We start from the raw sequence: 288,358 nt of genomic DNA, 5'->3' as shown, positions 1-288,358 counted from the left end.
TAGACCCTCCATTTCAGCTTCTTCATACACAAAATCAAGTTTATCATACCCTTTAGATGTGTATCTAAAAGCTCAAATAAATACAAAAGCACTTTGAAAAGCTAACACTGTATTGAAAATATGAGATATAATTATTATTTTTACAAACTACATTATCCACCCCAAACAGTAAGAAAATCTGGGAAATAGAGTGCTGGAGTATATAGATTAAAGAGAAAAATTAATGGAAGCTCCAGGCATTAATTTTCCTTCAGAAGGCTGGCCTAGAGACAACCTCAATGTTTTTCCTAAAAGAACAAAAGTCTTCCCCTCCTGTAGGGTTTCCAGGTTCCTCAGAAGTTGCTTGGAGTAGCAAAGCTCAGAGTACTTTGCTGACTTTAAAATATATTGTTGACAACTGGGATTATAGGGTGTCTCTTTTATCCTGTACTTTTTCCTGATACTAGTTTTACTGGGTTTAACCATAGGTGATCTTGAGAAATGCTTTGAAACCTGATTTCAAAAAGAGCACTGTAGAACTGTCCTCCCATTGTTCATCGATTTGCTGGAGTGGGCAACAGTGACGTCTCCATCGTGAGACTTGTAGTTACTGTTTTTTGGCATATCGAATATGCCACGGGGAATTTGCCAGGCTCTGCCGTGGGGGCGGGATACTCTCAGTAGCTTGCCAGGCTCTCCGAGAGGGACAGAGGAATCAAACCTGGGTTGACCGCGTGCAAGGCAAATGCCCTACCTGCTGTGCTATCACTCCAGGACCGATTAAAATGAAACATTAATAAAGGTAAAGAAGAAATAACAGCAGTAGACCTAACCAATAAATCAACAAAATGCAGCAGTAATTATATGAAATTAGACACTTGACATTCATGAGGAATACAGACTCAGACCTTGAGATTGCCCAGACTTCAGAAATTCAGGACACTGAGAAGAAGAAGCATTCCTGTTCATAGTAAAACATTCTGGAGCATATATTACTATTAAATTAACCACTATTTGAAAGTTTGATCATGAGATCTTGCTCAATTAGTTATTTTAGCAATGTTTGGGACACTTTTGCATGTTTCTCTGAAGAGTTTCATGAATTAAATATTATGATTTCCATATTGAGTTTCTGGTGATCTTGTGTATGCTACTTAAGTCACTGCCAAATAGACATTGCACATATTAATTTTATTCAGGCTCGTGGTTATTTTTCAAATACTCATAATATTTTATTCATTCCTCTTCCTTTTTTCTCTTCATTCTCTCTTTCCTTTTTCCCATCTGTCTTTTTATAAGTCATTACAACCCTAAGACCTTCATGAATGCAAAAGCATATTAGCAAATGTGCTCAATAAGTATTATTCTATTATTTCTCTATACCTCGACACATCTACACCATTATAGTGGATGGCCCTTATAGAGAGGACACTTTTTCCAACACAGAAGCTAATTCAGTGCACTTGTTTGGTTTTGCTCATTGCACTAGAGTTACTACTGTACACTGTCTCTGTTCTGCTGATTCCTTCTACTAGAGGCTCTAATGGCACAACACACATTTGACCTTTTCTTTCCTCTCTAGGCTGGTGATGTCAGTCAGAAATTTGCCTGAGCAATGCCTTGGAGATATTTATCATCGCAGGGGTAGAAGTGAGGCTGCTGGCTTTAGTAAGAAGAGATCAGGGGTGTTCTTAATCATTGGACATGCATACTTGTCTGTGTCTGGATGTGACTGGTGATTCTAGCCAACCCCTTGCTGGTTATCCAACCTAAATAGTGATGCATCCGAGGGTTTTCCCTCATTCCCAACCCCTGAGTTTGACCTGTGAAGGAGCCAAGTATCATATTTTCTGACGTTTGTTGATTGGTGTTTTCTGAGTTGGGTGCTAACCCCATACTCTCTGCTTCTAGTTGCCAGAACTTAGTCTTAATCAGTTTTTAAATAATTACTTGACAATGAAACTTTTAGACCTGCCTTATATCTACAAAACATTTCATACAAAAAGAACAAAAACACAATGGATGACATGAGACTGCTACTTACAACAAAGAATTATTTACAAGGTCAATTGTGGCCATTTATGAAAAGCCCTACTTAAGGATTACTTAGAGTAATGAAAAACTTAGGCGTAGTTGAGAATTCTTCAACCCCTTTACCTTTTTTATTCTTTTTTTCTGTCATTTGTCTTCTTATAGAAAATACACATCTCCATCTATTTCTGCTATTTTATGAAAATGCAATGCCTGACTCCCAAAGGGTGGACCTTTTATAGAGAAGACCTACAATTTAGGGGTGTTGAGAATCAGATCAGACTGCAGACCCTCTGACGCTTACCACTGTTCTCTCCTCTTTCTGAAGAGCACCGACCCATGTACTGACCTTCTAGCATGGTTTGGCAACAGTGAAAGATAGGAATCAATGACAGCTCCTCTTAGTCATCTGTCCCAGGAAATATATTCAAAAGTGACTCATTTCTGGCATCTATGAAAAAAAATGCTTAAATGTCCAGATTAAAAGATATATATAATAGGAGACATGATGCCCACATGAAAGACCCAGGCTCCAGCAGCACTGTAGCACTGTCCTCCCGTTGTTCATCGATTCACTCGAGCAGGTACCAGTAACGTCTCACAACAAATTGTGAGACTTGTTACTGTTTTTGGCATATCGAATACTTGCTAGGCTTTTCCGTGCTAGTGAGTTATTTTGGGTAGCTTGCCTGGCTCTCCGAGAGGGACAGAGGAATCGAACCCGGGTTGGCCGCATGCAAGGCAAACACACTGTGTGCTGTGTTATCTTGTTATTATCAATCAGTGACCTTGATCAGTCACTCACCTCTGTGTGTCTCCATTTCTTCCACTGAACACTGGAAAAGCTTTTATGCAATATAATGATAGTGATGGGCTGGAGAGATAGCACAGTGGGTAAGGTGTTTGCCTTACATGCAGCCAACATAGCGGATCTGGATTCAATTCCTTTGCCCCTCTCTGAGAGCCCAGCAAGCTACCGAGAGTATCTTGCCCTCACAGCAAAGGCTGGCAAGCTCCCTGTGATGTATTCAATATGCCAAAAACAGTAACAACAAGTCTCACAATTTGTTGTGAGACGTTACTGGTGCCCACTCAAGTCAATCAATGAACAACAGGAGGACAGTGCTACAGTGCTACAATGCTAGTGGTAACGGTTGATTGAGGGCCTACTATGTGCTTTTCAGGTTTGAAGCAATCTATCCTCACTTTCTAGAACATATATAAATCTCGCATGTTTCTAAGTTGTCTGTGATTTAAATCTTTCTGAAAGGGACATGTGAGAATACAAAAAATAAAATATATGGCTGCTTGAAAGAGTTGCATTAAAAATTCCAAATAATACAGTCTCCAAAAAGTTAATTTTTACTTTTTTTCTTCACAGGGCAGCATTGTTTGTACTTGGCAAGCATACACACAGCCATTATCCTTGTCCTAGGGCAGCAACCAATGGATTTGGTGTGACTAAGTCATAAAATGCTTCGAGCTGAGCTCTTGGTGGCCTGCCTAACCTCTTGGCTGATTCCGATTGCCCCGCTGACACCCAAATGGATATGTGAAAAGCCTGAGCATTTTATTAATATGCAAAAGTTTCCTCCCAGGGCCACGAAAGGCCTCCATGACTCAAAGAAAATAGGTTCCTCAGCAGTAAACTGCCCTTTAGGGAAAAGGAAGAGAAATTCCATGGTAAGAAAGGAAAAAAGGAAAAAGAAATTTCAACTAATGTTCTCGATTATAATTGAAACAAGGAGGGCAGTAAATGATAATTGCACATTTCATCTGTTCCCTGCCACAGAGTCATCTTCAAACCGGTTTCCTCAGTTTGTATTTATTTTTCTTTAACTATCCTGAGACGTGCATATTATTATCTTCTGTGGACATCTTTAGTAAACAGGGAGCTTAGGCATGTTTGCATTGTTCTGGCTTGTTGCCGCTGTTGACCTGATTGGATCGTGCACTGCTTTGATCACTTAAAAATGAAAGCAGTTTTTACTGCAAATTGCGCTGGAATGGTTTGAAAACTAAACAAACCAAAAGGACATGTTCTATTTATTCTTTATTACTTACACATTTAAAAGAACACACAGGCCTCCCTTTTCTCGCCCCCAAAAACATGAATGTGCTTCACTCTTAACCACTGACTCTTTTCATATTCTAGGCAAAATCCCAGTTTAGGTTTGAAAAGCACACTTTAATAAATAATTTCACCACACTCTCCCTGCACTCTCCTATTAGAGGCTTCGGAGGTTGGGTCTTGACATCAGAAGTTATTGGCCATATTAACTTGGACCTAATAGCTAGATAACTAAACCCTCTTCAACCTCATTTTCCTGACCTGTAAAATGGTATCACAGCTCAAAGTAAAACCACAGACTTATTCAAAGTGCATGTTATTCAAAAACAAACTTAGACTATAAGAATTAATAATTACCAGAAGGAAAGGAGAAGAATGAGGAGTAAATGGAGTCAAAGAGGTCAGCTGAATGATGAAGAACAGGATTAAACTTTCGGTAGTGAAAGAATTTATTATATACAGATGGTGAGCGATAGCACAGTGGTAGGGCGTTTGCCTTGCACGCAGCCAACATGGCTGACCCGAGTTCGATTCCTCCGCCCCCTCGGAGAGCCCGGCAAGCTACCGAGAGTATATCGCCCGCACGTCAGAGCCTGGCAAGCTCCCCGTGACGTATTCGATATGCCAAACACAGTAACAACAAAGTCTCCAATGGAGACGTTACTGGGCCCGCTCGAGCAAATTGATGATCAACGGGAGGGCCTTTACTTACTTTACTTATATATATGTATATACATGTACATATATAACATTGCTAACTTCAATTTTTAAATCAGTAAAAAAATAAAGAAAAGAGTGTTAAACATAAAAATAAAGTGGGTGTTAGGTATTCAAGAAAGTTGGATACTATTTTTCTTTATAGAAAGTTTTCTTTATAGTCCTCACAGGATACAGTGGTAACATTTATAATCAACCATTAGTTTTGGCTAAAAATTTAGATGTTTTTGTTTTTTCATATTATAGAAATCATCTAAGTGAAAACTATACTTACTATACTCACGCTTTTTTTTTTTATAAAAATTTTTAATAGTGAGACATCATGAGGTACAGTTGCAGACTTACACATTTCTGTGCTTGGGTTTCAATTATACAATGATCAAACACCCATCCCTCCACCAGTGCCCATTTCCCACCACCACGGATCCCAGTATCCCTCCCACCTCCCATCCCTGCCATCCCACCCTGTCTCTGTGGCAGGGCATTCCCCTCTGTTCTCTCTCTCCTTTTGGGTGTTGTATACTCACACTTTTTAAAGATGAGTCCCCATTAAATTACAAATCAATGTCTCTAGTATGAAGACATTCGAAGCTGTCATTTATCTCATATTTTAATTAAAATATTCCTACTAATTAAAATATACTATAAGAAAAATTAATTGAGATGTAATAATGATTTTTAAACAACTATTTGCTAATGATGTACCCACAGCTGCACTGCTTTTTCTTGAGTCCTTTTGATCAACAATCATGATAGCCTTATCGTTTCAATGCTATAGTCATGAGGTTATTAAAAGGGACCAAATACCCTAACAGCCTTGTAACTTTGATTTTCTGCCATATTCTCCAAGTTAATGAGTAAGAGGGTCAAGGGAATTTATTCCTGTGCTTTAGGAAATCTACAAACAATATTAAAAGAGAAGTTGGTGGCAGATTAAGAAACTTTTAATAACCTTGTGCAAACCTTGCAGACACTCATTACTCAGCTTCAGTTAGCATGTATAGGTGATTGAAATATGCAATTTCAAAATATGCCATGGGAGTTAGGAGAGAGCCAGGGGCTGATAGAGCAGTACTTTGGCTAAGGAGAAAAGAAGAGTTTTTAAGGCCAAAGAGCTCCATAAAGATTCAGCTCGTTCATTTTGTTATATTTTTAACTAGAATATTAGAAGCCTGGGAGGAGCCTGCAGAGACACTATTCTGAAACCCACCACCAACAACTGATTGAGTTCTATGGAGTACACATATTTTACTTGGAAGAAAAACACCATATTCTCTCTCTTCTTCATTTCTCCTTTCCATTATTTGCTTTGTTGATAGGCCAACTGGTAGTTTTCTTACACCTATATTGGTTCCAATCTAAGAAACAAAAACCAGATATTTTTCAATTCATCTTTTAACACATATTTTTGTACCTAATGCTGCTCTTCAGGGTCAAAGGTAATTTAAAGAGAATTTGAGATTATCAGCTAGATGCTATCTCTAGCCTTCTATCTACCTGGTTCTATAAACTTATTCAAGTACTTAATAGTTTAACATAGAGAAAATTAAAGATATGTTCCACATCCAACAGTTGAAAAATCTTAGGTTCTGAAAAATTTTGACTTAACCCAAGTCACACAGATTCAGGGTAGATTTTTTTCTTTTTTTATTTACACATGGTGATGCACAGGGGTTACTCTTGGCTCTCAGGAATTACCGTAGCAGTGCTCAGGGGACCATATGGGATGCTGGGAATCGAACCTGCACTAGTCACGTGCAAGGCAAACACCCTACCCACTGTGCTATTGCTCCAGCCCCCAGAGTAAAATTTTTGAAGATTGTATTTAATTCAATCCAGCCCCAATGTTCAAAGTACAACAGCATCCTGGTATCAGTTTTCTCTATATAAATAATAATAATTGTAAAGACAAGTTATGCTTTGCCTTTTCAAATAAAGTTTTGTTAGAATCAAATTCTCAATTTTTCAACGTATTACAAAGACAATATAACAATAAATGAATGTGACAGTTTGGGAGAAAATTAAGGTGAGATAATTTTAGTAGAGAAAACGCTGTACCATGAACAGAAGAGAATATGACATACCTAAAATACAGCCAAGATCACACTGGTCAAGTGGGACTCAGGGGATAGAGCAAGTGTTAGCTTTTTTTTTTTGGTAGAGGGCCACAGAGTAAATATTTTAGGATTAATATCAGCATATATTTTCTGTCTCAACTACCCAGTTCTGCATGAAGGCAGACTTGGACAATATAAAAATGAAGGATCCTGACTAAATTCCCACAAAACTTTACTTATGAACATTAGCATTTAAATTTCATAAGATTTAAACTAGTATTCAAACTAGTATTCTTGCTTTGATTTTATGTCAATCATTTTAAAATCAGTATTTCAGCATACTGAAGAAGAGTTTCTTACTGACCAGTCTACACGTCTAGATCTTGGGACCTCAAAAACATATTGATGTGGGGGCCAGAAAGATTGTACAGCGGTGAGGCGCTTGCTCTGCATGCAGAGGACCTGATTGCGATTCCCAGCATCTCATGGTTTCCCGAGAACAGCCAGCAGTAAACCCTGAGCATCACTGGGTGTGACCCAGAAATTAATACCATATTGGTATACCTGGGACTTGTGGGTAGGAGGGGGGGCTTATCTCGGGAATCGAACTCGGGACCTCACATGTGTGACTCGACTCCCCTACAATGTTTTACTAGGCATGTGAGACTGACATTTAAGAACAGGAGACGGCTTCTCCCTGCCCTTCTCCTCCAGCACTTTCAAGGTTAATTATTGAATTATTATGGAATTAATTTTGGTCACTTGACTTGCACGCAGCCAGCCTGGGTTCAATTCCTCAGTCCCTCTCAGGATCCCAGCAAGCTACCGAGAGTATCCCGCCCGCATGGCAAAGCCTGGCAAGCTCCCCGTGGCATATTCGATATGCCAAAAACAGTAACAACAAGTCTCATGATAAAGACGTTACTGGTGCCCGCTCGAGCAAATCGATGAACAACAGGAGGACAGTGCTCCAGACAGTGACAGTGCATTTAAAAATGGAAAAGCAACTCTACCATGCAGACTACTCAAGGCAGGGCACACAACTTCATGATACAAAGCAATAAAAATCTGAAGAAGTGGCAAACTCACTTGGATAATATTTAATGGATAACATTATTTCAGGAAATTCATTAGCAAGAAGCCATATTAGTATGAACTGCTTTAGGTAGCAAGGAACCAGAAAAGCTAACTAATGTCTCCTTGGACTATAAGGAATTTTATAATATGTTAGCAAGAAATATGAATATAGAGATTCTGCTTAAGAAGTTTAACTATGTTACCAGTGACCCAAAGCCCTTTTGTTTTTGTTCAGAATGCTGGCTTTCCATTTATGTACTTCAAAATATTCAGTCCTAAAATTGCTGTTTGGTTCCAAGCATCATGTCCTCACTATAACATCCACAGTTGAATGGGAGGAAGATTATTTAGCATCAGACCAATAAACTCTCTCCTCCTTCTCCCACTTATTAATATCTTTTGTCAATAGTCCTTTTTGCCACCCCTCAGTAGGCCACTTCTTTGGCTAAACTAGGACATATGGCCACAGCTTTGAATGACAAACAAAAAAACAATTGTCATCATTCATGTGGATTGACCATATTTTGCTAGAACATGATACCATATGCAAGGTGCCTTAAACATCATAAATTTATTTTTCTTAGTTGAAGTGATTGGAAGGTCAAAATCAAAGCATTGCTCAGTTCAGTGTTCTGTATGAACCCTATCTTGATTTGCAGATGGCCACCTCCTAACTATGTCCTCATATGGTAGAAGCCAAGAAACATGCCATTTGCATCTCTTCTTATAAGATAACTAATTCCATTTCTGTGGATTCCACTCCCCTAACTTAATAAACTCCCAAAGGTTTCATGTGTAAATACCACCACACTGGGTATTTAAGCTTCAATACATGAACTTAGGTAGGACAAACATCCAGTCTATAGTAATCAATTAGTATACTGGTTCAAACAAAGTTAAGAGTCTACTAGTCAAAAGAAAATAAAGTATGAAAATTTGGTATGCCTACGTTTAAAAGATTTTTGTGGAAAACTAAGCTAAAAAAATTGTTGAGGTCGTATTTAATTTCTGTTTTCTCATAAGAACCTCTCTCTTACCCTTTGGCATGTAATATAGAAAGTATGAATAAGTGCTTATATTTTCTAAATTGATCACAAAAATACTGAGTGCCAGGAAAACCAGACCTTATTCATTATGCTGCTCTCCAAATGCAATTCACTAGGACTTAAGAATATTTGTCCAGGGCTGGAGAGATAGCACAGCGGGTAGGGCATTTGCCTTGCATGGGGCCGTCCCGGGTTCGATTCCCAGCATCCCATACAGTCCCCTGAGCACCACCAGGAGTAACTCCTGAGTGCAGAGCCAGGAGTAACCCCTGTGCATCGCTGGGTGTGACCCAAAAAAGCAAAAAAAAAAAAAAAAAACCAGAATATTTGTCCAGGCCAGAGACGGATCTCCGCAGACGAGCACTTGCTCTGCATGTATGAGGTCCTATGTTCTATCCTAGCCATATATGTCAAATTGAAATTCTAGAAGAACTAATAGAAGAATTAGAGAAATATTAAAAGTTAAATTATATAGTAAGAAGAAGAAATGGAAATAAGAAAGAAATATCCAGGAAGTAAAGCTTGTATTATCTTCATTCTGTGTTTTCCCCAGGGGCAAGATTGAAGCTCTCCTGCTCATGAAGCCTTATTGACTCCTGGTTCTGTTGGTTTCCATTGTGGTGGAATAGAAAAGTCTAAACCCGTTCTCTGTAGTATAATGTTTGAGTCCACAATGCTGCTGGTGTCCTCCCAGATAGAACAAAGGAAAATCTAAGTAAGCTTAAAATAAACATTGGCAACAATAAGAAGAGATAGTTATCACATGGGCACTTCACCAGTAACCATTAGAAGTTAAAGTCTAGGGCGGGGGGCGGCAGGGACCTCATGGGAAGGGGGGCGTTCTGGGCCATCCTTCACGCCCGACCGAGGTCGCCAGCTGCCCCCCACGAGCGGCTCTCCGGCACGGCCACGACTCCAGAGCACAGAAACCAATCTCTTAACTATCTAACTTTTAATAGAAATACTTCCAGGGTTAATAAGAAAAACAGCAGAAATCCAAAACCACGCGACCGCAATAGCGGCCGCCCAACATCATTTTATTCTTAAACCAAGCTGTAGAAAGCAAATCATTTCACAACGCTGTTTCAGCAAATCTAATGGGGGGGGGGTCATAAACTCTAAACAATAATTGTGCATCTTCTATCAAAACAATGTATCTAGCCAAAGTAGATAGAGTATTAACTAGAACTCATCTGCCACACAGGAATTGGGAGGGGTGGGAGGTGGGGTTCTATTGGGGTTCACAGTTAAAAATAATTATTGGTAAAGGGAAATGTGTTTGATACTTACATGACTGAGACCTAAACCCGAAAGCTCTGTAACTTTTCCCACAGTGATTCAATAAAGAAATAAATTATTAAAAAAAAAGAAGTTAAAGTCTATGTGCAGAATATAAGGTTTTTAATACCTGTTCTCTTGTTTATAAAAAATTGTTATGATGTTTTATAACAATGTTATAACAAAAATAAAGACTTTCCTAACTTGTGAATTAGTGGTGTGTCTGTAAGCAAATAACTCTCTTCAATGCAACAGATAAACAAAGCTTTGTCACCAGCAGAATAAAGGGAACCGTAAATGCCTTTTGTTTCTCATTTTTTAGATAATATATGGGATGATTCAAAGTGGTCATTAAGTAATATGAACAAGAAAATGAATAATATACTCTTTAGTTGTCATGCTACTTAATAAAAAGGTACTGTCACCGTCACTGTCCTCCCGTTGTTCATCGATTTCCTCGAGCGGACCCAGTAACGTCTCCAGTAACGTCTCCATTGGAGACTTTGTTGTTACTGTGTTTGGCATATTGAATACATCACGGGTGGCTTGCCGGGCTCTGCCATGTGGGCGAGATACTCTCGGTAGCTTGCCCGGCTCTCTGAGAGGGGCGGAGGAATCGAACTCGGCTCGGCCATGTTGGCTGCGTGCAAGGCAAATGCCATACCGCTGTGCTATCGCTCCAGCCCAATAAAAAGGCAAATATAACAATTTGCTACAAAAGGTTGGAAGTAGAGTGTCATGTTAAGAAGTTAGAAGGAACCCAAACGGAGAGAGAGAACACAGGGGATTGTCCTGCCACAGAGACAGGGGGGGATGGGGGGATGGGGGTGGGAGGGATATTATCCATGGTGGTGAAAAACGGGCACTGGTGGAGGGATGGGTATCTGATCATTGTATAATTGAAACCCAAGCACAAAAAAAAATTGTAAATCTACAACTGTAAAAAAATAAATAAATAAAAATAAAAATAAAAAAAAAAGAATCTTCAAGAAAAAAAAAAAAAGAAGTTAGAAAGAGTGGGATAGATCCAGAATGATTCTCTATGTGGGACTTAATGGAACATAGTAAGGGAACAACAAAGGGACAAAAGAACTGGAGAGTTGGTTCACAGAACTGTGTTGGGGAGCAGGGTGTCTGGATTAAAAGGAAGAGACCATTGGGACCTTGGGAGAAGGCAGAGGGTACTTGGCTGGTGGGTATTTGTTGTAATGGTGCATGCATGGACCCATCATTAATAGTATTGCAAGCCACAGTATCTCAATGAAGGTAAGAAAATTTTTTGTTGTTTTTTTAGGTAAAGGCCCTCCCGTTGATCGTCGATTTGCTCGAGCGGGCCCAGTAACGTCTCCATTGGAGACTTTGTTGTTACTGTGTCTGGCATATTGAATACTCTCGGTAGCTTGCCGGGCTCTCCGAGAGGGGCGGAGGAATCGAACTCGGGTCGGCCATGTTGGCCGCTTGTAAGGCGAACGCCCTACCCGCTGTGCTTTTGGTGCCACATCTGGCCATGCTCAGGGGTTACTTCTGGCTCCACACTCAGGTATTTCTCCTGGTAGTGCTCAGGGGACCATATGGGATGACGGGGATCAAACTCGAGTTGTCCTGTGAAAGGCAAATGCCCTAGCCACTATAATATTGCTCCAATCCTGAAAATTTTAAAACAAAGATAGCAAGTAGTTCATGTGCACGATTAGAATTATTAGTAATCTTAAAGAGCAAAAATAAGTAGCTCAATTTGCAGTTCCTTTATAGGCTTACCATTATCTGCAACTATATCAGTGTTGTTTATTACAATCCCTAATTCCATTGTACATAAGGACACATGCACTCACACAGCACAAGGTAGGAGCCAAGAATCACACATATTCATTTCACAAACAAATCTCTAAGGACCATTCCCTTCAGAGCTAGAGTTTCCTTTTTGTTGTTGTTTTTGATTGGGGAACACACCTGGCAGTGCTCAGTGCTTACTCCTAGCTCTGTCCTCAGAGATCATGCCTGGCAGGTTGGGGTGGAGGGACCATTCAGAGCAGCAACAATTGAACCCAGGTCAGCCTTGTGCAAGGCAAGCAATCTATCCGTTGAGCTATCTCTTCCGCCCAAAGAGCTAGAGTTTTCTAGCTCTTTAAACCCTGTTAGTCTCAAGGCTAAGGCCTCTTGTTCCTCCCACCTCTCACATTCTCAGTTACGTCTACCCTTCCCACTTCTTCCCACTTCCCATTACCTCAGCCAGGGATGACAAAGGGGTTTTATCTGGAGTGCCAATTCCAGCTGAACTGTACAAGTTGCTCGGGAGACTATTCAGAAAACTCGTAAGCAGAGTCTACTCTGGGCTGGAGACATACAGAAAGCTAGGTCTATTGTCTTTCCTCCACTCTCATCTCAGTGCCTCTGAATAGGTACTGCTGATACCTCTCCTAACCCTGGGGTCGTGTGGTCTTGGTGCTACAGCTGTGGAAGAACTTAAGACAACAAGAAGCAAAGAACATGAGAGACCCAGGGCCCAGATACACCAGAAAATTTCTTATGTTTGCAAGAAGAAGGCAAGATCTGTAGCACTGTTACACTATTCTCCCATTGTTCATTGATTTGCTCGAGTGGGCACCAGTAACATCTCCATTGTGAGACTTGTTACTTTTTTTTTGGCATATCAAATACACCAAGGGAAACTTTCCAGGCTCTGCCATGTGGGCGGGATGCTCTCAGTGTGGATGGGATGCTCTTGGTAGATTGCCCGGCTCTTCGAGGGGGACAGAGGAATCAAACCCAGGTTGGACATATGCAAGGCAAATGCCTTACCCGCTGTGCTATCGCTCCAGTCCACACAAAGACATATTGATATATATTATCTGCATATTCTCTCATTATAAGTGAGAACAGTCTTAACACACACAGATCAACACATACACAGACACATGGTCATATTTTTTCAGCATGTTGCTGCTACTTGGATTTTCACACTTCTCAGAAACTTCCTCTCTCTCTTGGATTCTTCAGTCACTGGAGGAAAATGGCTATGTAACTCTTAGCCAGAAGCTTTACTGTTTTCTTCTCTTTGGTCAACTGGACTAGAGGCTTCATGTGAGGGATGTGTGTCACTAGGGGAGCAGAGCGTGTGACAGGTTACAAACAGAAGCTTTAGACAGCAGTACTCAAGGGCTTGTGTAATCACTGTGGTCCACAGTTTACAGGTCTACTGCTCCAGGCTAAGAGGGAGAGTCTAGACATTTTCTTGTGTAAACCCGGAGTGCAGATAACAGTCAATGACTCCAAAGAATAAGTGTTAAAAGTTTATTTGCAAAGTTGAGTTCAAGTCTTACTGCTGAAATTAATCCTACATGTTGATAATTCTGATGTCTATTGCCCTCACCTAGCAATTTATCTGAGGTCATTCTAAAGGCCATGCTCCTGGAATCTCCCTTTTATTGATACCTGAAACTCCCCCAAACAGTTGTTTCAATTTTTAGGCCACAATTCTGGTCCCTACCAGTGAACTTTCTATTCTATATTAAATGGAAGGAGTTTGAGGAGATTAATTGTCCATTTACACTCTGGAAATTAGAAGAAAAAAAAGGTAACAAATTATAAAAGTGACAACCTGACAAAAATTAACATTTGGGTGCTTCTCATTCTCACCAGCAGAAAATGCCTTCTTGGGTGTCTCTCAAAATGGCTCACAAATGAATCTCAGTGGTGAGAACAATGAGGACATGTGAGTGGCACTCAGGGTACCAGATCCCACATGATCTATATCAACAACAAAATTGTTCTGTGAGCACTATGTCATATATGTGTGATTTTCAACAAAATGTGACATTGTCCTCCATCACCTGAGGACTTCTGTTTGGAATCTGTAAACATTTTTTGCTAGTACAATTGGGAAGGATGTGCATCACACAAGGAAATAAGGTAGAATAGCCCCAGTTGCATTTGCTAGATCTTTCTGTTTGCTCGATTAAAAAGGTAGATTATAGGGGAGGTGAGGCACTGAGTGACATTTTTTCTACAAAGGAGAAGTAGGCTAATGCAACATTTCTCATGGTTCCATATGATCTCTGGATATCTTACAAGTGAAGATCACATATATGGGAAGCCCTGGCACTAGAAAGGGAAGCCAATCAGAAGGATGGAGGAAGAGGGACACAGAAAGGAAACACAGTTGGAAGGGAAGGAAACACTGTCGTAAAAAGGCTAAACACTGGATTAGGTATTAGGGTGCTACTATCCACTCTGCAATGTATGTGTCAGTCCCTACAACAAAAGAATATCTGGTCCAAGTGTCAGTGGTATTGATACTGAAGAACTCTGCTGTATGACAAATTCTGCAACTTTTGCATTCCACTCAATTATAAATGTAAATTTCACCTGTTTTTTTTTTCTTTTCTAGTTAAGTTGCTGCTCATAGAGATCTGGGGGTAGTTTATTGACTTTACTGCTCTGGCCTTGCAAGCTTAAGACTATGAGTTCAGCTCCCAGTGATGTTGCATGCACCAAACTCAATCCTACCAGCTCTGCCAATAGTAAAGAGCTCGCAATCGTGGCCCCCATGCAATCCCTCCATCCTCCTCCTCTTCGAAAACATGACAGAGACTGGTAGCTAAGGTTTGCCAGGTTAGGCAAATGAAATACCAGGATGTTGGGTTAAACCTGAATTTCGGGAAAAAGTATAAATATTTTGGGGTACAAGCATACCTAGTATAAATTTTGGACAATGGAAATTTAGAAGTATGAATTTGAGATTTACATGTAAAATAAATAAACACAAAGCCATTTATGTAAGTGGCATTTATGTAAAAGACATTTACAGCAACATGGGTAGACAACATGAATTGTCTATCCTAAGCAAAATAAATAAATAAATAAACCTAACATGGAAAAAAACAAATACTACATGACCTCATTCTAATTAACAAAAAAACGGACTGAAAGGTAGCTCAGGGCCAGGCACTTGCTTTGTATGTATGAACCCAAATTTAATCCCTGGGCCATATGGCATCATGTATTCTACCAAGTTTGCCCATAGCTCTACAGCATAGTTAAGCTAAAAATGAGACACAAGAATCTAGCGTTGATCAGCCTGGCCCATTCTGACTAAGTATTACCAGGAGTGCCCCACCTCCACCCGATAACCCCCTCTGCACTGCTTGGAAAGACCCTTCCCAGAAAAAAACAAAGAAACAAAACAAATGAACAAAGGAAAGTAAAGAAGTTCTTAAAACTTCACAAGAGCAAAATAGTGTTTTGTGAAGAGGAGAGGATAAGTGTATTTGTTGTTTTTTTTTTTCGTTTTTTTGCCTAGAAATGTGCACTGACATTATAGAAACTCCTCGGTGATTGATATATGATATCATGCTAATGATTTTTTTTTCTGGGAAATGAAGTAGGAAATCTTCCTAACCCAAAACCCAAGGTCTGTATAACCACTTGGAAAAACAACTGAGGTCTTAGACTATAGACAGCAAGCAAACATATGCCTACATCCCCCCCCCACCACGCCTTTTTTCTTTTAGTAAATTTAAGCAGACTTATTATCATATACATAGGACTTTGGGCTACAGGCTTTTTAGGGGTGGGTGGAGTAAGAAATTCTCTAGATTTTTCCTGGAATTCTTAATACTAAGGCCTGATACCTCTTTGTTAATAACCATTTACTAACCTCTACTAAAAATATGAATCATGTTGTAGTAATTCTATCAACTTTTACCAAGTCACAATGCCATACCTTTAGATTACCAAGATGGTGTTTGAAATAACCCATTACTTAGACTGTTAGAGTTAGTTAAGTTTCCAAAAGAATTATTCCTAAAATCAGAAGTGCATAAGGCCAGACAGTACATCAGGTAAGGAACCTTCCCTGTTCGTGGCTCACCTGAAGTTCTATCCCTCAGAGACATGTGGTCCCGTGTCCTGCTGAGAGTGACCCCTGAGCACAGAGCCCAGCGTAAGCACTAAGCACAGTTTGCTGTGGGCCCTAAAAACAAAATAAATTAATTAAATTAATTAATCAGACTTGCATAAAAGCAAGCTGGTGCTCCATGGTTAGAACACAAGGATTCTTCCAGATTCTCACTCTCTTGCTCTCTATCCTTGTGATCTCTGCCAGCAGGTACTAAATGGTGAGGGCAATCCCACATTCAATCCATAGTAATCAAATGGACGAAAGAGAAAAACTTTGGTTGATTCTATCTTTTTAAGATTTCCTCTGCTTTGCCTCACTCTTGAGCAGAATTCAAGTATGTGCTCACAGGCAGTTGCAAATGACCTAAAAATTGTGATTTGTATTCCAGGGAAAGAGTGCTCAGCTGAATGGGAGGTTAATTTGAGGACAAGCAAGATGGATAATTGATGGGCAAGAAGCAGTCTTTGATACAAATCTCCTCCAGAATTGGTCACTAACTCCATTACCACTTGACTTACATTCTTCATTTTAAAAAGCAACTAGGAAAGTACCACACGGTCTCCTGAGCCTTGCAAAATGTGGCACTTTGGGGCTGTCCGGCAGAATGAAACAACCCCAGCAGTGCCGTCATCGCAGGGCTCAGCATCCTTAAACCCTCAAATTGAACCATCTTGCAAAATTGGCTTATAGAAAAAATTTCTGGGTCCCACTCAGGATGGCCCCCAATTTTTTTGTAAATTATTTTTTCAAGGTAGGGACAGTGGGAATCTCGTTCATCCATTCATGCACGTCACTAATTAGATGACAAGGGGCTGGAGTGATAGCACAGCAGTAGGGCGTTTGCCTTGTGTGCAGCCAGCCCAGCCAAGCTGGGTTCGATTCCTCCGCCCCTCTCAGAGAGCCTGGCAAGCTATTCAACAAGCCAAGCACAGTAACAAGAAGTCTCACAATGGAGACGTTACTGGGCCTGCTCGAGCAAATTGATGAACAATGGGAGGACAGTGTTTGTTTTTTCAAGAAATAGCTTGGAAAAAGATCCTAAAGATTACCACCCTCCACCAAAACAGTTGAAATTGTTGTTTTAAAATGCCAAATCTGGGCATTTGGTGTAGATTGCCCTGATCCCTAGATTATAAAAATGAGGACGGGGGGGGGGGGGGGGGAAGCAGAGACAGACTGGAGGTAACAGGGCAGGGTCAGAGCCATCAGTCTACACTGGTGGTGTAGAGGTGTGGCAGATATCTGTGTCCCAACCACAGAGCCAACTCAGGAAAGTATGAGATCAAACTGCAACAACCAAACATCACAACGTTCTAGTCAAGCCAGCAGGCTCAGGGGGAGGGGAGTAAACTAGGGATATTGGTGAGAGAAGTTGACACTGATGATGGGATTCGTGATGGAATATTACATACCTGAGACTCAACTATAAATAGCTTTGTAATTCATGTGCCTTAATTTAAAAAATGATTTAAGTAAAAAACAAAACCCCATCTCCTTCACCCACCCTTCTGTGGTTTTTTTCCTCTTGTTTATCTGTCTCTTAGAGGCTACCAAAGGATTTTATGGATCTTTCCTAAGAAAGGTACGCAAGAATTTTTTTTTTAATCTTTGAATCATAGCTATTTCTGTGAGTCCACATTTTCTCCTAGTAGATTGCAGACATCTTGAGGACAGCCCATTTTAAAATCATGTCTGAGACCTCCCAAAGCCCTCTAAGTGGGCGCTCAATAATTATTTCACATGGGAAGGGAACAAGTCCTACCTGTGTAGAGGGAGCAACAGCCCAGCCGGTACGCAAGGGAAATAGCCATGTTATCTTTAACAGTTGCAGAGATAAAGTATTGTGGAGATTATTTCATTTTCTTAAGCGGATTTGATAAGAGAAAAAAATGAGTTTGTTTCGGGACTACCGGGAGCTTTTTAATATAACTGATGTGAGTCTCAAGATTTGGGATGAAATCCTACCCCGACCTGCTCGTGAAAGCAGCACATCTGCAAAACTCACCGTTATTGAATGACACAGTACAGAAGGCTGTTAGGAAAGGCTAATGCCTATACAGATGGTGTAATGAAGAAATGGGAGGTTTAGGCACGGGAAACTGCAGCTCCAACTGAAGGAGCTGAAAAGATATAGATAAGATTAGTGACATATGTACAGGCCCAGATACTGTGTGACAAAGTCTACCCAGCTGAATAGGCTGAAGCCAGAAGTAATAGGAAGGCCATGTTCTCCCTAATCCTCCAAGATAAGCTGTTCCATCCAGAATTATCAGCCAACAATCTTCAGGGTATCAGGCTGAAAATGAAGTTTCAGACTGCTTTGATTCCTCATCCATAAATGAGAAAGTGCCTGAAGGATCTTTATTTATTCTCGCTCCCACCGAAACACTCTTCAAAAAGTGCCAATATACTTGCAACAGATGCATAAAGCCTTCCTTCCTTTGATTGACAGAACATGATATAAAGCAACCCTCACTTGACATTTCCGTTTTATAAGTCTCCGAGCAGGGGGAGGAAAAAAAAAACTTGAAAAAAAATCCACTAGAAAATAAAGAGGATTTATGCAAACTCACATGAATGTTTTCAGAATCAAATTTAACAGTTTGATTCCTCTCCAGCTCTTATTTGATATTTTGGGTTGTAAGATGAATAATTTCGGCAGGAGTAATTTCAGCCATGCTTATTAATGTTTATGGCTAATTAAAACAAAGTATTTACATGTTAATGTTTGTTGATTGCTGGATGTTTAAGTTGCTTAGTTATAAGTGATTGGGATATTCACTCTGGGGAGGAGATATTTAATTTGGAGGTGTGTGTACTTTAATTTAGGTTTCAAAATAAGTAACTGAATGAGAAAATGTCACCCACAACTATGCATTTCAGTTTTGAAAGGTCATTCCACAGTTCGTTTGTACATTAAAAATTTCTTGTCACATTGTTCAATAAGATATTAAAGTCAGCTGTACCCCTCGACATATTTCTTACAACTGATATTGAAATGTTCTGTTGAAATAATAGCTACATTCAATGCATGCATATTTCTGAAGCAATAAGGGTCCACGTGAGCCTTTAGGTAAAATACTAATTCTTTTTTTGTTTTCTCAAAGGTGTTTTCCTGTCACATTTCATTTCTCCAAGAGTTTCTCTGAAGGTTGCCTAGAGTTGGAGTTGAACCCACTGTGTGGAGGGCTTAGAGTGCTGGAATTCCAGCCCATTAGCATTTTTCCTCACTAACACCTAACCTGCTTCCAGGGGGTGAGTCCCAGTAAGATTTCACATGGTAACCCTAGAATGCAAAGAAAACTTTTTAGTAATTAGGCCATAAAAGTGGAGCTCCCGTGGTCAGATTAGCACCCTTAGAAGAGGTTAGACTCTCCTCCCTCGACCCCCTTCTGCCTTCCCATTCTTCACTTTCCCTTTTCCTCCCGAGGATGAAGCAGGAATGGGCCTGCACAGGAGCCAGGAAATGGCTCTCATCAACTCTGTTGCCACTTTGACCTTCGAATCCCCAGTCTCAGAACTGAGAGTTATAAATGTTTGTTATTAGAGTCACATATTCTGTTATTTTTGTTATAGCAGCATGAACACTGACAGTTCCTAATAACTGTACTTTGACTGACATAGAGACACTTCCAGAGAAGCCAGAAATAAGTTATTGATCTGCCGCCCCTTCCTCCTTTGCCAGGGGAAGAGGGGCGGGGGATGGGGGGGTCAGGGGGGCGGGGTGAGGAGCGGCACCACCACAGGGAGATTAGAAAAGAGAATGGTGCAAGAATGCTGCAATATTTCCAGATTTCAACCAACGATCTGGAAGTTTAAGCACTCTTTAATGAAACTCGATCTTTATATAGGGAAAGAAAGTTTTGCCTGAATTTTTACAGCAAGAAGAAGAAGGATTTGGATCGGAAAGACTCACATAGCCCGAAAAATATACAGCGGAAATATACAGAGGACGAAGTTAAACAAATTAGGGGGAAAAATTTAAGAGAAAATGCATTTTTTAAATCAAGCTTTTACTCCACTATTCCTTTATAATTCAAATGCACATTCTGGGTACAATCATTGAAATGATGAAAAATGGATGAAAAACAGAAGGATTTAGGGGATCTGGTCTATCTTGGTATAATCTGTCTAAAGAATTAACTCACAAAAAAACAAGTTTAACTTAATTTTACATTTATGCTCAATTATTATCAACTGTGACTTAGAGATCAATTGTTAAAATTGTAAATATTTATAAAATTGACTCCTAGGGTAGTCAAAACTTGACTTTTCAAAGCATCAGTAAATGTGTTCTTTGATAGGATTCCTTATACTTGTACAATGATGTCTGATTTTATCAATTCACTTGACAATTAAATAAATAACATCATAGCAATTAATCTCTTATATTTTTTGTATATAATGCATAGACCTTAAAGAAGGAATTAAAATCAACAAGCAGTATTAAAGTCCAGTTGGCACACAAGTTTTTGCTAAAAATAAATAATCCTTTTCAATGAATATTGTGAAGCAAATATAATGTATGCTTTTTTAATTTGGTTTCATAATAATCATAAAAGATGAATACTATCACAATCCCTTCCCCCACTTTTACGCAAAAGGAAACAGGCTTCTTTCTGAGCCTCACTGAGCAAAATTAGATAAATTGCCCAAGACTTAAAACTAATGAGAAATTAAGTACAGTTCCACACTCAGTTCACGGTCAGCTCTCCTGTGATCATGCTATATTACTGCTTCTGATTGGTGGTGGTTTCCATACATTTCCTGAATAAGCTTATATTGAAATTTTTAAATACATTTGTATCATATATTTCACTTGTAAAATGTCTGGATCTTTCATATAATGAAGTGAGTAGTGGGCACAGGACTGCCAAGATATGCTCATATGGTTATAATTGATATGCACATGAATATCAGATTAAGTGTCATCCAGTCATTCTAAAATATATTTTTCATAGACGGGAACACATGCTTTGCTAAAGGAAGATGACATATTGAGACATAATTTCAGAATAAGCACAAATATTCTTTATTTTTTAACCATCATGGTTCATAATTTTACAATCCTGTTGATAGATTTTTATGAAAACAATATTCCAACACCACACCTCCCCAACTAGTGTGTCCATTTCCCTCCACCATTGTTTCAGCATTTCCCCTTTATAAAGGGGAGTAAAAAATAATAAATAAAAAATCTTAATAAAAAATCTCCAACCTCACTGAAGACACACAGAAAAAAATATAAATAAATAAAATTGTCTACGTTACAAAAATTTACCATTTAACTTGTAACTCTTAAAGGATTTATTCTGTTGCTATCCAAGCAAAACCTGTATATGGTCAGCATTGATGTAAGTCATATATAAATTCATACATATACCTCATGGTCACTATGCATTGTCCAAATTTTTTACAAACGCATAATGTTCCTTATATAGGGACTAATTTAAAACAAGGAAAACCAAATCTCTTACCCTCTTACCTTGTCTTGTACAAGTCAACAATATTTAATGTCTACCAATAAAGACTACACTTTTTAAGTCAAATACAAATATATCTTTACTAGCACAGGAAATACATTCTTGGAAATGAGTATGTTTAATAAATCAACATCATCAGCATTCATTTGGCAAAATCCTTGGGGGAACGTAATACCTATGTGGCATTAGTTCAATTATTAACAGTGCCTAGAATAACCCTTGTTCAAGTACAGACACTCAAGAAAAATTTGTTAATTTTGTTGAGTGAATTATCCAGTCACTCCAGCAGCCTTAAAATCATCATGTGCCTTTTGTATTGCTTCTTTCCTGTAGAGGCCTCACCTTTAGAATGTTTCTCACTATCTGCTGGCAAGTTTTTCAGTCTTAAGGTTTCTGCCCATCCTTTGGCAGGCTAATCTTAACTTTGTTTCCCCATTTTAATTTGTTCCTTGAAAGATTCTTAGTCACCCTTACTCTCCCATCTGAAAACCATACTTGATAGCCTTACTGCACTGCTAAGCACCCCTCCCCCATGTTTACAAGTGTACTTACTACTGATTATTCTTCAGCCATACATGAAGAAACAGCAGAATTAGATACTTATAAGACTCAACAAACTGATAAATACCATTCACACTAAGCCAAGAAATTCATGGTCTGTTACTAAACATTGACAAAGCATGACATTCCAGTGCTCTCTCTTACCAGCTGTATTGTCATCAGAAACGTGGATATTAATGGCATTATTCAGTAATGTAATCTACATTCTTAATGAAAACATTTCTGAGATGAAGATTTATTAATCTTCAGCAAGTCAGTAGTATAGGGAGTCCTAAAAATATATCTTCATTCAAATTAAAAATGAACAGATTTTTGTCTGTTTTACTCTTTTATTACAATGCAGCATATATACCATGAGATATATAAATATGAAATACTCACTTTAATAAATTTTAAATTAAAAATGACTGAATAACACAGATGTAGACAATTGCTAAGAAATAAAAAATCCCCCTCAAAACCCTTTCAGCTATTATTTTCCACATTGTCACCCACAACAAAATTCAAAAATCTTTTATCATGGGGCTAGAACAATAGTACAGCAAGTAGGGTACTTTGCTTGTACATGGCCAAACCTAGGTTTGATCCCCAGTACTCCATATAGTCTCCTGAGAACCTGCGTAAGTAATCCCTGAATACAGGACCATAAGTAAGCTCTAATTAATGCCAGTTGTAGCCAATAAATAAAATGAAAAATGTTTATTATCTCTTATTAAGAGAGAAATGACAGTGACATGATTCTCACATCCATATGCCAAAAATCCAGAAACAATAGTATTGGTCAGCTGTGAATAAACGAAGCCCTCATAATGTGGGAATGTAAATTAGTTCATCTTCTTTAGAAAACAAACAGTATGGAGAACTCTCAACCTATTAGAAGTGGTCTGTTATATGTTCCAGCAATTCACCTCCTAAGTGTGTACCCAAAGAACACAAAAAACACTCACTTGGAAAGATCTATTCATACCTACAGACATCAGCAATATTTACTATTGCCAAGATATGGAAAGAATACACGTACCTCTGATAGATGAATGAATAAGAAATTATAGTATAAATAAACAATAAACTACTACTCATGCAATGAAAAGATGAAATATTGCCTTTATGGCAACACAGAGAAAACTGGAGGTCTACATGAGGAGATGTAGAATAAAAAATACTAATATTTTATGATTTCATATGTGTGGTATGGAGAAACAAAGCATTGGAACAAGAAAAGGCAATAATAAAAAAAAGCACTGTTTACCCAGACTGCAGCACTGTGGCGTCCTGAGTGGAAGGAGGGGGGATATGAAGGCAGAGCAGGCCAAGCAAACGATTCTGGAGGATATCGGGACTTGGTGGTAGCTGTGGTATGGTATCGTAAACATGAAGGTAAAGGTAAAAGGTAAAGGCCCTCCCATTGATCGTCGATTTGCTCGAGCGGGCCCAGTAACGTCTCCATTGGAGACTTTGTTGTTACTGTGTCTGGCAAATCGAATACTCTCGGTAGCTTGCCGGGCTCTCCGAGAGGGGCGGAGGAATCGAACTCGGGTCGGCCATGTTGGCCGCTTGTAAGGCGAACGCCCTACCCGCTGTGCTATCGCTCCAGCCCTTGTAAACATGAAGAGTCATGAAATTGTAACCCTAAAATAAGCACAACTAAAATAAGTGCTGACAAATGCTATCTCAGTTTTTTAAGAGAATATGGGGTCAATTTCTAGGAATATATCCCAGAGATGCATAAAAGCACAGTAGAAATGACATCTGCACTTGTATGTATGTTCATTGCAGCACTGTTCACAATATCCAGAATCTGGAAAAAAACCCGAGTGCCTGAGAACAGATGACTGGTTAAAGAAACTTTGGTACATCAATATAATGGAATATTATGCAGCTGTTAGAAAAGATTAAGTCATGAAATTTTCGTATAAGTGGATCAACCATGTTAACTGAAATGAATCAGAAAGAGAGGGACAGACATAGAAGGAACACCCATTTGTGTAATATAAAGTAAGAGAATGGGAGACTAACTCCAAAGGATAGGAGATAGGAACCAGGAGGATCACTCCATGGCTTGGAAGCTGGCCTCACATGCTGGGGAAAAGGCAGCTGAGATAGAGAAGAGACCACCAAGTAAAGAATGCTTGGAGGGCCTGATCAGGAAGGGAAATGTGTGATCAAAGTAGACTAAAGACCAAACATGATGGCCACTTAATACCTGTATTGCAAACCACACTGGCTTGGCAGTAGAGCACTTGCAAAGCTGGTGTCTCACAAACAAGCCATCCCACAACTCTCAATCACTGTGTTTTGAAACAATTTTTCATTACATTACACTGAAGTGACATATTAATTTTAAATCTCTATTCAGGCTGGAGTGATAGCACAGCGGTAGGGGGTTTGCCTTGCGCACAGCCAGCCCAGCCGAGCCGAGTTTGATTCCTCTGTCCCTCTAGGCAAGCTACCAAGAGTATCTCGCTCACATGGCAAAGCCTGGTAAGCTACTCGTGACGTATTCAATATGCCAAACACAGTAACAAGTCTCAAAATGGAGACGTTACTGGGCCCGCTCAAGCAAATCGATGAACAATGGGAGGACAGTGTTTGTTTGCCTATTTGTGTGAATTTTTTCCAGCATTCTACTCTTTTCATTTATCTATTTGCTGATCTTTATCATCTTTATATCGGTACTAATATCTATCAAATTCCCACATTTGACTAGTGAAAATTGACAAGCCTATTCAATATTTATATGGAAAAGCAAAAGGCCAAAATTAGTAAGAATAATCTTGAAGAGGAATGAGGTTGAAGCTTTATATGGGTGCTTACTAAGACTAAATGAACTTAAAACAAGTGATATAAAAATGGGCAAAGAGATAAATAAAAGAATAGAGTCCCAGAAAAAAATCACATATACAAAGACATACAACTTGCATGACACTTTAGTGTAATATACACAAAAATTCCTAGATAGCCCTATTTTTAAGTAAATATTGGACCCGTATTTTTACCATGAAAGAGATGTGTAAAAATATGCAGAGCAAGGATTCTTTTCTCATTAGAAAACTTTGGTTTAAACAATATAGGCCTGTTTGAAATCTCTGCTTTATAACAATTAGAAAGTACTCAATAAAACGAATCAGTTTTTATTTCTAACATGGCAACTACTAATGGAAAAAAACCTCACATAAATGTGAGCCCTTTCAAGTTCTCGAACATTTGGAGAAGTATAAAGAGTTCCTGTGACCAAATTGTTTGGAAACCACCGGTTTAGCTGGTAGACTGATGGAGCGATAGCATAGCGGTACGGCGTTTGCCTTGCACGCAGCCAACATGGCCCACCCGAGTTTGATTCCTCCGCCCCTCTCGGAGAGCCCGGCAAGCTACCGAGAGTATCTCGCCCGCACGGCAGAGCCTGGCAAGCTCCCCGTGACGTATTCGATATGCCAGACACAGTAACAACAAAGTCTCCAATGGAGACATTACTGGGCCCGCTCGAGTTAACCGATGATCAACGGGAGGGCCTTTACTTTACTTTACTTTACTAAAGAAATGTAATCAATAGGTTAAGTGAAGCTGATACTGATCCTATCTAAGATGATACACATAATATGATTCTTGTTAACCCTCCAACTTTATACACAAAAATGCTTCGTCTGCCTGACATCAAAAACACCCTGTGAAACTCCAGTGTTCCAAAAAGCCTATTGTTTCACATGTGTGTGTTCCAAAACAACTCTGTTAGGTATTTGAGTGAACAGAGGCAAACTTCGGTGAGGATTCCATCCTGATATGGTGCCCCACACAAACAGCCTGAGTACTTTTCCATTTTAATCAGAAAATTATGCAACCTCTTGCTTACAACACAAAGGACAGGAGAAGAGGTACCCTTAAAGAAATAAAATTAGAACCAACTCCTCGATTTAAACTTCTAGAATCTTTTCTCTGAAATTTTTCCTATGGGTGTTTGCCACTAATTATTCTGCATAACAGCTTCTCAGCTAATGTCTAAGATTATTAAGCCTGACTCCATAAAATCTTTAGTCACTTCACACCTCCATCCCCACCTCACCGACCCTGGACACCATGGCACACGAAGTATACACAATGTATTTAGTCTTATTTTAACTTCTGTCAGCAAAACTAAAAGTTACAAAACTGTCAGCCATAAGATGTAATTATGAAAGCTTGCATTCATCTGGGGAACATAAAGAAACAAAATGGGAGACTAACACCCAAGAGTGGCCAAGATTAGTACCAGGAATTTTGCTCCATGGCTTGGAGGCCAGCCACACATTCTAGGGGAAAGGGGAGCTCGGATAGAGAAGAGAGCACAAAATGTGTTGGGAGGATCCTCCCAGGATGGGAGAAGCATGCTGAAAGTGGACTATAGACCAAACATGATTGCCACTCAATGACTCTTTTGCAGACCACAACACCCAAAAGGAGAGAGAGAACAAAAGGGAATGCCCTGCCACAGAGGCAGGGTGGGATGGGGAGGATGGGGGGGTGGGAGGGATACTGGGACCAGTGGTGGTGGAGGATGGGCACTGGTGGAGGGATGGATACTTGATCATTGTATAACTGAAACCCAAGCACAAAAATTTGTAAGTCTACAACTATACCTCATGGTGTTTCACTAATAAAAATTTAAAAAAAAAGAGGCAAAGATTTATCTATTTCTTTTTGGAAAAGTTCTATATGCTTTACATTGTTACTGAAACCAAAAGAGAACAACAGAAGGAAATGTCTGGCATCGACACCATCTTTCTCAAAAGAAATAAAAATACGATAAAAGAACATATTAAATTGAAAAATTTCTTCTGGCTATTCTTATAATCTTGTATGGTTTAGTACGCCTGAAAATATTTATGTAGAAATTATCTAATTTTAGGATACAATGGTTTGAGAATCCTAGATTGAAAATCTTCCTATCTTAATTTAATCATTTGAAAGACTTTTCCTTTTATAGATGTACTCAGTCAGATTTATAGAAGGCATATCGAGGTATTTATACTGTAAAAACGCATACTCTTTACTGTAAAAAAAAATAGACTGCAAGGATGTCTGCCTTTTACTGTAATGAAAGAAGACAAAGTAGGATCAGTGATGTAATTCAGCAATAACACACTTGCCTTGCATGTGTAAGAACCTGGACATGGTTAAAAGAAAGAATAAAATAAATATGATCTAATATTTTCTACTGATCCCTAAGACTCTCTTTCTGAAATTAAAGCCTTGGGTGTTTTTTCTAATTCTCTACATATGAGGAATTTTCATATGCATATACCATAAATTAATCAATCTGTAATTTGCACCTTAGTAATTTGAATGTTTTCAAGTATTTCTTGAATACCTACTACAGAAATATTCTCTATTGGCAAATATTTACAATAATATTTGGTATTTAAGTATTTTATCCTTAGGGCTGGAGTGATAGCAAAGCAGGTAGGGTGTTTGCCTTGCACGCGACCGACCCAGCAGACCCTGGTTCGATTCCTCTGCCCCTCTCAGAGAACCCGGCAGGCTACCAAGAGTATCTCGCCTGCATGGCAAAGCCTGGCAAGCTACCTGTGATGTATTCGATATGCCAAACACAGTAACAAGAGTCACAATGGAGATGCTACTGGGCCCGCTCTAGCAAATTGATGAACAATGGGGAGGACAGTGACAGTGACAGTGACAGGTATTTAAATATTTTAATAATCTGCAAATGTTATAATATACAGTGAAAAACACTATATGTTTATGACAACTTTAATGAAATTTTAGATATATTAATTATATTTGCCAGAGCTACTTTTCCAAATCAGAGAAGCAAAGATCCTAAATTTTAGGGAGGGTGGAAAATGCCTGAGAGGTTAATCATTATAACCGTTCAGTATCTGTAGTGCAAACTATAATACAAAACTGAGAGGTGAGAGGGAGAGAGAGAGAGAGAGAGAGAGAGAGAGAGAGAGAGAGAGAGAGAGAGAAGAAAAGTGCCTGCCATAGAAGTAGGCTGGGGGACAAGGAAGAGGGAGCACGAAAAAAACTGGGGACATTAGAGGTGGTGGGAAATGTACACTGGTGAAGGGACAGGTGTTGGAACATTGTGTGACTGAAACCCAGTCATGGACAACTTTATAGCTGTGATTCAATAAAAATTAAATACAATTTTTTAAAAAAGTTTATTGTTAGAATAACAAAGTCCTATAAATTGTTATTACTATAGTGATAATTCCATTTATTTGACCAAATTTGAACAGAAAAATGATATTCAGCGAATATAAGAATATGGGAATAAAACTTGTAACTATCTCATGGTGATTTAATAAAATTTAAATTTTATGGTATATAAATTGTACTTCTTTGAAATACATCATAAATCGTAGTTTAAAAGATATTTTGAAATTAAAATAAACTACTACAGTAATGACTGAAATCCAATTATGAACATCTTTGTAAGAGTCTATCTCACTGTGATTCAATAAAATGTTTTAAAAAAACTATTGCAGTATAATTATTCTATTTGTAAGGACTATAAAAATTTAGGACATAGAAATTTTTCAAATCTCCCATAAAGTGATCATTTACTTAGGACTATTTCTTCATATAAAATTTTAATATTCTTAAGCACTTGAGGATATCACAACTATAGTTTTGAAAGGTGACTCTACAGAAAATATTTCCTACATGTTCTTTATTCATACAAATTTCTCTACCTCATCTTAATATCTCTGACTGTATTACTCCAAATTGAAGAAAAATAAAGGAGTAGATATGACATTCTTTTTCTTTTTAATCATATACTATACTGAGTAATTATCAATTGTTAGCTATAGTTTCCTATTGTTAATAGTTGAGAACCTCAACCCTAATTACAGAGAGGGGTAAACTCACAAAGTATATTTGGAGCTAAAATGTGCTGAAGATTTGCCTGCTTTTTAAAAATGCATACTGTGTTGGGATGCTGGAGAAACTATCATGAGGAAAATAAAAATAATTAAGGTAAAATTTCAAGTTTCTGTTTTTACTCCAGAGAAAAAAAAAGAGTCAGGAAAGTGCCACATTTCTGGAAGTCACTGGCAAATCCCCATTTACGCAGATTTCACAATCACTTACTACAACAAAATAAAATATTTTGCCTCAAATAAGTCTGTCAATCACACATGATGAATTAGATTACAAGTTTATCAGAAAAATGTAAGTGTTTTTAATTGCAATTTTTACTGTTAATGGTGGGCTGGAGCGATAGCACAGCGGGTAGGGCGTTCGCTTTACAAGCGGCCAACATGGCCAACCCGAGTTCGATTCCTCTGCCCCTCTCGGAGAGCCCGGCAAGCTACCGAGAGTATTCGATATGCCAGACACAGTAACAACAAAGTCTCCAATGGAGACGTTACTGGGCCCGCTCGAGCAAATCGACGATCAACGGGAGGGCCTTTACCTTTACCTTTTTACTGTTAATGGAAATTTACATAAATGTAGATTAACTTTAAGGCCTATAGAATCAGAAAATATTTTTCTTAGCATAAATTAGGTAAAAAATTTAATATATGATGCACCTGAACATTTTCATTATTATGTCAGGAACTTCTTCCTTTATACTCTAGCTAATATTGTTAATTATTATTAATATTGCTAATATTGTACCTAGGTCAAGAAGTCAATATGATGAATGACCTGGCACCTGAGTTGTGCAGGAGAAAGAGAGCGGCTTGGAACGCCTTCAAGAGTGTTGAAGAAGTAGCTAAGAGGACGAAGAACCTCCGGCTCATCTCTTTGATTCCACTGTTCTTCCTGCATTAACATATGCCTCAGAGGCCTGGGCCCTATGAAAACAGGATGCGAACCCTATTTGGGTCTCCCAAAGAGGAATTGAAAGAGCTATGCTTGGAATATCACGTTTCACTCACATGAGAGAAAGAATCCAGAGTTCCGACCTCCTTCGACGATCAAGAATCAGGGATGCTGTCATTTTTGCCAAGGCGTCAAAAATCAGATGGGCTGGTCACATAATGAGATTTGGAGATGATCGCTAGACTAGAGCCATTACCGACTGGATTCCACGGGACGTCAAAGACTGCGTGGCCACCCACCTACCAGATGGTCAGACTTCTTCATCAAGATCCTTAACTATCGGTTTGAGGCTCTTCATGTTCCTAGAACGAACAGACGCCATTGGGCTACACTAGCACGTGACAGGGACAAATGGAGACATTACTGACGCCCGTTCGAGCAAATCGACGACTAATGGGAAGTCAAGTGATCAAGCGATCAATATTGTTAACGAATAAAACATAGAGAACAAAACATTTGAACTTGCCCCTCCCCTTATCAGAACTGAGCAAACAGTTGATACTTTTAGTTGGGGTAAGGTGTGCTTAGTCAAGTTGAACTAAGAATAAAAGGCTGTCAAAAGACATTTCTTGAAAAATGAAGTTACAATGAAAAAAGATAAATTTCTTCATAAAATCTGAAGATACGAGCACATTAGCAACAGATCCCTTTGAAATAAAACCAGAAATTAACCATTTATCTCATACATCATTCATCAGTTCATCACCAGACAGTGTCTGATCAATCCAAACACCTGCAATTTTGATGGTGTGTACCCAAAAGCTAATGGTCTTGGCAGAACTGGGAAAACACTTTAGGAGCTTTAGAAACTGCCGAGACAAATCAAATATGCTTGGAATAGTGACAGCAATGAATGATAGATAAACCAGGGAGAGAGTCAGTGATCTAGAGCACTCAGGTTCTCCAGGGACTCAGTAAGGTCCCCCACTTAGAAGGAAAAGACTCAGTCGGTCGCTAGAAATTTGGTGTGGCAACTAAATTCCTAAGCCAGCAACTTTTGCAGAGTTGCTTTCAGTACGAAAATTCTGCCACCAGAACCTCAGGTTACAAAACAAACTCAGAGCTCATGAGGGAGGCACAGGGAGGATTACTGCCACCCTGGCAAGGAAATAGTTCGAACTTAGAGATCAGAGTCTTCAGGGAACCACAAAGCTCATTCATCTGCCCAAGTTAGAGAGCTAAAGTTATTTAAAATCCCCACTGCTTTCAGCGGAGCTAACTTGGCAGCTAGAGCCCGCCACCCCACCCCTTTATCCCTATACCATCAAAATTAAGTTTCCCCTTCTGCCAGAGCCTCATAAAAATCTGCTCTGGCAAAGAAAGCAAAATTAAGACCCACTGTCCACCTGCCCAACAACCCATCACTGAAAATCCAAGTCAGACTATCTCCATGGTAAACCACCAAAAGGAGCAGATACTCAATGGGGGCCTAGAGAAAAGACCATCAACCACAGACACTGAGTGAGCTCAGACAGAGAATGAGTCAACTTACAAGAGAAAATAAACAGCATGGAATTTTATAGCCTGGGTTCCTCTTCAGTCCGTATAACAATTGAAAGGAAATACCCCAATAAACTGAACCTTCTTCACTCTCCCGACCTGAAGTTCAGAAAAGCAAAATAGATCCTTAAATGAAGACCGGGGGGACTTATTGGAAATACAAAGAACATACAAAAAATTTCAGTTTGTTGAAAGAATGAAACAGGGGTGGGGGTGGATAAATTATGCAAATAATCTTAATTACATGAATACAGATCGTCTAACAGAAAACAAATTTAAAATAGCTATAGCGAAAAAAATTAGGGTCTGGAGAGACGGTAGAGTTGGTGGGTAAGGTGTTCAATTTCACAGAAGAAAGAATAAGCAAAATTAAAAAATAAATTTCCAACAATGACTCAAACAGGAGAGGAAAGTGAAATGGGATTTATGAAAAATTATGACACCCTTTGAGAATGATCAAATAACAGGGAAATAGAAAATAAATAGAAAATAAGGATAATAAATGTACTGGTAGAAAAGAAGAAAGAAGTGAAGAAAGTATCTACTAAAACAATAATAACTGACAACTTCCAGAATTTAAGAAAAAATCTAACCAGAAAAAAACAAGAGGCAAATAAAGAAAGTTTCTAAATGCAAAAAGACATATAACAGGGAACATTAGTCAATTATCAAAAGTTAAATATCACCTCACTACAGCTACCTGCAAAAAAAAAAAAAAAAGAACTCTGTCTAACACCAGGCACAAATGTCAGATAAAGCAGATTAAAGACCTAAATATTAGACCTGAATCCATAAAGTACATGAAGGAAAATCTAGGTAGAACCCTCCATGACAATGAAGCTAAAGGCATCTTTAAGGATGAAACACCACTCACCAAGCAAGTGGAAACAAACATAAACAAATGGGACTACATTAAGCTAAGAAATTTCTGCACCTCAAAAGAAAGTGACCAAAAACTGAGAGTCCACAGAATGGGAAACATTATTTACCCAATATCCATCAGATAAGGATATACTAATCGGGATACACAAGACATGAATAAATCTGTACAAAAGAAAAGCTACCAACCCCATCAAAAAATGGAGAGAAGAAATGAACAGAAACTTCCTCCAAAAAGAAATCCAAGAGGCTAAAAAGACATGAAAAATGCTGTACATCCAGAAAGATGCAAATCAAAACAACAATGAGGTATCATCTCACACAACAGAGACTGACATACATCAAAAACAAGAACAACCAGTGCAGGCATAGATGTGGGGAGAAAGGAACTCTCATTTTTGGTGAGAATGTTGATTGGTCCAGCCTTTTTGGAAAACAATATGGGCATTCCTCAAAAAACTAGAAATTGAGCTTCTATATGACCCAGAAATACCACTTCTGGGAATATATCCGCAGGGTTCAAAAAAGCACAGTACAAATGACATCTGCACCTATGTTCATTTCAGCACTGTTCACAATAGCCAGAATCTGGAAACAACCCAAGTGCCCAAAAACAGACTGCTGGGTAAAGAAACTTTGATACATCTACACAACGGAATACTATGCAGCTGTTAAGAAAGATGAGGTCATGAAAATTGCTTATAAGTGAATTGTCATGGAGAGTATCATGCTAAGTGAAATTAGTCAAAAGAGAGGGACAGACATAGAACGGCAGCACTCATTTGTGGATTATAAATAATATGAGACTGACACCCAAGGACAGTAGAAACAAGACCCAGGAATATCCCTCCATGGTTGGAAGGCTGCCTCATGAACTGGAGGAGAACACAACTGGAATAGATAAGGGATCACTAAGTCAATAACGGTTGGAGGGATCACTTGAGATGGGAGATGTGTGCTGAAAGTAGATAAAAGACCAAACATGATGGCCTCGCAGTACCTGTATTGCAAACCATAATGCCACAAAGTAGAGAGAGAATAAGTGAGAAATTGTTTGCTATAGATGCAGGGGGAGGAGATGAATGGGGTGGAAGGGAAAATCAGGTGATACTGGAGATATTGGTGGTGGAAAACTGGTGGAGGGATGGGTGTTCAGTCATTGTATGACTGGATCTCAAACATGAAAGCTTTTTAACTGTATCTCACAGTGATTCAAGTTTTGAAAAATGATCACCTCACTTAACTGTGGACTGCTTTATGAGGAAATTTGTTGTAGTAGAATGGGATGATTAGATTATACTCAACACCAGTGTTTAGAGAGGAGACAGACAGTGAAGGAGGAAGAAGAGAATGAGAAGTAATGGGTCAACATTAGTTGACTCAGCATTACTTGATGCTACAGGCATCAGGGCTTCAGTTATACCAGTGATACGAGTGAGGGGTATAGCCATATACCCAAAACACGGGATTCAACAGAACTGAAAACATGAGCTCTAGCAGCAAACACTGAAACTTTGCAATGTGCCTGTCAAGTTGACAGGTTGGAGTGGAGTAGAAACTGGGATGGGGAGGGAGTTCGGGGACACTGGTTGACATTAATTCATTTTCATTCATTTCATTTCATCATCCTGTTAATCGTCGATTGCCTCGAGCAGGCCCCAGTAACGTCTCTTTCATCCTAGCCCTGAGATTATATTCACGGCTCTTTAGGAGAATGAGACCCATCATTGTTACTGGTATTTGGCATATTTGGTAGGCCACGGGGAGTTTGCCAGACTCTGCCCTGTGGGCAGGCTACATTCGGATAGCCTGCAAGTTTGTCCAAAGTAGGAATGAGGTAATAAGATGTCGCGCGGCCGCGAATGCGGCCACACGGTTCCGGGATCTGGACTTTATAGTCTCTGAGTCTTGGCCGCTGATGGGATTACACGGCGCCAGGGGGCCAGGTGGTGGGTGTGACCCCCGCCTACTGGAATTTGGAGGATCTGGGTGGAAGATGCTCGACTCCAATTCGAGTAGGCTTGGAGGTCTCGGCCCCGGAACCCGCGTGGCTTTGTCCCTCTGCCAGTACCTTCATGTGTGCGGAGAGTGGTCTCAGCATGGTGGTGGCTGGTCCTGGAGGTCTTCGGTTGACATTAATAGAGGGATTCATTTTTGAATTATTGTATGCCTAAAATGCAACTATTAGTAACTTTGTAAATTGTGGTTGTTTAATAAAATTTTTAAAAATAAATTTTAAGAAGTCAAATAATCCAACCATATCAGAAGTTAATATCAAAAGTTAATAACACAAGTTAATAACACAAGTTAATAACACAGTTAAATTACCAAAGATATTGTACAAGGATAAAGGAGCATGCCTTGAAATACACAAAACACATAGAAATACATGAAAAATAAACACCAAAAATAAGAAACAAACAAAAAATAAGACAAAATGGCATTAAGGCCTGTATATCATTAAGTACTTAAATGTGAATGGTTTAAACTCACCAATAAAAGGCACAGAGTACATATATAAAAAAAAAGTTCAGGACCCATCTATATAATTCATTCAAGAAATGGATCAGAAAATAAGACAAGCATAAATTTATACATCTATGCAAATAAGAAAAGTAGTTAAATTCAATAACAAAGAAAGAGACAAAAATTGTTCTACTGGAGAAAGAAACTATGAGATATATATAGATATATATATATATTCAATGGAATACAATTCAGTGATTAGAAAAGATGAAGTTGTGTCTTTTGAGGCAACTTAAATAAAACTTAAAGCGATTGTGCCATGTTAAATAAGATAGCAAGTAAAAAATGGTTATCAAATGGTTTCACACATGGGTGGGAATATAAATATTCAGAGTACAAATAATGGTAAAACGTGACAGAAATAACTCAGACTCCAGAAAAACATGGTGGTTACCAGAGGAAAAGGTGATTGGGTCTGGAGAGAACGAATAGAGAAAACTTTTTTCTATTATGATGGAACTAGAACTTTGGTGTGTGTATGTGTGTGTGTGTGTGTGTGTATGTGTGTGTGTGTGTGTAGTGAGACAGAGAAATTTAAGACTTATAGTTTTGTAAATCAATGAAAAATCAATTTGATTGAGTGGAGAAGGGGATTGGGGCCATACCCAGCAATGTGCTTACTCCTGACTGCATCAAGGATCAGTCTTGGCAAGGCTTGGGAAGCCATATGGAGTGTCAGGGATTGATTACAGGTTATCCTTGTGTGAAGCAAAACCCTCCTTACTGTATTATCTCTCTGGTTTCCAATTCTATTAATGTTTTAAAGAAAATGAGGAATAAAAAGATGATAAAATTGGCCGTGTATTACTGAACTGGAATTTGAAATATCAGTGCAGAACTATAATTTTTTAAATAGACACAATGAGAATAGGTAAAATTATGTGCATAAATGTGCATGGGTGGGAGTTTTAATATGAATTGATCCCTACTTCTGTGTGTGAAAAATCCTAGAAACAATCACATTCTTATAGCAGCAAACATACAGGTTACTTAATCTTGATTTCTATGTAACATGGCCAACAAAGTGCAACCAGATTCTATATAAATGACAGAATCAAGAGCAGGGAAATAGCAAAATGAGTATCTTGTGCAAGGCAAAAAAGGTTGAAAGTACTGGGATGATAACTTAAACAGTAGAATACACACATGTGTGGGGCCCAGAGTTCTGTCACTGGCATCAATGGCCCCCAGACACAGCTTGGTCCTGTGGGTCTGAGGTCTGGAGGTCTGAGCACAGGTGGTATGACTGTGTTTTAAAAACTTAAAAGTTTAAAAGTACAGAGACAAGTTAAATGGTCATAGGGACCACTCTGCAGAGGATTAAGTTAGTAAAGCTTTAATCTGACCAAAATATACATTACAGCAACACTAATAATAATAACAGATTATGATTCATGAAATAAAGCAAAGCTTGATCAGTGCTAGATGACACTTAAGAGTGAATGGAAAGATTGATTGAGGTAGATAGATGATAGCCTACAGGAAAGGAAAAATTCTACCTCGTAGTAGAAGATCATAAACATAAAATAAATAATAGAATTTACAAAAATCACCATTTTCCAACTATTATGAAAATGATGGATTCAGGACCAGAGAAATGGTACAGCAGGTGCTTGCCTTGAATAAAGCCAACCTGGGTTCTACCCCTGGCGTTTTATATGGTCCTCAGAGCATCGCCAAGAGTGATTCCTGAGTGCAGAGCCAAGAGTTAAGTCCTGAGCATTTCCAGGTGTGCTCCCCCCCCCACCAAAAATAAAAAAAGAAGACAAAAATAATGGATTCAAACAAGATTATCGAAAGGTGCTAAAACAAGTGGATAAATGTTTGATGAAGAAGTCTTCACATAGCCTCAAGCTTTTTCCACAAATTGTTTAACTGCTCATAACAACTACTACTTAATTAACAGATACAAGACATATCAAGTAACCTTACAAAAAAGATATCTGAAAAACATTATCTAAAGAAAGTGATGAGTGAGCAACACGAAAAATGAGTCACACGTACATTATGTATCCCTGGAAATGATGTACTGAGAATGCATGACTCTTTTCAGATTTATTCACCGAAATTGCTTAAATCAAAAGAAAACATCAGAGAAGCCAAAAGAGAGAGGCCGTTTACAAATAATTGACTTCAGTCTTCAAACATAAGGTAAAGAAAAACAAGGAAAGACTGAATAAGTTCCAAACCGAAGAAGACTGAGGGCATATAACAACTAAAGACGGTATGTGATGTTGGATGGGATTATGTAATTAATAAATACGCTAGAGTAACTGGTGAATCCAAATGGGTCTGTGAGTGATAATTTATCACTGTTAATTTCTTATTTTATATTTTTGTAGCATGCTTAAAGGGGCCCCAGGAGCATTCCAAGAGACATACTGGCAGAACTGGCCTGACTTCGGTGCTCAGACAAGTCCTGTTCATGGACCTGCAACCAGTCCTGTTCAGACTTCTGCAACCAGCCCTACTTACAGGACCATGTGGTGTAGGATCACACTTAGGACTTGCCTATCTAATCATGTGATATCCCACTTCAATACCTGATTTGGCTATAAAGGCTTGGCTATAATTATGCAAGAATGTATCCTCATTTTTTAGCACTATAAAAATAAATGCATGTTATGCCTAAAAGTTATTTAGTTTTGACATTTGTCTGTTCAGGGGCCACAAACACCTGTGCTCAGGGCTTACTCCTGGTTCTCTGCTCAGGATTTGCTCCTGGGAGTGCTCAGTGGGACCATATGTGATATCAGGATCAGCTGCATGCGAGTCTCCATATTATCTCTTTGGCCCCTGAAACTTACTGTTAAGTGCTTCGGAAAAAAAAAAATATGTCACAATGTGTACATATATGTGAATAGTGTGTGTCTACGTGTATGACTATATCAGAGAGAAAGCAGACAGAATGGTAAAACACATGTATTGAAATGTCATTTCTTGGAGCGTGAATGAAAGGTATACTGGAAGATTTTATACTGATTTGTATATTTTCTGCTTTAAATAACTCCAAAATGGAAAGTCATGGGGCTAAAGAAATAGTACAGGAGTACGATGCTTGCTTTGCACGAAGCCAATCCCAGTTTGGTCCCTGGAATCACAGATGGTCCCCTGAGGACTCAGAGTGATTCTTGAGCACAAACCCAGGAATAACCCTAAGCATAGCTGGGTATATCCTCAAAAAAAAAAGAGTAAGAAAAAAATTTTTCCAACTCCTCAATAAACATGTTTGAAACTATGATTTAAAAAAGGCAATACAGACAACAAACTCAAATGAACAATGATATAAACAAACAAACACTGTCCTCCTGTTGTTCATTGATTTGCTCAAGCGGGCCCAGTAAAGTCTCCATTTTGAGACTTGTGGTTATTGTGTTTGGTATATTGAATATGTCACGTATAGCTTGCCAGGCTTTGTCGTGGGGGCGAGATATTCTCGGTAGCTTGCCGGGCTCTCCAAGAGGGGTGGAGGAATCAGACCCGGCTCGGCCGGGCTGGCTGCCGTGCAAGGCAAATGCCCTCCCACTGTGCTATCGCTCAAATCCAATAATATATAAAGCCTATAAAAATATTTCAGTAATATTAAGCTATCAGGACATAATAAGGATAAATAACTGCTTTACCCAATTTCAGGAGATGGATTTAAAAATTTGAGTTCCAAATTTTTGTCTATTTTTTTCCATTTCAATTTATTGATTTCTAGTTTTTTAGAGAATGATTTTAGCAGATTGAATCCTTTGCCAATATTTCTCAGTGAACTAACCTTCCAAATACTTTTATACTTTATAAATGTTTCAAAGTGACTATATATCATCTCTCTCCTCTCTAGGAAAACAGAGATTAAAAAAAGTGTAGATAATTTTTTCCTAGATGATGCCTAACATCTTACTTTAGGAATTGTGCCTAAAAATTATCTTTTTTTCTCTAGTTTTGGGTTAAATAGCAAAGTCTTAGAGGAATATTATCAATGGTTTTTCTCTTCTGAATAGTGGCTTTTAATACAGCTGATTTTAGGTTTTCTCTGATTTTCTCTAACTCTAGTCATTCAGTTTCATTGTGAAAGTTTAAGACTATCTCCTAGGGGCCAAGAAAAAAGTAATACAGCAGGTAAAGCACTTGCCTTCAAGTGGCTGACTCGGATTAGAACTGTGAACCTGAGCCTGCCAGGAGTGATCCTGTCAGGTGCTCTGAGCACCACCAGGTGTGACTCAAAAACAAAACCCAAATAAAAACTACCTTCTAGGTATGCTTTTTCTTTCAAATGAGAATATTATGTCTCAATTTTGAGTTATAAACAACATAAGCAACATTTTTTTCTATAAGTTCCAGAGAGAACAACCAAAAAGAACAATGCAGAGCCTTGTGCCCCTGGGCTGTCCTCACCAGGGCTTCTTGGAGGGGGCTGGGTTGAGTTTCCCTCCCCACCCCAAGCAGAACCCCAGCAGCTGAAGACATCTGGAACCAGCCACAGTCATGCTTAAGACCACTCCCCACACGCTCGGACAAGCTTCACGCATGAAGGAACCGGCAGAGGAACCCAGGTGTGCAGGACCTGGGGCTGAGATCTTCAAGCCTGCTGGGATCAGGACTGGGCCTCCTCCACCCAGAACCCCCATCTTCCAGTTGCTAAGCATCACACCCACCAACTTCCCCCTGGGGCCATGTAATCCCATCAATGGCCAAGACCCAGAGACTATAAAACCAAGCTCCTTCTTATTGTCTAGTTCTTGCTCTCAGACAACCGGGCAGGCTACTGAGAGTATCTTGCCCTCACAGCAGAGTCTGGCAAGCTCCCCGTGGCGTATTCTATATGCCAAAATCCAGTAACAATGATGGGTCTCATTCCCCTGACCCTGAAAGAGCCTCCAGTGTGGCGCTTGCTAAAATCTCAGGGCTAGGACGAATGGAGACGTTACTGTTTGCCTGCTCGAGGAAATCGATGAACAACGGGATGACAGTGATACAGTGAAGTTCCAGAGAGACCAGAAAAGTAGCTGGAGCTCACAAAATCAATAACAGGTATAGTCAGGATTTATTATCAGTTGATATTTTCATTCCCTTGGATTTGTTCCTCTATATCCCATAGATAAGTGAGAGCATCTCGTATTTGTCCTTCTGCCTCTGTCCTTCAGTCAGCATCAGACACTTCAGTTCCATCCATGTTGTTGTAAACTGAATAACTATTTTCTTGTGGCTGCACCACATTCTGTTGTGATATATACCACAATGTCTTTATCCACTCATTCATTGCTCGACTTTATTAATCAACAAATGGTGTGGAGGGAGGAGGAATAGTGAACCAGAGGTGACATAGGGATGGGTGAAAGGTCATGGATACTTAAGTGGTGGTGTGCAATAACTTTGTATGTCAAAAACATTATTGTCACCCTATTACCTGAACCATAATTTTAAATAAGTAAATTTTAGAAACATACAGCCAGTCTCCAGATCTAAATGTGTATACCTCTTTTACTCTAACTTGTTGAATTAGCAGTTACTCCCTGTTTTTTATGGTTCTCTCGTTCTCTCTGCCAATGCACACCTACTATAGTTTCTCAATTTTCAAAGACCCTAAGAGCAAAAGGGAGAATTTTAGTTCTTCCATTGTTGTGAGTTCAGATATGTAGGTGTTTGTGTATGTACATGTTTATGTATGTGAGAGAAAGACACTTGATCACTTGACTTCCCGTTAATCATCGGTTTGCTCGAGCAGGTGCCAGTAAAGTCTCCATTTGTCCGTTGCGTGCTAGTGTAGCCCAATGGCGTCTGTTCGTTCTAGGAACATGAAGAGCCTCAAACCGATCATTCATGATCTTGATGAAGAAGTCTGACCGTCTGGTAGGTGGGAGGCCACGCGGTCTTTTTGACATCCCGTGGAATCCAGTCAGTAACAGCTCTAGTCTCTAAACAGTCTCTAATAGTCTCTAAATCTCATTACCTGACCAGCCCATCTGATTTTTGATGCCTTGGCAAATGAGACAGCGTCCTTGATTCTTGATCGTCGATGGAGGTCGGAACTCCAGATTCTTTCTCTCATTTGAGTGAAACATTATATTCCAAGCATAGCTCTTTCAATTCCTCTTTGGGAGACCCGAATAGTGTTCTCATCCTGTTTGCGTAGGGTCCAGGTCTCTGAGGCGTATGTTAATGCAGAGAAGAACAGTGGAATCAAAGAGATGTGCCCGGAGCTAGAGATTCTTCGTCCTCTTAGCTATTTCTTCGGCGCTCTTGAAGGTTCCAAGCTGCTCTTTTCCTCCTGTGCAGCTTGGGTGCCAGGTCATTCGTCATGTTGACTTCTCGACCTAGGTACACATAACTGTTGTATTCGGAGATGGTGGTTCCGTTGAGAGCGAATGGAGCGTCAGGAACGAGGCTGTTTCTCATAAACATTGTCTTCGTAAGATTCAGCTGTAGTTCTGGCCTTTCCACACTCACGGTCGGAGTCGGACAGCATTTGTGCCGCTTGGCTAATGTTTGGTGTTATTAAACATCCTTGAGAAAGATGAGAGAAAGACATAGATGGAAAAATTTGTTAGTTTAGATAGCATCAATACAACTTCATGAAGGGGGTCTACGCTAATAGACTCAGGAAACAATGTCTCCCTCTACTCAGGAGGTCAGTGACTGAATTGCAAAACTGGAAGAAATGCATACAAATGAAGGTTCAAATAATTGTGCTGGATAGCCCTCTCCAATCCGCACACCAACTGAAGAGAGGGAAACCAGAGAAGACAGACTCTTCCTAGTCGGTAAAGGTAAAGGCCCTCCCGTTATCGACGATTTGCTCGAGCGGGCCCAGTAACGTCTCCATTGGAGACTTTGTTGTTACTGTGTCTGGCATATTGAATACTCTCGGTAGCTTGCCGGGCTCTCCGAGAGGGGCGGAGAAATCGAACTCGGGTCAGCCATGTTGGCCACTTGTAAGGCGAACGCCCTACCTGCTGTGCTATCGCTCCAGCCCTTCCTAGTAGAAAGTGGAGAAGTCATAGTGCCCATCATGTTCCAGGTAGAAGATGGATCAGCATCAATATCTAGTATCAGCAGTTGGTATCAGCAGTCACGTAGCATCAAAGTTACCTTCACTCAGACAACAAGAAGAAAAGGCTAAGCAGCCAAGGAGTGCAAATGAAGAGAGATGCTCTGTTTCTAAATTTTAGAAACATATAGCCAGTCTCCAAATCAAAGTTAGATGTGTCTCTTTCACTCTAACCACTTGAATTCGAAGTTACTCCCCCTTTTTCCTCTGCCAATGCTCAACCAGTACAGTTCCTCAATTTGTATAGGCTCTAAGAGAAAAATAGAGAATTTTACCTTCCATTGTTGTAGGTTCCATCCATTTCATGGAAGGAAACCTTTGTTGGAGATATCAGTTGAGACAAAGAAAAGTTAAAGTGCTCAAAGATATTTGGATTAATACTAATATTGAACATATTGCTTGATTACTTTTGTTTTCTATTTTTGAATGCATAAGACCTCTGCTTTTATTCCATGCACTTCTTTTGTAAAAGATGAGCCTGTAACAAATTATGATTCTGTGTGTATTCCTTTTAACCATCAAAACCTATAAGCTAATGATTTGCTTTGTTTCATTCTGCATTCCTCAAATATAGGTAAAAGCTTATTTAAGTACTTAAATTAATCTGATTTACTACTATTATTTTATTCATTCACTCATTCAGAAAATATTTTTGCAACGTTTACTCTGCACCCAAACTGTTGATATACATGATGAGTAATGTTTATAGTATCAGGAGAAGAAGGTTATTAATATGACCATAAGATTCGGGATATGACATGTTAAGTGAAATGAGTCAGAAAGAGCGGGATAGACACAGAAAGATTGCATTCATATGGGGAACATAAAGCAACAGAATGGGAGAATAACACCCAGGAGTGGCTGAGATTAGTACCAGGAATCTTGCTCCATGACTTGGAGGGCAGCCACACGTGCTAGGGGAAAAGGCAGCTCAGATAGAGAAGAGAGCACCAAATAAAGGGTGTTGGGAGGATCCTCCCAGGATGGGAGAAGCATGCTGAAAGTAGACTATAGACTAAACATGATTGCCACTCAATGCCTCTCTTGCAAAACACAGTACCCAAAAGAAGAGAGAGAGAACAAGGGGGAATGCCCTGCCACAGAGGCAGGGGGGGATGGGGTTATGGGAGGGATGCTGGGACCCATGGTGGTGGAGGATGGGCGCTGGTGAAGGGATGGGTACTTGACCATTGTATAACTGAAACCCAAGCACAAAAATTTATACGTCTGCAACTGTACCTCATGGTGTTTCGCTAATAAAAAAAAAAAAAGATTTGGGATATGAGAAAATGTGCTGTGGGGAAAAGATAAAGTAGATCAGAGAAAGAGATGAAGAGTCAAAGGGAAGGAAAGAAGGTTGCAGCATTAAGTGGCATGAGAAACTTAAAGTGTAGTAATGGGAACAAGGCAAAATTGTATTATTTTATCAACTCTTATGCTGCATCCAATTGTGTTATCAATAATCCATTGTAAAATTATACAGATGAGAATTTCCAATTGAAACAATTTAACCAGAGTGACTAAACTATGAAATTTAATAATTTGACTGCATACAATGATATAATTGAATTTGTATAATTGTACAGTTTTGGAAATAAAAAGATTCTAATACTATCATGCTACAGGTAAGAAAATAAGACCCGGTGATGCGAAGATTTACCCAAAATTACTCATGATAAAGCTGGAGCGATAGCACAGCGGGTAGGGCGTTCACCTTACAAGTGGCCAACATGGCCAACCCGAGTTTGATTCCTCCGCCCCTCTCGGAGAGCCTGGCAAGCTACCAAGAGTATTCGATATGCCAGGCACAGTAACAACAAAGTCTCCAATGGAGACGTTACTGGGCCCGCTTGAGCAAATCGACGATCAACAGGAGGGCAACTCATGATAAAATGGGATAAAGAGCACCAAAATATGACTGCATTTAAAAAGTCATTTTGGGGGACAAAATTTTTATGTTTTCCATAAGTTTGTCCCTCTATTTCCTGTTGTTTTTTGTTCTTCATTTTCACACCACTCCTAATGCACATTGCTCTACCCGACTCCGCCCCACATCTATGTAGTGTGTGTGTGTGTGTGTGTGTGTGTGTGTGTGTGTGCGCGCATGTGCAGTGTGCATACAAATCTTTTAGGTATTTCTTTGTGGAAATAGAATAAAATGTTAACATATTTCACTTATTTTGAACACAAAAACAATATTCAACATAACTCTGTATTTTCATTTATTTTTGTTGTCTTTTTTTTAAGGGATGCCTTGCCTATTCCCCTAGATTCTCCAGTTCCTATCTTGCAGCAATTGATAAAATACGAGCAGTGCTCTTTTTCTAGCAGATTGGGACTATGGAACATAGTTCTTTAATCAAAGTTTCAGATAGAAAGATTGCAGCTTGACTAAAGATAGCAGAAGCCTACGTTACAGAGACCAGAACAAATAGGTATTTTATTCTTCTCTTATATCAAGAGCCCCTAAGGTAGGTGGTTGCTGGCATTGAGTCAGAAACTCAGTGATGAACAAGTTTCTGGATCTTGTTTTTTCATGCTACCATTCTTGAAAATCAGCTTTTATCCTCCTGCTGTCGCCCTGAAATTGTAAAAGGCAATTGTCCCTTTAGGCATTATCTAAAATGTGGGAGTAAAAGGGATCAAAGGCTCTTTTGCAAGCAGCTTTATATTATCACTCAGGAAGAAAAGTCCCCCTTGCTAGTCCTCTCATTATATCCCCATTGGCTAGAACTGAGATGCTTACTCACTGCTAGACCAATCAAGGCCAAGGGAAATAAAATTATCAACCAGGTCTAGAAGTTTAGGGAAGGAGTCAATTCTCCCAAAGATTCTGGGATTGCCCTTTCCCTAAACAAAACAAGAGGGGAAGTATGGGGATGGTATCAGATGGGCTATTACCACAATCTGGTAGACATTAGAAAGAGTAATGAATTGTATAAATAATGAATCTGTACACTGTGATACTTGAATGAGTTCTATTAGCAGTTGAGAGTATACTAGCCTATATTACTTACGCATTCTCAAAATCCACCCGTAGTTCTGTTTGGGTGTCTTTGTTTTAAAATACTCTTTCAATGGATAGGAAGGTGGGTACACTCTTGATGAGTGTGATGTTGGAATTCTGTGCATGAGAAACCATTATTAATAGCATTGTGGACCACAGGATTTCAATCAATAAAAAGATTCAAATAAAATACAAAGTAAAATATTCTTTCAAGGATATAGACTTTTAGAGCTAATTACATGAGAACAAGAAAAGGAAATAAAGTCTTTAAGGATCTGAAATATCACATGTGAAGAAAGGGTAGAAAAACAGGTTTCTATACCCAGCTAGATAGAGGTTATGTCGAATTACAAAATCAATACTCCATTAAAGTTATTCCAAACTACACAATAAATTTAGATGTAAATGAATATAAATAAATTCTAGCTCTGTCTTCATTAGGATTTGCTAATTACATTCAGATAGAAAATAATTTTAAACAAAATAAATCTGGCAAATAGCATCTTACCCAAGGGATCAAAATCAACAAGCCGCATAAGGAGATAAATTGAAAACTCATGTGCCCCCCTGCAAAGATGTAATGTGAAGACCATCGTGCCAAATACATATGACCTATATTTAATTATGAGGAAACACCAGGCAAGCCCAAACAAGGACTACTGCACAAGGTAGCCTGACATCAAAGTGTCAAAGTCATAAAAGTTCAGAAAAGACAGAGGAACAATTCTCGTGTCATCATGGAGACTAACGCTCAATTAAAGACAACAAATGCATGGCTTTTGTGTGGTTCTTTTCACTCTGGAGCACACTTTAGGATTGATTAACAAAACAGAAAAGGGATCTGAAAATTAGATAACAGAAACATACCATCTGTTGTTTTTATGTTTTTATGTTTGTATTAGCCAATGTCCTGTTATTTCCAGTCCTCCTCATCATTCCTTCATCCTTTCTTGGAATTATTTCTGTAATCCAGGAACAAGGGTCTGCTGTCATTTGATACTCCCATTCTCTTGTCTTGTTACTCCATATACCACAGACACATGAGAACATCCAATATTTGCCCTTCTCACTGACTTAAGGAAGTGTAATTTATTTTAAACGGAATGGCAGAATAATTCTAAGAGGAAACCATGTTCCAAGATATATACCACCTTTGACATTCGTCTTTGATGGCCTTGCCCCATAAATTTAACTTTCCTGGTGCTTGCATTATTTTTCCTCAACACATTCAGAACAAATGGAATTACCATGTTCTACTAGAGACAGCCTGAAAAACAAGCTGTACTGCTGAGCATTTCTTTTTCTCCAAAGCATATACATGTTTGTTGCCGTTGATGTTTCTCCTTCCTTCACAACCGCATTAAGAATTTATCAGGATGTGCCTTTGGCCAGACCCCAATAACTTGGGACCAAGTTTACCAAGAAATTAAATGACCAAAAGTTAGGTATGTGGGAGCCACACCCATAAGCCACCTCCAGCTCAGCTATACAAGCTCATTTATTGGCCTTATTTCAGAGACCCATAGATGGATCTCTGGGTCAGAGACCCATAGATGAAATAAGCTCATTTATTGGCCTTATTGCAGAGACCCATAGATGAATCTCTGGGCTGGAGCGATAGCACAGTGGTAGGGCATTTGCTTAGCATGCAGCCAACATGGCCGACCCGAGTTCGATTCCTCCACCCCTCTCGGAGAGCCTGGCAAGCTACCGAGAGTATCTCGCCCGCACAGCAGAGCCTGGCAAGCTCCCTGTGACATATTCGATATGCCAAACACAGTAACAGCAAAGTCTCCAATGGAGACGTTACTGGGCCCGCTTGAGCAAATCGATGATCAACGGGAGGGCCTTTACTTACTTTACTTATAGATGAATCTCAAAAGAGATCAAATGCCACAGTTAATCTCGGACCTGAACATGGCTGAACAGACAGGGATAAATCAGAGGGGGACGAGTTGGCCTGGTGTCCCACCCAAGCAGAGCCCCAAGCAGGCACTTACTTCCACAATACAAAATTGCCACCATATTCCTGGCCAGACTCCACTGTCTCAGTACGGACCTCACCAAGATATAATCTGCTGAAAATTCTGGTATGCGGGTTTTGTGACTGAAATCTCCAGGCTTCCTCAGAGCCCCTTCTCCCACTTCCCAATACACATGGAAGCACTGGCAGTCACCCCATGAACCAACTCCAACTCCACCCTATAAGCTCTACTGCCAGCCTTGCTTCAGAGACCCCTAAATAAATCTCGAAAGATATAAAAAAAAAAAAACTGCAGAAAACCTCAGACCCATGCATGGCTGGACAGACAGGGGTAAATTGGAGGAGGGTGCGTTGGCCTGTGCCCACCTAAGCAGAGCCCCTGGCAACCATTTGCTTCCACAATCCAAAGTGGCCACCCTACCCCCCCCCCCCCCCCGCCCAGTCTGGCTCCATCGTCTCAGGATGTACCTCACCAACATATAATCTGCTGGAAGTCTTATAATGTGGATCTTAGTGCACCAACAGCCCTGTCCCAGAGTCATAGCAGCTATTCCTGGAAGACACCACAGTGCTGGAGATGTCTCCAGGCCCCATACCAGGCCAATTTCACTGGGGCATCCCAGATGGAGGAGGTGCAGTCTCCCCACCTACTCCAGCTGGAATCCCGGTGACCAAGAGCTTCCACAAGCAAGGCCCAGGTATGCGGGTTGCTGGACTGAATCTCCAGGCCACGTGGCAGCAGAGGAACCAGGCTGTCCCTCCCCGGATCCCCACCCACCTAGCAGACTGGCTGTCACACCCACAATTTGCCTCCAGGTGTGATCTTAGCACACCAATAGCCCTGGCCCAAAGAGTCCAGTTGAATCCCAAAATAGATTAGTGCCATATAGAGATATATCTGGAACCCAATCACTTACAGTCTAGAAATTTACATGTACAATTGTGGCCATGTGAGCTCTCATGATATTCAAAATATCACTGTCACTGTCCTCCCGCTGTTCATCGATTTGCTCGAGCGGGCCCAGTAACGTCTCCACTGGAGACTTTGTTGTTACAGTGAGTGGTGCAAAATAAATTATCTAGCGTTTGCCCTGGCATTTAGACTTGAATGGTGGTAGGAAATTTTGAGCAAAACATAATACTCAAAATTAGAGAGAGAGAGAAAGAGAGAGTATTGGGGAAATTGTCTACCATAAAGATAAAGGCAGGGTGAGGACGGGGATGTGGGTGGTGGAAAATGTGTACTGGTGGAGGGATGAGTATTCCATCATTGTATACTGCATCTCAAAAATGAAAGCTTTGTAACTTTATCTCATGGTGATACAATTAAAAAAATAAAAAGTAATGTGGAGTTCATGCCCAATTCAGTCAGCTTCATCAATGGCTGAACAAATAGCAGTGCTCCTGCATTGTTTTAAAAAAGAAAAAAGAAAAGAATTTATGCAGAACAGAACAGTTCACAACCATTTACCATCCATCAGGTCCTAATGGCCCACAGAGTAAGGAAGGTATACAAAGAAACGTGTTGTTCTGTTGAGCATTTCTTTTTTTTTTTTCAAAATTCATTTCAATTCCTTGAGCTATACTTCCTCTCTCTTCCAAGCCCCCCCCCCCATAAAAATAATATCCAGGTGTATGTACTCTTACTCATAGACTATTTCCTCTATTGGAGATACAAAATCACATACGTGATATCGGGACGGCAGAGTCTGGCAAACTTCCCGTATCGTACTCAATATGCCAAATACCAGTAACAATGATAGGTCTCATTCTCCTAATCCTGAAAGAACATTGAAATAGCTCTTTTAAAATCTCAGGGCTAGGAAGAAGGAGACGTTACTGGTGCCTGCTCGAGGAAATCGACGAACAACAGGATGATCGTGATCGTAATCGTGATATCAGGAAGTCTGCAGTAAAAAAATTTACCTGTATACAACTTGTTTTTGGTATCTTGCCCAGTTAGTTCACCCTCCCTATGCTTGCATTTTTTCTCCTCAGCACATTTACAGCTAGGGGCTTCGAATGAAATTACCACAGTCCACTATGGACTTCCTGTCAAAACTCTATTTCTGACTTTGGATTCATTTTGAGTAATGTCACTTGCTTGTCATCTACTATAGACTAGAAAACAAAACAAAACAAAAAAAAGACAAGGGAGCAAGGGATAGCACACACCTAGCAGGTGCAGAGTCTGTATTTCATTCTCCAGCCCAACATGTCCCCACCTTATGCACATCCTGGTATAGCCCTAGCAGCTCCGCAACACTGCTGCATCACAGTATCGCTGTATCTCTAGGTCAAGCACTGGAAGACTCATCGGGCAATTACTGCTGAACTGAGCATTGCCAGAAATGAACCCAAGTTTTCCAGGCCCCACTGGGAAATGATGCCCAAACCATAGAACATTAGAAAAAGCTTTCATTTCACATACTACTGCACTTTGGAATTAATCATACTCTATACAGATTGTAAAGTATGTTAAAAAAAAATATTCTTTTAAACTTACTGGGACAGGAGTGACAGTGCAGTAGGTAGGGCACTTGCCTTGCACCAGCCAACATGGATTCCGTCCCCAGCATCCCATATGATCCTTCGAGCATTCCTGAGCATTGCTGGGTATGACCACAAAACCAAAAATAAATAAATAAATAAATAAACTTCCTAAATCTGTTTTGCATTGTTTGCTTTTCTCTTTTAATAAAAGGTAACAGTCAACTTGGTATGTAGGCAAGATTTGATTGATGTAGTTTTTTGCTTATTTTTAAGAAATCAATTTCACTTACTTTCCTTATAAAGGGGAGTGAGGAGCACACCTGGCAGTGCTCAGGGCTTACTTCTGGCTCAGTGCTTAGAGATTAGTTCTGGCAGTGATCTGGGGATGCCTGAGATCAGGTGTGGTGCCGGGGATCAAACCCGGGGTGGCCTTGTGCAAGGCAAGCACCTTACCCTGATGTGCTATCTCTGTGGCCCCTACTTGTGTTATTTTATAAATATTCTGTGTTGTTTACATTGTCTCTGCTTTTCTAAAAAATGAATTTAGAAGGAGTGAGGCTTTTGTGTTATTCTTTTTTTACTGCATAACTTCATTTTTAACTGGAGAAATACCAACATATAATATCTACCTAATCTGACCAAAGTAGTATTTCATAGTCTTGAACTTTAGAATTGATCTTGGCAGTATAGTTCTTTGGGACTTAGTTAACTTAGCGTTAATTGACTCAAACTTGTGTCCCTAGGTTCTAGATGACATTTGTGGCCATTTGTGTTTTTGTTTTTTGGCACAATCACTAGACTGCATAAAGTTTAGTAAGTGAAAATTCTAAATCCAATATACTCTGTCTCCCCATCCCCTCCCATCCCTCTCCCTCCCCTCCTCTTCCCTTACTTCCCAGCACACCCAAAGCAGGGTCCCGGCGATGGTCAGGATGGACCCAGAGAAAATTGTGAGCTACCCTGGAATCGAAATGGGCCAGGCCAAAGCACCACAATACTTAACTGTAAGTCAAGAGCATGGACAAACTCTGTCATGATCCAAAAAGCAGTAACTGGAATAGGGCCCTGCTAGGATTAAGAATGATTGACCCTGCCTGAGCACTGTAGTCTGATTCTGTGGTGAGATGTGCCGAGGAGAGCCATCCTACAAGCTCAATGTTTCTCGTACTATGTCCATACAAAATAACTAATATTAAGAAGTATAATTGAGATGTTAATTAAGATGTTAATTACATGATTGGACTAAGGAGAGTCTGATTGATCGGAGATCAGGAAGGGTTTTGATATGTTGATTCTGCTACCTCCAATATCTGGGAGTTGGAGAGAGAGATAAGAGAGACAGAGAGAGAGAGAGAGAGAGAGAGAGAGAGAGAGAGAGAGAGAGCTGGGCGGCAAGATAGAGCGCAGAGACTAGCAAAGGGGACAGAGGGAGAAGAATATAGGGGAAGAATGCAGGAGCAGGCACGTGGAGAGACGAGAGACACAGCTGTGAGAAGAAGCACAGAGAGATGAACGGGAGAGACAGGAGGAGACAGGAATAAGGGGCAGTGTGAGACTAGAATGAGGAGCTCAGTGAGATTGGAACAGGCACGTGGGGAGAACTAAATAAATGGCAACGAATCTACAACCAGCCTGGTGGCCTCGTTTCCTCCTTCATCTGCCAAAGGCATTGGCCTCCCAGGTGGGTGAGTGGCCCGAGACCATTAAACAGCAGATGACAAGGGATAGGCACTGGTGCTTTCCTAGTCACATGGTAATTATAAAGATGGTGACCCAGGAGATTTTTTTTAAAGTTTATTTTTATAAAGGTATTTACAATATTTGCACTGTAGCACTGTCTTCTACACTTGATCTTAGCCAAAAATAACTGTAACAACAAGTCTCACGATGGAGACATTACTGGTGCCCGCTCGAGAAAATTGAGTAATGTCTCCATTGTGAGATTTGTTGTTACTGTTTTTGGCATACCTAATACACCACAGGGAGCTTTCCAGGCTCTGCCATGGGGGCAGGATACTCTCAGTAGCTTGCCGGGCTCTCCGAGAGGGATGGAGGAATCGAACCCAGGTCACCCACATGCAAGGCAAACTCACTGTGCTATCACTCCAGCCCTATTACACTTAATATTCAAACACCAATACCACCACCATTACACCTTCCCATCACCATATTTTGGCTGTTTCCATAACGAACCCCAAACCCTGCCCCCAAAGCAGAACCAGAATAATTTATTTTATATTGCTTGTTATGAATATTCCACTAAAAATGATCAAAAAAAAAGATTTCTTAGAGGAAATTTTCTGAAGATTCTTATTCCTAAGGGAATTGAACAAATAAAGAAATATATATAGGATAATGTGAGATAATGTGAGAATTAGGTGTTACACATTTGGAAAAGTAGAAAAATACTTAGAATAAACCCTATGCTGTGGGACTGGAATAATGAACTCAGAGTTAACTATAAAGTCATGCTTATGTGTGTGTGGATACATATATATGGATATCTTCTTTTATTAACATATGAATATATATTATTTATAAGCAAAAATATCTCTGGACTATGCAAAAATACTTTGACCACATGCTGTTTGCCACTTTTTAAATTTTATAACTCCTGCTTACATTTCCTGCACTAGCAAGTTGCTTTGAATGGTAAAAAAATAAAATGACTCCATGTCAAATCAAAATACTAGAAATTGCAGGGATCATAGAGATTTTTATAGGCTAGTTTCTTGTATTTAAGATGTGGCAAACTCAGTTCCTCTTTTGCAGACCACAACACCCAAAAGGAGAAAGAAAACAAAAGGGAATTCCCTGTCACAGAGGCAGGGTGGGATAGGGGGTATGGGGGTGGGAGGGATACTGGGATCCATGGTGGTGAAAATGGGCACTGGTGGAGGGATGGGTATTTCATTGTATAATCGAAACCCAAGCACAAAAATTTGTAAGTCTACAACTGTACCTCATGCTGTTTCACTAATTTTGCTCAAAACACTGTCCTCCCATTGTTCATCGATTTGCTCAAGCAGGCCCAGTAACATTTCACTAATTTTTTTCATTTCATCATCCTGTTAATTGTCGATTGCCTCGAGCAGGCCCCAGTAACGTCTCTTTCATCCTAGCCCTGAGATTATATTCACGGCTCTTTAGGAGAATGAGACCCATCAATGTTACTGGTATTTGGCATATTTGGTAGGCCATGGGGAGTTTGCCAGACTCTGCCCTGTGGGCAGGCTACATTCGATAGCCTGCAAGTTTGTCCAAAGTAGGAATGAGATAATAAGATGTCATAAAGAAAAGTTCTGATAAGATGTCGCGCGGCCGCAAATGCGGCCGCGCGGTTCCGGGATCTGGATTTTATAGTCTCTGAGTCTTGGCCGCTGATGGGATTACACGGCGCCAGGGGGCCAGGTGGTGGGTGTGACCCCCGCCTACTGGAATTTGGAGGATCTGGGTGGAAGATGCTCGACTCCAATTCGAGTAGGCTTGGAGGTCTCAGCCCCGGAACCCGCGTGGCTTTGTCCCTCTGCCAGTACCTTCATGTGTGCGGAGAGTGGTCTCAGCATGGTGGTGGCTGGTCCTGGAGGTCTTTGGCTGCCGGAGCCCCGGTCGGGGCGGGGAGGAAAGCTCGACCCGCTCCCCTCCAAGGGGTCCCGGCGAGGGACACCCAGGCGCGAGGGCAAAAGACTGCACTGTTCTCGTCCGGGATCTGGATTTTATAGTCTCTGAGTCTTGGCCGCTGATGGGATTACACGGTGCCAGGGGGCCAGGTGGTGGGTGTGACCCCCGCCTACTGGAATTTGGAGGATCTGGGTGGAAGATGCTCGACTCCAATTCAAGTAGGCTTGGAGGTCTCGGCCCCGATTTCACTAATAAAAATTAAAAAATAAAAAAAAAATTTAAAATATGTGGCAAAGAACTAGAGAAGTTCGATGGTTGACAAGGTCAAAGAAGCACCTGATGGTTTCAGGCAAAAGTGAAAATGTTCTGAATTCCTGTTCTGAATACCTTATGGCTGTATAAGATCCACGGATAATTGTTTCACCTCCCTGAGTCTCACTGTTCCTTACCACAATACAGAAGCACAAACTAAGAACTCAAGAGTCAGCTTGCTCAAGAATAAATCCTACATCACTTTATCCTCTTCGAACTAGATTCTTCATTTGTTGTGACGATAATTCCTTTATTCCACTAAAATGCTTAGACTCTTTAAAATGTACAATTATTTTATGTTCCACTAGGAAATTTTGAAAATGCTACACTTAATTTTAAAATAGCAAACACATGATACATGCTGATTTTAGAGAAGTTTGACATGTGCCTGTGTTCAGCTTAGAATTAGTATAATATAACACTTACCAACAGGAAAAGTACATGTTGTAGAAGGCAGTGTAAGAGTAATAGAGAAATTAACCCAAAAAATGTGGAGAAGAGGGAGTGCAGTTAGGACAGAGAAGGGACCATTATGACAGTGATAGTCAGAAATGATCACTCTGGACAGGAACTGTGTGCTGAAAGGAGGTAAAGTGATGTGCATGGTACCCTTTCAGTATTGCAATCTCCGTGCTGGAAACTGGGGACACAAGTTGGGAAATGTACACTGGTGTAGCTATGGGTGTTGGAACACTGTACGACTGAACCCCAGTCATAAACAACTTTATAACTGTGTATGTCACAGTGATTCAATTAAAAAAAAATTTAAGTGGAGAAGATCAGGCCAGCATTTAAAACATTAGAAAATCTGGGACTAAGGGAGCAGAAGAAACAAAATAGAAAACATATTCCTCAACCTTTGCACAATTTGGATCAAAAAAGCATAGACAATTTGCATGCATTTGAAAGTAAACAAAATATATAAAATGATTTCCAGGGAAATATGTATTGATGTCAAATAATCTGTCCAAGTACTGAAACCTATTGCCTGGACTATAATAATTATGTGATAACAGATACAAAATTCTAAGTTGGGTCACACCTGTGTTCAACATGAGGGCAACTCCCTCTATATTAGCAGTGAAAAGTCAAAAAGAACAAGAAGATCAGATGGTTTAGTGAGATCTGAAAATATATAAATCTAATTATGAATGCCTGTGGACTTTGTTGGGAACTTTAAACCCATTTAATTCTCCCAGGGATCCTGGTGAGATGCAGAAAGGGAGGAATAATGAGATTGTGTAAGCAGGCTGCCCCCCGCATCTCACCGACTAACTGACCAGCACTGTGAACTGAACCTAGTCCAGAAGGAAGGAATCACATAGCCAAGAATGAAGAGATTTTCTAGCTACCAGATGGAAAATCTGAGATGAGAAGCATTCCTGTATTCCAGAATCAATAAGCTGATCCCATCACACTTTTCTGATGATTACGGAGGGTGAGTAAGACGATGAAGAGAAATTAAGCACTTAAATCAGAGAGAATTTTGAAGAATCTTGAATTTTAAAAACTAAGTGCCATCATTTTGTCTTACACGTGGTAAGTTCTCAGCAAATATTCCCTATTGTCAAATTTTTAAAAAAGTTTTCCAACTATAAAGTGTGATATAAATGTTTTTGTAAGCACCATCATATTTAGATACTGATTCTGAGACTTTCAATCTAGACTTCTTTGTGACATGCCACATTATGTTTGTTTCATGCACTATTACTTTAAATGGAACCCCTTTTTAATAAATCTCATTATGTATGAGTATATATTCATAGGCAGAGTCTCCTGCCCCCACGCCTGGCTGTCCTCACCTGGGCCCCTTGGAGGGGGGAGGGTTGAGTTTCCCTCCCCACCCCGAGCAGAGCCCCTGCAGCTGAAGACCTCCAGATGGTTCTGGATGGACACAGCCATGCTTAAGACCACTCTCCACATGCTCAGACGAGCCTCACACATGAAGGAACCGGCAGAGGAACCCAGGTGTGCGAGACCTGGGGCTGAGATCTCCAAGCCTGCTGGGATCGGGACTGGGCCTCCTCCACCCAGATTCCCCCATCGTCCAGTAGCTAGGCATTAAGCCCACCAACTGCCCCCCATTCTGCCATGTAATCCCATCAACGGCCAAGAGCCAGAGACTATCTAGTTCTCACTCTCAAAAAACCCAGCAAGCTACCGAAAGTATCCTGCCTGCACAGCAGAGTCTGGTAAGCTTCCTGTGGCGTATTCGATATTTCAAAACCCAGTAACAATGATGGGTCTCATTCCCCTGACCCTGAAAGAGCCTCCAATGTGGCACTTGCTAAAATCTCAGGGCTAGGACAAATGGAGATGTTACTGGTGCCTGCTTGAGGAAATCAATGAACAATGAGATGACAGTGATACAGTGATATATTCATAAACAATAATAGTTTTAAGCTTGGGGTGCTGTATGTCTTCCATATATTTCCATAATACATAACACAATGTAACGGAAAAACTTGGAATTTTTCTTTTAAAGAGGAAAGCTTTAGCAATTTCTCTTGAACTTTATGCTGTCATTTGACTACATTATATTTCTAATGTTTAATTTGCACTGAGCACATTATGGACCTCTCTGGGGAACAGAAAGAATTTTTTTAAGTAAACATAAAGTGCTTTGATAAATCAGAACATGTGAATGAGATTTCTGTTTAAAATGTTCCAATCTGTTTTGAGATGAAAATAAAGCTTTGTTTTTAATATAATAAAAATTGTTAACTCAGTGGAACATGAAATAAGAATAATTTATTTGTTATAGAAATAATTTATAAGTCTTACTTTTAAATAATAGTTGTTACATATGATAAAAATGAATCTTGCTAAAAACTAATTATAAAGAAATTTAAAAGTTACAAAATCAGTGCTGAGTTAAACTGAAAATCACAAATCACAAATTACAAATCATCCTGTTATTCGTCGATTGCCTCGAGCAGGCCCCAGTAACGTCTCCTTCATCCTAGCCCTGATATTATATACAAGGCTCTTTAGGAGAATGAGACCCATCATTGTTACTGGTATTTGGCATATTGGGTACGCCATGGGGAGTTTGCCAGACTCTGCCGTGTGGGCAGGCTACATTTGGTAGCCTGCCAGTTTGTCCAAAGTAGGAATGAGATAATAAGATGTCATAATAAGATGTCGGCCCCAGAACCTGCATGACTTTGTCCCTCTGCCAGTACCTTCATGTGTGCAGAGAGTGGTCTCAGCATGGTGGTGAAAATAGGAAACATAAATTGTTTTTAATCAATATATAAATACAAATCAATAATAAGGGACTGGTCAGCAATACCACTCCTGGAAATATATCCCAGAGAAGCAAAAAGTATAGTCGAAGTGACATCTGCACTTCTTTGTTCATTGCAGCACTCTTTACAATAGCCAGAATCTGGAAAAAAACTGAGTGCCCAAGAACAGATGACTGGTTAAAGAAACTTTGGTACATCTACACAATGGAGTACTATGTAGCGGTTAGAAAAGATGAAGTCATGAAATTTACGTACAAGTGGTACTACATAGAAAGTATTATGTTAAGCGAAATGAGTCAGAAAGAGAGGGATAGACATAGAAAGATTGTATTAATCTGGGGAACATAAAGTAACAAAATAGGAGACTAACACCCAAGAATGGCCGAGATCAATACCAGGAATTTTGCTCCATGGCTTGGAGGCCAGCCACACATGCTAGGGGAAAAGGCAGCTCAGATAGAGAAGGGAGCACCAAATAAAGGGTGTTTGGAGGATCCTCCCAGGATGGCAGAAGGTTGCTGAAAGTAGACTATAAACCAAACATGATCGCCACTCAATGCCTCTTTTGCAAACCACAACACCCAAGAGAAGAGAGAGAACAGAGGGCAATGCCCTGTTACAGAGGCAAGGTGGGATGGGGGGGATGGGGGGGATGGGAGGTGGGAGGGATACTGGGATCCGTGGTGGTGGGAAATGGGCACTGGTGGAGGGATGGGTATTTGCTCATTGTATAATTGAGCGATAGCACAGCGGGTAGGGCGTTCGCCTTACAAGCGGCCAACATGGCCAACCCGAGTTCGATTCCTCTGCCCCTCTCGGAGAGCCCAGCAAGCTACCGAGAGTATTCGATATGCCAGACACAGTAACAACAAAGTCTCCAATGGAGACGTTACTGGGCCCGCTCGAGCAAATCGACGATCAACGGGAGGGCCTTTACCTTTTACCTTTACCTATAATTGAAAAATCTTATCATGCAGAAGGTTGTGTGTTCACAGGCTCACTGGATGACACTGTCTCACCGTCTGCGTTCGGTGCTCTTGAGCCGCTGTGTGTGGCCTGGATCGGAACGGCTGATGGCCAAGGGCAGACGGAAGAAGAAACGAGGGCCAGGCCAGTCTATATCAATAGTAGTTTATTCCAATCCTCTTCACTCCTGTCTTTCTCTGCCTCCTTCTCTCCTGGACCCCAATCTTGGAACCTCTCTTCGTCTGGCTCTGACTCTGGATCTCTGGAGCCCGAGCTCTCTCACATCTGACTCCAACTCTGGATCTCTGAAGCCTGAGCTCTCTCGCTTCTGACTCCCTTTCCGAGCTTATGTCTTAGTTTATATAGCAGTCACATAAGGTGGTGACATAAAGGTGGGTTGAATACTGAAGAATCAACAAAGAGAGGTAAAACCACTCCTCCAAGAGATTAACTCAAGGATAAAATCTCATCTACAGAGACTACTTCAGATTACTAGGAGATCCGCCCAAGGGTGGGATCCCAACAAGGGTGTGTTCTTCCCTCAGTTAGTAATCTACTTAAATAGTTGTAATAAATTTACTTCTAATATTTCTAGCAATGTCATTCTGTATGAGGACAGTAAGAGATAAATTTAGTTTGGTTCTTCCTGAGAACATCTCACTATACATTTCGCAGTCCTCAGGCCAGGTTAATCTTCCTAGCTCCAGCAGGGTCCTAGTCTCGTCGTTACTTACTTTTGGATCATGACAGCATTTGTCCATGATCATGCCCTCAACTTATAGTTGAGTATTGTGGCTCTTTGGCCTGGCCCATTTCGATGCCAGGGTAGCTCACTGCTTGCCCTGGGTCCATTCAGTCCCTCGTTGGGACCCTGCTTTTGGGGTGCTAGGAACTAAGGGCAACTGAGTCAAGAAATCAGATGCCCAGGAGTAAATATTATTCATAGTCAATCAACTCCCAAGTTACAAAGCATAATATTAACTGTCTTCCTGTGTCCACACAGAAAGGACATTGCTTACAATACAAGTTCAGTGTTCTTAGATGGGTGTGACCTGACAAACCTAAGCTACCTGAGGCAGGACAAAAGAGTGTTATCCTACACCCAAGCACAAAATTTGTAAATCTACAACTGTACCTCATGGTGTCTCACTAATAAATATAAAAAAATAAATTAAATAAAATTTAAAATAAATTAAAAAATAACAAGAGACTGGAGAGAAGCCAAGAGGACACCTGCACTGCACACAGCCAACCTGGGTTCATTTCCCAGCATCCCGTATGGTTTCAGTAGTCTGACGATAGTGATTTCTGTGTACAGCCAGGAATAATCTCTGAGCACTGCTGGGTGTGCCTCCCCTCAAAAAACACAAACACTATTCCATAAACATCAAAAACAACCTAAATGTCTCTTATATTCTAAGTCACATGGAATATCACCATATTACTAGTTCTAAAATTAAGACCTCGCCTGGATCATATACAGCTTTGTTCTCAGTAACTAAGGAAGTGTCTCAGTATTTGTTAAAGGACTGAGTAACTCACGAAGATGTTGTTGATTTTAGAAATTCTAATAATCAAATGTTCTCATATAATAACAGATAATTGGGAGTTCCAGTTATAATTATCAATTATCAGTTGATAATTTTAAAATACAAAAGGAACTATGAAGTTACAAGTTTGGCACAGGGCCAGGTTTGTTCAATAGAGATCTGAACGCATCAACTCAGTAGACTATCCAGCTGTATTGAACAACTCAAATAGCAAAGTTATTTAACTTCACTGAGCTTCCATTTCTTCACCACTAAGACAAGGGAGATGGTAAAATACATAATTCTAAGAGCTTCAAGTCTGAAATTCTATGATGGTTAAAAAAAACCACCCTCAAGGCATTTATGTAGATGTTAATTTATTTTGAGTTGAAGACAGAACATGAATAACTATCAAAAATTGACAATGTGGAGTCATTCAAGATTTTTTTCCTCCCTGCTGCCTTGGTAGAGAAATGCATAAACTCCTTCTTCTTCAGTGAAGTGTGGCCATGAAACCAAGTTCTATTCTTGGCATGTGTGGAAATCATGTGCACCACACTCAGGCTTGGTTCACTCTTCTGTTAGATCCTCCAAACCCCCTCTTTCCTTCTCTCTAAACTGGTGATGTTCCCTGTCCCTAGAGTAAACCTAGAAGACATGTATTGAACATGGTCAAGTAGAATATCTCTTACCTCTTCACCCCAGGAAATGTTGGGAAATAATTTTCCATGGGTTCACATATGTTCACATGTCCTGGAAGCCGAGCCATTGGCTATTGTTTCAAACTATGTTTCCAACATAGTGGTATAAGGCGTGCAGTGGTATAAGGCACTGCAGAGATAGTATAGTAGTTAGGGTATTTGTTTTGCATGTGGCTAAACGGGATTCAATCACTAGTGCTATATATGATGCCCTGATCCCTCCAAGAGCCAATCCTGAACATAGAGCCAGGAGTAAGCTTAGAGCATTGCTGGGTGTGGCTCCGAAACTAAAAACCAAAGCAAACGAAAATGAATGGTGGTATATAAAGAGCTTTGAAAGAGAGTGTCTTTCTTAGAACAAAGAGCTGGTTTCTGGAGTGTACAGTCTAATGCAATGTAATCTTCCTCTGGAGCAAAAAGCAGTTTTGTTCAAAAAAAAAAAAATCAAGGTTCCTTAACTTGCTGGATCATTGGCTTTGATTCAAACCCATTTTTTTTTTCTTCAGTGTTCTACCCCTAGGAGACTAGAGGGAAATGGAAGAATGATACAAACAAAATTCTCACCGCTTGCTGTGGAATGAGTAATGAAGGCTTTCTAGTCTCTCTAGATATTTCTAGTCTTCTGCCAATTCTTATGAACTGAACTAATGATTAGGGTAAGTCATGAGCTAGTGGGTAGGGCGTTCGCCTTACATGCGGCCAACATGGCCAACCCGAGTTCGATTCCTCCGCCCCTCTCGGAGAGCCCAGCAAGCTACCGAGAGTATTCGATATGCCAGACACAGTAACAACAAAGTCTCCAATGGAGATGTTACTGGGCCCGCTCGAGCAAATCGACGATCAACGGGAGGGCCTTTACCTTTACCTTTACCTCAGGGATTGATATGTTTTTATATATACCCACCCCAGAAAATTTCTGGATTCTAATGAGAGAGGGTTCTTACATTTCTGGGTCATTTTTTTTATAAATGCAATCAACTACAGTAGTTATTGCATTACTATTGAAAAATCCATATTAAATTAGGAAAAAATTACCTTATCTTTGCTAAATATTATGATGGAAATAAGTATATACTAGATGAGGGGACTGAATTAGATAAATTATTTCAAAATGTTTCAGAGTACATGGTAATCCTGTAAGATATCTGGTATAAACTATGTTCTATATTTAAATGTTTACAATATGCTTACAGTTTAAGTCTTATTCCCTCTTATTCCTTACTCTTCTCTCGAGAATCACAGTGCACAGAAGTTTTTAAAAACTCAAGAAATTGTGCCATAAAGAAAACTATTTATGTTGTCTAACCAGCAGTATTTTCTAAATTGTTTCAGCATAACCTGTATTGACATTCTATTAAATGAATGATCCATGGAGTACACAGGAGGAAACGCAGGCCAAGATCATTTCTAAAATCTCTTTATGCATCTATGATTCAAATGTCTGAAAATAAGAAATATTTGTTAGACAAATGTGAGTATACCTAGTACTCCTTAAATTTTAATGTACATTTCCTGATGTTCATGTTAAAATCACTGTCACTGTCCTCCTGTTGTTCATCAATTTGCTCGAGCGGGCCCAGTAACATCTCCATTTTGAGACTTGTTACTGTGTTGGGCATATTGGATACGTCACGGGTAGCTAGCCAGGCTTTGCTGTGCGGGCGAGATACTCCGAGGATTTCCGAGAGGGGCGGAGGAATCGAACCCGGCTAGGCCGGGCTGGCTGCGTGCAAGGCAAACGCCCTAGCACTGTTAGATTCTAGTTCAGAAGTATGACCTGATAGTCTACATTTCTAATAACTCTCTAAGTGCTGGCAGTGCAACTGAAGTGCAAGAGCATGGAAAAGTCTTGGAGCAACAAGCAGAACATAGAAAAATCTCAAAAATAAAAAGTTAAAAAGTAACATACTTAAGATGATTGTTTTAAGATTATTTTTGATTTTGCTTCTCTTTCTTTTTTTTTATTTTTAGATCATTTTTGGCAGGCTCAGAAGACCATATGGGTGCCGGGGATTAAACGCAGATAGGCCACGTGCAAGACAAACACCTAACCTGCTATACTATCATTCTAGCCCCTTGTTTTTATTTTCTTAGCAAATTGTTAGATATAATATATTACTGCATTTTTTTTGTTTTTCAAAGAAAAATTGTCTGAAATGTGGCTCCTCACGTTAGACAATTTGGAGATTGGGGATTTTACATTGTTGTGCAATTATTCTTAGCTTAGAAGTTGAACACAGGGTCATAATTTCAATAGATATAGATAACTAGTCTGTGATTTAACATTGAATCCAGCAGAAGGGATTAATGTGACCAGATTGTTACCTGTAAGTATTTTACTAAAGATGACCAAATGCATTTTTCTCCAAGAAAGAAAATTTTATTCATTTATTTCTTTCTCTTAACTCAAATTTGAACTTCATCAGTCTGTTTCAAAAATCATTTTTCCCATTCTGTAGTCGAATCTTTTCAACAAAATATAAATGCGTGTGAGATCAGGTAGAAAGGTTATAAGAAAATGAGCTTACAGGAGCATGAAAACACTATCAGTGAAGTTACTTCCAACAATAAAATGAGAGAAAGTTTGGCATGTGCTAATTAAGGAATTTGATATGTGTGAATTTGTTTCCAATTATGCGATCTGAGTCTAATAATGAATTCTTTGAACCTATTTCCAAAGTAACATATTTGGTTCTATAACAAATTTTCATACCAGTCTCTAAATAAAAATAATTTGCCACCTTTATGATAGAGAGAAGGGAAAATGTCAAAAAAAGTTCAGTGCATGTTCTCAATGGAAAAATCATTTGTAAAAAAAAAGCATTTAAAATTGTAAGAATCTGTGGGAAATGTTTGATGCTACATTATGTGAAATTAGAACAAAGGAATGTATCTTTTTTAAAAATATGTATATCTTTCCTCTAAGTAAACAATAAAAAAATGAAAGTAGGTTAGTAGGTTAGTAGTAGCACTGTAGCACTGTCCTCCCATTGTTCATCGATTTGCTCGAGCAGGCACCAGTAACATCTCCATTGTGACACTTGTTGTTACTGTTTTTGGCATATCGAATACCTCACGGGGAGCTTGCCAGGCTCTGCCGTGAGGGTGGGATACTCTCGGTATCGAGCTGGGCTCTCTGACAGGGGCAGAGGAATCGAACCCCGGTCAGCCATGTGCAAGGCAAACGCCCTATCTCTGTGCTATTGCATCAGTGGTATAGTGGAGAGCATAGCTGCCTTCCAGTTTAGTAGTAGTGATAAAATCATGAGCAAATTTTTTTCTCAGGGATTGTCGTTATTATGTGTCTATATACTATTATTTAAATAAATCAATTAAGATAGATTAAGCTGGTGAATCTTATATAAGTAGAACTTGGAAAAATATATCCTGTTAATTTTTTAATATGTTGAATGGAAGAAATATTGATTTTTCTTTCTGTCAACATGGTATATAATGTTAAGCACTGTAGGGATAGAAAAGAAACTCAGCAGAAATCAGATGACATAACCAAAGTTAGCAGTTGAGAATTTAATAGACCAGTTACCAAAATATGGTCCAACTTAGGGAAACCAACAAAGCTTAGGCAATTCCTAGGGCATAGCTAGCAACATCCATTTATGACCATTAGGCCTGAAGAAATTAAAACGGAACTGTAGCTGGAACCGGGTGGAGTAGCTGACGAAGAGAGAAGAGGATGACAGTGAATCAGAGAGGGCCCAAGAAAAAAGAAAGCTTCATCTTTTCCAACAGCTACATGGTACTCCATTGTGTAGATGTACCAAAGTTTCTTTTACCAGTCATCTGTTCTTGGGCACTTAGGTTTTTTCCAGATTCTGGCTATTGTAAAGAGTGCTGCAATGAGCAAACAAGTGCAGATGTCACTTCGACTATACATTTTTGCCTCTCTGGGATATATTCCCAGGAGTGGTATTGCTGGGTCAAATGGGAGCTCAATGAAATTTACATACAGGTGGTACTACATGGAAAGTATCATGCTAAGCGAAATGAGTCAGAAAGAGAGGAATAGACATAAAAAGATCGCATTCATCTGAGGGACATAAAGTAACAAAATAGGAGATTAATACCCAAGAATAGCTGAGATCAGTACCAGGATGATTACTCCATGGCTTAAAGGCCAGCCGGGCATGCTAGGTGAAAGGGCATCTCAGATAGAGAAGGGAGCACCAAATAAAGGGTGTTGGGAGGATCCTCCCAGGATGGGAGGTGCATGTTGAAAGTAGACTATGGACCGAACATGATTGCCACTCAATGCCTCTTTTGCAGACCACAACACCCAAAAGGAGAGAGAAAACAAAAGGAAATGCCCTGCCACAGAGGCAGGGTGGGATGGGAGGGATGGAGGTGGAAGGGATACTGGAATCCATGGTGGTGGGAAAATAGGCACTGGTGGAGGGATGGGTATTTGATCATTGTATAATCGAAACCCAAGCACAAAAATTTGTAAGTCTACAACTGTACCTCATGGTGTTTCACTAATAAAAATATAAAAAAAAGAAAGAAAGAAAAAAGAAAGCTACCTCAGCCTAGTGTTCTTCCTGCCCTCTTATCTCCTGCAGATAAAACCTAATCATTGATCCTAAGTAAGGACAAAGGGCAAAGCTGCTGATTAATATAGGAACCTTTTTTTTTTTAATTTTTATTAGTGAGACACCATGAGGTACAGTTACAGACTTACAAATTTTTGTGCTTGGGTTTCAGTTATACAGTGATCAAGTACCCATCCCTCCCCCAGTGCCCATTTCCCAACACCACGGATCCCAGTATCCCTCCCACCCTCCCATCTCCCCCATCCCACCCTGCTTCTGTGGCAGGGCATTCCCTTTTGTTCTCTCTCTCCTTTTGGGACCTTTTCCAGCTCCAGAGAAGGGTGGAATGCTCATCTAGGAGAGTAAACGGATGAGCAGTAGAACATCTGGCTAAACAGCAAAACAGGAATAGAATCTGTGCATTTACATACAAGTTCACATGAGAGCTCATGCTAAGCACTTCAGGCTAATGCTAATGAAGAAAAATGTGGCTAAAGGCGCTTTCGAAAACTTGGAGTATTGCATAAACATGTTTATTTCTTCTTATGTGCGAGAGTACCCATGCTGTGTTTACTTGGCTTAAGTAAAATGTTCCAAGACATACTGCACTCTTCTTTTCATTAAGGGCAAAATCTAATGGATCTTCAGATAAGAACAATCTCATTCAAACCCCTGTTCAAAAATCTCTCCTAGAGAGAGAACACAGGGGATTGCCCTGACACAGAGACAGGGGGGATGGGGGGATGGGGGTGGGAGGGATATTATCCATGGTGGTAGAAAATGGGCACTGGTGGAGGGATGGGTATCTGATCATTGTATAATTGAAACCAAAGCACAAAAAATTGTAAATCTACAACTTTAAAAAAAAAATAAAATAAAGGGAAAAAAAAAATCTCTCCTAATCACTTTCTTGTGGTTGATCACGTATGTATTATTTAAAATTAATAAAGAACCTTCATTCACTTACTGAGATTCTCTTGATTTCTAAATTCCTCCAAAAAGATATCTTTTTTGCTCCAACTATAGATAAATGGTAATGATATGAAAATTCATTTATCAAAAGTGTAGTACTTTACGGCAAAGAAATTATGAATTGGGTACTGTTATTGTCTCTATTTTAACAATGTACAGATAAAAAAATGATGCCAATGGGGGTTTTCAAATCATATACCAATGACAAATGATTGGGTTTTGGAAACAAACTCCAAATTGTAAATTTGCTTCTATCTCTTAAAACAATGTAATATGTACCTTTATAAATATTGGAAAGATGACTGCTATTCTTTAAAACTTTTGCTTAAAATGTACCAAATAAAGTTCTAAGATTATCAAAGATGAAAACAAAACAAGAGAAAAGGTATCAGGGGAAAGATTAAATGAGGGTCAAATATCAGATGAGAAAGGTTTAAAATGATCACAATCTACTTACTGGCTCCGGTCATTCATGTCTTTGTTCTGTCTCTCTCTATCCAGACTGAATGTTTGTCCTACCCTTTCCTAAATTTTTTTGGCGGGGGTTACAACCGGCAATGCACAGGGTTTACTCCTGGCTTTTCACTCAGGAATTACTATTACTCCTGGCAGTGCTTGGGGGACCATGTGGGATGCTGGGAATCAAACCCAGGTCGGCCGCATGCAAGGCAAATGCCCTACCCACTGTACTAATAATTTTTAAGAATACTTGGGAACTAAGTTTCATCATTTTGTTGAAGTTGCATTAATATCATACATACAAAGCTTTAACACAATGGTCTTATCAGATGCCTTAAACTTATTCTATGTCAGGCTTGTTCAATGAAATCTGAGAAATCTGATAGAATCATATAATATAGATATAATACTAAAAGTTGGGGATTAATTTGCTTTGTTTTTGTTTTGAGCCATACCTGACTGTGCTCAGGGCTTACCCCTGGCTCTGCATTCAGGGATCACTCCTGGCAGGGCTCAGGGCTCAGGGACCATATGGGATCCTCCGGGTTAAACATAAACTGACTGTGTGAAAAGCCAGTATGCTACTTACTATACGATCTCTCCAGTGTTCAAGACATTAAAATATAAATTAGTAAATAAGTCTTATTTTACTTTGGAATATCAAGGAATAAATAGATAATTAAAAGTTATTGAGACTTAATAGTTCTCCATCTCTGAACTGCTTGTCCCATTTTTCTAATCAGATTATAGTCCAGAAAAATACATAAAAATAGAATCCTTAACTTAATCTAATGATTTGTTAATCTAATGATTAACAGCTTAATCTAATGATTAACAGCTTTGACAAAAGGTTGGTAATTAAATTAAAGTATTTAGGCAAAACAACATACAGAGGTTAACAGTATATTGATTCAACTATAAGGGATTTAACTATACATGATATAACTAATATCAGAAGACCAAAAAAAGTTACCATAGATTTTCTAAAGCTTTGGCCTGTCCTGTAGTTTAAACCACATTTAGCAGAAAAGAGGAAATAATTTATCAGCTCCAAACTAATCTGATAGTCCTTGTGGTTACAAGTCAGTTGGCAATAATGTAGATGTATGGATTAATGACTCCTAAGGATGATAACAATCATTTGGTTTTGTCATGTGCTGGAAGAGACTTTATATGGGCCAAACCTGGACTTTTGAAATAGCTTCTTGCTAGTGATCATTTGTTCATTTGTTGTTTTAGTCTTTCTTGTATCTATTCCCTCTCCTCTCCCCTCTGTCTCTCTTTCTGCCTCTTTCTGTCTCGCTCTCTGTCTCTCTGTCTCTCTCTGTGTGTCTCTGTCTCTGTCTGCGTCTCTCTCTCTCTCTCTCTCTCTCTCTCTCTCCTGCTCTTCATACAGATTTAAATTTTTTAGCGTTCTTTTAAGAAACTACCCAATTCCCACACTCAGCTGATGGATCATGTGGTTTGATGTGTCTCATGTTCCCGTACCCATATAGAGAGGTTGAGAGTCTTCATGAGTCAGTCTTCCTTGCCATCAAAATTCTAGTCCTTTGGGCACCCTGATTGGTCTAGAGATGAGTATAAAGCCAAATTAAGCCAATCTTATAATGCTGAAAATACACACACACATCTCCCCTCCCCCACGCCCATCCCCGCCCCCTCCAAAAAAAAAAAGATTTTCTGCTAGGATAACTAACATAAACAAATACATAGCTTTAGCTCTATAAGAACCAATAAGAAGTTCAAAAATGAGGCACATGAATGTAAAGCCTAGAAAACTGAGCAAATGCTACCTGAAATCAGTTTTGGAGTCCCAGATTAAAATATTTGAAGATATGAATACATCTTTTACTGTGCTGATATTTATCCTTTCTTTTGCTTAAAGGAGTTTCAGTTAGATTTTATGCAAAAGAGGATTCTCAATAATGTCTCCAAACCGCATTTTGTATAACTACCATTTCTCAACAACAACAAAAAAATCTAGTTATTGACCTTTTTTTTTTTTTTGAAACAGCACTCACCTGCCAAAGAACATTTAATGACATACTTAGCCTGACAGGAGCAATCTTGCTGCTGCCTTAAGTTAACTGAGTTGGGCTTATGGCTCAACAACTTGAAGCCAATTGAGAGAGATAACAAATAGGATTTGATAAGAAGAGGTCAGGGGTCTGTGGCCTGCTTGGGAGATGACAGTCCTGGTGTCGGGGAATAGTGTCCTGCAGTCACTGCTGAAATCAGAAATAAATATAGAATAATGGAACATGAAACATTTCAATGGCATCATTCTGGGAAATCTGAGTCATCAAAGAGAAGAGCAATGACATCGAAGAGTCTAGCTCAGGGACTAGGTGAGGTTTTCTCCATCCCTTCATTCTGTCCAGTTGCAAGGAGGCAACTAGTGTGTAGATAAGCCACGAGAACTCTGGATAACAACCGTACTAAGCTGCAGCTAGCAGACATCACTAACATGTGCAAGAAACCTGTTGACATTCACTTAAGGTGCCAGATAGGCCTGAGTACACTGTATGAGCCTTGTCGTAGCTGCAGTGGAAGGAAAGACAGAGAAACAATGAGGCTGTCCCTCGGCCCAGCCCCCTTTCCAGTCCTGTCCTCAGGATATATATATTGACTCACAGCCCAACCTGGACTTGGACTTAAGCCCCAGATTCACTGTCAGGTAGTGTTAGGACCATAGACAAGTGTTTAATTTGTCTTTGCTTCAGTCATCTCATCCTAAATTCTGCTCTCAGCAAGTAATCGTAGAGATTAAATGTGTGTAAGGTACTTAGCACAGAGTAAATACTCAGCTAATGCTCTCTCTCATTATATCTCTACAGCACAGGTAAACTGTGCACACCACTACACGGTACACACTACAAAACAGCACTCCTTCTTTTACATAATCCATTTTCTACCCCTTTTCCCGCTGACATTCTACCCATCCATTAAAATTTAATTCAAAAGTCAATGCTTTCATCAAGGTTTCCTTCCAACTAGATGGAATTTTCCCTTCAGCTTTAGTCTTTTTTTTATAACAGATAGAAACCACATATAGGGCAGTAGCTCTTAATCCTGGCTGCATATTAGAACCACTTGGAAATCTATTAGAAATATTGATGCCTGTGCCCCTATGCCAGAAATTCTGATTTAATTGGTTTGGGGTGAGGCTCAAGCATCAATATGTTAAAAAGCTCCCTAGGTGATTCTAATGTGCAGCCAAGATTTAGAACTACTGATGGTTGAATAAGTCTGTTCTTAAATAATGTTTATCAGCGAACTCGAGCTAAGATATTAATGGCTTAAAATTTTAATAGGCTAACCTTTAGAATACTTGTACTTTTATTAAAAACCAATATAAGACTATGCCCAAGAATGCAAAGGTAAATAAAACTTTTTTTTCAAATGTCTACACTAAAGGAAGAAATAAAAATTTAACTAGGGAAATACATGGATCTATAAGCATAAATATGCTTTATGAATATCATCCTAGAAATAAATCTAATGTATGTTGGGGTGCAATGGAGAAAAATCCTACTAACAAGAAGAGGAAGGAAGGAAGGAAGGAAGGAAGGAAGGAAGGAAGGAAGGGAGGGAGGGAGGGAGGGAGGGAGGGAGGGAGGAAGAAGAAAAGGGAGACAGAGAGAGAAAGAGAGAAGGAAGAAAAAAAGGAGCTTTTAAATTGGGTGACGTTGAAAACAGTTCTGTAAGATTAGGCAAGAAAGGAAAGGCCCACTCTTCCAGGCTTCTTCTGGAGGTGTTAGGGTTTATAGCTTCTTTGAATCCATACTATTCATTCATCTTCCTAATCCATAGAATTAATTGCTAAAGGAGAAAATCTAACTCTATTTGCCTGCATATTGTCTTGAGAGGACAGGGGTCATTTGAAGGCAAAAGATCTCTCCTAAATAATACCTTGACCAGAGTACTTTGGATACAAATAGAGCAATCTCCAACTTGAGTCATGTCTTTTCACTTGCAAAGGACCCAGAGGTTGGAGTCCATCAGGATTGCCTTGGTGCATGTGCTGAACAGGGAGTTAAAAACTCAGAAACTGACATTATGCCGGTGGCTGTTTAAATCACTGAGCCGGCTTCCCACCCCAGCCTTGCTGGAGACCTCTAATAGCGTGGTTATCAGTATTACCTCAGCACGTGCAGGAGACACTAGGATTTGAACAGACACCTTACATGGAGGGAAAGCTGTATATGCCACTGAGCTGTAATCCAGACTTCGTGGGTCACCATGTAAAAAAAAAAAAAAAAGAGGAAAATTTGCCTTCTAAAATAGGACTCATGGCGTGACAGCGTTGGGGGAGAACTAAACCAGGAAATAGAAGGCCCCAAAGCCTCAAAGCCTCATTCTTTCCTTTTTCTCTTGGTTTTTCTCTTGGATATCAGTTTTTATTGTCCTGAACTATAGTGTTTTGTTTCAGTTTCTGGTTCCTTGGAGTCTCTGCTCTACCACCAAAGAAAATATTTTGAGCAGCATTAATTACAAACCTTGTCCATTCCAGAACTAGCATAAAGGTACTATGGATGTTCTACTCTTTAGGTTTGGTTAGGTGCCCATCTCTGTCCAAACTGACTGTGGGAAAACAGAAGATGTCAGTTTATGATTAAAATAAATCTTTTTCATTTCCTTCCTTCCTTCCTTCCTTCCTTCCTTCCTTCCTCCCTCCCTTCTTCCCTGTCTTTCTTTCTTTCCTTTCCTTTTTGTTCTAGACTTTTGGGCTGTATCTGGTGGTGCTCAGAACTTACTCCTGGCTTTATACTCAGGGATTACTCCTGGAAGTGCTCAGGGGACCACATATGCAGAAAAGAATAAAACCTGGGTCAGCACAAGGCAAACACCCTGTTCTACTTCTCCCTGGGCCAAAATAAACATTTCTTAAAAATGAAAAGTAAGTGCTGCCTATAAAGGCAGATCTTAGAGCTAAACCACAACTACTATCTCTTGACCAACTAGCTTTCTCATGCCTTCATCCTCCAATACAAATTATTTTTGCAAAATCTTCTCTGGTTGATTTAGTGCAAAAACAGCGTCAGTTTCCATTATGCCATTTCTTTACATCCTTTGCAATAGGACACTGCATTGACTTCCATCAAGAGGCAGATCTATTGTCTTACTTTTGATTCTGTCCTGGCCTATGACTTCCTCTAGCAATTAGTATTGTAGTGATGGATCTGAGTCTGAGCTTTAAAAGGCCTATGTGCATTTGCTCTTTCTGTTAGACCCCCTGCCACCAATGGTGGAATATGCTCAGGCTAGTCTGATTGAGGGTTAAAGACACTGGAGACAGAGTCATATTATTTGAGGTGAAACCATTTCAGGCCAGACAGCCCCTAGCCAACCCACCAGCTGAGCTGTAGCAGATGAGCAAGGCTAGCCAAGATCAGTCAAGCCTAGCCAAGACTAGGAAAAAAAAAAAACTGCCCAACCAAACCTCCAAATCATGAGCTAAATAAATGGTTGTTGTTTCAGATCACTGGGTGTTGTGGTTGCATGTTAACAGAATTTTTGTGGAAATAGATAACCAACAGTCACTAGTTTACAAGTATGATAACCACATATATAAACACAGATATATTACATTCAAATAGCTAAATATCCAGCATCACGGTAACCTGTTCCTGCCCATTAGGCACAAATGTGTCTTTTTCTGGCGCTAATATTTAAGGCAACAAAAATTAGGATAATGCCCAAATTGCTTGGGCAAATGCCATTTAGCAGTGAGCCTTGTTATTCATCTTTGCCCAGTGTGATCCCACTTCCTTTAAGAATTTACTCAGGTAGGGCAGGAGGAATAGTATAATGAGCAGGGTGCTTGCCTTGCACACAACCAGCTCAAGTTTAATCCCTGACACCCCCATACAGTCCCCTGAGCCCAGCAGCAATGATTCTGAGTGTAGAGCCGGGAGTAACCCCTGAGCACCAATGGGTGTTCCCCAAACTTCCCTTGCCCTCGCTAAAAGGGAATTGACCGTGTGTGTGTGTGTGTGTGTGTGTGTGTATGTGTGTGTGTGTGTGTGTGTGTGTGTGTGTGTGGTGTGTTCTTGGAAGTAAAGTGATTTCAACACCACTTCCACCTACATCCTCATCCACAATAATGGGAGATCTTCAACAAAAAAGATAGTAGAGGAGCCTGTTTCAATCTTTGACACCCCATATGGTCCTTGAACAATATCAGGAGTCATCCCTAAACACAGAGACTTAGGAGTAAGCCCTGAGCATTGCCAAGTATGACCCAGAAATAAATGAACAAAACATATATACAACCACAAGACCCTCCTGATCACAGTTAATAAGATAAATGACTTTAGTAGAACTCACTGACATTCTTATGCTCAATCATTTTTTCTGGCAGTGCATTGAGTTCTTTAATTTAATCTGGTAATTTAGGTTCTGCCAACTGGGTGATTTTTCTCCTTCATTTTCTTCAGTAACAAATCTGAAAGAAGGGACAGAGGATTAGGGAAACCTGAACATCTCTACCGTCCAGATGACCTATTATTAGTCACTGACACTGTTCTCCCGTTGTTCATCGATTTGCTCGAGCGGGCCCAGTAACGTCTCCATTGGAGACTTTATTGTTACTGTGTTTGGCATATCGAACACATCACGGGTAGCTTGCCAGGCTCTACCTATTATTAATGCAGGTACTTAACCTAGGAGTCTAGGGATTTCCTTGGAGCTAAAGCCTCATTGGCTCCCAGAAATCTGTGATTTCTCTGTCAAGCGCATAACTGCCCAGTCACCCAATGCCAGAATTATGGTCCAACTTGATATCAAACTAAACTGCACCGTCATTCTTTTCTCCTATCCTTTATCTACAGAGTATTATAGACCTCTATTTCAATCTCTGTTTTATGGTTGGCTATAGTGGGTGAAGAAGGGAGATAAAACTAACTCTTCTGAACCCCTGCTAATGCTGGGAAAGGGACATGGGAAATCAGACTTCCTAATTCCTTTTTGTTTTCCCAGTGTGAACAATAAAGATAAGAACTTTCGCAATTTTTCCAGTGCAGCACTATAAGTACTGCTGAGGATGAAAGGACTTCAATTAACAAGGCTATCTCTCTCCTACTAGTCCGCTTTTATCATAGGCAAAACATAAACATAATCTTTCTTTCCTGTAGCAGCACACTGAATTCCCTGAAAGTCTGTGCTTCATTCTTGACTATCATGCCATTTTTCTTTACCATATTCTCCATAAGATGAGCCTTGGTTTACACACATTTTGAGTTTCTAGAAAATCTAGGCTCCAATTGAATCAATAGCTTCAGATCAGCTCAACAACCAAGGATTTGAACCATATGCTCTTCCCAGAATGTCAACAACCTGGGTGGGTGAACAACAGAACTAATAATTACTACAACCCTTTCTCAAGTTCTGTTACTCTAGCAAAGCCAAGTCTAGTTGATTCACTGAGATAGTGTTCAGTGTTGTTTTGGGAAGACTGGATTCTATGAGAAAGAATTCCATGATTAGTCAAGTCTATTAAGGTAAAGAGCTGCAAGACATATGCCGTGAATGCATTCTTGTTCTACCCCAATCAAATATAAGAGCAGGGTCTATCATATGGGTTTGCCTTTACTAGAATCTGAGATTAGATAAGTATTTGAGACAATTTTTTAGAAACATCTAATGCGAAAAACACCCACCTCAACTTTTAAGTAGAATACCTTCAATTTTGGAAAGCTGGTTGATTTGTACACATAAAAATCAACACTGTTGGCAGAATATTCAGTTTGAAACTCCTAATATGTTAAAGTCACCCTCAATTCAAACTGTCACCTATTTAAGGTTTTGCACTTTTTTAGTATTTTTTATTATCCCCGCCCCGACCAGGGCTCCGGCAGCTGAAGACCTCCAGGACCAGCCACCACCATGCTGAGACCACTCTCCGCACACATGAAGGTACTGGCAGAGGGACAAAGCCACGCAGGTTCCAGGGCCGAGGCCGCGAATGCATCTTCTTATTATGACATTTTATTATCTCATTCCTACTTTGGACAAACTGGCAGGCTACCGTATGTACCCTGCCCACACGGCAGAGTCTGGCAAACTCCCCGTGGCGTACCCAATATGCCAAATACCAGTAAAAATGATGGGTCTCATTCTCCTAAAGAGCCTTGAATATAATCTCAGGGCTAGGATGAAGGAGATGTTACTGGGGCCTGCTCGAGGAAATAGAGGAATTGAGATAGCATGGTTACCGTAGTGTCAATGTTTGTGTTTTTAGTATAGAAAGATATAGCACCTCCAGCACTTTCAAAGAAATGCCCAAGACCCTCCACCTCTGTCCTTATGTCACTTCTAGTCTACATGTCCCACTCCACTCCACTCACCAAGCATACATCTGACAAAGATATATGTAAAGCACCTTACTCTCAATATGGTAATTTCAATTCCAATTCCACAGTACATGTGCTTTTTTTTTTCATCATAAACCGTTCAATCTCTTGCATTGTTTCTTTTTTTGTGCCACCTATGGGTGAGATGATCTATTATTTTCCCTTCTCCTGATTTATTTATTTTGCCTAACAAGATACCCTCTGTTTCTATCCAAGTTAGAGCAAAAAGTGATATTTTATCTTTTATCACTGCTAAGTAATATTCTATAGCATCTAAATACCACAAGATTTAATCCACTCATCTGTCTGAAATTTGGGTTGTTTCCAGAGTTTAATCATAGTACATAGTAAGTAGCACTTTAATGAACATAGGTTTGCATATATCTTTTGAACTAATGTTTCGTTATTCTTGGGATCAATGCCAAAGAGTGTAAATGTTGATTCACATGGGAGTTATTTTTAATTTTTTGAGAAGTTTGATGTTGTCTGTAGTGCCTGAACCAAATGGTACTTGCATCAATAATAATTGTTGTTTTTCTATCACCTCCCCACGAGCACTGGTTGTTTGCAGTCTTTCGTATGTAGGCCATTTTCACTTGTGTGAGGTCATATCTCATTGTTATCTCAATGTGTGTTTCCTTGACAATAAGCTGTGTTGAACATTTTTACTTACTTGTTAGCAATGTATGTATTCTTTGAGGAAGTGTCTGTTCGGCTTCTCCTGCCCTCCACCACCACCGATTTTTTTTTAATACTCTGCTTTATTCTTATTGAATTTTATCAGTCCTTTACATATCTCTTTGTCAGATGGATGCTGTGAAAATATTCTCTCCCACTTAGTAGAATATCTTTTTATTTCACCATAGTTTATTTCACAGTGCAAAAGCTTCTTAACTTAGTGTAGTCCCATTTGTTTATGTTTGCTTTTTGTTTTCTTTGCCAATGGAGTTGGCTCATTGAAGACATCTTAGAAGTTTAGTATCCTGGATAGTTCTGCCTGTTTTCTACAAAGTTATTTATGGATTCTTGTTCTTCAAAGTAGTTTATGGATTTTTTGAGCCCCTAAATCCAATTTGAATTAATTTAGGTGTATGGTGTGAGATAAGGATCCAATTTTTTTCATTTTGGATACAACCGAGGGTACTTAGGTCTATACCTGGCACTTTTCAGGGCACATGGTGTTAGGAATAAACCTTGACCTTGTGCATGGAGAGTATCCACGTCAATCCACTGAGCTATTTCTCTGGTCCCAAAATTCATTTTCCTGTGTTTTACTCAACACCATTTGTTTAAATAGCACTTCCTTTTTCCACTGAATGCATCTAGCAGTTTTATCATAAATTAACTATCATATAGCTGATGGTTTTCTCCTGGGTTCCAGTTCTGTACTATAGGTCTAAGAATCTGATTTAATTCAAATACAACATTATTTTATTACTATAGCTTTATGATATAATTTGAAGTCAGAAAGTGCAATAGCTCCCATTTTCTTTTTTCTAAGAAGAGTTTTGGCTATTTGGGGACCTTTACAGATTCATACAAATCTTAGAAATATTTACTGCACATCCCTGAAGAATGTCATTGAAATTTTTATAAGGATTCCATTTGATCTCTTAAATCTTTAGGGGTAGGATAATCATTTTAAGAATATTAATTCTCCCAATCCATTAACATGGAATATTTTTTCCACTTCTTGTGTCTTTTATTTGTTTTCATAATGATTTTAGTTTTCAGTAACTGAGTCTTTCACTACCTTTGTTAAGTTGATTCCCAGTACTTGATGTATTTGGACATAATTGTAAATATTTTATTTTCTTCTCTTTCTTTCATTTAGCTCATTGATTGCACATAAAAATGTTGCATTTTTTTAATGTAGGAGTACTGCTATTTATTCAGCCACTAGCTTAGCTGATTGAATTGGGCATGAACTCCACATTGCAATTTTTTATGTGTGTTCATTTTATAGCTTGCTAATATACTATATTTGTCTATTATTTCTAAAAGTGTTTTGGTAGAGTCTTTTGGTACTCTGTGTGTGTGTGTGTGTGTGTGTGTGTGTGTATTATCACATCATCTGCAAATAGTGATAGTTGAATGACTTTTCCAATTTGAATTCATTTAGTGTCTCTAACTTGCCTAATTACTGTGACTAGGAATTCCAATACTATATTGAATAATAGTGATGAAGAGTGTACAAACTTGCCTCGTGTCTGACCTTAAAGGAAGGTCCTGTTTTTGTTTTTGTTTTGCTATGGAATATGTCTGCTGTGAGTTTGTTGTATATGGACTTTACTATATTGAAGTTGGTTCTTTCTATCCTTTAATTGGGAACTTTTTATCATGAATGAGTGTGAATCTTGTGAAAAGCTTTTTTTACATCTTTTGATTTGATTTACGAGTTTTATCTTCCTTTTGTTGATATGTTGTATCACATTAATTTACTCATGTAGATTAAACCATCCTTCTGTGTACTTCCATGGTATCTATCAAAATTTCTCTCCTCTAGTTCCAGTTTATTAGAGGTTTTTCTCTTTCTTTCCCTGGGAATTTAGCTCAAGGTTTGTCAATCTTGTTTATTCACTTGAAAAACAAGTACTTGGTTTCATTGGTTCTTCGTATTTCTTTTTTTGATCTCTATGTCACTGATTTCTGCTCCATTTATGCAGTTCTTTCCTTTACTTACTTTGGGTTTCATTTGTTTTTATAGCTGTCTTTTTAAACAAAATGTCAGGTAATAGCTACATACCTTTGTTCTACAAAAATAATCTCAATGAAGTCCAGAGAAATAGAACAGGGGTTAAGGCACATGCCTTACACACAACCAAATTAGATTTGATCTTCAGAATCACATATGGTCCCTAAGTATTACTAATAGTGATGGCACAGACCCAGGAGTAAAACCTGAGCACAGCTGGGTGTGCCACCAAAATGAAAAATTAAATTAAAATAAATTCAGTCTTCAGATATGATGTCTTCTTCATCTATATTTCAGGCCTATGAAAATTATATGTACTTCATAACCTTTATATACTGCACTAGATATTTTTACTGCTTTAGACTTTGAGTGCAGCAATAAATTACATACATTCTTTTTGTTTCACATGCTTTTTCCTTTTTTTTTCTATTTAGTGATCCTTCTTCCCAGATTACTGAAAATTTCTTAGGAATTTCCTCAAGCACTTTGAGTATAATCTTTGCAAGAGGCTAATTCTAGTACTCTTATCCACACATTTAGAAACATTGAACAAGGTGTAGACTTCAGATAGCATTAACTTAATTCTGAAAGTGCTAGTATACAAGCATGTGATAAAGTGTCATAGAATCTCCTTGTTTTCTTAACGATAACGGTTCTCAAGCATCGGTAGAAGTAGGTAGTAATAAAAGAGATGTGGTCACAGTTATACTGAGGCATGGCCACAACTGTGGGTAACCATGGTTAAGCCTATTCTCTGCCTTTGTCTTCCAGTCCACATTCCAAGTTATATTTTCCAGTATTCCAATAATACCCTAAATATCCAGTAGCTCCTATGAATACCCTCCTAGACTTTTTTTATTATATATTTTATTCTAGTAATTTCTTTATTTTTAAATGTTATTTTAAAGTTGTTCACAACAATTTATTAATTTAATATTTGAACATCAATCCAACCACCATTACACCTTCCCACCACCATATTTCAAAAGTTTCCACCCTAAATCCCAAACTCTAACCCCAAAGCATAACCAAAATAATTTATTTTGTATTGTTTGTTATGAATAATTTGATAAAAAAATGATCCAAAAAGCTTCCTTAGAGGAAAGTGGAGCCATTAAGCCATTATATAAGAGAGATTACTAGGGCATTTGCCTTGCACGCAGCTGGCCCGGCCTACCTGGGTTTGATTCCTTCACCCCTCTCGGAGAGCCTGGCAAGCTACCTAGAGTATCTTGCCCGCATGCCAAAGCCTGGCAAGCTCCCCGTGACGTATTCGATATGCCAAACACAGTAACAACAGGTCTCACAATGGAGATGTTACTGGACCCGCTCGAGCAAATCGATGAACAATGGAAGGACAGTGCTACAGTGCTACAGTGCTTAAAGATTGAGCCTTGTGTACATACATATGTCTGTATGTTTGTATGTATGTGCTTTCCCCCTGGAATTTGTTACCTTCTACTTTAAACCCCATTAAATGTGGTATGTTACTTATTCGTGGTATATCACTGGTATAAAGAGTGTGCAGCTGAGCATGCTCCAGAAATTCTAAAATTTGAAATACTGTTATACAGCAGATTCACTCATGGGTGAGGCTCATCCAAGCCTATGGAGAGTGGCTGTGAGCATGTTGGCAATTAAGTTCTGAAGGTTTTCTGCTGCCAGGGCTCTGTTAGGGTGGGGAAGGGTTGCCCCAGATGGGACAGCCTAGCGTGGTGTCTGGAGGCATCTCTTTGGCATGTCATTCTATGTTGCCCTCTTCCGAGAACTTTACTTCTGAGCCTCTGGATAGTGGCTGTTAATGAGATTATATGGTGAAAGGGGGTTCGTAGGCATGATTGTCAAGTTATTGGAGCCACAGGGAGATGAGGGGAGGTTACAAATCCCACATACCTAAGTCTTGTTGTAGATTCATGGGTGAGGCTTATCTAACTAAGCCTGTGGACTGTGGCCATGAGCATGGTGGCAATTAAGTTCTGGAGATTTGGGGCCACCAGGGCACTGTTGTGTCAGGGAGTGGAACTCACCAGCACCCCCTCCGGGTTGGCTGGAATGAAACAGTCTTTAATTCCAGTAATTTATATTACAAACAGGAGCCCTGGGGATGCAAACCCTGATAGGAGTAACGAATGTGAACCCTGAGACTCTGTTTTGTACATCGAGTGTGAAAGGGAGCAGGTGCTCAATAAACAAATGTTAAATAAATGCAAGTATGGAATACAACTGGCCTCTGGCTCTGGCCTCTGTACCCTAATTAGCTGCATGATAATCCCAATGCAGCTCCAGCTCCAGACAGCATGTCTGAATTCAGTACAGGAAAAGTCCTGCTTACTAATTTTGTTCTCTTTAATGAAAGCAAGAAACAAATCTTTCCCAGAAACTGCTGCCTTTCTCACCACCCCCACAGAAATTTGAAAATCATGTATCTGATCTGGGCTCGGTCCATTCTGCCCTAGATAGAAACTCCGTCAGAAAGAAATGGATAAAACTAAGAAAACACTGAGTAGCCAACTAAGAACAAGTCTGAGAGAAAAAAAAAAGTGAGAATGTGATACAAAAGAGATGATAATAGGCCTGAGCCACAGTGCAACCCATAGGGAATTTGTTTTACATGCTTCCAACCCAGATTCCATGCTCAGTACTACATATGGACCCCCAAGCCTGTCAGGGGCGATCCATGAGTGCAGAGACAGGAGTAAGCCCTGAGCACCACCTGGTATGCCCCTCTGCCCTACCCCACCAGAAAAAAAAAAACCTAACTAACAAACAAACAAAAACACATAGGAATCTTGGTTACTAAAGAAACAGAAATCTATTTTCTTTTCGGCCCTGAAACCAAAACCTTCTTTTATTTTATTTATTTGATTTAGGGGCCACCCCAGCTGTACCTAGGGATCACTTGGGCTCAGTGGACCATACATGATGCCTGGGATTGAAACTGGGTTGAACTAAAACAAGACAAGCTCCCTGCCACCTGTACTATCTCTCCAGCCCAAAGCAGAAACTCTCTTAATAAGCATGAGTCTTAGTGCCTAAGGTCTACTCTTCTGCCCTAGGTTAAGCAAAATTGTTCCTACCAAGGACTTATTAAGTCTGGAGGTCACTATTCTCACTGGACAGGGTAACTTCATTCTTCAGTGAAACCAGAAAGACAAGAATTTCTGAATACCTCATAAGCGTGTAAGTTTCTATCTGTAAGGAGAGGTGATCCTAAACTATCCAAAGTACAAAACTCAGGGCCATGCATGATATCTGGGATGTAGCTATTCTGAGGTTGTGTGTTTAATCCTTTGTGACAGCCTTACCAGGAATCCGGCAGACTCCGAACCCCATCCTGACCTGACCCTTCATGATTCATAGTCTCGGGTGATCTGCACAAGCCCCGTGAAGAAAGCTCTGTGTCACTCTGACCTCCACCCAATCTCCCTACCTCTGAACAAAAGAACTAAACAATCCTATACTGTGCCCTGGGGACCCCCAACACTAGCTAATTGGTTTTTTACAAGTCTAAGATAATTCAGACATTTTAATATTGATGTTCATTTCTGGGCAGCTATAAACAGTAAAGGGGGAAAGAGCAAGTTTAACTGCTTCCTCTCATTTAGCTTCACTGTGATAATGGTTTCTAGTCAATACGTCCAGCTTTCTAAAGCGGCTGCTCCCTTGAATTAAAGAGGAGACCCAATGGTCTCTCTTTCCGTGCAATGTTCTAATCCACCCGTCTGATATCCCGGTATCTAGCACTTCTCCTTTTATTTTAGGGTAGCAGGAGGTTTGGAGGTATCAAATCCTGGATGTAGAGAATGATGAAACGGATTATATTCAGCACCAAATGAAGCATTTTCCAATACCCAAAGTGCCCCTGCTAAGGATGGGAAGAGTTTGATATCTAAATCCAGATTCAGGGGACTGGAGCGATAGCACAGCTGGTAGGGCATTTGCCTTGCACGCAGCCAACATGGCCCATACAGGTTCGATTCCCAGCGTCCCATATGGTCCCCTGAGCACCGCCAGAAGTGATTCCTGAGTGCATGAGCCAGGAGTAACCCCTGAGTATCGCCAGGTGTGACCCAAAAAGCAAAATAAATAAATAAATAAATAAATAAATAAATAAAACCAGATTCAGATTGGGAAGCCATAGTGTCCTTGCTTATCTTTCTGGAAGCATAGCTATTAAGGGAACACACCTGAGGAACTAAGAATCCAGAGGTAGGCCAGGAAGATTGATCCCTGGCATCACATGTACTTTGCCAAATATGACCCAATAAAGTAGAACACACCAAGAATCTAGACAGACAATTCCACCCCCCCCACCAACTTTGGGGCATTATGGTTTGCAACAAATGTATCAGCAATGAAGATACTGAGAGGCCATCATGTTTGTTCCTTTATCTCCTTTCAGCACACATCTCCCATCCCAAACGATCCCTTCATCCATCATTGACTTGGTGATCCCTCCTCTATTCCAGCTGCCTTCTCCCCCTGCTCATGAGACAGGCTTCAACTATGAAGCTATATTCCTGTCTGCCATAGAGGCAGAAGAAGGGTCGGAATGGGGGGATACTGGGGACAATGGTGGTAGAAAATGTGCACTGGTGGAGGGATGGGTGTTCAATCATCGTATGACTGGAACTCAAACATGAAACCTTTGTAATTGTACCTCACAGATGATTCAATAAAATAAAAAAGAATCTAGGGGAAAATAACTCAACTTACACATGGAGGAAGAAACCATGGCACTTTTTTTTTTAATCTCTCGTCCAATCCTCATGCCTCCTCCAATGAAACTGTTGTTATTGTTTTGTCAAATTTCCCCCAAACCAGTACTCCCTTGTTTCTGACATCTGGTCCTTCTTTGCTTGTGCTATTTTATATTTTTTCTTGCAAATCATCTAGATGACAGTAGAGTGTTTCATTGCTGATACTTTTGTTTTCACCTGTATTTGATTATCATAATTAAAGATTTATAATCTACCCATGAGATGGGACTTCATTCTTAACCAGTATCAAGAAATATTAAGGTTAATAACTTGAGTATTCTTTCCTTCATCACCAATAAAATTAGAAAGTAGATCACAGAATCATAATTTGCTTTCTATATGTAATTAAAAGATACTTATCTCTCACAGTACATATAGAGTTCTGGAGAGCAGTGACTTCATTATCTTGAGGTCCTGAAATTTCAAATTCACTTATATTATAAAGCAGATGTTAACAGAAAATTATTTCTTTCATTTTTCTGTTAATTGATCTTTTGTATACTAAACTGTAGCACTGTAGCACTGTCCTCCTGTTGTTCATTGATTTCCTCGAGCAGGCACCAGTAATGTCTCCATTGTGAGACTTGTTGTTACTGTTTTTGGCATATAGAATATGCCACAGGGAGCTTGCCAGGCTCTGCCGTGAGGGCGGGATACTTTCAGTAGCTAGCTGGGCTCTCTGAGAGGGATGGAGGAATCGAACCCAGGTCAGCCACATGCAAGGCAAATGCCCTAGCAACAATAAAGAAAAAAATTAAAACCTAAGTTTTCTTTATCAACACAGTTAATTTTATCCTTTACATTAATTTTTACGCATTCTCTACCTAAATGCTCGGTCAGTCTATTTTGAAAGAAAGGAGTTCATCTTTCGGTTTTCAACTTTCTCTTACTGTTTCCCCTAAGATGGTTTCTGGGTGCATGGGAGGAAGTGAGGTTTCTGTGTCTTTGTGGGATAGAGGCATGATTGTTCAGCAAACTGTGCACTGAGTCGTGGGGAGCCACAGAAGATTAGCAATGTTCCTTCCAGAAGGTTCTTCTAGGAACTGATAACAGGTCCTCGGGTTACTGTGACTGATGATCCATTTTCTTTGTCTTTGCTGGCACTGAAGAGACCCTCTCTGGATATTGGCTGAGCCATTTGCCTTGAAATCCTCAATTGCTACCCCTGGCATAGTAACCATTTTCCTTCCAGAAAACCTATCAGACACTGTCTTAATCTAGTAGACCCTCCTTAAATATTTTGAGTTTCATTCATGCCTTGAAGAAACAGATAGCAACTGAGGAGGTCCTCCTTTTTTTTCCATTTGGTCTATTTTTTATGACAAGCCTCTACTTCAGGGAGTATAATTTTTGAATGCCTCTGGCAGAATGGAGAAAAATTCATTTGAGAAAACATAATCAGGGGGACTGGTGTGATAGTACAGTGGGTTGGGGGTTTGCCTTGCACGCTGCCAACCCAGGGTCAATTCCCAGCATCCCATATGGTTCCCTGAGCACTGCCAGGTGTACAGAGTGCAGAACCAGGAGTAATCCCTGTGCATCACCAGGTGTGACCCAAAAAGAAAAAAGAAAAAGAAAACATAATCAGGGCCAGAGTCAGAGATGGAGTGGTAGAGCAAATACCTTCCACATTCAATCAAGGACCTATGTCCAGTTCCACCTGGCCTTCCCATGCATAGCACCAGATTATGACCTCTCATGCCCAGCAACACTGGGGAAGGTCTTCACAATAATAGTGACTAATACATGCATGGGCTGGAGCGATAGCACAGCGGGTAGGGCGTTCGCCTTGCACGCGGCCAACATGGCCGACCCGAGTTCGATTCCTCCGCCCCTCTCGGAGAGCCCGGCAAGCTACTGAGAGTATTCGATATGCCAGACACAGTAACAACAAAGTCTCCAATGGAGACGTTACTGGGCCCGCTCGAGCAAATCGACGATCAACGGGAGGGCCTTTACCTTTACCTTTTAATACATGCACACATATACATACATGGACACACACACAACATACAAGCAAAAAATAGAGCACATTAAAGTACCTTGTTTCATTCTATTCCCTCCCCAACTCTCCACCCTGCTTTGGACTATCCCTGGTAGTTCTCGGGGACTGATCTTGGCTCTGTGTTCAGGGATCACTTTTGGTGGTGGTACTTGGGGGACCATCTGCAGTGCCTGGGATAGAATCAGGGTTGGCCACAAGCAAGGTACACAACTTAACCCCTGCACTATCTCTCGAGTCCTCTTTTTAAGCTTTGTTTCCCCCAAAAGTGCAGTATTAAACTATAAGCAAAACTGACATGCAGTAAATTATATCAAAGAAACAAAAACTGAAAAAATATACTCATTTCATGGCCTCTTTTGCGTGAATCAGTGAAAGTAGAATTTATACCACTGACTTTGCTGACAATTCCCATCCTCTCAACACACACAATTAGAGTTTTCTGTGGACCCCTTGTGGATGTTGACTGAGTAGTTGATCTCTTTGCCATTTTCTTATTAATAATATCTCTCCCACGAAAAAATAACCCTGGAGCTGTATACATATTTGTGTTTCTTTGTGTTGCAATATTTGGATAAGAGGAGAATATCATCTTCTTTCTGCTACTCTGATATTGATATCTCACTGGCAGAAGAGAGATTACACGTGAAAATTGTTACTATTATCTTGTAAGAATGTGACTTTTCATTTTACTATCATTTTGAAGAGGGCCAAAAATTCCAGTGGCAGGACTTACAATGTCTGGCCTTTGTGTAGCTACTGAAGCTCTTTCTTCCTGGGACACTTTTATTTATTGAATTATTTTTGGTTGTTCAAAATATTTTTTTGTTTAATTAGAGGACCATGATTTACAAAGTTATTGGTATTTGAGTCTTAGGCACATAATATTTCAACCCAAATTCCCCCACCAATGTCAACCTCCTTCCACTAGTGTTCCCATACTCCATTCCCTCAACCCCCTACCCCACTCCTGCCTGTCACCTTGAATGTACAGTACGGAGTTCAGTGGTTGCAGCTTATACCTCAATTTTCTTTGTTGTTGAGTCTGTGCTTTGATTTTCTCTTTTTGGGGGGTGCTATCCCAGTGATGCTCAGAGCTTACTCCTTGCTCTGTGCTCACAATCTTGGCAACACTCATAGTGAGTGCTGAAGATAAAACGTGGTCAACTGCATGCAAATCAAGCACCCTACTTGCTGTGCTATTGTGGCCCCTCTTTGAGATTCTTTTTGAAGAAGCTTTGAAGGCTGGAAGATAGTACAGTCAGCAAGGCACCTGCATTGCATGTAGCAGACGAGAGTTTGATCCCCAGAACCAGATGTAATTCCTGAACACAACCAGTAGTGAACTCTAAACATAGAGATAGGGGTAAGCCCTGCACACAGTTTTTTTGTGGTTCTAAAACTAAAAAGGAAAAGGAAAAAAAGGGGGAAGAAGCTTTAGTGAAAAGCCTGGTGAGGGGCTAGAGCAATAGCACACCAGGTAGGGCATTTACCTTGCACGTGGCCGACCCAGGGTCGATTCCCAGCATCCCATATGGTCCCCCAAGCACCACCAGGAGTAATTCCTGAGTGCATGAGCCAGGAGTAACCCCTATGCATCGTTGGATGTGATCCAAAAAGCAAAAGAAAGAAAAGCCTGGTGAGATCATAGGAATGGTCTTTCTGGTCAAAACTTATCTGACTAAATGAGGAATAGTATAAGGATCTTTAAGGGTCTTTCACCTGACTGGATTGTCCCAAGATGTTGCTGCCAAAATCTAAAGGATTTGACAGGTCAAATTCTAATGGATTTGGCAGGTCAACCATTCAGAGAACCACAAGTATACAAAAATCATCATGATATCACTACATTAACTTTTTTGTTTGTTGGTTTGGGAGGACACACTTGGCAGTGCTCAGGGTTTGTTCCTGGCTCTGCAGTCAAGAATCACTCCTGGCAGGCTCAGAGGACCATATGGGATCGGGGGATAGAACCCAGGTTGGCCACATGCACCCTAGCCTCTGTAGGATCACTCTGGTCCTAGGACTGCATTAACTTTTAACTTGTAAAACCAAAAAGAACAAAAAACTAAACGAATAGCATAGACTTTTTCCTTCATATCTTTCTTAACAAAGCCTCACCAATTATTTCTCATATTTTCAATTGCAATATTTTAGTCACATAACTTTCATTTAAAAACACTCCCTTCAGAAAAATATAAAGAAAACTATATTTCTTTAAAGACGCCTTTAAAATATGGTCATTGTCATATTTGGGGCAAAATTGTGTGTGTGAGACTAAATTTCTGTAATACACTTGGCTTTAATATGAAAGACATCAAAAGTGTGAATTGCTGAAATTCAGATTAGAAAGTTTTTTGGGAAGACTAAAGATGAGTTAAACTGATCAGTTTAACAAACTGAGAATTAGGATCTTATAATTAGTGAAATTTTTAATTAAAAGATGATCACATATATTAGAGGAATTGCTGGAGATGGAACTCTGGGTCTTTTAATTTCTTTTATTTTTATTTCTCTTTTTGTTTTTTGGACCACACCTGGTGATGCTCGGGGCTTACTCCTGCCTCTGAGCTCAGGGATCGCTCCCGGCAGTACTCAGAGGGACCATATGTTGTGCCTGGGATGTGGTACTCAAGGAGGCCACGTGTAAGGCAAGAGATTTACCTATCTGGCCCAGGAATTTTTTTAAAAATAGTACTTAACTACTAATGATTTTCCCTAGCTGGATATGGTCCAGTATTTCCCCCATCAGCTTTCCCTCTGTTTTGCAATAGCTCCGTGTCTTGCTCTGAGTAGTATTTCCCACTAGCGGGTTAATGGGATGCAACACACGAAAAGGGCCAGTGAATCTGTTTGTTACAGTCTACTTACTAAATCTATGACTACAATACTCCAGTGCTGAAGTCAGTGAAAAGGCATCATCCAAACACAATCCAAGGAAAATGCAAGCTGATACAGCACAAAGATGCTTTGTTTAAGAATGGCAGAAATTTCCAGCAACTATCTAGAAAAGGAAAAAAAAAAAAGGCAGGATGGGAGGGAATGTAATCAAATAACAAAACAAGCCCCAAGTAAAAGAGAATCTTTATAAACCAGCACAAGGACACTTTGTTTTTAAGTACACACAATGAATTTTAAAGATCTTTGTTCAGAAGGAAATAAAGTATTATGAAGGACTGACACATTTGATGGATGGATGGTTTCTGAAAAACCACATTATCAATGACTTTTTTCCTTGTTTGGCTCCTTTCCAGTAATTTTTATTTGCACAAGCCACATGCTCACATGCTCTTGATTGCAGGAAGTGACTGGTTGCTGTTAAAGGCTACTATTTCACTGATGGACTGATCTTGTCCTCTCCCTCCCCTTTCAGATGAGACTCTGATATGAAAGGCACAGCTTCAGTTGTTATAAACAGAGTCAGGGATTGTTTGATAGACCCACCCGTGTTTTGCTTTCAGCCTCCTGTGGAACAATCCAGACCATGTATTCCGCAGTGATAGAGAAAAACAAATACTTGAATTCAACTCATTCCTGTCTTTGACATGAAACTTTGATTTTCTAACATTTCTAGCTCTCCTAATTCTAAATTTGATAGTAAAAACAAGTTTGAATAGGATCTTCCTTCTTATTTTTAAAAAAATGAGAGCATCTTAACTGAACATTGCAAATAAGAACGAATCTTTATGAAACCGTCAATTTGAAAAGTATCAAGGACCTTTAAACAACTCAGTGTTTTTTTTTTTTGCTTTACATATTTTTCATCTAGTCAAATTAAGTGCATTAGAAGACTACTCATTGGTTTAAATATAAGAAACTAGCTAATGTAACTATATTAATAAAAAAGAACAGTTTTTCTCTGACTCAAAATATTTAGAAGTAGTTATCAGTAAATAGGAAATAATGCATTCAGCTGTTAATACCAACTGTGTGTGTGCGCGTGGTGTGTGTGTGTGTGTGTGTGTGTGTGTGTGTGTATCCTCAGGCATGACAACTTCCTTGTGATTGGATGTTTTGTTTGCTAGCATGCCAGAAATTTTAAACATTTCTAGATTCCTAGGATAGTGTATAATGATGAAGTTTTGATGTTGACTTAAGTATGTTTCCTGAGTCTATAACTTAAATACTAATATCAGCAATTATTTATCTTCTAGGAATTAAAAACTAAAAAGGCGGACTTTAAAATAGTCATTTAATTATTCAAATAAATTTATGAAAAACAATATCTAAAAGAGAAGAGGCTGACCTTTGTCCAATGGATGAAATATAAACTTAACAGTAATTAGTTGACATGCTTTTCATAGCAAAATTCTTCCAAAGAAGATCCCACAGCATAGAGATACATAAAAATGTATCAGTAGTCCCTACTCCCTGAAAACACAAGAAGAAAATATATTTCATATCAAAATTATATCATTCTGTGTCTTTTTCCTTTCTAACCTAGAAAAGAATAGTTTGAAAATAGCAACATAACAAAACCAAAGCCCCACAGAAATAGTCCTGTGTTTGAGTCTTACTCTGAAATTTTCTGGTTTAGCAAACTTCAGCAAGTTAGTGAACTCTTTTCATAAGAGTCCATACGCTTACCTTTGAAATGACAAGGACAGGGCAGGAAAAATAGTACAGCATGTAAAAATAGTACACCCAGTTCACACACAGCCAACTGGGTCTATCCTTGGCACCCCATAAGATTCCCTGAGCACCACCAGGTGTGATTCCTAAGTGAAGAGCCAGGAGTTACTCCTGAGCATTGCCAGATATGACCGCAAAACAAAACATAAATAAATAAGTTGACAATTCGATAGAAATTAAGGTATTATATTAGATCATTTCAAGAAAAGTGTCTGGGACACTCAATAAGTGTTAACTACTGGTGGTGTTGATAACATGTAAATAGCTGAATAAACACAGGTTACTCCTAGGATCGAACAGAGGCAAGACTCATCACAGAAATCGAGCTCTGCTGTACCATAAGCCCTGATACTCAGAATGTTAAAAAACGTACACATCCCTTTTTATCACTATTTAAATTTCCAGTTGAATTAACTAGTTTGCCTTTATTTGGCAATTCTTCCTCCCTAAGCTATGACTTTGTATCTATTTGGTTTTAATAATTAGTAAAGTCCTAGTTGTGCATGCAGTAGCTTTACAGATAATAAAAATTTAATTAAACTTACTTTGATGCAACTTTGGTTATAAATTTTCCTAAGCATTGCATAAATAATTCAAAGATGTATGTGACTAACATACCTCATTCAACAGAAAAACAAGTTTTCAAGAGCTAAGTGTTAAATATGGCTATTTGTATTAGGCTACTTGTAGCCATTCTGTTCTAGAACTGAGAGAAAACGCACAGGTGGCATGCCTTTCACCAAGGCAGTTTTATTTTGCAATGTTTTTTATAGTTTAGGATGTATTTCTGAATCTGACTAATTTTTACAACATAATTTATGTTTATGATTCCTGGAGCAAGTTGCTAGAGAAAATCGATCTCTACCTGGCAAACTAGATGTTATAAGAATATTTGTCAATATAATTTGCTAAAAATATTTGACAATTCTTTATTTTTAATGTCTCACTTAAAACACACATGACAATTTGCCACAATAAATCATTTTTGTGTGATCATGTCTCTTACAATTTTTTCAAAGAATATAAAAGCCTCCAATGCTTTAAAAACAAGTTGTTTTCTTTCCAGAAAACAAAAATAAGAAATTTAGTGAACCTGTAAAAAAAAAAAAAATAATCCACACCACTTTTTAAATCCTTGATGAACATCATTCTTGGAGATTATAAGATTATTTCCAGAAAGGCTATTCTTTCAAAAGCCTGTATTTCTTTTTGAATTCTCTCTGGATACATTATGAGAAGTGTCTCCGTTTGGATTGCAAATAGAGAGCAGCAAATGAATAAATTATTTCTGTATTTCTCTCATTCAATATAAACAGTGTTGAATCGGAATTATAAACATGCTACCTAAGAACAATTCTGCTAGAGACAGGTATCCACCGTGCTTGGATACTTTTCCTTTTCCTATGAATTAAGGGGTGAGGGGGATTAATTGCCAAACTCAATAAATGGGCAGCACCAACAGCTGAGAAGCACAGAGATGAGCAAGGGCCAAGGATGGTTAATATTCTACTTGCATTTGTTTGCTCTTCTGAGCTACTAACTCCCTCTGTCACCCAAACCTTCAGTAAAAGTGTTCATCATACACAGCTTATGTCAAGGGTACTTCAGAAGAGTAAAGGATGACCTCAAGGTAGTCTTGTATAGAAAAGGGACAAATAAAGTAGAGAACGAGCTTTCCTCAGGAACAGGAGCTCGCAGCCAGAGATGATTCAGAGAAACAGAGACACTCTTCAGATTCCCTAAAGTTCGGAAGAAGAAGGTTGATTTCCTGACTATAAATGGTGGGTGGTGAATCAATCCTGTTGATAAAAACTCTATGACCGGGGAATCTTGCAGCTGGAAAAGGACATCCTCTTAGTTGACACATGGGTTATAGTGACAGTAACTTCTTCTTTATATTTTAAGTATCCAAGACTTAAGATATTCAGAGTATCATTATTACTGTTGTTGCTGCTCTATAAGTTTTGATTATAGACTCGATGTGTTCCTGTATTTATAAACACACATGAATTTGGCCGGTCACTTTTCCCTGAGTTTTCACATTTCTAAGTGGGTCACAATGTCTGCTCTCCCTGCTAACAGGGTTTTCCAAGGATGCGAGAAGCACGCAGAAGAACTTTGTAAAGCATGAAGTATTATAATTAACTTAATAATAAAAGGCAGCTCTAGTGGAATGGGAAAAAGTGGAGTCTGAAAGCTCATCTTGGTTTCCCAACTTGTTTGCCCACTAATTATACAAATTTCAAGGCAGCACTGATTTCTCCAAATATCAGCTTCCTACTCTATAAAATGAGGATTGTAAGTTCCATTTCTTTCAATTTCTTGGTGGATTTACATATTACCAGGCATAATAATATGTTATAGTACTATGCAAACATTTGTGGCCCACACAGAAATAAGGTTTCAACTTGTCTCTCTCTCATGGACTTATTTAATAAGTATCTACAACAAAAGCATTCCAATCTTGTATTATATAAAAGCAAGCAGTGGAGGGAAGTGTTTCATGAATGAAAATTTCCCAGTAAACCATATGTTTTCTAAAAGTAGTAATGCATTGGACCAGATATTATACTGTGAATGATGGATCATTCACACTATTTTATCATGATTTCTATTAGAAGAAGTCATATGATTCACAGGAATCATCCCAGGCTGCGTAATATTGAGGACAGTTCCTGAATTGAATGATAGCTGTGGAAGCCCACATACTCACATAATACTTATAGATCCTGCAATTTTGATCATTTTAGAAGATAATTGATCAGTTTTCAGGAAAGGGCTGAAAACTGCATTCATTTCCTTTCAGAAGTCTGCATCTTCAGAAGTATTAAAATAAAACAAACAAAAGGTGACCAATCTCAGCAGATGACCCTGAGTAAAAGCCATTCTATATGACAAGTAATTAATGCCCTCAAATTATAAAATGAAGATTTTTTTTGGCGGGGGAGAGTCATACCTAGTGCAGTGATGCTCAGAGTTTACTCTGGCTCTGTGCTCTGGGATCACTCCTAGAGGTGCATGATGAACCACGTGTGATGGAGACTGAACCCAGGTCAACTTCATGTAGCCAAGCACTGTACCTACTGTACTATAGCTCAGGCCCCGAAAATAAGACCTTTTGTTGGTTCTTGTTTTACGGCTACATCTGGTAATGCTCAGGGGCTATGTCCAGTTCAGTGCCCAGGAGTCATCCTTAGTGGTACTTGGTGGACCATGCAGTGCCATTGGTCAAAGCTGGACCTCCGTCCTGCAAAGCATGTGCTGTAGACCTTTGAGCTATCTCTCTGGCTCCCCAACTCCAAGCATCTTTTTTTTTTTTTTTGCTTTTTGGGTCACACCTGGCATTGCACAGAGGTTACTCCTGGCTCTGCACTCAGGAATCACCGCTGGCGGTGCTCAGGGGACCATATGGGATGCTGGGAATCAAACCTGGGTTGGCCACGTGCAAGGCAAACCCCCGACCATCTGTGCTATTGTTCCAGCCCCCTCCCCAAGCATTTTTCTAATGGAAAATATTTGCATTTAATGGAGAGGGCGTTTAGAGACCCTCCCATGGGTTCACATCCAAATGGGTAAAGGCATTAATGCTGATCCTCTAGATCAATTTCAAATTTTCTTCCTATTTATAATTGAAGCAACATTGGTTTACAAAACTGTCTGTATTATAGGGGTCCAAATTCACACCCTTTTAAAAGTCTGTTCCCATACTACACCCACTGCCAAGGTTTCTATAACCTCCCCTCAAAAATCCATTGGTTGACCACACACACACACACACACACACACACACATACACACTCACACACACACACACATTGCTTCTACCCTCCTATTCTGATACCTCCATCCATGAATTATTTCCTCATTACAAAACAGTGTGGTTCAAGTTCTACTTTCTTACACCTACCCTATTCCTACACCACCAAATCCAGAAGCTTTTCTCCTTGAATATCTTCCCCCCAGGCTGTTGTGATAGTTAGCAAGAGAGAGAGAGCCAGTGGGAAGGCATGGTGGGAGCAGCAGATAAGAGGGAACTCTGCTGTGAATTGGAAAGTGAAAGGACTAAGCCTTAAGCCCGGTTCCTCTCCTCTCAACTGAGTACTTCAGGTTTCAGATGCTGGGGTTGAAGGCTGAGGGAGGGGTGGATGAAGAACCAGCTGCACTTCCTGTAGCCCTGGGAATTCTTGGCTCCAGGAAGCTTTTGCTCAGCTCCAGGAAGCTTTTGCCCAGCTGCAGCACATTCATTGCCCTGATTCACCCTCCACCCCCATATTAGCAATAAAATATCTGCTTGAAAAGGATTAAAAACCATGCAGGCAATTTGGATAATGCTTCAACCACACACTTTAATTAAGTCCTGGCTTGTGGAACTCAAGTTTTATACATGTATGCAATAGAGAGGTAGGAGACAGGAGTTCTGGGCTCTGCATCAGAACTTAAAAGCCCTATGTCCTTGGGCAAGTTCCTTTTTTCCCTGAGCCTTAGTCATTTCATCTTTAAAGTGGGTTTATAATGCCTTGTCAACTTAAAGGCAGGAGAAGAGAACACCAAAATCTCTCTTCTTCTTCTTCTTTTTCTTTTTTTAAAGAATAAAAGAATTAAATCACGGTGAGGCACAAAGTTGTTCAAGATTTGGTTTTGTTCATATAATGTTCCAGCACCATGCATCCCTTCACCAGTGTACATTTCCCACCACCAATGTCCAATGTCTTGGGTTTCTCTTTCCTTAGTCCCAGTCGGCCTCTACAACAGGCACTTTTCTTCTCTCTCTCTCTCTCTCTCTCTCTCTCTCTCACTCTCTCTCTCTCTCTCTCTCCCCTTTCCCTCTCTCATACTCGCTCTCTTTTGGGGGTATTATGGTTTGCAATACAAGCACTGAAAGGTTATCATGCATATCACACATATCCCTTTAACCTCCTTTCAGCACTCAATTTTTTTGTTCAGACTGATATTTCCAACTATCATTGTTAGAGTGGACCCTTCTCTGTCCAAACTGCCCTTTCCCCACCACTATACAAAAATCGCTTAAAGGTGTCCCGTCTAAACTCAAGGATGTTACATTTTCTAGAATCTCTTAACGGTGTTCCTTCTAAACTCAAGGATGTTACATTTTCTAGAATCTCTTAAAGGTGTTCCTTCTAAACTCAAGGATGTTACATTTTCTAGACTCTCTTAAGGGTGTCCCTTCTAAACTCAAGGATGTTACATTTTCTTGAATATTTTTTTTCTTTTTTTGCTTTTTGGGTCACACCCAGCCGATGCTCAGGGGTTACTCCTAGCTCTGCACTCAGGAATCACTTCTGGCGGTACTTGGGGGACCATATGAGATGCTGGGAATCGAACCCGAGTCGGCCGAGTGCAAAGCAAACGTCCTACCCGCTGTGCTATTGCTCTAGCCCCTCGAGTATTCTTTTTATTTATTTTTCTTTTGGTTTTTGGGTCACACCTGACTGTGCTCAAGGTTTACTCTTGGCTCTGTACTTAAAGATCACTCTTAGTGGGGCTCTGGTTATCATATGCGGTATAAATTCACAGTTTCTATCAAATATTCAGGCAATTAATTGTTCATTCGGCCTAGGAGTATTAGATCTCAGGACTATTATGATTAGTATGACTCTTGAAGGTAGGAGAACCTATACACATCTTTATCATTCTCACACTCTCCTCCATTTATACTCAGCCTGAAACAGTATTGTCAGGGGGCTGGAGCGATACACAGTGGGTAGGGTGTTTGCCTTGCACACAGTCGACCTGGGTTCGATCCCTGACATCCCATATGGTCTCCCAAGCACCGCCAGGAGTGATTCCTGAGTGCAGAGCCAGGAGTAAACCCTGAGCATTGCTGGGTGTGACCCAAAAAGCAAAAAAAAAAAAAAAAAAAAAAAAAAAGATAAAATAAAACAGTATTGTCAGGATAAGCCAAAAAGGATCCCTGACCTTCAAACACAGATTTCTTGCAGATAAGATACAAGTCCCCTGTCTCTGTTGTTACTTGAACTTAATTGAGATGACCTGTTCATCTAGTCCCGTAGATTTTGGGTGGTAATCTCGCATAGTAACTGATTGTGGTGGGTTATGCCAAAAATCTTCAAAATTTTGTTTTAAAATAAATTTATCGATGATTTATTCTAAGTAAGTGTTTGATTTATATACCTACTTTATATGGCTATATTACTGGGCTTCAGCACACACTTCTTTCTCAGGTGAAAGAGGAGAGATGAGTGGAAAAAGTTGAAAAGCTTTTTAGACAATCTGCTACTTTTCATGGTGTCTGAGTTCTAACCCCTGAGGGAAAGAAGCTTCTCTGAGTACCTTTTTGCCAGCTGACTTACTTAAGGGGTCAAACAAGAAAGTTCTTTTCTCTCTGTAACCTTCTTAGTTCCCATGCAAATGTATCCACCCCCATTTCCAAGTCAAGCACCCCCACCTGGGGTGGGAGGGAAAGGTAATTGACACTCACTTACCTTTCATCAACCAGTGATCAAGGAACATCCCAGAAACCAAAAGGATGGTACAGAGGGTAAAGTTCTTGTCTTTTACACCACTCACCGGGGGTTGATCTTTGGCATCATATAAGTTCCCCTGAGCCTCACTAGGAGTGATCTCTGAGCACAAAGCCAGGAGGAAGCCCTGAGCACAGCCAGGATTGAGGCAAACGCTCCTCCCCCCACTTCCCCAAAGAGGACATCCCAAAACAAAGATGCCACGGCAACTTTCAGCACTAGCGGGCAAAGACTGCTTAACCAGACAAGTTCAGAAATGTGGCATTAATATGGGTGGTCTAAGTATTTTAAATAAGGAGCCTACTGTGTAGTTACACCCGTTTTCCTATAGATGGGAGGGTAGTGGCAAATCAATCACTGAGCAGTATAGTGGCTGTTCTGGAAATGGATCTTAAGGGGGCTGGAGAGAAAGCAGCAGAAGATGAGGTGCTTGTCTTGCTTCAGCAGACCCCAGCTTGATTACTGACACATTTGGATCCCTGAACACTGCGAAGGGTCACTCCTGGGAACAGAACCAGAATTAGCCCCTGATCATAAATTGTGTGAAACAAATCAGACCTCCCCCCGCTCACACACACACAGCAAACAAAGAGAAATAAATGAATTCTATGTCCTTGAATATCTAGGACCATTGCTGCTCTAATTGTACGTTCAAAGTAGAACTTGGCATTTCTGAATTACCTTAGGTGGCCTTTATTCAACTTAAAATTTACTCATTGCTCATGAGTGGGGTGAGGCAGTAGCTATTTCAAAGACGAATGTGGTGGTAGGGTAGCGTGCACCTCTCTAATCTCTATCAGCTCCCCCAAATAAAAGGAATACATAGTTTTTTTCACATGGGAAAGGAGCCTTCTTTACCTTAGGTAAAACGCGACAAAGAGCACCTTCAGACCACTTCATTTTTGAAAAATTTTTTTTGTTATGTTCCTTTTAATGCTATTGGATCACTAGATTTTTTTTAATAGTTTATTTCTTTATTGAATCACTGTGGGAAAAGTTACAGAGCTTTCGGATTTAGGTCTCAGTCATGCAAGTATCAAACACTTTTCCCTTTACCAATACCCATTTTTAACCGTGAACCCCAATAGAACCCCACCTCCCACCCCTCCCAATTCCTGTGAGGCAGATGAGTTCTAGTTAATACTCTATCTACTTTGACTAGATTCATTGTTTTGATAGAAGATGCACAATTATTGTTTAGAGTTTACGACCCCCCCCCAATCAGATATGCTGAAACAGTGTTGTGAAATGATTTGCTTTCTACAGCTTGGTTTAAGAATAAAATGATGTTGGGCGGCCGCTATAGCGGCCGTGCGGTTTTGGATTTCTGCTGTTTCACTTATTAACCCTGGAAGTATTTCTATTAAAAGTTAGATAGTTAAGAGATTGGTTTCTGTGCTCTGGAGTCGTGGCCGTGCCAGAGAGCCGCTCGTGGGGGGCAGCTGGTGACCTCGGTCGGGCGTGAAGGACGGCCCAGAACGCCCCCCTTCCCATGAGGCCCCTGCCACCCTCCGCCCCCGGCTCAAACCTGCTGTCCACAAGGCTCCCGTGCGGCCGCCATTTTTCTTTCCCGAAAATTTGTTTTTGAGGGGAGTTCACACTTGGCTGTGCTCCTGGCTCTGTGTTCTGGGATGAGTCCTGTACTTAGGGACCATAAGCAGTGCCAGGCATTGAACCTGGGCTGGCCAGGTGCAAGACAAACACCTTCCCTTCGGTTCTATCTCTTTAGTCCTCAGACTATTTTTATGTTGGTAATGATCAGGCCAGTCCCTGATTATAACAGTTCCCACTTCCCTCAGTCATTGTCCATTACACTCCGACTGGAAAAGCAATGCGTTTATCAGGTGGAAGAAATTTCATGTTGGCCCAGTGTATATAGTCTTTGCCTTGTTCATCTCTGGCACCAAATACTTTTCCTCAAACACAGCCAGGAGTGATCCCTGAGCAGAGAGTCAGACATAAGAGCCCCTGAACATCACCAAGTGTGTTCCAACCACCTCCCCTCCCGCCAGCCCCCACTACATATATCTGCAAACATCTGCAAACCCTCCAAGAATAAAACAAAAATAGAAAGAAAAAGAAGTGCCATGTGACCTGGACCCATATAGGTGCCACAACATGATCTTATATGTTACAATTGAAGAAATAGATCATTAAAAAAATAAGATTTTTTTTTTCTGTTGCTGGAACATATCAGTCTTGGAAGGTTCTTCTTGTTCACTAACACTTCTCCAGTAGGGGCTTAGCATTACTTGAAATATAATTTCTGGTTTCCCAGTTGTATTTTCTATGGCAAAGTTTTCCTTGTATTTTAGACTTTGGCTTAATTGTCATATCTGATAAATATTAGGTTTCAGATCTCTTTCCAGGGCTCGTCACTCCTGTCCATCCTACCCTGCTTATTTCTTACATATCTTCACTTTGCTATTATGCTATTTATTAAAATGTTTTTCTATCTCCCTGGATCAGATGTAAGGAAGGGACTTTGCTTATTTTGTATGTTCTATCAGTTTGAGGCAAATTCGGAGAAAAAAATTACACAAAATAATTTGTGCTTTATTGGGACAAAGAACACGTAATGGATCGAAATACGTTAATCATGACAGGAAAAGGGAATAAAAAGATTGATGAGTAAGAGATAAAGAGTACCCAAAAAGAATACAGAAATAGCAAGTATAAGGAGAGTCTCCTAACCCCTAGGAGCAAGATAAAGAGATTAAGGAAAATTCCCATCAAGACCTCTACCAAGATTCTCCAGTATATCTAAGGGCTGAGATCTAGACATTGGTTGAGAGAGAGAAAATGGGTGGAATGAATGGCTCCTATTAGAAATGTTTCCAAGAATTTGCCAGAAAATCACATTCTAGAATTTATTGGGAATCTGTCCTGGCGTATGAGGAAAAGTGTCAGGGAAGCTTTTCATCAGAGGTCCTTGGCTCTGAAATTCTAACTGAGGGGTTCATGGAAGAATTTTCTAGTTATAGAGTGCTACTGGTCACCTATGCAGTCAGAGCCTGACCTGAACAATTTCACTTTAATCAAAACTGTTTCCTACCACAAAGTCTCTCCAGTGCATGCTAGTGACAAAGCTTGAGTACCAGCCAACAAAGGGAAGTTATTAAAGGACCCAGACCCATTTTCGCAGGGCAGGTAAAGATGACAAGAATGCTACCATTGAGCTTCTGTGTGACAGGAAGAAGTTGATTCTGTTCTCCCCGCAGTTGACTTCAAATTTGGCTCGCCAGCTTGTAAGATGCGAGTGTTGAGTGGCACACGCAGAGAACAGTGAAGACAAATGCAGTGATGAAACTCACTTTTCTATTGAGGCCCACTCACTTCCCCTAATATCTTTCTGAGCCTTACAAGCGGCCAACATGGCCCACCCAAGCTCGATTCCTCTGCCTCTCTCGGAGAGCCCGGCAAGCTACAGAGAGTATCTCGCCTGCACGGCAGAGCCTGGCAAGCTATCCGTGAAGTATTTGATATGCCAAACACAGTAACAACAAGTCTCATGATGTAGATGTTACTGGGCCTGCTCGAGCAAATCGATGAACAACGGGAGGACCGTGACCTTCATTGCATGTTATGTTCATTGCATGTTATGTAAATCACCATGTGGTCAACATGGGAGACATTCAAGTGTTTTCTTTCATTTGGGGGGGGGGGCACACCTCACGGTGCTCAGGGGTTACTCTTGGCTCTGCACTCAGGAATCACTCCTGGTGGACTTGGAGCACCTTATGGGAGGCCGGAGATGGAACCCAGTCAGCTACATTCAAGGCAAGTACTCTACATGTTGTCCTATCACTCCGGCCCCAAGTGCTTGATTTTTCAAAACTGGATTTTATAAAATAAAAAAAAAATCTTCATTTCTCTAGTCATTTTGACACAAACTGTCAAAAGGTATTAGGAGAGAGGTGCCTGCTAGAGTTAGTCTGATATTTCTTAAGGCCGCAAGTTTCTCTTTTGTTCACTGACCCTTTCAATACATTTGAGGCTCTATTAATAGTAATCTCTTTTCTTGCCCTGGCAAATAACAGCACATAATTTCAGTAAATATGGCTCAAATGACTCAGACACTGTCTACACAACACTGCATTCACTTTTTAATGCTATCAACAAATATTTACTGAGCACCAACTATGTGCCAGACAGCATTCGAGACATCTGGAGCACAGGAGCGAATACAACCAGGTCCCTGTTCTCATTCAACTCGCTAACATTCTGGCTAGAACAGATAACATGGAACTTCCTACAGAGGCACTGTAGGTGATTTAACAAATGATTGAAAAGCTCCAGTGAGAGCAAAGGACCAACCTGAGAATAAAACGTGGTTGTTACCGGTGATCTTAGAATATTCACTGGTTTAGAAATAGCATCACTCAAATCCTCTCAATTTTGGTTTTTGGAAATGGCTTAAAATGGTGCAATCTGATGAATACGTGAGTCAGGTAAAGTAATTGAAATCTTTCTAGTATCCATGTTAGCAAAAACAAAGTGTGTGTGTGAGAGAAATGGGCCACATTGTAGTTCGATATTAAATAATTCACTGTATCACTGTCATCCTGTTATTCATTGATTTGCTCCATCGGGCACCAGTAATGTCTGCATTCATCCTAGCCCTGAGATTTTAGCAGCCTCTCCTTACTCATCCTTCCAAACGGTGCCACATTGGAGGCTCTTTCAGGGTCAGTGGAATGAGACACATTATTGTTACTGTTTTTGGCATAATGAACAAGCCAGGGAAGCTTGCCAGGCTCTGCTGTGCGGGCAGGATACCCTCGGTAGCTTGCCGGGTTCTCTGAGAAGGAGAACTAGAATATAAGTAATTATACTTAAAATATTAGAACTTCAACATGTGCTCATTACAAATCATTGAGCTCGTTCAGTGTCTTCTTAAGGCACAAACTTCAAAAACCATTTTGCATAAGCACTTGAAGTCCCTTTCATATCACTGTGGACCATGATCGAAGTGGCTGTGTGTAGCATGGAAAGAGGAGACTCAGAAGACTGTCCAAGGGACTCCTCCATGCCTCAGTCTTGAAGCTAAATAAGGTATTCGCAGCGTTGAAAACCGTTTTTGAATTCGAGCTCCAGGACTTTATTAAAAGCAAAAACTCAAAGAACGGCAGAGACTCAAGCATCCCATAGCCTTTCTTAGCTCCAGGGCTCAGAGGGGGCCCAAGAGAAGGTGCGAGATTGCATATTCTTCCACCAAGCCAAGCCAACAGGCATCTACGAGGAAGCACAGTTTTCCCCTAATAGGGAACCATCGGGACCAACGTCCACTTAGACGGCGCAAAGGACATTCAGCAAGTAATGATCAGAAGCCCCGAGTTTTAAAGTAGCTCGCAGCATTTGACTTGTCCCGGAATTCCTCCCCGCCAGAAAGGTCAGCATCGTGGAAGAAGACTGAGCTCCCTGCAGCAGCAGGAGGAGGACTAAAACGGGAAGGCGCTGCCCTCCCTGGCAGCTCGGACCCTGCTGTCACTCTTGCTCCTTCCCGACGCTGCATCCGCAGCCGCCCACTGTCAGTCGCTCAGCCCTTGGCCCCTACAAGGCCAGAGTCTGCCCGGTCCCCTCAGTCCCTGCAGCGGCCGCCCCACCTTCTTGAGTGGCCTTCGTGGTCCCTTCCACTTTGGACTACGACCTAGGAGAATTGCAGCGGGGGTGGGGGGTGGGGGTGGGCGGAGGGCGCGTGTTTTCCGGGCATCTCCCTCGGATGCAGGGATGGGCAAGTCACGAGGCTCTAAAGGGCATCTGGTTCTTAGTGTTTCGGGATGGCAACCCAGCGGGCACAGGCTCAAAAAAGTCTGCCCCCCACCGCGCCCCCACCCAAAGCAAAAAGTCAAAGTTTCTTGGGGAACCCGGGAATCCAAGTGCCCGCCCGTCTCCGGCCTCCTCTGGACACTTCAGGTTTGTCCCGGGGCTCCCAGGACAGAGCCTCGGGGGCGGTTCCTTCCTTCTCCAGGCGTCTGGGGGGAGGTGGTTCCGCTACGGACTTGAAGGCGGGTGGGGTGGGGGCAATCAGAACCTCCTCGGAACAGGGCGAGATCGCGAGATCGTCCAGCCGAGCAAGCAGCTCCTCCGGCTCTAAGCAAGAACAGTGGCCCAAGTCTGCGTTCACACGGAAAATTATGCCAGCTCCAGTGGCGCGTAAAATTGATGTGCAGCGAACGGAGTGGGACGAGGGTGATCGTCTCCCGCGTCTCTACAGGGGTTTCGGCGCGTTCCGCAAGGCCGAACTTGTCTCTTTAAGGAGACATCGGACCCTAATTAGTCCGCGTTCTTGCTTGCGGGCCGCGGAGCCAGGGGCCCCGGGTGTTGGGGTTCTGGGGGGCGGGGCAGGGGGGGAAGAGAACGAGGCTCGGAAGATCTGACCGGTCTCTCGTCTCACCGCCCCCTCCACCAGCTCTTTCTTTTGCCTCCACTCCCGCCAACCATAACCCAGCTCGGAAGATGCAGCCCAGGGCAAGCAGTAGCGGCAGCACCCACGGCAGCACCCGCGGCAGCAGCAGCAGCAGCAGCAGCAGCACCAGCCGCCGCCGCCGCCGCCGCCGCCAGCGCCGCCGCCGCCGCCGCTTCTCCCAGGCCCACGTTACTTTGATTGACAGCTGAACAAATGTTTCCCGGGTTCGAACACTCGCGCTAAGGAACGTCAGCCAAGGCTAAGCTCCGCCTTGGGCGGGCCCTCTTCACCCAGCCTCCATCCACCCCATCGCCGTCCGGCTCATTGGTCCGAACCGCGGACGACGCCCGGCCCCCACGTGGGTTTCTGAGCGTCCGACTCCGCCCCGCTGCCTCGCCATTTGTCAGCGGGGAAATGATGGGCAGTAACTTAGAACGGCGATTAATGCTCACTCATCTCTGATTGGCTGCTGGAGACACTTACCCCGCCGAGGGAGGCGGGGCGCTGGGAGAGCGCCCCCGAGCGGTCGCGGGGCCGGCCGGTAATTGTAGTCCGCCGGGCCGGATCCTCCGCGCCAGTGGCTGGAGGCAGGACTACATCTCCCGGGATGCTTCACGGTCCCCCCACGGCCGATTGTGAATATGTATCAGAATGTTAATGATTAGCTGCTGCTAAATTTGGTCAAAGAAGTCACCTACACAGAGCGTGTTGTTAGAGCTGTTCTGAGCGGGTGTTTGGGCTGTTGGCTGCTTTCTTCCCCCTCTCTCACACACTTGTATATTATTTTGAGGTGGTGTTCGCAAGAGTTTGAAAGGAGAGAATTTTTTTTTTAAAGCCGCAAGTGTTTCACTCTCTTTTATTTTCATAATCCCCTTCAATTTGGTTTCTTTTTTTTTTTTTTAAAGACAAGAAAACAGGAAGGAAGAAAAATAAGGAAATGAGATGTGGTAAAAGAAGCTAAAAGGTGCCTTTTTTTTTTTCAAAGATCGTGGCCGTGAAGTGCAAAAAAAAAAAAAAATCTCTCCAGAGAAAACCCACAGCAGCGGCGCCGAGACCTTTTTTTTTTTTCCACGCAGCAGCAAAGGAGTTTTGTGTTCGCTTTCGGGCGAGAAGAGAGAGATCATTCATTCGGAGGAATAACAACCAATTAAAAGAAATAAAAAAAAGTTTGCCGCGGGACGTGGAGCGAGCGAGCGAGCGGGCGAAGGAGCGAGCGAGCGGGCGAACGGGCGGGCGGCGCTGTCGACGGGCGCCGGGGCGCGGAGCTCGCACTTCCCCGGCCGCGGCGCCGGGCTCGGCGGGGCGAACGTCGGGACCTGCCCGGGGGAAGCCGCGCGCCGGACGATGCCCGCCGCGGAGCAGTGACGCCTGCGGGGAATGCGGAGCGGCCCGGCCGCGGGCACCCCGCCGCCGCCGCCGCCGCCGCCACCGCCACCGCCGCTGCCGCCGCGCGTCCCTCCCGCCCGCGTCACGCGAGACCCAGGCGGGGGCCGGGACCGCCCGAGCCGCCCCTCGGACCCCGCGGCCGAGCGCGCCGCCGCCTCCGGACCGTTCCATCCAATGAGCCGCGCGCCCTTGTCCAGCGCCGCCAACTAAACCGGCTTGGATGATTCGCGACCTGAGCAAGATGTACCCGCAGACGCGACACCCGGTGAGTGCGGGCGCCCGCTCGGGGGGCACGGGACGGTGGGTGGCTGGGTGGGTGGGTGCGTGGCTGGGGGGGGGGGGTCGTCCCCGCGTCCGCGCGTCCGCGCCCGGCGCGCCGAGTTGGGTCTGGGCCGCGGAGGGGCGTGGAGCGCGGCCGGCGGCCCCGCGCGGCGGCCGCCGCCGCTGCCGCCGCCGCCGCCGCCGCCGACGCCCCCCTCGGTCCCGGCGGGCGGACTCCCCCGCCAGCCGGGGCGCCGGGAGGCAGCGGGCTTGGAGCCATTTTCTCATTGTTGTCTCGGAAGCCCCTGCGCGCCGCGCCGCGTCGCGGGTCGTCCCCGGCGGGCGGCTCCTCGAGGCGGGGCGGCGCGGGGCGGGGGCGGCGCCGGGGCGGGGAGGGCGGCGGCGGCGGCGGCGGCGGCAGCGGCGGCAGCGGCGGCGCGGCCCGGGCCGGCTCGGGGAGCGGGTGCGGGGCTGCGGCGGGACGCGGGGCGCGGCGGGGCGCGGGGGGCGACCGCGCTTGCCCCCCTCTCCCCCCGCAGCCCGACGCCATGGCGCGCGTGCCCCCGACGGGCCCGTTTCCATTCCGGGTGCGGAGGGCGTGGGCGCGGCTCGCGGCGCCGGCGAGGGTGGGGGGTGGGGGGGGGATCGGGATCGGGATCGGGGCTGGGGCTGGGGTCGGGGGGGATCCCCTGGAAACGGCCTGGGGGGGGGGCCCGGGAGGGGAGGAGAGTTGGTGGCTCGCTCTTTGCGCGGCTTCGCGCCCCGCGTCCCGCGCCGCCTTCCCCCCCACTCCCCCTCCCCAGCCCGCCCCGACCTCCCCCTGCAACCCCCCACCACCCCCCCCCCGGCTCCCCGCCGTTGCGGGGCTAATGAGATCTTTTATTGTTGTTCCGTAGGCACCGCATCAGCCTGCTCAGCCCTTTAAATTTACCATTTCCGAGTCCTGCGATCGGATCAAGGAAGAGTTTCAGTTTTTGCAGGCTCAGTACCACAGGTAATCGTGCTCCCGGCAGCTGCGTCCGTCTCCCGTCGGTGTTCGCCCCCACCCCAAATTTTGCAGCCTTCTCCCGCCCCCCCCCCCCCCCGACACACACGCACGCAGCCGTTGTTTGGGGTCGGCGGGGCTGCCCCCCTCCAAGCCCTCCCGGGTCGATCTCTACCGCGTGGGCAGGAGGAACAAGGAGTCCCCGGGCCGGCCCCTGGGCAGGTGCGAAGAAACCACCGAAGCGTTGCTCGGTTTTTCTGAGGCTTCTTTTAGGGGCGGGGGTGGTGGTGGAGGCAGAACCATCGAAACTGGGGGAGTGTGGGGGGCGGGGGGGGGGGAGACTTGCAAAATGCTGAGGCCAAACTTTCGGTATTGATTTATTGGGTCCCGCGGAATGGAAGGCCCGGGAAGGTTCTGGGGCCTTTTGACTTCTTGGTTCTTACTCCGAGAGAGCTCCGTGCAGTCTCACTTCTTGCTCCCCGTCGGCCAGAATTGGCCAGAATTGCACGCGGGGCTTTCTTGCAAAGCCCTGGGAAGTCGCGAGGGAGCGATTTCATTACTTCCATGCAGAAAACATGCTGCTTTCTGGCCTCGACACAGTCATCCGTTTTTTTAGAATGTCTTTGAAATACGGTTCTTTGATCGGCTTCTCCTCCTTTTTTTTTTTTTTTAAGTGACGTGGAGCGCTTATTTTTTTAAGCAAAAACGCAAACAAGTCACTGACCGGGGATCCACGCTTTGCCCCTGGGTGGTGGTATTCAACTTGCCTCTGTTTTGGAGGGGGGGCAGATAAGACATCCTTGGTAACACATGCTTGATACATATCTCCATTTTTCTCTTCCTGCAAGTGGAAAAAAAAAGTTCCCTTGTGACCTATGGGGGGGACTTATTTATGTTTCTAATAGGTAGGGGTTATTGATGCTTATTTACTTGTACTTGCTTTATTACCTGAGTATAATGAATATTTCTCGATGACCCCCCCCATTCAATTGGCTCGATAATTTTTTTGCATTTGATAAGACAACTACGTCTCCCCCATGCCTCCACACATCTGTATTGAAAGGGCATTTTTCCCCACCCTGGCCGGTTGTAACTAATCACCCCTTTCTCTCCTGCCTCTCCTCCTGTAATGAGAGTGGTATTTCAGACAGTTGACTTGGCATTTTGTAGGCGATGATTTAGAGAAGAAGGAGGTAAATCCAGGTTTGCACACTTAGGTTTTTCTTGTGTCTTGAACAGCCTGAAGCTGGAATGTGAGAAACTGGCCAGTGAGAAGACAGAGATGCAGCGGCATTATGTCATGGTAAGAAAACTGCTCTGGATTTAAAGTGCTCTCTAGTTTGGGGTACCCCCCCCCCCACCAACAAGTCATTCAGTGTGCTGGAACCTGCAGACAGATCAGTCATAGAGCCAGTGCTTTGGAGGTTGAGGGAATATCGCATTAGCAACCTGTAATTCCAGGGTTTTTGACCTTGCATATTCTGGCAGCTGACTGTGATTTGAAATTTGAAAAAGTTCCTTTTCCGAAGCATATGAATTTCTTGTGCGTTTGCTTTTGCAGATTGAAAGGAAGTCTGTCTAATTTAGTATCTTAAGTTGCATGTTTTTGTCCGTGTTCTTTGTTTTATTGCTCTTCAAATAGTTCTAACCAATTTTTATGTGTTCTATTAAAATTGTATTGTTTTTCTTTTTCTTTCAAATGATGCCATGAGACATCCTGTTCCTTTGGAGGCCTCCCTGCCCCCACTCCTTTATTTTTATTTTATTAGCGCGTGTGTATTTTTTTGTTTGGCGCGTGTGTTCATTTTCTGTTGTGGTCCATTGGCTTGAGAAGTGTTGTAGTTGCCTGTGTAACTGATTTGTTCTGTCAGAAATTCTTTAATGTCAGCTATATTACGTAGTCAAAAAATCAGATTTGCTTTCCCCAAAAGTCTTGACAGGCGTATTTTTTTTGTTTGTTCATAAAGATCACACTACAGTAGCACATTATTTCCTATTAAGTATTTCCTATGACTAGAATGGGAGCATTACACTGAAAATGAGCAGTCAAAATTGCAAGGTAGCATCACCTTTTTGAATAGTTTTTTTTTCAGTGCATCGGTATTTGGACAAGAAACGTTTTTTCCATTCACTTGTCCTTTGTGCCTAGGAATTTTTCCACATGGACAAATATCCCTTAGACTGTTTTAATATATCTCTTGTGACTTATACAAACAATTGCAGATAACTATTACATTTGAATTCAGTGTCCTTATTTTTGTGATTTTCTTAAAGTCTGTGTCTTAAGGTAGCTTTAGTTTATTAGACTAAAGGTAGCAGTGGAATGTTTCTCTGTACATTAAGCATGAACTTAATGAATATTTTGCTTTAGGTGAAGCTTTTATGTTTGAAATATTCTTGGAGGTGTTTTGAACGAACCAGGAAGGTTGATTAAAGACATATAATTAATTACTTTTTCTTCCTTCACAGTATTATGAGATGTCCTATGGGTTGAATATAGAAATGCACAAGCAGGTAAGTTGGTATTTCTTTATAACTTTTAAATTAACAATAATACTGTGTACCACCTGAGAGAGAATTTTGTGTATCACCAATTCTGCACATTATTGTGGCTACCTGTATTTTTAAAAAATCTGTAATGGAGAGAGTGCTGTTTTGTTTTCACATGTAATTTCCCATCTTCTTGGCAGGTTGTCCTAATTTTAATCATTTAAAATTGTGGTTTAATACTAAAGTTTGCGCACTTTGAAAAGCAGATTGTTAGATTAGAAGATCTAGTCTTTTTAAAAGTTTATGTGTTTTGAGCATTGCAGATGTATGAAAGAGGATTTCTTGGAAAAGACTGAAAAGTAAATTCTAATTTGTATGGCTTCTTTCTTGACTTGGTGTGAAAGCATGGAGGAAAGGTGAACAGGGAGGATCAAAATGAAATCTGTGGCGTTAACAAAGAAATTGATGTAAAATCCTCCGATGGTCCCTGGAAGCTACTTAGTTGGATCTTCCCAGGAATTATAACTATTACTACTTCCAAAAATCATATAGAGCAAATGAACCGAATAGAGGATTTGATAAGGCAGGTCTTGCAATTAGTTCAGCCAAAAAAAAGAAAAAAGGAAAATGAATGAGAAGAGAAAAATAATTATTAGTCAAAAAGTGTGTTGAGAGGTATCATGCAAATACCCTACCTCCCAATCCTACTCTCCTAGGAGATTGAATAAAATAGGTTTGGTTTAAGCTTCCTAGTTAGAAAAATAGCATGTATATGTAAAGCATTGCCTTACAATAATTCCTCTAGGAGGCATTTATTTTTAGTGATCTCCCTGTGCAAAGTGCTTCAGGTCTCAAGAACCATTTCAGAAGAGGTACGTAGATGTTTACCTGCGAGGAAGAGACAAGAGAAAACATAGTATTTTCTCTTTCTTGCTGGCCTTTACAATTGATTTCATTACTTTGCAAGTTTAAAAATATTAAATAGTCACGTTATGATTTGACTTTACCAATTTGAATTCCTCTTTGTGTATCAGTCGCCACATACTCAGAGCATACTTAAATATTAGGTCTTTAAATTATGACACAGAGTAATTGGATAGATATTATTTGAAAATGGAAAGGTGTGGAAAAATGAGTCATTGCATTAGAACCTTTTTTTTGAATTTCATTTTATTGTATCAGTACTAACATTATAATAGACTTTACTGTAGGTTTAATAGCCAAATTCCTTTTTTGGGTAATTTTTGCCATTTCTGTTTAGATTAGTAACGTAGACAACTCCTGCTTTAACAAAACTCATGGGGCTATGGACTCCTTAGCGCTACCTTACTGGAAGAAATTACAGGGCAGATAATTGTTTCTTAACTAACCTCATTTCATGTCATCTTAAATCTGAATCATGTACAGTTCTTGGTCTTCACCCTACCACCCTAGGTTAATTAGTGTCCTTTTTAAAGATTGGGCTGATGATTAATCACCGTTTATTTCTTCTGTGTCTTGTTTACCCTAGCCATTCAGTTTCTAGATGTTTCTATTTCCATTTTTGAGATGCACATACTTTTGTTTAACTCTCTGTGTCTTGTTTTTTGAGGGATAGTATGTAAGATCCTTTGGTTTTCACGTTTTATTCCTCTGTAATTCTGTCATCTTCTTGTCCAGCTGGCCTCAAACGCTGTCCACTTAAAATTGAGAATGGAGTACATTTTCCCTTTTTTCCTCCTGCTTTTAAATTCAATCATATCAAGAATCCTGAGGGCAGTTTATCACATTATGAAATACAGACAGCCCTGCAAACCACCTACTTATTATATTTTCTTTCTATCCCCCCTTAAGCACAGAGGCATATCTGTCTTTATTTGTTTTCCTAGGCAGACAGCCTTGGTTCCTCTTGGCCTCCCTTCCAGATGCACTTGCTGGGTACCCTTGTAATGGAAAGCAGCGATAATGCAGGGAAGTTGGCCTGCGGCATAATTGGGCCTAGTTCTCAAGATCGGGTTAGGCTTATTCACTTATTAGATTTGTGTCTCAAAGGGTTCAAGAGTAGGAGTCCCCGGAGTCCTTGGAAGTACCCTAGTAATTGGTGGCCCTGATATTTGAAACCTTTGTGTATTTTTTGGTTAATGCCCCTGTTCCTCTTGGCTGCTGCCAGCCACAGACTATTTATTTTTAGAGAAATTTTTCATTGGAACAGAAAATGATGGCTGTGATGGAGTCATGACTCTGTGACTTAGCAAATTGATAAAAGGATAAAAGCCCAGAGCAGCGACAAACAGGGCGGGCGAGGTGGGGAGGTCGGCTTTAGGGCCCTACCCCATTCTGTAGGATGCACATCTTCAGTCACTGTGTGTTGATTCGGGTAGAGGACGCTAAAGTGAAACCTATGGGGAATTTGTCATTCTGAAATGAAAGCTAATGTAATTAGTACCAATTAAAGTACATTTAGTAAATTGGATTTAATCTTAATTAAGCCTGCATAATGTTGCCAATTTTTAACAATTATGTTTGAGAACATAATTAATTTAAATTTTGGTAACTGAGTAAATAGCATTAGTCTGGTAGAATTAGCTGATTTTTTTTTTTAAAGGGGAACTCAGTGACATGACATGGAATTAGTGTATAAAATATGAATCTAATTTCTGGAAATCTTAATAGGATTGATAGAATCGAGCAGATGAGGCTTGGGGGGGGTGTTGTGGAACCTAGAAAAGTTAGAATGGATTGTTCTAGGCTATAATGTGAATTAACGCTTCATCGTGCTTGAAGTTCTAGCTTGGAAGTGAAGATGACAAATGGGACTTAGTTAGAAACGGCACATTTCATTGTGAGTCTTCGTAATCAAATTTTTGGAAGTGGAAAGAGTGTATTGCCTTTTATTCCTTAAGGATTTCTCCAAGTGTGTGAGGTGTTTGCTTTTTGTTCTGGAGAGACCTTGGACCTATGGTTTTGTTACGTTTCTGCTGATTATTTCTCTCTGTTTCTCTTTATAAATGCTGTGTGGCTTTTAAATGGGTCAGTGACCATGGATAGAACAAAGTGATGTATGCAGTTGATGGCACTGCTAAATGCTGCTTGTTCCCATCCTTCACCTGTAAATCTGCAATTAAGGAGGACCCCCTTGATTTAATCTGACAGCAGCAGTTACCAGTTTAAAAACTGAATATTGAATGCATATTAGGAACAAACGGGCATGTGAATTCTCCGTAGGAACTGTAAATGGAGATGAACTCACCACATTTTGACATCTTTGAGAATATCTGGTGACACAGTTACCATTCATTTTGTGATCTGAAAGTCCTCTTTCGCCTCTAAGAAATTACCTTGAATTTTAGAAAATGCTGGACATTAGCAATTTAACAACAAAAGAATAAATGCGGTGTGATATATATGTATACACACACACATACATGTTTATAAATGTGGATGTACATATAAGCTCTTGTGAAATAAATTTTTTTGAAACAGCATGAAAATTGTTTCACTCCGAGCCATGTAAATTTTATTTTGAGACTTGGGCCACAACCGTTTGAGTGCTGCTAAAATATTAATTGAATAGAAATGAAAGGGCCTTGCCAGCTGATAGGATATCATAATCATAGCCCCTCTGGTCGATGGTAAATGATGATAAATGACATTAGGAACCTTTTAGCAAACTGTAATAACTACAAGGAGGGAAGCGGTATGGATTTGCATTATATCTGATACCCTCTAGTACCAAGTGGATTGCCAATACTGCTTGTTTAGCATTTTCTGAGGGCAATAGGATATTGATTTCTGACTTACAAGGAACAGCTCTATTTTCACCATTGAAAAGTATTGCAGGTTGTTAAGAAGAAATTGACTTGAAGAGGCCGACTGCTGCCCATCATGGAGCAAATAAAGCAAAACTGCCGAAGCATGGTGGAGCAGTGAGACGGGCCCTCAGCAATTTGTTGCTATTAATTTACCATGCTCGACAGCAAATCAATCGGCATCTACTTCATCTGCTGGAGAAAATGCTGTCCAGGGCAGATAAAAGGCTCGGCATGGTATACAGAATAGACTCGATTGGCCAAAAGGAGGCTGCAGTTAATGTGTAAATAAGTGAAATCAAGGCCACTGTTGCTGAGGAAGCTGCTGTTAATTAGGTTGGTGCTTTTACTGAACTGTTTTAGAAAGCAAGTGAGGATTTGTAAAAAGTCAAAAGTCAGAAGAGATTTATTGAGGGACCATGAGGATGGCCGCAAGGGTTGGGCTGCATGCAGGGCATGTAGGAACCTGCTGTTTGACTCCTGACACTGCAGGGTCCCTGAGTGCCGCCGGATGGGTCCCCCAACCCTCCAGGAAAAATGTCATGGAGATTGAGAATGTTCTGTCACTGACTGGTATGACGTTCTAGTCTTTACCCTATTCGATATAGGTACTGTAAATTTATTTGGGGATGATACTTAACAGTGGAAGTTTATTCTGTTTAACTCACATTTCTCTTTAGCTTTTTTTTTTTTTCTGAACAGTGTTAATAATCTTGCACGTCTTTTGAGCTATGCTTAGTTGGGGGAGGGGAGGCATGCGATGACTGAGATTAGAGAATATGTCTGTCTCTCCTTAAAGAGTGGCTGTTGTTTCAGAATCGAAGTGAGGTCTTGTACAATAATGAAAGTGAACTAGTATCAAAGGTGGGGTGATCTAACTGAAAGTAAGTCTCAGATAAAGCAATAAAATTTTCGCCTACAGAACTTTGTTTTGCTTTATAAACATCAGAAGTAATAATCTAGATGGACTGAACTGTAGATCTTGACTGCAGTGGCATTCAACACTACCGGACTAGATAATCTCAAAGAGAGACTATACGTGGAATTTTGATGACTGCAGAAATGTTCCAGGTACAGTCAGAAAGCTTGTACATGTTGGGGTGTGTGCCTGTAATTCTTTATCCGTGGGTGGAGGTGATGGAGAAGACAGTGATTCTGTGCTTGGGTGGAGAGTGCATAGTGCTGGTGTTTGAGGTACCAAAGCTAGCCCCGCTGTGGTGGACCCAGGGATCAGAGGTGAGGCCTCTGCAGAGCAGAGCGTGTGCTTCAACCCTTTGAGCTATTTCTCTGCCCCACCCCTACACGTTTTTGTGCTGTGTGTGTGTGTGTTGTGTGTGTGTGTGAGAGAGAGACAGAGAGAGAGAATATTTTGTTTCATCTATTTTTCATTGAAAAATTTTAAGACCACTTTTTAAAATTTAAGGTGACTTATTCTATAATATTTGACAATTCGAGATTATTGGTTCTCACCCTCTTATCATCCCCTCATCCCCTTCCCCTTTTAAATTGGAACATTTTGGAATAGAGGATCAATTTCAGTTCTTTTACCGTTCTTCAATTCTCATGATAATCTGAAGAATCTTCTCTTTTAAGTTATTTTATCACCATGTCTAGATCTGATCTGATCCTGTTTTTTTTTGTTCTTGGATTCAAGATTTTTTGATGAATGTTTTTACGAGGAAGGATCATTTTTGTGTGATGGATATACCCTGGAGAGAAGTTCAGGTTCCCTGGGGCCCGGCCAGTAGTACAATGGGTAGGGTGCTTGCCTTGCACGCAGCAGACGTGGGTTTGGTTTCTGGCATCCCATATGGTCTCCTGAGCATTGCCAGGAGTGCTGAGTCAGAACCCTGAGCATCGCCTAATGTGGCCCCAAACACAAAAACAAAAAAAATGAAGGTGCAGTCTCATGACTGTTTAGCCCCTAGGAAATGGAGACAGTTCTTGGGTTTGTCCTGAGTAACTGAACTCTGGGCTCAGACTCAGAACTTGTGGGGAGTCAGGGGTTCTCTGTAGCTCTGTGGGGGGTCAGGGCTGGGGAGGCTTTGTCTCCATTTCCTCCAGATGCTTAGTGCTAGAGAGTGCAAGAGAGTGCAAGGGTCGCTTTCCCTTGGAGTTTCCCATAGAGGGGCCAGGAGAGCTGCTTGCTGGTCAAAATAGAGTTTGTTTCTCTTCTCAGCAACCTATCGCTATTTGTTTACAAACCAGCTCTTCCACTTAAGTTTTATCTTCTCCTTGTGGCATTTGAAACTATGCCTGAAGACAGGGGCTGTTTTTGTTAATCACCATCTTGTGGGTTTTTGAAGGGAGGGAAAAATGTGATGTTTTGTGGCCTCTTTGTAGTTCAGAAAGCGGTTCTTAGATGCAGGAAATCACACACGACTCAGACTTATAAATGAAGGCAAATGTTTGCTTTTACTGTTAAAATATTTTCTTGGCGGCATTCAAATAAAGGAATATTTCCTTCTCACTCTCCCTTTATCCCTGTTTGGATGTTTTAAATTTTTATTTGCTTTTTGTTTAGTTGGGCTAAGTTCTTTGTATCCCAGTGGGTCTCCTCGAGCTGGCTTGCACTGGTGGATGAAGACTGCATTGTGTTTTTGTAGATGTTGTTGCAGCCTAGGGGAAGAACTTTCTTTTTCCTTCCTCACCTTTGATGGTTCTCACCTTTATTCCTTCTTTCCTAAAATTTTACTTTTTCTTTCATTTTCTTTTTATGCTATAGAATAAAGTAATTTGGGAATTTGACGCTTAATATGTATACTTAGAAGTTGTCTGTATTCATTTTTCCTTCTGTTTTGATTTTTGGGCCACAGCCAGTGGTTCTCAGGGCTTATTCCTGGTTCTGTTTTCCCTTCCCAGATCACTCCAGTGCTTGGGGGATCATATGGAGTTGCCTGGTTTGCTGCGTGTAGGGCTGGTGCCTGCCTTAACCTCTATACTACCTCTTCAGCCCCCCAAGCTGGAATTTTTAATTTGGGGGGCTTAGCCTTTGCTTACTCCTCATTCTGTGCTCACTCCTGGTGCTGTTTGGGAGACCCTTTATGGTGCCTAAAGGCTCAAACTGGGTTAGGCCACATGCAAGGCAAGAACATTGTCTGCTGCTGCACTCAACCTTGGTCCTTATGTCCATTTTAAATAAGAACATTACCTTTTATTTATTTATTTAAAATTTAAAAATTTTTTGCTTTTGGGGGTCACACCTGGCAATGCACAGGGGTTACTCCTGGCTCATGCACTCAGGAATTACTCCTGGCAGTGCTCGGGGGACCATATGGGATGCTGGGAATCAAACCTCGGTCAACTGCGTGCAAGGCAAAAGCCCTATCTTCTGCTGTGCTATCACTCCAGCCCCAGAACATTACCTTTTTTTTATTTTTTTAAATTTTTATTAGTGAAATACCATGAGGTACTGTTGTAGACTTACAAATTTTTGTGCTTCGGTTTCCATTATACAATGATCCAGTATCCACCAGTGTCCATCTCTCCACCAGTGCCCATTTTCTACCGCCACTGATGCCAGTATCCCTCCTGCCCCCCATCCCCCCAACCCACCCTGCCTCTGTGCAGGGCATTCCCTTTTGTTCTCTCTCTCCTTTTGGGTGCTGTGGTTTGCAAAAGAGGCATTGAGTGGTAATCATGTTCAGTCTATAGTCTACTTTCAGCATGCTTCTCCCATCCTGGGAGGATCCTCCCAACACCCTTTATTTGGTGCTCCCTTCTCTATCTGAGCTGCCTTTTCCCCTAGCATGTGTGGCTGGCCTCCAAGCCATGGAGTGAACCTCCTGGTACTTAGCTATTCTTGGGTGTTAGTCTCCTATTTTGTTGCTTTATGTTCCCCAGATGAATGCAATCTTTCTATGTCCGTCCTTCTCTCAGAACATTACCTTTTAACTAGTCTGCTTTATCACTTGATTTCTGAGAGTGTGAAACGGATATAATTTTTCGAAGGTATTGTCTTTTGCTCTCTCCCCACACTCATGCTTGAGAAAGTAGCGCTACATGAATTTTTCATGCTGGACTGCTGGAGAAAAGCAAAAGTTAGCATCTTTACGTGGGGACAACTGATTATTTTCAGTGGTAATGATAGTCTGTAAGGCTTAGACAGTTTTGAAGTAAGTGTTGTACAGGGTTCATGTAATTATTATTATACTTCCTACTTTGAAAGGGAAATGCCCTAAAGTTCTAATCAGAAGTAAAAATTAGAGTTTTGACTTAGCCTTAGCATCAGTTATCAGAGGTAGCTGCATTGTATCTGTGAAGAAGGATTTAGTGGGCATCAACAGAAATCTGTGTGCTCCCCTGTACCCCATTATTATTGGAGCTGACCCAGAGCTTATGCCGTACTCTGGCTAGCTCTTTCTGAACCACAGAACTGCAGTTTATAACCTGTACGCCAACCAGCAGTGCGATGAAAGGGCAAAGCATGCGTTTTCTTAGTGGATTGTCGAATAAGCAGAATGAAATATTGCTGGGCGCCTTCTAGGTTCTTGATCTGCGGCTGAGTGTGTCGCCTGATCAGTTCTAAAGGTTTTGTCTTAAATACTACACAACTTAATGTGTGAGAGGAACTTGAGCCTTTTGTGGAAAGAAAGGTTCGCTTTTTGCCTGATACAGGATTTGCGCTCCTCCTCTGTCTGACTGTCGGGCACCTGGGATCCTAAAGGGGACTTGGTGTTCCTTACTGCTAGGCAAGTGAGAGCTTCAGGTAAGGAACATTGTTAGTGACTTTTGATTTCTTAACCTGCTTAATTTACATGAACTATTATTTTAGTAGGATTATATTCTCTATATTCTGCTTCTGTAGATCCATGGATTATTTTGGTTAGAGATTTTTGGAAATATGAGGAAATACAACCGGAAAATATGGTAATTGTCAAAATTATGAGGGCCAGTACCTTGTAACAACCTTTCTTTATGGAGAGCTTAAGGCAGTTTATATGTTCCCCTTAATCTCCTTGATGGTCCTGTCGAGCAAGCAGCAAGCTTGGATCCATGTATTTATTTAAATAGCTTCTGTCCGTGGAGTACCCTGTCGTTTGCCAAGCAGTGGCATTCCGCTGGCCTCCTTGAACAGATGACACTGGGGCTTAAGGGCTTAAGAGACAAGCCTGGAGTCACAGTAACTGAGGATCAGTGTGCAGACGGAGACCTGGATTCTGGCTTGTCTGCACAGAGGACTAAGATTGCACAGCGAAAGTCACAGGGAGAAGGAAATAGTAGGTTTCTTGACTTCCCTTTCAGGACTGGCCATGATGTTTCCAAGTAGCAAATTGTGTGCTAGTTTCTGTGAAGTTCTTGGCTGCAGGAGCAAGATGTTACGGACATTCCAAGAGGTTTTACACGGTCTTCACCAGATGGAGATGTGATCTGTACATTTGTGTGTTCAGCCTCCTCCTCCTCCTCCCTCTTTTCCTCCCTTTCCTTTCTCCTCCCCCTCTTCTCTTCCTCACCTCTCTGTCTCTCTAGTGTTTGAGTCTATGCAAAGGGAGGTAGGATCCCTACATTAAAGTATGTTGCCCAACATCCACTTTAAAAGGAGCACTTAATAAAGACATCTCACACTGCATCCCAAAAGCCCCCACACAAGACCCCACCAGATATGAAGTCGTTTCTGCCACTCTCCTGTCTCCCACTAGACTGTAAGCTCTGTGGGAACAATATTTCTCATTGTTCTTTGCCATGCCTCTGATCCTGAAAATTGTGCCTGTCAGAGAGCAGGTAGGTAGTTTGTAAACTATTTGATGGCTGAGGGAGTACTAGCGTTGGGGCATGCTAGCCAAGATGTGTGATGTCTGTGTTTTTCATGGTGTGTAGGTGGCAGGCTAGTGAGTGCTGAGTTTCCAAGCATGGCTATATCTGTGTTACCCACTTCTTTCTGAAAATTGAGGAAGCAAAAAGGGGAAGTAAAAGCAACTGAACTTTAGTATGCCTTTCTGGGGTGAGTTAGAGTGGTTAAAATAAGGGCCAGAGAGACAGTGTGTGGGATTAAACTTGGTTTGATCCTGGCTCTTCATGTGCTCTGCCCAGCACTGCCAGGAGTGATCCCTGAGTACTTACTGGGTGTTCCTCCCCAAGAAAAAAAGAATAAAATGTATTCATACTTCAGCATGTTAAAGCAGTTGGTCTCCCCCCTCCGTCCCCCTAATCCCCGCTCCCCACGCTTAAAGTTTTGTGGGAGGGCCTCCAAGCACTTCTCAGGCCTCAGGAACACCCTTTCTCACTCTTGGCCAACCGGTCCATATGCTTCAATACTAGGGCTTGGTAGTATGGTGCTAGTGGGCTCAGCAGTGTTGGGGCCTCCATTGCCACCCTGGCAATGTTTTTTGGGGGGAGTTTTATTGTTTTGGGGATCACACTCAGGCATTTTTTTTGGAGGGGGTCATACCTGGTGATGCTCAGCACTTAATCCTGGCTCTGTGTTCAGGGAATCACTCCTGGTGATGTTGTGAGTTGAATCTGGGTGGGCCATGTGCAAGGCCATGTTCTACCTCCTGCACTCACTCTGCAGCCCTGATTCTTAGGTTCTTGTACATGCAAAACATGCATTTCGACCTCTGAGCTGTCTCCCTGGTCCCTGAACCTATCATTTAGAGATGAAAACATGAAATCTTCATGGCTGAATTTAAAATTCAGCTTGAAAGCATACTTCTAGCACTAGTCACTATGGATTTGAAGAATTCTCTTACTGATATTAGGTCATTTATATGTGGTTTGAGTCAGTGTGGGAAGATAGTGATCTTAACCATTTGTGGTATATTTACTTAACTTCCCGCCAAATCAGAAGCAAGCTTCTTGTTCTCTTTAAGGGACAAGGACTTTGAAGATTCCTTTTTTTTTTTTTAACATATTGATGGAGACGGTATAGTGTTCAGAGTAGTAATTATAATAGTGAAATGTAAAATTGCAGGGGTTTACTGTGTTGGGTGAGAGTTCATTTATTCTCTCAACCTTACGAGTATCTTTTTAAATATCAGGAGACTGAGGCAGAAAGGAATTGAACACTTGAGATCGGTGAGCCAGTCAAATAGGCTTTGAGTAAGTTTCAGACCACTGATGAGATATTTTTGCTGTATTCCAAATGCTATTTTGATGCTGGAATTCTTCATTTATCCTACATCCTGTCTTCTTCCCTAGTCAAATATTTTACTGAGTATGGAGATTCATGGGCTGGGGTGATAGCACAGCCGGTAGGGCGTTTGCCTTACAAGCGGTCAACATGGCAGACCTGAGTTCGATTCCTCCTCCCCTCCCGGAGAGCCCGGCAAGCTACCAAGAGTATCTCGCCCTCACGGCAAAGCCTGGCAAGCTACCTGTGGCGTATTTGATCTGCCAAACACAGTAACAAGTCTCACAATGTTACTGGGCCTGCTTGAGCAAATTGATAAACAACGGGAGGACAGTGACAGTGATGGAGATTCATATTCTAGTTCTCGCGTATAACCAGCTATGTGATATTGATCACTACTTTTTAACTTTTCAGGATCACACTCTCTCAGCTTAAACTCAGGATGCAAGTGAATGCTGAGATCTTTTACCTTTGCTGGTATAAAATGACTAAATAGTTTTGATTTGTTATTTTCATGAGTCTGAACAGACATCGTGTTAATTGCTTCTTCCTCCTCTTAGACAGTCCCTCCTCCCCAAAGTTCTTTTAACACCCATTTTTAGAGTTTTTTGAAAGTCCAAAATTGTTGATGAAATTGGGAGTAGAAATGTGTATTTTATAGTACTGAATATTTTATAAGGTATGTACTCATTCATTATCTTATCTAAGCCATAATGTTAATCATTTCCTTCATTCTAAAGATGAGTAAAATGAAATTTAGGTATTGCCTAATGAAATCCCATAGTTATGGCATGGTTCAGATAGAATTCACTGATTTATCTTAAGGTTGCAATCAAGTATGCATATTTAGAGTTACTGTGAAAAAAAAGTTAACTGTGAAAAAAATGTTAATAATGTATATTGGGCTGGAGCGATAGCACAGCGGGTAGGGCGTTCGCCTTACACGCGGCCAACATGGCCGACCAGAGTTCGATTCCTCCGCCCCTCTCGGAGAGCCCGGCAAGCTACCGAGAGTATTCGATATGCCAGACACAGTAACAACAAAGTCTCCAATGGAGACGTTACTGGGCCCGCTCGAGCAAATCGACGATCAACGGGAGGGCCTTTACCTTTACCTTTACCTATTGGGGTCAGAACGATCGTACAGTGGGTTGTAGGGTACTTGTCTTGCACATGGTTGGCTGGCTTCCATCCTTGGCATCCCTGAGCACCCCAGGAGTGATCCCTGAGCACAGAGCCAGGAGTAATCCCTGAACATCATTGGCTTCGGGCCCCCTGATGTATAAATAAAATCAGTGCTTCATTTTAATTCTTTTTTTATTTGTCTGTGGGCCATCCCCAGCTAGGTTCTGGAAAGTTGCCCCTGGCGGTGCTCAGGGGACCATGTAGTGCAGGAATTAAACCTGGACTTTCTGCATGCAAAACTTGTCCTCCGGCCTGTTGAACTCTCCCCCAGTAATGCTAATGCTTATTAAAAGTGATCAATTTTTATGATGTTTTCTGGAATCTATTAAATACAAATAGTCCTATTTCTGAAATCAAATTATTTCTGAATTGAACATGAATGATGTTGTGACCTAATAATTTTTTGCTCAAGCATTAAGGGATATGTAGTCGTTTATTACCTGTCGTGAATTAACTCCTGAAATTATTTGCCTTTCTAAAATTGCTGTGGTTGGCAGTTTCTTTAGCTCATGACACACAGGGTAAAAGCCTGTCTGTAAACGGGCTTAACAGCGAGTTTATGCTCTTAAGCCCCTTTTAGGTCTCCAGCATTGGCGCATCAGGGATCCTTTGTTTGGACATTTCAATTTACTTTATTGAGGAAGGGAAAATATTTAATCTTGGCCTTTCCTTTTTAAGATGATGAATCAGCACGTGGTAGAGATCAGCTTTGCTAAGGTATAAACTCTGAAGGGAAGAGTGTGTTCTGTTTAATGCTGTATCCCTAGCACCCAGCTTAATGCTTGGGACACAGTAGAGAAAATGAATGCTTAGACTAAGGGCAAGGCTTCATTCCATTTCATTTCCTCTAGCACTTTTTTTGAGTGGGGATAGTTGGGGGGTAGGGGTCTGGGACACCCTTGGAGCTGCTCAGAGGGATCATATCTAGTGCCAGGGATACATAGCCAGGGGTGGCCAAGAGACTTACCTCCTGTACTATATGCCCTGCTCTCCTCTAGTACTTTTGACATTGAGTACCAACTCATCTGTATAGAAACTACATTTCCAAGCTCTTAAGGTTCGGATTTCTGAAGTGCAGAAAGGCCGAGGTAGGCAGTTGAGCTTTCTGACGAGTTCCTGAGTTGGCGAGTGGGCATCTTTTAAAAGTTTAGGATTGAATTAATTTTCAGATCATTTATTTCTGCACTATCTCTTACCTTTCAGATGGTTAAAAAATGATCAGTCTTAGCAACTGGAACTCAGAATTTCATTGCTTCATACTAGAAACGTAGCATTACAGGTGTATAGAAGGGGAAGCAATTCAACAATCATTTAAATATTTTTAGTTTTAGTTTCTGTCATTGAAAGTATCGTCAGCAATTCACTTTCATGCAAACAGCTTTCCACCAGGTCCTTGCTACTGGATTGTTTCCTTCCACCAGTCTCAGGGACGCCCTCAACCCCTACTCTGTAAGCTCAGTTCACCCTCAACCCCTAATCTGTAAACTCAGTTCTGTAGACCAGCCCAAAATACTTTAGGCCGTTTGTTATTCCTTTTCTAAGGTTCTTGATACCCCATTTATAAGAGATCATTCTGGCTCTGCCACTTTCCTGATTGACTTCACTCAGTATGGTATCAGAGGCAGTGGATAAGTGCTGCAAAAGGTTATGTCTGAAACAACTATGAATAACTTTGTAAATCAGATACTTTCATAAAATTCAAAAAAGATTTTGGTCAGTGTTAGGCTACACTATAGACAGTAAAAAAAGCCCTGTCAGCTTTATGATCTGGACCCATGCTGAGTTGTTTCTTTCCTAGATAAGGCCAGGTCTGTAGAGTAAAGCTTGTAACTACAAATAGGTAACAGATTTCCCCTTTGTATATCTCTGTCAGATAACAATGATACTGATAATCAACATAGAGGAGTGCCTGCTGCATACTAGATGATGTATTGAGTGTTTAAACAAGTTGATTTGTTTCGTTCATAACCCTTTGAGGAAGGAATCTGGTTGTCTCTGCTGGGAGGAAAGGAAGGTTCGGAGAAGTAAGACATTTGACCTTGGTTTTATAACTAGCAAGTTGCAGGTTAGGTTTCTAGTCCAGGCAGTTTATGGCTAGAGAAAGTCCAGTTCCCTCTCTGAGCTGTTTGCAGTATCTACTTTCTCTGAGACCTGCATGGAAAGCTTGTTTTCGAGCTTAGAAGGTATCTATTTGTGTTCCATGCACAGGGAACTTAAATGTTACAAATGATAGTGTCTTCTTTGGGGCACATATTTGTATCAGAATTGTGCTTTTTGCTTTAGATGCTGTTGAGGATAGTGGAATGGAAGACTGTCTTGCTAAGTGGAGGTGCCTTCTTGGTTTAGCTTTCCATCCTGTTACAGGATGGCTCTGCTTACTCAGCCATAGAAGTGGCCATAACTTTGGTCTTCAGGTTTAATTCTTAACATACAGAGTAATTTCAGTTTTGCTTTCCGAAATATTCATTCGGAGTTGGTTTTCAGTCAGAGCTGCAGAGCTGTGTTCAAGATCCCTGTCTATGGGGCATTGTGTTACTTTTTTTGTGAGCAGTGCACTGAGTTAGTCCATTCCTTTTATTTATTTTTTTAATATTTGGGGCCACATCACTCCTGGTGGTGCTCAGGGGACCTTATGGGTTGTTGGGGGTTTGAACAATGGGCCACATGCAAGAAAGGTATCTTAACCTCTGCACTATCCCTCTGTTATTTTTTGTTTGTTTTGGCCACACCTGGTGGTGCTCAGGGCTTACTCCTGGCTCAGTGCTCATTGTTCACTCTTTGCGGGGCTTGGGGAAAACGTATTGGGTGCTGGGCATCAAATCTCGGTCACCTGCGTACAAGGCAAACACCGTACCTGCTGTTCACTCTACTACTGCTTTGGCTGCCCTCTCGATTAATTTTTCACTGGGGTTTCTACTGATGCCAGATGATGAAAGGCCTATAGATATTTTTTTTCCCCCTGTGACTGATATTTTTACAACAGGCACAGTATCTTTTATAACCGCAGAGAGCATGTCCAGAGAATTAAAATCCAGAGTGACTGACTGGGGTCAGAGTTGAATAGGTCTGGAGAGATAATATAGTGGGTAAGTCCTTGCATGCAGCCGACACAGTTTCAATTCCCAGCTTTCCATGATGGTCCCCAGAGCCCCACCAAGGGAAGAGTCTTATGCACAGAGGTAGGACTAAGCTCTGAGCACTGCTGGATGTGGCTCCAAAACAAAACCAAAAGACTGTAATCAAAATCCTTGACTTGATCTTAGAGGAGGCACAGAACCTTCAACATAGGCACAGTTGTGTGCCTTTTTTGTGCAAGCAGTTTGTAGTATTGATCGGTCAGTGAGACACCGGAGTCCCAATGAAAGACTCAGAAAACTTCTCTAAAACACTTCTCAAGCCAGGGTAATTCCTTTCCTCAGAGACACTGGTCGAGGTGCTACTGGTATCTCGTGGGCAGAGGCACGCATAAGACTTGTCTGCTTCTCTTATTGTCCTTTGAGAGAACTTATCACACCATACTCTTCAGGCTCTTTCTCTCTCTCTGGTGTTAGTAGATTCTTATTTTAAGTTCTAGTTGGATCTTTTGTTAACCATGTTTTTCCTAAATATGGGGGATAGATTTTTTTTTTTCCCCATTGGCATTACTGTATTGGAATGAGAGAAATTCCTTACTTTAAGTGAGGCCCATTCATCCGGACTACTACTGGGTAACCAGAGCCCCAGAAGTAGACTTAACACTTTTTTTTTTTTTAAATTTGGTGCTTGTTGAGCCTTCCTTTTGTTCTTGCTGAACATTCTCAGATATTTCAGTCATTGTGTGTTTGGTACCAAGTTATAGATGACATATTGGATCCTCTAGGAGTTCCCCATGACTCCTTGGGGTGATCTGTCATAGCTAAGGGTATAGGTCTACAAAATATCTCTTCTCTTTCATGTAGCTGTTGGTTGAAGCACCGTGCATTTTGTTTGTCTTGTCATACCTGAATCACAGAGTTAGAAACAAAACGGAGCCTTATGTTTTCTAAGTAGCCTATGAATCTAAATTTAATTTGTGCCTTCATTTGTCTCCTGGCTCTGTGTGTGTGTGTGTGTGTGTGTGTGTGTGTGTGTGTGTGTATGTGTATGTGTGTGTGCTGTGAGTGTGAGTGCCTGTTTTAAAGACTTAATTTCTTTAGGGCATAGAACAGTTTTGGAGTGTGGTTTACTTCTAAGTATGCCTATCTTGGTTAACCTAAAAAAATATTGTGTTTACTTGAAGTGGTCAATAAAAGACATGGTTGCAACTCCATAGTTACTTGATCGCTTTTTGACTATGTTGGGGAAGACCAAATGCTTGTTTTGGCTTCTTAATAGGGACATTTTCTCCTACCAAACCCAGAGTGTCTTTCTGAAGCTTTCACCTTGATGGTAGTTCGAGGGATGTGGAGATGATAGCTTTGCAGCTCTACTTCCTTATAGGATATTTTTTTCTCCTTAAATTTATGAAGTATCAGATTTAGGAGTTATGGGTCTGGGCATGTACATTTAAGTACAAACACTTTGCTTTCTAATATGGCAACATTGTTTCGAGTGGCTGTTCTAGGAAGGAGGCCTGCAGTTGAGACCTACTTTAACCAGATCTAAGCATTTTCTTAGAATCTAAGCAAGGTCAGGATATCTTGATCGATTTAGGATGCCTATAGAATATATATAGAGAGCTAGATATTTTTTAAATTTGAATTGTGATGTGTGATATTCATGACATCATTCCTGGTTAGAGTTACAAGTCCCAATATTTCTTTTTTTTTTTGGGGGGGGGGGTGGCTACACCTGGCTTTTGTTCAGGATTTACTCCTGACTCATACTCACGGATCACTCCTGGCAGTGCTCAGGACTCTATGTGATGCTGGGGATCAAACTTGCGTCAGGCACATGCAAGGCAGGCACCTAACCCACTGTACTATCACTGTGGTCACAAGTCCCAATTTTTCTTTGATTCTTGTTTTTTATTGCTCGGTGGCATGCTTTCATCACATTTATTTGTTTGAGACTCAATCTCCCCCCAGCCCCCGCCATTAACTTTCTAAGTGGAAATATTTGGCTACTCAAAATGTGTGCAGCTAGACCTATAAAGATAGAGAAGATTATAACCTAGAAAATCAAGCCTAAAAAAGAATTTAATCACTGGAGGTTTATTTACACTTCATTGAGGTAGCTGTTAGTTAAGATAGCATTTCTTCAGCCTTCTTTCCCCTGTGGACTGGTGCATATTCTGCATTTGTAAATAAGTGGTTTTCAGCCTTTCTGCACCTGCGGAGTGGCACATGTTCTGTGTATTGGTGACTGAGGAATGCTGGAAAGAACCAGTAGTGCTGGACACCTTATTGAGAAGGCTGTGAGGGTCTTGAGTTACTCATTCAACAAAATGGATTCTTTTGTGTGAGTTCAGTGTGAATTTGACCCTGGAGAGGATGCTTTAAGCGCAAGACGTGAAGTCATGGTAGAACCTTGCCACTTTGAAGATGATGATGACATGAGGGAGTGATGATATTAGATTGGGAATGTAAACATGAGACATAGAACTGTTATGTTAGAGATGCTGATACTTTTGTAGCATTTGGACCAATGAGAATAGTGCACAAAAAGCATGTGTTGATGGCACTGTTGTGACATCAGAAGAAGAAAAAGACATCTTCCTGGCGCTGGAGTGGTTGAAAATACTGTAATAAGGGACATTGTAGTGGGGCTTTTGAGGAGACAGGAACAAAGAACAAAGGAGGTAGCCAAGAGCATGTTCAGGCTGCAGTCATCATTTCCAGCTTGGTTGGTGATAGAGGAGAGAAGGTAGCTTTAAGTCCATTATGGAGCTCTTGGAGAGCCTGGCAAGCTACCGAGAGTATCTCACCCGCACGGCAAAGCCTGGCAAGCGACCCGTGACGTATTCGATATGCCAGACACAGCAACAAGTCTCACAATGGAGACGTTACTGGGCCCTCTTGAGCAAATCAATGAACAACGGGAGGACAATGCTACAGTGCTACGGAGATCTTGACTACTACTTAGAGACAGAGGTGCTTCTTAGCTACATGGTACCTGGCAGCAAATATTCAAAAAATGTTGGTTGAAATTCTTTGAATAGAGAGGGGCTGGAGCGATAGCACAGCGGATAGGGCGTCTGCCTTGCACACAGCCAACATGGCCGACCCGAGTTCGATTCCTCCACCCCTCTCGGAGAGCCCGGCAAGCTACCGAGAGTATTTGATATGCCAGACACAGTAACAACAAAGTCTCCAATGGAGACGTTACTGGGCCCGCTCGAGCAAATCGATGATCAACGGGAGGGCCTTTACTTTACTTTACTTTAGAGAGGGACATGACTGGAATGGGATACGGTTGAGGAGATAATGTGACTTGACAAAGGGGACTTAAACTGAGCCTGCAGCAGTTTATTAGAGGAGTCCTGTAGAAATATAATGGAAAAAGTCTTCTGTGCAGACTGATAGAACCATTGGCGGAGGAATCTCTGGTGTGGGCAGACCTTGCTCTTGATTCTGCTGCTGGAGTCGGTGCCTGAGAAGGGAAGGCTAGTGATGGGGGGGGGGGGGGAGGGGAGGGAAGGAGAGGGCGTTTGTTGGTTCTCCCTTCTATGTGTCTTTGTATCATCACCTTCCCTTCATCTCCTGCCAAATTTGTATTCTGCCAAGAAAGAACCTCAAGAATTTTTTTTATAGCATTTTGCTGTATCAGTGCCTTTATTCTAATGGGCAGTGATTTTAGGAACTTATTTTAGGGAAGGTGTTAAACCTTTGTTTCAGTGTGTGGGATTGTTTCTTTTCATCAGTTTGCTTGATTACAGCTATAACCTTCATTATATAGGACCTAAAAGTGGGAGTTTGAAAACTCCTTAATTTTTGACTTTTTTCCCTTCAGAGTTTTTTAAACCTTGAAATAGGTAGAGAATCCTCCAAATTATTCATCAGCTATCAAAATTCTATACTTAGCCATTCTTACCATTTCAGTTTTTCTGTCATTGGGATAATAACCGTGGTTAGGTCACTGATTCCGTACATACATTTCATGTTGAGAAATTTTCTATAAAAACACTTATCTATAATTGTCTTAAGGAATTACTACATTTTGAAAGAAGTAGTTCTATTTTTTTGGTTGTATCTCTCATAAAATTAGACACCTAAATGACAATGAATGGATGCTGTATTCAGTGTGAACTTTATGAATATGATTAGTTGTATTCTCCCCCCCCACACCATGATATGAGAGATCTTTTGCATTGTAACATTTTCTCCCCTTCCTGATTCTAGTCTGAAGTTGCCATCATTGAGTTGAGTGAGAACAGCAGTGATGGGAAGGAGAGCTGAGTAAACATAGAATTAAAAAGGCCATAGAGTACATTTTGGTAAACCAAAATATTGCTTGGTGGCATAAAGCCACAGATCCATTCCAAAACAAGAAATGCGGAAATGTGGTTTTGCTGTCTGTCATGCAGTCTGTTTCAACAGTCAGAAGCGTGCGTTGCTTTATGGTTTTTTTTTTTTTTTGGTCAATTCTGACCACAGATTTTAATTTCTCATTCTGCACACACCTCCTGCCTCCCCCCCCCCCCCCCCCCATAGATCTAGTGCTAATTTATGGGAGATTTTAATGCAGTGACATAATCATCAACCATGACAAGAGTTAGCAGTTACGGCGAACCTTTCTTGTCTTGGGTGCACTAAACTCCAGTCTGTGCTCTGGAAACTTTTATGATCCAAATAAAGTGAATGTCCTTACTTTTGGACTTTTCACATGAAGTTAAATTGAGGTTTTGAAAAGCCATTTGTTGTTATTTTGTTGTTGCTGTTTTTAAATTTAAAAGTATTATTTTTAAGGAAAATTGGAAAGCAAAAAAAAGGCAACCATGCCCTCCTGTTCTTACCTTCCTGCTGACCCGAAGCCCAGATCAAAACTCTCTATTCTCTCCTCAGCAGCTGAGCTGTGGTTGAGAAGTGTTTCCCCTACCTCTGTTAAAAAATTGCGGTCAAGTTCCAAAGATAGTACGTAAAACAAACAGCAGTGTTTTTAATGTCTTTGGAAAGTAAAAAAGTAGAGTAGAATGAAGACTTAACTCCGTAATTTTTTTGTTTAATTGATACGATTCAGCTTATTTACGTTAACATATCAAGTCATTTCTAAATGTTTGTAGGGTCTGCATTTTTTATGGGGGGACCCTGCCAGCCATTGTTGACCAGTGGTGCAGATGTAACAATGTGAAGAGCCCAGGGACCTGGGCCGCCGCAGTAGTGCTCAGGCCTCGAACCCGGGTCGGCTGCAGGCAGGGCATGGCCACCCTTCTCTGTACATGTCTCAGCCCCTTGGAATTCTTAATGAAAAAACTTAGTGTAGAATTTTTGTTTTTCATTTCCCAACATCTAGCAAATGGAAAAAATGTTTATTTCTCGAAGACTCAGATAACTAGTTTTAAATTGCAAGACCACAGTGGTATCAGAGCAGCTCTTTGAAATGAAGCCCAACTTCCCTCCCCCCCCCCCCCCCCCGCGCCCCCACCTTGATTGTCTTTACTTCTTATTGCCATATATAAAATTTACTGCAGCCAGGGCAAGTATCTATTTACCAAGAGAAGAGGAGCCCCTGCCAGTAGTGGAACATAAATACTGAGGATGTCTTCTCTGGGTCATAGTGCAAGAAAGTGGAGAAACAGCAAATTTCCTGGGCCTGGGCCTGTGACCTCCTGCTTCTCTCCAGTCATGAGGCCCTGCCCTGTGTTCCGAGTCTGTCAGGAAATCTGCCCTCTTCCCCCCTTAGTTCTGTGCCGTTCCCTAGGGCAGTGTAAATTAATGAGGGATGCCTTTTTAATTGAGAGGCAGGAAGGGCTTGAAGCTGAAATCAATACATCACATTACGGCTGCTCAATTTGTAGCAATATCTAATCTCAGTTCTATTACAGAAGTGAACTACTTATCTTAAAGGATTTTAGTCGTAAGTCTCACAAATATTTCTACCAACCAGATATGGGGCAGCTATTATTCTTGTCATTTCATGGTTCTAGAAACTGGGGTTTGAAATCTTTTATGGGTTTGCTTAAAGTAATGGTTCAGCTGCGTTAGTCGTTAAGAGAGTCCAGGATTTAAAGGTTCACAGAGGTGTATCTGGTGTTGGAGACTATTCTGTCATTTGAGTCTGGGTTCTTAGCTTGCCTTTCCTAAGCTGTTCACAAAGACCTTGAAATAGACTGCTAACTTCCCTATTTTTAATGAAGAATAGAGATGCTGCCGTCTTATTTTGGCATAGACTTCGGTTTGTATGTTGCATTCTTTGCGTTCCTCTCGTTGTCCAGATCTGGCAAAGCCACAAGTTCTCCTGCTTTTCCATGGGCAGTGTGTCTGGTCCTTGCCACCACCATAACTCTCCCTCAGATGCTGTCGTGTTACATCTGAGCTGCCTGCTGAACTCCTGGCCGCAGTTGCCTCTGAAACTTTTGCCTTTTCCATTCTTTTATGAGGCTTGCAGGAGCTGAGGGTACATTTTTTTTCCCACCCTACTTCAGAAAATCCAGCTAGAATTCCCAGTCTGGCTTTATCACCCTTCTCTGCTCTTTTTACCTTTCTCCGTAGGCTATCTTTTCCACTCGATCCCCACTTTTTCCTGATTCAGGAAAGCTCACAGGTCCTTAACATGTCCGTCCCTGAGTAACATCCTCCCCCATAAGTCTGCCATGATCAGATGATCTCTGTTTCTAGAAGTGCCAGTACCATCCGCCCAGTTGCTCAAGCCCGAAGCCCAGAGGCAGGTAGGCAGATGACTGTCTTTCCCTCTTATCCAAGTCTGATTATCTGATCTCTTGGAATCTACCTCAGTTACTCTTGGGCTTGTGTACTTCTCTTCAGTTATCTGATCCTGTTGGATTATTTGGAGCTGCTTTATTCTTCTTTGGCTTTATCTGTAAAATGGGTGAAAAGTAATCCTCTGAGGATTGTGCTCCAAAGTGAACTCTGTCACTGAGGAAGCTCTGCATGAGTGTTGGGAGCAGAGGGCTGGCCTTGATTAGAATCTACTGCGGTGAAGATGCCTCTCCCATGAGTAATGCAGTGATGTCCTAACTGGTTGGACCTGGTCGGAGTAATCTCCAGACCCTGGCTTTTCTGGATCTGCTGCCTCAGCCCCATCTTTCACACTGGTGCAGCAGCCACTCCTTCTAGGGACTTGTCTCCTTTGCCCCACCCTTCTGCCTCGCAGGCCCATTCCCATTCTCCTCTCTCAAGGAGACAGAATCCTCTTAGACATTTTACAATACCCTGCGTTTTGCGTTTTTCTCACTGTTTCTCTCCTGTGCTCGGTTATGGGCTCTGTGAATGCTCTCTTCTTCCCCTACTCTTCTCAGACACAGTGCCAGACAGGAGCTGAAAATTATGGAATTATGTATTGCTCTCCTACCTGAGGATTCCTCTCACCACAGGACTCCTGTCACCCCTCCCTTGCCTTTTCAGGGCTCCTCCATTACCTTGTAGGGACCACATGGTGTTTGTTATTGTTAATTTCTCTTTGGTCTTTATCCATACCCAATTATAAACACTTGAAGGGTCCAGATCAATTCAGTATTCACTGCTGGTTTTTTTTTTTTTTTGGTCACACCCGGCAATGCACAGGGGTTACTCCTGATTCTGTACTCAGGAGTTACTCCTGGCGGTGCTCAGGGGACCATATGGGACAATGGGAATCGAACCCGGGTCGGCCGTGTGCACGGCAAATGCCCTGCCCGCTGTGCTATTTCTCTAGCCCCTTCACTGCTGTTTATACTGTAGTTTTTAGCTTACAGTTGGAGTGCATGAGTGAGCTAATTTCTAAAATGTCTATTATCCTACACCTGCTGCTGTGGGAATTCGTTTGGTTCCTATTCTGAAGTGCTCTTTGATCCTCCATATTTCCTCCTAGGATGATTTTTTGTGGTTATAAACTTCTAACCTTCTGTAGCCATTCAAATGTAATCAGTGGCAAAAAAAAAAAAAGGGTGGTGGAGGGCAGGAATGCACTGATGTGTCTTTTGACCTCCTGTCTTGTGTTTATCATAGTTTTTCTAGGAATTGTCCTTGATACGTCTCTGCTGCCATCCAAATAAAGTTCAAGCATTTAAGATCTTTCTGAGTCTAACCCTGGTGAAACTTTTCTGACCTTATTTTCCACTCTTTTATTGCATGCATCCTGTGCTCTAGCTTAATGGTTTTCAATTCTTCTTGTATGTTGGAATTGCCCGGGGAGCTTTAAAATAAAATACTAAAGCCTGGGTTCTACCCTCCTGGAGGGTGAGTTAATTGGTCTGGGGTGAGGGTGAGACTTTTGGGCCTTGGTGTTGGTGAAGGGACCCCTCGTAATGCGAGTGAGAAATCTCCAAGCTGCAGATCATTGCCTCCACATTTCCCCTCAAAACATGGTTTCTTCTAAGAGCTTTGGGAAGGTGGGGTTTCCTAATCAAAAACATTTGGGTAGTACTGCATTTTATCTGCTCTTTTTCAAAAATATTAGATAACATTACCAAACTGGAGATGGAGACATCCCAAAGGAGAGAAACCTATTAACACTTTCACCTCTCTCCAGTTCCTCTAATCAGGGAGTCCTTTAACTAACAAACACCTGTTAATTACATGTGCAAAGCTTGGTATGGGGCCTGTTTGGGGCAGTGCTGCTTCCAGTCACCTGTCAGCTTTAAAGTTGTTTCTTTGTTGTCCCTTGATCATTTTGTTTAGGCTCACCCTCTGCACCCAAGTGTCGCTCACCCCACCTGCACCTTGCCGATTTATCCTCAGCCCTTCAGTATCTGAAAATCCTCTTCACATATTTGGATGTTTGCTCTGTGTTTTGTCTCTGTGATGTTGTGAACTCCATGACAGCAGGGACTTTGTCTCCTTCGCCAGGTTGCTCCCTTCAGCACCTAAAATAGATCTGACAAATAGTAGGTGTGCAGGTATTTGTTGAACAGACAGAAGAACTGCAACACATTCATGGTCTGGACCATTTTGTGTCATTAACATGTTCAAATATTTTTATGTGTCGACGCAGTTTAAAGCTAGTTTATGATTCATCTTAATCATAATTGGGAATACAAATGTGTGACAATAATTTCTTGTATCTTTACTTTTGTCAGCCAACTAAAGAATTTAAAGAGAAAGAAAACAAAAGTATATGTGGCATTTGAAATTTATTACAGGGAAATGCTATTATTTTTATGTTTATGAAACCTATAGAAATCTTTGGCAGGAGACTTTCTTTTTAAATTTTTTAGCAAGCCTATAACATCCTCATCTAAGGGGAAACAAGAAGTGTCACACCTGTTGTATACTTCAAAGGGCTTAGATGAGGAATCAGCAGGCAATAGGACTTTTGTGCCAGAGATACTGTACTTATGACCAGAAAATAGGCAAGGAATTTGCTTCCTAACTACTCGAACCCAACTCCAGTGAGAGTACTCACTGGAATGAGAGTACTTGTGCAGCTTTGGCAGAGATGGAATTTGTATTCCGGCCTTCAGACCTGGGAGTGAACCTGTTACGGTAGTTCTGAACCAGCCAGGAAGGGCTTTGGTGGTGACTTTCCTTTCAGGGTTTTCATCACCCCAAGCCGGATTCTGATGGTGCAGGGTTTGAGCAGGATTGATGGGCTGACCTTGCACGTGTGTGGGGTGAGAGCATAAACAGTCTTGTGACTATATCTTGAACTTTTAGGAATCATTCTTTTCGTTCCTGTGAGATGAGGCCTGCTACTAAGTGGCTTGGACCTGCCTTGGCCATAGCAAAAACTGTACTGGTTCTTTGCAGTGAACTATTACAGCTTGATCATGATGTTAACACGTGTATGTCTTTCATACATGGCTAACATGGAAGGTGCTGTCTGACAGGTGCCTGCAGCCTGGTGTGAGAAATCTCAAAGAATTTAAGGGATATCTTTATTATTTCTGAAAGAATCTGTAACACATTTCCTGCTGACTTTTCAGTGCAAAAGTTTAATTTTTTTAATCAGTTATAAGTAGTTCAGAGTGAATTTATATTTCCTTTTGTTATACACTGTAATTTACCTTTTTTTTTTTTCTAAAGTAGAATGATACCCGAAGTGCCAGAAAAGATATGTCACTGGAGTGTAAGTCAGATTAGAGTGTAAGCAAGTCTTACTATATTTCCAAACAATTCTGGCGTGTTTGCGCAAGATTTCAAAAGATAGTGATCACTGAAACTGAAGTGCATTTTTTTTTCTGTTTATTCAGCAAATATTTTCGAGTGTTTTCTACGAACAGGTCACTGGGACTCTAGACAGAGCTATCTCTGCCCTCAATGAGCATACGTTCGTATGTTTATGCACCTTATTACTTGGTGGGCCTCATGCCAGTGTCACTTTTGCATTTGTTCAAAAAGAAAACTTTGAGGTCTTTGATGATGACTTGCCTTTCAGGGTTTTCATCACCCCAAGCCGGATTCTGATGGTGCAGGGTTTGAGCAGGATTGATAGGCTGACCTGCACGTGTGACGGATGAGAGCATAAGTAGTCCTGTGACTGTATCTTGAACTTGAAGATTCTTAGCACATTAGTGTGCATGTTAAATTTTGAGAATAACCATTCTAATTCATGTCAAGAAAAAGTATGTGATAGTTTCGAACAGTTATAAACATCTGATGAAAAGAATGCTGAGGACTAGATTGTTACTGAGACTGAGTCTTAAAGGATGGTGAGTGAAAGTGTCTGAAGATGTCTCATGACTGAAATGATGAGGAAGGCATGAGACGAGAGATGATCTGGGGAAGGCCATTCCAGGCAGCAAAACACTTTCAGTCTGTGTCATGTTCTGTTCATCCCATTTTCCTCCTGTTTTTCCCCTTTGTACTCTAGCTAGCAGGGGGCCTGTGGATTCACTTGTCTGCTCTGTCAGGATATATAGCTGGTGATGGAAGCATTTGACAGAATGGCATAAGTGCAAACAGTTCAAGAGCAAAACTTAATTTTGATAAGATTTGGCTATTTATCAAAGTGAAGAGACAATCAGGGGATTGGATGGTTGTCTTGGCAGTGAAGCCTTCCAAAGGTTGACATTTGATATGATTAGGAAGAGGAAGAGGATACCAAGAGAGGAGGTTGCACTCTAGTGGAAAAGATTAGAGAAGAAGCATGCTAAGGGACATGGCTGAAGATACTAGAAAGGGGGCTAAAAAGGAAACAGACAAGGAAGCTTTTATTTAGCCTAAGCCTAAGGAGGAAAAGAAGAGAATCTCTGCGTATGAAAGGTGACTTGCTTCTTTCTTGTGGATAGTATTCTTGATGAGAGTGTGGTAAGGACCATTAATGGTTTATTTTTCGTCTTATTTTCATTTTGAAAGTTCCTTCATTTTTGCATATTTATCACTACACTTAAATCACATGCATCATTTTGGGGAAAAAAAAAGCTTGGTTGATGCTCTTTACTTGCTGTAGGTACAAGGAATATTTACCCCTTCTTGATGACTTGGTATAAAAATGCTTTGCTGTAAATCAGCATTCAAAGGCAACTGTACAGTCACGGCAATAGGAATAAAGGTAAAAGGTAAAGGTAAAGACCCTCCCGTTGATCGTCGATTTGCTCGAGCGGGCCCAGTAACCTCTCCATTGGAGACTTTGTTGTTACTGTGTCTGGCATATCGAATACTCTCGGTAGCTTGCTGGGCTCTCCGAGAGGGGCGGAGGAATTGAACTTGGGTCGGCCATGTTGGCCGCTTGTAAGGCGAACGCCCTACCGCTGTGCTATTGCTAAAGACCTCGGTGGAAGGACAGTGTCTGAGGCAGAGCGACAAAGGAGAAGAGTGATCTGAAGGGCCAAGGGTTGTAGCTTGGCAGTAAGTGTGCATGCCTCCATTGGTAGTGCCCTGGTTTAATCTCCGGCACCACAGTGTACAAAAGAAAAGATCAGGAAGATGGCTGGCAGGGCTCGTGGTGACATAACCAGCAAGAGCGAAGGAGTGAACATCTATAGAACTTCACACTTTGGCCGCGTTATGCTCAGGGGGTTGAGGTTTTTAGACTCGCTCCACCTTGTGTGAAGTCTGAAACTATGCTTGTCAGTGAAAGTTTCTTTTTCCCCCTACTCTTGACTTTACACTGTTTCCTGCCATCTTTCCCTACCTACTCCTCTGGTTCCATTACAAGTGGCTTGACTTTGGAGATCTGAAGTGGTTTGACTTTGGAGTAATTGGGCGTGTGCACCTTCTCAGCCTTAATAATGCCTCACTTTTACCATTTGTAGTAATGTTTAAGCACAGTAATCAGTATTGAGATGTGGGCAGGATAATTTGCAAATATCTGGGATTTCCCGTAGAGAACTAAAAATCTCCTGAGGTGAGAGCTATGTGTGTGTGTGTTTGTTCTTATTTATTTTAACCTTTGTAAGAATGCTTCAGTAAAATACAGTGTCACCTTTGGAGACAGATAAGATAGTTTAATGAAATGTAGGTATTATTCTAATACTCTCTGGGAACAGTGCCCTGTGTATTTCTATGCTGACACCACAAATAGTAGCCCATACTAATGAGGATGAACAAATGAGGTACTTCAGTGTATTTAATGAGCTAAATTTATAGCCCAGTAAAATGGCATAGGTACGAGTTCAAAACCCAGCCTGGAGAGGGTGGGTAGGGTTCTTGCTTTGCACAACACCCACCTGGCTTCAGTCCCAGGCACCCCATCTAGTTCCTTGAGCTTCTCCAGAAGTGAACCTTGAGCACAGAGCCAAGAGCAAGTCCTGGACACTGCTAGGTGCGGCCTAAAAATAGGAAAAAAAAAAGTTGGAAACCCAAAGCAGAGTGACACTGCTTGAGGTATTAACATCAGCAATGGTTTACCATTATCACAAATGGATTGCTTTAGTTAAACTTCTGAAGGCGGGGATTTGTAAATGAAAGATTGAGTATTGTACTTTCACATCATCTTTCAAGGTAATGCTAATTGAATACTTTGTAGACAGCTCCTCATTTTTGTTGGAGGATGGGGGTTGATACGATCTTTCAAGAAATATTAATACTTAGGTAGACAGTCTTGGGTAGTTTAAATTCTTTAGGGAATAGATAGATGTCCTGTTAGACTGATTTTTACAATATTAACACTTCAGTTTATTGCTGTATTAGACACCAGAAATACTGGGTTCAGAATAAATACCTGACTTACTGTAAAACTTAGGTATCTGATTTACCATTTTGCTAGTGATGCTGATGTTATCTTTGGTCAAAATCTTTAAGTTTTATTCCTGTCTGGCTTTTATTTATTATTTATTTTTAATGTGAGAAACAGCTTCAACTATTATAGATCCTTACCTATTTTATGAAGTTGAATTTTGGTGACCTATCAGTTTGGAGTAGTAGTACCACTTGACTATTTTTCCTTATATTTCACCTGGACTTTTTTTTTTTTATTAAATTGAGAATAATTTCTCATTGGTCCTCCAACTTATTAATTCAGTAGCAGGCAGGAGCAATTCCACAAGTCCTAGGATGCGGAATAGCCTCAGAAAATTTGGAACAGATTAATGAGCAAATGAAGATTATTTCTTGATTGGAATGAAAAATTGGAGTCTCTTGGGTTCTGTGGTGGAAAAAGGAGAGTGAAGAAGGAGGTTGCAAGATCCATTGCACTTATTTCAAAACGAACTTAAAAAAAGTGTAGTAATAGGGAGTGTTAATGATGAATGCATTTTTTGATAAGTATTTTTAAAAATTACTTTGTATTTTTGGCTCACACCTGGTGGTGCCCTAGCCCCTATACTATCTCCATTCTCTTGATAAACATTTTATTTATTTATTTATTTATTTTTATTTTTTTGCTTTTTGGGTCACACCCGGTGAGGCACAGGGGTTGCTCCTGGCTCTTGCACTAAGGAATTACTCCTGGCGGTGCTCAGGAGACCATATGGGATGCTGGGAATCGAACCCGGGTCGGCCGCGTGCAAGGCAAACGCCTTACCCACTGTGCTATCACTCCAGTCCCTTGATAAACATTTTAAAGAGTGGTCTTATTTTTAAATTCCACCCCCCACCGTATCCCATCTCTGCGTTGTGTTTCTTTGGTGGTGGTTGTGATGCCTGAGAGTTGCTTCCATACTTGCCCGAGGTGCATGCTAGGGCCACCGAGCAGGCTGGTGCTTTCGTTGCTTCCGTAAGTGCACTCAGAGCAAACACTTTTAGTCGAGACATGCAATTTAGTGGATGTGGTGTTCACACTTGGTGCTCATCAGTGGTGGCACTTCTACCTGTACTCACACACCTGTGGTTGTCCTGTGGTTAGAAATTGCCTGCAGTGTTGGGGATGGCAGACAGCAGAAATCCCTGGTTTATACAACAGAGCTGCCAGAATTATGTTCAGCAAACCTGACACCCAGGGATTTAAACTCACGACCAGGTGCCTGCCAGATAGGTACTTATCTATGACCTTGCTGTTCTTCTTGAACTCATATTGAGATAGCCATCTTTAAGGTTTGGACAACTAAGTTGCTATAGAAAACAAATTAATTTTTAAATGTTACTATCAAGAATCCCGCACGGCAAAGCCTGGCAAGCTCCCTGTGACGTATTCGATATGCCAAACACAGTAACAACAAGTCTCACAATGGAGACGTTCCTGGACCCTCTCAAGAAAATCGGTGAACAACGGGAGGACAGTGCTACAGTGTTACTGTCAATATTTTCCTGAAACTATAATTGCTTGAATTATATTTTTTGCCCAGCTGCCAAAATACTAATAATCTTTTTTTCCCTGTTTTATTAAATACTGTGTAGTATTGTTCTTTTTAAAATTTAATTTTTTGTTTTTTGGGCCACATCCAGTGATTGTCAGGGGTTACTCCTGGCTCTCCATGCAGGAATTACACCTGACCCTTCGGGACTATATGGGATGTTGGAATGAAATCCCAGTCGGCCATGTGCACACAAGCACTTAACACACTGCACTCTCTCTCCAACCCTGTATTGTTCTTATTTTGATGAGACTAAAAACCCCCATGAATATTTTTAAAACAATTCCATTTTACTTTGCTTCTGGGCCATACCCAGTGATGGTCAGGGGCCACTCCTCAGGGGGATCAGGAGACAGTGCCAGGGGCTCAGTCCGGGGTCAGTTGCATGCAAGGCAAGTGCCATCACCAGTAACCACTCTCTCTTTGGCACTTACACGGTTGCTTTGATTACTGAAAAAAGCTATTTGCTTTTGTTCCTGTTTATGTTTATTTTTTCTTTTTCTTTTTTTTTTTTAAGGAACTCAAAGTGAAGTATTTTACATTTAAAAAAGAGATTATTAAGACTATTTGAGGGGAATGTTTATTTTTTATCTTAAACGGCTGGCTAGTGAAATTTACCTCATGGTGTTTCACTAATAAAAAAATGATAAAAAAATAAAATAAAAAAAAATTAAAAAAAAGAAGTCTCACTGAAGCAGACTTAGCGTTATGTGGAGAAATGGAGAAAAGATCATGAAATAGTGTCAGAAGGGCTTCTTGATAGTACATACTAGTATTATTATAAGGGCTGGAGCAATAGCACAGCGAGTAGGGCCTTTGCCTTGCACGCGGCTGACCCGGGTTCGATTCCTCCGTCCCTCTCGGAGAGCCCAGCAAGCTACTGAGAGTATCCCGCCCGCACGGCAGAGCCTGGCAAGCTCCCTGTGGTGTATTCGATATGCCAAAAACAGTAACAACAGGTCTCACAATGAAGACGTTACTGGTGCCTGCTTGAGCAAATCAATGAACAACAGGAGGACAGTGCTACAAATAAAATATGTATTTGGTAATCTGCTTTAGAAGTTGATGCTTTTTAATCTGGAAAGTGAAGAGACAGGCCTGAAAGCCTATGCGGGTGTTTGTGTCTCAGTATAGGCCAGTCATGTCATCAGTCCGCAGCCCTCCACACAGGACCTTAGCTTCCTGGTGCCCATATTTCAGGTGTCAGATGTATATAGCCCAAGCACCGTCATGGAATGCTGTGTTTATTGAGTTATTGTTGTTTACACAAAGATGCTTTTGACTTTTTTTTCTGAGCAAGACTGCTCCTCCTTTTTTAATTGGCTCTCTCTCCCCCCTTCCTTTAGAGGACAGCATAAAAATATGAAATCATGGAATTAAGAAATAGAATGGTAGTAATTTGTAGATAAGATCATTTTATATGTGGAACTTTTTTTTTTTTATGTGACTCTCTTGATGGGTGGAGAAAATGTATTAAGATGTGAAGAATCTGTGGGTGTATTTGACAAACACCGAAAACAACTTTGGGGGCTTACGTTTTGACCTGTACAGTTTTCCTTTTGTTGAAGCCGCGAGTGCTATCTTGGAATATTAGGGGCATCTGACGACAGTAGTTAGCAATGTTCATAAAGCATCAGATATCATGCTTCTATCCAGTAACCCTATTGCAGTATTTGAGAATCCCTGCCTGCTTAAATAGGCTATCTGTGAATGTACTTGCTCAGAGATGCATGAGCCACATCACCTATAAATTTGATTGGAAGCTACAGCACTAGCATGGACTGATGGATAGCAGATTAGAGCTCTGATTAACCATGTGATTCGAAGGCTGGGAATATATTGTCTAAGCAAGATTCATCACACGCAATCAGAATTTCAAGTGGTCAGATGGAATTCAAATGTGTTTTGTGGCTTTCCTCCCTTAGTGCTTTTCTTCCTAGGTTGCCTTTTTTCTCAAACCTCTTTCCCCAAAGCTGAAAAATACTTCTTTGATGAATCTGCTCCTTACCCTAAAGCTGTCTGTCTGTTATTCATCAGAAAGCAGGTCGCAGTTCAGTGAGCAGAAGAAAAGATTTTAATAGAAGCTGTGCCAAGGGCTGTAATGCATCATTTTAGGGCCCTAATTACATTACAATGACAAATATCAATGGTGACAACAGCAATAACCTACATCCTTTAATGGCTATGCTGGAAAAGGAGTTTGGGCCCCACGCCATTAGATTAGACTCAGTTTCAAAACATAGGCCATTAGAAGTGTGTGTCCACAGTATTATTGGCTGATCACTGAAGCCCAGTGGAAAGGCCTGTAAATAAATGATGCCTCCTAAAGCTGAATCCTCTGGGACAAAAGAGGCAAAATTAGATGACCTTGGAAGCAGCAGCGTTTCCCAGGCAACTTTAGCTTTCAAAGTGAGGAATGACCTGCTTAATTTTATGAAATCACACTCACATCCCACCCCTCCTGCTGCCAATTAGCCTGACCATGAAAATCCATTGGCATGACAACTTAAAGAAATTAAGAAGTCTTTTAAACAAAAGACTATTAAGGAAGAACTTTGGAAGTTGTCTGCCCCACTACCCCCCACCCCTCCCTTGCTGCGTTCTGTTAGGTGTATGTATGTTAACATACATGAATCAATAAAACAACTTCTCTTTTTTTCTGCATTTAATTTTTAGAAAACAAAAGTTCCTTCCCTCCCTCCTTCCCTCCCATGGTTACTCAGACTTAAATTAGCCTAGGTCCAGAGTTAAAGAGCCAAGTAAATACCTCTTGGTCTTTATTTTGCCAGATGAATAAATTTCTTTAGAGTAGTTTTTATTGCCTAGAATTTTTGTAGACAAACTAAAGAACTCAGTTTTCTTATGTTCCCACACATTTTTCAACCCTCCTAGCAAGGGACTATTTTATTTGTGTAAACAACATAATGAGGAAAATATGCTTGGCAGATGGTTCTAAGCATTAGAATCATCAGTTTGGTCTGCCCCAAAGTGTCTCATTATCTTTTATTCTCTCCCCCTCCACCTCTCCCTACAAAAAGCTTAACAGCCAAATGCCTTTGAGACATGGTGCTTTCAGTCTGGTGAATGCTACTCTATTTCTCAACTCACCCTGGAATTTCACCCCATAACCACTGTGGTATGTTCCTCCAGGTGGAGAGTGGTTTGGTGATTCCCATTGCAGCTTTTCATGGTGGTTTAAGCATTCTTAAAAGATAGCTAAATGCTCCATGGGGCCAGTGCAGTAAATTAAATCAGATCAGCACAGTTGGGTCCTTATTCACTGCTGCTTATTGGTGCTGGGTTTTTGTCTGTCCTGTTAGGAGTGCACAGACTGGAATGGGAAGCTTAGGTTTGAAACTTCATGGTGAATTTGTGTTTTCTCTTGGCTGGCAAAGTTTTTAAGGTGTTGGCATTTAAAAGATTGCATAGCTGCAAAGGCAAAAGGGTGACTGATGAGAGAAGGAAGCCTAGATTGCACAAGTGAATATCGCGGTCATTCTGGTAATGACTGAGCAAGAAAAAGAATGTTTTTGTCCTCTTTTTAAAATGAGGAACTGACCCTGGATGGAATTTATTTTGAGGTTGTCGTAGGAATAGTAATTGCTTTGTTTTCTGCCTCTGAACACATGCCACCTATCTTTCCCCTATGCCATCATTAATATATGTTATTTTGTATGCGTGTGTATAAAAACATGTGTTTACATGGTAATACAAATTAAGAGGAACGTTGGTAAAGTTTTGGGTAGGTAGCTTTATAACTAAAAGATGTTCCATTAAATAAAAGATTTCCTGTAGCATTCTATTGGTGTAAAATTTCTGTGTGTACAAATAGCAGAGAATAAAAACTATTGATCTGAGGGACTTTTGCACATGTGTTGTGATAAATTTATTCCCAAGGTTAGACTTCATATATATGTAAATTGCTTTCTGCTAAGATTTTGTGTTCCTAAACTTAAGCACACAGAAAACCAAATGTAGTGAGGCACATTTGAGCATTTTGGTTTTGCTTTGCTTTTTTTTTTTTTTTCTTGCCACATCTGTCTGCTCAGGACTAAGTTCTGGCCTACTGCTCAGGGATCATTCCTGGCAGAACTCAGGGGACTATATGAAGTCCCAGGGATTGAACCCGGGTTGACCATGCGCAAGGCAAGTGACTTAACCATGATACTATCTCACCAACCCAACATTTAGACATTTTTCGATTAAAGAAAGCACCATATTTTTTTAACTGTTTATAATGAAGGATCTGAATTAATCAGCTTGTTTGGGTGGAGTGATATTCCTCTCCTTAGAAGCTGGGAATGTGATTGTCAAATCCTCATGTCTATGTTGAAGGAAACTCACAATTGTAAAAATTCAATGAGTTTTACTAATCAAGAGGAGTAGAGAAATGAGAAAAAAACTGTATTTTTACTACCAAAACTCCAAAAAGTCAAGGTCCTATTAAAAAAAAAGGAACAAGGACGCTATTGAAGGCTTTTGAAAACTGATTCTCAGTTATGAAAATTAAATTCCTTTTTATGTTGTCTTGATGCTTGAAGGTTGACTCTAAGATGAATGCTGCTTAATAAATTGTGCTATTAATGTGGCACTGTTGTCACTGCCTCCTTTTAATGGGCTTGCTGATGAGAGTGTTCCTCATCCTTAGGAAATATGCCAGCCAGAATATAAAGTGTGTTTTAATATCCTGTTAATATTTTGGGAATTTGTAACCAGCTGACTGTTATCTTTATTGCTTTCTTTCCTCCTCCCCCCCCCCCCCCCGCCCCCTTTTGCAGGCAGAGATTGTCAAGAGGCTGAATGCGATTTGTGCTCAAGTCATTCCTTTCCTGTCTCAAGAGGTAAGACACTTGGATGCAGGCACTGGTCACAAGGTGCCATTGCAGTGATTTGTGGAAAAGGAATGGTGGAAGCTGACTGTTGGGCTTTGTCAGTCTTGCTGTTTTGTGTTGCTCATTTCTAAGATGCAGTGTTAGTAGTCCGCGACGTCTGTAACTTATTTAGGAGATGATAGTTGTGTCTACACGATGGGCTCTTTTCTAGTATGCTACATTTGCTTTCATAAGACTATGGTGTTGCAGAGAATAATGACCATGTCATAATGGCACGTTAATAGGATTGAAAATTCACCTCAAAGAAGCAGTTCTTTTTACATTTGTGTTATTGGGCACTAAAAGTCTGCGAAAGAACCTACTAGATACACAGGTTTTACAATAGTAAGCGAATGTAACTTTTGGTTAATTGCCTTTTAAAACTTCCTTGTTATTACAAGATGGGGTCTTTCTGAGTATTTGGGAAAACACATGCAGAGCGAATTTAGAGACTGCAATTTTCTGAAGAATGGAGGTCTTCACCCATTGCCAAGGCCCAGCGGGCAGCTTGCTTGCTTTTTCTTACGCATCACCAGTGGAGTCTGAACACAGTGTTCACCAATGTGCACGTGGAGTCATGAGGAGATGCATTTCCTGGAGTAATGAGGAGATGCATTTCCTGGAGTAATGAGGAGATACATTTCCAGTCCGTGGTGGCTCTCTTAATTGCCTGTGGTAGTTACAAAGTTGAGGTGAAAGTGCAAGAAAGAGAGTCTTTGCTACCAGATTACTGCTTCCTCATTCAGTCTGGTAGGATCAGCTGTGAAGAAACTCAGGGAAAATGTATCTTTTGCAGCCCCAGTGCTTTGCAATGCTGGTTAGATGTAGGGGTGTGAGGAGAGGTTTGGAAGAAACTCCTTGGTGTATAGAATTTGTCTATAAGCTCATTAACATAATGGGAGACTATTTAGCTTTGAGCCTAGGTGGAACTCCCATTCAGTGCATCTTTGTGAAAGGGGATAAAAGGTTTCATTGGAAAGGATGCCTTTTAAAACAGACCACCATTAGGATTACGTCTGTATGTTTCTTTGAAAGCCAAGGTTTTCAGAACAGAAAGTACTCTGGTCTGTAGGGAGAAATAACAGCACCTAGGAGTTGCTCATTTATTCCTCTTTACCGAATAATTCTGCAGCAGCAGTCCTTTCAGTCCCCAGTGTCAGATTGAGTATAAAAATGCAAAATTCCACATTACATCCTTAAGTTAATTGATTTGACCAAAGGTAAAAGAAAAATTGTGTGTGTGTGTGTGTGTGTGTGTGTGTGTGTGTCTCCCCTCCTCATTGGTTCTTTATGTGTCTTGTGTCACCTCTCTTGAACATTTTCCTCCTCTCCCTGCCCATAATCCTGTGCTGACGTTAGCAGGCAGCCAATGGATGTTTGGGTATTTGAGCATGCACAAGTGTTAAAAATCTGTGGAGGCTTCTGTGACTTCTTTTTTGGTCTGAACAGGGTTAGATCTCAATACTTTGGGTACAGTTCACGGGGTATATAATCCCACGTGAGTGCTAATATTCAAAAACCATGGACCTCAGTTAATTCAAATCCTCTTCTGCATCTCTGAACAACAAAGGATTCATTGTCTCTCACCTTCAGCTGTGACCACAAAGCTCCCACCCACTGTATTCCCATTTACCTATTTCTACTCAGGATTTGCTTGTGACTGGATTTGATGGAGTGGGAAGGCAAGTCCAAAAGGCCTATTTGCATTTCTATTTCTTTAGAAGCTTGGCTCTCTTTGGCTGGATCCTATTTAGACCAGTGTGTATTTCTTCCTACTTAAAGCAGCTCTGCTTCACAGAGAACTGGGAGAATATGGAACTTAAAAAGCTATAATCAGGCTGAGGTCTCCTGCTTCTCAAAGTCAAGGGAAAAGTTGAATTTACCCCAGGGGGGCCTCTGTAGACACAGACCCCTTATGTAGTCATGGGTACAGCTTATTCCCATGGCATTTTTGCAGGAATTGGGGGTCTGTGTTCAGAAGTGGAAGGACGTTATGGAACTGATTTGCTTTTAGTGGTTTCCCCTGTGAGTTCCATTGTTTGTAAGAGTAGACCCAGTAGGACCAGGCAGTGTAATGCTGGTGGTGCTGAGCAAGACAGGACTGGAATAAATTGGTGAAGACAGTTGTGTCCCGTAGAGGAAAGTGGCAGGGCTGGAGAGAGATATTGGCAACTTCTTTTCTTCTGCTTCGTACTGGGGGATGGAGGGTGGTAAGCATTTTAATGTCACCACGATTTATTTTCCCCAAACTTTGACATTTTTTGGTTGAAATTCTTGAATCATGTGTAATGAATGACCCCTGTCATGATTTTCTAAACCCTGATTCTGAGTATATCTTTGCTTCTATTTACTTTGGCATTTCCTTTGCTCTTTTTGTCAGTTTCCTAAGGTGTGTGTGTATCTTTCAGTGTGTGGGCCACAGACATGTTTGTTCCTGTCAAATCCAGGCTCTGCTGATGTTTTGTGTCTGAACATTGCCCACCTTGTTTTCTCTTCTGGGCACTCAGAGCCTCAGACTCCTCACACGTACCCTGAGGCCAGATGGGCTGTAATCTGGAGGGAGGGAAAGAGGCAGGTTATTAGAAGAAGATGAATTCTATTTCCCGTCTCTTCAGAGGCATGGAAAATCACTCTTGCATGGCTGCAAGCATCACTCGGTGCCAGAGCCTCTGAAGGACTTCATCTGATCTTTTAACACCGACTCTGTGTGGCAGTCTACTGCCAAAGTGGCAGCTATGAACTCTGAATTCATTTAAAAATATTTTTACTTAAAAATTAAATGATTACACTCAGAGGAAAAAGCCTCTGAAGGAAGACTGCCTAAGCTGTGGACACTAAGTAGGTGGAGTGTTTGGAGTTTGACAGATGCTAGAGGTGAATTTACAATTGTTTGGATGAGGTCTGTTTTGGTCTTGTTATTTTGGGGTGGGGGTGGGGGGTGGAGTTGGTTCTTTTTAAAAAATTTTTTTTTTTGGCCACACAAAGGTTCTCAGGACTCCTTTGCTCAGGAATCACTCTGGCAGGCGGCACAGGGAACCCTGTATGGTGCTGGGATGGAACTTGGGGGTCAGCTGTGTGCAAGTTGTATTATTTCTGCATGGATGGTGGTAGTGACTGTGTAGTGGGGCAAAGGTGGGTTTGGGTCACACCCAGTGTTGTCCAGCGGCTACTCCTGGTGCTGGGTGTCTTCTTAGGGGTCACTCCTTTCAGTTTGGTGCTGGGATCAAACTGGGTTGACTGCATGCAAGACCCCTGTCTTAACCTTTGTACTCTCTCTGGCCCTGAAAAAATTTATTTTTCATTTTAACCCCCTGTGCTGATAAATATAGCTGTTCCATGTGGCTTGTATCTAGTCTACATATTTATTAAAATGAAAAGGTACATGGAAATGGATGACAGCTATTAAGTATAGCTTTTTAATTGCAAGGCTTTTTTTTTTTCAGAATAATTTGTATAATGGTAACCCAAAAGAATTTAAAGTGTGTCTGTACAGAGCACTCACTAAAAATGAATTTTCTTATTAGATTTTATAAAATTTTTAAAAAAATTGCAGACAGTATATAAATGATATGCTTATTGCACTCGCTCCTGACTTTTTCCAAAGTCCCTGGAATTAGAGAAAGACTTGAGTCAATTCTTGTAATTTAAGTGAGTAATCATCACTTTAATGATTGTTAAAATTTCAGTATCCCTATTACCAGGATGTGTTCTGCTATTGTCAGATTTCTTAATTAAAAGTCAGGTGGGAAATTTCTCTGTCCTGTTCCTCATACCATTTTCAGGGGAGAACTATATTTATAGTTCAGTCCCTATTGGCATAGCAAGAGCTACCCAAATGATGACAGTTGGATCTGGGTTGACTTCTGTTCTCCCTGTAACAAATTATTTGCCTTAATATAAGTGATTCAAGCTGAATGGCTATTAGCAAATGATTTGCCTGCTTCAGCCTCTGTTTCCTTGTCAGTACAAAAAGTTTGATAATACAGAGTGTGTGTCATTATTGTCCATATCGTTTAGGGTAGACACATATTGGTTAGCACATAGTGAGCATCTTCTAATGTTGACTGGTAGTCATACTGGCTTTTGGATTATATGATAGAGCTTTTGAGTGTGTTTTTGTGACCTGGAACCAGCCCTCTCTTCCCTTTTTCAATCAGTGCCTTTTGGAAGTTTATGAGTTGATGGTCTTAGTCTAAAATATTCTTATAGAGGAAAAAGTGTAAATTAAAACTGAACAAGAGAATGGTGAATTAAAACCTCACTGAGGAATTAACTCCATGACTTATTGTCTTTTAGCCTAAAATATTAATTTCACAATTTAGCAGACCTCTGTTACTCCCCAGCCAGAAAGCAGAGATCTGAGAAGGGCCACATTTAGTGCTTTAAACTGTGTTTCCCTCCAAAGGAAGAGTCATTTTAGTGGGGTTTGTCTCACCCACACCCTTCTCAATTTAGGTCATGCACCATTTTTCAAAATTTCAGCTCCCTTACCTGAAGTTGATTTTTGTTTTTACAGTGACCTTTTCTCATCCACAATTTTAGGATGTAACTTCCGGTAGACTCTCATTACTTGTTGGGGAAGGTAGTAGATAATGACTTGCCTTCAGGCCTCTTCCCATTTCTATTCCCTCCCTGCAGTTTTAGAAACACACCTGTGAAGCATTGTGGACCGAAAACTATGTTCCACTTATTACACCTTGGCAGCTAAGTTTGATACCATTTCTGTTGATTTGGAATCAAAATAGTCCCAGGGAAGCGGATCTTTCTGAGCCATTTTATTTGTATAGATTTTTTTAAATGTTTCTCTAATATCCTAAAAATATAGAGCACTTGGATAGTTAGTGCCATGTGCCAGTCACCCCCCTCGCCTTGTCCTCTTCCCCCCCAATACCCCAATTTCGGGGAGAATGGGTTCTGTTCCATTTTGTTTGGGTCTCAAGACATTCTGAGTGGAGGATGGGACTTAGTGAAAATGGGAAAGGGTGATAGGAGTGCAGCCTTTTCGTGAAGTTAGCCAGGCCTTGCACTGCCATTGGGCAGTTAGCGTCATGCAGATTATCTTTTAGAGAGGTGGTTTTATGAGATAAAAGTTTGTTTCTTTCTCACTTAACAGTCTCATTTTACGTTGTTCTGTGAACTCCAGTTCCTTCTGTATTGATATGTAGCCTACCCAGCACCACTGTGTTCTGTCCAGTCAACAAGGAGAGGAGAGAGCATGTTTATGCAAACAGCACTGTGTGGGGGTTACATTTTTGCATATTTGATAATGACCGAGGCCATAGCTAGCTTCAAGGGAAACTTGGAAATGGAATGCATCTTAGCCAAGAGCACACTCTAGATCCACTTAAAACTTATCCTAATGTAAGATAAGGAATATCAGGGGATAATTCACAATTGCTACTAGACTTGGCGCTATGCATAAAATAAAAACTGACCATTTTTATTATTACCAGTTGGTTAGATGGAAGCCTGTTGGTTCACTGGTGTGTCTTTACAGGACACACTTTGCTTCCAACGTTGTAATCAGCATACATTATATTTTTTAATTTGTCACATAAAATAATGTATAGTTTTTGTTATGGGTATCTTTTTCCTTAAAAGTCAGACCTACTAGAAGAACTATCTGTCCTGCATTTCTTTGATATTCATATATTTACATACGGTAGAAAGAAACCAGTGAACACTAAAGGGTCCTATGGACTATGTCTAGATGCACAGCTTAATGTTTATTCCCCAACTTCCAACAAGTGAAATGATTCCTGAAGACACTTCTAAATTGGAATATGAGAGGGAAGAAATCACACATTGTGTGATCCAGGAGATCACAAAATACTGCCTTACTTTGTATGAGTTACTTGAAGGAAAATCATTTCATCTTTTTCCTTCCCCTATCTCATGGACACATTTTGTGAATTAGTATTGTTCTTGAATTGGGAAAATCAGGTCAACACTTTCGATAGTCTCATTACCTGAGAAGATACATTGGGGTATAAGTCAATGGTTTTGTGGAGCTTTTTGTTTATTTCTTGGTTTTGCGCCATACCCTGTGGAGCTCAAGACTAGTGACTACCTGGTTCCTAATTTATTAGACCCATGGCCATGTTCCCTTTGGAAAAATGTTATTTTTCATTTTTAACCTGTCTTGAGCAGATTGTTAGAATTTATTTCTTGTCATTCGGTGCAAGGAAGATGCATTTTTCCCTTCTCTTCCTATTTCTTTGTCATTTTGTAATTAAAATTCTTTCTTGATCCTTGAGCAAGAGGAACAGAGCTACTGAGAGACTAGGAGTAGCCTATGGTTCATTGCTCCTAGAGTCGTGGCACAGCAAGTTTATGGGCTTAGATTTACAAATCTTGGTTTAATAAATGAAGTGAAGAATCCCCCAAATTCTTGGACCACATTTAAAATAGTGCTATGATTGGGAAAGGGGGTTTGGCCACCCCACTGATGCTGGGGAACCTTTGGATGCCAGGAATCCATGGTGGTTGGCCACATACAAATCCTTTGCTTTTCTGGGGGAAAACTAAACATCCATTATTTGAATACTTTATGGTGCAGATTTAAGCTTGAATGTATTTAATTGCTGTTAGTATTTCCAGCAAGTAGTTTGAAGTAGACTTGTTTTTCCCTGTCCCCCTTGAAAAGGGGGGAAAAAAAACTGTAGGTTTATTTGGAAGCTCTCTTTATAGTGATGGGAAATAATAAAAAATTATTGTGATAAGCATCTATTTAAATTTTAATTGCAATAGATTTCAATAGTTAGATGACAAGTTTCTGTTTTGAGTATGACATGTTTTGTTACTTTCAATATTTTTGATGTTAGAAAAGGGTTGATCTCTCAAGAAATAATTGGACCATTTGACTATGCTCAAATGTGAGGATTAGTTGCTATTTTGGGTCCTGTGGTGCTGGATATTCCCAGGGCCACACTGGAGGTCCTCAGGGCCCTTCCAGGCAGTGCTGAGTGGGCCTTGTGGTGTGGAGTCAGACACAGATTCGCTGCTCTGTGCTGTCTTTCTGGCCTTGTTCCTTTTAATTTTATGGAAAACAAAGCCTTCCTACTGTGTTAGGAGAACCGGGTATATTTCAAATGCTTTTTTGCACCTGGGTTAACAAGGTGCGGAATTACTCTGAATCACATTTGGTATGTATAGAATAATATGTAAAATGGAAGTTGAAAAAGATGATCAGCCACTTTCGTATTGTGCCTTAGGGAGGAAATGAACAAAATACAGTGGTTACATGCGCTGGTGACAGTATTCTCGCCTCATAATGGCACCAGGTTAACTCATCTTATTGCTTGTTAACTTTGTGAGGAATCAATGGCTTGTGATAACATGATTTAATGTAGGAGAACTTGGCGGAAATCACAGGAGATCCTCTAATATGTATGCAGTGACATCAGTAAGATCATCTGCAGAGATTGTTCATTAAGTGCCAGCAGCCTCCACAGGACAGGCTGCTTCCCTGTCAAGGCTGTTTCCTCAGTCTTGGTAATGTGTTAATGGCAGCATTGTCTACCAAATGACTAATGTCCTTAGCTGCCTAATAGGTTTTTCTGGGTTTCAAAGAATTTGGTCCGCTTTCTGATTTTTACAGTGGACTTTCCTGCATTTTGATAAATTAAAATACATTTGTTTTTGGGTCTCATTTAATGCTAAATGAGGCACTGGCAAGCATAACCCTGTCCTCCCCTGTGTGGTTGACTGAATGACTTGTTCTGCATAACTGCACTTTGTTTACACTTGGATGTTTGGTAAGACTTAAGGTAGCATTCTCACCGACTTGCCCTCAGGAAGTGAACTTGTGCTTTGAATGTTTAAATGAAGGCCTCTTTCCAGAAGCAGCAGTGCCAACCTTTATCTGCATGTGTCTCGAACAATGAGTGTACACTTGAGAAACTGACTCACTTCTTTCAGCTAAGTGGCGATTAGATTATTATTACTGGAGCTAAGCTTTAGCTTTAAAATGCTTTGGAGCTGCGTTGTTCAATACCGTAGCCACTACTATCTATGTTAATAAGGGTAAAGATTCGGTTTCCCATTCACATCAGCCACATTTGGAGAGCTCAAGATTCACCCAGATGTGTCTCATGGGTACCATGTGACTAGCACAGGAGAATGTTTCCAAATTGGTAGAAAGTTCTGTTGAAAAGGATTGTACTTGTGCAACTATTTTTTTTTGTTTGTTTTTTTTACACCATATCTGAAGATGTTCAGGGATTACTCTGACTCTGCACTCAGGAATTAACTCCTCGCCATACAAGGGGGACCTTAAGGGATCTGAGGGATCCGACTTAATTCCTCTCTGTGCAATTAGTTATTACTCTGGCGTTAACTTTTTGGGACTCAGTGAAGAGTTTTATCTACAAGTGAGTGAAAATGGAGACGGTAGACAGACCCAGGTGGTCAGTAGGTAGAAGACTTGATCGGTGTTTTGCAAGGTGTGTGCCTAACATCTTCAATTCCAAGTTCTGCATTCAAAAATAGTTTCGAGGATGTAAGGTCCTGCATACATATTTATCTTTGTGATATCAAACTCTGAGAAGACCTATAGTTTAGTAGATCTTAGCCAAATTAAACCAAGTAGGTTACTTGTTGGTTTCTTATTTTTTTTTAGTTATGTCATTTTTTAAAAAATTTTTTTGTGGTGTGTGTGTGTGTGTAATAGGATATAACATTTCTTGGTATACTGTTTAGAAAACATTGAGTTTCAGATAAATGTAAAGTTTCTGTCACTAAACTTAGAGTTGCTGAAAAGAGCTCATCAGAATTTAGCCTGACTTACTGTGCATATGGGGTCACACTAACTTACTTAAAATATTGTACCTAGTCACAGTGACCAGGCCTAGAGGAATTACTGGAAAGATGAGTGGCCCGAGTCAGGTACCTGGGGTTACTTAATCTGGAATAAAGATAATCAAAAACATGCTTTATGTTATTTAAAAATGCTCAAACTCTCTTTCTAGTGGAGGAGAATGAAGGCAAAACTGGGTCAAAGCATTTGGAAGAAGTTTCCAGAAGGTAGATTTCTCCTTAATGTCCGGACCCTTTTCCCCAAAAGAGAATAAAGTATGCAGAAGTGAGTTCCCTTTCACAGGAGTTGGTAAGAGGCTGAGGATTCTTAGGATGTTGACAGAGATTTAGCGATTAGCTATAGTAGTAATAGCCTCTAGTTTGTGGTTGGTATTGCAGTGCCCCCATCCTAATGCCAGTGTTTTCATTTACCCTAGCAGCATTTAGAAATCTATAGGCATTTGAAAGGCAGTCTTTGTTGTTGTTGTTGTTTGGTTGTGCAGTACTTGTAGCATAACTCTGCTCGGTCTTATGATCTCTAAAGGCCACTTCCAGTTCTGAGTGACTCACTTTGATGGACACTCGTCTACTGATTCTTCTTGGTTGAAGGGCATATGCTCCATGTCCAGGTGTAAATATCTTAACCTTGGAGTGTTCCTCCCCCCCCCCCCTTTTTTTTTGCTTTTTGGGTCACACCTGATGATGCTCAGGGGTTACTCCTAGCTCTGCACACAAAAATTACTCCTGACGTTCCTTGGGAACTACATGGGATGCTGGGGGTCAAACCATGGTTTGCTGTGTGCAAGGCAAATGCCTTCCCTGCTGTACTATACTGCTGATCTCTGGCGTATTTCCTTAGCCCTTACACAGTTCTCCCTTCAGTCTGTTTCATCCCCCCGCCTACCTGCTTCTTTTCTTTTTCCAGTCTCATTCTGACCAAAATGCAGAACTGATGGTCTGCTTAAATGTTTTTAATAAAAGAAGCCCTTCCAGGCTAAAGTCCAGCTTTTTTGCATGCCATGCAAAGCCCTTTGCAGTTCGGCCTCCTCCTGATTTACAGATTTTACTTCTCATTAGTATGTGGTTCTGTACAATGTGTTTAGACTATTTCCAAGTGACATTATGTCCCTGCTTTTCTTTCTTTCCTCTTTGAAAACCTTCAAAACCAAATATGCTTTATTTTTTCAATTTTGTTCCTTTCTCTGCTTGCCTCCTTTGGCCAATCATCTCTTTGAGAGACACGGTAGCTTTTCCTTCAGAGACTATACCCAGGATGCTCTCTCTGCATTCACTAAGACATTTTTTAAATTAGACATTTCCCGGATAAGTTATTAAATAGTGTTCTCTAATTTTCTTCATGGAAATTAACTTCTGGTTGTACTTGTGGAGTCTCTTAAGTGTCATTATTTCACGTACTCGTACACCTTCTAGTTTGTTTTCTACCATAGTAAAACAGGTGTATAACACATACTTAATGCATAAGTTAATGGGTGAAAGTAAAGTCTTTGCCTGGTGCCCTGGCCATTGTTTTCTAGAACTTCAGCTTACGTGATATTTTCTACCTTCCTGTGTTTTATGGCGCTCTGAGTTTTGTCAAGAGTTGGGTATTATCTCATGCTTATTTTGCATTTCCACATTCCTGGAATATTAAGGTTAACTGTTAAAAGAGACCTAGTTCATTTTTCATATCTTTATTACCCCTATCAAAAAGCATAGAATTAAAAGAAATCGAGAGGCCAGAGAGAAGCATATGCTTTGCATGCAGGAGGCCTGGATTTGTTTGGTCTCTGGCATCGAGTTCCCTGGAGTGCTTAATGAACCAAGAGTAGTCCCTGAGCACCACTGGGTGAGGTCTAAACCCATCTCTCCCCAAGCCAAACCAAATGATTCCCCATGCCCCCACAAACACAAACCAACCTAAGTTGTGCACAGAATTTTAAAAATTGTTTTTACCAGAAGTACCACATCTAATGCCGTGCCTCAAAGGTTGTGAGCATGGCAGCTATTGTCATTACGAACTCTTGTGAAATACATACATGACACACAACATTTTAGTTTGATGCTGGAGTTACCATCATCTTAAATTGCTTAAATCTTTTCCTGGTGGAAGTACATTTTAACATGTTTCCTGAACAAATGCAAGAATGTAATTTTATAAGGACTAGAGAACGAGCTCAGGGATCCAAGCATATGCTTGATATTTGAAAGGCCAGGTTTGATCCTGTCAGTACTGGTTGTGGACTCAAAACAAAAAAATTTATGAGATGAAAATAAGTAGGCAGATAGTTTGATTTATAGGATTAATTTGATTGGCCTCTGTATTCCTCCATGTTTGTGTTTTTCGAGTAAGTATATTAGATACAATTTTTCATTATAAAATCTACCCATTTAAGTAGACATTTCTGTGATTATTGGTAAATCCCCGTGATGTATTCGATATGCCAAAACACAGTAACAGGTGTCACAGTGGAGACGTTACTGGGCTCGCTCAAGCAAATCGATGAACAACGGGAGGACCGTGACCATGATACGATTCTAACTGGTCTTTTCTATGAAAAAGAAAATTCTAAACCATTGCATTCATTTTATTTTTTGAGCCTTACTTTCTTGTAAAATCAGGTGGAGCCAAAAGAAAATTGAATCGCACACATGTTTTCTAGGTATGCTGTAACATACTTGATGGCTTAAAACAATGGAAATTTACTTTCCTATAGTTTGGAGATTAGAGGTCTGAAATCAAGGTGTAAGCTGGACAGTTTCCTTCTGAGAACCCAGAGGGAATCTTGACTTGCTTATTTCTAGTTTCTGCTGTCTCCCAAGAAACAAAACTTGTTTCTTGGATGTGTCTATATCACACCAACCCCTCTCTACAAGTCTAACTTACCTGCATTTAAAAGAATAAATGATGGGTTATTGTTTTTTTTCCTTGTTCTTTCACATTCCAGTTAGAGACCCGAGCACCTTCTTTCACCTGTGACTTATAAATCTATTCGTAATGGCAGTTTAGTTGGTAGTACTCATGGAAAGTTCAAGCCGAGAGCTCATATCTGAGTGAGTGACAGCTTGAACTATAAGAGAAGCCAGAGGATTTGTAGCGTTCTACAGATTTACTGGGGTGTAAGCAGGAAGTGGGAGAGGAGCAGATGGGGAAGGGGAAGAAAGAAATGGGGAAGAGACAGAGACAGTGCGAAAGCCTTCATGGTTCTGAGAAGGATCTGAAAAACTTGGTACATTTTCCAAGTTAGAGATTTTTATTTGTTAAGATTTGAATGTGATTGTGTGTGTCTGAGGAACACTTCCTTTGAGTCTGCTTAGAGCTTACAGAGTGCTTTTGGCTATGGCTTTAGGTGTTTTACCTCTTTTTGTTGTCGTCGTTGTTGTTCACCGTTTTTTCCTTCTCTCAGTTTTAATTTTCACCTGGTGCATGCATAAATCTGTTTGTGGCTAAGTCTGATTATTTCTGGCATTTTCAGAGCAAAGAGGAGACTTTATTTGCCTTAGCAAACTTCTGTATACAAAGGTCTTTAAACAACAGTTGATTCATGGTGGTAAGCAAAACAGGGAAGTAGAAACCTGAATTGCAGGTAGAGTCCAGATGTGCTATAGGCCATGGCCATTGCCTTGAGAGGAAAGGAAGGAACAGAATTGTGACTTCTTTTGTATTTCAGCTCTTTGCTAAGTTTCTGTAGGTTCATGTAGTATGTTTCTGGCTTTCCTAGTAAGCATGCTTGATTTTAATATCAGGCCGGAAAGATAGCCCAATTTCCGAAGGCAACTTGACTCAGTTTGGGGATTGAAGGCAGTTTATGAAGCCAGAGTTGAACAGTATTTATGGGAGAGAAGTCCTGACTTGGCATACTTTCTATCACTGTCTCATGGAACTATTTTTTGAGTGTTGAATATAATTATTTCGGTAATACAGAGATAATTTAGTCACACCCCCAAAATGGCATAGAGCAAAGCTTAAAAACTGATTAAATGATTGAATGTGTAAGAAGAATGAATGAAATGTGTGTCAGATTTATGTACATGGCCCTTTGCTGTTAGGTTTCTGAAAGTTTTGAGCAGCCATTGTTGAATGTAAGAAAGTAGAAGATGGACCATTCCATGAAAATTTCTGACCATAAACTTAAGTCCCAACGTTGTTGTTCTGCCTTTTTCTCTGCCTCAGAAGCACTGACAGCTTTCACTACTTCTTAATAATCAGTTTGTTTTAAATCTAAACAGGAGCGTTATGCTTGGTGCATAGTAAGTACTCAGTAAATAGTCAAGTTGACTTCCAAAAAAACATTGATTACTGACTAGCCTATTACAAGCTTAAAATGCATTTACATATGATTTTGATATTTTTATTCCCATTAGTTATGGGCATAAAATGCCCATTTATGTTAAGAAGCCAAGAAAAATACCCAGTGAAGATGTCTAGTTTCTTTCCCTATATAGTTATCATCCTGGTTACCAACTCAATGTGTTTTTCGTGGAGGTTTGTAATGTGGTACTTAGTGTAGTTCAAGGGGATTGTCCTATTTAACTGCTGGCTTCCATCACTCTTGGATGTATTGAGCAGTATGATAACTGAGCTTCACAGCTAAATTTCTCAACTAGAATCAACCACAAGACTTTTCTCGGCCACACAGAGGAAGGGATGGGAGTACCTGTTTCACTGCATGGTTCCTTTAGCTTCAATTCACCAAGTGGACTTGATAGAGGTGCAGAGGGGTTTACTTTGAGACTGAATTTGAGCTTGTGCACACTAGAATGTTGAAGTATGTTTAGAGCAATACTTACATTGTGGGGGCACTTGTAGTGGACACTTGTTTAGGTTCAGATATGAGATCCTTTATGCTCCAGGCAGAGACTTAACGTGTTATTTCTGAAATTGCAACAATTCCTAATATCAGCTCTTGCTCATTCTCCTTAGAACTAAGTCCCGAGAAGAGGATTTGCTATCCAGCCTAGGAAAAAACTTACAATGGCAGAAATCAAATTTAAAATTAAAAAAAATTAAAATTATAGATACTGGTTTTTCTGTATATTTATTTAAAGGAAAAACCCAAAGTCCTTAAACTTTACTGCTAGTGAGAGTCGTACGTATTTTAACCTTTTAAGTGAGTAGCCATATTAATAACAGGGATTAAAATGTTCAATGAACACTGTCCTAGACATTTAGTCATCTACTGCCCTAGGCTTGTACTTAAACCACGAGAACCCTCAAATCCTGTTTTGCATGTAATGGAAGTTAGAGGACATGTAGGAAAAGCTGTTCTTAATCGACTAGAAAACAAATAATTGTATTCTGTTTCTGATCTTCATTTATAGCACCAGCAACAAGTGGTGCAGGCTGTGGAACGGGCCAAGCAGGTGACCATGGCAGAACTGAACGCCATCATTGGGGTACGTGGCCTTTCCATTCTAGCTCTGATCTTGGTGTTTGTCATCAGTTCTCTCGCTCTGGCTTTTTAAATTTTATTCCGTCGAAGGGACAAAGACAGTAGAGAACCACAAAGCGAAACGAAGCACTTCATCTCATGTGCAATTTGGTGGCTACCTCAGAGACTTGGAATCAGGTTGTCACCAATTCAGATTGACGTGTTCCTGAAAATTCCCCTCAGGGATTCTGGATAGACCCTTTCATAATGTTTCTTTCATTTGCAATCAGCCTGTTACTACTCTGTGCTAGAAAAAAAGATAGATTGTCCTATGTTAAAATGACCTCATTTCTTTTATCTTTCTTCAAATGAGCGCATAGTATCTTAATGTCTTTTTTAGTGAAATAAGATGTACGATTTTGCATCTCCCTGCTGTTCTTCTTTCCTTGTTATGAGTGATTCTTAAGGGCTAGTGTCCAATTGCAGTAGAAATAACTGATGAACTATATCTTTTTGAAAAATCAGTGGCCCAGTCAGAAAATCCTCCCTCGTGATAGTAGAACATTAACGTTGCATTAGCAATCTTGTTGGAATTTAGAAATTTGGGCAGTCACTCCCAACTCCATTTAAAGTTTGTTCTCTCAGGTTAAGGTAGCAAATAAAAAAAATGAGGTGCTAAAACTTGGAAATAATGAAGGCAGGAAATCTGCTCAAAAGAGCACAATTCTCACATCTCTAGTTATGCAGCTGTTAGAGGCAGTTCTCTCCGTTATTCTAATGAAGACACTACAACTATACTTTTTCTTCTTTCTGCTTCCCCCTCCCAAATACTTTCTTTTGTGCACACAAAAATCTTTTCTCTTCCCCCCCTTTCGTGTATCAAACACACTTTGAAATGCTAATTATTCCATTTGCTTTCATTAAAATTCAAATTGCTGCGTGAAGATGTGGATAAGGGTCGCCTGATAATCAATGTGAAGTGAAGCTATTTCTTCAGTTCTGCCTCTGTCTTTCAGCAAGGAAATCAGAACTCCTCTAGGGTGACACCTACAGAGGTAGAGCGCTGGTCTGATGGAAGATTAGTTTATAATGGACTCTGTAGAGCTCTAGTTTGGGTACCCTTGACCACAAGAAGAAAAAGAAAAAAATAGCCCATTCGATAACAGGATACATGGAAAAGACTCACCTTTATTTCCTCCGAAGGGAAGAGGCTGAACCCGAAGGAATCTCATATAGACTATCTTGTTATTCATTGTCCACACTCTGAGTGGGGGAGATAAAAGATACGAATGCACTTATTTCACAGTTTTTATTTCCGGAAGCTCCAGAAAACAGCGGTGCATTAATTAATAATTTATTTACAGTTAAGAAAGCCTTAAGTTTTCCCTCCCCCAAATTTTATTTTAGGCATTATGATTTTACAATATTGAGAATGGTTGGGTTTTGTTCCAGGATCGTTCCAAATTAGGCAGAACCTGTATACCCGCTGCACTGGGGTTTGTGTTGCATTCCCCCTGGGTCAGGTTTTGGCTCCTGGATCACCATTTCTCATCCACTACACCTCTGCTGTGTTCAGGAGGAGAGACTGTGTGGGATGAGGATTGCGGGAGCTGGAAAACTTGGAGGCTCACTTCTGGCTTGGTGCTTACTTATTGTCTGCGTGAACTTCTAGGATACAGCTGGCACTCTGTTCTGCCTCATGCCTGATTGTCCGGAGCCTTTTTGGGGAGAACATAATGTTTTTCTGTATCTTTTCCAAGTCTTATTTGTTACTGCCTGTACAATGAAAAGATTAAGTAAGAAACACATCCGTTTTATGTTGGGTGTTGTCTTAATATACCAGAGAAGATACAAATCAAAACAAGTTCCCTTCATCATATCAAGAGTATTTTTAACCCAGTTTTATATCTGTTTCATTTTCTACATACTTCGTTTTGAATGGACTAGCAGGTTGCCGTTGCCTGTTCTCAAGGAAAAGGATGATTTACTGCACTGTAGTTAAGTTACTGACAGGCAGTTTGTATGTATATGTATGTATGTATATAAATATATATATATGAATTTAATTATTAAAGTTTATTTAATTTTGTGACCTAAAAAACTTGAAGAACTCAGAAAATTCAGAGAAGCCTGTGCTGAAGTTGGCTCTGGTGAGAATGAACAATTATTTGTATCTGAGCAGAACATGGCGTCACAAATCACATAATCTGACTATTCCAGTAAACAGATTGCAGAAATCAGAGACCAAACCCAGAAATCTCAAGTACCCATAAACCAAGTGAGAAAGAAAGAGGCCAGTTGCAAATTCGCTTGCTGTTTTTCACTTACTCTCTTTTGTTCTGGCTCTTTGTTTCAGGCCTGGTGGTGCCTGAAGGCCAGTAGTTTTCCCAGTCATAACATGGTGGGTTTGAATACACCTGCTCCTGTGTGTCCCTTTGTACACGGATGTGGTGGTGAGATAGTGGTATTTTGACCTGCTTCCAGAATTTTGTTCCTTGATTTTTAGAATGGAGCCTCGATGGTACTCTGCAGGAGAGACTCAAAGCCTCCCCCAGCCTTCGTTTATTTATCACCACCTACGTGTCTGTTTCATCTGTATGCATACCATCCAGATTGGCACAAATGTTCCCAAATTTAATGAAATCTGATGAAGCACCTTTTTAACTCTGCAATATTATTCTACTTTCATTGGTAAATGAGCCAAACCAGTGATCCATGCAGTTTAAATGCAATATGCAGAAGTGAGCCTGAAACCTGGAGAGGTGGCTTGTTCTCTTGACAATAAGCTAGTTGTGTTTAATGGAATGAAACACAGTTATAATGATTTCTTTCACAGGTCATGTTCAGTTTAAAACTTTGATAGATTGAAATAAGTTAAATATCATTTATCTTTTATTTATAAGGGAAAAGCCAGGAACATTTTCATGTTTTCTATAGTTAATATTTTGTGTTTATTTTGAAGTGTTTGTATTTCCACATTTCCTTGGAGCTTATTTGAAGCTCTCCAAATGGGCTGAGGGACTGTTATGTTTCTAGTTTGATCTTGTCATGTGTTCTTCTAGCCACTGTGTTTTTAAATTAGAATCTCTGTGAGATCACACTGTTGGAACAACACACAGATTGTAGTATTAAATCAGTAATATGATCTAATTAGAAATGATGTTTTCATTTCCTGTATTATTAAATTGAGTCATCTGACTATCTTATAAAATGCTTTTTGAATCCATTACACTATATAATCAGCACATGCTGTGTGAATGTGGTTATGCTTAATAAAGGAGACTGGATTGGAACCTTACAAGAAATTTACGGAAGACACTACTACCATTAACAGATAAAGTTTTGTTAATACAAACATTGGAAAAGAAAATGTTTTACCTGTCAAAACCCAACATTTTTCACTTTTCCTGTTCCTTCAGATCCCGCCCCCCCTTGTAAATATAACTCTTGAAGGGACAAATGAGAGAAACATGCATATTTCTATAAAAGCGCACCCCCTTAAAAATTCTTAAGAACAGGTATGCCATGGTGTTACAGGAAAATGCAGTTTAGCACAAGAAATGCTGAACTTCAATTTTTAGCAGTGACATTTTAATGATAGGAAGTCTGCAAAATTATTTGCCATCAATTGTGAAGGCAATAACAAGCCTTGGTGGTTTTTCACACTCTCTGTGTTAAGTGCTTTCAGAATGACAGCGTAAACTGTGTTAGAGAACTCCAAGGAAGTAAAACTGATTAAAATGTTCATGCTTGAATGGTGCTGATGGAATAGTTCATTTGGACTTTCTCTACCTCCTGCAGCTCAAGCTGAAATATTAAAATTCAGTGGATTTAAATCTCTCTCCTCTCAGCTCAGGAAAAAAACATTACATTTTAATAGGTTTTAAACCCATAATTCATTGGTTTGGAGCAGCACTATTAAATCTATTTAAATATTACTTGTATTACTAAGGAAATGATTTAAATGACTTTGCCTTCACCATCCTATGTGTTTGACTTAGTTTAAAAAAAGAAAGACAATACCCTCAGGGTTTTTCCCTTCCTCTTAGCATTTTGTTTTATTGTCCCTTAAATTTTATGTGTTCTCTTTCTTGATTCCTCTCCTCCCTCGCCCTGCTGGCTCTACCTGTTTACTCCTTCACCACCTTTTCTTTCTCCTTCCTTCTGTCTCACCTCTCAACCCCCTTCTCTCTCCCTTTCTCCTTCTTTCTTCTTTCCTACTTACTTACTCACCTTGGCCTTCTAGCCGAGGTTGTTGCAGTATGGTGGTTTAAAAATAGATGTCCTCCTTCCATTGTAGGGTTCAAAACTGCCTTCCAGTTTCAGAGGCATTTAGATGTGCCATTTTGATAATTTTTCTTGTCTTTAAATAATGTGAGTGTGTGTGTGTGTATTTTAATATATAATATTTTTTTTAACCGCAGTTTTTAAAGATTGACTTCTCCTTGCTTTTTGCTTTGTTGTGATGACCAGGTGACATGCCTAGCTGTGGTACTTGGGTGCTTGGTATGGTGCTACCCTTTGGCCACTCTCCTGTTGCATTTTGACAGTTTGGGTCTGGTCCAGGCCAGAGGTCATGGCCCTCCTGGCTGTGGTGCTCACGTATCTCTTTCATCTCAGTGCTCTTCCACGCTGTGTTCCACAGATCACATGCTTTGTGGACCATACTTGACTCACGCTGGTGGCACTGGGACTTTTCTGACTCCTGACAACACACTTCCAGGACAGGGACTTTTGCCTAAGGAGCCAACCTGGGACATGCTGTCTTTAGTTACTAATCAGCCATTTAACAGACCTAAGATACAAATATAAAACAAGGATGTTTTTGTGTGCGTTTAAATCAGGTCTGTTTTCCACTCTACACCACAGCATCCAGTAACATAAAACAGGAAATAAAATTGGATATACACATCACTTTTTGTTGTTACTGTTAATTTTGATTTTGGTGCCACGCCTGGTGGTACTCAGGGCTTATTCCTGGTTCTGTGCTCAGGGATCACTTCTGGTGGGACTTGGGGATCATATGGGGTATCAGGGATCAAACCCAGGGTTGGTTGTGTACAGGGCAAGTGCCTTGTCTGCCGTGCCATCTCACTGACCCAAACTTTACTTTTTTAACTAAGTTATATTCAGGGTCCATACTTTGATCTCATCCTTGGTTGCTAATAAAGTGCTTTCCGAAGACATTGCTACTTTTGCCGTTACTGTGCTTTATTCTTTGGTGCGTGAGTGGGGGTCGGATGATCTTGCTGTGTGTGAAAGCAGCTGAGTGATTCTTTCTTTTTTTTTTTTTTTTTTAGTGAAACATGAGGTACAGTTGTGGGCTTACAAACTTTCGTGCTTGGGTTTCAGTTATACAATGATCAAGTACCAATCCCTCCACCAGTGCCCATTCTCTACCACCAATGATCCCAGTAGTGCCCCTCCCCCCTCCATCCTCCCCTACCTCACCCCACCTCTGTGGCAGGGCATTCCCTTTTACTCTTTCCTTTAGGGTGTTGTGGTTTGCAATAGAGGTATTGAGTGGCCATTGTGTTTGGTCTACAGTCTACTTTTAGCACGCATTTCACATCCCGAGCGAGTCTTCCAAACACCCTTTACTTGGTTTTCCCTTCTCTACCTGAGCTGCCTTTTCCCCCAGCATGTGCTGCCGGCTTCCAAGCCCTGGAGCAGGACTCCTGGTACTTAACTCTTGGGTGTTTGTCTCCCATTCTGTTACTTTATATTCCCCAGATGAGTGCAGTCTTTCTGTGTCTGTCCCTCTCTTTCTGACTCATTTCACTTAGCATGATACTTTCCATGTAGAACCAGTTGTTTGCAAATTTTACGACTTCATCATTTCTAATAGCTGCGTAGTATTCCATTGTGTAGACGTACCGAAATTTCTTTAACCAGTCATCTGTTCTTGGGCACTTGGGTTTTTTCCAGATTTTGGCTACTGTGAACAGTGCACCAATGAACATACAAGTGCAGATGTCATTTCGACTGTACTTTTTTAGCTGAGTGGTTCTTGCTCCACCTCACTTTCATTTATTGCCATTGCCATATGTTTTGCTCTGTGTTTCCAAAGTCTTGACAGCATCTCCCCTCAGACACACAGAGGTGCCCATATCCTTGCTTCATTTCTTGTGAAGAACTCACCCGTCTCAATGCATCCATCTGCAGCTGGGAAAGGCAGACTAGTTAGTCTCCCAAGGGGCCATCTTCGACTTGAAGGAAAACTCCCAAGAATACATCCCTCCACCTTTTGGGAAGACAATATCAAGACATTTTCTTTATTACTCCACAAAGGGCATCAGTTGTTGGAGCCATGGGTGACTGGGCTAGTAGCTAGCCCAGAAATCCTCTCCTCCTTTCTTTCCCGACTCACATCCTCTAAGCGCATTCGCCTGTTCAGGGACCAGTTTTGACAATGTTGTGGAACCAGGTCCTGTATCTCCCATTCCTGCAGGAAGGAAGGCACTTGGAGTTTGGCATCAGAGGACTTAAGCTCTTGAACACGTCGACTCCGGCACATGTACTGCTGGTGACTAACTCTAAAGTGTGTAAAAACTTGCAGTCCCAACGTCAGTGTGTTTCAAAGGGGTTGTCTGGTGTAGATCGTGTGGTGGGGTTTTCATTTTGTTTGTTTTGTTTTGCTTTTTTGGGCCAACCCTGGTGGGGCTCAGGGAACCTTTTGGGTACTGGGGATCAAACCCAGGTTCCCATGTGCAAGGCAAGCACCTTTTCAGCTGTGCTATTCATCTGGCTCCTAGTTGGGCTGTTCTTTTACTATGCTAGAATAGAATCCTGGTTTGCTTTTTGATAAGCGTTTTCTCTATAAAGTATTTTAACAACTGTGTTGTGTTTTTAGTTTCATTTTAAAAATTCTTCAGCAAACTGACAAGTGAGCTTCACTTTATTTCTCTCATACTCGATTTACTACTAGTATTTTCTAAATGTACATGATAGGGAGCATACTTAGAAATGAGAACTAAAATGCATTTTTATTTCATAAGAGATTGTATTCTAGCTTTACCGCTGTCTTTCCCAAGGAGTTTGCCTGGAGCTTAAAGGCCTTATAAAATATGCTTGCCTCTGGCTACTGATGTGCACGGCTCCCTGGAATAGGGGTAGGAAGGGAGAGACTGTCTTTCTGCAATTACAGGGCTTTGCTCTCACCAATATGATAGGGCAATGATTGTACTTTAACTCAAAGCAGAGTCATATCCTCAGCACACGTACCTCTGTGTTTTAGGTTGGTATTTCTGCCCTTCGCTTTTTCTTTTTTTAAACTGGTTCATTTGCTGTTCATTATTGAGTGATGTATTCAGTTTAATCTTTGTGCCACAATTTGAGGTTTTAAGAGGCAGTACTTTCCCTTCTTTCATAACAATGACTCACATATTTAAGTAATTTTTTTAGCTATCTGTACTTCAGAACTCCCTGAAAAAACTAGCTAAAGAACAGCTTCTAATTTGTGCTTAAGGGGTTTACTCTGTTTATTTCTATTAGAGCTTCCCTGAAAGAAATTTCTAGAAGTTCGTTTCTTTCCATTGTTGCTAACCTGAAGTGCTACTGTTTTTCTTTCTGTTGAGGGCAGAACCCTTTCTCCCTCCTCCCCTCCCTATTACATGCATATTCAGATCTCAAGGTAGTGTTTAGCACAGTGTTAGAGCACTTGCGGAATGTGTCTGTGTGGGTACCTCTAACATAAAGCATGTGGGCATTGAGTTTCCATTAGGAAGGGGCAGTGGAAAGTGGAGGTTCCCAGTCGGAGAATTTACATTTCTTTCACACCAGGGCATAGCAGCTCCGCCTATGGAGGGATCCAAGTGAAACTGTTGGAATCCCACATTCCCAGTTTTGTTTATTTGTGTATCAATCTCTGAAGACTTTCATCCAGCATTTTTCCTGCAAGCTGTATCACCAGCATCTAGTCAGCTGATGGTCGAAGGAACCATGCTTACCCTAAATGGTTACCTAAAGTGGAAAGACATAGACTAAATTTTTGTCCATATGTCCATCCGACCTTCCTACCTGCCTTCCTCCCTTCCCTGGAGCTCTATTCTTCACTCTGTGCTCTAGGAGTGACACCTGGTAGTGCTTGGAGTTGGTCAACTTCATACAAGGCAAGCAATACTGCATGTGTACTTTACATCTTTCTTTCTTCCTGGCCTTTACTTTTTTTTTCTTTCTTTTTGGGTCACACCTGGCGATGCACAGGGGGTTACTCCTGGCTTTGCACTCAGGAATTACTCCTGGCGGTGCTCAGGGGACCATATGGGATGCTGGGAATTGAACCTGGGTTGGCCGTGTGCAAGGCAAATGGCCTACCCATTGTGCTATTGCTACAACCCCTGGCTTTTACATTTTTTAAAATTTTTTTTTTATTAGTGAAACACCATGAGGTACAGTTGTAGATTTACAATTTTTTGTGCTTGGGTTTGATTATACAATGATCAGATACCCATCCCTCCACCAGTGCCCATTTTCCACCACCATGGATAATATCCCCCCCCACCCCCATCCCTCCATCCCCCCCTGCCTCTGTGGCAGGGCAATCCCCTGTGTTCTCTCTCTCCTTTTGGGTGTTGTGGTCTGCAAAAGAGGCATTGAGTGGCAAACATGTTCAGTCCATAGTCTACTTTCGACATGCATCTCCTCTCCTGGGAGTATCCTCCAAACACCCTTTATTTGGTGTTCCCTTCTCTATCTGAGCTGCCCTTTCCTCTAGAATGCTCGACTGGCCTCTAAGCTATGGAGTAATCCTCCTGGTGTTGATCTCAGCTATTCTTGGGTATTAATCTCCTATTTTGTTACTTTATATCCCCCAGATGAATGCAATCTTTCTATGTCTCTCCCTCCCTTTCTGACTCATTTCGCTTAGCATGATACTTTCCATATTGTACCACTTGTATGTAAATTTCATGACTTCATCTTTTCTAACAGCTACATAGTACTCCATTGTGTAGATGTACCAAAGTTTCTTTAACCAGTTATCTGTTCTTGGGCATTCAGGTTTCTTCCAGTTTCTGGCTATTGTAAAGAGTGCTGCAATGAACAAACAAGTGCAGATGTCACTTCGACTATACATTTTTGCCTCTCTGGGATATATTCCCAGGAGTGGTATTGCTGGGTCAAATGGGAGCTCAATTTCTAATTTTTTGAGAATCGTCCATACTGTTTTCCAGAAGGGCTGAACCAGTCGACATTCCCACCAACAGTGAAGGAGTGTCCCTTTCTCGCCACATCCGCGCCAGCATCGGTTGCTTTTGTTTTTTTGAATGTGGGCCAGTCTCTGAGGTGTGAGATGGTATCTCATTGTGGTTTTGATCTGCATCTCCCTGATGATTAATGATGTAGAGCATTTTCTCATGTGCTTTTTTGCCATTTGGATTTCTTCTTTGAGAAAGTTTCTGTTCAGAACGCGCCCGATCTCGTCTGATTTCGGAAGCTAAGCAGTGTCGGGCCTGGTTAGTACTTGGATGGGAGGCCTTTACATTTTAAAGATTATTATGTTTGTCATCCTGAAACTTTCCCAGGAAATCAGATTGGGAATCCTACCTTAGAATGCATTTTTGATATTATGTGTCTCGTTAAGAACCTTTGTAGAAGGCTTAGAACATTTTAAGCAATGATATGAATTATTGATTCAATTCACTCTTTCATGCAGTCTTTCAAATAAATTTGGGTTTCTTTTACAAGATCGTATTAGAAGGGGTGTATTTTTATTGTGTTTTCTAAAATGTACTCTAAATGATCTTCAAATTACATTTAAGTCATCTTATTAAGAACTTGGCAGTTTAAACTTTCTGGTTTTATAATTTACTGTACATAATCAACTCTTAATTAACATGTTTTAATTTCTATATGACTCTGATTTCTAAGAATAACAGTAAAGAAAACATTAAATAAGAGGGCATACATGCGTTTAGAATTTTGTTATTTGCTTTTATTTGGAGTTAGGTATCAAGCAATAAACATTCCTTGTCAGTGTTCTGTATCCTTTGGAAATTATCATCAGCGTGGTATAATTTGCAATTAGCAATTTTTTTCTCTAGTGTATAGTTTGAGTTCTTTGAGTTTTGAATAACTACCATTCTGTAACTGCTGTTACCAAGGTACAGAATATTTTTCTTTTCCTGCTCTGTCCCCATAAATTCCTTTGTTTTTTGTACTCATTTCTTTTTCCCTGCCTCAGTCCTTGATAATAGCCAATAATGTTTTTTTCTCTCACAAAACGAGCTTTTGTTTAAGAATGTGTTGAACAAAGATCTGTATACTCTGGAGCTATTTGTTATGGTGTAGCAATGCTTTGGAGACTGATGGGTCAGAATTCTCGTCTCCCTCAGGCTTGATACTCTATGCTGTTCCTTTGTATGCAGTTAGGTTTGTTTTGTCATTCACTCCTTGAAGGATGAGGTTAATGAAGTTGACTTAATGTCTTCTTTTGGTGACCCAGCATCTCTACAAAACTTGGTGCAATAACTTTCTCACTTCCAAATTTTTGTAGGTAAATGATAAGTTGTCATTTCTTTTGGGTCGGTACCTAGAAATAGCATTGCTGCCATAGATAGGCTGTGTGTATTTTAATTTTTTTGAGAAACTAACAGACTACTTCCAAAGCAAATACACTATTGGGTATCATAATATGCAGGAGAAAGTTTTTGCTCCAGATCTTCTCCAGAACTTATTGGTGTTTGGAATGACCGAGGCAGTGCTCAGGGCTTGCTTTTGGCTCTGTGTTCAGGGTTCATTTGGCAGTGCTGGGGTGGGGGGGAACCATCTGTGGAACTGGGGATCAAACCTATATATTGGCTGCGTACAAGGTGAGCATCTTAAGCCCTATGATACCTCTCCCCTCACCAGCGCTTGGAACTCTGTAGCTTTGACATTTTTCAGTAATTTCTGTGTGTATATTTGGTATTCGAGTTTCTAGGCAGCTCCAGAACAGCAAATGATGTTATTGTCTCAATATTTTTACTTGCTATCCTTACATCTTCTTTGATGAGTGTCTCTTCAAATATTGCCTCAATTTTTTTTTGGGGGGGAGGAGGTTAATTTTTTTTTATGATTACATTTTATAATATACTGGATAGCACTCATTTATGAATCTTGCAAATATTTTCTCCTAATTTGTTTTTAATTTTGTCTTTTTAAAAGCAGAAGTTTTTAACATTAAAAACTATAATTTATCCCCTCTCGCCTGCTTTTGCAGTTTTAATTTTGGTATTACCATTCAGTATACTTTGTATTCCAATACCGTGAAGATTTTTCTCCTTGGTGACATCCTAAAAATTTTAAGTTTAGCCCCAAAAGCAGTTTGAATTGATACTTGTTTATGGTGTGATATGTAGTCCGACTTTATTTCAGATGGACATCTGACTAAATTATTCCTTTAAAATGGTTCTGTACCCATGTCAAAAATAAATAGATCATATATGTATGGGCCCATTTCTGTTCTTTTTTTTTATTTCAGTGAAAGGGTATCTAGTTTGGGGCTGGAGCGATAGCACAGCAGGTAGGGCATTTGCCTTGCACGCAACCGACCCGGGTTTGATTCCCAGCATCCCATATGGTCCCCCAAGCACTGCCAGAAGTCAGAAGTAATTCCTGAGTGCATGAACCAGGAGTAACTCTTGTGCATCGCTGGGTGTGTCCCAAAAAGCAAAAAAAAAAAAAAAGGATATCTAGTTCTTGATTAAATGGCATTGTTTTATTTTTGTAGCTTTTCATTATCAATATTTCTCATCGCAAGCTCTTTTACTTTGTGCTTTCTTCCTTACTTTTCCACTCTTCTTACTTGCCCACTCTTTTCAGTACTCCCTGGGACTCAGTTTCTTACGGTTGATGTCCTCAAGGCAGTGTGAGAGAAGAAGAGAGATTCCACATTCAGTAGAAAAACTGAGACCCGCCCAAGCAGTTCTTTTGAGGGAAACCCCTTTTTCAATCTCCACCTGCTTCCACCACATACTCTAGTTTTTGGCTGGGGGGAGGGGCACAGCATGAATCTAGGGGACCAGCCAGTGGGAAGGGGAATGGGGTGGTGGAGCACACAAGAAAGAGACAAGGTTGGAAGGGGCCACAGCTGGGAAACTCTTCTCCGTGTCTTGGCTTGGTCTTCCTCATATTCACTGTAAAGTCTCAGGTCACGGGCTGTTTCCCTGAGAAAGGACTTTGTCCAGTAGCCTTAAGTGCATCCGTCACTCACTTCAATGCCCCTGATCCATTAGCTTGCAAATAGTCCTTCATCTGCTTTACTTTCTCTTGAAGTGGAAGGCGAGAGAGATCTTACTCAGTTTTATAGCCATAGTGTGTATCTCATCATTTTCACTAAATACCTAACAAGTACTTAGTACAGTGTTTAATCACATGCAGTCATTTATAGTATTTAATAAGTACAGTTTCAGTAAATACTTAAGGTATAGACATGTGGCACATCTCAACACCATCAGTGTATCTGAGGATTGAATTACAGAACCAACAAACCCAAAGCACAAGATCCCAACTACTACAGCAACCAAAGTTGAAAATGTGCCTGTTAAGGGGCCAGGTGGGTGGGTGGGGGGGACTGGAACATTGGTGGAGGGAAGTTGACATCCATGTTGGGATTGATGTTGGAAAATTATATGCCAGAAATTCAGCAATAAACTTTTGTAAATTAGGGTGCCTCAATTAAAAAAAAAAGTTAAATACCACATTAGAACTATTTTCTCATCTGGAGTTCTCTCCTAGTTCCCAGTTTGAGCCAAAATCTAGAAGAAGCATTTTCTAGTAGAAATATTTAATCCTGGAAGTCGTTTATGTATGATTCTTTCTTAGGAATTTTATGTACTATTTTTCTTACCTTTAGAATGCAGGTAGCTTATAACCACTATCTTAGTATCTGTGATTTGGGAAGTTGACTAGTTTTGATCACTATGGGATCTTTATTTTCCAACAAAGCCATTTATGTTTTGGCTTTTTCTTAGCTTTATCATATCTGCAGTCAACAAAAAGTCGCAAATTATTGAGCATTTGCTTTTTGTTGTTGTTGTTAAATCCCTGCTAAGCATTTGCATGCATTATTTTGTTTGATTTTTCACTTCAATCTTATGTGAGGGTAGTATTTTGTTCCAGTTTTGCAAATACTGAAACCAAGGCTTTGAAAAGATAAGTAGTTTTTTGAGGGCCACACAGGATAGGAGGAAATGGCAGATCTGGGGTCCAGACTTAGCAACTTCAGAGCACGCACATTTAACCATTTTATTGTACTGTCCCTTACTTGTTCTCTACTTCATTTTATTCTCTCTTATGCTTGGATCAATAGTCTCTTTATCCTAAAGGTTCACTAATAGGATTGCCCTCTGTTTAGCCTTTAGAGCTTAGGGAGAGAAATGGAAATTGGGTGTGCCTGACGCACATGCTAATTGGTTAGTCTCAATTGTTGAATTATATGGTTGGTATGTCAGTTTTGTACTCTTGATTGTAACCTTTTTTTTCCTGTTAGGTTCTACTGTCCCTAAGTGTCAGAAGTTACACATACATTACCATGTGGGTGTTTTAAACCTAAATCTTTCAAGTGTTGGCAAGTTGGGGGTGGCAGCTGCTATGGTCTTAAGGGAGAATTAGGTGCATTTTCTGTGGAAGAAAATTTAGTCTTAGATTCATTCAGACAAGGTCCCACAGGACTCACAGGTTTTAAGCCTGCCTTCCAAGCTAAACAGTTAAAATTCCTGCTACAAAGCGGTGAATGACTTGGCAAAATGCATGTCAGTGGAAAGCAGTTGTCTGTCTGGTTTTAAGGAACTCTGTATAATTGTTCAAAAACCTGGGAATCAGGTAACTTTATTTCTAATATGTTCAGGAATTAGGGGAGGTCATCAAGATATTGCTGGATTTAAAAATATCTAGTTTAGGGGCCAGAACGGATAGAGCATTTGCCTTGGACACGGCCGACCCAGGTTCGATTCCTGGCATCCCATATGGTTCCCCAAGCACCACCAGGAGTAATTCCTGAGTGCAGAACCCTGGGCATCACTGATTATGGCCCAAAAAGCAAAAAAGAAAAATCTAATTTTTTTGTTGCACCATAGTTATTATGGAAAATCAGTTAGCTACCTTAAACTTTTTTTTTTTTTTTAATTTGGGTGAGGGGAGTGGGTGTTGAGCCACAAGCCAGTGGTGCTGAGGGTTTACTCCTGGCTCTGTGCTCATGGATCACGCCTGGTGATGCTCTGGGGACCATATAGGTTCCATGGATCAAACAGGTCAGAGGCATGCAAGGCAAGCGCCTTGCCCGCTGTACTCTCTCCAGTCTCAACCTCATTAAATATTTAAGATTTAACTAACAATGACAGTGATCCCTTGAGATATTTTTTATATTAAGAGGAACTGACTACAGCCAGCAGCTGCCTTCAGACATTAGAAGAACATGGGGCAAGTAAATACTCAAGAATTTTCCTTTTTTTGCTTTATTTTTAGTCTCACATTCTTTGAAGTTCTGAGCCCCAGTGACTACTAAACCTGGCTTTACCTCTTCACTGCTTTTTTGGTTGTTGGGGTTGTGGAATGGGGTCAATTGTAAATCGACAGATCACATTTATATAAAGTTAGGAGCCAAGGGACCAGAGAGATAGTAGCATGAGCAGGGCACTTGCCTTGCATGCAGCCAACCCAGGTTCAGTCCTCAGCAGCATCTACAGTTTTCCAAACTTCACCAAGGAGTGACCCCTGGTGCAGAGCCAGGAAGTAAGCTCTGAGCACTCCTGGGTTTGGCCCCCAAACCAAAACCAAATAAAGAGAGCCAAGCATCAGGAGAGAGTGCAGTGTAGCAGTTTCCCAGTGAAAGCAGTTGTATGCAGTGGGAACTGATTGCTGGCAGCATTGGGTGAGGAAGGGAGGAGGACTGGGAGAGGCCAGAGGAAAGGGCCACATCAGCCTCTGGCCAGGGACATGGAGACAAATAGGATCCAGGGGATTTGCTAGTTCATTTCTGCTTTTGAAAGGGCTTCCTTTCCCTATGCTAAGTTGTCCTTTATCTGCTTAAGCTTCCCCATTTTGAGAAAGTCCTCTTCATCCTGCTTGTGAATGACACCTACTTTGTGGGATTTAGTTACCTTGTAAACTTAAGTGATGAGGCTGATCTAATAACCCAGAGTTGAAGCTCCTTCCCCACCCCTTTCACACCGGCCATGCAAGAAAAACTAAAAATAGCACATTCATGACTCCTTTTAAAAGGCATTGCCATGGCACGTCAGCCCCTTTTGTTTCTCATAAAGTTTTTTTCCTTGTCAGATTCACAAAAAAATATTGGAGAATTTATTTTGGCCCCGCTTGTCTTCTATGAGCAATAGGGGTAGTACAGCTGTGGTACCGGAGCTCGGTGCCAGTCATGTTGGACTTTTTATTTCCCTCGAGTATTTCTATGTTGACCCAAAGCAATTGTAGGCAGAGCTTTGCAAAAATTAATATCCGAGAGAAGAAACTGTTGAGGAGAGGAAAACAGTTTAAGCCGCTGTCTACTTGAATTGAAAGCTCAGGTTGCTTTTGGTTAGTTCAGTTAAAGGCCTCGAAATGGTATATGAGCAAGGATAGACGTCAGGAGCAGCTCATTTGCTGTTTCTTGAAGGCAGAGTTTGCCTTTTGCTATGGGGGATAATCTGTAGAGCTGTCTTGAAGCTGTGGGCACTGGCACTGCACAGATCAGTAAGATCTTGAGAAGTTTTGTTTTGTTTTGTTTTGTTTTCCTCCTTAACAGAAAAAACTCGTAAGATAGAATTATCTTCCTTCTGGCCCAACAGCATAGGGGAGTAAGTTAGTGCTTGGAGCTGTGACTGCCATCTTGAAAGGAGGCCATGGGACAGTAGAGCCCCGGGGAAAATCAGAGATGTTGACCCTGGCATTAGTATTGCCAGGTAATCCAACCAACTCTGGAATTAGGCAAGAAATCAAATCCTTAATTCATTAGGCTACTTTGTAACTCTCATAGAAATTTAACATATATAGTAATGCTATAGTGATTCTCTTTTATTTATGTATGCATAGAAAAATACGGAAACAATCTACCAAAATATGTAACTAGACTGGGAGGGTTATGCCCAGCTTTCCACTATGAAATCAGCTTATTTTACACGTAGAAGTCAACCCAGATTGTATAACATGTATTTAAAAACTCACCATAAATGAGTTTTTTGGTTTTTGTTTTTAAATTTTGAGTTGGAAAAGTATTCATGGGTCTCAGTTATGTTGACAAAACTCAGTATGAAAAGAGGTTCATCTGTTTTTCCAAAGGTAACTTTAAAAAAAGAACTAAAAAGAGAAAGAAACTATTTGTAATACATAAAAGCCAAAAAATGATTGTGAGCTAGTATATGCCATTTAAAAAGAAAGTAAAAGTGCAACTCTGAGAAAGGGGGGGAAAAAAGCCAAAATGAACTGACCGCAACTTGCAGCTCTCATTTTTAAGTGAAAATTTCAGGTCTTTGTTCCATTATCTGATTCCCATAATATTTGAATCCTTCTACATTTTCCCTTTGCTTCCCATTTTCCTCCTCAACTTTTCTGGTCACTGTAGGTATTTTTCCTGTTCTGTGTATCCTGTTCAGGAGACAGCAGCTTTTTTCTTGGTGCTTTTTGTCCTCCCTGCTCTCTGAACGGTGCTCTCAGTTTCTGGTTCTTTTCTTTTCTTTTTTTTTTTTATTTGGGTCACACCCAGCGATGCACAGGGGTTACTCCTGGCTCATGCACTCAGGAATCACTCCTGGCAGTGCTCGGGGGACCATATGGAATGCTGGGAATCGAACCCGGGTTGACCGCGTGCAAGGCAAACGCCCTACCCGCTGTGCTATTGCTCCAGCCCCACAGTTTCTGGTTCTGAGGTCTCGTGGGGACCATCTGCAGACTGTCAGTTCTCATGAATAAATGGTTGCTTTTCTTGCCCACTGGAAGATTGCTGTATCTTGGTGGGGCAGCAAGTCCACCACTGGATTGGAAGGTGGGAGCTTGCCCTTAGTTTTTCATGCAAATAGTTCAACATTGGACCACATGGGTTCAGACATTGGCCTCTAAGTGTTTGGGAATAGGAAGGCATTCTTACACCACCAAGCAATACTCAGACACCAGCTTGGTGTTCAACACTCAACTTCTTGTTCAGTCTCCCAGGAAGTAACTTCAGATTCCATCTGTTAAATGTGTGGATCTGTAATTTTTGCATTCTTATCCTGGTGTCAAGCCCAGATTGTAGCCTTTTCTTCCAGCCTACTTGTTATAGGTAGGCGTTCCAACTTCTAACCCTTGCTGGGTTTGGTTAATATTTTAATGTGACTTGTAGAACTCAGCAATATTTTCCTTACCGCTACATTTATTATTCATTCACCTGAAACTTGAAACCAAGAAACCTTGCGTAGGACAGGTCAGGAAGAAGGCTTGGATCGAAGGCAATCAGCACATCCCTCTCCCCCTGAATTTGGGAAATTATGTCTTTTTCAATTTTCTGGAGGCTTCATCACATAGGGATGATGAATGAAATCATCATTCTCTGTGATTGGAGGACTCTTTATCTCCTCTGTGTTCTGCTCCTCTCTTCAGTGGTCTAAGGGTAAAGGTCCAGTCCACTAGTCCCAAGGTAGCCTCTCCCAACTGCTAGCTGAGAGCTTAGATGTTTTCTAAAAGCCGTCTTGCTAGTGAAACAAAAATTTCTTTATTTTTTCTCAAAATATGAGTTTTATGACATTGATTCCCAAATCGAGGGAAGAATACCAAATATCTATTTCTTACTTAAACTTGTATTTCTTGAATATCAGAGTAGCAGCCCTCAAAGCCCATCTCACATGATTGTATGAATGCCTTCCAGGATGGCATTAATTGGCCTCACCCCGTGGTGTTCCTCTGAAGTGTGTCTTTACCGCTAGGTGCGAAACTACCAGCCAGTCCGTGACCTCCCCTGTGCTGCTGTCCCATTTTCCATTCTTTTTTCATGCCATTTAAAATCTTTGCACCTTTGCTCATTTGTTTCCAGGTTGCCAAAGACCACCGTATTCCTTGTGCTGTCTGGGCCCCTATGGTGAGGAGAGGTGGTACATCGGGAGCCATCAGGGCCTCGGAGCCCCCCGCTCTCTACCTCGCCTCAGTGGTTCCCCAGCCCCACCTGGGTAGTTCCATTTCTGAAAACTTAATTATTAGGGGCGGCCTCCAAAACAGTGCTCAAGTAGTGGTCTGGGGGCTACTCCCAGTGACACTTGACCAATAGGCTGGTTGACTTAGTGCTGGGGCTCCCGCAAATGGTGCTGAGGATGGGACCAGGTTCTGCAGCCTCTCCCCAGCCCTAGGGAACTTTATTAATGTGCTGTGGTATGTTGAAAATTGTTGCTCTCCACGGTTCTTACATGGTCACAAGTTTTCCCAGTAAGCACACTTTGAGTGTATTATCTTGTTATCACTCTTTTTTAGCCTGGGTAGTTTTTTTGCTTTCTATCTGGGATATCTCACCTTGCAGACTCACCTTGCACTTTCCTTTTGATTTTTAAAAATTAAATAAAAATGGACCAGAGAGATTATTAGGGCTCTTGCCTTGCACACAGCTGACCCAGGTTTGGTCCCTGGCAATGCATGTAGTCAGTCCAAGCCCTCCAAGAATGATTCCTGAGCATCAATCGCTGGGCATCACCCAGAAACCAAAAAAAAAAAAAAAAGGTAAGCCAAAACACAATGGTAGTGTACTCATTGCTACTGAGGTTAGTGTTCTTTTTTTGGTTGTTTTTAGGATTCTTTCACTATTATAATAGCACAGTGGATATGAGGGGTGATATGGTTTCTGGTGGCCATGTACAGAAATTAGGAGACTTGTGTGGACTTGGGACTCTTCCCTTTCCAAGCTCCAACCTGGGCATTAGCTGTGCTGACCAGGCTCTGGTGTTCAAACAGTTGGACTCTTTGATTATTAATAATTTCTCTTTTTGCTGACAGGCAAAAGATATCAAAAGACATTTTCTGTGCATTTGATTCTTTATGGGTACTTTTCTGCCCTTCATTGAAAACTGGAAACTTCAAGGAAATAATTGTTACAGAAACTCCAATAAAAAGTTATTAATAGAATTGATGTTCTGCCTACCACTGATTGTTGCATATATTTCAGTAATAATTGCTGGCTATTTTTCAAAATTAAATTAATGATCTTAATGGAGTACTCACCGAAGATTTAAAGTTCACTCCATTTCAGTGTTTATTCTTTGAATAGCCCATCAAGGAAACATTGTATTGTAGTTGAGACAAGAGTATTTTGTTTTGTTTTAATGAAATAAAGCTCTTGAAAATAGTAATGGACTAGGAATCTCAGTGAATAATTATTTTCTAAGATCTGTGGCTTTCTTGGGTATATGCATGTGTGCTTGCATTTATTTTAATGTTGAATGAGCACCACGGTATATGCTTTTCTCTTTAATTAGGTAGTATTTTTTTTCTTTTAAGGTGACATTTTTAAAAAATACAGGTCATTTATAATTAGAGTGGTTATTCATCTGAAATACTAGTAACTAATCATAAAGTTATATGGTCATCATATGTTTTCCTCTTAACTCTTTTAAAAGAGTTTTGGAGACTGGGAGATTAATAGCAGTAAGATGCATGCTTAGTATGTATCTTGACCTGTGTTCAATTTCCAGAACCATGTAGTCGCATTAAGCATCGCCACAGACAGCGCTGGACACCCAGCATCTACAGGGTGGCCCTGATAGGGCCCATCTTTGGCCTTGCAGGACCCAGGCTGTGTCTCCTGCCCCAGCCTTCATGATGGTTTGCCAAGACTCGCTAGGTGGGCCTCAGATCTTCTGAATACTGCTTTGTAGCAGCTTTTTCCCCATCCAAAAAAAGAGTGGGGACCAATGATATATGGGACCAAGTGATATATGACCACGTGATGTAAGGTTTTACATATAAGTGTTACTGTAGAATAAGTAGTAATGCCTTACAGTTTATTACTCAATAATATAATGGAGTGGAGATCACAGCCATCAGAAGATACGTTGTATTAAGACCATCAGTAAATATGTTAGGTTGTGTTGCTTTCAGAAAGTTTCCTGAATAATAAACCAAGAAATGAGATGGCCTGAGTTGTTCTCTGTTAAAGCAAGACTTGTTAGAGATTTATTTTTATATGGAATTCTTGAATATTTGAAATTTGATGACTACTTTTTTAGTGGAGGAAAAGGTAAAGTTCATTTTAGCTGTGACTAACTGCTTTTAAAGGATCTCTAATAGTTTGTATTATGGACTAATCAAAGGGTATTATCAATTGTAATGTCATTTGCACATTACTTTTAGGCTAGTGTCTCAGAAACTTACTTTCTTTCTTTCTTTCTTTCTTTCTTTCTTTCTTTCTTTCTTTCTTCATTGAATCACCTGAGAACAGTTACAAAGTTTTCAGTGTTTGAGTCTCGGTCATACAATGATCAAACACCTACCCCTTTACCAGTGCACATTTTCCACCACCAAAACCCTCAGTATACCCTCATCCCACACCCTCCCCCTGCCTGTGTGGCCGATCATTTCCACATTGCTCTCTACTTTGATCACATTCGGTATTTCCACACCAGTCCCACCATTGTTATTTGGAATTTTCCCCCAGCACTCAGACATGTCAAAAGGGCAGCATTAGACAAATTGTTTTCTGTTCCTGGTTATGAATAGCATATGATCTTGCAATTTTTAAATTTTAATAATTAGGCCTGGGGAGATTTCTACCAAGAGCCGCTCAGTTCCAAGATTCGTTTGTGTGTCTCTGGGAACATGGCCATTAAGAATCTTAATAAGTAGCTGGGGGCCATTCGTGGGTGGCATCTCAAGGTCCCATCAGGGTGGTGGAGGAGAAGGACTGGCTCCTCCCCTATCCCGTGAGGCCTGGTGTGTGCCATCACTGCTGGCCCATACCTGGATTTTCCAATGAATTCTGGAAAATGACAGCCGCTAGGATCACCAGGGAACAGGCAGAGGGACACTGTCTGCTCCTATCTGGGGTAGCCTGGCGAAGGTGGCCTAATGCAAAGTCTAGAGGCATTTCTGCCAAGAGCCGCTTGGTTCCAAGATTCATTTGTGTGTCTCTGGGATCATGGCCGTTAAGAAGCCTAATAGAAGTAGCTAGGGCCATTTGTGGGTGGCATCTCAGGGTCCCGTCGGGGCAGGGGAATAAAAGGAACTTTAAAACGACCAAAGATAAAGCGGTCTGTTTTATTAATAAAACTCACTATAGCATTTTGTGAGGCAAGGGGGAACCCACACCTTATGGTCCTCTGGACTTACTCCTGGCTTAGTTTGTAGGTGTCATTCTGGGTGGTGCTTGGGGTACTGTATGCAGTGTTGGGGATCAAACTGGCATCAGCCACATGCAAGGCAAGCACCTTAACCACTGTACTCTTTTTCCAATGTTACATTTTTATCATACCACTTTTTGGTGACTTATTTAAAAAGCTAACAAGGACCTTTATAAAAATTGCTCCTTTCTACAGAATGTTCTTCTGTTTATTTCATTTTTAGAAATATGCTGCACATATATTCCGTGTACATGTGTACATATATTCCATGCACATATATGTACATATTGCATGTACATATACCTACAGAATGTAGCTATAGTGGGTGACATTCTGTAGATATAGTGGGTGATCTGTAAAGTGGGTTCTGTTTTTATCACCTAATTTCAAATCATAGTGATATGATTGTAATTTGAATGAAATTTTAAAATTTGTTATAATAACAGGTGAATACTTAACACTTCTAAAGCACAGTGTGGCATGGTAGGATAGATTTAGTGGGAAATCAAGCAAAATCAGAATGTGTACTTAAATAATAATACACCACTGTTAATTTTTTAGTTTTGATAGACTCTGTGGTTTATAAGTTGGCAGTCTGGCTGCCTGGGAAGGATAGATAGGACTTTTTCATTTAGTAGAATTTCATTATTTTTTTAAAATCTTATGTAAATGGTCATATAACAATAGTGATGAATTAGTTGCTTAGGGTATAGAGAGGTCTGAGACTAATCTTTTCTCTCCAGTCATCCAATCTCTTGGGAAAGTCAGGGTGATCTTATTCATTCAAAGATGAGTATAGGGACTGGAGAGTGAGTTCAGCAGGGAAACACTTACCTTGCATGCTGCTGACCTAGGTTCAATTTTCAGCACCTGTTTGGTATCCCAAGCCCTCCCAGGAGTGAACCCTAGCACAGAGCCAGGAGTGAGCTTCGAACGTTGTCAGGTGTGGCTCACACCCCTCCCCACTCTCCCCCCAAGGGGTAGAAAATACACAAAAGATGAATACAGAGACTAAAGAGAGATAGTATAAAGGATAAGTCATTTGCCTTGCATATGGTCCACCTTGGTTTGATTCCTAGCACCCTATTAGCTCCCCAGACTCCACCATAGCGATCTCAGAGCAAAGAATCAGAAGTAAGTCCTAAGCACAGCCTAATCCACTCCCCCCTTCCCCGAGTGAAGGTCAAAGAGATGCCCAAAGGGCTGGAGTACATGCTTTGTAGGAGCCTTGAATTCCATTCCTGTCATCACATGTCACCCTGTCACCTTTAGTACCTCAGGAAATGATCTCCAAGAACTCTCCAGGTCATAGCCCCTGAGCATCACTGAGAGTGGTGCACAGCTACACCCTCCTCCCCTCAAAAAAAAAAAAACCTCTTAAAAACAGGTGAGTAGTATCTTTATGAGAGACCCATGCTAATGACAGGAAAGCGTGGTCAGATACAGTAAATGAGAGATACTTCGAGAGATACTTGGAGTAGCCATTGCAGAATAGGTGAAATGAGACCTGTGGGAGGATAGGGGAATACAACTTAAATATCTAATAGGGGTTCCAAAAGGTGAGAAGAGGTGGAGTTTACAAAACCAGATTACCTGTGGTGTTGCAGGATCTGCTCACTGGAACAGAAAGGAGCTAATGGAGGCTTGTGTTATGAAAGAATGGGGTGATAAGGCATGCTAATATGGTGGCAGGAGAAATATAAGAAATAACCACAGTACAAATAGACAATTGACAAGCTGAGTGCTAATGAATCTAGAAGCACAGGTCTATAAGGATTTTAGCCAGTGAAAGTTATGTAGAGATTTGTATTCAACATTTTCATTTTAAAGTAGCGTTTTGTAGAAAAGCTGACAAGAAATCTAGGGGCACTGCACCTGGGAGACCAAAATGTGGGAGTCGTTTTTATAAAGATGGGTGGTGCCAGAGGGTAGCAAAAGGTTTAGGGTTCCTTCCCTTGATGGAACAAGAGGAGAACAAGTCAAGAAGACACTCAATGCCTGTAAAAACTGGACAGCAACATGCAAGAAAATGGGCTCAGATCTGTACCTAACATCATGTACAAAAGTAAGATCAAAATGGATTAAAGATCACAGCATCAGACCGGAATCCATAAGATACATTGAAGACAAGATTGGCAAAACCCTCCACGACATTGAAGCTAATGGTATCTTCAAAGATGTCACCCCATTGGCCAAGCAAGTGAAAACAGAGATAGACAAATGGGACTATCTTAAACTAAGAAGCTTCTGCACCTCCAAAGAAACAGTGACCAAAATACAAAGACAGTCTACAGAATGGGAAAGGATATTCGCCCAATACCCATCCGACAAGGGGTTGATATCAAGGATTATACCAAGCACTGGTTGAAGTCCACAAGAAGAAAACATCCAACCCCATTAAAAATGGGGTGATGAAATGAACTGAAACGTTCTCAAAGAAGAAATCTGAATGGCAAAAAGTCACATGAGAAAATGCTCTACATCACTAATCATCAGGGAGATGCAGATCAAAACAACAATGAGATATCATCTCACACCACAGAGACTGGCCCACATCCAAAAGAACAAAAGCAACCAGTGCTGGCGTAGATGCGGTGAGAAAGGGACCCTCCTTCACTGCCAGTGGGAATGCTGGCTGGTTCAGCTCTTTTGGAAAACAGTATGGACGATTCTCAAAAAATTAGACATTGAGCTTCCATTTGACCCAGCAATAACACTCCTGGGAATATATCCCGGAGAGGCAAAAAAGTACAGTTGAAGTGACATCTGCACTTGTATGTTCATTGCTGCACTGTTCACAGTAGCCAAAATTTGGAAAAGAACCCAAGTGCCCAAGAACATATGACTGGTTAAAGAAGCTTTGGTACATCTACACAATGGAATACTATGCAGCTGTTAGAAAAGATGAAGTCATGGCATTTACATACAAGTATTTCTACATGAAAAGTATGCTAAGTGAAATGAGCCAGGAAGAGAGGGACAGACATAGAAATAACTGCACTCATCTGGGGAATATAAAGTAACAGAATGGGAGATGGTCACCCAAGAATAGTTGAGGTAAGTACCAGGAGGTCTACTCCAGAGCTTGGAAGCCAGCAGCACATGCTGGAGGAAAAGGCAGCTCAGATAGAGAAGGGAACCCCAAGTAAAGGATGTTTGAAGGACTCTCTCAGGATGTGAGATGAATGCTGAATGTAGACTATAGACTGAACACAATGGCCACTCAATACTTCTATTGCAAACTACAAGACCCTGAAGGAAAGAGTGAGCAAAAGGGAATGCGTTACCACAGAGACAAGGTGGGGTGGGGGTGGGGTGGGATGTGGAGGTGGGAGGTCTACTAGGATCATTGGTGATGGAGAATGGGCACTGGTGGAGGGATGGGTACTTGACCATTGTATAATTGAAACCCAAGCACTAAAGTTTGTAAGTCTACAACTGTACCTCATGGTGTTTCAGTAATTAAAAAAAAAAAAAGAAGACACTGAATACCTGTAAAGGCAAGACATGACAGTGATTGTGATGTTTCTGAGGCATAGGAAGTGAGTTTCAGCAAGGAGGCTGTTCTTGGTGGCTGCAGATATGTCTGAAATCTTGAAATAGTTGCTGTCTGACTGGTCAGTTTTATGAGGCTACTTAGTGGGCTTAGACCTCAGATCATGGGGGTTAAGGAATAAAAGCTGTGGTGTGAGGCTATGACTGGATAGGAGGGGAAAACTAAGAAGTAGATGGGGAATTATCCTAGTTTTTAAAATAAGTATATATTATAGGGCAGTAGATGAAGAGGGCAAAAGAAGGTCATTTCAATTAAATTTAACAAGTGTTTATTAAGTGCCAATTATGTGCAAGATGTTATTTTAGGGGCAATGAAAGATGTGATACTGTTTTTCTCCCTACCTGCCCTTGAAGAAAGGGGCTCTGTCAGGTTCTTCTGACTTTAGATAGCAATTCATCCTAAGCAGAAAGTTGGCAGAAGGGCAAATTCAGTGAGAAAAATGGAAGGTGAAGAGTTGGAGAATTCAGGGAGCAGTAAAAAGAAGGGAAGGAAAGATGAAAAGACTTGTCAGGTGCAGTGAAGTCCATCTGGAGAGGGCAAAGGGAACTGTCCTCTAAGATGATAAGGACGTCGAGGCTTGAAGGTAGTTGTGAAGTTATTTGGGGTATTAAGGCGGAGTGAGGAACTTGAGGAGTTTTTATCATCTAATGATCATCTTATGACATATATTTAAACTCTGAAAAGTTTACGGTCAAATGGAAAAATCTGAGGTGGTTGGTTCTTTTTGTCCTGTGAGGGGGAAAAAAATGACATTCTTTAATCATTGGATGAAATGCTTCTGGCTGCATTTTACACATTTATTTGATAGCGCCTAGTAAAATTAGACGTTTTTAAAATTGCTCCCATTTTTGTCTCAGTGCCTGTAGTTAGGGCTTTTGTGAAATTAAGTCTCTCGAAGCTTGGAGTCCCAGAAAAGGGTGGAGGAGCGGGCTCTGTGTATCCTCTTAAGAAACACTGAGGACCTCATACGCATCACAAAGTATTTGTGATTTACTGGAAAAGAGAAATTGGGCGGTTTTGTGGCTATTTCAGATGCACAAGGTTTTGAGTTATGTTTGTAACATAATTCCCTGTATCATCTCTTCTTTGTTTTCCTTCAGAGGTGTTATTTTCTTTCTTCTTTTTTTTTAGGGGGGGGCATACCCTCTGGTGCTCAGAATCACTTCTGACAGGGTTCAGGGTACCGTATAGGGTGCTGGGAATTGAACTTGGATTGGCCGCATGCAATGCAACCACCCTACCTGCTATACTGCCACTCTAGTCCTAGTAGATGTGATTTTCTACATATTCAGAACATCGAATGGTGTTCTTATAGTTTTTGATCACCAACAAAACGAGGAATTGTGAACAGAATTTTTGATTCCTTAAATGAAGAAATGCATTATTTTTGGATAACTAATTAGGATGCTGTGGTAGTACTATAAGGATGACGTTTGGTTGGTGTAGCTTCCTGGATCACTGCACAGATTTTCTTCCTGTATGTAAAGTTTTATGCCTTTAAAGTGGCAGTTATTTTATTATTCTTAAACACATGTAGCCAGAAAATTGTAGGTCCATCTCTAAAAGGAACTATTTATTAGTGTTTTACTTGGACTTTCATGCTCAAACACAGGAAAACAAGGGAAGGGAAGAGAAATGCCATGAAAGTCACTGTCACTGTCACTGTCCTCCCGTTGTTCATCGATTTGCTTAAGCGGGCCCAGTAACGTCTCCATTGGAGACTTTTGTTGTTACTGTGTTTGACATATCAAATACATCACGGGTAGCCATGAAAGTAGTGTGTAGATAAAGTAATCACTTATTTTCTCAAAGTATTTCAAAATTTTGAAAAATTGTTTCAGCATCTTTCTTAGCAGTGAAGAAGAGAAAACTATGCCACCCCACACTTTTTTTTTTTAAACTAGTTTTTGCGAAATCCTACTTGGAAAGGAAAATCTTGAATAATATAATTTGGCTATCAGAGGATGTTGCTGAATGTGATTTACTTGAAGGCAACAACTAACATGTAATCACTTACAAAGTTAGTCTGAGAATTATTCAGTACTTGTTCAAATAGAATTTTGTGACGCAGGGGCAGGAATTAAAGGGACTCGTCTGGAGGGATATAGTTAACTTAACATCCTCAGTGACTTCTGTAGCCAAGCTTGATGTGGCCTCGGCTGAGGTCAAGCACTCCAATCCCAGCCTCTCAAGGGCTTTCTCCATGTGCTGCCAGTGTGCTGGTAAAAATGACTTTAAACTCTTGTCAGCACGGTTACTGGTGCATGCATCCCAGCCCCACTCAGATAAACCTGTCACAACACAGAGGCGGTTGCTAGAGAAGAGTACAAGGGCAGGCCTGGAGCTTTTCATTCGAGCATCACTAAACGTGCACAGAGTGCCCAATTATTTCAGCATTATTGAGCAAGCCTACAGGAGGACCCAAGCCTTGCTACATTAGATTTTCTTTAGTAATTTGCTCAAGTACCGCTGAGGACACTTAAAGGGCTTAAAACGGTGGCTGCAACCAGTTTCCTTTTCTGGGTTGTTAATTCAGGTTTTCTCTTTCAAATTAACTCTCACTGCATGCTGTGTGGCAGTTCTGGGAGAACTGCTTAACACTAATTTTCTCAATTTTCAGCCTTTTTTTTTTTTTTGGTTCGACATAACTGCTTTAATAGTCACGTATATGTTTTGATTAGAAATGTATGCTAGCAGGGCCTTCTGTTGGGTAGAACAAAAACAGCTGCCTTAAAGAAAGATGGAAAGATTTCTGAATTTCAGCTATTAGAAGTTACTTAGATCATTTCACCACATAAAGTTCCATTTCTTTTTGCGTCACACCCGGAGATGCTCAGGGGTTCCTCCTGGCTCTGCACTCAGGAAATCCCCCTGGCGGTGCTCAGGGGACCATTTGGGATGCTGGGAATCGAACCCGGGCCGGCCGCGTGCAAGGCAAACGCCCTACCCGCTGTGCTATCACTCCAGCCCCAAGTTCCATTTCTTTCCACGACATTGCAGAATCCCCAAAACCAAGGTAGAAACATACATATTTTACATATCTTATTGAGCTCTCTCCCTTTTCTTTAAACCTGTTTGTGAAGATGGGCTGGAGAGACAGTGCAGGGGTTCAGGTGTTCGCCTGTCATGCAGATGACCCCATCCCCCACACTCACCCTCCTTGGCGAGCTACAAAGCCCCCTTGCACAGAGTGGAGAGTCTCTCCAGCTAAAATGATCAATTGAAGGACAAGTGGATGAGCAGTGGGTGTTGAATTATCTATTTTCCCGTCAGCCCTCCCACCCACTTTTTTTTTTCGTTTTGGTTGCGGAAAGGATAGAGGGGACAAGTTCAATATCTTGGTTTCATTTCTCGCAGCAGCAGCAACTCCAGGCCCAGCATCTATCACATGGACACGGTTTGCCAGTGCCTCTGACCCCACACCCTTCCGGGCTGCAGCCCCCAGCCATTCCACCCATCGGGAGCAGTGCCGGGCTCCTGGCGCTCTCCAGTGCCCTGGGGGCCCAGTCCCACCTGCCCATCAAAGATGAGAAGAAGCACCATGACAACGACCACCAAAGAGGTGAGTGATTCTCTCAGGCTGGCAGATTTGACTATCTGTTGCTGAGTGTAGGTTCTCAGGTGGGTTTTTCTGTGTCTGGATTTAATTTTACCAGTAATTACGTAGGATTTCTGTTGGAGGGTAAATCAATGACTAGAACCAGGGTTTTGGTCCAGTGATCGCTGGCAGTTGCACTCTCCAAAGACAAGAGAGCCTGTTTCCTGGATCTCCGAATTTGTTAACCAGCAGTGAAACCCCAGAATTTGCTGTTTATTAATAGTGATAGTAATAACTAATTTTAACCGAATCCACTTGGGGGCAAGTCTTTCTGATAAAAAGGCTTAAGTCGACAGTTTGACAGAACTGTTTGATAAGTTAAAAGCAATTTACTTATGAGTAGGATTAGCTATAGAGGACAATTTAAAAAAAAATCTCACAAGTATGAAAACAATTTCAGAAGTCTAAGCAGTTGAGGTAGTACACTTCAAGTCAGAAATCTTTTAGTTTACCTATGTTTTAAATCCCAGTTTGTTTAGAAACATGAATTCATCCTTTAAGAACAGTTAATGATAGATATTTATGCAAGGTCAGTTAATGCTCCTTTAGGTTGGTTTCTTCATTAAAATACTTAACAAAATAAAGGAAAATGTTGATGTGTCCCTATGTTTGTATAGTGCCTCCTAAAAGTATTTATTTGCTAATGGTAGAAAAACAAATGAAAAACTTTCCCCTATCATTCTTTTGTGGGAATTTACTTAACACATGGGTGGTTCATTGGTAGGAAGGGTGTGGTTTGTTAATTAAAAGCTCATGTCTACTCTTGTTTCAGTGTTATTACCATGAATTATCATCTTGGGTAAATGATTTTTATCACATATACATGAATTTCCCATCTCTGATGTTATAAACACTGTAATGTTTGTCATCCAGTTATTGTAATATTATGGTGCAGAGCTGGGTCATGATTATAAGCACTTTATAAGTGGAAAAGTTGATAGAGAATATGACATTAATATACAGCTTTTCTGAAACTGCATGAGTGATGGATGGGTGTTTTGTGAATCCCATTGAATGGTATTAATAATTAACATTGAAAATTGAGATCTATGTTATTATTATTTAATAGATAACATCTGAAAAATATATGTATTTTGTGTAAACCGACTTGTACTTTCTTTTTAACTCTCTTCCCTCCACTGGATCTGTGTGTTGCTGCTGTTCTGCCTATAGACAGAGACTCCATCAAGGTAGGACTCAAACTCACAGGTGAAGGGATGTCTTTGAACAGCCCCTAATTTGAATAATTTGGAAAAGTTTTGTGAACTTTACTATACAGTGGCTAGTTCTTTTTTTTAAAACCTGTTTCTTAAAAATAATTTTTAATTTAAAGAACCATGATTTATAATTATTGACATTTGAGTTTTCGGCATATAACATTTGAACACCAACCCCGCCACTAATGTCAGTTTCCCTGTACAAGCATTCTCAAAACTCCATACCCTGCACCCTGCCACCTTGGCGGGTACATTACAAAGTTTGGTGGTTGCAGATTAGATCTCATGCTTGTTGTTGAATCTGTGCTTTGGATATATATATACACCTTCACATCAGCTGTATGACTGAAGCCCCAACCTCTGACCTAATACTTTAAAAAACAGATTACTTCCAGAAGTGTGGTTGAGCTTATGTGCGTGTGGGGGGTGGGGGAGGGGGTGGACACATTTAGCTATGCTAAGGGGGATCACTCCTTGCTCTGTGCTTAGGCATCACTTCTGGCAGTATTCACGGGACCATAATGTGCCAAGGACCAAACTGGCATCATCAGCCATGTGCAAGGCCAGCACCTTAACCTTAGTCCTCTCTTTTCCCAGATATGTTTTTAAACTATTGGTCCCATTTCTTTATCAGAATCATATTTTTAAATCGAGGTTGAATTATTAGATCTGACTTGCATTCATCATTTATTGTGTCTTGCACTATGAAAAAGATTAATTGCTTTTCTTCAGGTATGCCATGGTAAATAAGGATGAGAGGAAACAATAAAAATACATGTTTAGCTCATCTTGTGGAGAAAATAGTTATATAATTTTTTAAAATCAGTATTTGCTTAAGAGCACTTTTCTACACCAGAAAGAATTTTTTTTATTTAGTAATTAGCCTTCTTTTTATGGTTTATTGGGTTTTGGGCCAGGGCTGGCAATGGTTGGTGGGGATGGGGGGTGTTTCCCTTCGAGCTGCGATCCGGGGTCACTCTTGGTGGTCCCAGGGGTGGAACCTGGGCTTCCACAGGCCAGGCACCCGCTCAACCCTCTATGCTCTGTGCTCTGTCCTGTCCCTTTTCTTTGGTTTCCCACTCGTGTTTCCTGCCTTCCCTGGCTTTTTAATAGATAATTTGTAGGGGCAAAGGAGAGTGTGTGGCATTTAATGATCAGGATATCTGTGTGACATCAGAGTCGGTTGTGGTAAGGGTGCCTGAATGAATGTATAGGTAGCAAACAAGAATAACAGGTTACTAAGCAGGAAATGAACAGAATATGAAAATTGCTTGATGACCTTGAGCTTGGCATACACCTCTGTTACATATTGCATTTTGTATAGATTAGAAAAGTCTCAAGCATAGGTGCTGTTGGTTCCTTTTCTGGGATTTTACAGCAGTTGAATGTGTAGTGTAGGGAGACTTTCATTTCTTTCTGCTTTAATGAAGTGACATATGTGAAAATTAAACTCTTACCTGAAACCACCTGTGATGGTGTTGACCACCTCATTATTTTATTTTCTTTTACAATAAAAGGGAAGTGTTTTGTATTTTTCCAAAGCCCTTTGGAAGACACAATGTTTATCTATTTTATCCTCCAGAAATTTTTGTGATTTGAAGGAACATCTGCATGCCTATAGAAATGTCAACATTTACGGTTTGAACCACACACATTGATCTAATTATGCATTTTCAGTTTTATATTTTGTTAATGTGTAGATTGAAATGAACTCTTAACTGCATTAAGTGTTCCATACACGTGTAGTTAGGAAGTAATAACTAAACGCATTTACTGGAATTAACTGATAGTAGCCCTTGAAAAGTCTAATTATTTTGAAGCCATGGTATAAACATTCCTTGTCTTCCTGTGATAAATACATACTCTTCGGTGGACCAGTGAACTAAACAGAAACCTCCTGTCTTGTCCCACTCACAGAAGACTATGAAAATATTTATACCCCATTGCACTTTTATGTCAGCTACATTTTACATTCCCTTGTACAAGAGTAGGGTGTATGTTAAGGTCATTTGGTATGACTCGGAGAGGGAGGATCTATGTAGCCAGTGGAAAAACGAAAAAGAAAATGGAGCCGGATGATTTTGTCTTGACTTATTCTGGACTGGGAGCTTTGAATAGATGTTTTTGTTGGCTACTACTCTCGGATTGGAAGTTGTATCATTCACATTTAGGGCCGTCCTGTTGCTTTGCGAAGTGAACTAGTTTGCTAATTTTCATAAATGTGTTTGTTCTGTGATGCTCAGGGAAGCAGTTAGTTGCTTGTTCCATTGATCATCCTTTTCCTGCTGTAAGTAGCTCCTGGTTAAGAGAGGCTTTTTATGACTGTTTGCTGTGTGGCTTGAGTTGGTTTTTATCAGCCAGAGTGTGCCAGTTCCCTGCAGCTGGAGTCAGACTTATACGAAATAATTTATTCGTGCAGGATAATGCTCCTTAACATTTAACAGGTAATGAACGTGACATAAATTTCCTTCTTGCTTTTAATTTTTCCCTTTCCTCTTCTAATGTGCAAACAGGCAGCTCTGGTGCTCTAAATAATAAGTAATTTTTGGCCATCTGTCAAAGGGAAATTTCAATACAAATTTAAATTAATGGTGCCTGAAATTTTTTATAGCTCCTCTAAAAGCCTCTAATGTGCAGAAAATTCTGAATCTGCTGGTAGTAATTAGTGTTGCATGTAATGAGGATGTGGGCAATGTTATACAGCCCCAGTGTAACATTTTGATATGGTAGCAAAATTTTGATTTATGTAGATTGTAGATAGATTTAATTGTGAGAGATACTTTAAAATGTTTTCTTGATGTTATAGATTATTAAACGGGGCAGATTCCAAATAACTCATAAAGTAGAAACTTAAACTTACAATAAAGATTCAGGTAATTAAGGTGCTTTACCTTCAGGTGTGAATTAAAAGGAAAGAAATTGTTAAAGTCATTGGATTTTTTTTCCTGTTTTCTCTTGGAAGTTCTTTGGCCACCACACCACACACTGTTGAGTTTTATTGACCTTGATTCTCTTGCTCCAGTTGGCAAGTCCATTCTTCACCCTATTATTTGCAGGTGTGTATGTAGTCCGAAACAAGGGTAGAGGCTGTAACTGTGGACCTAAAGGAAACAGCATTGTAGGAGCCCAGGTATCAATTTATTTGCTCATGAAACGCTATAATGGTGAGTGTTTGGGTGCCTTTAATCACTCCATATCCCCCAAGTAAGGCCTTCATTTGGGGATTGAAAATAGCCAGGAACAGATCACCACGGTCCATTCTCTTCTCTGATGATAGGCTCAGAAACCCAAATTTAGCTCTCTGAAAGGCTTCTGTTAACTTCTCCTGGATGGCAGTGCTTGCTATCCTCTGGAGTGCATTGAGCCAGTTTTGTCATCCCATGCAAAGTCACAAGTGAAGCCCAGGAAATGTTTTCTGTGGTGATGTGATCTTCCAGTGCTGGTCCCTCCCTCCTTAATGAGAGCTGAGGAAAACGTTTAGTTCTAAAGTGGTAACTAGGGCATTCCCACATTGGCTGGGAGCTTCTTAGTTGCTGGAGATACCAACTCATGAATAGTCATTAGGTTCTTCGCATTACTCTCGGCTTTCATCGGGGTGGCTGAAATGAGGGTAATGATTCAGAACAGTGAAGTCCAAATTGCCTAAAACCTGGTTAGGAACTGAGTCTTGGAAATTAGTATATTAGCCATCTCTTCCTATAGTATCTACAAAGTCCTAGCACCTCCTCGCAAAAAATGCAAATAGCAGAATTTACTGTCAACAACTATTGTTTTAAACTTTATGACTCTTTCCAAGTGCGTGTTTCCAGGCGTACTTGATTATTTCATAATTTATTTTAATGTATTTCATTGGCCTTTCTTTTGTTCTTTTTCTTTTTTCCTTAAGTCTTAATGGAGTGATCTCAAGCCAGGTATTGTCTTAGATACAACTAATAGATCACTATGATAATCCTGAAACTCATGTATACAGGAGGGAAAGGAAAACATGGTATGTACATTTTAGTTTGAAGACCTTATAAGAGGATTAGCATTTCTGTCTGTAAAATACGGTATATTGTACTTGTATTTTCCCCTTAATGTGATGGTGTTTTGAGTTCTGTTGTTTTATTTCGAATGTCTTTCCCAAAGTTTGAACTCATGACTAAAGTAGGTAGTGATTTATTTTCAGAGGAAGGCTCCTGGCGAGAGTTAGGGGTTCCGGTAGCCTTTCTTGGCAGGCTGTGCAGGTCTGCGTGTTCATCAGTGTCTCAGCTAGCAGTGCACATGGAGAGTCACGAGGTGCCGGGGCCAGGATGTGGTGTCAGGTGTGCACTCTTTAGTCCTTTGATTTCTTGCCCTCAGTCTGCCACGATTGAATTTTATAGTTCTTTTTAATTTTTTTGCTAGTATAAATAAGGATAGAACTGCACTTTATTTTTTCTAAAATTGACTGTAGCACTGTCCTCCTGTTCATCAGCGGGCCCAGTAACATCTCCATTGTTGTTACTTGTTGTTATTTGTAACTTGTTTTTACTGTGTTTGGCATATGGAATACCATGGGTAGCTTGCCAGGCTTTGCCGTAGGACGCCAGGTTCTCTGAGAGGAGCGGAGGAATCGAACCCTGGTTGGCATGCAAGGCAAACGCTCTACCCACTGGGCTATCGCTCCATTGACATATACTTAAAAAACTGCTTTTTCTATGGATTTTTAGTTATGTTTTGTGTCCCTCCATCCTATCTAAATTCTTTGTTCTTGGATTTTCATTATCTATCCATTAGTTGGGGCTAAGGCAGTGCCTTTTTATTCTGCCTCATCTAATTTTGTTTTGTTTTGTTTTGCAAAATCTGTGTAGAAAGATTGAAACACCAAATCTGTGGTGATATTATGTTGGCCATAAAGCTTTATCAGTGGAGTTTCTGTGTTTAGCTTGAAATGTATACTTAAAGCCAGGAAAATGCTTTCAGTGTGTTATAGGTCAAAGTGGGTTTTGAGTCTGAATAAACAGAACCATTATTTGTTTGTTATCCCACTTTATATATTAAGATTTGTCAAAGTGTCTCCTGTGATCAGATCCCCCCTACCATGCCTGTTTCTCTCTTCTCAGGGGATTATTGGAGAAGAGTCAGGCCTGATCCTTAAAGATTTCTTTGACTTCCATGACATGTACTATGAAGGAAAATAGCAAAGAAACTTGAGCCAGACACAAGAAGGAGGAAAGTGATAAGGTCCAGGAATTGTTTTAACACTCCTTTTCCCCATATACCTGTTTAAGATGGGAATGTTCATGGTTTTACCCTTTGAGGGAAAAAAAAATGAAATTTGTTTAACTATAGACCTTTGTTTAACTAAAGACACATCATAAAAGAATAAAAAGTAATGGAAGGTTAGATTTAAAAAAGGAACACAGGAACTCAGGAAAACACTTAAATGATTTTTATTTTTATTTTATTTTTTTGCCTTTCGGTTGGCGTGATAGCACAGCGGGTAGGGTGTTTGCCTTGCATGTGGCTGACCCGGGCGACCCGGGTTCGATTCCTCTGTCCCTCTCGGAGAGCCTGGCAAGCTACCGAGAGTATCCCGCCCGCACGGCAGATCCTGGCAAGCTCCCGTGGTGTGTTCAATATGCCAAAAACAGCAACAACAGGTCTCACAATGGAGACATTACTGGGCCCGCTTGAGCAAATCTATGAACAATGGGAGGACAGTGCTACAGTGCCTTTTGAGTCATACCCAGCGATGCTCAGCGATGCTCCTGGCTTTGCGCTTAGGAATTACTCCTGGCAGTGCTTGGGGGAACCATAAGGGATGCCGGAGATTGACCCTGGGTCAGCTGAGTGCAAGGCAAACTCCCTACCCACTGTACTATCGCTCGGGTTCCAAGGATGTCTTTTGAAACACTGGAAAGCAGAACAGAAAAGCAAAACAACAGCATTGGAATTAAACAGTAATAGAATTCACATTAAATTTACATATCTTCTTGGCTCCTGTCCTTCCTCGTAGCTATCTGAATAAGGGCCGTTTCTTGGATATGTGAACTTTTCCAGCCTAATCTCAGGAAATAAAAGATGAAACCTTGTCGGCGCTCGGCCTCTCTTGTCTCAGCCACTGCATCCCCACAGACAGGTCAGAGTTGATACTGCAATTGTGAGGGTAGTGGCATAAGAGGGAATAGTCAGGGCCCTGCCCCAGGTCAGCTAGTCAGATCTGTCTGACAGGAAAAGATTTTTGGGTACCTAGTCTTGTTTTTATTATCTGATTATGAAGTATAAGTCACTGCTTTAAAGTAGAAATAATATTACCAAGGTCCTCTGTAAATTCAACATTGAGGTATAGGAGCTGTTGATAGGTAGCTACATTTTTAATGTATTCCTTTGTTAAACTTTTTAAAGTAAAAGGTATGCCTTTTACTTTCACTTAAATATGTAAAAAGATGGTTTTCTAAATCACTTAATCACTTAATCATTTCCTCGAGCGGGCACCAGTAACGTCTCCATCTGTCCCTGTCGTGTGCTAGTGTAGCCCAATGGCATCTGTTCGCTCCGGGAACATGAAGGGCCTCAAACCGATCGTTCATGATCTTGACGAAGAAGTTGACCATCTGGTAGGTGGGCAGCCACGCGGTCTTTTGACATCCCGTGGAATCCAGTCAGTAACAGCTCTAGTCCAGCGGTCGTCTTTAAATCTCATTACGTGACCAGCCCATCTGATTTTCGATTGGCAAATGAGACAGCGTCCCTGATTCTTGATCGTCGACGGATGTCAGAAAGACGGATTCTTTCTCTCATTTGAGTGAAACGTGATATTCCAAGCATAGCTCTTTCTGTTCTTCTTTGGGAGACCTGAATAGCGTTCTCATCTTGTTTGCGTAGGGCCCAGGTCTCTGAGGCATATGTTAATGCAGGAAGAACAGTGGAATCAAAATAAATCTAAATAAAACATTTTTATAAAATATTTTCAGTTGCTTAATAAAGATAATTTATGATTAAATCCAGATTCTCCCTATAAGCAAACTACAATTATTTGAAATAATTGGACTGTTTGAAATGGAATCCAGCTATTCCATTTTGTTGTGTTATTTTATGCTTCCCTTTTGGTTGAAGAGTTAAACTCATTTTTAGGGTTTCACCTATTACTGACATGTTGAAGAACCTGGGCCAGCCTTCCTGTAAAAGGACCTAGGTTCTAGACATGCTTCTTTGTGGTATGAGGGGCACTTTCTGCTGAACCATGCCCAGCAGTGCCTTAGGACTAGACGGAGAGGTAGGAGAATCAAGAGTCTATTTGCATGACCATTCTGGTGACACACTGTTTAATGAAGTTTACCAACAATAACCAAGAGATTAAAATACTTTGCTAATCACCAGTATAAAGCATCTTATTTGTATGTTTTAACTGTTAAGCACAAAATGATCAATTTGAAATCCACCGCCAACTTTCTAAACCTATGTATTACTTTAGATAGACTTTTTAAAAAAATTTTTAAATTAAAAAAAAAAACTCGTTTTTGGTGGGTTACCATGTACATGCAAGGCACTTGCTTTTCCAGTGATCTTCATTCTCAACCCAATACAGGCTTTAAAAAAATACATTTTTTTAAATGTAGACTTCAATATGTGTGTGTGTCTGTGTTTGTGTGTATAATGTACATATGGATGATAGCTAACCAAGACACCATGTGGCCCAGCAGACAAGTTTTATTCCCATCAATTTTTAACACATTAAAGGCAAAACTCTTCATCGTTGTGCTACTGTGTAATAGAACTGAATCAAGGATTAATAAGAGGGTGAGCAGAATAGAATCAGAAACATCTTCATCATGCTAAGAATTCTCACTCTCCTAAGTAAGCTGATGTTTCAATGGGAAAGTCACTTAATTCAAGACTTCTTACATTGTTCAGTCTCATTCCAAAATGAATTTAACAATAAAAATCTTACAGGGTATATTTCAGCAATGACATTGACCATAGTATTAGCCAATTAATATAGCAGTGACTGTATTTCGCTTGAGATTGAATAGTAGGAAGATCACTTTAATATTTGCCTACCAAGCATTTAATATTGAATTCTTAAAATTGCTTTCTGAAATAACTAATTTGGGAATAAAATGGTCATTTGAATGGTAATTTGAAGCCAAATTTTTGGCATTGCTGTTGCTTATTCTTTGCATACTTTTGGAGGGGTGGGGTGGGGTGGGGCTCCCATTCCTATTATGTATTTTACTTTTATCAGAGAAAATCCAGAACTTTATCTTTGGGTTTATGATGCAGTAATCTGCTGTTCAGGGTTAATTGGAACCTGCCTTTAGGCACGTAAGCTGTGTGAAATGACAGATACACTAATACTGGAAAGTATGTTACAACTGTCAAGCCGATGAGTATCTTTAGTAGAACTGGTCCTTAGGTAGCAAGTATGAATGAATGATGGATGTGGCTGCAGTGAGGGAGTGCAGTGCTCCTGTGCTCCACCCTCCTCATCTTTGGCTGAGACAGAACAAACACTGCCTACCAAGGGGCAGCTTCTTGGTCTGCCTTGGCCAGCTTAGGTTTGATGTGGGAGGTTGAATTCTTTACCTCCATCCCCTTAACCCAACCAGCAGTTTCTCCCTTATGTCCAGTGTCGCAGCTTATTTGATTAACGTATATTTTTATCTCTTACAAAGGTATTGCATACAAACTTTGAATTATTTGGAACTTAGAGAGCCCCAAGAGGGATTTAAGTGTTGTAAATGAGGAATTTCAAAAACATTTTGAAATTTTTTTGTTTTGCAGAATGTAGATAATTCTTCCAAAAGAATTATTGCAAAGAAATACTTACATCTTGGTGTGTGTGTGTGTGTGTGTGTGTGTGTGTGTATGTATGTGTGTTTTAATAGTAAAATCTGGGGAAATTCTAAAATGGCTTTCTTAGATAATTTCTAAAATGCTTACCTCTGTTTGACACATATTTTATTCTGTGGTAGCACAACACATCATAGTCCACCTGTAGTTCATCAATTTGCTCAAGCGGGCACCAGTAACGTCTCCACAGTGAGACTTTTTGTTACTGTTTTTGGTATATCAAGTACGTCATGGGTAGCTTGCCAGGCTTTGCTGTGCGGGAGGTATACTCTCAGTAGCTTGCCAGCCTCTCCGAGAGGGATGGAGGAATCGAACCTGGATTGGCCTCATGTAAGGCCAACGCCTTACTCGCTGTGCTATTGCACCAGCCCATTCTGTGGTAGTTTGAAATAGTTTTAAGTATTTTCTGGGTTACAGACTGTACACCAGTCCTAATGAGGCCTGTAATTCAGGACCTGAATAGAAGTTATATCTAATTATTACCATGGCAGTAGAGTTGCACAGAATTCTGGTTTCATGAGTGAGAACTAGAAAGTAGTTTGCTGAGAGCTGAAAGCTTTCTGAAAGTGATACTGATGTGATGGACTGGAGAGATAGTACAGTAAGCAAAGCGATTGCCTTGCCGGACCCTACCGTCCTGTGGTCCTTTGGGACCTGCCAAGAGTAATTCCTGACAACAGTGGGGTGTGTCCCCGGCCACCAAAAAATAGTGAGAGTTACTCTTGTTTAAATGATCTTGCTGATAAATGAAAGTTACTTCAAGACTAAGTGTTGCTTAGATTTAGCAAATCTAACTTTAAATCTTGAAGTTTAAGGCTTAGGTTTTTACTCTCGGTGTAATAATGAACAAAAATGCTAAACATTTAACTTCAACAAATTAATTCACAACCAGTTCTGTTGCTTTTGTTTGAAATAAATTATACTGACTTTAAACACTAGTTTCAATACTGTTTGTGTCTGCTTTTTGTGACAGGTGATTTAAGCGCCCCACACCCCAGGCCACTAGAAACAGGAAAACAACAGCATGCACATGCATGTAATCCAGTCTCCACCTTTCTTCCTTCATGCCATCCCCTCTTCAGCCACTAATGTTCATGAAAAGCTTAAGCTTCCCTCTCCTCTGAGATCTGCCTTCCTCCATCCCCCGTCCCATCCCGTTCCCCCCCTCCCCGCCTTTCCGAATTGTAGGCAGTGAGTTGGAAGTGAAAATTTAAGTAAGTCTTAAGTATTCTTGTTTTAAGTGAACTTTCTCAATCTCCTCATTGGGTGAGCATAAGGAATTATTTTTTCATGGAAGTGTACTCATTACTGAATTGTATCGAACCCTAAGGATTCTTAGATCTTTCATTCCCCCGCCCCCCAAAATTACTTTGAGTGCTTTTCAAGTTATGGAGCATTCAGATTGAAGGGGGGCAAAGGGGGAAGGTGGGAGGATTAGAGCAAACAGGTTCGTGGTGCCACCCAGTGAGACAGCCTGGAGCAGAATAACACCTCCGTTTTACTTATTCTTCCTTCCTCTGGTCATTTTAGTTCTAGAAATTTGTGAATATTTCGTTCATTTTCTTTAAACTTCTGTTTTCTTGAGCGACATTTGGCCTTTCGAACAACAACATAAAATTGGAAATGCTAATGTTTCTAGCCAACTAAAGGAGGAAAATAAAAATGTCACCATGGTAACAAAGCTGCTTTCTAGATGGTTTCCTAAGATATGCCTGAACTAGAAGCAGATGTCTGATTTGAGAATCTTGCCTCCTTCAATGTAAACAAATAACTTCTGGGCAGGTGTTGGAAATAATATGGAAATCCTATTAAGGGGCCCTGAGTTTCTGTCAGTCAGGAAGCCCGTGCCACAAAAGGGCTGGTCGTCACATAAAGGAACAGAGTAAATTCTCATTAGGCTTGAGCTTTTCCCAGGAAATGATTGTCTCCGTGTGTTCTTTCTCCTGTGAATCTCAATGTAAGCTGTTGCTTCTATTGATCTATTCACTGGCTTTATTTTTCTCCTCTTCATTCCAGATTCTCCCTCGCCCTGGCCAGCCCACGCCCCCCCCCCCCCCCATTCACCCCTTCCCTTTAGATTAACACTTGATCTGTACTATGGCTCTAAGAGTTGTGACATTTGTGATTTTAACCTCCCACCCTGAGTGGGGTGGGCTGGGGAAGGAGGAGAAGTCAGTTTTCATCCGTCGGGCTATTGGACAAAGAGACCAGCTGATTAGGCCCCATGCAATCATGAGTACTGTTCTCTGTGCATTTGCTTCGAGTTAGATTTTCATGAATTACAGTGAAAAGGACTGAAAGAAGAGACAGCTTTTTTTGTGAGCTTTTAAAAACCTACATCGTTCCTGTATTGTTCTATGCTCAGGCTTTAAAATTGTGTTGTCCAATATGAGTTAATTTAAATTATGTAAAAAAAATTTTTTTTTGGAGGGGGGGGGTTGGCCACACCCAGCTGTGCTCAGGGCTTACTCCTGGCTTTGCGCTCAGGGATAATTCTTGGCAATGCTCAGGAAACCATATGGGGGCCTGGGGATTGAACCTGGTAGGCCGCAACGTGGAAGGCAATTGCCCTATCTGCTGTACTCTGCCCCTGAAATTACCTAAAAAAATGCTAATGTTAATTCAGTTTTCCAAGCTGCGTTAGCTACATCTCAAGTCGCCGCATGTAGCTCTCATAACTGCCGTATCAGTGCAGATACGGAACAGCCGTATCATCTCAAAGAATTTTCTTGCATAAGGAGAGAGATGACCTGGCAGGACTCTACTGGTTCCTCTGTGCCATCTGGTTACAGCCATTTGCCTCCATTCAAAATCAGGGTCATGCCTGGTGCAGGAAATCCTGTGCCTGCAGTATAGTTCTGTGGGGTGCTGCTGGTCTCCTTCCTGCCCAGCATCGTCTGTGTGGCTGGGATGGCCGACCTTGTGCCCAGAGTGGATTTTAGCTGGTCAAGCACCTTTTCTTTTCCCCCTGTGGACCTGGTTGAGCAGTTTAACATGGGTCTTCTCAAAGTGGACCACAAAAGGTGCATTTTGAAGTCTCTATATAAAAAGTTGAGGCCTTTGGGTGATGGTGGTCGTAGGGGTTGAAGGCATAAGCATATTTTTTCCGACTCTCCGAAGGTTAAATGTGGATAAACACAAAATGGGCTTCAGAAAAGCAACACTATTATTATGCAGTGTTTCTCGGACTATAGGCCTGGAGACTCACTTCATAAAGCCAATAAAGCGCTCACTGGTGGTCTCCCGTTGCCCTAGCAACGGACCATGGGGCACAGTGTATGTGAAATGCATGAACATCTGTGAATTAATCTTTTTGAGTTTGTTCTTTTCTTGGCACTGATTGGGCCACTCAGACTTGTACCTATGATGCTCTGTACAGAGGGGTGATCTGGAGAACTCCCCAGGGCCTCGCCCCAAGGCGCGCGGTGGAAAGGAAAGTGAAGGGAGATTTGTCCTGCTAGTGAATTCGGTAGTGGGAGGATTTGGTCTGACAGCAGTCGCAGTGGGACATTATTAGCTTACTTTCCGATGCATGGGGAAATGAATACAAATCTTTCTAGTGAATCTGGACTTTATTGGGTTTTGGGGGCTGCCCCGAAGAAAGAATTGTTGGAGTGAGGTGAAATAATCGCTTGTGTTTATACCTGTGTTACCAGGACTAGAAAGATCTCAGAGTTATTCCATACCCTTGTGTCTACCCTGGCCTTTGCCCTGGGGATAATAACCAAACCCTCTTGGAGTAGTCTGAATAAGACTGCTGAATGGGATTTCAGCTTGGAATCTTGTTTTGATAATAAGATCTGGTTGTAGCCCTCTTGATTTTATTTAGAGGAACTTTCAAATTAAGCTGATGACACGTTTGCCCTTGGGAGAATTAAGCATTCTAAGCAAAAGGAGAAGCATCATTGAATGATCTACCTTCGGGTTAGGTAGGGGTCCTGACCCTTCACCCACACAACACATTCCCCAGGAGATTGTCTTTAGTTTTCCTTTTCCACTCCTCCCGGTTTTCATTCTGCCCTCCCTCCTCCAGATTGGAGCCCCAGTACTAACTTTGTGTTCAGTGGCTTCTGCCGGAGCCCTGTCATCCCTCTGACCCTGTTATTATCACCCTTGTTATTTTCTCTTTGCTTTCTCTTCCCCCCTTCTCCTACACATTCCTTCTCTCCCTTAAGGGTTGACCCCCTTGCTTTCCTAGGGACACATGACTTAGATAGTATCCCTGTATCACTGTCATCCTGTTGTTTGTCTATTTACTTGAGCGGACGCCAGTAACGTCTGTTCCTCCCAGCCCTGAGATTTTAGCAGCCTCTCCTTACTTGTATTTCTCAGTGATTGGAGGCTCTTTCAGGGTCAGGGGAATGAGACCTGTTATCGTTACTGTTTTTGGCATATAGAACACAGCGCGGGTAGCTTGCCAGGCTCTGCCCCTGCAGCGGGATATTCTTGTAGCTTGCTGGGCTCTTTATATATATATATATATATATATATATATATATATATACATATATATATATACACACATATATATGTATATATATTTATATGTATATATATATATTTCTATGATTTGTTGCCTAATGTCAGAGCCCCATCAAATACAGTGTGGTAATTATGGAAAATGTACATAACTATATATGCTATATATCCCAACTTATGTAGTATAGACTTATATAGTATGCTGAAGAATGTCTGTATAGTTGATATTAGGGAAAATGTGTGCTTAATAAATATTACTAAGTTAAAAGTCCATGCTGGGTATTAGTCCCCTTGATTTACTGGGTAGTCATTAATTAATATTGAGGGACACTTAAAGAAGAACTGCTTGTCAGTTTGTGTGTTTTCCTTTGGATATTAACAAAGCACAGCTGTACTCGATAGTCAAGAGATTTTTCTGATTTTTTTCAATTTAATTAGACAACCAAAAATGATCATTTTAATGACTTTTGAGATTTGCTGGTATTGACAGATAAACTTGAAAATTGAGCAGTGCAATCAAAATAAAATATTTAAAGTTAGTTGCCAGGTATTGATTTGGCAGCTGGAGGGTAAATCTGCCTGCACTGTGTCATTGGGGTTGCCTTGCTAAGATTAGATACAATCCTCTCCCTCAAATCATTTTCCTATTAAAATATGGAACTGAAATCTGCTGCCTTCCGACGAGAATAAAATATATTAATGGGCCGTTCCTCTTCATTTCTCTGAGTTTCTGGTTAGTCCTGAATTCTTTTTAAATGTGCATATAAAACTAGTTTATGATGATTGGAGGGCTGGCACTGAAGGCTGGCATCCCAGGAAGCTGCCGGGGCTGGTGTGCAAATATATGCAAACATGGGTCCTTAGCAGCACTGGCAGCAAGGCAGTGGCAGTGTTCGAGTGACTCTGAGTCTTACAGGTGCTGTAACTCCCCTTCAGATCATCCTCTGTTCGGATTCCCTGAACCAAGTGCTCTGTGGAGCTAAGCTGTCATTTTGCTTGTGGTGTTAAGAGAACTTCCCCTCCCTCACACTTGTTTCAGATGACTTCTCTGACTTCAAGCAACTAGTTTGTTGTTGCTTTCTGATACATCAAGTTCCATTTTAGTGCAAGTGAGTTTCCTCTTTCAAGTAGCTTCTTTAGGAGTTACTTAAGTCCTGGTTGAAGCCAATCTTAGAAGTACAGAAGTATTTATTATTAGACTCATTATAACTTAGAAAAGGAAATGAAAGTCTTAAGGTCACTCATCTATCCTAGACTAGTGGTTTTCGAAGGCATCATTTTTTTTGATGCCAAAAAGTGAACGTGTGATAAGTTGTGGAAACTCTCCAGAGGTACATGGCAGTGAGGAAGCTGTCTCTGGTGAGGAGATGCGAGAAGAGTGTAAGTCTATGTTTTTTCTCGCTCGCCTTTAGCAGCACATAACTGTAAGCGGTGATTTGTTTGGTTTGGTTTTGCTTTTATGATCTGGATGTCGAAGGTCTGAAAAGGAAACAACACAGTCTACAAAGGAAAAGGTCTTATAGCAGTCAGATATTTCCTCTCTGCTGTATTGGCTCAGCTGGGCAGATCACAAACATCCTTGAATTTTACTTTCAGCTTTATATTTTTTAAAATATATACAGAAAAAGAATTTATTACTCTTGTAAAATGCGTGAATTTCAAAACCGAAAGATACTTTCCCCCTCCATTTCTATTGAGTTACGGTGATTTACATACTGTCTGTGATGCATGCCTGATGGCAACCCCACACCCTCTACCAGAGTGCCTGCTCCTGTCCCACACACCCACACACCCACACACCCACACACTCCACAACCTGCCCATCCCAGCCAGGTCAGCTCAGTTCTGTTGCCTATGGCTACTTGCTACTCCCTTACTGTGCATCTTAATTATTTACTGATGTGTTAGAATCTGTTTTATGACTCAGAAAATCCTTCTTAATTTGTTTCTTGATATCCAAATGCGTCAGTGTCCTGTCTCCCCTCCCTCCCCCTCCGCCTCTCCGTTTCTGTTATGTTTAACTTCATTGTTTAAAGCATCGTTATTTGGTAAGATAGTTGATCTGTCTTGATTTTGTAAAGTTTTTTTGACCCAGCATGTGCACTCTCTTGGAGATTGTCCCGTGTGTACTGGAGAAGAATGTGTACTAAGCTTTTTTGGAAGGGATGACGGGACTTGTGCATATGTTAGGGCCCCTCAAACAAACGATTCCTGAGTGAGGAAGACACTCCGTGGTTTTCTTTCACAGTATTACAGTTAGTGAAAGTGGTCTCAAAAGATAGGGTTATCAGAAGTGAAACGATGAGATTTCCTGATTTGCTGCTACTTTTTTTCAAATTTTCAAAATTTAATTCTAGTTCAAGTAACACGATTGCAGTAGTAGAGTAGATAGTATTGATGTTCAGTCCCTGTATCCTCACTGCCATCAGTGGTAACAATTTTGGGGACTAGGGAAAGAGCACAACAGAAGAGCCTTAATGTTCCCATTTAATGAAAATTGCAAATTAAATTAATAAGGATCACCTTTAATGATGATCTAAAAGGCCAGATTGAAATTTTAAATTCCCAGGCTGCTTGAGATTAATTGCTAGGATTGAATTACCATGAGCCTTCTGACTTTTTTTTCTTTCCCCACGAATACTATAGATGTCACTATAAAGTGAAAGTTTCAGTGCACGCCGTGGCTGTCTTTAGGTGCGTGTGTGCACAAACCAGTCATTTGGTCCAGTGGTTTTCGAATGCTGGTTTGTGAAGTGGTGCAGGTCCACAGGAATTTCTTGTTGGGCTATGAAAAAGTTATCGATGCTTAACAAATGATCTGCCTGGATTGTGCAGCTGAGTAGAGTTGACACTGTCTGCCTGGAGGATTGCAGGAGCTGCTGTGAATACGTACGTCACTGGATATGTGTGTTATGTGTATGCGAGATAGCTTCCTCAAAAATTCAGAGTGTAGTAGCGTTCTTATTTACTGCTGTTCCTGGTTATTTTTAATTTAAATACAGAATTTTTCTTTTTTGTAGTAGTTAGGTTTTAAAACTAAGACATAAAGTGCTGTTATAGGTCATCCTTTTAATTTCTGTCATAGCAGGACTATTTCTTTCATTTTCACTGGCCCACGGGTCTAAAAAGCTGAAAAGACCTCACCTGATTTACCCTTGAGAATCCCCGGCTTAGGGGCCGGTTGCCACTGATACGGGCGCTGAGGCCTTTGGGGCAGGGGATATCAAGAGACTCTCGACAGCTTCTGGCCTGCGTGGCCTGGCCCGTTTGTGCTGTGGGAGTCCCAACTGGTAGCGCACTTGAGTCTCAGACCTTGCAACCTCTGATTAGGCTCCCTGGTTTGTCTGTAAAAGAAAACATTATATTTAAGAGCAAAGGAAAGAGGAGTAGAAATTTAGACCAGTTACGTGCAAAGTGATTTGTTTGTTAAATAAGCACCGTTTTAATAAAAATGATTCCAGGGAATTGACATTCTGAAATACAGTGGAGTTTTAAAATTTAATAAAAATGCCTCAGGTAGCCCTCAGGAACTCCTCCTGGTTTTCTTCTGGGAGCAGTGAGAAGAGAGCATGAGGTGGTGCCAGAGATCAAACCTGGCCTCCTCACATGCAAAGCACACTGCGTGAATTAGACCCTTGAGCTCTTCTTCTCGTTTTGTTTTTTTAACATAAAATTTTGTTCTCCATTAAAAATCCCAAGTGTATATTGCACCTATTGTCAGTGGGAGGGAAACTTTGGAAAAGCTGAACCTGGCGCATCAAGCCCCCTCGCTCCTGTGGCCTCCCCCCTCAGTCTAGCCCCTAGGAAAGCACGAGCCTCTGTGCTCGCTGGCACCTGGCAAGGGCTGGACCTAAAGGATTAGCGTCAAGACTCAGTGTTCCCAGGCCAGTGATTACCACCAGGATCTAACACTGGGGCAGGATTCTGTTTTCATCTGCTTTTGTTCCTTTCATGTGCTTCTGCAGTCGGACAACTAGGAGTGCCCCAGAAATATTTGAAGAGCCCTCTTTAGCAGTTTGTGCGGAACGTTGTTGAATAATTCACATAACAAATTAGACAAGCACTTGTCCATCTGACCGAATTATTCTACATGTTTGCCGAAGCAGTGAGGGAGGAGCCCGGCGTTTCCTCCTCCAGAGGGTATACAGTGGCATATTGACCCATCTCGTTCTTGGGTTTCAGCCTTTTGTTGACATTGTTGTAAATGAAAGCGGCCCTGATGAGCTCCAAGCAGCTGGGCTGGATAATTGTGAAGGATTCCTGCTTGTTGCTGTTACCCCCTTGTTTGCTGTGGGTTGTTTGCTTTGACTTTTGTTGAACTGTTGACAAAAGCATTAGATACAAATGGGAACAAATAAAGTGGTGAGATGCCAGAAGGGCTTGGCAGGAGTGGTGGTTTTCATTCAGTCTTAAATGGGTGATGTCAGAACTTATCTAGATGGGAAAGGGAAGGTATATTGTGAATGTGTGTGCATGAGAGAGAGAGGGAGAGAGAGAGGGAGAGAAGAGAGAGAGAGAGGCAGGCTGAGGAGCAAGCAGAGGGAGGGAATAGCTATTTTCTTTTCAAATACCAAACACAGAATTGCTTTTGTGTTTTATATGTCTTGGCTCACAGTGACGAGAGATTTGAGGCCACCACGTCTTTCAGAACTTAAAAGCCACGCTGAAGCACTTCGGGTGTTGTGTCGCCGTGTGGCGGGCAATGCTACAACAGTGAATTTCTAAATGCCCCCACCCTGGCTTAAAAAGTAGCTTTAATAATGGCAGCAGTTTTTATTGGAGCGATGAGAGGCATGACATTGAGGACAGGGAAGATTAAGAAAAACAGTATATGCTAAAATAGTATAGCTAGCAAAATGGAAGTCATTTACTGGAACGCTTTTAATTTGGTTTAAACAAAATACTCTTTTGTATATTCAAATGGAGAGTAGCTCAGCTGTTGTGAAGCCAGAAAATTAATGGTATTTTTAGTGAAATAGCAAAAGCATGTCAACAACATAGCTGCGGATGATAATGCTGGCATTTTATTCATGAGGAATTATCAATGCAAGTTACTGGACAACATAGTGTGACTGAAAATGATTGAGTGTCGGAGAAGCTGCTGTCCTTCTGCTCGATGATTTCATTTTGCATTTAGTCTTCCTCAGGCTTCATTTGTGCATGTATTTGCCTATCACAAACCAAAATATAAAGTCGTCTTGGTTGAGGGTTGTACGCATATTTCTCCATTTAAAATATCTCCAGTGAAACTTCCTTTGAGTGTTGACTCAAAAGCTGCAGTATTTCCAGGGGACAGATGGTCACTGGGGGTTGGTAGATTTGGGAGAAAGATCCCTTTGAAGAATTCCTCTCTATCAGACTACAGGAGGCTGTCAGGCGCTAACTAGCAAACCTCCCACATATGTGTCTTCCCTGATTCAGGGCGAAGAATATACAGCAAGCCTAGTAAAGGGCTAATAAAACACGGGGAAGGCTAAATAGACCCTGGAAAGTACAACACCGAGCCTGTGTGTCAGCAATAGAGATAATTGACTTCCCTAAAAATACATTTGAAGGATCAGAAAAATTGGGGCCTGCCTTTGTTTGGCCTCCAGTTTTGGTCTCCGAGCTCTGGACTAAGGTTTAAGTAGGACGTTCTTTGTTGGTGCTGCTAAACCTAGCACAAGGGGAAGGAGGGTGCTCGTACCTTCCTACGTATGGTCTACCTCATTCCTTGGTTTCCTCTCTAAGTGTAGCACTGCACTGTCTGTAGCGCTGTCCTCCCGTTGTTAATCGATTCACTCGAGCAGGCGCCAGTAGCATCTCCATTGTGAGACTTGTTACTGTTTTTGGCATATTGAATATGCCACGAAGAGCTTGCCAGGCTCTGCCGTGCGGGCGGGATACTCTCAGTAGCTTGCTGTGCTCTCCGAGAGGGACGGAGGAATCGAACCTGGTTCAGCTGCGTGCAAGGCAAACACCCTACCTGCTGTGCTGTCTATCGCTTCAGTCCCTTTAAGTGTGATTTCGATAATTATTCTTTGGTTCCAGTACCTAAAATGATCGAACTTTTAAGGATTGTGAATCTTACAATTATGGAGCGAAAGAGTAGAAAATCTCTGGGGTTTGTGGTTAAGGTATGATACTATTTTTGCAGCTTTTGAAGTCCTGGAAAAGAGTAATGAATTGAGAGGTGGGTGTGACAGTTTTAGGTTTAAATGGAAATGAGGTGTGCTTTACATGTCTATGAGGTATGCTTTACATGTTTGCTGAAAAGAAACTTAAAGGTATCTGAATGTTCCCGGCTTTCAGTAAGGTAACATTTTTCTAGTATCAGCACTGCACTGAATGCTCAAGTAGAGGGACTTGGATCCGAGGTTCATAAGCAAGAAACTCCAGGAGACATGAGTTCTAGACGGGGGTAAATGTATTTGTGATACTGAGCAACTCGTGTTTCTTCCAGGGTGTAATCTTCAGAGGAGGAGGTGGGGAGTACTTGCAAGTTAGAAATGTTGAAAAGCAAGTAGTTGTCTCCATTGCTATTCCGTTTGGAAAGAGAAAGAACTAACAGATGAGACTCCACAGGCTTGATTCGTCACGACCCCAAAAGTATAAGGAGGCCCTGGGCCAATGACAGCCACACAGAAAGAGCATAGAACAAAAAGACACCACGGTGTAAGGGTTGAGTTGCGGCGAATTTGAGTTTAGGCCAAGACAAATAGATGGGTGCCCCGTGGCCCCAGGCAGTGGCCGGGCCATGAGGGTAAACATTCCGGGGAAGAGACCAGTTTCCCAGGCTGCTGCCAAGGTCAGCCTCCTCCTCCTTTCCCACTACTCCGGCAGGCATTCATGTTTGCTGTGCTCTTAAAGCTAAAATAACACCCTTATCCTTATAAACGGTGACTCAAGCGAGCTCTTTGTTCACTCTTTGAACCGCATTTCTTAATGTTGGCAGCCTGGTGTGTGTTGGGACCTGTCTATAGCTGGACATGTGACATGTTGTGAATAATAGGCAGTGCAGTGTGGGGAGACTGGGTTAGTGCCCCGAGCTCTGAAGTCAGGTGGGGTTCAGACCCTGTCCTCTGCCTTCCAGTTTACCAGCCTTCCAGTAAACTCCTCCTGTCCGTATCTGCTGGTCCCTATAGCAAGTTGGTCCCTGATACTTAGCGCTCAGGGAACATTATTGTTACGCTAGTTTTCAGTGCACAATATAGATAATTCGAAAATAACTTTTCATTTATTATTTGGAGGTTTACTATGTAACGTGCATTCCACAAGCAAGTACCAGATTGACAGCAACAGAGAAGCTAACCAGAAACATGACAGGCTGTGGGGGTAAATTATTCCGGGATTAAAATTTTGCTACAGAAATTCTACAAAATGGATCGTGCCTGTGCAGATGGTTGGGAATTAACTTTAGCTGATCTGAGCACATATTTAATTCCAAAAGGGAATTTCGTGTTTCGGGATAGTTGGACCTCCACCGCGAACATGACTTTTATGTATTTAGCAGCAAAAAAACCACTTGCCACTCAACAGTAGATGAAATTGGAGACCAAACAGGGAGAACCTTGTGGGTTTCTGCCCGTGCGAATCCAGGTTTTCACAGACATCCGCCTGCTGTGCCGGCACCGGGCTCCTGCTGGAGGAGGCCTTCAGGATTGTGTTCCGGGGGGTTACCTGGCGCTCTGCGCAGCCACTTCTCCTTTCATGTCAGATTATCTGTAAAATGGACTTCTCCCTCCAGTGTTGTAAACCATAGCTGTTCTGCCATTACACTAATTGTGCGGGGAGCAAGAGTATACCCAGTAGATGCTTATCGAGCAGAAGAGACTCTTGCTGCTTTTCATTGTTTTACTGCTCGCACAGCTAATCCCTGTCAGTGCGGCTGGCGGTGTGGGAAGAAACACGTGTGCCTGCAACTCATTTGTTTCCCGCTCCTTTCCTTTGGGCTGACCTAGAAGTTTAGAGAGAGAGTCCGTCACCGTGTGGAGCTTTGGTAGAGATGCAGTGGCCGGGCAGAGGAACGCTTGTCACCGCAGGTGCAGGGGGAAGCAGGGGAGACTAAGGACTGTGGCCAAGGACGCATGCCCTCGGGAAGGGAGTGTGGAGAAGATTTCCCCAAGTGGGATGCCCAGTGACTGAGCTTTCCCTCATGCAACATGTCTCAGGCTGTCTGTCCAAGTGTCAGGAAAAGCTCCTGAGATACTTGGGCGTGTTAGGGCAGTGACATAATTTTCCTTTCTTTGCTTCGCTTTTGGTGTGTGCCTTGTCAGTGATAAGTGCTCTTCCACACAGCTGGCTCCCCGAGGGTACCCTCGTGTCCCATGAAGAGGATGACCAGAATGTAAAGTCAGAGCTTTCAAAGAGCCCAACCACTGGGGATTCTAGCAGATTGCATTGCCTTCTTCACAGGAATGACCACAGGGCCAGAGTTCTGGGAAGGGGTGGTGTGTGCTGGGCCTGCGGTGGTCCTTGCTCTCAGTGGGAGTGTGCGGGCAGAACAGGGTTTCTTCAGTGAGGTGCAAGGGACACCTCTCAAGTATTGCCAGGGCCCGTGTGGCAGAGCCTTAGGAAAGAAGAGGCAGCAGCTCTCTAGAGAATTGACCATATCTGGGTACTTAGAGGCAATTTCATAAGGATGTTTTCTGTGAGGCAAAGACGGATGCCAGGGAATACTCCGGTCAGGGGCCAGAGAAAGCGAACAGTCAGTAGGGTGCCTGCTTGTGGCTGACCCAGGTTCGATCCTCGGCACCCCAGATGGTCCCCTGAGCTCTGCCCTGAGTACCATCTGGTGTGACCCAAACAAATTTCAAAAAGTTCTCCAGTCTCAGTTGTCCTTTCCCTCACCTGAGATGCCCCGGGGTTATTTATTAGTTCAGTTTTGGAATTTGATTAGGGAGATTAGATTTCTTTGGTTATAAAAACTAAACACTGCGCGTTTTGTATAGATTCATTTAAAAAATAGGGAAAAGCAATATGTTTCGATAGCTCCGAAAAACCCAACTCAGAATGAACCCTTGCTCCAGTCACAATTAGGAGTTCTATTTAAAAAGCAAGCACAAGAAGGGCGGGTGGGACTCAGAACACTCCCAGCCTAGGGGCTCAATTAAAAATGTTTCTAAAGTGTAATACCAATCAATTTGGGATAGTCTTAGAATACTGCAAGATGTGTGAAAACATGCTTTAAATGCCAGCAACCAGTGAAAAGGGCACGGTTTCAGAAGCCCTGCTATAAATTTTGTGCCTTTGGCTTTCAAAAACGTAGGGAATACATCACTGAAACATTCAGAATAAATCCGAGAGAATTTATTTGCATCCTACAAGGAACGATTTTTTTTGGAACTGGTTTGGCTTAGCCTACGATCCTGAAATTATTATTATTTTAAATGATCGTCACATTTGTTTTGGGAGATGTACAAATCAAATCTGGCTCTAACGATATCATTACAACCACCGTATCCCCAGAACCAAGTTTTAGACCTCAACCAATAAATAGTCCACTTACTTAAAACATTATTGCGTGTAATCCAATCCCATTAAAGCAAAATAATGTGGGTTAGTCTTGGAGGTTCTCCCTTCATAATTTACTTACCTTCTGGAATTCATATCCATGGGTTGACACTGCCATTTCAGAAAATGTTTTGTTTACTTCCAGACTATGTTATATGATTTCTCATGTGAAGTTTTCCTTTCAAATCATTTTCTGGATAGGTCCTATTGGAACATTTGTTTTTGTGAGACAAATGGAACACTACTGTTTCTCCCCAACTTGGCCTACTGTAGCTTCTCATGCTCTCATATGCAATTTTCTCCTAAAATATAAAGTAGTAGTGCCATTTCAGCTTTGCTCATGTAAATAATAGAATTATAAAATAGGCCTCAATTTACTCAGCTGTGTTAAGAGAGAAACACAGCCTGGACTCAGGATTTGGTTTTAGCGATTGATCATTATCACTATTGGAATCCTTTTCTACCTCTGAGCTTCGGTGGTAATAGCTTCCAATCATTGTCCTAGGGGTTCTGGTTGGTGGCTCCTGCCTCTGGCTGCCCCTGGGCTCATTACTCTTGGGACTATCACTCTGGAGCATGGAATATTTCTCTTAACTGCCCTCCCTTCCCTAGTTTCCTCACCTGACACTTGCCTCAGGCTTTCCTTTCCCCAGATAACAATTGAGAGGTGGTGGGCTGCCTTTCTCAAGCTTTTGAGAATCATGGGAAGGCTATTGATTACAGGGTGAAAAGCACGTGTGTGCTGTGTGTGCTTTGTAGCTTTTTGCACACTTACCCAGGACTGTTCCTCCACCCACTGGCATGTACCCCTGGATGGTAATGATGAAAATAGCATTGTGAACGCATTTAGTCTGTGTCAGCCAGGCCCTAACTAATCTTTATTTCATTTCTTAACTGCCCTCTAAGGTGAAACTTAGGGTTTTTCCTTCTTGCAGATGAGGAAAATGAGCGAGTGAGACTCAGTGACTTGCCCATGGTCCCTGCCACAGCCTCCCGGGAAGTGATGAGGTTTTCAGAAACGAGTTAGATCCAACAGCCCTTCATTTGAAGTACTTTCTGGGTGCAGGCTCAGTGTAAGGATTTAAAGATATGGATGAGGAGTCCCAGCCAAGTGCCAGCCAGTGCATAGGAAGGCAATTAATAAGTGGAAGACAGGCAACATCCCTTTCCTGTCAGATGCACGGAAATCCAAAATAATTAGCTGCTCGTTTTTTTAGTAATAAGACTGTTGTGATGTGTTCTTTTTCAGTCACCTGTCAGGATCTTATTATGTAAGCAATTCTTCCTAGGTTTGGAGACCTGTGATTCGAGAACTTCATTTTTTGAACCTTCGACATGGAGGCGAGTCCATTTTTATTTGATAGCATTTTGGAATGTTACACGGTCTTGGATGTTTTCAGTTACAATTTTCAATCCAGAAGATGTATTCTCCTCTTAGAACTCAGAGTCTGTTATCAGTTTAATTAGGATTTATGCAGATGAAAAATATAACAGCATTTTAAGTTGTAGCCTCATCCATTAAAAATTGGTTAGTAGCTCTACTCTTACAGTAATGGAATCCCTCATTATGGATTTTATAGTTTGCTGTATTTTCATTTTTCATTTCTGGGAAAAAGAAGGGAGTGTGCGCGTGTGTGTACATGTCTCCCTTCCACGTTTTACTGTGTGTGTGTGTGTGTGTGTGTGTGTGCGCGCGCGTGCATTTACTGAATATTTTTTGCCTATGCTAATTTATTCTTTAATCATCTTTGCTGCTTTCAAATTCTTCCACTCCCTTTTGCCATTACCTCGTCCCAGAAGAGTGAGTTAGGGCCTTTAGAATACAGCAACTGGGAGAGTTGGGTGCTCTTAGGGAAGAATGAATGCTTGACTTCATTGCTGTACAGATTTCTTGAAGGCTATCTTGAGGAATTAAACTAAGAACTATAAATAATGGTGATTTATACTTTGACTCTGCCTGATTGGGCCCTATTGCTTCACAGGAATTCACTTATACGACATAAAATTTTTTTGTTCTATGTTTTCAGCAGACTCTAATTATATAACATGGAAATAAGGCCTGATATTAGACCATATATGTTTAATAGGTATTAGGCCTGATATCGGACCTGATCTGTTTCCCTGAAGTGAGCAGTATCCCCCCCCTTGACTGCTGCTGGAGTGCTGAGCTCTGGAGCACAGCTTGCTCACTTCCAAGATGAGGTGGGGGCTGGGAGCGGGCAGTGGCAGCTGTTGGAGTGACTTCTGGGAAGGGAGTGGAAGGCCAAACGAGTTTGGGAACCTTTGTGCTAGAGGATCTCGCAAGTCCAGATTGCTCAGTCATTATCAGCTATTTGTGACAGGAGGGATTTAATCATTTTCAGGATCTTTGTTTCAGTCACTGAGCACTATCAGTACCACCCTACTAGCCCTTTTGACGCTTTTTAAAACAAAATCCACAGCTCTTTATTAGGGAACTAAAGCAAGGTGGACGCTTGGTGTCTCTGCCTGTGATCCACTCTGCTGGTCTGAGTGGATCACAGGCACCCTGCAAGGTGCTTCAAGCTAGATTCCCCTGGAGAGTGGCAGTAAGAGACAACTCTTTTATACTCACTTTATACCACTGCCATATTGGATGGTCTGTTAATAGCTGCTCTTTGTTTTAGATTTTCCAATTAATGGGATTATTAGCTGGTTTTGCTCCCAAGACCCTACTAGCAAAGGGCACACCAGATAAACTACTGCTTTTGTTACCACTGCAGTTGTTTTGGCTCAGTAGTATAAGTTCCTTGAGTATATGTTACTGTTTTTAAAAATAAAATGTAGGAAAGGGGGTGGAGGTGGGGAGGATCAGTTTAAAAATTCATTACTAAGGAATGCTGAATGCCGCTGTAGGATTCAGGGACTTAGCTGCCATCACCTGACCTTGGATGTGCCCTCCACAGCCACCAGGCTTCTCAAACTTTCTTATTTTATTCACCTGGGAGCTCTTAAAATTCTTAATGTCTTCCTAATATTCCTAATAACATGCTTGGAAGCCAGACCACAGCCCTGACAGTGCCAGCAGAATCATCTGAGGGTGTGAGCTGGGTCTCAGTAGTTCTTGGTCTCTTCAGGTGATGCCGGTGTGCAACCCATGCTGAGAACCACTGCTCCAGACTCACAGCCTCAGGCTTCTCGGCACATTGCACAAGCGCTTGGGTTCTTCCAAACCTAGAATTAATGGTGTATTACATGATACACTCTATAAAATATTTCATTTAATATTTAATAGCCATGCATTGTTATGCAAGAGGCCCAGAGTATTAGCAGGACATTGTGATTATTATGCAAGAGGCCCAGTGTATTATTAGTTGGTGCTAGATGTTATTCTCTACTTCGGCTCTTCTAAAATGGCATTATCTCTCATATGTCTCCTATGTAAACTATCAAAGATTTGACATTTTAATTTACTTTCCATGTCTCAAGGTTCATTCTGTACCTACCCATCCCCCACTCTAATCCATGTGGTTTTAGCCATGACTCCAACAATATGTGATAGAAGGGTGGCAGATTAGAGTAAATCTAGTTTTAAATCAGTCTTTCACAGACTAGTGATACGATCTCTTAGTTTCTTTGTAATAATGACAGTGTTATCTATTTCATTGGGTTCTTAGTGATTCACAGTGTGTAAAGTCCTCTGCAAAAAGTGCCTTGTATATGGTAAGTTCTGAGAAAAGGCTGTCATCCTGCTTTTCATCATTCATAATGTTGCTCGGTCATCGATTTGCTCGAGCAGGCCCAGTAACGTCTCCATTGGAGACTTTGTTGTTACTGTGTTTGGCATATCGAATACGTCACGGGGAGCTTGCCAGGCTCTGCCGTGCGGGCGAGATACTCTCGGTAGCTTGCCGGGCTCTCCGAGAGGGGCGGAGGAATCGAACTCGGGTCAGCCATGTTGGCTGCGTGCAAGGCAGACGCCCTACCCGCTGTGCTATCGCTCCAGCCCTGTTATTCTATCAAATTCACTGTCATTTGCATCTTAGAAGTTTGTAGTGCCTACAATTAATTGTGGCTTCTTTGGCGTTATTTTTTTATCCTTTTGGAAATGTATCCAGGTACAAATGATAGTGACAACTAGAGTACCAGAAGCTTGTGTTGTGGCTCAGGCACGGCCTATCCATATGCTCTCAATGTCTTGTTTTACTTGAGGATTTTCTTGCCTTTTTCATGAAGTTGTTCATTGCAATTGCTTTGTAAATACTGGCCTATGTTGACAGCATTTAATTTTCGTTTATAATTGTGGGTCCTGCTTATATAGTTATTTCTGCATTCAGTTTGATTTTGTAAAATAAAGCCAACATCTTAGTAAAGCTGGTGCTAAATGTAAACACTTCTGTATTTTAAATTCATGTGTAACCGGTGTTTTTTTTTTTTTTCCTGGAAACAAACTTTAAACTTAATCTATCAGAGTTTTAAGAGATGGCATCCTCACATTGCTTCTGGACTGTGTAGGTTTGCCATTAACTTTACATCCATAAAAACATGGTTCAGTTTTAGCTGTCTTTTACTTTAGAATCGGAATTGAACAGTGTTAAAGGTCCTTAATAGTTTGCAAAGAAGCTTCAGAGGAAAGTATTGGAAGGTTGAGTTTATCAGGTTTTCTTGGAGAAAAGCTCTTTTGAGTGCCTATTTGTGTATGAAAGTGAGTATCAAACCAACATTTTAGTAAAACTAGTGCTAGATCAGTTCATGGAACTGTTTCCTACTGTTAACAACATTGTCCTTGAGTCTGTTACAGAAACTAGTAGGAAATGATTTTGTAGATGAATTTAGGCAGAAAAGAAACTGTATGTAACCTTACCACAAAGACCAAGGGCACTCAGTCCTGGGCTGATGAGCTGATTGATCAGATTATGGGTGGGAACCTGTCTCTTTGATCATTAGAACCTCCAGCCCGTTTCCTTACCAACCTAACCCTGAACTTAATGTGTGTGAAACAGAAAATAAAATGTAGCCTTCCATCCTTATTTCTCAGGACAATGTCATTACTGACTTGGATTGGAAACCACATGTAGTTTCTAGTTTTGATTTTACTAGCTATTGGACCTTCGTCGAGTCCTTTTACCCCCTTTTGCTCACTACTGACAGTGAGCTAACTGGACTAGGTGCTCTCTGAGCCTTTGTCCGAGTATTACGTTCAGTCTGCGGGAAATGATGTATTGTCCGTAGACTTTATTGTGGTGAAAGGAATTAACATTCTGTTAATTCAGTGGACAATACATGTTTGTTTTTGATATTTTGGCATATAAATAAATGCTTATGGGAACTAGAAAGGCAAAGTCCACATTAAGATCATCCTTTTAAGAACACCAAGTAAAGGGTATTTGGAGGACCCGCTCAGGTTAGTAGATGCCAGCCAAATGTAGATCGAACACAGTCGCCACTCAATGCCTCTAGTGCAAAGCACAACACCCAAAAGGAAAGAGAGAACAAAAGGGAATGCCCTGCCTCTGAGGTGGGATGGGGTTGGGGGGCAGGGTGGGGGGTGTGGGAGGGATACTGGGTCATTGGTGGTGGAGTGGGCACTGGTAGAAGGATGGGTACTCAATCATTGTATGACTGAAATGCAAGCACGAAAGTTTGTAAGTCTGTAACTTTACCCCACAGTGATTCACTATAAAAAAAAAAAGAGTTCAGAAGTAATAAAAAAAATTATATGAATAAATTTAGCCCACCAATAAGGATAACATTGAAAATTATAAGATATTGATGAACAATATGAAAGACAAATAAATGGAAAGTAGCATGTATCCATAGATTGAAAGAATAAGATATAGTTTCTTAGCCATCCCTAAAAAAAAAAATAGATCATCCTTCTAAGGGCATATGGTTTTTCTGGCTATTTAGTCATAGGTATTTAGTGATTTGATGGACAATTTGATAATCCTTGCTGAACTAGAGAAGTGACTCAGTGGTAGAACAGATTTGGTGGCTCTAGGCTGACTCTTAGCTCCACAAGGGTGAGGCAGAGGAGAAAGCAGATCATACTTGCCTTTCTAAGGCTTCCCCAATTATCCCACCTCTGGACCATGTTCTGATGGGTTTTATTTTGTTTCAAGTGATTCTGTGTGGGATAGGAAATGTTACTGAATTAAATCTTTACCTTGTACTCTTCTTCTCACTGTTGCCTTAGGGTAACACCAATTGTGAAGATATGGTTCCATAAAGAAGGCCACTGTAGAGTAGCAGAAGTTGGTGGTAATTGTTTAGTTTGGCCTTGACATCACCATATTCTTAGATTTTCTTAGCTTAAAGCTATTTTAAAAGAAGGGAAACTTGAAATAAATTTATAGTCTAGGACCGGCGTTTTATCCACTACAGGTTTTTTGGTGTTTTTTCTTTCTTTCTTTCTTTCTTTCTTTTTTTTTGTATCTCAATTGGTAACAAAATTAGATGGGTTATGTAAAAATATTTGACTAGGTAGCCTTATCCCTGACTCAGCTAGTTAAATGTATCATTTATTTTTTCTCAAATTCCAAAAATACTAAATTCCAAAACACATTTGGCCCCAAAGAATTTCCTGACATGTAGTCTTAAAGTGCATATAGAGTTGCAACTTGTTTGCTTATCTTATCTGACTTCTCACAAAAGGCCTGAGGACAAAGACCTTGTCCTTTAGGCTTGGTTCATTCTTGTCTTTTCAGAGTGCCTCAGTTTCAGTAGTCATTTGATCATCAGTGAAGGGAGGAAAGAATTTTCGGACAACTTTGGCCCATTCTTCTCCAAAGCACTTAGCCCTCAATTTCCCATTCAGTCCTCAAGGCTTAATTAGGTTAAACCATGAAACTGAGTTGACAGATAACTGAAATTATTAGATAACAACTTCTGACCTTTCCCCTACATTTGAAATCATGAAAACCAAATGCTCAAGGATCTCAGAGTGGTGAAGAGCCTCTTAGATAGGATCATCATGTCTCTTCTCTTGGAACCTAGTGACTGTGTGTTGAGAAACCATGCTGGAAATTTGATGCGGTGTCATTATGATAATCTTCAGATTGTAAAAAGTGTAGATACACACTCTAGCTTCTTATCCTTAGCCCGCACTGGGTTACGTAACTAAATGGCAGGGGTAGAAAGGGGTCTAGAAAATGTTTAAAAATAAGTTTTTGATCTATAATTATCAAATGTTTGATTTGTGTACCTATTTTATTTACACAGGATCATGTAAAACTTTTTGTCAAAAAGAGGTCTTCATTGGAGAAAGTTCAAGAAACCCTAAAATACACCACATTCTCTTGTAGCTGAGGGGTTGTTAAGCTTTCCATTTCCTGTTGAGTTTGTTTTGTTACTGTGTTTGTTTCGTGTTTTGTGTGATCTTGTAAGGAAGAACACATTTTTAAGGTTTACAAACAGTGTGTCAAAGACCTTATGTGGCCCTCAACGCCTCAAAACATCACTGTCAAGTCATTAATAGAGAAAGCTGACCGATTTTTCTAGATCATTGTTGTTCTAAGTTAGTCAGATGATCTCCAGAGTGCGCCAGAAGCAAGGAGTTGGTAGATTCTAGTGCAGTTGTGGGATACTTCTATGTAACCCCCAACTATTGCTTCAATAGAGTAATGCTTTCCCTCTGACTGGTTTTTCTATAGTCTTCAAGATTCTGCAGACCCTCTCTAGTGGGTCTTTTTTTTGGCCTTCTAAAGAGGGTCACTACTCTAGAGGGTCTCTACTTCCATCCTCTAGAGAGGGTCTTTACTCTAGAACTTAGGTGGTAATTTTCTTTTCCCTAATATTGTCATAGTGCACGTAGGCTCTTGTCCTTCAGCAGTTAAAATTGGATGCTGAGGACTGTGGTTGTACTCAGTAGAAACTCTTTGAGGAAAGGAAAGGAAGGGAAGGGTAGGGAAAGCTGGCGTATGGGGGTATCTCTAAGTGGAAGCCCGGGAAAGGTGGAAAACTTCATTTTATATTCTCATAACTAGGAGGATGGGTGAGCACTCTGCGTTAGGCTCAAGACAAGGTGGGAAAATCAAGGTAAAGGGAAGATAAGATGCTTGAGAAGATAGTCTTTTGCATATCCTCAGCTCCTTTGGAATTTTTCCTCTGGAGCTTTTTTCTTCTGCCTGTCTCCCTTGTGCCCTTTTATTGGTATATCATTATGATGCCCTCACCCCAAAAATATATTTTTACACTCTTAAAAAGATCCCATTAGGAAGAAATTTATATGAAAATGAGATGTGGAATTAAGTTGAACATAAACATGAAGTTGAGACTTTATGTTCAGATGTGGGGAAAACCAATTATAACATATTTCACAGTACCCTTCTAGGGTTAATTTTATGAAGAAATCATTACAAAATTCCCCCAGTTCACAAAATACTAAGAATTACTTCAAAAATTATGACTTAGGGAAACATTTCATTGTTTCATATCTTAAAAATGATACATACCTAAATTTTCTAGTTCTTGAACATCTATGCAATATTTAGAATTTAAACCGTGAGTTATTCTGGCTTTCAAAATAGATTATTTATTACATGAATATAGTTTTCATATTTGCCTTCATGAATTGGACATATGAACTTCATGTATCCCGTGAATTGTTTACTGAGTACTCTTACAGACCACGCTGTATCTGTGTTCAAGAATGTTTTGACTAATTGAAGCTGAGGTGTAGTGTCAGAAACTCTACCAGCTTTATATCTCTCTAGCTCTAGCTGAGTGACCCGAAGCAGTTTTAACTAGAGTTGTGTTTGTGCATTACTAACACAGTAATGACAATACAATCCTGATATAATGGGGGGAGGGCAAATATGATCTATGTGGAAATGATTTGAAAACAAGAGTGACTTTTACATGTCAAGTGGCATTTCATGAAGCAATACTTAATTCATGATACTTTATCATTTATACATACATCAGTACATTTGTTATTAGAGGTTGAAAGGTCGAAAACAGAATGAAATGGGTTTGTTTTTATTTTTTTTTTTAAATAAAGGTCAGGACCCACAGGGATACTTGGGTGGAGTCCAAGGATCACCCCTACTGAAGCGCAATCCAGGGGTACAGGTCTGAAAATCCAGTCAGTGCTTTGGCTCCAGTTGAGACTACACTTGCCGCGCTCAGTGACAGTGAGTGCTGGGAATTGAGCTTGTCTGGCAAGTGCTCTGCAGCTTGAGCTCTCTCCTTGACCAGAACTTGCTTCTTAACTCCCTTTTCTTGTTTTAGCTTTTTTGTTTTTGGGCTACACTCAGTGGTACTCAGGGCTCACTCCTGCGGTGTTTGGGAGGCCATGTAAGGAATTAGGGAATGAACCTGGGCTGGCCGCTTGCAAAGCAAGCCCCCTACCCACTGTACTATCTCTCCAGTCCCTTAGCATTCATTTTTTATCTACTCCTAATATAGGTGATTTTAAAAGGGGGGTGGAGAGCTATTCCTATGCTGGATAGTTTCTGTTAGAGTTATATCAATTGGCAATTACGTTTGTAAATATAATTTATAGCATAATTAGGTTTATAAACCCTTTTTCAAAACCTAGTGATATAAAATGAAAACTATTTGCCACCGCTCATTTGTTTTGGTTGATTGCATTGGGCTTCCATGCTTCTGATTGAAATTGCTTTTGCTTGATTTTGCTCTTGTCCGCAGTCATCTGGGTATTGTAGAATGTCTTCGGCTTGATTAATCTAATTCTCTCCCACATCTCTTGGTACTCCTGTAGCGGTTTAGCCAAGATGGTGTTCTTTGAGCATTAGCATAGTCCAAGAAAATCTCCTGCTTTGTAGTAAGTTCACTGTTGTACCACTGACGAGAGCAAGTCAAGTGACCAAGTCAGCCATCAGTCTGACAGGACATTACATGTATGTGAGCAAGGAGGGCTGAAGAAAAGTCTTGGCCCCCATTGCACTCTACTCTACTGTCTTAGAAGGGAGGAAAAGTTGGTCCAAGTGAAAAACACGTTCTAGCCTGGTAGAAATCACAGTGGCCCTGTGTTCTGTGATGCCTTGTATAATATACATGCTTATGAACTCCCATTCTTCCCTCACTGAGTGAGTTTCTTGGCAGCCTTAGTCAGACTACATCACAAGAAATATCCCACGCCCAAATATGCACCTCTCCTGCTTTCAATAATGCAAAGAATATTGTTTCCAAGACAACTTTGATGAAATGTCAGCTTTCTCTCTAGGTTCTAAACCCACATAAGAAGCATTGTTATCCTCATCCCTGCTGGGTAATTTGTATACTGCAGTAGATTGTTTGGAAACATGCCTGTTGTTCTTTAAAATATGCTTAATGCTAGATTAGAGAATGGATCTATTTTTTTTTTTTCTGTTTAGGCAAGCTCATTTCTAAAGCATTTAAAATAAAGAACTTGTGCATGTATGGTATTTAAAAAACCCTTCACATGATGTTTTTAAAACAGATCAATTTCGGCATTATAATGTTAGGAATTCAGCCAAGGAAAATTCAGCTCGGATTGTATAGCTGTAATGATAATGTGTTATAACCATCTTCTTTAAAGTAATTGTACCAGCAGAGCTGAACCTGGTGAATTACATAGTTTAAGAGTGTTTTCCAGAACACAGTTGTTAGGGGCATTATCCAGGCTTTCCTAAACAAAAGTAAAATGAAAGATGAATTTGATTGATGAGATCTTCAGTCACAAGAGTGGTCATCACAAAATCCAAAGGCAACTTGTCTGGGTTGACAAGAAGGTATCACATATGTTTGAGTGCCATTTTTTATACTTAACTACTTGCCGTCAAGATATAGGATAACATGATATCTAGTTTTTGTCTGCCTTGTTTTGAATTTAAAAAGTCTTGACTTATTAGGTCCAGGGTGAGGCCCAAGATTCCTCAAGCTCTCAGGAGATCAAGAGGTTGTCTGGCAAGTGGACCACGCTTCGTGTTGTTGTGGGCTAGATCATTACTCTGATTTTTCTAGCAGCTAAAGAGAACTTTCCTTATTTGGTACAGCCCATTCCTAGCTGACAAGGACCACCGTTGGTCTTTTTGTTCTAATAATTTTTATCATCATCTCTGCATATGTGTTCCAAAGGAAAGGGTAGAGTCCTCTCAGTAGCTTCAGTAGTACTTGAAAGGACCTGTTTGTTGTCCATAGTTCTGCTTTATGATCTGGCCCTCCCCACCCCCCCACCCCCCCACCTCAAACAGAAGTTAAACCCACTATCTAGTGCATAATTAGAATTAGCCTCCAGGTTACATAATTATTCTTATGGCTATTTGCCTTGGGTTTCCCCTATTCCTTCATCTGACAGTAATGGTAGATTTATAAGCATCTTCATAACTATGATTAAATGTCTCAATTCTTTTGCTTTATGTAGCATTCTTGGCCACTTAATTATACTACATTAAGTGGTATGTTGTTGCTTTTGGTCCAGTTGGATCGCACTGTGGATAGCTTCTCTGGATATTTTGAAAAATGTTCCTGTCGTACAATTTGAGCTTGTAAATAGAAGTGCTGAGCATGCATAAATGTGCTTTAAGAAATTATTTCTTTATTGCTGTTTAGTTGAACCGATGGTGACACTAAACATCAAGACTTTGATGTTTTATATGGTATTCTTCCCCAGTAATTAACTGCACTAATGAAGTTAATTAGTGGGGAAGAATGCCGTATAAAACATCAAAGTCTCGATGTTTAATCACAGCTTAAAAAGAAGTTTTATACTCCTCAATTGCCAAGCACATTCCAATTAGCTCCAGGAAGGTCAGAAATTCTGTTTTCCCCCTTTAAGTCTTTAAAGCTTTCCCTGGCTCTTTTCTGGTTGACCAGTAGAAGTTATTTGAGCCCGAGTTCTTGTTAATATATACAAGTTGACAGTGTGATTTGTGGAATATGGGTTATCTTCCCAGCAGCTGTAAGACCAGCCTGACTGAGCCTCACTTCCTGCAAAGGTCTTCCTGCAAAGGTAGTGAAGACTTCGGCTGTGATGTACTGATGGGGTGGGGGAGGGATGATACCCACGGAGCATTCAGTATTTTCGCTTTCTCCTGCAAACTCTATAACTTTATTATTAACTTAGTGCTGCTCCATTTTCCTGTGTTAACCTTCATTGCCCTTTTTAAGCCACTTTTTCTCCTTGATAAGCTTATTTCCTCATTGAACTCAAAAACTGCAAAGCTGAGGAACATTTACAGGACTAGAGTATGAGGTGGGGCAGACGCGCTAAAAAGTGAATTATAGGAATTCTTAAAGCGCCAGTAGTCAAGCCACCAGTGTAAGAACTCCTCGGGTCATTTCCTGTGATGTGTGTTAGATCAGTTTTTATTGTTTAAGTGTTTTTGTGTGTATATGTGTGTGTTTAAGTTAAGCCTATTTATAATACCAATAATGTAATTCAGATAAGCAATTATTGTAATTGACCTTGGTGATGAGTATCCCAGGCTTTTACCACAGTTTGCTTAATACCTGAGGATGGCTAATTATTTCATAATGCCCTTTATTGAGATTATTGTTTTAATTATGGTACTCAGAATCCATCACTTAGCCAGCATTGTTGTTTCGGGCATGGGAAGAACACATAACAGGAGTACAGCTATGTGTAAGGAACATTTAGCCTCTTTTTGTGACATGGTTGTAATGTTGTTTTTTTCCCCCCTCCTAACTTTTTAACAGTGTTTTTGAAAAACATTCTTTCTTACTAGTAGAAGTGGTTTATCCTGACAAGAACAGCCAGAGGGAGATAAAGTCTGGGATTCTGTCACTGCCCTTGAATAATTGGTGCTCTCTGGAAGGGCTGTAGAAACTCAGTGCTCACAATACTTGTTGATAAGGAGTTTTAGTAGACAGCAGGCACAGAGGGTGCCGATTATCTGAATGTGCCTTAGCTCAGAGATTTTTTGGTGGGGTCACACCCAGCGATACTCAGGGCTTACTCCAGGGGTTACTCCAGTAACACAGAGGAGTTACTCCAGGTGGTGCTCGGAGGACCATGTGGGATGCCTGGGATTCTAACTGCTGTACTATCACTTCAGCCCTAGGTCAGAGATTCTTGACTTTAGAATCCCCCAAGCCCTTTCTGCCAATACCCAGAACACCCCATCCTTCCCCAGGGAGTGAGTCTGACTTCATTTTTTTCAGAGGCCAACACAGGGCCTGCCCAGTCAGTTGATTGCTCCCTTCCAGTTCGTCTCATCTGTGCTGTTCTGTGGCCTGTTCGCTCTCCTGCATTTCCTCCCAGACTTAGCCCAGCCTCTTCACATGCCTGTAACTGCTTCGGTCCAGATTGGCATCCTGGCAGTTTCTATTCCTCCTTCCACACACAGCACTGCCTGTCTCTCACTGGATAAAGCCCACCCCCTTCTGAAAGTCTTTGTGTTCTTTCACTTTCGTTTTCTCTTGCTCACAGAAATACCTTTCACCATCCTTCTTTCAAGACCTCTTTGAGTAGAGCATTAGGCTTTAGCACTGCTCTGAACTCTGACATACCCCATGTGGTCATAGAATTCAGGTTGATACATAACTCAGTAGTTATTTGCCCCCAGCAGGTGAAAAACTGCCATTCCATGTGCTGTGAAATTCCAGAAGCCCCTAGCACTCAGGGCATTCTTATGGGATACTTACATGTCTTTCTTTTCTTTTTCCTTTTTTGCGGGGGACCCATTTGGCATTCAGGCCCTACTCCTGTCTCTGGGCTTGGGGTTGTTCCTGGTGACACACGAGGGCCCATGGAGTGCCAGGAATCGAACCTGGCTCTCCCACATGCAAAGCATGTGCTCCCCACTTTCTGATCTCTGGCCTAGTCCTTTCTTTTCCCAGTAAGAACCTGTGTGAGATTGCAGATGCTTGAAGTATGCATCATTATATTGAAAAAGTTGATTCCATCCCAAGTATCTGCTTACCTTAGTCGCTGCAGACACACGTGCATACTTGCCGTGTACACACATGTGCATAGGGGTGAAGAGGTGAAATAAATACATGTCCATCTAACATTTCTCCTACCTTCTTCTTGCCTTTTTAGCACCCTTCCCAGTCTGCACAATAAACAGGGCCCTCCACCAGACCCTCTCCAAGCCCATAGCTCATTACCCGGCAAGTTCATTTACATTCACAGTGTTGACACTAGCAGAGCAAGGGGCAGTGATGGGAGCTCAGCTTTTATGTTCGCCATTTTAGTTTTAGTATACTCGTGGGCTTATTTGCTAGCATTTTTAATAATCAAGGGTCGTGTTTGACAACAGTCCTTTCGGTTCTTTCAAGTCTGTGCTTCCCAAAACTCTGATATTTCCTCTTCTCCGCAGAGGGCAGAGGAGGAAGTGGGGGCTGGTACAGTCTAGGCACTGGTGACCTCATGTGCAAGTCGGAAATGCCTGTGTTTGTTCACTTTAAAAAGATCGATTTCCAGAAAGGCACATGGTTTCTTGAAAAGTGGGTAGGAGGCTCAATAAATTTTGGAATCTCCATTTTAAGTCTCACACTGGCCCCCTCTGACACAGAACCTTGGAGAGTTCTATGCAGATTTAGGACATGTGACATTTTGCCATTCCTTTCCGAGGCACTTGGACTGAAACGGACTTTAGTTTTAAAGATGGGTCCTGCCCAGTCCTCCTGTCCCCTCCCTCTGCTGTCATCTCTAGCTTTCCTGCTCTTTGGGACCTGTTCATCCACAGCGTTCTTCTACCTGTTCACATGATTGGCTCTAGTTTTTGCTCCCCAGGTCAAAACTGAGTATTGTCCCTGAGCACACCATCTCTGCTTGGTTTCTCTTTTACCATCCTGTTGTTTCGCTCTCACACAGTGTCATCTGAATGCCATTATTCACTGTTAGTACTTTCACTACTAATAATTTCATGTACTTTTTCTTTTCAGGCCCTTATGAGAATGAGTATTTTATGAGGCCAGGATCCTCATCTGCCCGTTTTGTTATTTTTTTCTTAATTAGTCGTTAGTTATTAAGAGGCTATACTTTCTGTTTCTTCAGTTCAGTTATAGTCGCAACATCTCACTCAGCTCAGAGTCACAGATCAAATCCCAGCACACCCAAGGACTTGGATTTGACAAGCAGTCCCCATGTAGAACGTGTAGAGCTTTGGAAGAAGGACTCAAGCAACAGAGGGCAGGTAGATGCTGAGAATGGTGAAGATACTGTTTGAAATGAGTGTGTATAGACAGAGAATGGTCGTACCCCCATTCCCGAGCCCAAAGAAGAGCCTCCATCTGCGTGCTTTCAGATAGATGAAGAGGAGACATTGTCAGTAACCCTTAGGATCTCCTGTAGCCCACACTGCGTTGGTTATTGGCTGTGGCTTGATCATTGCCTTCAAGGGCAGATTCCAGAAAAAAAAGCCTGAAAGGATAGCATGCCTGCCACTTCCTGTACTTACCTTACTTTATCTTTATGACAGTCCTGTAAGACAAATATTCTTATCTGCTTTACAGGTATGAAAATTGAGGCCTTAAGTCTAAAAGTTATACAGTTAATAAATGCTGGCCCTGACATTTGAAAGCAGAGCATTTATTCCCTCTAGAGCTTGTTCTATCCCACCCTTCCTCTGTTCACCACAGGACAATAAAACTAGTATCTTGTGGTGCCAGAAAGATGATTGTAGTGGGTTGGGTGCTTGTCTTGCATGCGGGCAATTGGGGTTAGAACCTTACTCTATATTGCGCTGCCAGGAGTGATCCCTCAGCACAAAGCCAGGAGTAAGCCCTCAGCATCAGAGGCCCCAAACAAACAAACAAACAAACAAACAAAAAACCTAAAACAAAACTAGTGCGGTGTTCACTTTGTTTCCCCAGGGTCTGACATAATTGCCAGCAGAGCAGTCATTTAACTGAAGTTGCAGGACTTGACTAGCATCTTATTAGAAGACTGCTCGCAGAATCTTTGTTATTCTTCAGACCCTAGTGTAAAGACTCAGATTGCCATTTACCCTTAGTATTTTAAAGCCCTCCTGGGGAATTAGCCAGTGGTCTAGCTGGCGCTCTCTGACCCACTCCTCATGGCTCGTGGAAGGAAATCCTTGACTATCTGTGACTCAGAAGTCCGTGACAAGCACTTGAATGCTTTCTCACACATTCAGCATGGTGGGGTTGTCTGCGCACCCTAGGTTTCTGTGCCCTGGATACTTCCAAGTCCAATCAGACTCAAGTCTGTACTAGCAGAAGACTGCTGTGATGAGATATTTCGGCGTGTCTGTGTGTGCAGGTGAAGAGATGGCAGCTACTCATACCAAAAAAAGTCAATTGCTTCGGGCATATTTTTATGCACTTTGAGATATTTTTATCCCTTTTTATTATATCAATGAGAACTTCTATTAGAAAATTGCAAAATGTCTTTCAGACCATAGTGAAGTCGCAAAATCCTATCTAGTGTTCTTACTTTTCAGTGAAATGGTGATGGACCAAATGGTGTCCACCTCATTTCTCAGTGGAATGAGTGAGAGTATTTCCTTCCAGCCCATTGTCAGCACGCTGCTCTTATCACACCACTTAGCTCAGTGCCAAATTGCAGTTGGCTCCATTCAGTTCTGTTTACCCGAGTAGTGCTGTAGTGATCAAATGTCACTGGGTACACCAAGTATACAAAAGTAATTAACCTGAAAGGACATGTTAGAATAAGGGTCAGTAACCTCTTTAGCCCACTGTGCCACTGGCAAGACTCGGCATTCACGGAGCTGCTGGTTGGGTGAGGGACAGAGTCTGGAAAAGGGAAAGGTCAGCGCAGGGGCAGCAGCCTCTGACCCCTGCCTCCCACTTGTTTGGTGTGCGTAGAGCAGAGCTCCTTGTTGCGTGTAGTTCCTTTATCACTTAGCTCTCTGCCCTCCATCCTTTCAGGACAGGGAGTGGGGTGGTATTTTATTCTTTTCAGTACCTCAGCCCTGGCTAGTGGAATGCTGTTCACTGGTTAGATCAGAGTTAACATGGCACATGCTTGTGAATCGGTCTGTTCTCACAATGTTGTATTTTATCAAATTGTTGCAGTTTCAGATCTGGCTGTTAGATGAATGAAACTGCTGGGAATTATTTTTTTTAGCGTGATTTGAAGTTGTATCATCACATATTTGCTTGTTTTGAACCCCACTAGCTGGTGCTCAGGACATAGGCCTGACAGGAATCATTCTGCGCTCAGGAATCTGCGCTCAGGAATCACTCCAGTATATGGTGCCAGGGATTGAACTCAGGTTGACTATGTGCAAGCCAGCGCCCTGCTTGCAGTACTGTCTTTCCAGTTCCTACTTACTAAATATGTTCCAAAAATTCTAATCATCTGTGGCTTTAATATTATACTGGTCTGTCTGTATTTGATTTTTTTACTTTTATCATCTGGGGGGGGAAAAAGGCAGGAAACAGGGGCAAGTGTTAAAGAGTTTTTTGTTTGTTTGTTTGTTTTTTAAATTTTTGCTATGTATTCCCTGGGGGAATAACCATTATAAGGAGATGCCAGGGATCACAGTTCTCTCTGTATGAGAGGCCACTGAAAAGGCCAGCTAATGCCAGAACTCTTCATAAGTTGCTTTGCCTGGCAGGATTCATTTAAATCTTGACTTTCGCAGTAGTCAGATTTGAGTAAAATTAATTTCTCCTTGGTCACAGATAACTACTGAGTCCATAGTGAAAAGCAAGAAGGAGAAACCCTTGAAAAGGATCTCCCTGGTACTGAGGTGTTTGTCTTTTAGGTAAAAGAGGAAAACTTGGCATCCTTCCCAAATGTAGACAACACCAAACATTCTCAGCATACACAACTCAGAGCTTCGTCTGGTGCTGACCTTGGAGAAGGGAACCTGTGGGCGGGTATCAGACATGAAAAGGCAACCATCTTTGGCCCCTCTTCTTACCTGGCACCATTCTGCTCTTTGTTTGAGTATAATTTTTGGCACTGCTTCCTTTGGACATTGTTCTGAGATAGTCCTGCAAATTGTCTTTGTCACTCTGTCTCTGACCTAATTACTGCCTCTTTGGGTGGGCCTGCACGGGCCTGCACACCAACACACAGCCCTTTTCATCCTGCCTTCTGCTGGATTGAGGGTCCACCAGCAGTGAACTAAAGCTTGGCACCATGCATGCCCTTCAGGAACTCATCTCTCTGTGGTGTGTGTCATGAAAATAAAATGGGAACAAGTAGACATGTGAATGAGCTTTGATTCATCCTCAAGGTCAGGTTTTATACTCATTTATACTCAGCAGCGGTTAAGCAAGGCACCAAACCAAGTGCTGGCCAGCTTTTCATGAACTTTACTAAGTGATTCTGTCAATTTGTGTTGCTCTATATCATGGCTAAAAAAAACTTGTAGGCCTATGTCATCTCATGTCGGTAGGTATATGCCCAATGTGGTCCTTGAGCATTGGAAATGGGGCCAGTCCACATTGAGATGTTGTAAGTGTAAAATACCTGCTAAAATTTAAAGACCCTGTATTAAAAATGCAGACAAATGTCTTCTTAGTTAATTCTGATATTGATTTGATGGCAGCATGTGTTTTGTTTTTTTTTTGTTAAGATAGGATTACAAAGATAGGAAGGAAATTAGTTTTACTTGACTTGATACTTTGAAATCTGACTTCTATAAAAAACTTATACAATTGTAACTCACTTTTTGGGGTTTAGTTTTGCTTTGAGTATTGGAGCCACATCTGGCGGTGCTCAGGGCCTGCTGCTCCATCTTTTAAGCTATCTCTTGTACTCCAGATGTAGTTCACTTTATATTTCTATCCTAGAGGACATTGCATTCAATATTTGAATGAAGGCTCTTAAAACCAAACTAAGTGATCACTGAAAACTTTTGTCTTTTGTACTAGTATGAAGACCTGGTGTCTCTGGTTATAACCTGAAAATTGTTAGCCAGCATGCTGTTAAAGTGATGTACTGTCTTTTCCTCTCTCTTTCTACTGAATACCCTCTGATATGCTGGAGTATATTTGCATACATAGTACATGAGACTATAGATGAGATTCTGTGGAGTTAACACTCTTGGAAGAAAAAAATGTTTAGCCTTTCAAATAAATTAAAACAGTTTACTGGAAAAAAATAGCTACATGAAAAGACTTTCTTTTCCAATAAATTTCAGTAGTTACTAAAATGAGGATTCTGGTCCATTAAGATATGGCTTGCCAAATCTTAGAGCTGAGTCACTTATTCTCTCTTAGCTACTGCCCCACTTCAGTTTCTTTCAAACCAGCTCTTAAAAGCATGTGGATGTTTCGACTTAAGAACAGAGCACAGCACAAGAATAGGTCTTAAGCCAGTTCACCTTCCCAGAGTATTTGGGATGGGAATTTTTCAAACCAGTTCTCCCTTTTCTTTTGAGGTCACAAGTTCATATGTGGCATCACAATTGTTAGTGAGATTTTATACATTGATTAAAAGGCAGTAGATGAATGAATGGCTTAGCATATATTTAAAGATGCTATAAATAGAAAATAAAGCCCCAGGAGGTGTGGCAGATGTATGTGACCAAAATTTCAGTGGTGTCTGCATATACGATTTGTAAATTCTCTTATTAATGAAGGAAGAGAATTCTCAGTGGAGGGTAAATACACTGAAGTTAGGTGTTGGTAACTGAGGAAGACCATTGATGTAAGGGGGCCATGAAAAGACTGGGATAATTAGAAAGTTTATAAGATATAAGTGACTTTTATGTAGTGCTTCCACACACTTAGCAGTCGTTACTACAGTTTCTGAGAGACCATTAACACTGTGACATCTCTAATAATAAGGAATGGGATTTGATGAATTCAGCATGTGCTTTGGAACCTCCTGCATTTGGGATCAGAATATACTCTCCCCACCTTTCTTCCAGTTGTTTACTCACTTTACCTACAGTTTGAACCACATGCCAGTAGTAGCTCTCCAAAGAGGACAACTTTTGTGCCTATGTTAGAACCAAAGCTGTGTCTTCTTTGTCAAAAATTCATCTTCAGGGGTTCAGTTCACTAGCTAAAGTAACTGTATTGAATGAAATTCCTGGTGTGGAGCCAACAGCTTTATTCCAGGAAAAGGAAATAACAGTCAAGAAAACCCAAGAGGACATTAAGATAATGCTCTAATTTAAAATCAATTTTATCGATACCTTATAAATTATTAGGGCATTTTATCCTGACCATGTAATACATAATGCTGAGGCCATGGAAATAAAACATGAATGACTAAATATTGAAGTACTGTGTCTTCTGCTACTTGATGAAAAAATATATATAGGAAAAAGTCTTCCAAGTATTTTAAACTCATGCCATACCATTGGAGGACATGATGCCTGTTTCTTTCATCTTTATAGTTTCAGTGTTTAGTAGGTATTCAGTAAGAACTTACTGAGTCCCATAATTGGACTAAGATTCTGTGATGGTTTCCAGATAAGCTTCAGAGGAATAGCTCTTTATGGTAGTAATATCCGCAGTAACACAGAAGTGTTCCAGTTATCCTTGCTTTACCCACCAGAGAAATGGAAGCTTAGAGAGAATCGTTCATTTTCCCAAAGTCATACAACAAAGAGTAACAGCCTGATCCCAGAGCAATCTGACTCTAGTACCCATAGCTTGACCATTGTGGACCTGCCTCTCTTCTTACTAATTTCATTAGTTTGATAGAACCTGGATTATCTGCAAAGGAAATTTATCTTAGCTCAAGTGACATTTAGTCACAAGAGAAGCAGAAAGTCAGAGGCAGCAGTGGAACATTTTGAAGAACGTGGTGTATTTGAAATGTTGTATATTGAAATTATAGCAATCTTATTTTAATAAAGATAGGTCCTCAAAAGCCCCAGTCATTTTTGAAGGTGAATTTTGATTTATGTTAATTTGACAAAAGCAAGTTCTGTGAGGGTTATGAACAGTTTGTGTTTTTAATGACTTTCTTAAGCAGGTTATAAAAAAAAACAAAAAAGTCATAACTGTAACAGCAGCAGCATACTGCCACCAGTGACTGGCTCGAGGCTTACCATGTTCCTTTTCACCACCAGAATGTTATAAATTGTGGGTCGCTTTACTTAAATTTGCATGTGTTGCAAGTCAGTATGTAAGATGTGCATTTTGACCAGATACTTTGATTTTAAAGTTCTCTTATTTAATTTTTCCCAACTGGGGTTTATTTTCTTATCACAGTTATTTTTCTATAAGTGAGGTAGTAGATGTTGAAATGTTTCATCAATTAGAATTATATCCATGAAAATAAAAACATTAAAAGGTTGAGTAAAATCTCAACAATAAGTGCACGAGGAGGTGGAACTGTGTTAGCTTGGTATACATCGAAAGGTTCACTCATAATGTAATGTTTACTTTTGGAACTTGTTGGAAGTATTTGGTAACTATAAAATGTTTCCAGACTCTAGTAACTGTACTGACTGATGGCTCCTGATTCAGAGCTCCTCTTGAAAGCCCTTCTGCTTAATAGCAGTAATAACTTGGATTTGGGGACTCAAGAAAATCACCAATATCCATGTCTGCAGTAGGCATTTGCATTGGGCCTTTGCAGAGGAAATGATGATTAAGGACTTCATTTACTGCATCAATAAATAGTTTGCAGGGACTCTTGTGAGCCTGACTTCTCTGTTCTTCCTGCCCCGCCTCCACAGACAAGTAAGTGCTGAACTGTTCCTGACCCTAAGGAAACCCTGTACTGAATGCACTGCAGATAGCAGTATAATTCATCTTCTAAACTGGGCAGTTTTTAAAGATAAACAGAGGCTTGAACAACAGATGTAAGGTGGGGGCAAATCAGGACTGCTGAGTCTTCCTTGCCAGTTTTGTGGTGCCCTCTGCCACAAAAGGCTGGGAAGAAGACTCCCATTTATCTTTTACAAAACTGATTTGCATGTAGATGGGGTGACTGAAGTAACATATGGATGAGGTGAGTGGGAGCCATAGTTGGTGAGCAGACAAAGGATAACAAGTGAGTTTTAGAATTCTTTTTTTTGGGGGGGGAGGGGGTGTCACACCTGGCAATGCTCAGGGGTTACTCCTGGCTTTGCACTCAGGAATTACTCCTGGTGTTGCTCAGGGGACCATATGGGATGCTGGGAATCGAACCCAGGTCGGCCGCGTGCAAGGCAAACGCCCTACCCGCTGTGCTATCACTCCAGCCCCTGGACTTCTTGATGATGGTTGGCCACTCCCACAGCCTTTCCATGGCTCTTTTCTGAGCAGAGTCATGTCAGTGAGCATTGCTGCACCTATGTCAGGGGAGAGCAGAATTAATTAGCTTGATGTGCTTTGAAAATCATATTAGAAAATCTGATGTGGAGGTGGTGCCTTTAGCTCTGCCTTGGTGCAGTATTGACTCAAAACCTTTTTGTGTTTATTGAAAGGAGATGTTTTGGTTAAAAACAGCTTAGTGAAACCCTGTCATTATGGACCTTTGGAATATCTCTGCTGAGGGATTATACTGCACAAATGCCTAGAATAGCACTTCCATATGACTGTTAAAATAAACCCGCATTACGAGATCAACATCCCGGTCCCAGTGGGAAGGGAGTACGGTTGGCTGAAGTGTAGTACATTGTAGAATGCCAGCTTGTTAATGCGGAGGACGCAGTTGTCTGCCTGAGACTGTGGGGCTCCTTTTCATTAGCTCTCATAGAAGCCCTGCAAGGGATGGAGGGTGGGCCAGGAGAGAGGAAGGGTTGGTCCCATACCACAGGGAGTATGAGACCCCACCATCTCCCCAAGGCCACCCCGCTATTAAGTGGAAGACTCTAGACTCAGACCCAGCAGTCTGACTACTGCTAGTAAAGTCGGTGCTACCTGTTATTAAAATTAACTAATTGCAGTGTTGCCAGCTCTTCTCATGCATGGCCATCTTTGATCTTCAGGGGAACAGTGAAAATGAAGGGGTGAGCATATCCCCTTAGATTGCTAGAGGTGTCAGATTTCCAGCCAACTTAATCAACAGCCTCAGGACAGTCTGGGTCTGAATTTTAAAGTATGACCTGACCTGTAGTGCTTCTCACTTTGAGATGATGACCTGCTTTGTCCTGTGAGGAATTCGGTCTTTAAAACTTTGCTGTGAAGCATTTGTAATTTCCATATAAAGACTTAAACATTTTGTGGGAGAGGGGACGTGCCTGCGCGCACACATGAACCAACACACACCACCACCACCGCCGCCATTTTCCCCCTGGTCTTCTCTCCCTTTCTCTTCTGCACATTTAACTTGTTTTGTTCTGTTTGTGACATTCTTTTATGTCATAGTAGAAGATCTATTTACATGTTCAAACTGTAATAAGATTTCTATTTTAACCTTTCTAAATAGTATAGATGTCTGCAGTCATAAGGCAGCTCCAGTAGGAGTCTTATGTAATAATCTAGAGAAATAGCTCACCAAGCTGAGCTTTTAAGATTAAAAATAGAGGAATACAGGGCCAGAGGATTGCAGGTAGTACAGTAGGTAGGGTGCATCCAACCCAGATTCCATCCCTGGCACCAGAGCCTTGCCAGGAGTAAGCCCTGAGAACTGTCGGGTGTGACTCGACAGTTCTGGGGGGGTGGGGATGGGGGGGGGGAGAGAGAGAGAGAGAGAGAGAGAGAGAGAGAGAGAGAGAGAGAGAGAGAATATAAAAGGAAACTTGTCTAGTGAAAGTATGTTTGGTTTGAAAAAGCAACACAGTATTCCTCCTGTTCATTTGCCCATCAGTGATCCAAGTGGCCTTTCTATGACAGAGTGGTGGTGGCGTTGTACAATTTATGATGAGAGTCCATGCCAAGTCCAATTTGATTCTAGAGCAATTATGTTATTAGAACATTGCTGATTGCCTCAGTGCCCATTGTGCAGCTTAACCTTTAAATGTTAGTGATAATTAACTACTTTATCATTCTTCCAGGAAACTCCAACATGTAACTGTCCTCCAATAAAATTCAAAACACAAAAGACTGTCCATAGGACCAGAACAGCCATTGTAAGAAAAGATAAAGCTGTTTACACATGTGCACCAATATAAGCATAAAGATATAAATACACATTAACATTTAACATTAATTTTTAACGGGCTAGTAATTAATCATTCTTTGAAAACTTAGTTTATCCTTTTGGACAGAGTGGAAATTACTTTCTGATGTATTTGAATGCTCATCAAACACATGCCTTCTCTGGTTATTCCTTATTTTTGTACAGTACCAAATTGGTAAAATAAAGTCATCTTGGTAATTGGTTCTCAAAGATGATGCACATTGAACTCTCAACAAACTTAAGAGCACTGAAGCCTAGTCCTCACCCTAAGAGAGTATCCTGGTGTTGTTACGGTGATCCAGCCTGCAGCCATGTTAGAGTATTAGAAAGACAGGGATTTTAAAACCTACAGTTTTAAGAACTTCAGATTTAGGTTGTGAAGGTGAAAGAAGCTGCCAAAATTGTCTGCTCCAAGGGTTACTGCTGCTCAGAACTTACCTTAGTGATTGGTTTCACCGGTTCAATTTAGTATCCGTCTGAAGGGGATTATATTTTTGTCACGTGAAGTTTTGATTAAGATTGAGGTATGGGAGAGATAGTACAGTGGGTAAAGTGCTTGCCTTGCAGGACAACTGACCTGGGTTCAATCTCTGTTCCCCTGAGCACTGCCAGGTGCACCCCCACCCCCCCCTCCCCAAAGCGAAACCAAGTAGATAAGATTAAAGAGGACAGAGAGGATATTTACTTGTTTCTGTTCAGAAACATTGCTGGCCAGTTCTCTGCTCTTCCATGGGCCTGGTACCACTTCTCCCCACACAACTGCAGGCTGGAGTGGGAAGTTCATTGGGTTGGGTGAATGTTTTATTGGAAAAAAAGAGAAATGAGTCCTTAATCATTTTGTTCTTGACAGCAACTGAGAAAACTTTGAAAGGTGATGGTAGAGGTCTAAAATTAAAAAAAAAATTTTTTTTTTAAAGAACGAGGAGTATTTGAAAAGACAGTTAACCCAGAAAAGGGCATTTTGAAAGCCAGAGGGAAACGCAAAGACTGGAGGTAATGAAAATCCATAGAGCATGGGGAAACTAAGCACGCAGTTCTGACACTATCACCAAGACTGTGGATTGGGCATGATGCGGGAAGGGTTTAGAAATACAAATTAGGACCTTTTTTTTTCTTGTGGACTACAGAAAACATTTTGTCTTTTGTTGTTGTTGTTGTTCGTATCTTAAGAGCAAGTGAGAAGCAGTTCAACTTCTCTTCAGAAAAGATGAATTGCACAAATGTGGAGAATAGACTGGAGAGGGAAGAAGCTGTATGTGGGATTCTGGCATTTAATACGCTTGGTAGTCAGTAGTAGCCCACAGATGTTTGTGGGCATGATTCTGATAATGTTCTTAAAAACCCATCTGTGTTGGGTCATAGTATGGAAGCAGAACCCAGGCTTTGAACGGGTCTTATTGGAATTTGGTGGAGAACGTGAAAGTCGAGAAACAGCTGGCTTCTCAAATGCTTATCCAGCGCTTTTCTTCAACCTTTGGCCTTACTAATGTCTTGTCATTTTTTTTTTTTTGTCACCAAACATAAATTTGAAAAAGGATAGTCTCGGGGTTGAATGCACACAGTTTAGAGATTTCACAGAAACCCTCGGTGAAGAATGGTACGGGAAGAAAGAATTGGGAGATCTCTAGCTCCTGTCAGTGCTTGCTGCTCACCTGGTACTTCTCATCCTCCTCTGCGTTCTCTGCCTTTGGAGCTGGTGGTAGAGAGGCCATCACCTCTGCTGGCCACTAGGGGGTGATCTCCCGGGTGCTGTACTAATCCAGCTGTGGAAAAAATTATAGGGTCATTTATTTACTTATTTTTAGCAACTTGTTTTAAAACTTTAAAACCACACACAAACAAAAACGAAGCATTATATTTCAGTGGAAGTAAAAGGGTATGTAAAGCCACATTTCTGGGCGTATGCTACTTCCTGTAGTTAAAAGTCCTTCTAAGTTTTCTATATCATTAAAATGTTAATTATTATCAGCGAACTAAGATAAGAAAAGCAGAAGTTGTTAAGTTTACATAAGATGCAGTTGTGTGAGGAAGAGGAATTGACTTGCTGGTTGTGATTCTTTTTTTTCTTATTCCCTGATAAGATATTCTTTTCTTGGCTCTCCAAGATCTATTCTGTCTTACCACAAAACAGTTAGGGGAGATGGCCCTGTTGTTGGGCTTGGTTTCTAGGTCTTTACAACCTGTTTTCACCAGCCTGATCAGCCGTACACTTAGGCACCTTTAGAACTTCTGCTTGGTCTCTCCTACCAGATCACACACCACCACCTCTGAAAGTCGCTGTTAGGGCTCCTCCATCCTCCGTGCTTTGCTTCTTCATTCATGCTTTAGACTCTCATGCCAACTAAATGTGCCCAGTAACCATTACCTGGATCTGATATCAGACAAACTCACTCTCTGCCCTTGAGATCCAGTTCCTGACGTCTGTGTCCCATGTGTCTTTTTCTCGGCGGGGGGTGGGGGGAGGGAAGGGGGGGCGGGAGGGAGGGAAGCAGAAGTAAAGAATGTGACCTTAGTCTGTGCGTATCACTCCATGCTATGATCCCCAAGGGAGGGTCGTCTGTCCCCATTCTCTGTCGCATGGGGCTTCCTGGATTTCCAGGGTAGAAAGCAGGTCTATGAAAACTCAGAGTGTAATAAAAAAAAAAAAAGAAATATACTACAGTTTTGTTGATATGACTTGGTTAGGGGGTTTTATTATCGTTTTTAAAAATCTAGGGACCAGAGCTCTGTAGTATAATGGGGAGGGCATTTGCCTTGCACATTACTGACCTGAGTTTGACGTGTGGCTTCCCATATGGTCCCCAAACCTGTCAGGAGTGATCCCTGAGTGCAGAGCCCCTGATCATCGCCAGGTACGGCCCCCAAACAAACAAAAATTTAATCTGTGCTTGCAGGTGTTTAAGATGCAAAATTGCAAAATTCCGTAAATAGTCCTTTGTGTACAAACTCACTAGTTCTGGGTGCTTACGTAAATCCACAAAGAGGTGCCACTCCTCTTGTTAGATAGACTTTTGATTTATTCATAAATTGGGGTGTGTGTGTGTGTGTGTGTGTGTGTGGTGGTATGGGGGTGGGGGTGGTTGAAAGTATCTCCTTACCATATTAGTCTGATTCCCTTTGCACTTCTCTCGCCCTGTGCAGTCTGTGTACTCAACCTTTCTTCTGCCCAAAGCCCCCAATTCACTTTTCCTTTTCTTTACTGTCTCTTGGTCCCCTCTGTTCTCTTCTCCCCTTCCCCTCCTCCCCCCTGAGTGCCGCTCTTAACAGTTTAACAAGTGTGTTCTGTTCCAAATGAACAAAATGGAAATCAGATTTCAAGGAATTTAAAAAATTTTCTACTCGGGGTGATCATTTCTCAGCCTTGTTTCCCTTTCTTCTCCTAGAGCTCCTCCGTATCCCCATCAGCCAGTTTCCGAGGCGCCGAGAAGCACAGAAATTCAACGGACTACTCTTCTGATAACAAAAAGCAGAAAACTGAAGAAAAGGAAATTGCGGCTCGTTATGTAAGTTCATTCTCCTTTGCTTTGAAAGAGCCTAGTTTACCTTGCTTTCAGTGAAAACCATTTATATGTTGTCCATTATCAGCAAAATTGAACACAAAATAAGGCTCTATGAGAAAAAAAATGGGCTGCCTTCTGGAGGCTCGCTGAAGGCCTCCGCGTGGCAGAGCCAGCCAGAGTGCGTGTGGATGTGCTTTATTGGCAGCTAATTGAGTATTTGACGGTATCATACTATTTCTGTGTATTTCAATATAGATGACTCTTCTGTGATCAGCTAAAATTAAATTGTCAAATCTGATTTGATAATCAAAAATTTCTAGAACTCGTGCTGAGGAATAAAATATGTTTCTTGTGTGGGCTGCCGCTGTTTTTTCTCCATTAGCTGGTTTGTCCTCAGGGCACATTGTAAAGGGAATGTGGCAGTAGGCCAGCAGACCCAGGTTGTACCTGCAAGGGTCCAGGCCTCTGGGGCCAGAGAGACAGTACAGGGGTCAGACGCTTACCTTGCATGTAGTCAACCCAGGTTCTGTCCCCGGCTCTCATAAGGTCCTCCAGAGAACTTCTAGGAGTGATCCCTGAGTGCCAAACCAGGACTGCCGGGTATGGTCCCAAAGCAAACATACCTAAACAGAGAGTAGAGGCCACAAGGGAAACGATGAATTTGGGTCTTTGAGTGAAAACTCTCAGCTTTAAAGTTGTGGCTACTTTGTTTTGTCAAAGTGATGTATAACACATGAAAACAAGATCATTTGTAAGTAAGATTTAGTGTGAATATGCCAACTTACAGTTGATTCTCTAAAATAACAAGCAATTTTCTCCGATTTTTTTTTTAACTATAAAATGGAATCCTAATACCAACTTTATCACATCATTTGTGAGGGTCAAAAGATGCAAAATTTTCAGTTTATCAGTTCCCTTTGCTTTGGTTCCTGAGATGTGAGAAAATTAGTCTGCATTTAATGAGGGAAGATCGGGGGCCTGTTGCTCTGGCAGAGGAGGTGACTTTGTCTGTTGTCAATGTAGGACAGTGACGGGGAGAAGAGTGACGACAATTTGGTGGTCGACGTTTCCAATGAGGTATGTTTTATGGCTCATTTACCTTCTTGCTCCTACCCAGCTATAATGACTTAATTTCTCAAGGGACCAGCTTTTTTATTAGCCGAAAATTTGATGCAGTATTGATTTTATATGTTACTGATGCATTTTTAATTGCTATTCGCTGTAAAGTGCGTGTGTGTGTTATGCTGCCATGAACGCATACCAGGCCTTCTCCACCAGCCTGCAGATCTCCATATGTAAAAGTGACGTGGCAGAGTTTTGTCAGATTTTATTTTTTGTGTGTTTTGAATACATTCTGTAACTGTCCATGGCAGATATTTTCTTCAGAATTTCAGTGAGCCTTACGTGTGCATCTAAGCTGATTTTTCCTAAAGTGGGTAGGAACTCCTAGAGGGTGCTCGAAGAATAGGGGGTGAGGGTTGTTGGAATGATTCAAGGGACTGAGGGCGATAATAGTAATACTGAGGCTATTAATAAACAAGCATTACTTTTTCTACTTTCCACTTGTGATTTTTCAAGGGGTGCACTCAATGACTTATTTTTCCCCCCGCTAAAAGCAGACTGTAGGCCAAATTAGTTAGGGAACAGATGATCGAAACTACTAAATGTCTTTGGTGAGAAATACCCACACCCAAGTACTTGGGCTTTCTGGGTTGCACGGACGCTGAATTGAAGCCTATGTTCCTTCATAGGATCCATCTTCTCCTCGAGGGAGCCCAGCACATTCCCCCAGAGAGAATGGCCTGGACAAGACACGCCTGCTCAAGAAAGACGCCCCTATCAGTCCAGCTTCCATTGCATCCTCCAGCAGTACTCCTTCCTCCAAATCCAAAGAACTTAGCCTTGTAAGTGTTCCTCACCGTCTTTCATAGGGTTTGCTCTTTCAGCATGGTTAAGTTTAGTTTCCACATTTTAGACATTCCAATATTTCTGTAGAGTTTTTATTTCCAAATGTGTGTAAGTATATATATGTGTGTGTGTGTGCTCCAATTCAAATTGACAGAGGTAGTTTTGGGAATAGAACGGGTTTGCTGAGGTGTTTTGTGAGTTTTTGCAAGGATGGAAAATTATATGGGGAAATTGAGTAAAAAGTATCTTAGTGAAGATGAAGAAATAATAATATATGGGGGTTGCAGGGATAGTTTTGTCACCTGTGGCTTGCAGTAAATTTAGTTTGGGGCCTGGATGCGATTTTTATTGTGAGTTTTGTTGGAGTTATCTCTCTATATGTGACTGCAGAATTTTTCCCTTCCTATCTAAAAAGTAATTTGTCATTTACAAAAGTCGACCTGATTCACACCACAAATCACATGCACAGATGAAACTGCGTGTAAGTCAGAATATTCTCCCTACACCCCTTCTCCTGTGTCTGTGGAGTTAATTGCATTTTTCGGTGATGTCTTCTTTTTTCAGTGTAATATAGCAGGATTTTTTTTTAAACAAATTTAGTCTTCAGGTAGTATTTTGAATTCACAGCTAATGGAAATGAAATTCTTCAGTTTGTCAGAAAATAAGGAGCCTTTGTCTGTAAGAGACTAGGTTGTTTATTTTCTGTGTTTTTCATTTTTTCTTCTTGATCTTGTAACAGCAACTGCTGATTTTTGTGAATATTCAGACTTGAATTATTTTTAATGGAACCTATTAAACAGAGTACCTCTTGTGACATGAATATCCCATCTGGACCCCAGTTTAGACCCCAGAGTCTCAGATTAGAGTCACCAGCAAGTAGCCTGTCCCAGGCAGAATATCGTGGTTTGGCACCCTCCGTGTGCCTTCCCTGAAATGGCCTGTCTTACCACTAGATTCAGTTTCAGTTTTGGCCTACTGAACATTGTTCTGTGGTCTTAGGGAAATTTTTCCTTTGTTAGCTCTTTTCCATTGGTAACAGTGAAGTCCAAAGCTAAGGGACCGTTTCCATTTCTCTTTCCTTTACCTTTTAAAATGTTTTAGCGTCATCTTGAAGCAGCTTTAATTACTATTGTATTTCATTCTGTTTCTTGTCAGAATGAGAAGTCTACTACTCCGGTTTCCAAGTCCAGTACCCCTACTCCACGGACTGATGCTCCCACCCCAGGCAGTAATTCCACTCCTGGACTTAGGCCTGTACCCGGAAAACCGCCAGGAGTTGACCCTTTGGGTGAGTAAGAAGAACGTTTTTCTCCATACTTAGCCTTCTTTCCTCTAGTCGAGAAAAGGGGATTTCTTGTGATTACGTGTTCTGTTTTCAGAGACATTAAGTAAATACAAAAGAGTGTGATGCATTAGATTGATAACCAGCCTTGAATGGCTGTTGGAGAAAGTGATTCATTCCAAATAAGCACCTGCCACCTACCTTGCCTGGCGCACATAATAGGCATCCAATAAAATAAGGCAAACAAGGGAAGTTCCATGAAGGACCGACCTTGGGGAATATTAAAATAAGCGCCTTTGAGCCATGGAGCTTGCCTTCTTGGTAACATACGTCACAGTGTCTTGCCTTATTTTTCCTTGCTTTGTTCTTGACATTTCTCTTCCCTTCTCCCCATCTGGTCCTATAGCCTCAAGCCTGAGGACCCCAATGGCAGTCCCCTGTCCGTATCCAGCCCCGTTTGGGATTGTGCCCCACGCGGGCATGAACGGGGAGCTCACGAGCCCCGGCGCTGCTTATGCTGGCCTGCACAACATCTCACCGCAGATGAGTGCTGCTGCCGCCGCTGCGGCTGCCGCCGCCGCCTACGGACGCTCTCCAGTGGTACGTGTGTAGGGCTCCCGGGAAGCCGAGCCAGCGCACAGACAAGACAGGCTCTCAAAAGTGTCAGTGGAGGGGCTGGAACGATAGCCCAGCGGGGAGGGCGTTTGCCTTGCACGCAGCCAACCCGGGTTCGATTCCCAGCATCCCATATGGTCCCCTGAGCACCGCCAGGGGTGATTCCTGAGTGCAGAGCCAGGAGTAACCCCTGTGCATCGCTGGGTGTGACCCAAAAAGAAAAAAAAAGTGTCAGTGGAAGCATGTTGTACATTTGTAATTTGAATAGCATGCAACTGTATGGTAGCTACCTATTTTGTAAGACAAGGGAATATTTTTTTTTTTTTAAAAATGTAAACCTATGAGAGTAGAGCCAGTAAGATGATGGATAGGAAACCTTTTGTGAGCTTCAGTGATTTCAGTATAATTTTTCATGTATTTTTCTATCTCCAGGTATGAAAGCATTAAATCATAAATATCCATTAGTAAAAACTTCTCTGTCTGCTCTAAATCTTATTTTAAAGTACCCCATTTACCTTGATTTTAGAACGAAATTCATTTTTCTAACTATGTCTGTTCTATTTCTGTTGTTTGGCTTGGGGAAATTTTAGGTTGGATTTGATCCACATCATCACATGCGTGTGCCAGCTATCCCTCCAAATCTGACAGGCATTCCAGGAGGAAAACCGTGAGTACCCCAGTGCCTTGGTGTGACTGTGTGCCTGGCTCGGGTCGTATGGGTCCCTGGGATGTAACCACGGTGACCCCAAGGTAGCAAGTGGTCCTCGCCAGCATTCCCCCTGCACGATGTTTTCATTTTCTTAGTGCAAGAGCAATGAGGTGGGTTTTCTTAGTCAGTGTAAAAGTCTTGAGTGTCTAATGTGGAAATGGAAATCGCTGAGGCATCTTCAGCAGTCAGATCTTCTCGATGTTATTGATTTCAAGGCAATTCTTTTGTTGTCTTGAATAAAAAGAATCTGATGCGCAAATTTGAATGCTGCAGTTTGAATGTGTTGAAATAAAACATGTCAGACTTCCGTGGCAGAAAATGAAGAAGTGTTGCCTTCTGTTCAGTTTGGTTCTAAGAAAAAGGGCCTTGCTCATTTAGCTTCTTGTCCTGTGGACTGGATATCTGGAGTCTTTCTCTTCACAGCCCCCATGAATTTTGAAGGTGAAACACAAGACAGCTGCTCTACACCCTTCTTCTATGTTCTAATCTCTCAGCACATCTTATTCCACATCCTTCATTTCAATCCGGTATGTTTCTGGTACTGTCTGTGCACAGTTCTCTGGTTTTTGGTGCTCCCTTCCCTGATAGAAAGGCTTTTCTGTAAAACAGCACTGACATTTTAAAGTCCCAAACTACTTTTGTTTTCTTTAGGGAAGCATTCCCCATGGGCCCTCCCTACTATTGGTCTGGCAGGTATTTATTCTCATTACTGTTTCTGTTGGTTTCCTCTCTCTCGTGCTCCCTACGTGTCCTGCACCTTCTCCGCCGGTCTAGTGCTTTCTTCCGCACCCTCTGCTCTTCAGACTTGACCCTCAGTAGCATAATGTCTCCTTATCCCAGGGACTTCCTTAGTGGTTTGCCTGCTTTAGCGCATTTGCTTTGACTAGTCCTTTCTGCAACACTTGTTCTTTGGCTTACTGTCTCACTTCAGATCTCTGCTAAGATGTCACTTACCACAGCTTTCTGCCCGGACAACCCTATCTAAAATAGCATCCTTCTCTTCCTTTCTCCGCAGAATTGTACTTCTCTATTCCACTGCCTTTTTTTTCATACTTGTCGATAGCCATTATCTACCTCTTTCCACTTGAAAATGTTCCATGAGAGCAGAGCCATACTTTCTGCTGCTCGACTACAGAAGCTGCCCCAGTGCCTGAAAAACTGCCTGCTTTGTGCGCGGTTCTTACAATTTGTACTTGGATGGAGGGGGAGAGAGAGGGAGAGAGAGCTCTTCCTCTCCCTGCCGGTTGCTTATTTATTCACGAACAGTGCACTCAGTTGTCACCTCGATGTTTCTGATGTGTCCCTTTTCTCTCTGTGCTCCCAACCCCCAGTGCTAATCGTGATCAGCTCCTCCTCCTCTACTTTTCACCTGATACTTTCAGATTCCTGCTTCTCTGTAATTACTTCTCTACAGGTTTTGCTCTAAACATGCATCAGACATGGTGCCATGCCATAGCCAAGTTGTTCGGTAAATATTTGATTGATTAATAAGGAAGGCAAGCCAAATTAGACTCTGAGTTCCTTGAGAGTTGAAGGTATAAATACCAATTACCATGAAAGACTTTGTGCTTGTGTGTATTCAGCAAATAATTGTTGACTGACAAGTCTTGTTGACAAAGAACTCTAAGGAATTCGAAGTTAAAAGTTGGGTCTATTTTAAGCAGTGACTAAAGATAAGGTCTTAGGTTTAATCAAATACCCCAGTATTTACAGCTTTCACAAGAACTTGTCTTAAAAGGAGGGTTCCCTTCCCCTCCCCCTTTCCCCTTTTCTTTCCTCCATACTTCCTTCCTCAGTCTCTCCCTCTTTTTCTTTCCTCCTCTCCTTCCCCTCCCCCTTCCCTCCCCTCCCCTCCCCTCTCCTCTTCCCCCTTTTCTTTCCTCCATACTTCCTCCCTCCCTCCATCTGTTTCTCCCTCTCTCCTTCTCTCCCCTTTGTTTTTGGGCCATACCCAGCGATGTGCAGGCCTTACTCCTGTCTGCACTCAGGGTTCACTCCTGGCAGAGCTCAGGAGACTCTATGTGGTGCCAGGAATCAAACGCGGGTTGGCCACAGTCAGGCAAGCACCTACCCTATGTACCATTGAAGGTATTTCTTTAAGTAAGGGTATTAACTTGTTTTCAGGTACTACATTGTTACCACTTAGTTCTCTAGCATTTACACTCAGAACTATGTACTGTGACCGGTACCTCAGGATTTTGTGTCCCTCATCTCTTCTGCTAGGCTGGCTAGAGGTCACAGAGTGAAAGTTTCTGAGGTGCATGGCAAAAAGCAGTGATTGGCTTGATTTGGTGGTTTGGGCCAAGTTCGAGAATTACAGGTGGTCTGATGGCAGGTGGCGGGTCTGAGACTTGAGCAGGGTTCCTACCTTCTCCACAGTTTTGACTCTTGTACATTCTTACAGTTTGGGGGTATTCTTTTGGGACGATTGATGAGTTGGTGGATGATTGAGAATTTGTGTGTTCCGGGAGTGATGGAGTGGTGGAGTCGCGTCTAGTACTGCCTAGAGAGTAGACAATTAGGAAGAGTGTGACTTTCTGCACAGTTCCATTGTGAGTTTCTATTGTAAACCAAGCCATGTGCTTTCCAGTAAGGAAGAGGTGGGGGGGGGGGGGGGAGTGAGCCATTAGGCTCAGTACCACAGGTGGTGCATGGCGCCTCTATCAGTGCAGAAGCAAACTTAGATGGAGTAAATTAGACTTCCTAGCCCTGTCTTTAATCTGTATTTAAATAAAAGGACATTAAGAAATATAAATTCATACTCATTTTTGTGTGTGGAGAAAATCTATACTTTGTAATATTTTTATTGGAGAAGGAACTGCTTTTGTAGATCTCCTGGCACAGAATTGTGAAATTTGGTCAAGTGCGTATTTTCAACAAATAAGCAATATTTTGTGCTAAAACAAAACATACAGGTCTTCTTCATCACCTATGCACAAAATAACTACTTTTCTCCAGAAGTACTTGAGAGCAGTGGTCTACTTCTGGCCTAATTTTTATAAAAAGAATTGCTAATATTGTTTACATTTATAATCAAGGTCATGTTTCACACTAGCAAACAAACTAGGATTTATTTGATAATTCATGTTGGGTTTCTTGTCCCTCTACATGAGTAAATTAAGTTAGTAAAGGTTTCACTCAATATGACATAGGAAGGACTATATGATTTCATTTTAACATAAGTAAAGAACAAGATTTGTCTCCCTCCCCTGCTACTTTAAAAGAGAGTATTCCGTTAAAAATATGATACTAAACGTGTTTTGGGATATGGTTTATGAATGCTGCCATAACAAAAAAAACGCTTATAGGTTTTCAGAAATCATGCTCTGTTTTTATTTCTATAAAGCAAAATATGTTTTTTTTTCCAAATAAGAACAGTACCAATCACATAGCAGAACTTGAGCATACATGTGTTGTATGACTTATCCCTTAGTGCATTCATATAGTACATAGAACTAATTTTCTATGAGACTTTATAAGCTACAATAGCCAGGCCTTTAACGATGACTTCAAGGCCTGATTCCTGCTATGAGATGTCGGAAGTTTTGACTGTATGAACAAGATGTGTGTGTTACAGAACTGGGTCCTTTTAGGTGAATAAAGTGGAGGTGGGGGAGGGGTGCAGGATCTTTTTTTTTTTCTTTTTCTTCAGTTGAATCCCTGTGAGATACAGTTGCAAGCTTTCATGTTTGAGTTTCAATCATACAGTCATCAAACATCCCTCCACCAGTGCCCCCAGTATCTCACCCCCTTTTCAACCCTCCCCCTGTCTCCGTGGCACACAATTTCCCTCATACTCTCTACTTTTGGGCATTATGGCCTGCAATACAAATACTGAAAGCTTATCATGTTTGGTCCTTTATGTACTTTCATCACACATCTCTCGTCCTGAATGATTCCTCCAACCATCATTGACTTAGTGATCCCTTTTTTAGTCCAGCTGCCTTCTCCCCTAGCTCATGGGACAGACTTCCAACTATGGGGCAGTATTCCTGGCCCTTGTGTCTACTGTTCGTGGGTGTCAGGCTCATATTATGTTATTTTATACTCCACAAATGAGTGCAGTCTTTCTATGTCTTCCTGTCTTTCTTACTCATTTCACTTAGCATGATACTCTCCGTGTCCATTCACTTATAAGCAGATTTCATGACTTCATCTCTACTAACAGCTGTGTAGTATTCCATAGTGTAGATGAACCAAAGTTTCTTTATCTGTTCTGGGGAACTCGGGTTGTTTCCAGATACCGGCTATTGTGAATAGTGCTACAAGGGACATATAGGTGCAGATGTGATTTCTACTGTGCTCTTTTGCACCCTCGGGATATATTCCCAGAAGTGGTTTTTTGAGGTCATATGGAAGCTCAATTTCTAGTTTTTGAAGGAATACCCATATTGTTTTCCAGAAAGGCTGGACCAGTCGGCATTCCCACCAACAGAGAAAGGGCATCCCTTTTTCCCCACATCCATGCCAGCACTAGTTACTTTTGTTCTTTTGAATGTGTGCCAGTCTCTGTGGTGTGAGATGATGTCTCATTGTTGTTTTGATTTGCATCTCCCTGATGAGTAGTGTTGTGGAGCATTTTTTTGTGTGCCTTTTGGCCATTTGTATTTCTTTTTTGAGGAAGCTTCTGTTCATTTCTTCTCCCCATTTTTTGATGGGTTTGGAAGTTGTTTTTTTGTACAATCCTACTAGTGTCTTGTATATCCTGAATATTAATCCCTTATCAGATGGATATTGGGTAAATATTCTTTCCCATTCTGTGGGCTGTCTCTGTATTTTGGTCACCATTTCCTTTTATTTATTTATTTATTTTGCTTTTTGGGTCACACCCGGCGATGCACAGGGGTTACTCCTGGCTCATGCACTCAGGAATTACTCCTGGCGGTGATCAGGGGAACATAAGGGATGCTGGGAATTGAACCTCTAGGTGGTTGAGTGCAAGGCAAACGCCCTATCCGTTGTACTATCGCTCCATCCCCACTCACCTTTTGTTTTGAAGTACAGAAGCTTCTTAGTCCCATTTTTGTTTGTTTGTTTCCACTGGTGCAGGATCTTCTTAAAATGAACAGTGACCGAAATAAAATGATTCTGACATTTAAAAATTTTTTAAACTTGCTTTAACTATTTGAAGTTCAGTTCTGCGCTATTACTTGAACCATCTCCCTAAACGAGCCAGTCCTCATTCTTTGAAGCTTTGTGTGCCATATGAGTTTGCACATGCACACACTCGTGTTTTGGGAGTAAGTCACTGTGCTTTGCTGGTTCCCTGTGTTTGTCCCCAGGCCCCGTTATTCTCTGGACTTCTCAGCTAAGCATCTTATGCATATATTGCTTTTTGTACGAGTAGATTGTTCAAATTCACTAAATACTTACCCAGACTAAATTTTTCCTCTAGTTTGTCCAATGTTAAGTCAATTTTAATACTCTGTTCCTTTCTGAATTCAGAACGTTCAGTTTTACTAACTTCCTTCACCAACTCTCATAAGTTTGATCCTACAGAATTTTATATCCTCTTCTAGGTACCATCCCTTTGTCACGAATTTGAATTACTGGAATAATTGCTTCATATGGAGCGATAGCACAGCGGGTAGGGCGTTCGCCTTACAAGCGGCCAACATGGCCGACCCGAGTTCGATTCCTCCGCCCCTCTCGGAGAGCCCGGCAAGCTACCGAGAGTATTCGATATGCCAGACACAGTAACAACAAAGTCTCCAATGGAGACGTTACTGGGCCCGCTCGAGCAAATCGACGATCAACGGGAGGGCCTTTACCTTTAATTCCTTATTAGCAGACTTACTCTATGAATAAGTGACTCAGTTTTGTCCTGTCCCTTTTTCTTTCCCCAAAGAAGATCCATTAAAGTTGTTAGTGTAGCCTTCTGTGTACTGCTTTTTATAGCATTGTATTGTGTACCTGCGTCTGGTACATTTTAACAAACTTCTGTAGTCAGCTCCTTTCATCACTTAATATGGAGTCCTTGCTGAATAAATTGAAAACCAGGGTGAAGCAACTCCAGAAAATTCCCCCATTTCATCACCTTTATTTTCTACTATTTCTGTCTCCTGGAATATTATTTTCCATTTTCTTCCCTCCTTGGTAAAGGTCCTGTGTTGAAATTCTTCCATACCAGAGTATATGGCTTGGTAGTATTTATCAGTGTATTTAATTGTATGAGTTGGGGGAAGGTTTTCAAGCTTGATTTCAAGTCCTCTGATTTCGAGAAGAGTTGACTTTCATTGCCTAATTTAAAGTGCTTGTTACTAGCTGCACATCACGGAATCTGTTGAAATTGGCTGTATATGTACTAGAGCCCCTCCCCCCTCCCCCCCAAATCTTATATATACTGGTTGCAAACAGAGGCCATATCATCTTCTTAAATAGGGGGTGGGTTATGGAGGTCTCCGAGGTGGAGTTCAGGAGGCTTGGAGCCCCTCCCAGTGAGTCTTGGCCACCCTTGCCAGTGGTTCAATGCAAGGGCCCATGGGTCCTGTATTGCTGGGGATACTTGGGCCATGCCAGGATGCTTAGGGACTCTAGGTCTCTACCTGGCAATACTCAGGAAACCATAGGGTACACGGGTTGGCCCACATTAGGCCCTGTACTGTTTCCCTGCCCCTGAAACCTTTATAAGGGAGTTCTAAAAGCATAGTAGGTTTGCATGGTGACCATGGTTGAACAGAGCAATATCATATTGATATCTTGAAAGAAATTGTGTGTCTGGTATTTTTACTATGTTCTGGAGGGGAACAGAAGAATATCTTTTCCTGGGAAATTACCATTAAGAATGTGTAACACCAGCTAAACTTGATGTAACCTTGTTTTTTCCCTTCTTTGAAGAGTCCATCTTCATGACCTCTTAATTGTCGGACCAATTAGTCTCTTTCTCTTTTATCATCCCTCGGAATCTCAGCTTGTCTTCCAACATCACTGCTTTCCCCTTCTGTCCGAGCTGAAACCTGGTTTATGAGGTAGACCTCGTCCCTGTAGTCCTGCAGGGGTGGAGGAGCCCTTTGTTTTGTGTTATATTCACTGACCTCCCAGGGCAGTGACTGCTCTCCTCACCCCTTCCCTTGGTCCTTCCAGAAGAGTACTCTGTCGTCTTACAAAACCCTGCCGCTTTCAGACTTGTGCGATTATGCTCTACCTGTCCTTTGCTTCATTGGAGGATTTCCCAGTTGACTGAACTTAACGCTTTGCTCAAGTCTCTCCCTTGCATAAACAAGTCCAATGATTTCTGTTCCATTCTGGACAGTATCCACATGGCTTCACATCACATCGTAGAGCCCCTGTCTGCCATGGCCCCTGTAGCTCTTCACTTAGCACATTGTGGCCTTCTCACTTGATTCTGCCTCAAGGATCTGGCCTTGGTAATTCCTCTACCTGGCGGATACTCGTCCCCTTATCTGAAGACCTGCACTCTTCTTCAGGTGTCGGCTCAAGTGGGACTTGGATCTCTCTATCCCTTGTATCTGAAACCATGTGTGTTTGTGAGTGCACTCATGCCCATGGAAGCTACTTCTCACCTGTTTGCCCTTCTAGGTTGTAGGCTCTAAAGGGTAGGATTTGTTTTATCACCACTTGATTCCTTAGCACCAGTTTGTACCTGCCACATGGCCAGCGTTTCCTAAGTATTTGATTGACCAAATAGATAGTAAGAACTCTGTGCTGCTCTGACCTTCGTTGCCATCCACCCTCACCCCTGTGTCGACAGAATCTGTACCCGCCACATCACAGCCCTGTGCCCGTTGTCTCTGCAGTGTCACACTCAATTCCCAGAGTGTCGTCGCACATCCATTGTTTATACCCTGACCTTAGGATGTTTTTACTTTTATAGCTGTGAATAGCTTACTAATGTGCCTGTCCTGCTAATAACCGGCTTTGCTCCGTGCGGCCCCTTCAGGTTGTAACTTCAAACACAGGGCTGTTGGGCTTTGCTCTTTAAGTTGTATTCCCACTCCTGTTCCCATGACATCCTGGGGTAGCAGGAGTTAAGTGCTAGGTGGAAAAATCTCGTAATAAGTTGCCTTGTGACTTCCCTCCTTTTCCACTTGATCCCCTTTGCTGTTTATCTATTGACTGCTCTCACTGGAGTTCCTGTGTGGAAGCTTTCATTAGACTGTCCCTCTACTTGGCTCTTCATTTGCCCCACATCGTCCATTCTGTTCCATAAGTCTTCTAATGTGGTCTGAGTGACCACATCAGTCTTTCTGACCTGACTTTTTTCCTCAGTCACAGAATTGTACTTCCTTCTGAGTTATTTGGGCTCCCACCTGCCTTCTGGTGAAGAAAACCACAGTTTCCTTCATTTACAGGCATGCTCTCTGGTTGTTTCCTGTCACCTTTCCTAATGCAAAATGGCCAGTCACGTTGTTCAAACTTAGACTCTTTCTCAGCATTCCTCTTACAGATCCACTCACACCCCAATGCCTCCAAGTTCTGTTCATTTTACCCAAGAAAGACGTATCCATGTCTGTCCCCTATCAGCAATCAAATAGACAGCTTCCCAGTTCTGAGCCTTTCTCATAGTCTACACACAGACTACCTCCAGCCATAGTGAATGTTGCGTTCTTCCTGGGAACATTCCATTGGTTGATGAAGTTACTTTAGTAGTATGTAGGATTTCAACAAATGTGACTAGACCATAGATTTTTATAGTAAGGAGTCATAGCTTTAAATTTGGTTCTGAAACTTTGCAACAGTTTAGTCTAAATTCCTATCCTTTGTATACTACAATGCTTTCCCTTGGCATGTCTTTTATAAACTTCCACTCATAAACAGGATATTCCAAAGTTTCACGCTAAGGCAAAATGGGCTGTTGCCTTGTAATAGCCTCCAAGATAGGCCATGTCACCAGTACCCACCATTATCATCTTCTGCCTTCAAGGACCAAACAATCATCATAAAGCCCCACCCCGACTCTGACTAATGTGCTCTTAACTACTTAAGAGGTGTCTGGATGGAGGTTCTCTATTCCTAGTTGTATCTTAAAACCAAGTGCTTTCACTACCAGAGAGTTTTTCCCAGAAAATGAACTGGAGATGGAACTCCTAATAGATAGTCCCAGTTGGCCTTGAGGAAGTCCTATGAGACTTGTCTTTGAGGTTCTGATTCTCTAGGGATTATCATCAGCTCTGGTAACCTTTATCCAGTTTTCTTTGTGTGTCACCTCTGCTTCTTCACCTTCTAAGCTCAGTATTGTCACTGTAAATTTCATAATTTTAGTTTATTGCTCTCCATTAGGAATTCACTTGTGAATTAACTTGTAGGCAAAAGAAGTAAATTGATTTATTACACAGAATCCCATCGTAGCCTCCTGAGTCACCTGAAGAAGACAATGCAAACATACAGAGGGCCCTAAAGCAGCAGATCTGATACTACCCCAGAGCTGCCTTATTTGCTACCTGGGGGTTGACTGAGTCACACCATCCCTAGTGAAGAGTTAAGCAGAGATCAGGGACAGCATTTACTGGGTTTATAGAATGTCTTTCTCTTTGGTTGTTGGCTGTTGTGCCCTGCTCAGGAGCCCACATGGTATTGAAGATTGAACCCAGGGCCTTGGCTGTGTAGAGCATGTGCTGTGCCAACCGCCAACATGTAATCTTTGTATCTCATTTTATCTATCTGATCAGTTAAGTAAACTTTAATATTCCATTTTTGCTGTCTGTTCTCTTTTCCATTGCCTTAGAGCCTACTCCTTCCACGTCACCGCCGACGGGCAGATGCAGCCTGTCCCTTTCCCCCCCGACGCTCTCATCGGACCAGGCATCCCCCGGCACGCTCGCCAGATCAACACCCTGAACCACGGGGAGGTGGTGTGCGCAGTGACCATCAGCAACCCCACCAGACACGTGTACACGGGGGGCAAGGGCTGCGTCAAGGTCTGGGACATCAGCCACCCGGGCAACAAGAGCCCCGTGTCCCAGCTCGACTGCTTGGTAAGTGAGCCTGGGTGCACAGGCCTTCACTCCGGGTGGGATGGCGGGTAAGGTAGCAGGAGGTAAGGTCAAGCAACACACAGAATTGATCCCAGCTGGGTTGTCGTCTTTAGTCATATGTGGTGTTTCACTTTGAGGTTAAGAGTTGACAGTGAAGAGCCAAATGATCCTTTTAGTTCCTTAAGGCAGAATTGCCTGGTTCTTCACAGGGCATGTGTACCAGGGCTGTTTCATTAACCCTGCCCTGTTCTTGGAACAGGCGCATCATTTGTTTTGTGCCCAACAAAGGAATTGAAGAAAACAAAAAGGTTCTCCTGATTTTTGTGAGAATGCACCTAAATATGACTTTGTGTATTATGAGGCAAGAATAACGTAATATTTCATATGTCAGAACCAGGGAAACAGCTCAAGTTGTGGAGCACACATCTAGTGTTCGTGGGGGCTTGAGTTGGATCCGTTGGCGGGCTGCTGCACTGCCAGAGTAGCCCTGGCATCATTGGCAGCACTGCTGTTTCCAAGCACCAAGTAATCTTCAGACCTGGACAACCTTGTTGAGGGCTCCCCAGCTCCCGCCCCATAGTTCTGCTAAGAAAGGCTCTTAGAAATTCAGGACCAAGAATGCCAAGATATGGCTCATTGATGAGCATTTGCCTCTTGTGTGTGTGGCCCTCCTGTTCCATTTCTGGGGTGGCCCTTCCCCTCCAAATACTTTTGGGGGGAGGCTTTTGGGGTCACACCCAGCGATGCTCAGGGGTTACTCCTGGCCCTGCACTCAGGAATTGTCCTGGCAGTTCTTGGGGGACCATATGGGATGCCGGGGATCAAACCCGACCCGGGTCGGTCAAACGTCCTCCATGATGTACTATCGCTCTGGCCACATACTTAAGTTAAAAACAGTACCTCATTAGCTGCTTGATAGTTTTTTGTCCTTTACAGTTTTAAAGAAATTTCAGTTGATTTTCTTTTCTTTAAAAAATTTTTGTTTGCCATTTTTATCGTTCCTCCTTCAAGTCCTGCACCCACTTGATGCCACCTAATTATAGGACACGCTTTCGCAGGGGAAAATAGGACCAGAGGGAAAACGATGCCCACCAGGCTTGCTCTATCCTAGGACGTATGCTGGGTGGCAGGCTCAGTTCTGAAATGTCAGGTGTGGCTGCTCCGGGTTGTGACGGCGTCTTCTCTAGTCCGCATCTGAGCCTGCAAGTGACTCAGCACTGGCCTGTGGTCACAGGCACAGTGACTCGGGCAGCTGGTAGTTGTGGCGAGAGGAGTGGGCTCTAAAACTTTGCATTTTCACGAAAATTAAGATAAAACATCTCAGGACTGAAACCCGTAGATCAAGTTTAAGCACTTCGCTAATTTCATGTAATTTTCTGGCATTAGTCTACTTGATCATTGTTTCATAAGTAAAAATGGCTCATTAAAACCAGGAGGGAACACAATACTTTTATGGATTTCTGCTTTCATGTTAATGCTGTTTTCCTTTCCTTGTGAGTAATCTCTTGATGGGTTTGTCTCCACAGAACAGGGATAACTATATCCGCTCTTGCCGATTGCTCCCTGATGGCCGCACCCTGATCGTGGGCGGGGAGGCCAGCACCCTGTCCATCTGGGACCTGGCCGCCCCCACCCCGCGCATCAAGGCGGAGCTGACGTCCTCTGCGCCCGCCTGCTACGCCCTGGCCATCAGCCCTGACTCCAAGGTGTGCTTCTCGTGCTGCAGCGACGGCAACATTGCAGTGTGGGACCTGCACAACCAGACGCTCGTGAGGTGGGTGCAGGATCCCTCCTGGACCCGAGGAAGTTTGTGTGTGTGTTTGTGTGTCTGTGTGTGTGTCTGTGTCTCTGTGTCTGTGTCAGTATGTGTCTAAGAGAAAATGTAGTTACCTTATTTGAAACAGTTCAGAATAAGCCCATACTAGGATATTATAAACATTTAAAATCAGTTTTGTGGTTCTGAATGATTCTTTTCTCCCTCTTCCTCCCTCCCTCTCTCCCTCCTCTTTCTCTCCCTCCTTCCCTCCTTCTTCCCTCCCTCTCTTCCCCCTCCCTCCCTCTCTCCCTTTCTCCCTTCTCTTCTCTCTCTCTCTCTCTCCCCCTCCTCCAATCCAGGTTTTTAAAACCTGAGGTCAGTTTGAGGTAATTAATGCGCAGGGTTCCCCTCACCTCAAGAACTCTTTAGACATCTGTAAGGTACCATCTGTGCTTGTTCGCTGTTGCTGTCATTAGCCCTTCCTTGAGAAGATTCAGTGTGAGGTGCTGTTCCTAGTACCATATGCATCTCACACATTGTGCCTTCCATAAATAACTGAGCCTGGCCTGTGGGTGTGTGTACCCTGAAGCTATCTAGATTAGCCGCAGTCCGCCTTTGAAGGAGAGCTCAGTGGAACTGATAACTTCCTTTAGAAAAGATCTTATTGAAAGGAAGTGACAGTTGCTGCCCTGAAAAGAGTCTGTGGAGCAGGAAGTAAGTGGTGTCATCCACCCAATAAGTCAGGAGGAATTGTTTCCAGCAGGAGGCCTCTACTCTATTGTCTGGAGGGCATTTTTCAGAACTGAGCTCTGACTTGGACTCCAAAACCAAAATTGACATCACTTTCAATCCTGTCCGCCTGGGCTTTCCCAGAGAGGATCTCAGACCCCTCCTTTCCCTGTTGCATCCCCCGCCCAGTGTCCTTGGCACTGACTCTGGCCAGGAGCTGTTGCCTTTCTAGCCTGCTCACAGTACAGACACTGACACTGGCAGCATTGCCCACCCTCCCTCTCCCCAGCAGGGACACTATTCCCGACACTCTCCGAGGGCCCCTTCTTCCTCAGAGTACAGTAATTAAGTCTCCAGGTTTTGATTATTTCACCTGTTGCTTGTGTTGATTTTCACTTCAGAGGATTTTATCTCAGTTGTGTTTTAGTGTAACTTGAAGTATACTTCCTAAACATTCAGAACTAAAAAGTGAAGGAAATTCAACATCTCAGTTACACCTTAAACTCAACCTCTGTATATTCTTTCTTTGTTATACTTTGAATAATTAGGAAGCATAAGGAAACAAAATGAAATCTACAAGAAAGCCAGCAATGAAATTGACTGCTGAGGCATTCTAAATTAAGCCCAGTGGAAAATTAACTTTTTGAGGGCTTTTCCCCCCATTGTGATATTTGCAGGCAATTCCAGGGCCACACGGACGGGGCCAGCTGTATCGACATCTCCAACGACGGCACCAAGCTCTGGACGGGCGGCCTGGACAACACCGTCCGCTCCTGGGACCTGCGGGAAGGACGGCAGCTGCAGCAGCACGACTTCACCTCCCAGGTGCAGTGTCGCACCTGACACATTTTCTAGATGATTCGAGGAAATTCAAGGAAAACATGCAATAGACGGAATTCTCTTATTGTGATGAGGTCACTTAGAGCTCTGTGTTCAAAAATTGAAAAATTCACTGTTTTCTGCCCAGATAGATCAATGTTATTTGAGCATTGGAAAATCTCTTCATAAGCCATTTACAGGTTTCAAGAGGTATTACTTTACTGGTACTTGAACTTGACATAATTCAAGTGATGGAAGTCTAGCACTCTTTAGCCTTAAATCTCCCAATATGAGTCAAATTATCATGATCCTCCTTCCTAATTTAAGTAGTGTCCCCAGAAGAAATGGTACTTCCCAGTTACAGAAAGTGTGTCCTGTCCTTGTAGATCTTCTCCCTGGGCTACTGCCCAACTGGAGAGTGGCTGGCCGTGGGGATGGAGAACAGCAATGTGGAAGTGCTGCACGTCACCAAGCCGGACAAGTACCAGCTGCATCTTCATGAGAGCTGTGTGCTGTCGCTGAAGTTCGCCCACTGTGGTAAGCAGCTCCCGTCCGTCAGACCCATTCTGTTCTCCCACTGGTGCATTGAAGTGAGCTCCTTCGCTTCGTCCGATGTGTCCCGCTTCAGAACTCTATTGCTTCTGGTGTCATGATTGCTTCCTTCTTGCCATGAACCTTCTTTGACATTAATCTACTTTATCCTTGTCATAAATAGAAATGACTCATTAAACCTAGGAGAATGGGCTTCCCCACCCAGTAGAAAGGAGATCTTTGTTGCAAATTTACTGAGTTGTCTGTGAGTTGTTTGATGACTTGTTGCTGGGAAAGCATTTCTGGGATTCTGACAAAGTTAACAGACACATCCTCTTTCTCACAATTTCTTTCTGCAGGCAAATGGTTTGTAAGCACTGGAAAGGACAACCTTCTGAATGCCTGGAGAACACCTTATGGGGCCAGTATATTCCAGGTAACACTTGACTTCCTGAGGCACCAACTGGTCACCTTGTGCTTGTTGCATGACGGTAGTTAAGAAGCCCCCTTTGTCCATTTCTTCTAGTAATGCACGTAGACCCCAGGGGCTAGTAATGATCATCACTGACAGAAGAAAACTCTGCCCAAAGGCAGGCTGGTGTCACTGTGAGCAGCAGAGGCATTGGCGCTCCACTCCAGTCCTGTCTCAGACCATTGCAGGCTGCTTATTGGGCTGTCCGCCCACTCTTAATGCCTCAGTCACTTTTTACATATCTCAAGTATATAGGCTTCTGTGTGTGTGTGTGTGTGTGTGTGTGTGTGTGTGTGTGTGTGTGTTAAAAGAAAAGCGTGTTAATTGCTTTTCTACATTTTTTTTTTAAAAAATATGAGCATTGTGATAGTATAGTGGTTAGGACACATGCCTGGTGTGTCTCCACTTGATCCCCAGCCCCACATGGTCCCCTGAGCACCGCCAGGAATGGCCCTGTGGGTCCCCAGCACTGAGCCGCATTGCATCCTCAGGCTCATGAACTGAACAGCCAGCATAGGCAGCCAGGAATTATGGGTGGGGTCCCCAGACCTCCTGAACACTACTTTAGGCTCCCCCCTCAAAATAAAATAATAGGGGCCAGAGCGATAGTACAGCAGGTAGGGCATTTTTCTTGCACGTGGCTGAACCAGGTTCGATCCCCAGCAACCCATGTTGGTCCCCCAAGCAATGCCAGGAGTGCTTCCTGAGTGCAGAGTAACCCCAGAGCATCACCAGATGTGACCCCAAAAAGCAAAAAAAATAGTAAAATGTAAGTGTTTTGTTTACATGCTTAATGGTAATATTTCTTTGAAAATTTTAAAGCTGTTATGGAAAAGTTTAATATATCAGTATTACGTATATTAGCTCTTAGCAATGGAACTTTGTGCTATTTTGGAAACTTATAGGAAGACCAAATTGTAGATTGAAAATGTGTGAGCATGCACGTACTTCTAACTTTTGCTTAACTTTCATTCTAAGTTTTGTTCGACTTCCAGCATTTTTTATTTGAACCCCCCCCCCCCCCCCCCCACCACCACCACCACTCCCCAGTTTTCATTTTGTTTCCATTCGGGAAAAAAATAATCTTTTATATTAGAAATATTTTTACATTTGCTCTCTTGGAAAATCTGCTTGCATTCCCTGCACCATCTCTCTGGAGCTCTGCAGCAGCCTTGAAGGTGGTGGGTAGCTGGGCTGTGTGGACCTGTGCAGAGAAGCCAGCTCCTGTGAGGTCAAGGTGCCTCAAGTGAACAGCTAGACCCAAATCAAAGCCCTCTGGGTCCGAGGGCGTGGGAGGGGGGGGAGTTGTAATGACCCTCTGGGAAGAGTGGTGTGCTGCGGAGTCTGCTCCACTCAGCACTTAAGAAGTGCTGTCATGGCCAGGAACATGGCTCAACAGCAGGGTAGAAAATTTCTTTCCATGAGCGAAGTTTTGGGTTCCAGCCCCATACCCTGCATACCCCATCCCCTCCCCTGTACGTGTGTACACACACACACACGCACACACACACGCACACGCATACACACACACACACACACACACACACACCCGAAGCACTGTGACTGCCTCTCTGCTCTCCGGCCTCCTCTTGAATCACCTGAACATGTTAGACTTGTTTTTGAGCCATGTCTTCTAGTCCTGCGTCTCAAGAGTCATGGTTTTTCTATCGGTATGTAATATTTCTATTTCTCTGTCTCTTTCCTAGTCCAAAGAATCCTCATCGGTGCTTAGCTGTGACATCTCCGTGGATGACAAGTACATTGTCACTGGCTCTGGGGATAAGAAGGCCACTGTTTATGAAGTCATTTATTAAGGACAAGTCTTCATGCAAACTGGACTCCTTCTCCTTGTAGCACTTTGTTCTGTCATCCTTTCTCTCACACCCTTCTCCCATCTAAAACCAAGGATTTCAGATACTCATTACCGTTGTGGAGTTGAATCCCCTTCCTCACCCCTACCTCCTCCTTGCTATCGAATTGTGAATACTCATTAAGAACCTGTGATACCAAATCTTCAGCTAATACTTGGAAGAACATGGAATAACCATACTTAACAGTGAACAGAATCTTTAATTATGTATTATATCTGTAATATATTTATTTTGTTTAAAGAAGGCTTTCTAACAATGATTGACTAAATAAAGCTGTCTGCTCCTGCATTGAAAATGAAGATGCGTTGTATTTGATAACCTCCCCCCTTTTTTTTGGCAAAGGAGGGGAAAGGAAGGCTTAAAAGAATTGTCACTAAATGTAGACTAATGACTGTATAGAGATGTGAAATGTATAATTACATATGGAAGCAATATGTTGCCGTGTTGTTAGATTTTTTTGTTCTGTTTCTTGTTTTTTTACTTATTTTAAAGAAGATATTTGGCAATTGAAGCAATTAGAAGATGAGAGGCCAAGTCTTATTCATTGAGTCTATTTGGGCACGTTTAACCAATATATCTATAGTTTTAGATTATATTTGATAAAAGTAATTGGAATTTTTCATTTTTCACTTGTCGACAAGTGTCTTTGTAATACGTTTTTAATTCATTTTTTATTGTATTATAGACCGATGAACAAACTAAATTCGGCCTCAAAAGGAGAACATAATCTCTTCTGGATAATTTGACACGTTTCTTTGCAAAGGGAGATGTATATCTTTTGCCAGTTTCGTCATGAGAAGTTCTAGTCTCTTTTTTGGCATGTTCTTTGGGAACTGCACAGATTCAGGGGAGGAGTACTCCTGTCGTGTAAGGCGAGTCCTTCACAAAACAAGGACAGCGGAGGAGGACTTGCAGGGCCTCCCTCTGCAAAGCAGAAAGAATGGACTCTCACCCGGGATGAGGACTTGTTCTTTTTTACCTCCATTTTTTCCCATGTCTTAGTTGGATGTCCCTGAAACGGACACAGGCTGTGCCATTGTGCCAGAAACATTGTGTTATCTTTTATGTTGTTGTTGTTGCTGTTAAACTATGATATGTGACTCCTTTTTTTATTTTTTATTTTTTGAATGCTTTAAAAAAAAATCTTTTAAGTCTGTGGATCTGCTGATGTACAGTGCCTTTGCTGCTATGGATCAAAATCAAGAGAACCATGTAGATAAATTTTATTGTATAAGTAGAAAATTATTAATTTCATACTAGAAATGGATGGATGCTGCAAGTTGAAATGGACTGTCCATTGACGTTCCTAATGTGGTAGCAGAAAAAAAAATGGTGTCTTAAGTGCTTAGTGTTTGATGTCATTAACAGTTTCGTAAAACTCTACAGTGTAGAAAGATTTTGATACTAAACTGTGCATTGTACATAGTTCTAATGCATTGTATTGACCACCAGTACTTCTATAATGGTAGATTGTTTGTGCATTCAGACTTTTAAGCATTAAACATAATAACTTCTAGAATGCTTATTTCTAATTCTTTGTTTTGTTGAATTTAGTTGGTTTTTTTTTAATCTTTCATAATGCCATTCCTACATCTTAAAACCAATTCATTTATTCAAGGGAGATTGTTAACATGTTCTGTGGGATATTAGTTGCTGCTTTAGTTATGTTTCCATTTTCATTTATCTAGAACAGATGGTGGGTAAAGGTTATTGATGACAAATTGCAACCAAATACTTATTGAGTGCCTTTTTGGTTTGTAAGTAGATTGTCTATTGATCAAAAAGTTGTCATGTCACTCAAAGCCTCGATGTTTTAGGGCTGCTTTGTTTACTATGGTTACGACTAGCTGTTTAGCTTTGTTAAAATTAAAATTTCATTGTATCAGTGACACTACACTTCAAGATTCTATAGCCCTGTGTTGTGATTGGCTGTTTCTGTGAGACTCTGTGTGTTTAGAAAACATCTTTATAGAAAAAAGCTGACCAGAGCTGTGTAGAGAGACGCATGTAGAGCCCACACACCCCATTGCCAGCCGAATGGATTTAGCGAACATTCCTCACATAACACACTGACAGATGGGAGCATGAGGCCCCCAGGGCTCTTACTTTTCAGCTACGAAAACTTTTCATATAGGTAGGAGCTCAAAGAACTCTAAGCTAGAAAATGTAGTGTCAGGCTGGGTGTCAGGCTGAGTTCCCACTATGATCTGGAGTGATCTGGAGTGCTCAGTGATCAGCTGTGAGAAGGTGTACTCTTAAGGTGCTGAGAGTTCACAGTGTTTTATCAAGGATGCTAGAAGCAGCACTTCAAATCAGAGGCTCTGAGTACTACTACGTCAGAGGGTACAACTGTAGAATATTCTTAGCTCAATTATTTCTGGCTATCCTCACATAAACTTCCTAAAAGGGGATAGAGATTTGGAGTAAAGCAATCTGGTAGAGCATCTGAGACGCATGCATACCCGTGTTCACTGTGTTCAAAGGAGAAGGTGTCCTGCAGGAATCAGATTAGGATCCTGTGTGGGGCCTGATGGGTTCATTTTATGATGCCCTTCAGTTTTGTTTTGAGAGAAATTCAAAACACTGTTGTACTGAATTAAAAATTCGGAAGAATGTATAAATAGCCAGATTAAAAAATAATATAAAAGGGTCTTTCATATTTTTATCAGATTGTGTTTATTTATTTATTTCCCATTTCTGGAGCTCACTGCTGTGCTCAGGGCATACACCTGGCTCTGCACTCAGGGGTAGCTTTGGGGCCCTTTGCAGTGCTGGAGATTGAACCAGGGTTGGCCGTAAGCTCCTGTTTTTCTGGAAAAACATTACTGGTTTTCCAGATCAGATTAATAGTAGGCCTTGATTGATCCACATGGAAGTCTTACTTGGTCTGCTTGAAGGTCTTGATGTTACCGAAGTTGAAATTGAAAAGACAGTGCTTTAGTGTGATTCTTAGGCATATGATACTTTTTTCCACAGTGGTCTTGCAGAGTCTGACAAAGACAAAACTGAGGTGAGGTATACTTAATTCAGTGGGCAAAATAAACAACACAGAAGAAGTTTTTGTGAAATGTTTGGGTTTTGCAAGTTGAGTCAGTCCATGTAGGGACTCTGTTTATGTGGAATCAAAACAGTGGTGCCGGTGTGCAGGGATCACTTAAATACGACTCAGTAAAACCAGGGTTGGAGAACCATGGAAGGCCTTGGACTGGCAGATCAAATGTAGAGTGACAAACTCTACAGAGCCTCACTTCTGGGCTACTGTTTAGTAGTGTGGCTCCGTGGCCAGTGAGCTCCTAAGAGAGGACTCTGTCCTCGAATGATGTTGGCTGAAACTTTGGAGCCTTGTAACACCAGTAGGTGGCTGGAATCACACAACCAGTAGCTTTCTGGAAGTGCAGTTTGGAACCATCTCATAACCAAAACATCCTGGGACTTAGAGCCAAGAGCAGTGAAAATTGGTCTCCCAGGTTGGGAGGCAGTGTTCTGCACTGAGACACAGTTTTCATGTGAGTCTTTGAGCAACTTGAGCATCAGTGATACTGTTGGCTGTCAACTCAGTCTACTTTTTGCACCTTCAGTCCAGACATTGTTGCACTGATCCTGAATAACAGAAGCAAAGCGTCTACCTCACGGTATTAGCCAGTTGATATTTTGGGTAGATTTTAGGAAATTTGTACTAGGATTTCTTGCCTGGCATTAAATGAGCAATTACAAACTGATAATGATAGTACAAATTTATTTTACAGTCTTAGGTGCTAAATTCAAATATCCAAATTCCTTGGGTAGGTTACGAGCTTCCAACAATGAGTTCTGAGCCATTCTGCCTATTTCTTTCTAGTCCCCTACCATCGCTGTCTAACTTGGATCATTTTGCATTCATTTGCCTTTCACTTAAAAGATTTACCTTCAGAATTGAGAATTGAATGGCTTGTTTTTATAATCTAGACACATTGTAAAGCTCAGGTGAACAGCAATCCTCATGGTAGGAACGCATAGCAACTGTTTCATTTTATTTTGATCTTGGGGTTTTGATATTCAGTGACAAAATCTTTTGGGTCTTAGTAGTAATTAGTAAGGGATTTGGGATCTAGTTTACCTCTCCCCAAAATGAAATGCTTACCTGGGATCTTAGATCTCTGTTTTATGGGGAAGGACAAGTTGCTGTACTGCTTGCTGCCTTTGTCCAAAGGAAAAACCACGAGTTCTGGTATTTTTCACAAAAGGTGTCTTGTTTGATCTCACAGCAGGACTAGACAAATTGGATGGTGGAATACGCAGTTTACATAAAAGTGTTCACGGGAATCAATGTTTTCCCAAACTCACTGTTTATTGATCAGGTCTACCAACTTGACCTCCAATGTTCTTGACTTGCCATTGAAATGTTGTGGTGTTGCCCAAGCAGTTTGGCAGAATGGAAGAAAAACAGGGAGATGTTTCTACTTATTGCTCTTTGCTTCTTGCTTTCGTGTATGTTAACTGAGATTTCTGCATAGCCATGAGAAATTGTCTTTTTGAGTTCCTGTCATGTGTGTCCCTACTGTGAATTGATTACAGTATTTGTAAGTAAGTAATTGATCACAGTATTTGCACCCCGCCCCACCCCAGGCAGGGAGCTACCTTTGAGTTGGCATCATGGGTTAATGGAAACATCCAAAACTAATAGGTTTTATGAAATTTTGTGAAAGAAGAATTAAGCTCACATACATGTCATGTTTTCTTTGACTCAAGCCCAGCAAAATTAACTTAACACAGAAGTTTTTTGTGATAATGTGGGTTTTACAAGTTCAGCCAACACATACTGGGACTCTGTTTAGGTGGAATCCAAACTCATGCCCACGTGGTTTTCAGTGGCACACAGTAGACAGGCCATTGCGGGCGGGTCCCCGATCTCCATTAGTCAATCTCCAGTCTCCTCCAAAAGCAGCTACCAAAGGGAGGTACTCTGGCCAGATCCTGTGAAAAAACCTGAGGAGCTCATTTTTTATTAAGATCTCCATTCCCCGAGGAAGCTGGGAGGCAGCAGGGGAATGAGTAGTGAACAAAAAGTCTAGGGAAATAATGCAGGCCTTGTAGTGAGGAGAACTCCAGCAAAGATTGTCAGGTGACCTCCTTTTTCCTGGGGGGACAGACAGGAAAGCACCTCTGGACTGGGGAAGACATTCAGCTATGCGTCCAATACAGCTATTCCCTTAAGACAACTTCCCATCCTTTGAAGAACTCCAGTACCTCTTTGGCCCCAAAGAGCTTATAATACTTATTTCAGGACCTTGCATCCAAGGCTGAGAAACCTGGTGCTACTGAAAACAGAGTCCCCCTCTGCCCACATCTCCCCTGGTCTGTTGCCTTCCCCGGGTGAATAAAACTTATTTCAGGATGAAAGGGAATCATCGGAAGCCTATTCTTAACGCTTCTGATTTTCATAGCCCCTTCTATTTGCGCCTCCAAGTAGCCTGTGTTAATGGAATGTGATCTCAGCTTTTATGGCTAAATCAGGAAATTCAAACGTTGGGGGTTTCTACGCTCAATTCAAATGCTGACATACCTTTAGGCTGCAACATTTCAATGGGAATAAAAACAGCCCCTAGTACAACAAAGTATCCTCTAAATGATTAGTAAACATCTTGCAAGCAACAGTGTTGCTAGTGAGAATTTTTAGACTTGACTATAACTGACTGAAGATGAAGGATTGAGCTCCATTGAGTCATAACTGGGACACAGCAACCTTGGTGGCTGGTCTGGGTTCAGCCTACAAATATCCTCGATTTCAGCCTGGAAAAGCAGATGAACTGGAATACAACTTCAGCACTTTCAGCATTTAGCATTTTCACGTTACAGTGTGTTGTATTGAATATGTCTTACTGAGTGTTCTCATTGAGTTACAGAGACCTACAATGTCATAGTGGAAAGGCTTCCACAAACCTTTCCATTGGATTTTAAGACTTGTGTAAAGTAATAACCTAATCATCGGCAAGGGTAGGGAAATCTCGATATGAAACAGTGGTTAAAAAAAAGGTGTAGAAAGTGATATAATACCTGCCTATATTGCGAAATACCCTAGTAATTTTAGGTAGGTAGGAGAGAGAGAGAGAGAGAGAGAGAGAGAGAGAGAGAGAGAGAGAGAGAGAGAGAGAGTGAAGAACATCTAGGAGGGGCTGGGAATATAGCACTGCATGGAATGGAAGACCACACCCCCCCAAGACATCTTCGGTGTACTCTCATAATAATTGCCAAGTGTATATTCAATATTATGTACTGGTGACCTATAGTCACTTGAATATTATTAGGTCCCCAGAATTTATAACATCTTATAACAAGAATTTTTTTACCCTTTAACCATTATTTCCCCATTTCTTCTCTGTCAACCAAAGTTCTACAGTTTCTGTGATTCTTATTTTTAGAATTGACATAAAATATTCATTGATTGTCCTCGGTATGACTTGTCTTTTAGCATAATGCACTCGAGGTCCATCCATCTATGTTGTCATATATGCAAGATTTGTTTCTCAACGATGAATAATAGGAATAATGCTTCTGTTTATAAACACATTGTCTTCAAGCATTCCTCTGCCAATATCAATATTTAGGTTATATCATGTCTTAGTTACTGGGATATTGCTACAATGAACATGTGGGTACAAATGGATATCTCTTTGTTAGCAACTTGAGTTTGATCCCTGCACCCTCCCCCTCCCATCCCCCCCACCCCCCTTTTGGTCCTCTGAGCCCCACCAGAAGTGATACCGGAGCACAAAGCCAGAAGTAAGCCCTGAACACAGCCACAGGACTGGATGCCCCCACTCCCAAAAAAAGCACCTGCATCCACCCTTCCCCTTCAGTCCCTCCCCTCCACGCCCCCTCCGCCCCCCAAAGGAAGATGTTGCTCTCACCAAGTACCTGAAAGGACTGATACATGGTCATCATGTGGTTTCTGGAATAGCAGGACTTGCACTGGGCTGTGACTGAGAGAACTGAAACCCAGAGCTATTTCAGATTCACTCAAGTGAGTGTGTCTGTCACCTGACTTTAGGGTGGTTGTGACTTGGGTCTGGTGACAGAAACAAAGCCCAAAAGGATCATAACAGTTCTCTGGAGTGCAGACAGATTTCTATTTCTTCTGTCAGAACTACAGTCAGCTGGCCTTTCTGGGGGCAGACCTGCCCTCTCAAAGTAGATCTCACTGTTGTTATTTTTTTGTTTTGGTCCTTGCGAATTACTCCTGGCTCTGTGCTCAGGGATTCACTCTTGGCGGTGCTCAGGGGACCATATGGGGTTCCAGGGGTTGAATCCGAGTTGGCTGTTTGTCAGGCAAGCTATCTACTGTACCATCTCTCTGGCCCATCAAAACAGCTCTGTGATCTGGGGACAGATCGTTTCACACTCTCTAGACCCCTGCGCTCCCTCAAAGTCACTTTCATCCATTATGGGAGCCACGTGCTTGCTGTTGAAGGTGGTGACCAAGTGGAGCACCTCTTACTTGGTGCACTCGGCCGGCATCTGGATGACTTCATTCTACAAAAAAAATGGTTTTATCTTTTTGAAAGATTTTAAAGGGACAGGAGGAAGAGAGAGCCCAGGGCTCGGCCGCTTGCCCTGCATGAGACCATTCCCAGCTTGAGCCCTAGCACAGCAAGACCCAAGCAACCTCTCGTCCTCAGATCCTGCCTCTGAGTCACTACTGGAACTCTGGCATTTTCAAATAATACAAAATTCTAGCTAGCTTATTTAGTTTTCAATAATAATAGTGATTCATTATTAAAGACCAAAATTTAAATTTTTTGATGGAAAACTCTCCATGTATTTTGGCACTCCTCTTCAGCATTATTTATTTGGTTTGGGGACCCCAGGATTGCTCCTGGTTCTGTGCTCAGCAGTCATTCCTACCAGTGCTCAGGGAAATGTGGGGTGTTGGGATCATGGCTGAAGCAGCTGCAGACAACGCAAGAGCCTTAGCACCTTACTATCACTCTGGTCCATCTTATTATTATTTTTTTGTTTTGTTTTGGGGTCACACCCGGTGGTGCACAGAGGTTATTGTTGGCTCATGTACTCAGGAATTATTTTTGGTGGTACTCAGGGGATCATATGGGATGCTGGGAATCAAACCTGGGCCGGCTGAGTGCAAGGCAAACACCCTACCAACTGTGCTCCCGCCCCTCTCTGACCCATCTCTCCTAGCTTTAATTCCTTTCCAATGAGGCTGTAAGTTGTTCTGATGGCAAAAAGTTGAAGGAATGATCACTTTGCAGTGCTTCTATAAGTATTTCCATACTCATAATGAATAAGTCTCTGATCACACACCAATCACAATGCTCGATATTTCATTTACATATCCCCTCTCTTTTTTTATCCTCATAACCCTGTGAGCAAGATATATGTGTCCTCAAACTTATTTGAAGTTCTTGGGTGCACTGATGCCTAGGAATTTAGATATCCTAGTGAGCAGCACACCAGAATTGAGCGTGTTTCTATGTCTGGGGAAAAGCATAATCACTCATACTAAGCAGAGTACTGACTCTACACATCTGCTCAGTTGGGGCTCCACTAGGTAATAAAGTAAACTTGGGGGGAGTCCTGGAAAGATAACACAGGGGTTACGGTGCATGTCTTGAATGTGGCTGACCCCTGTTCTATGCCTGGTACCGCATGGCCACTGGTGCATCGCTGCAAGCCTGGAAGTCTCTGCGCATTGCTGAATGACCTGGGTAATCTCCAAGGCCAAGCAATGCTGTATTGGATGTTCCGTTGATTCATTGATTGGTTGGTCCAGCTAGTCAAGAATCCCCAGAAGGGACCTCTGGCGAGCTCATGAGCACTACTTGGGAGAACCCTCCCCCAAAAGAAAGAACACAGAAAACTTCTCGTATCCTTTGAATTTTCCATCTTGGAATTAGATAGAAAAGATGTGTGATTTCGTACCCTTATTGTCTCTCTTTTGCCCAAGAGAAATGCAGATCTGCTAGAACGAGTGAAAGACTCTTGTTTGCTCTGGCTGCCAAGCAACAGCCTACCTTCAGTCACAGGCAGGAATCCTTGGATTCTGCCTTCTGCATTGCTTTTCACTCTCCTGGTTTGCTTGTTCCTTTTTACTCTGAATCCATTCTTCTGGCCAGCGACTATAAAATGTTCCACTATGCTCAAGCACAATTCCATACTTTTGCTCAAACAAAAGGGGAAAGGAAAGAAAAGGAAAAGGAAAAGGTCAGGACAGGACAGGACAGGACAGAGAAAAGATGGGGCCTGGACTTGACCCTGTGACTTTATGTCTGAGAAGTTTCTTGGACTGATACTATTTTCCATATGATGAAAACTCTGATCTTGAGGGAAATGATAGGGTCAAAAGCAATATTCTTGAATGATGGTTTTTAAAACATTAGCAAAAGTGGGCTGGAGAGATAGTACAGCAGGCAGGGCACTTATCTTGCACATAAGCAACTTACGTTTGATCCCCAGCATCCCATATGGTCTCTCAAGTACTTGCCAGGAGTGATTCCTGAGTGCAGACCCAGGATTAGGCCCTGAGCATTCTGCTCTCTCTTCCCCCCAATAAAATCAGCAAAAACCTGTAAATATAAAAAATTTATCTGAGTTTCTAACTAGAAATACTACTGATGTGTTTCTTTTTTCTCACCCAAAACTTCAAATAGTTAAGCTTTCCCCGCCTTAAACTTTTTGTTACTCCTGATAACACTAGCCGCTTTCCCTGTGTATGATTTTATACTGAAAAACTACTCTGACATGTGCAGTAGCATGCAAAATAGCATTGTCTGAAAGAAGGTCTGGTGTGAAGATCTTCTTTGTTTATTAGTGTGTGTTTGGATTCTGAGCTCATCAAGGGTCAAGCACTATGGCTCAGAAGAATGGTTTATGGCCATGCTGAAGTCTCTCTGAGATAGCTTAGATGGAGCTCTGAGGCAGAGGACAGAGGTGGCTTGAAATCTTGAGTGTCTTTATTCTAAATCTGCAAAGGCATTTTGATCAATTGTCCTAATGTAGAGAGAGTTTGATCATGCACTCTGAGTACTTAATATCTCACACTTGTCTTTAAAAAGTTGATTCTTAGATTGCACTCATTTGTGAAATATAAAGTAACAGAATGGGGGATTTACACCCAAAAACAGTAGCAATGAGTACCAAGAGGATTTCTGCATGGCTTGGAAGCCAGCTTCACATGCTGGGGGAAAAGGTAGCTCAGATAGTGAAGGGACCACCAAGTAAAGGGTGGTTGGAGGGCCTGCTTGGGATGGGAGATGTGTGCTGAAAGTAGACTATAGACTGATCATGTTGGCCACTCAATATCTATTTGCAAACCACAACACCCAAAGAGAGAGAGAGAGAGAGAGAGAGAGAGAGAGAGAGAGAGAGAGAGAGAGAGAAGAGAGAGAGAGAGAGAGAGAGAGAGAGAGAGAGAGAGAGAGAGAGAAAGGGAATTCCCACAGTGGCGGGGTAGGATGGGGGAATGGGGTGGGGGTGGTGGGAGGAATACTGGGACCATTGATGGTGGAGAATGAGCACTGGTGAGGGTGGATACTCAATCAGTGTATGACTGGAATGTAAGCACGAAAGTTTGTAAGTCTGTAACTGTACCTCACGGTCACTGTCACTGTCACTGTCCTCCTGTTGTTCATCAATTTGCTCAAGCGGGCCCAGTAACGTCTCCATTGTGACAATTGTTACTGTGTTTGGCATATCGAATACATCACAGGTAGCTTGCCAGGCTTTACCGTGCGGGTGAGATACTCTCGGTAGCTTGCTGGGCTCTCTGAGAGGGGCGGAGGAATCAAACTTGGGTAGGCCATGTTGGCCGCTTGCAAGGCAGACGCCCTACCCACTGTGCTATCACTCCAACCCTACCTCGCGGTGATTCATTAAAAAAGAAGTAAAAGATAAAAAGTTGATTCTCTTCACCACTATGAAAGAAGCTTGTAGAGAAATTGGAGAGATGTCTTCTTAGAGTTTTAATTAAGATTTCACCACAGAACTTGGACCATTAACTTACAATGTGAGTTGCTTTTCTGTGAAAAACAAGGGCTGCCAAAACCAGTGCAGAAAATTATCACTATTTAGACAAGTGCATAATTGGTTCCCAGGAGAAGAATTGGGCATCTTTGAGTGTTTTAAGTGTTTTAGGGTCATGTTTCAGGGATGTTGCAAAATTACAGTTCTGTTCATCTGTGGTCCCTGAAAATTTTTCTTGAGATTTCCGATAGTCCAGCCAAATGAACGCTATGTGTAGAAATGAACCTTGATGCCTGACTCATTTCATTATTTCTACAGAGATTATGGTGATAAATGATGCAAAGTGAGTGGCACAGTGGGCAGAAATAAATGTTAACCTTTTCCCTTGATTCACCCAGTTCCTCTCAAACTGTTAGATAAGACAGCATTGTCGTGGGAGATTTCGCTCTTGGGACTGTTGCCAGGCAAAATGTGGCAATAATCAAGCAGTTTGGCAACTGCATTAAAAATAATATGCACAGGTTAGGGTGCCACCAGCAGGTCAATCTGTACCTGTGAGGCAAGTGCATCAGCAGCCTGATGGTGCCTTCAGACTTCTGGATACCCCAAAATTGCTGCTGTGCCTTTGGCCAGACCGCAAAAATTTGGGGTCAAATTTACTAAGAAAGTAAACGACCAAAATTTAGGTATGTGGGAGACACACCCACAACCACCTCCGGCTCAGCTATATAAATGGAGGCAAGTCCTCTCTGGTTCCTGATCAAACTGCTTAACGGCCATGATCCAAGAGACTCAGAAACAAATCTCAGAACCCAACGGCTTTTGGCAGAAATATGTTCGGTTCCTGCAGTAGATTACCAGTGCTGGGCCACCCCAGGGGAGAAAGGGTTCTATCCTCTACCTACTTCTTCTTGGTGGCTCAGTGGCCACCATCCTCCAGAGGCCATTGGACAGTCAGGTTTGGACCCACAGTGATGAGACACGCCAGGCCTCATGGGATGGGGGTGGAGCCAGCCCTTTCTTCCCTGCCCTTCTCTGGCTCCTGATCAAGCTACTTAATGGTCATGATCCCAGAGACTCAGGAACAAATCTCGGAACCCAGCAGGTTTGAGCAGAAATTCCTCCATATTTAATTATTAAAATTTCAGAATTCCAAAATCACGTGGCCACTACTTTGGCTGTGCAACATCATGTGTTATTCATAATCAGCAACAGAAATCAAATTGTCTGCGGTTGTCTTTTCAGCAGAGCTGAGTGTTGGGGTAAAATCCCAAATAATAATGGTGGGTCTGGTGTTGAAATATTTAATTTAATCAAAATAGAGAGAGAGTAATCTGGAAATCATTGGCCCCACAGGTAGGGGGAGGGTGTGGAATGGGGGGTATACTGGGATATTTGGTGGTGGAAAATGGGCACTGGTGAAGGGATGGGTGTTTCATCATTGTATGACTGAGACTTAAACCCGAAAGCTTTGTAACTTCTCTCATGGTGATTCAATAAATAAACTTATAAAAAGGAAAAAAAAAAGTAAGGTGGAGTACTTACTTTTCAATCAGCCTAATCAATGACTGAAAAAATAGCAGTACTCCTACATTAAAAAAAATGCATTTTTTTTGTTTCAGAGTCACAACCAGCGAGTGCTTAGGCTTACTCTTAGCTCTTCACCAAGGTATCACCAGCAAGTGCTCAGGGGACCATACGGGGACCAAGGCGTGATCCAATCCAGAATGGCCATGTGCAAGGCAAGCACCCTTGGGAATATCTCGCCAGCCCCTATGAACACATTTTTCATAAAGCAGATAGAGGAATTTTTTTGAAGATAATTCCTGTTTTTTTTTTTTTTTTTTTTTTTGCTTTTTGGGTCACACCCGGCAATGCTCAGGGGTTACTCCTGGCTCATGCACTCAGGAATCACTCCTGGTGGTGCTCGGGGGACCATATGAGATGCTGGGAATCGAACCTGGGTCGGCCATGTTGGCTGCATGCAAGGCAAACGCCCTACCCGCTGTGCTATCGCTCCAGCCCCGATAATTCCATTTTTATACCAATGTTTTGTAAGAAGGCTATATCTTATACTAAGTACATAAAAACCTCATCAGATGTCTGTGGTTATCAATAACAAGGGGATGTGATGAAAAATTAATTTTCTTCTTTTAGCCAGGAGTTACCTCTTTGTCACACACATCCATGAGAGAAAATTTTCTGGTTTTCAGTATTATCTGTGACCCACATTAAGTTTTTTTGACACATAAAGTTTGCAGAAACTAACTGCCTGTCTTTATTATTCTATTTTACACTAACTGAAAACTTCATTATATTATTTAACACAAAAAGTTTGTAGAACCTTAGTACAGATGTCTACCATCATGGGAGCTATGGAAGATTATTCATTTTTTTAAAATGTTGGTAAATGATAAGGAACAAATATGATTTAAATATCTATTTATTCTATATTCAATCGATTGAGTTTATTACCTAGCTACAGCGGTAGGGCGTTTGCCTTGCACGCAGCCAACATGGCCGGCCCAAGTTCGATTCCTCCACCCCTCTCGGAGAGCCCGGCAAGCTGCCGAGAGTATCTCGCCTGCACGGCAGAGCCTGGCAAGCCCCCCATGACGTATTCTATATGCCAGACACAGTAACAACAAAGTCTCCAATGGAGACGTTACTGGGCCCGCTCGAGCAAATCGACGATCAACGGGAGGGCCTTTACCTTTACCTTTACCTTTTACTCTCTAAAATAGCCACCTTTTGTAGCAATTACAGAAGGAACTTGGGACGGTGCACTAATGTAGACATTCACAGGACAGAAATTTTTGTTCCTGTGCATATAGAATAGGACTTTATGTGAGTAATTCCATGTTTGCGGCATAGGTGGATGAAAGTTGGCTAAGGAATTCAAACCACCATAGCAGTACAGAAAGGAATATAATCCAGGGCCAGGAAAAGCTTTTGGAAGATACAGCCAGGACAGTCTGGCTGAAGTGATATCTATGCAGAAGCCTGAAGACTATGCACAGATTGGTCCAATTAACTTGTGTATTGAGGAGAAAACTCACTGCAAAGAGAACAAGTGCAAAGTATCAAAGGTAACAAAGAACATGAAGAGCTGAAAAGAACTTGGAAGCCCTTTGGTATGGTTAGAGTCTGGACTGCAAGAGTTGGGCTAAAAATTGGCCCAGGGCAATGAAAGCATGACAACCCTCAGAAGCCAGGTGTGGATTAAGGATCTGGCACAAAGGACACACCGCCTTTATCAACTGAAGCTAGCAAAACTTTTCTTAATGCTAGTGTTAAGAGGGGGTACTTGACAGATATTCTCCATATTACAGACAAGGGCTGGAGCGATAGCACAGTGGGTAGGGCGTTCGCCTTACAAGCGGCCAACATGGCCAACCCGAGTTCGATTCCTCCGCCCCTCTCGGAGAGCCCGGCAAGCTACCGAGAGTATTCGATATGCCAGACACAGTAACAACAAAAGTCTCCAATGGAGACGTTACTGGGCCCGCTCGAGCAAATCGACGATCAACGGGAGGGCCTTTACCTTTACCTTTACCTTACAGACAAGAATTGAAATTGGTAGGAATTTTTGGAAAAGTATTTCAGTCATCTTATGTACATAAACCATGACTCAAGACAGTTTATGGCCATTCATTGAAGAATGGGAGGATGCAGCTGGGTCTTACGAAGAATCAGAGCTAGGAATTTGTTTCTCTTCAGGCCACATCCATCATTATTCAGGGCTTACTCCTGGCTCTGTACTCAGGGGTCATCCCTGGTGGGGGTTGGGAGAACCATATATGATGCAAGGCAAGGGTTTTCCCCTCTGTTCTGTCTCTCTACCAATGGAGCTAACATTTGAAAATTTCCAGGGATTGTCCCATCACTTGTGTCTGCTGTTCTCTGACAAAATGGCTTTTCCTCATGATATATGATCCATTGGTCCAATGCATTTAATTAACAAAGGGAAGGGCGAGTAATCTCAAATTAGGAATTCTTATAAATATTATATATAAATTATTTAAAATATTATACAAAAAGATCTTAGAATCAGAAATTTGCCCATGGAATAGTCTATTATGTTGGAGGCAACTGGAGTCTACTGACTCTAATAACCAATTTAAAAGTTGTGGTCAAGATGCAGAGGATGAAACATTGGTGGAAGGAGGTGGACAGTGGTGAAGGGATTGGTGCTTGATCATTGTACAGCTAGAAATTGTGAGCAACTTTGTAACTTTGTATCTCACACAGTAATTCAATTAGTTTTTGTTAATTTTAAAAAGATGGAGAGATTTTTTAATTTTGAAAAAGATGGGAGAAGCACAGAAATTTTTGTCATGACTGGGTAGCCTCAGAGAAGAGAGAGAGACGTGCAGTCACTGGCCAGGCGAGCCCATAAATAGCTGCAGGAAAATTTTCTCTGATCTTTCTCATGTGATAACAAAGAAAAGATAGAGACCCTTATCTAAAATGTAAAAACTAGGGCTGGGGTATAAGAAACCAGTGATGAAAATCAGATAGCTGCAATAAACTTCAAACTGGCAAGAAAAAACAGGAAGATGAGAGAGTATTTCCGAATCCACTGTGAGTTACTTGTGTTGGATTTCCCTTCCTGTGATGAAAAGTGGGAAAGTAGTATTTGTTATAGACCTACAGTCTGCCTAATTCTGAGCATGGTATTCCTATATCTAATCACTTAAATACACACACACACACACACACACATGCACAGGAAATTTAATTACATTCTGTAAGATTTAGAAGAATTATTTTACATACAAGAATACTGAAGTTTTATAAACTTACCCTAAGTTGTATAATTATTAAGTGACCAAACTAATTTTCAAACCCTGATTTCTTTGTGCTGGTCTAAGACTTCTCAAAATGTCTGCACAAGATGTCTTCAGGACACTTGGCAGGTCTTGCACCTAGGCAGAATTTCATTCTGCTTTCCCCTCTTTCTTCATTTTCAGTGTGAGTTTGGGCAATTTATGCCCTGCCACAGAGGCAGGGTGGGATGGGGGTTGGGGGGTGGGAGGGATGCTGGGACCCGTGGTGGTGGAGGATGGGCACTGGTGGAGGGATGAATACTTGATCATTGTATAACTGAAACCCAAGCACAAAAATTTGTAAGTCTATAACTGTACCTCGTGGTGTTTCACTAATAAAAAAAATAAATAAATAAAATAAAATAAATTCTACACCACGATTTCTGCATATTTATAAAATCTATAAAAATATGCCTATTCATTTAGAACTCATTCTTAACAAACAGTGCTACTATACTAAGATTAACTAATTCAGTCCTTTCAAGTGTCTAAGGAGCTAACTCTTTACTAGAGGAAGATCAAGTACCTGTCTGATATTCCAGTATCTACCACCCGTCCATTTTAGAATTGTAATTCAGTAAGCAGCAGCTATCCCAGGGATTATTATTTTATAGAATAAGTGTGGATTGAGCAAATGTTTGGACTGTGTTTGGGGCTGTTGGGAGTAATTAAGGACTCAAAAGCCACCCATTTTCATACCAGCTATCATTCCAAATAGCTTGCACTGAACCCTCCATTCAGCAATTTGATGCAGAAACACTGAGTGCTGTGCTTTTCGGTAAAATCTTGATAGAAAAAAATTTCCTGGTCTGAAGTTATCTGTTGATGAGTATATCATGGAAGACAGGATCCAGAGCTTTGTAAAATTCAAGCTCTATTACATCTATTTCATCACTCCCTATCTACTAGGCCTGTCACTCTGTTTTAGAAGGAAATTAGATGGTTCTGACAAGACTGTTCTTCACAAAACAACGTTGATTATTACCCAGTATTCTGTGATCGTATGAGTGTTTGCAAATTGATTTTCTGATGATTTGTTCTCGTATTTTTCAGGTATAAAACTAAACTGACTACTGTATGATTTTCAGGGATGTCCCTTTCAGTTTCAAGTATACATCTTCTCTGTTCTTTTCTACTGTTTTGTGCCCTCGGTGATCCTTGTTGAATTTTTCAAATTGCTTTCACAAAGAAGTTATTGGAGGGGAAACACTTCCAGGAAAATTATGACTGGAATAATTAATTTTTTAAAAATATAAAGAGATATAAAATGTAAGAGCTGTAATCAGAGTTTCTTACAATTTGGAAAATCTCAATGAGATTTACTTGATCATCGTGGCTCTTGGGTACAAAACAAAATGTAAAATGTATAAGGTTATGGGGCTGGAGTGATAGCACAGCAGGTAGGGCGTTTGCCTTGCACGCAGCCAACATGGCCGACACAGGTTCGATTCCCAGCACCCCATATGGTCCCCTGAGCACCACCAGGAGCAATTCCTGAGTGCATGAGCCAGGAGTAACCCCTGAGCATTGCCGGGTGTGACCCAAAAAGCAAAAAAAAAAAAAAAATGTGTAAGGTTACTATTACTATGACAGTAGGTAATGCTTGTGCAATAATGGTATTTGAGGAAAGTTGATTTAAATATTTATTTATCTCAGCAAATTTGTAGGATACTATGCAATATAAAATATAAAGAGATTTATTTAGCCTCACAAAAAAGAGAATCACAGGTGGAGATCATAGCTTTTTCCTGCTATTAAGGTAAGTTTCATCTCTCAGAAGTAGAGGCAAGTCTCCTAGTTCCTATGAAAATGACGCCAGCAACCAGCTTAGAGATGCCATGTGGGAATTATATAAAGATAATAACTTCTGAGTTGTACTGGATTCCCTTGGAGAAAACCCAGATGACAGCCATGAAAATTTTCTTCCTCAGTATCTGAAGGTCCAAACTCAGTGACCCAACCTAGGTGTCTTGTGTTTGTAGAAGCGACATCTCCTTCCTCCTCTAGTTTCTTTATTGGCACCATCAATGGTTCATTGGTCCACTTAGCCTTGGCGTCTAAAAGCAATAGTTCAGTAAAGACAGCTTTGTGACTCCAAGGCAGACAGAACCATTTTTCAATTGCAGAAGCACTTAATTCTTTTTCACTTTAAGTGTGAAAGCCATTTGGGTGAGAGCCCAGGCGGGGTATTGCAGCCCGAGAGTGAAAAACTCTTGGCCTCTGAGAGGAAACAGGAGGGGTAAATCAGTTACTGTGTACTAAGAGATCAAGGGCAAGGGGAAATTTTATATATATATATATATATATATATATGTGTGTGTGTGTGTATGTATATATATATAAGAATATTTCTTATATCCTCTTGGCAACAATGCTCAAGACACTCAAATTTGGAAGTTAAACATGGGGAAATGTTAGAAACGGGCTACACACACCGTATTTGTCTATCACTCTCATTTTGAAGTGGCAATCTGGGTGAGTGGAAAGTATGAACACATCGCTATTCTGGTGCAGGGTGCTGAGAACTGCAAGTTACAGAGTGGAGCCTGCCTGTTGGGATATGCTTATAAATAGAAGGAATCTGGTTCATGCTATGGAGGGGGAGCTTCCATTGAATTTTTTGGCATGTGTCTGAAGGCAACTAGTGCTTGTTTGACAGGACATCCCAGCTGCCATGAGCCAGCAAGTAGCAAGAGAAGGAAGAATGGGACCAGCCATCACCATTCTCTTAGTGTGTTTCTTGAGGAGTTGGAATTTTCATGTTGCAGCAACTCTACAACATATAGGTAGGATTCTGGGGCTGGGTGCAGTGAAACACAGAAGGTCGCAGAAGTTTTTCTTTTGGAATTGTTTTTATTAAGGTAACATTGAGTCTGGCAAACTCCCCGTGGCGCACCAAATATGCCAAATACCAGTAACAATGATGGGTCTCTTCTCCTAAAGAGCCTTGAATATAATCTCAGGGCTAGGATGAAAGAGACGTTACTGGGGCCTGCTCGAGGCAATCGACGAATAACAGGATGATGAATGAATGAATGAATGAACATTGGTTTACAAGACTATGGAAATTCTCAAGGTTTCACCTCTTCACACTCATGTGACCACAACAGGTCCATCACTAAAATATCATATTCCTCTGCCACAAGCCAAGGAGGAGAGATGCCATTGAACTTTGGCCTTGACAGTATCTCTTTGGCAAGTGACTCATACTCTGAGATGACAGGTATTTTTCTCTCTTTCTCCTCCTCCTTTTTGGGGTGATGGTAGTCATTTTATGAAATAATAGGCCTGTAGAATTTGGGGGAGGATTGTGGGATGCTCTTATTCAGATGGGAAAGTAATATCATTAGAGAATGGATAACATTATCAGTGAGTAGGTTACTGCACTCAACAACACTTTATTGAATTCCCCATAGCAACATAATGATGTAGGTGGCACAGACCTACGGAAATGCATGGAATAGAGATCCCGGGAAGGGAAATTATTTCTCACAGTCTATAACCATGGCTGAGTGGTGAGATCAACCTACTTAACTTGAGCCTGACAGCTCGTGACCAAGTTGTTGTTCTTTTCCTCCCAGGAGATGTATCCATGGATTGCCAGAGAATCTGGTTATCTCAGGGGACCAATCACAGAGCCTTTGTCCTGGAGCCAAGGCACGACTCAGTCTTTGAACTTCTAGAGCCGCTAGGAGAGCTCTGTGGCCACCTACTCTTTGGTATTTGTGTTGAAAGGACACACATAATGGAATTTGGCACAAGATCTGCTTTTATAAAGGGGAATTATAATCCATTTATCAATGCTTTGTAAGCATTTTAAGTTTCAGGATGATCAATGGATTTTATTCATTTCTCTGGGGATTGTCATCCAGTTGTCATTTGAGTCAGTTAAGGCCTGAGTTTATTCCATTCACTTGCTCCTATGTCTCACAGCAATCAGTGTGTTTCTCACTCTCCTTCCTTAGTCCCTGGTTCAATCACATGGAAGCATAAGTGTTTCTGCGGGCCTAATGTTGAGGAAGCCCAAAACATCTTGATGGTTTGATAATTCACAGCTATTATTGTAGACAATGTTTTGAAACTAATGCACTGAATAATACACAGTGATTTCGATAGACTTCTCTTTCATAGTAAACTGTTTGCCAATCTATAATTATAAAAATGGAACCTGAGTCACAACTGCAGCATCTTTGCACAGAGGCATGTCCTGTGAGCACCATTGGCTCAGACATCATTGGCAATTGAATACATCAATCCAAGCACAAGGTTATGTTCCCAATGAAGTTTTCAACAGATCTTGAGAAAAGACAACAAACAAACAAACGAACAAATAAGTATTGACATGAGCCAATCTATTCTAAGAAATAGTCTTTTAATGAACTTTTCTTGCTTGTGTTTCTGTCATACCAAGTATTGCTCAGGGGCAACTCCTGGGTAGGTGATTGGAGTCACTCCTGGCTTGGTGATTCGGGGTCACTCCTGATGGTGCTTAGAGGACCATGAGGTACTGGAGATTAAACCTTGGACCTCTGTTATGTGAGACTTGACAACTGGCCTTTCAAGGTACCTCCATTACCCTGATGTTTTCTCTTTAAAAAAGAAAAGTGATTCATATAACATTTAACTTATACAAGTAGAAGTTTTAAGACTAATCTTTCATGCCATTTTCAAAATATGTTACCACTCCACAATTTCACCCAAGAACTAACATCTCTGTCCACTGGATGCCACCCCACTGTACCCTTCCTCCTTCCCTCTCTGTCAACTTGGATGTATAGTCTGAGTCATGGGGGTGGTTTACATTTGGATTCATCTCTTCCTTTGTTTTTCATCTGGATTTTGTTTTTCATGATTGTGTGTGTGTATAAGCTTTCTCATGAATTGATGAAAAGTACAGATGAGTAATGTTGATTTTTGATGACCTTTCCCCCCAATAAATGGAAAATTCTATACAGATTCCTAAACAACAACAACAACAACAATAACAATAATGATATTCCCTGAGACCTGAATCTGGACAATAGTAATCCCAAATGTAGTGGGAGTAATATCCAGGACCCTTCACCTGTAACTGTAAGTGGAAAGATTATAAAAGGTCATAGCAAAAGAAATTTAGAAAAAGAAAATAATTGTATTAACTCAGGAAAATAAGATGAGGTACTATAGTTTTAACTGTATATTTACACATTTACACTTGCACGTAAGATATTGTATTTGTATATATTTGTTTATAGAAACTCTAAATACAGGTGAATGTAGGTGAACTGAAGACTTTCCCTTGGCTGCTCAGCTGAGGGGTTTTTGATTGAGGTTATGGTTAGAACTTTCATGTTGTGAGCACATGAGAGGTTGCTGGTTTTGTTTTTTTCCTTTTTCCCTTTCTCAGCCCTATTGTTTCCTTCTTTTTCCTTTTCAGCAATGACCTTACACTCACCAAAAGAATTCCTTCCCTGCTTCACACTTTTGAGATCTTTATTTTTAAAGAGACAACTTCACAAATTAAAGAACACGTGGGTATCTCTCTGACCTGAGGTCCAGGGTCCAGTGCTGGGCCAGTTAAATCTAGACATGCGTCTTCAGAAGTAGTGGCATGCAGATCCCAGGGAAATACTTCTCCATTTTGGCCTTTGTACTTGAAAACCAAAGGTCCCCAATTGTCTCCCAAATAAAATGTGCCTCATTAAAATGCCATAAAGTTTTATGGGCTACTGTGACTTACATCAGAGAAGGGCATTAATATGAAGGGCATTAAAGACTTCTGTGGCAGATATGCTTAGGTAAGAGAAAAGAAAAATTAATTAATTTGTGATTTTTCTCAGTATAAGTATTATGTAGTACTGTGTGATCAAGTATCATTTTCCAGCAGTACTAAACATCCACCTTCTTATTTCCCCTTGTGATCCCAGAGGTACTTACAAATTATATATTTATAATTTATATATATATATATATATATATTTAGAACACCGGTATGAGTAACATTTTCAAAATATAACATTAAATATCCCTAAACCTGTATATACATCTCGATATAATGTAAGAAATAGTTTCTTTATATGATTACATGGAATTGGATATTGCTTTAAAAGAGGGTAATAATTATGTGACGATTTTATATTGAAATTAAAGTATATTATAAAATCTTGTGGTAACAGTAATATGTGTTGTTGGATAACATTGGATTGTCCTTGCTCCTCCTGCAAGGAGCTTGAGGTTTATTGAGTTACTCCCACAACAGTGCTCCTGAGGCACACCCAATTTCAAGAGACACTAATAATCCTATATTGCTTTTCTCTTTCCTTTATGTCACTTGCATGGTTTAGCACTGGCCTTTTTTTTTTGTATACACACAGGAAGATAGTTGATGCTATGCTTTTGTAACCTGGGAGTTAATTCCACATAATATTTATTCCTAGAAATCCATCATATTTACTTGACTTAAGCCTCAGTTTCACTTACTTCCTAACACCCCCAAAAGGAGGGTTCCAACAAAGGGACTGGATGGACCCAGGACAAGCTGTAAGCTACCCTGGCATCAAAAGGAAACAAGCTAAGCGCCATAAGTATGATAAGTTAAGAGCACAGTCATGCAACAAACTCTGCCATCATCCTAAAAGAAGTAACTGAATGAGGACCCTACTGGGGTTAGGAAAGACTAACCTGGCCTAAGGACTGTGGTCTGGAATACATAGTGAGATGTCCTCAGGAAGAGGCAACCTTTAAGCTTAACATATCTCTTAATGTGTTCATACAAATTGACTAGAAATATTATAAGAAGTATATTTACTATGATTGTTTAAGTGTATTACTAGCTAAGGAAAGGAGGAAGCAATACACCCTGGATGGAATCCCACCCTTAACTGGATCTACTAGTAATCTGGAGTGCTGAACCCTCATGTGATATTTTGTCCTTGAATTAATCTCCTAGAGCTTCCCCTGAAGGAATGGCTTTACATCTGCTTGTTGTTATGATAATGTTCAATCCCACCTATGTGTACCCCACCCTTCATGATTTCTTTATAACTATGCTTCAATGAGTAAGAGGTGACTATATGAGTACTAGAAAGATAAGGATCAGACCAAGAATATGAGAACTAGTTGAAGATGATGGTGACTAGGATGATGGAACTATGATGTCTGGGACTACGACCAAAACTATGACTACAATCATGCTGTAAGGGGAGAGATTGGACTATGTTGGAGAGGAGAGAGAAATAAATGGACTGCCAACCAGCCTATGGCCCGTTTCTCCGTTCCCCAGTCTTTCGTCCTTGTGTCGCCTTGGGCTGACCAGGGGAATGGTTCTCGGCCACCGAATACTAGAGTCCTGCATGCCCCCACACTTTCTTTGAAACTCGTTATGTGTAATACAAATATAATGTTCTAGAATAATATATATTATATAATATATAATATATATGATATAACATAAGATGGATTTATATCAATAAGCCTACTTACTTCTGCTGAATCATAGTGAACGTTCTCCAAATAGAAATTACTGAATAAAAACCTTCAATTATATTTCCAGAAAATTATTTTAGGATTACTTTTAACAGAACATAAGATATATGAAGTACTGAATATAATCTAACTGGAGTTTTGCTGAAAGAAATACAACAAAATTCAAATTTTATGAAATAAATTTGTGAGTTAAAACTGTTTGATTAGTAAACATCATTAGTCCATTAAGAAACACCCATTTATATATAATAAAACGGAATTCAGGACATCTTTGAGAATTTGTTGGCTTTTAATTATATAATACCTATATCCTTAAACAAAATTTTTCATCTATTCTAGTATTGTGAATATTTGCTTAACCGAAGAATGGGGTAGAATGTGTTTTGTTTGTTTGTTTTGGGGCTACATGAGGCAGTACTCAGGGCTTATTGCTGGTTCTGTTCTTAGAGATTACTCTGGACTTGCTCAGAGACCATAAGGAGTGATGAAGATCAGATTGGGGTTGGTCACATGCAAAGCAAGTGCCTTTTCCTTTGACAATCTCCCTAGCTCCTAAAATCTTATAATTATATCTGAAGGATGGGGTTCCTCTTGAGCTGTTGCTACATTTTGACTTCTTTCTCCCTTTTCTGATAAGATGTTCTTATTCCTGTCTTCATCCTTACAAACCTTACCGTGTAATGTTGAGTACTTAAAAATGTAGCATTTCTTTAAATATGTTAAGTCAAATAAAATTCATCTCAGAGTTTCTCTTTCCAAGATAGAAAAAATAAAAGATCCTGTCTTAGTCAACATGGTGGAAGTCATGAGAGTCAAGTTCTCTTTCTCTTCTTCCTCTTGGTTCATCAAGCAGGTCAGGATCTCACTGTGTCAGCAGGACGAGGACCCTCCAGTTCGGATGTCACATTGACAAATGAAACCCTGTGGCCCAAGTTCGGTGCCTCGTTGAAGGTATGCAGTTCTGCAGCGTTCAAGTAAATTTGGGATTCTGTCTCCGCTCTATAATCTGAGACAGTGGAACCATCAAGACTTGAGGTCAGCAAGTCTTTACCAGGATCCTGTGCCTACCCCCTCTGAGGTCCTGCCACCTCCATGGAACAGAAATGACCACTGTGGGTCAGAAGTAGAGGGCTTTTTTTTTTTTTTTTTTTTTTTTTTGCTTTTTGGGTCACACCCGGCAATGCACAGGGGTTACTCCTGGCTCTGCACTCAGCAGTTACTCCTGGCGGTGCTCAGGGGACCATATGGGATGCTGGGAATCGAACCCGGGTTGACCGCGTGTAAGGCAAATGCCCTACCCACTGTGCTATCTCTCCAGCCCCAGTAGAGGGTTTTTTTTTTTTTTAATCTCAACCTTTTTCCCTGATTGGGGAGGTACTTGTTTTTTTGTTTTGTTTTGTTTTTGTTTTTTGGGTCACACCCGGTGTAGCACAGGGGTGCATCTTCACTCAGGAATTACCCCTGGCAGTGCTCAGGGGACCATATGGGATGCTGGGAATCGAACCTGGGTCGGCTATGTGCAAGGCAAATGCCCTACCCACTATGCTATTGCTCCATCCCCTGGGGAAGTACCTGTTTATCTTCTAGCTATCTTTGAATCCCCTCTCCTCCCACACACAGTGTGATTCTTTCCAAATTTATCCAGAAAACATAAACCCTAGAGATCAAAGCTGAAACCGCACTATCTGCTTTTATGAATCACAAGCTCCTCTTAAGCAAGCAACAGATAAAGCTTTCTTGGGAAAGGAAGATATGAGCTTGACAAAGCAAGTCACTCTGCCTGTCTTTATGTATTTTTTAGTTAACTTTTAAGTTAGGTATCACTATTTACTGTTAATAAGAGAGTTCCAGACATATAATTTTCCAACTTCATGACACAACTACCGAAGTCAGCATTCCTCCAGCAATGACTTGAACTCTCCTCACGCCCCCTTATTAAACTATTGTTTTTCAAATTTAACTATCTTAGTTTGGACCACTTGCTTAGAATATTGTTGAAGCTTAAGGTTTTGATGTTCAAAGTTACCCTACCTCTCCACCACCAAACTAAGATTCTTGACTAATGTTCAGTCCATCTCATTATTCCTCTGCCCTAACTTGGCATTCCCAATTCTGTAATTCAGGCTGAGCTGTCAACATTTGATATCTCCCACTACCTTGTCCTGTCCCTGCAAATGAGTGAAATCATTTGACATTTTTCCTTCTCCCTTGAACTTATTATGCTTAATCTGATACCTCTCAGTTCTATCCAAGTTGCAGCAAATGGCGTGATTTCATTTTTCTTGGTATTCCACAGCAGATAGAGCGTTTGCCTTGCACGTGGCCGACCTGGGTTCGATTCCTCCATCCCTCTTGGAGAGGCCGGCAAGTTACCAAGAAAGTCCCACCTGCATGGCATAGCCTGGCAAGCTCCCCATGGCATATTCGATATGCCAAAAACAGTAACAACAAGTCTCACAATGGAGATGTTACTGGTGCCCGCTCAAGCAAATGGACGAACAACGGGAGAACAGTGCTACAGGGCTACAGTGCTTTCATAACATGAGTTCTTTATTCATTCATCTATCATTGGACATTGGTTGATGTCCAATGTATGTATGCATATGTACATATATATTCAAATTAATGTTTTGTTTTGGGGGACAGATACCAAGGACTAGAAAAACTATGTCGTAAGGGAGCTCTAGTTTTACTTTCTTGAGAGATTTTCATAGTTTGCCACAGAAGCTGACCCAGACAATATTTTCAACAGCCAAGAATGAGCCTTCCTTTTACACCACATCTCCAGCACAAACTGTTTTTATGTTTTTCATATCTGCCTTTTTCTTACTGGTGTGTGGTGATATTGCATCATTTTGATTTACATTTACCTGATAATAAGTGATAGGTGAACACTTTTTGTATGCCTTTTGGTATACTATGTATCGCCTTCAGGGAAGTTTCTTTATCTCCTCTACTTAGTTATCTCCTTCTTTCCTTCCTTCCTTCCTTCCTTCCTTCCTTCCTTCCTTCCTTCCTTCCTTCCTTCCTTCCTTCCCTCTCCTTCCTCCTCCTCCTCCTTCTTCTTGCTCCTTTTCTTCTTCCTCTCTCCTCCTCCTCCTCCTCCTCCTCCTTCTTCTTCCTACATCTTCTCTTCTCCTCCTCCTCCTCCTCCTCCTCCTTCCTCTCCGTTTCTTTCCTCTCTCCCTCCCTCTCCTCTTTTCAACCTTTTCCTTCTCCTCCATTTCTTTTTGATGAGCTTTGTGAGTGCTTAGTATATCTTCGATATTAGCACTCAATCTATGTGACATGTACAAATATGTCTCTTCATTTGATAGCTTGTTTTTTATTACAATGAGTTTCTTTTGCCATGCACAAACATTTGAATGTATGTGGTTCCATTTGATCCTCTTATATTTATCAATGGAATAAACATCATTGAAAATACCACTCAGTTTCTATATCCTTAAAAGTTCTGACTATATTTTCCTCAGAGTTTTATGGAATATTATATAATTTTAAGCCATGTAATCACTTTGAATCAACTTTTATGCATGATATGAGCTATGGACACAATTGTTTGTTTGTTTATTTACTTAATTACTTATTTATTTTGTGTGAGCCAATCCAGTTTTCCCAACACTATTCACTGAAGGGTTTTTCCTTGTTCCACTTCATGCATCAATATTCTTTGTCATATATTAACTATAAATCTGAGAGGTTATCTCTGAGCTGTTTATTATATTCATTTGGTCTGAGACCCTATATTATATCATTATAAACTTTTGATAACTATAAATTTATACAAAATAAAGTCAGAAAATGTAATATCTCCCAACTTCTTTTTTTCCTTTCAGAATGGCTTTGCTATTTATGGATATCTATGGGTCCATTCAAATTTTATATAATTTGTTCTACATTCTTGAAATATATCATCAGAATATTGTTGGAAATTGATTCAATTTCTGTGATGCTTTTGGTAGAATGTTCACTATGGCAATATTACTTCTTCCAATCCATGAACACGGAAAATTTTTCCATTTCTGGATGTTCTCTTCAATTTCTTTGAGCAGTTACTTATAGTTTTCAATGTATAAGTTTTCTACTTTGCTGATTCCTAGGTACTTGATGTTTTTTGAGACTGTTTTAAGTGGAGTCATCTTTTTTGAGTGTTTTCCGTTTATAGGTCACTATTTGCATTTAGAAATGTGACAGAGTTTGCCAAGGGAGCCTGGTGGGGAAGAGAGGCGGGTGAAAGGGACCTTGAGACAGTGGTGGAATTCACTGACACTGGGGCTGGGTGTGATGTTGGAGCATGTTCAGACTCTGTTAATGGTATGTTAATGGTATTGTATATTATGATGCTTAAATAATGATTGAAAAAAGTAATAGCAATAACAATGAATCTGTATGTAATGATAAAGAATAAATTTCCAACCACACAGGAGAATCTCAACGACATTAAGTTACTGTGGCTGGAGAGATAGCACAGCAGGTAGGGCATTTGCCTTGCACGCGGCCAACCTGGGTTCGATTCCCAGCATCTCATATGGTTCCCTGAGCACTGCTAGGAGTAATTCCTGAGTGCAGAGCCAGGAGTAACCCCTGTGCATTGTGGGGTGTGTCCCAAAAAGCAAAAACAAACAAACAAACAAACAAAAACATTAAGTTACTGAAGAAAGACTTTCAGAAAAGATCATTGCGTAATTATTTTGACTAGCATCCAAATTTTGGGCAAACTTAATCTATAGTGAGTAACCAGAACAATGATTTCTTGGGAATCGAGCAGGATGGTAAGACTGGCATTAATGAGAAAAGGGCATGAAGGAACACTCTGAGACAAATGGACATGGTTATATGTTAATAGATGTTTGGTTTGCTCTGGTGTGTGCTTTGTCAATATTCACCCAATGATTCATTTAATATTTGCACATTTTACTATATGTACACTATAACTAAAAATAAAAAAGAATAAAAATCAAATGATGGAAAGAAAAAGAAAGTTGAAACAAATATTCAACTATATTTCAAATAGGCATGCTGGAGTTATAGGGTGAAATATGCTGTTTGCAATTTACTGGAAAATATCTGGAAAAGTAAAATCAACTGAAGAGTAGATATATAAATAAATAACTATTTGATAAGGCAAGTATAACCAAATGTTATCTATCTATATAATTATGGACTCCACAATTATGAAATATAATTATATAATTATAGATTCTACATAGTGGTTTTATGAACTTCTGTGTACTTTTTTTAGCTTTCCTTATGTCTCAATTTTTTTCTTAATTTTTAGAAAAATGATCATTCATTGAAGGTCTGTTGTTGCCTTGTGCACTTTATATTAAGTACTTTTAATATTAGAGGAATAATTTATGAGAGTATTATATTTTCTGGTGTAAATTAATGAATTTGAAAATTGAAAATTGAAAATATTTATGAAAAATCAAGTAACTTATTCCAAGCCATGTGATTGGCAGGTTGAATAGCTTTCAATCAACACCTGTGCCACATATGGCTTTTGAACAATTGAAATGCAGTCTGCAATGAGCAACTGAATTTCTTTATCTCCTTTGGGATTTTGCGCCTCACCTGGTGGTGTTCAGTACTCTCCTGGTTCCACACTCAGAGATCCTTCCTGGAAGGGCTCAGGGAACCATATGTGGTTCTGCAGATCAAACCCAGGTCAACCATGTGCAAGGCAAGTGCCACACCTGCTATAACTATTGCTCTATGCTTTTATTTAAATTTAAAAAGCTGACAACTCATTATTGAAAAACTCGGTTCACTTAATGGAGAATGTCAAATGTTGCTGTTACTCCTTGGGTAAGTTGCTCCACTTTTTTTGGCTGTGAATTTTATAAACCTAAATAACAAAATTTCTCAATAAAAACAGCATTCAAAACTGAAATATGCAAAAAGTATAAAATGAAAAAAAATGGAATACTTAATGTGAGAAAATATAAAATAGTCCAATAATAACTTCTACCTCGTGGGAGGTGGAGGCATTGGAACAAAGGTGGCATCGCTCAGATCTTGCTCCTAGCTCTGTGCTCAGGGATAACACTAATAAATGCTTAGGAGGCCAACTGGAATTGGCCCTGAGCAAAGCAAATGCAGTATCTCTGTACTATCTCTTAAACCCAAATAATTTTTACTTTTTATTGAGGTCATTGGTTAAACGTTTTCAATGTTTTGATAACATATTTACCAGCAAAGGATGGTATCTGGATCTTTATCACTGTCTGTTGGACGCTTCCAACTCACTTTTACCCACTTTCAATTCCATGTTTAGTGTGTAAAGGCTTACTTTCATTGGGTGTGTTCTGCTTCCTTGCTTTATTTATATGACTCACATGAGTGGTATTTGTCTTTTTCCTTCTGACTTAATTCACTTAGCACAACCCCCTCCAGATTCATTCATTTACAGTGAAAGGAGAGATACCACCATTTTTTTTTAGAACAGAAAGTAAATCACCACGAGTGTGAATGGGCCTTGGGCTGGAGCGATAGCACAGCGGTAGGGCGTTTGCCTTACAAACGGCCAACATGGCCGGCCCGAGTTCAATCCCTTCACCCCTCTCAGAGAGCCCGGCAAGCTACCGAAAGTATCTCGCCCACACGGCAAAGCCTGGCAAGCTACCCATGGTGTATTCCATATGCCAAACACAGTAACAACAAAGTCTCACAATGGAGATGTTACTGGGCCCGCTCGAGCAAATCAAAAACTATAGGAGGACTGTGACCGTGACTGTGAATGGGCCTGGGAGGATAGGGGTACATTAAGACACCTTTTTAACTGAGATTTTGATGCATGTACATAGTTATATGTTATCTAAATCAGCATATTGATTGAGGATGGGGACAATTGAGATAGAGTTACTTAGTTTATGGATCAAAAGTGTTCACTTGTCGTAATAAACAGATACATGAGACAAGGACAGATGAAAAACCTAGCTGTGTTAGGACACCAAGCCCAAATAAAAACTAATAGGCCAGGGAGATAGTTCCAAAGGAGCAAGCAATACACACACCGCACCCTGAGTTTGATCTCCTGTACCACACGGCATGGCCCTGAGCACTGTAGGATTCAAGCAGCACTGCATCTTCAGGCCCCAATAGTGCATGGCCCTGAGCACTGTAGGATTCAAGCAGCACTGCATCTTCAGGCCCCTTCAGCCAGGTTGGTCAAGTATTGCTTGGAAGTCACCTTGTACCCTCTCCACTCTCACAAAATATCTGACAGTTGTTCCTGGTGTTACATGTCTAAAAGCGAGATAAATAGTGGACCTATACTCTAAGTCAAGCAGAGACACTGTTGACTCCTTGCCCATGGGGTCTCTATCACTCTCTCCAGATTTTAGTATCTGCATATTGAGGTTCTGTTCATAGAAGCTACACTCCCAGCTCTATGAACTGATATCACAAGGAAAATTCCACTCTCAACAGCTCAACAGTTTTGCATTCTGGTCTTCAGAACCCCACCTTACTGGTTCCATAACCTTCCCATTTCTGTAGTCGATTGAATTACAGGTTTATGTACTGGTAATGTGACTTTCCCTCCATCAGATCACACAGTGATCATATGCAATTGGCCTGAAGCCTACCTGAAACCTCCCACTGCAATGGGAGTTAGCACTTTTGATGTGAAACCCCTATCAGAGAGAGATCCTGTGAATTTTTACACAGTGCTTATTATCCCCCAGGGACTATTTCGAACAGCTCTATATTAATGAACTCATTTAGTTCTCACCACAACCTGATAAGATAGGTACTACTATTACCCTCATTTACTGATAGGGAAATTGAGGCACAGAAGTTCATGTAAAATATTCAGTAGCAATTAAATTAAGCTAAATATACCACTGTGACAATTTTAGGATTTAAAATTTAGTCCAGGGTCCTGGGAGACCACCATCTCTGGCTCCATGGGTTATCTTAAGCACCTTGAGGTACAGCCCTGGAGACTCCAGAATAATGCCCTGTTTCCCTGGCATTGCTGGGACTGAACAGTACTACATCCTTGGGTTCTCACATTGAACTAGTGACCAATTGATAGAGAATTAATAAGAAGATTCCATAGGGTTACTTAGAAAGTCTTCCCACGACAATGAAAACCAAAATACCCAGAAATTAAAAACTAAAAGTTCTTTGATAAGTTTCTTCAAATGATTTTGATTTAAAAGTTTGGTTTTTGTCTTCTCAGACTCTAAAAAAGACATTTTTGATTCTGCTCCCTTGTGTATGGGTGAACACCTCTCAGAAATGTGCTTCCATTTTCAGGATCCCAAGGCACTGATTCAAGCCACATAGACCAGCTAACTGGCCAACAGTCACGATCACGATCATGATCACTACCATCCTATTATTCGTCGATTGCCTCGAGTAGGCCCCAGTAACGTCTCCTACATCCTGGCCCTGAGATTTTTTTTTTTTAAGTGCCATGTTCAAGGCTCTTTCAGGGTTAGGAGAATGAGACCCATCATTGTTACTGGTGTTTGTCATATTGGGTACGCCACGGGGAGTTTGCCAGACTCTGCCATATGGACAGGTTACATTCGGTAGCCTGCCAGTTTGTCCAAAGTAGGAAGGAGATAATAAGATGTCGCGCGCGGCTGTGTTGATAGGATTACATAGCGCCAGGGGCCCAGTTGGTGGGTGTGAGCCCTGCCTACTGGAATTTGGAGGATCTGGATGGCGGATGCTCAGCCCCGATCCGAGCAAGCTTGGAGATCTCAGCCCCGATCTCTGGCCAACAGTAGGATACTGTATTGCATTGTTAGAGGGAGTACAACTTGAGAAGTCATCATTTCTCTCTGCAGAAAGGGTAGTTTAATCACTCTAAAGGTCTGCCACTCCCTGTACTGATTGATTTGCAGAAATCCCACATCCCTAGGACACAGTTGATAGAAGTTTTGATAAAATCTGTAATCCACTGGGAGGCTCATTCCAAACTTGGGCGACTGCTATATTACCTAAAGACTTCAAGGACACTGTGAAGACATTGGGATTGGCTGATTCCCATTCAAAAAAATCTCAGGTAAGCCACCCAAAGTTACTTGAGCAGCTTGGATAACAGCTTGGACCTAACTGGCGTCACACCTTTCCTTAGTGTATCGGATCTTATAAATTTAGGCCAGGACTGATGCTGGTTATAATCCAGGTTTAATTCAAGATGTGACATGAGACCCAGATTGCTGTCTATGGTGAACACACTCTCAAAAGCTTCAGGCTGCAATGTTGAAGCTGGAAAAATTCCACGCCAGTGCTAAGAGGCAAAAGACGAAAGTAAGTGGGAGTGTCATGTCGGTCCCTGATGCTGAGAAATGGTAACACCCACATTCCCATACAAGAACAGAAGGTGCTAAACGTTAATATCTAAGAGGTGTTATATACTGGGACCACACCATTAAAGTGTCAAGCTTTGAGAATCATTAGTGACAAACGGTGGGTGTATGTTGCATTTAGTTTGACCCTACCTGCTGTTGCTTGGGATGTGGTTCTTATTTGCAACTTGAGCATCACTTGGGATCTTGTTAGAAATACAGATCCAGGCTGGGGAGATGCTCTCAGGAGGTTGAGCACCAGTGAGCATGTGTCACCCCTGGCACCAGGTAGGTCTC

At 41.2% G+C, this 288,358-nt stretch overlaps 1 protein-coding gene across 8 annotated transcripts; it reads left to right on the top strand.

Annotated features, from left to right (window-relative positions):
* Positions 1-102,705: 102,705 nt before the first annotated feature.
* Positions 102,706-257,021, top strand: LOC130027974 (transducin-like enhancer protein 4). 8 transcript variants are annotated; one of them, XM_056118732.1, is made up of 20 exons: positions 102,706-102,815; positions 103,708-103,805; positions 105,036-105,099; positions 106,266-106,310; positions 140,835-140,897; positions 155,043-155,117; positions 183,272-183,476; positions 184,686-184,702; positions 234,761-234,880; positions 235,901-235,954; positions 236,629-236,781; positions 237,941-238,073; positions 238,474-238,667; positions 239,273-239,349; positions 249,077-249,326; positions 250,853-251,100; positions 252,489-252,636; positions 253,017-253,167; positions 253,521-253,597; positions 255,340-257,021. In XM_056118732.1, exons 1-20 carry the CDS (start codon positions 102,771-102,773, stop codon positions 255,445-255,447), a joined length of 2,325 nt encoding a protein of 774 aa, XP_055974707.1. In that variant the 5' UTR covers positions 102,706-102,770; the 3' UTR covers positions 255,448-257,021. The 8 variants fall into 8 exon arrangements, with proteins under 8 accessions (XP_055974707.1, XP_055974708.1, XP_055974712.1 ...); XM_056118733.1 differs by having other exon boundaries at positions 102,707-102,815; positions 183,275-183,476; XM_056118735.1 differs by lacking the exon at positions 102,706-102,815 and adding an exon at positions 103,357-103,398 and having other exon boundaries at positions 183,275-183,476.
* The last annotated feature ends 31,337 nt before the right edge of the window (positions 257,022-288,358 follow it).

Source organism: Sorex fumeus, unplaced genomic scaffold (genome assembly GCF_029834395.1).
Source record: "Sorex fumeus unplaced genomic scaffold, SorFum_2.1 ptg000038l, whole genome shotgun sequence".
Lineage (NCBI taxonomy): Eukaryota > Metazoa > Chordata > Mammalia > Eulipotyphla > Soricidae > Sorex > Sorex fumeus.
Note: the sequence above shows the minus strand (reverse complement) of the source record. Positions and strands in the feature narration are given on the sequence as shown.

Bases quoted from the DNA above. Each gene is read 5' to 3' on its own strand.
- LOC130027974 (XM_056118732.1), top strand. From the start codon at position 102,771: ATGATTCGCGACCTGAGCAAGATGTACCCGCAGACGCGACACCCG. The intron at 155,118-183,271 runs GTACGTGGCCTT...CATTTCTCGCAG, and splicing joins AACTGAACGCCATCATTGGG to CAGCAGCAACTCCAGGCCCA. The intron at 253,598-255,339 runs GTAACACTTGAC...TCTCTTTCCTAG, and splicing joins ATGGGGCCAGTATATTCCAG to TCCAAAGAATCCTCATCGGT.